Raw genomic sequence first — 232,915 nt, forward strand, 5'->3', positions numbered from 1 at the left:
TTTTATCCAAATGAACCAAAGCCCTTAAACTTCACCAGGAAAAAGAAAATAAAACATGTTTCTGAAGATCACAGTGTCTGTCTCATTGTCCTCAAATGCAGTAAACTGCGGGTTATAATGCATTCAGTGAAGCTGCAATTGGAAGAACAGATAATCCCCAGGCATGGAAATGAGGTTGGAGTAAGAGAGAAACTGGCACACTTCAGGCCCTAGGTACCTGTGTTCAAAAGCACTGGCTACACGATGCGCCCAGACCCTGGAGGAGGAATACAGACATGAGACCTGGTGGTAAAGACAACAAAATAATTCAAAGACAGCGTGCCAGGTGTCACACATGCAGGCAGTAACTCTATTGAGGGGCATCTTATATGCCAGCTATTGTTCTAAAATAGAACAGTGTTACCGCCCTGATGAAGCTTACATTTTAGAGCAGGGAACCTTCAGAAAACATATAAATATGTCCTGTGGTGACATGTTTGGTGGGTAACAAAAGGCACTGTACTGCTGGTAGACATGTAAGATGTAGGAGGAAGGTGGAGTAAGGATGAGGTGGCCCAGACTGCAGCTGAATCTCCGGTCCACTGCCGACTGACTCACTTTGTAATGTTTCGCAAGTCTCTTCACCTCACTTTACCCCTTCTATAAAATGGGTATACTCAAGAGTAGCTACCTCATGGGGATATCAGGAAAATTAAATGAGTTGATATTATGTCAGTGGGCCACAGTTGGCTGATCCCTGGGTAGATTTCTGTTGCAGCAAAGCATTCTCTGAAATGTCATTTAGTTAGGAAGGTTATTAGTGAGTGCTCTTAGGATCCACCCCTGTGGGAGGGAAGGAAAAGAACCAGGATGGGGCGAAGGAGAAGTCTAGCTATGATGAAGGTTCAGCAGACGCTTCAGCCAACTCTCTAGGGAGTTCTGAAGACGGTGTGACAGGCAGCCTCTAAGATGGGCCTCAGCAATCCCTGCCACCTGGCATTCAGGTCTTTGTAGAATCTCTGTTTTGAGAGTGGGCCAGAGTTATTGACTTGCTTCTAGTGGAGAATTCTGCAGAAGCGGTGGGATGTCCTGGCTTCCACCGTGTACGCCCTCTCTCCCTCTCAGCATTGCTCAGCCCGGGTATAGCAGACACCGTGCTGTGAAGCAACCCAGTGTAAAGGCTGTGCGGTTTGGGACCAAGGACTGGCAACAATCACAGGCTTGATTTTCGAAAAGGTCGCCCCTCACCATCCCAGTTGAGCTTTCAAACTACAGTAGCCCAGCCAACATCTTGACTGCAACCTCCAGAGACCTTGAGCCAGAGGCACCCAGCTAAGCCCTGCGCAGCTCCCTGACCCATGGAAACTGTAAGGTAATAAATGTTTGTTTTAAGCTTTTAAGTTTTGCGAAAATGTGTTATGCAGCAATGGGTAACTAGGACGGTTTGATGGCTCTTCAGAGCCCTCCCCACGTTGGGGTGAGAGGACTGGGCTTTCTACCTCTGCAGAGATCAATCACCAAATGCAGCTGCCCCAGGAAGGATGGGGTGACAATCTCTGAAGATGGCTGCTGGCTTGGGGCTGTCTCAGCAGCTGGAATAAGACCTTCATTCCTAAAGGGCAGTCTGAGCCATGTGTCCTCCATAGCTGCCAACGTTCTGAGGCTCTAGACTGTCGCCTGCTCAAGTTCACCAAGGTTTGTAGACACCGTTAGAGCCAAGGCTAGCTTGAACGCTCCTATGCTTGGGTTACCTGCTTATTCTTTTTCCTATTTGGCCTCTAAGGAGTCCGTATTTTTTTCTTCCAGCTCAAGTCCCGGAAAGCAGCCGCGCGTGGGACAGTCGCCCTGGCCGCTGGCCGCCGGGCCCCACGGCGCCGTCCGTCCCCGGCCCCAAGCCTCCCTGAGCCTGCGGCCGGGGTTCCCTCCTGGCCGACCCTGGGCCTGGAGCGAGGGGGCGCGGACATGCGGAAGGGGACCGCGAGGCGGGTGCGCCCGGGACCCTGGGTTCCGGGTCCTGCGTGCCGTGCTCGTCCAGAGCCGGGAATGTTCGCCTCCGGGTGGGGCCCTGAAGCCATAGCGGGGGTCGCCCCCCTGTCGCCTCCTGAGGGCGCGCGCCTCGTGACAGGGGCCTTGACCTGGTAAAGCCAGAGCTCGGGGAGCTCCGCCGTCTCCTGGCACCCAGGTCTCCTCGCCAAGCCTCCGCGGGCCTCCTCCCTGCCCTTCTCCCGGGCCGATCCTACTTTCTTTAAAATTCTTGCCGGGCGCGGTGGCTCATGCCTGTAATCCCAACACTTTGGGAGGCGGAGGCGGGCGGATCACGAGGTCAGGATATCGAGACCGTCCTGGCTAAGATGGTGAAACCCCGTCTCTACTAAAAATACAAAAAAATAGCCGGGCGTGGTGGCGGGCACCTGTAGTCCCCGCTCCTCAGGAGGCTGAGGCAGGAGAATGGCGTGAACCTGGGTGGCCGAGCTTGCAGTGAGCCGAGATCGCGCCACTGCACTCCAGCCTGGGTGACAGAGCGAGACTCCGTCTCAAAAAAAAAAAAAAAAAAATTCTTTGTGGGTGATGCAGGTTCAGGAACCGCTGCACACCGAGCGCTTCCCGCGCCGCCTAGAGGTGATGGGAACAGCTCCTGAGGAAGGTGGCTCAGCCTCGGCCTGCAGCTCCTCCCAGGCCTCCCGCTCCCTGCGCCCAGCGGCTCTGGCCCGGCCGCGCACGCTCACACGAGCATTCACACGCACACTCATCATGCCCACTCACACACACTCATGCTCACACTCACGCTCGCACGCACACATTTACACACTCATGCTCACACACATACACAGGTTCACACATGCTCACATACATCCGTTCACATTCATGCTCACATGTACACTCATGCGCTCACACGCTCACACTCATACACGCTCACATAGTCATGGTCACACTCACACATACGCACACCCACTCACTCATGCTCACACATACACCCGCTGACACTCATGCTCACATGCATATGCACTCACATGTGCACTCACATGCTCAGTCATACACGCTTACACACATGCTCACACAATGTCACACACATACACACATTTACACTCGCTCACACTTATACCCACATGTATGCACATGCACACTCACACTCATCCACACCCACAATACATGCTCACACCCGTTCTTACTCATGTTCTCACACACACCACTTACATTTATGCTCACACCCATACACTCACATGTGCACTCATGCTCACATTCATACAGGCTCACAATACACAAGCTCACACTCATGCTCACTCCCACACATACATATGCTCACACTCGCTCACATGCTCACATGCGCATTCACATGCTCTCAGACACCTGCTCACACCACTCACACATGCTCACACTCACACGTGCACTCATGCTCACTCATACACATACATGCATTCGCATACACACACTCGCTCACACACCACTCATGCTCACACACACGCATACTCACACTCACTGGGTGATAGTGCAGTCTCCTCCCAGGCCTCCTTCCCGCTCTCCGCGGTGCTTTTTTTTTTTTTTTGGAGACGGAGTCTCGCTCTGTTGCCCAGGCTGGAGTGCAGTGGCGCGATCTCGGCTCACTGCAAGCTCCGCCTCCCGGGTTCACGCCATTCTCCTGCCTCAGCCTCCTAAGTAGCTGGGACTACAGGCGCCCGCCACCACGCCCGGCTAATTTTTTGTATTTTTTAGTAGAGACGGGGTTTCACCATCTTAGCCAGGATGGTCTCGATCCCCTGACCTCGTGGTCCACCCGCCTCGGCCTCCCAAAGTGCTGGGATTACAGGCGTGAGCCCGCGGTGCTTTTATCACAGTTCAGAAGCCTCAGCCACTTGACTGCAGCTCAACCCCACAGTCCCAGGCTGTTCCCCTTGCCGGGAGCCGCTGCTGGCGCGCCTGAGGGTTCAGCGTGGGTAGGTAGGTGCAGCCCACCCCCAGGGTGTGCCCTGAGGGTTCACCGGGGGTGGGTAGGAGCAGCCCATTACCACAGTGCAGCCTCACTCTGTGCGACCTTCACAGGCCAGGGATGCTGCAAATTTGGTCTTCTGAGTCCACCCCAGAGGGCATTCTGAGTCCCCCTCTCCGCTGCCCACCCCAGTTTGTCGCCATGTTGGCTCCTTGCCTCTCCTGCACCTCGGCTCTTCCTTTAGGTTCTGGCCCCTCTCGTCACCTCAGGCCCGAAACCTTTGGAAGCCTTAGTTCCTCCACAACGTCTTAACAAACTCACCCTCCTTCACCAAAGGGGAAGACGGGGTGGATGAGGGGATAAGAAAACCCTGTCTCATGGCAAGAACTTTTAAATATACTGAACGTGAAGCGGAAGCAGCCAGCCTGGGTGAAGACAGGGGATTTGTGGTCATGCCTTTGGTCTCATTTTTTTTTTTTTTTTTTTTAAGACGGAGTCTAGCTCTTTCGCCCAGGCCGGAGTGCAGTGGCGCTATCTCCGCTCACTGCAAGCTCCGCCTCCCGGGTTCACGCCATTCTCCTGCCTCAGCCTCCCGAGTAGCTGGGACTATAAGCGCCCACCACCGCGCCCGGCTCATTTTTTGTATTTTTAGTAGAGACGGGGTTTCACCGTGTTAGCCAGGATGGTCTCGATCTCCTGACCTCGTGATCCGCCTGCCTCGGCCTCCCAAAGTGCTGGGATTGCAGGCGTGAGCCACGTTTTCCTGATAGCACCACCCTAGGCTTACCTCTGTCCAGAAACCATTTCTTTTTCTTTTTTTTTTTTTTTTTTTGAGACGGAGTTTCGCTCTTGTTGCCCAGGCTGGAATGCAATGGCGCCATCTCGGCTCACCGCAACCTCCGCCTCCCGGCTTCCAGCGATTCTCCTGCCTCAGTCTCCCGAGTAGCTGGGATTACAGGCATGTGCCACCACACCCGGCTAATTTTGTATTTTTAGTAGAGACGGGGTTTCTCCATGTTGATCAGGCTGGTCTCGAACTCCCGACCTCAGGTGATCCTACTGCCTCGGCCTCCCAAAGTGCTGGGATTACAGGCGTGAGCCACCGCGCCCAGCCTCAGAAACCATTTCTTAACGTTAGCATTCCTTGCCATCCTGAGAGGCTGGGAGGGAGAAACAGTGGTGATTACAAACCCACAAGCCCCAGATCCTTCAGAGTTAAGAGTTCCGCTTGCATTTTACTCTAAGCAACCAGAGGTCAGGCAACTCTTCAGCAGTGCCTGGAATCCGTTTCATAAGTACATGCTGTCTCTTCCACGTTTCTGCAGAGTTTAGGTATTGCTAAACTCTGCTTCTGTGTAACAGGGACCCCTTTCCTCCTGTTACTGTGTCCCCTCAAAATCCATGTTGAAATCCTACCCGCAATGTGATGGGGTTAGGAAGAAGCTTTTGGGGGTGGCAAGGTCATGAGGGTGGAGCCCTCATGCATGGGATTAGTACCCTTATCAAAGGGACCCCAGAGAGCTCCCTCGCCCCTCCTGCCATGTGAAAACACAGAGAAAGGGCTCTCCCTCCCCAAACACTGAATCTGCCAGCGCCTTCATCTTGGACTTTCAGCCTCCAGCGCTGTGAGGAACCTTTGTTTCTAAGCCCCCCAGGCTATGACATTCTGTTACAGCAGCCTGGTGGGCTGCAGCACCTCCAGATGCCTCACTCTTCTTTAGGTCTCCACTGAGAGCCTTCTCAAAGCCAATAGGCTTCCTTTGTCTCTTCAGCATCCTTCGGCAGCACTCCATTTCCAGATACGGATATCTCTTTCAGTGATCTTTTTTTTTTTTTTTTTGTGAGATGGAGTTTGGCTCTTGTTATCCAGGCTGGAGTGCAATGGCACGATCTCAGCTCACTGCAACCTCTGCCTCCCAGGTTCAAGCGATTCTTCTGCCTCAGCCTCCCGAGTAGCTGGGATTACAGGCACCCCACACCACGCCCAGCTAATTTTTGTATTTTTAGTAGAGACGGGGTTTCTCCACGTTGGCCAGGCTGGTCTTGAACTCCTGACCTCAAGTGATCCACCTGCCTCAGCCCCCCAAAGTGCTGGGGCGCCCGACCAGAGATCTTTTTACATAGTCTCCACAGCATGGCAATTTCAGGGGAGCCAGACTTCGTATATGGTGGCTTTGGCGTCCAAATGTACAAAACCCAGGAGAGTAAGCATCGGAAGTCCCATAGCATCTCTTTGCCATATCACCTTCACAAAGTCCCGCCAGGGTCAAAGGGAGGAGACACAGACTCCACCTCTTGATGGGCATGGCAAGGTTCTGGAAGAGCAGGTGCAACTGTTAGCAATTGCATTGTGGCCGTTTCTTGAAAATACAACGTGCAAGACACCACGTTTTACTGCCCCGCCCGGCTAGCAGTGGACGTGGAGACAGCTTTGTTGTTGTGGCCGTGATGCGTCCCACACTCCAGTGGCTCGCGCTTCCTGTACCAGACACTCCATTATGGCAGCTGCCTTTGGTGGAAGAATTTAGCATGACTCAGAATTGTGTCGAGCCCAGAATCTTACCAAACCCAGAATCAACATTGTTTCAGATAAATAAATAGTAAATTCTTTTGTTATTCCTAGACTATTCATGTAATGTGGGTTAAGTCATACACAATGTGGTCTGACCAGTTATTATGTGTAATGAGTGTTAAATGGAGTGTGGAACTTACCCAGATTTTCTGAATTAATTCTGATAGAAATAAATTCCACTTTCTATGTCTTTGCACAGTCGTTTGTGTAAAAGAGACCATCCTGTGCCATAATTAAGCACTTGAGGGAAGGCTTCTCCCAAACGGGCTGAAAGTTCACAGATGTGAATTACAGATGATCGGCATGAACTAAATGGCATCAGAGAAGGTGAAATTAAGGACTTTTTTTTCCTTTTGTCCTGGTTACCTCTGTCCACATCCCCTCTTCTCAGAGCCTGATGTGGCCTACAGCTGGCAGTAGTCTTGTAATCTTGATTGTAAAATGTACAAGCTGGCCAGGCGCAGTGGCTCACACCTGTAATCCCAGCACTTTGGGAGGCCGAGGCAGGCAGATTGCTTGAGCTCAGTTCAAGACCAACCTGGGTAACATAGTGAAACCACACCTCTACAAAAAAATACAAAAAAATTAGCCAGGTATTGTGGTATGTGCCTGTAGTCCCAGCTACTCGGGAGGCTGAGTTGCGAGGATCACCTGGGCCAGGGAGGTCGAGGCTGCAGTGAGCCGTGATCGCACCACTGCATTCCAGCCTGGGCAGCAGAGCAAGACTCTGCCTCAAAAGAAGAAAAATAGGACACAGAAGACACTTGGGTTTGGGTTGCAAAAGGGGTGAGGAGGGGTTTTGGAGATACAAAAGGAGTAAATATTGTTTCCTGAAGAGGATGCTTCAAGCCACAGTTTCTAAAGAGAAAATCCAGAACGTCTGGGCCTCCAAGCAAGATCCCTTCACCTGAGAGTGAGCAAATGAAGACATGGGGAAAAGAAGAGACTGGCATTTTAATGTATCCGGGATTATAATCCCACCTACGGCCATCAACTGGCTTTTGCTGCATGAGCCACCCTAAATCTCCGTGACAACAATAAACATTCCTCATGGTCTGCAGTTTGGCTGGGAGTTGGATGATCCAGGCTGGGCTCAGTAATGGTCTGCGGGCCACCTGGTCTAGGCTAGGCCTGTCTAGAGCAGCTTGGTTCTGTGTTTCTCTCACCATCTTCCCAAGACCGGTGCCCGTTCTTCTCATAGCGAAGGCAGAGACGCAGAGGAAAGCGAGTCCAACCGCGAAAGCCTCTTTCAAACCTGTGCTTGTGTCCTCTCTGTGAACCTCTCATTGGCCAAAGCAAGACATGAGGCAGAGAACATGGATGAATGAAGGGGTGGGGAATTGGGGTCATTTATACTACCTACCATCATCTGTGCCCACTGCCCCCATTATTCATGGAAAAATTGCCCACCCCCATCTAAGGACCCCCTTCCTACTTTCTTCCAATCATGGCCTCAAGCAAGAAGTCTAGCATCTTGTGAGCCACATCAGGTCCTAATATGGCTTTTATTGGTCTAGAAGCTTATGCACTTTTTGAAAAGACAAGTTATTGTCCACTTAGACCCAACATTCAGTGATGAGACAGGGACAGGATAAGGCCCATTGGTAAGGGAAGAATGAAGGGGTGAAATAGCAGTCACATAGCTATTTTGAAACTCGGTGGAGTAAACATTGCCAGGTCCTCTACTTTAAAGCTAGGGAATGTAAGGCTTTGGTTCTGCAACCTGGAAGTGGCTCAGCAGCACAGGAGTTGGCAAACATTTTCTGTAAAGATCTAAACAGTAAATATGTTAGGCTTTGTGGGCCACATACAGTCTCTATCACATATTCCTATTTCTCCTTTTCTTTTTTAAAGATATGAAAGTCTTTCTTAGTTCAGGAGCTGCAGTTTGCCATTGGTCCCCACACACTGGCCTGCACTGACACATCCTTCTTTTTCCATCACACTTCTGAAAAGGGCATTTTAAAATGCGCCAGTTTGGGCTACTGAGCCTGCTTTCTGCCGGTGGAAAGATTGGGAGTCTAGAAGTCCTTTGACACTTTGAACTGTCGCTTGGATAAGCTAGAGCATTTTTGCTAATATGTTCACCTCGAAACTTTTGTGGGTTTCCATGTATTTTATTCCATTCCACTCATACCAAGAGACAATTCTTTTTGAGGTGTGTTTAGCTCTCTAGACTTAATTACTGCTGTGTTTGTCACATTGGCTGCAGTGAGATCGTGACATTAGGATTCCTGGGAGCCTGCGCTGGGCAGAATTTAAGATGGCTCCTCCATGATCTTCACTCTCTGGGTGAAAACTGTCGGTCAGCCCATGCCCAGGATTGTTGATCAGTGCTGAAGGTCCTGAGGCTGTTTTTAGCATAGTCTAAAACTTAAGCAAAGCAATAATTATAATTGAGCAAGCAAAATTGTTCTTTAACATGGAATCGATGCTGTTACACAACCACATAAGCACTATTTTAGTCCGTTCACGCTGCTCTAACAAAATACCAGAAACTGGGTGTCTTCTAAACAACAGAAATGTATTTTCTGAGTTCTGAAGGCTGAGCAGTACAAGATCACGGTGCCAGCAGGTTTGGTGCCTGGTGAGGGCCCACTTCTGGTTCATAGAAGCCCATCTTTTTGCTATAACCTCCCACAGCAGAAGGGGTAAGGCGGCCCTGTGGAGTTGTTTTATGAGGGTGCTAATCTCATTCATGAAAGCTGAGCCTTCATGACCACATCACCTCCCAAAGACCCCACCTCCTAATATCATCACATTGGGGATTGCTTTGCAACATATGAATTTTGGGGGGACTCACATATTTGGACCATGGCAAGCCCCTTAAAAGCAGAGTTTTCTCCAGCTGGGAGCAGAAGGGGATGACAGAGAGGCTGGAAGGATAAGAAGGATCCGACATGCTCTTACTGGCTTTGAAGATGGAGAGGGCCACGTTTAAGGACCGGAGAGTGACCTGTAGGAGCTGAGAGTGACCTCTGGCCATCAAGCATGGAGGGTCCCCTTAACTTTCTGCTAGAGGTACACAGTGAATAAGCCTAGACACAATGACATGCAGTGGGTGCTTAATAAAGATCTCTTGGGAAATGAGCATTAAAGCAACATTTACTGGGCTCCTGCTGTATGCCAAGCCCATTTCAAGCTGAGGAAACAGATGACTAAACTGACTAAGTACCTGCCCCTAGGGCCTGTTTTCTCGCAGAGGCACTTATATAGTCCAGTGAAGAAAGAAATCTTCCAGAATGATTCCTAAAGGCATATTCAGAGCCTGGCAGGGCTGAGGAAACAGTGGTGAATCAGACCCACCTTGGCCTTGGGTGCCCACAGTGGGTAAAGCCAGACTCCAACTTACAGCCAAAGCCCCAGGCAGAGTGAAGCTTATACCCTTAGGAAAAAAGTAGGGGGAGGCTGGGTCACAGCACTCAGCATCAGCACCGAGGCCGCAGCTCTGTGTTCCAGGAGCATCTGCCCGAGGCAAGAGGGAGCGGAGGCCCTGGCTGGGGGCAAATCCCGACGCTGTGAGCACCTGGCTTCTCGGAGCCTGGAATATTCTAACGGGACCACTGAATTCGGTTGTTTATTATTTTTATTTATTTATTTTGAGACAGGGTCTCGCCCTGTCACTGGGCTGGGGTGCAGTGGCGCAATCAGGCGTTCAGAGCTCACCTCGGTCTCGACCTGCTGGGCTCAAGCAATCTTCCCGGCTCAGCCTCTCAAGTAGCTGGGACTATCGGCACGCGCCACCACGCCCAGCTAATTTCTTGTGTTTTTTTTGGTAGGGTTTTTTCCCTTGTTGCCCAGGCTGGTATGGAACTCCTGAGCTCAAGCGATCCTCTCACCTCAGCCTCCCAAAGTGCTGGGATTATAGGCGTGAGCCACACGCCCGGCCTGGGTGTTTATGATTTAGAATGTTGGTGAGAGGTGACAGTGTGCTGGCAGTCCTCACAGCCCTCGCTCACTCTCGGTGCCTCCTCTGCCTGGGCTCCCACTTTGGCAGCACTTGAGGAGCCCTTCAGCCCACTGCTGCACTGTGGAGGCCCCTTTCTGGGCTGGCCAAGGCCAGAGCCGGCTCTCTCAGCTTGCAGGGAGGTGTGGAGGGAGAGGCGCGAGCGGGCACCGGGGCTGCACACGGCGCTTGCGGGCCAGCTGGAGTTCAGGGTGGGCGTGGGCTTGGTGGGCCCCGCACTCGGAGCAGCCGGCTGGCCCTGCCAGCCCCCGGCAATGAGGGGCTTAGCACCCGGGCCAGCGGCTGCGGAGGGTGTACTGGGTCCCTCAGCAGTGCCAGCCCACCGGCGCTGTGCTCGATTTCTCACCGGGCCTTAGCTGCCTTTCCGAGGGGCAGGGCTCGGGACCTGCAGCCCGCCATGCCTGAGCCTCCCACCCCCTCCATGGGCTCCTGTGCTGCCCGAGCCTCCTCGACGAGCACCACCCCCTGCTCCACGGCGCCCAGTCCCATCACCACCCAAGGGCTGAGGAGTGTGGGCGCACGGTGCCGTTCTCGCAGGCAGCTCCACCTGCAGCCCTGGTGTGGGATCCACTTGGTGAAGCCAGCTGGGCTCCTGAGTCTGGTGGGGATGTGGAGAACCTTTATGTCTAGCTCAGGGATTGTAAATACACCAATCAGCACCGTGTGTCTAGCTCAGGGTTTGTGAATATACCAATCGACTCTGCTGGGGCCTTGGAGAACCTTTGTGTCTAGCTCAGGGATTGTAAACGCACCAATCAGCACCCTGTCAAAACAGACCACTCGGCTCTACCAATCAGCAGGATGTGGGTGGGGCCAGATAAGACAATAAAAGCAGGCTGCCGGAGCCAGCAGTGGCAACCGGCTCAGGTCCCCTTCTATTGTGGAAGCTTTGTTCTTTCTCTCTTTGCAATAAATCCTGCTGCTGCTCACTCTTTGGGTCCACACTGCCTTTATGAGCCGTAACAGGTCTGCAGTTTCACTCCTGAGCCGGCGAGACCACGAACCCACCAGAAGGAAAAAACTCCGAACACATCCGAACATCAGAAGGAACAAACTCCAGACGCGCCACTTTAAGAGCTGTAACACTCACCGCGAGGGTCCGTGGCTTCATTCTTGAAGTCAGTGAGACCAAGAACCCACCAATTCCGGACACATTGGGAACTTAGAGCAGTGCTTGGGACATGGTTATCAGCGTCAGATATTTCCTTAAACTAGCGTGAAGTCGACTTTAACCTTCCAGCAGTGTGAGTGAGGGCCCTGACCCTAGAATCAACGCCCAAAGAGCTGTGGCGCTACAGCGGGCGGGGACATGGGGTGCGCATGCGTGCGGGGGGGTACGCGTGCGTGCAAGTGCGCGTGCGCGCGCAGGACCGCTGAGGCGGGAGCCCCGAATGCGGTTCTCGCTTGCTGCGTGGCGGTAAAGGACCGCAGGTGTCGTAAAAGGGCCGCAGTGGCAGCGTCCTGGCCGACGGCTAGTAGCCCATTTTGGATACCGTCCTCGCTGCGGAAAGTTGGGGCAACCTGTTGCTAGTCTGGTCGTTGGTGACAGCGAGGCTTCCGCGCTCGCTGCTGGTGAGCAGCCCCGGCGTGCCCCGCGGGCTGGAAGAGGCGGCGGCGTGATGCGGCCCGTGGACGCGGACGAGGCGCGGGAGCCCCGCGAGGAGCCGGGCAGCCCGCTGAGCCCCGCGCCCCGCGCCGGCCGCGAGAACCTGGCCTCCCTGGAGCGCGAGCGCGCCCGGGCGCACTGGCGGGCCCGCAGGAAGCTGCTGGAGATCCAGAGCCTGCTCGACGCCATCAAGAGTGAGGTGGAGGCAGAGGAGCGGGGCGCCCGGGCCCCAGCACCCCGCCCGCGTGCGGAGGCTGAGGAGCGGGTGGCTCGGCTGTGCGCCGAAGCAGAGAGGAAGGCTGCGGAGGCGGCGCGGATGGGCAGGCGGATCGTGGAGCTGCACCAGCGGATCGCCGGCTGCGAGTGCTGCTGAGCCGGCGAGGCCGCGCGGGTCTGGAGCGGAGCGCGGCGGGGAGTGTCCCGCGTGGAAGGCGCTGGGTAGGCAGGGAGGGGAGCGCAGAGCCGTGCCACGCTCTCCGCGGAGTTGGTTTCATTCTTTTTTCATAGGTAATTAGAGAAAATAATTTGATATGTTGTTGTAAAGAGTCATGACCACTGGAAGTATTTTCAGGACGTAGACCTGGTGGGTCACTACGTGGGGGGAGAGAGGTGTGAAGCGGAGGTACATGCTGGAAACGTGTGAATGTTGTTACGAGATTGGAGCGTTTGCGATGACCTTCCTGCAGGTGGAAGCATTGTGCACAGGTGGTTGGGTTTGTTTGACTCCCGGATATGAGAATATCAAGCTCAAAATTTATGTTGTGATGATGAATTTCTCCCACTTGTACTTTAGGTGGCCAACTGACGAACTGTGTTCACCTGATAAGGAGTCGTGGCTGCTTGGACAGGCTCAAACCAAGAGAGCCTTTCGTTTTGTCTCCCCTGTTTTTCTGCCTGCGTTTTCTCCACATTAGCCACTCAATTTCCAGTACCATCCTGGCGGATGACTTCAGCATTAGATGGTCAGGTGTATTTTTTTATTAATAGGCGCATTCAGTTTGGAAAAGACAGCTTTTCATTAATGTCCCACGTAAAGGAATATGGCCTATACAGTACGTACGCTGCTGCGTGGTCATATTTGTTCCTGTGATCTTATTGTATTTTCAAAGTTTGGAAGTATACTCGTGTGCTTTGCTGTTTTTTTATGCTTCCTGGAATTTGGGGACTCATGAGAGACTTGAGGTTAGAGTTCTGCAAGTGAGAAGACACTACATGGTTGCAGCTGCCACATGAAGAACCCAAGCTCCTGTCAAAGTTGTGAATGCGACTTTGGATGAGATTAAGAAGGCCCAGTGGACGGTTGGTCTTGAAGAGTGGCAGTGTGTGGATTTGAGGACCTCTGCAGACCATCAGATCAAAGGAGGGAGAGCTGTTTTGGGTGTTTTGTTTTTTTTGTTTTTATAGCATTTTGCTTTTTCTTGGAATGTAATTTTCCTATGGCATGTTAACTGGTGCACATCGTGTAACCTGTCTGGTGAGCAACCTACAATTGGGATGAGTTCTAGGTACATGTGTTTGCTGACTTTGGGGTAAACAACTTTGTTATAATACAGTCTCTGCCACAGATGCATGTGACCTCTTCAGGGGCCCAGAGTGGCTGAGGAAGGAAAGCTTCAAGCTGGCCATGGGGGTCCCAAACAGTCATTCCAGGCTTAGATGATGACTAGCCTAGGTCATCAGAGCCCAGACTCCACAGAGACTAAAATCAGAGCTCTGTCTTGTTATGATAAATTTCATTTGCTTGGAAAAAGAAATGCTGAAAGCCAGTGTTTAGAATCTTTGTGCAGATGACCAAAGCAATTGACTTGGCCAAGAAAAGGTAAGGTAAATAAACATTTTTCAAAATGAGTTTCTCCTTGATAGTGGTCACTGTCAAATGGAGGAGAATTGCTTCTGACTCACGAGTTGTTCAAAGCCTGTAGCCCAGGGTGGGGTTTGAGCTGCAGAAGAAGAAGAAGGCAGACCTAGAGTAGGAAAGGGGTGCCTCATGAAGCCATATGGTCTGGCCCCAGCCTTTGGAGAGGTGAAGTCCATTCAGGCAGCTAGTGTTCACTGTGACCACAGAGCTCCACACTATGCCAGGCACTAGGAATTTCTTGGAGAGACGATCTAGTGGGTTGAGACAGGTCTGAAAACACAATTACAGTACAGTGTCCGCAATGCTGGTCTTTGATTCAACGCATAAATTGAGCACCTACAGATGCTGAGACTACCTGAGTGAACAAAGTGCTTGTAAAATTGGATCTGAGGGCCAGGCATGGTAGCTCATGCCTGTAATCCCATTTCTTTAGGAGGCCTGAGCAGGAGGATTGCTTGAGGCCAGGAGTTTGAGATCAGCCTGGGCAACATGGTGAGACCCTGTCTCTAATAGAAAAAAAAAGTTGGATTTGTTATTCATAAGATGCTTAGAATTGTGTCTGGCTATAGTAAGTGTTTCCTAAGTATTTGTTAGATAACCCCTAAATGAGGGAAGCAGGAAAAAAATGATATGTACCCATATTAAATAGTGTAAGTTCTGTGGGGGAAAAAAATGGCATTGGGGGATAGGGTGTGGGATTTCTAGTTGATTTGCATGGTCAGGTAACATGTCTGATATGACATTTGAGTGAAGGCTGATGTGTGGAATGTGCATGGGTGTCTGGGGAAAGAGTCTTCTAGGCACGGGGAACAAGTAGGGTAAAAAGGTGAGGCAGCATGAAACCCCAGTGGGAAGGGAGGAAGTGGTGGGCACCGAGGTCAGAGGGAGAAGTGGGTGGATGTGAAGCTGGTGGGGGGTTGCCAGCAGAGGAGCGATGGGAGCTGACCATCTGAGGTGGTGGCTGCTGTGCTCAGGCCTGACAGTGGGGGACCAGGACAAGAGTGGGAGGCAGCGTGGAGAGTGGAGCACGCGCTGTGTGGATGGGGACGGGTGTGGACTGCGTTGGGAAAGTGCCGAGGGCCTGCCTGTGGACATGAGAGGATTCAGCAATGGCTCTGAGGCTCGGGACCTGAGCACCTATTTAGTACCATTTGTCAAACAAACTGGGCCACTTTTGAAAGTGAAGGGTGGCTCTATTAATAGAAATTCATCTGGGACTGCAGATGTAAACAAGGACTTTCACAGGCAAAGAGGTGCTTACGCTGTGTCTGGTGGGAGGACTTAGGGAGGAGTCCCCTCAGACCCACTGACTTGCTCTGAGCGGAAGCATGGGCACAGCTACACAAACAGCACCTCAAGCATGGGGAACACGAAACAGGCCAGGGGCCCAGCGTGGGCTGCAGAGGCCGCCCGTGGATGGAAATGGGGCGGGGGGAATGGGGGATCCTTCGGGAGACCTGTCTTTGAGTCTTGTGTCTCGGGTAAGGCAAGCGCGCTTACAGTTAAATACATTTCCTTTTTTAAAAAAATTTTCCCTGGGATTGTTAAATTTGCTTTAGCAAACTTGTAAAGAGGAACATCATTATATAGGATGTCAGTGGGATGGCAGGAGTAGGTAGAAGTCTAAAACCACACAAAGGGGCCAAAAGGGAAACATTTTGCACTGGCCTGTCTCGTCTGTTACCTCCCAGCCCAATTCCCTAAGCTCCCGCCAGTGTTAGGACACTGAGGATGTGAAAATGAGAAAACAAAAGCCTGTATTACAAGAATCCACTTGGGATTAGGCACTTAACATATCTAATTTTCACAAATATCAGAGGTCATTTTATTATCCCCATTGTTCAGGTGGGGAAACTTCAGCCAAAAACAAAACAGAAAACAACCCTAGAACCTTGCCGGGAAGAATTCAACTGATGCCAAAGCTCTTTCACAACATCAGTAGCTCCTGATGTGCCATCTGCATCCTCTAACTGTCGTGATGGGGTTTTTTTTGTTTGTTTTGTTTTGTTTTTTTTGAGACGGAGTCTCGCTCTGTCGCCCAGGCCGGACTGCGGACTGCAGTGGCGCAATCTCGGCTCACTGCAAGCTCCGCTTCCCGGGTTCACGCCATTCTCCTGCCTCAGCCTCCCGAGTAGCTGGGACTACAGGCGCCCGCCACCGCGCCCGGCTAATTTTTTGTATTTTTAGTAGAGACGGGGTTTCACCTTGTTAGCCAGGATGGTCTCGATCTCCTGACCTCATGATCCACCTGCCTCGGCCTCCCAAAGTGCTGGGATTACAGGCGTGAGCCACTGCGCCCGGCCCGTGATGGTTTTTGAAACAATGGTTCAGAATGCTGACCACTCTGGAGAGGGCTGCAGCAGCAAGCCTGGGACTGAGTTTCTGGCCTCATAGAATGTTCCATGAGAGACCCTCTCTGACTGACGAGAGGTGTAAGTTGTCTCTCAGGCTAAGTGAGATTTGGAGGGCTGAATGCAGGCATCCCCGCTCTGCTCATGTCCCATGTTCCAGATGTCTTCTGGACACCAGCCAGTGGATGTCATAGGATGGATTCACTTCTTTGTTGATGTATTCATCCAGTGTGTTATGCTGGCAATGTACTAGGTCCAACTAAGAAGCAGTTGGCTCCTTGGCGATGGAGTCATTGATTCATTTGTTCAAGTATTCTTTGAATAGATACCAAAGACTTAACATGTGCCAGGCCCGGAGTAGACATGACAGCCACCCTTTTGCACAGCTGCTGCCTTCAGAGGGTTTGCACCCTAGTGGGTGAGATGGACACTTAGCCCCTGTGTGTGGGTGAGAAATGCTGAGCATGAGCAGAGCCCAGGGTGGGTGGTATCTACCCAGCCAGGGAATAGGCAAGGCTCCTTCCCTGAGGGGTCACAGATATGTGTTACATGATTGAAGCCGTGTGGGGATGTGGGCAGGGGAAAGGAGGGTGTGTAGAAGGTTCCAATCTGGCTGGGTGCGGTGGCTCACACCTGTAATCCCAGCACTTTGGGAGGCTGAGGCAGGCAGATCACGAGGTCAGGTTATCGAGACCATCCTGGCTAACATAGTGAAACCCCATCTACACTAAAAATACAAAAAATTAGCTGGGCGTAGTGGCAGGCACCTGTAGTCCCAGCTACTCAGGAGGCTGAGGCAGGAGAATGGCGTGAACCCGGGAGGCAGAGCTTGCAGTGAGCCGAGATTGTGCCACTGCACACCAGCCTGGGTCACAGAGCGAGACTCCATCTCAAAAAATAAAAATAAAAAAAAGAAGGTTCCAATCTGACTGACCCCATCCTGTCAGCAGAGAACAACTGAGGCCCAGCCCTCTACATCTGCATGTTTCCTCATCCTGCCTGACTCCTTTGATGAAGGCAGTTTGGATCTTGGGTGCCATGATGGTAAAAGCTAAGTTTGTGAACTTTGCGTCTTGGGAGCCAAGGGCAATATCCTGTGTATGAGCCTAGAGGAAGAGAACGCACTTGGGGAGGAAGAGCCCCAACCCCGCTGTACATCGGACAGCGAACAGCACACAAGGCGTGGGCCGGGATCAGGAGGGCAGTTCCATTCCTGGCTGTGCTGATTACTCACCCTGTGGCCATCTCTTTGGGGGCCACCATAAAATGATAGATTTGCACTGTGTTGTCTCTGAGTTTCCTTGGAACCTAGACATTTCATTTGACTCAGATTCATATAAAGTAACCAGCCACCTCGTGGACAATTTTAGCCTTGCTCCCTGAGGTAGCACTTTGAAGACAGGTGTCTGAGGCCCTCTCAGAGACTTTTGGAATTTCATTATATGGTCTAGCCACACTCGCACTTCCAAGTAGGTCCTATATTGGGACTAAGAGTCTCATTAGCAGAAGATTCCTGGGTTCCAAGATGCCCTGAGACTTCTCTCCAACTGGAAAAAGGTTGCTGAACAAATGAAATTGATCTTTGATTTTTCTCCCCCTTGATTATGTCATATGACAACATAATTCTTGGGTATTCAGAGGCATCCTGAACTTGGGTCAGGGTGTACCTGTCAGTCTTATTTGTTCAGTGTCCTGTAAGTCAGACACATTTTTCTGTGTTTCTTCATTCCCACAGTCCTGGTCGCACATATACTCTGAGACGCAGAAGAATGAAGAGTTCCTTAATGTGGTCCCTTGAGTCATTGCTCTCTGACAAACCAGTCCCATTATCTTCCTCAGTTTTGTTTCCTCTCTTTCTTGAAAGATAATTTTTCTGGGTATATAATTTTAGGTTGGCGAGTATTTTCTCTTGGTGTCATTAACATGTTATTTCACTAACTTTGGCTTCTATGTTGAGAATTCAGCTGTCACTCCAGTGTTTGGCGCTTAGAATGGAATTGAAGTCTGGGCCACAGACCACAAAGTGCAGAGTGGGCAGGCTTCTGTGGTCCCCCAGTCCAGTTTCTCGGTGCTTCTTCACTCCTGGCCACACTGGCTGCTTTGCTGTTTCCTGGCCATGGCAAGCATGTGGTGTGGCCCCAGGGCCTTTGCCCATGCTGAATCCCCTGACTGGGACACTACTGCAGCTGAACCATGGTAAAGGTGGACAGAGAAAACATGCAGCATTCTTTGGAGAAGTTCTGCTGTAACGTGGCAGAGAAATGGGGTGACTGCAGAGGTAGCTGAAGGGAGGGTGTCTTTCTGTGTGTGACCATGTGTGATGTGGACAGCTGTACCGCCTGACGGGACTGACCTGGTGCAGCAGGACAGATGGGATGCAGGTGGCGCAGCTGCAGGCAGCAGGTGGGGTGGCCCCTGCAGCTCCCCCTGTAGGTGCCTGCCTTCCTCTGCATCTTGCAGAGTCCCTCCTCTGGTGGTCAGCCAGTTCGCATAATCCCATCCCCAACTTAATTCGATGAAGCCAGTAGCCAGAAGTGCACCTGCACTGACACTTCATTTCTAGAACATTTCCTTTGGGAACATTCCAACCACGACCCAAATGCCGCCCCTCCAAGCCCCCAGCCCTCTCCCTGCTTTCCCCCAGAGTCCTGAACTTCAAGTTCTAGGGCACCCCAGCCAGCTTAGGCTCCCCTCACACAGCTTGTTCCACACTTCAGCCCACCAAGTCTTCTGTGGCCTCTCGGGGCCCTCTCCCTCCTGAGCAGTCCAATTTGTTCTAAAGTTATATGTTGGATGATTATGGTTTATGAGCCCTGACCCACGAGCCCTTTCCCCCAGGGTCTCTGGGGGAGCTGGCCTGAAAAGCTTCCACAAAAAGCAGGAGGCCATGTTCTGCCCTCCCTGAGTGGCGTCAGTGCCCTGGGCACAAGGGCTCCCCCTGCCGGCTGCCCCCAGCTCCTGTGCAGCCCTCTGCTGACAGTGGAGAGGCCTCCCCACCATTCAGCAGGCTGCCCCCAGTGCATTCAGCAGGTGCGCCTGCAGCGTGGAGGTGTGCAGGCAGGTGCAGTTCATGACCAAAGGATGGTCGTGCTGTTTCTTAGTCAAGCTCATAGAAGCCCAGGCTCACTGTGGATCCATTCTCGCCCCACTCGGATCGCAGGCAGCAGTCCTCTCAAGGCTCTGCCTGAGCACAGATGACTTCAGAACCCTTATCCGTGTGCAGTCTGGGGGACACCTGGTGGACAGCCTTTTGGGAGGATGTTTGATGTGCTACTTAGACTCCACGAAGGTCCCTTTGGAAGACTCATCCTGCAGGTCCACTTTACTGGAGAAGGCACCAGTCTCATCAATGGCCAATCCACGGAGCATCATTTCCCAGCTTTTTCATTATTCTCAGGATGCTACCAGCCCAGCCCTCCTGAGAGGTTCAACGACTGTGGATGGAAGAGGGGAGCCCTCATTAAAAGAAGACGTTCCCAGCTGCCATCCAGAGCTCATCACACCAAGTCTTTGGGGGCTGTGGGGCAGCTGGGCAGCGTTCTTTGCATTTCTTTGCTCCAGCCTTGGTGCAGGTGGAGGGAGGTGAGCAGAAGATACTTTCCCATTGTGCCTTCTGCATCTGTGAGCTGTGCAGCCCTGGGGAAGGCACCAGGCCTTTCTGAATATCTCTCCCCACCCGTAAGATGGGCATGATACTCCCTGCCTGTATCCCTGTCAGAACTGCTGGGAGGACTGATTGGAGAAAACTTTGCCCTAGATTAGCAATTAAATTTTCGCTAAGGAGCCAGATAGTAAATGCCATAAGAAGGCCGGGCGCAGTGGCTCACGCCTGTAATCCCAGCAATTTGGGAGGCCAGGGCGGGTGGATCACCTGAGGCCAGGAGTTCAAGGCCAGCCTGGCCAACGTGGTGAAACCCCTACTAAAAAATACAAAAATTAGTTGGGCATGGTGGCATGCACCTGTAACCCCAGCTACTCGGGAGGCTGAGGCAGGAGAATCGCTTGAACCCGGGAGGCAGAGGTTGCAGTGAGTCAAGATGGCGCCATTGCACTCTAACCTGGGCAACAGAGTGAGACTCTGTCAAAAAAAAAAAAAAGAAAAAAAAAAAAGGAAATTCCATAAGGTCTTTGTCAAGGCTGCTGAGCCTGAATAAGTCCAGTAAGGTAATGCACCCCACTGGCAGATGAGTGGAGAAAGAAAAACACACTAAGGTCTCATTAGACACAGAAAAGGCATTTCACGCAATCTAGTACATGAACATTCATTTCAAAACTTCTCACACGCTAGTACTAGGTGGATAAAATTGTCCACTTACAACCTGCGGGAAACATTCTCCTTAAGCCAGGGGACAATGAAGCCATGCCATGTAACATGATGGCAGCAGGGTGCTTGTGGCTGGAGCGGGAGGGCTGGGGCGGGGAGCAGTGAGGCAGAGATTTGGTTGGTTGCTTGGTTGGTTTTAAATAAACCTTTACCACCCATGCACCTGGGAAACACTTAATCGTGGCTCACACCAGCCAGCTCTCCTCACCTAGTTGCAGACAGCACCCCAGGTCTGCTGTGGGCAGCAGAGTTTGGCAGGATGCTGACCCTCACCTTGACCCTGACCCCTCCAGTCCTCCACCCTCTGTCTCTCCTCTCCCAGCCCTGCCTCCATACCACCCACAGCTCCAGGAAAGGGGCCCCTGTCCTGAGCTGGGCTCCAGGCATTCAGAGGTGGGTTGGACCCACCCTTGGCCTTTGCAGAGCTCCCAGGCCACTGGCAGGGCTAGTGCTCGTAGAGAGGGAGGCCCTAACCAAAGGGACCAGAACAAGAGGGACGAGACCGCCTTGCTGGACTGAAGTGGAAAGCGTGCTGGGAGGGCTCAGGTGGAAAGGCAAGCTGTGCCAGAGCAGGACAGTGGCCATGGTGCCTGTGAAGGAAGATGCGCGCCTTCTCACTGCTGCACACACCAGCGCTGACTCCTACAAGCTGGGGTGTGTGGCAACATTCTTCTGGAAGAAACCACAGCAACTGTTAGTAGTTGCCCCAGACTGAGGGCTGAGGCTGGGTCGAGTGAGGGTTTTCCGTTTCATCAGGTGCCCTTCTAATCTCGCTTAAATTTTCTAAACCTGCTTGAGACCCTCTTTATTTAGTTGCTAATATCAACAAAATATATCTGAGTAGCAAGATTAAGCTCCGTTTTTTTGTTATTTATACTTCATAGTGTTTAAAAAACTAATAAAAGTAATATTAAGCCAGGTGTGGTGGTTCATGCCTGTAATCCCAGTGATTTGGGAGGCTTGCTTGAGCCCAGGAGTCCAAGACCAGCCTGGGTAACATAGCAAGGCCCCGTCTCTACAAAAAGAATTTTTAAAAAATTAGTCCCCACTACTCAGGAGGCTGAAGCAAGAGGATGGCTTGAGCCCAGGAGTTCGAGGCTGCAGTGAGCTATCATGCCACTGCACTCCAGCCTGGGCAGCAGAATGAGACTCTGTCTCTAAAAAATTTAAAAAGTAGTGTTATACAATTTTTTTTTTTTTGAGACAGAGTCTCGCTCTGTTACCCAGGCTGGAGTGCAGTGGCACAATCTCTGCTCACTGCAACCTCCAACTCCCGGGCTCAAGCGATTCTCCTGCCTCAGCCTCCCAAGTAGCTGGGATTACAGGCGCCTGCCACCACGCCTGGCTAATTTTTGTATTTTTAGAAGAGACGGGGTCTCACCATGTTCGAGGAGGTCACCTCGAACTCCTGACCTCAGGTGATCTGCCCACCTCGACCTCCCAAAATGCTAGGATTACAGGCGTGAGCCACTGTGCCTGGCCACAAATTTTTTAAAATAAACGTTAGAGGTAAAACATGTAAGCATTCAGGTGCTTCAACTTTAGTCTCATTTCCAGGAGTCCATCTAAAGAAAGAGGGGCCGGGCCAGAGTGCTCAGCAGCAGTCCCCATCCGCACACCTCCAGGACAAGCGCCACAGTGTCGCGATCACAGTTGCTGGCTGAGGGAAAATGTCTCGTGCACTTTATTCAGGGTCTTCACAGCTCCCCATGAGGCAGATGCCAGCGTCGCTCTCTGCGGGCTCCCCTTAAGGCCCCCGGTTCCAGAACAAACCGCTGCTCTCCTCACAAGGACAAGAGACTCCCCTGCTCTCCCGCCACTTCAGGAGACAGTGGGCACCTGAGGGGGCTGAGATTTGGAGAAACGGCCCCCCTTTCCTGAGCTGGCAGGGCTGGGAGTGGCTGCACCTCATAGACCAATTCCAGGAGTAGGACCCATGAGTCCTCTTCTGGTCCCAGACCCAAGCTAGCTTCTCCAACCCAGCTTTCCCGTGAACAGGATGGCCAGGCTGTGGCTCTGCGGTCTTCCCAAGGGAAGGAGGAGGCAGGGGGCTTGCACACCCCCAGGCTTCGCCCTACTCCTCCCCGCCTGACCTCTCTTGCCTGCACCGTGGGCTGGCGGGTTGGTCCCCACCAGGATGCCACAGCACCTCCTCCAGGGCAGGGACCACACTCTCCCCGGTATCCCCAGCACCTAGCGAGAGTGTTTCCAACCAAGCGTTTGCTAAACTGAACCCAGAGCCAGAAAGGAGCTTGGAAAAACTCACATGCCTGGGGCAGCCCAACCTCAGGTGAGGGGAGCGGGGGGCTTGACTGTCCCGCTCTGGCAGGAACGGATGCCCAGTGTGGTCACATCATCTGATTTCCATGTTAGGAATCCTCTTGTGTGTGTGTGTGTGTGTGAAACCTTATTTTTGAACATTGGTAACTTATTTTAACACTGATTGATTGATTGAGTTTTAAGCGATTGGCTCGTGTGATTGTGGGGACTGGTAAGTCCAAACTCTTAGGGCAGGCTGGCAGGCCTGAGACTCAGGGAATAGCTGATATCTCAGGCTTGAGTCCACACGGTGCAGGCTGGAAACTGAGTCAGGCTTTCTGTATTGTGCTCTCGAGGCAGAATTCCTTCTGGAAACCTCAGTTTCAACGGATTGGACGAGGCCTACCCACACTATGGAAGGTCATCTGTTTTATTCAAAGTCCACTAGTTAAATACTAATGACACCCAAAAATATCTTCACAGCGGCATCTAGATGAGAGTTTGAACAAACAACAGGGCCAATAGCCTATCCAAGTGGACAGATAACATTCACCATTCAGCTGCCAATGAGCAACTGCCGGATGGGCACTGCCCATCCTCACAACAATCCTTGGGGTAGGAGCATGTGCACCCCATCCATTTTACAGATGAGAAAACTGGGCTTAGAGAGGTCCCCAGCCAGCACATGGCTGAGCCAGACTTGGACCCCATCCTCTGCTCCAGGCCTCAGCCTGCACCCCCACCCCAGGGTGTTGACCTTGGCAGCACTGGGAGACTCGCTGCGAGGGCAGAAGCGGCAAATGTGGGGTGTGCCGACTGCAGACTTAACAGGACTTCCACAGGCTGCAGTGCCCAGCCTCTCTCCCTCCTCCTCTCAACTCCTCCTCCTCCAGGTTCTCCAACAGGCCTTCCCTTTGTGGGCACCCAAGACCCAGACAGGGGAGCTGACTATGGAGACTGCCTCGCCTGGGTCAGGACCCCCAGTGCACATGGCCACTCGGGGGTGGGAAGAACTGTCTCTCCAGGAACTGGCTGGATGGGTCTGGGAGATGGAGACCCCGTGTTTTCACAGGGCTCCTGATTTCTCCCCATGTGAGTTTCTTAGTCTAAATAGAAATGTTTTAAAACCCCTGGTGTTCTAATGTGCCCAGCATGCACTGTGCACGCCTAGGAATCTGGGCACCTTGGTGTGAGAATGTGGGCTCTGTGGGTTCAGAGTCCTGGAGGTGATCTCATCTGAATCCCTTGTTTTACAGATGAAGAAAGTGGCCCTAGAGGAAGGAAAGGGCCCCAGAGTCACTCAGGAAGTCAGTGACCCAGGGGCTGGGCAGGCTGCTCACCTGAGGCCAGTACCCTGCACCAGCCAGCCCTGTGCTCACAGGCAGGGGGCCCCGTTCCTGCCACCACCGGGACACTTGAGATGTCCCTGTGCTTCTACTTAAAATGAAGGTCACAGGGAGGAATTCATGTCCATGCCAGAGGGATCTGATGAGGAAAGACATTTGAAGCCTTTTTGGTTTTAATTTTTTTGTAGAGATGGGGTCTTGCTATGTTGCCCAGGCTGGTCTTGATCTCCTGGGCTCAAGCCATCCTCCTGCCTCAGCCTCCCAGAGTGTTGGGATTACAGGCACGAGCCACTGCATTGGCCTGAAGGACATTAGCATGTTAGATGGGCATCTGCCAGGCCTGGGTCAGCACATGCAGGAAGGTGCTCTGAGTCCCCTATGCTTCAAAGCAGAGTGCTCTCCACCACAGGCAGTCCTGGACTTGGACCCAGTCTCCCCAGATTGTCAGGGGTTTTCTGGTACTCTGTCACCTGGAAGTCTTGACTCACAAAAGAAATCAACTCAACAGAGATGATGGTGTGGCCTTGAGGAAGGCCTTGAGTGAGAAGGCAGGAGTAGTGGGGACCCGCAGATCTGGGGGGCTGTGGAACATGGAACCCTGGCCCAAAAAAGGTGGTTGGAAGACACTATGCAACCTGCTGCATCTCCTTTGAGAAGGTGGGCTTTTTCTTTCTGTTCAGGCACTTTGCCAGCGTTTAATATTTCATGTCCATCACCAAAGCCACTCTACAGCAGCTCACAGGGGTGCAGAATCACAGACTTCCAGCTTTAGGAAATATCTAAATTCCTCATCCCGCTCTCTGTCCCCCACCATCCACATCCCCCTGACTCCCGCCACATGGAGCTGCTTCCCTATCCCACAGCTTCTGCCCCTGCTGCAATCTCTCCAGATGTGCCACACTCTGTCCCAGCTCCAGTCCCTGTCGCCCCTGTGAGAATGTCCTGAGACCGGAGCACACATCAGAATCCCCTGACAGGTTTCTCTGGCCCCTCTCCCAGCCTTCCCTGCAGTGGATGCCCTGCCTCAGGGTTGTTCTAGCTCAGGGGATGCCGGCCCTGCTGTTCTGGTGTAGCAGGAGGAGCCACAGACAAAACTCCTCAGACACTGGATTAAAGAAGGAAGAGGTTTATTCAGCCGGGAGCATCAGCAGACTTGCGTCTTAAGAGCCGAGCTCCCGGAAAAAGAAATTCTTGGCCCTTTTAAGGGCTTACACCTCTAAGGGGCCCACGTGAAAGGGTCATGATAAATCGAACAAGCATGGGGAACGTGACTGGGGGCTACATGAATCAGCTAACAGAACAGAAAATTTTGCAATGCTTTTTCCTACAATGTCTGGAATTTACAGATAATACAAGTAGTTTAAGTCAGGGGTCGATATTATTATTATTACTTTTTTTAACTACCAGGGCCAGGTGGTGGTGCCAAGGTCTTCTGGCTATTTATCTTACTTCTGTTTTTTTTTTTTTTTTTTCTAACTTTTTGCTTTCTCTCTTTCCTCCTGTCTTGTAAACTAGGCAAGGTCGGGGGAGGAGGGCAGCAAGAGTAGTAGTGGTCTCCTTCCTTACTGGGACCACGCTCTGAAGACCATTCATCCAAGCAAGCCCCTTTGTCTAGCAAACACCTTCTGCTCCTTCAAGTCTCATCTGAAGCACCACCTCCTCCAGGAAGCCTCCCTGACGTTCCTGCCTGGGTAGCCGCTCCATGGGGCTCCCACAGCACACCACTGTCACACTGCACTGTCACCATCCGCTGCTTCTCAATGTCCTTGACTGAACTGGTAGCTCCTCGAGGGACAGGATGAACCAGTCACACAGCTCCTCTCCAAAGAGCTCCCAGCAGAGAAGGCAGCTGGGAGCGAGGAAGGAGGGAGCAGCAGGTGCTTCGAGCGCCACTGGGTGGCCGACACCTGCCAGGCACCTCACACGCTCCGCTGCAGTTCATCCTGCACTTTACTTACCCTTGAGTCCCCCTATCTCTGATCATTGTCACTGGTTCCTAGGAAACTGACACTCGGGTCACAAAACTTGTCCAAGGTGTCACAGAACAAATAAAGGACAAAGCCAGGGACCAAACTAAAGTCAACCTCTGCCTTTCTACAATGCCAGGCTGCTCACCGTCAAGCAACTTGGCGGTGTCACCGAACTCTGCACCGGTGTACTGAGGTGAACAGCATCCCCCAAAATTCATGTCCTTCCCAGGACCTCAGAATCCAGCCTTCTTTGCAAATCAGATCATTGTGAAAGTTCTAAGTTAAAACGGGGTCATGCTGGGGTAGGGAGGGTCCTTAATTCAATATGACTTGTGTCCTTCTGAGACACAGAGGCACATGGGGGGCCAAGTGACAACAGAGGCAGCGATTGGAGTGCAGGGCCACAGGCGGAGGAAGGCCGCCAACCACCGGAGCTGGGGACGGGCAGGGAACAGAGTCCTGCTCTGAGGCCCCAGAAGGAGCAACCCTGATGACGCCTTCATTTCTGCCTTCTCGGCTCCAGAACCAAGAGGGAGCCCATTGCTGGTGTTTTCGGCCCTCCAGTTTGTGGTGATTTGTTCCACAGCCCCTAAAAAACAAATACTACCGGTTGGGAATACTCAGTCACCAGCAACAAGAATCCCCACAGCGTCTCCACGTGGCTGCACGTAGCCGAGGGAGATCACGCCCAGGATTCCTGCAGGAAGAAAGCAGACGGCTGAGAGCCTCCTCTTTGTATTCGGCAAGACCAGGCTCCGTAGCCCTCAGGGAAACATTCGACCACAACTGTGGTGTGTGGGCCCCGCTGTTTGCTAGAGAGCCTGAGAGATGAGTCATTGGTTTCTAGCCTGGAGAAAGACGCCTGCGAGGCGAGACTGTCAGGGTCTCTGCCGCCCTCCCCAGGAGCTGTGTCCCTGAGGTGAGACGCCACCCCTGCCCTCACAGCTACCCGGTGCATGACCCCTGTGTCCAGCCTGTCCCTGAGAAACTGATTTCCTCACCTCTCTCAGCCTCCTCCCTCATCAAATATTTGTCGGAGGCATTATCAAGGATCAAACCGGTTTGATCCAGTGCAGTGCAGGAAACGCGGGCAGGGTGGAGGGGCCTGGGCTTGTTGACCAAGTTCCTCGCTGTGAGCCTCGGTTTCCCCTTCTGCAAAGTGTGGAGATCTCATCAGGTGATGAGTGAGGCCCCTCCTCCTCCTTCAGTTTCCTGCTCCTGCCCAGGCCTCCGCCAGCTCCCAGTGTCCTTGGGCGAGTGCTGCGGGGACCCTGAACCGCACATGGCTGGGGGCTCCTCACCCTGCAGCCCCTCACTGCCTCACCGTGCACATCCGCGTCTCACACCAGCGGCCATGTGGGCCTCAAAAGGGCAAACCTGACGGTGCCTCTTGTGGCTGATAACTCTCCAGACCATTGACCTGGCACAACAGGATCACCTGGGAGGTGCTGGGCCAGCCCAGCCACTGAACGGGCAGCTCTGCCTGGGTGCGGCCCAGCAAGAGCTAGTTCTTAAAATCACCTAGGAGCTCGGACGTGTGGCTGGCTCTGCGAGGCCCAGAACTACAGGATCAAGCCCCTGAGGGGCCTTCCCTGGTTGGTGCCCTCCTCCCCCTCCAGCCCATCTCCACCCTGGACCCCCGCTGCCCATCCCAACTTCTTGATTCCCCAGAGCACTGACTGGTTGTTTGTGCCTTGTTCCTCACTGTCCCACATCCCAAGGCACCGACTCCTCCAAGCCTGCCTCCCACTCCACTCCCACTTCACTCTCCCCATGCCCTTCCCGGGCATGAGTTCCTCCACCCCCCAGCACAGGCCCCGCCCTCCTCCTGGCCTCTCTGCTTCTCCCCTTCCCAGTCACCTCTTCCTTGCCACCTCCTCCATGCACATGGCGCCCTCTGTGGCTGGTACTCCCTGACACCAGGATCCCAGCCTCGTTCATCGTGCATCCCCCAGCCCAGCACAGGGACTGGAGAGCTTGGATCAACTTACAGCTCCCACCTGCTTGGGCCGGTGCTGGATCCTGGGCTACACTCGAGGGGCCGTCTGTCGCATCTGCTGAGCACAGATGTCTGGAGAAGGCCCCATCTGATCCAGATTCCAGAGGACAGAGGAGTCACTTCCAGAGCTGTTCCCATGACACTCAGGACAGGCTGGGCAGGCCAAGCCTCACCTGCCCCACTGCATAGCTTGTGTTTTCCTGAAACCTCCTGATCCCCACCTGGGCCCGACTGACTGGGGATGTCTCCTGCCTGCCCATCTCCGTGGTGATAGGGCGGCCTTGCCGAAACAAGGCCACATCCTGGCCTTCCCGGGGGTTGACTGCTGGGCCCCTTCCTGTCAGCGGTTGCTCTTTACCCTGGTTAACATGTAGAAGCTCGTGGTTCGAGCTCTTCATCTGGCCTCTTTTTTTTTTTTTTTTTTTGAGACAGAGTCTGGCTGTCGCCCAGGATGGAGTGCAGTGGTGCGATCTCAGCTCACTGCAACCTCCACCTCCCAGGCTTAAACGATTCTCCTGCCTCAGCCTCCCGAGTAGCTGGGATTACAGGCACGCGCCACCATGCCTGGCTAATTTTTGTACTTTTAGTAGAGACAGGGTTTTGCATGTTGGCCAGGCTGGTCTCGAACTCCTGATCTGAAGTGATCCACCTGCCTTGGCCTCCCAAAGTGCTGGGATTACAGGCGTGAGCCACTCCCAGCTGCCTCAAGGGCAACTCCCCGCATGGCAATAATCACGACCCCTACAGCAACATTCCTGAATAAAGTCAGAATAATTTTCTCTTTAACTGGTCCTCTGACTCAGAGGTCTGTGTTGAACCCTTTCTTGGAAAATGCCACCTCCCTCCTGAGAAGAGTCTCCAAGGGGGCTTGTCCTCAGAGTTACCCAGGTGAGCTACTCCAGCAGGGGCAGCCCTGGTGGTTTGGTGACACTCCAGTGGCCTGAACGGGTGGGGGAGTGCAGCAGTTTCCACCCGATGGATGTCCTGATCCTTCCTCCCACAGCGGTGAAAGATTAAAGTGAATAGTCGGGCATGGTGGAGCGCCCCTGTAGTCCCAGCTACTGGAGAGGCTGAGGTGAGAGGATCACTTAAGCCCAGGAGTTGGAGGCTATAGTGAGCTGTGATTGAGCCACTGCACTCCACCCTGGGTGAGAAAGCAAGACACTGTCTCTAAAAGTAAATAAATGGGGCCAGGCACGGTGGCTCATGCCTGTAATTCCAGCACTTTGGGAGGCCGAGGTGGGCAGATCACTTGAGGTTAGGAGTTCAAGACCAGCCTGGCCAACATGGTAAAACCCCATCTTTACTAAAAATACAAAAATTAGCTAGACAAGGTGGTGCATGCCTATAATCCCAGCTACTCAGGAGGCTGAAGCAGGAGAATCACTTGAACCAGGAGGCAGGGGTTGCAGTGAGCCAAGATCGTGCCACTGCACTCCAGCCTGGGTGATAGAGCGAGACTCCGTCTCAAAAAATAAATAAAAATAAATAAATAAATAAAAATTTTAAAACAAAGTGATGACCGGACTGGCCAACATGGTGAAACCCCCAAAAAATTAGCCTGGTGTGGTGGTACATGCCTGTAGTCCCAGCTACTCGGGAGGCTGAGGCTGGAGAATCACTTGAAACCGGGAAGTGGAAGTTGCAGTGAGCCGAGATCACACCACTGCACTCCAGCCTGGGCAACAGAGTGAGACTCCATCGCAAACAAACAAACAAACAAACAAAAAATATATGTGTGTGTATATCTATATATATATGTGTGTGTATATACATATGTGTGTGTGTATATATGTGTGTGTGTATATATGTGTGTATACATATATGTGTATATATGTGTATATATATGTGTGTGTGTGTGTGTGTATATATATATCTATATAACGCAGTGAATGCCCTTCCTGAGGAGCACTGCCTCTGGGGTAGGGAGCCTCCTTCTCTCTCCCACTTCTCTGGCTGGGGTGGTATGATGGTGGCCTGTGCTGTGCGACCTTATCCCAAGAGGGAACTGCCCAGCTCAGGAGTGAGCAGAATGGACCTGTCCCTGCTCCCCAAGGGGTCACCAGTGGGGCCAGTCTGAGCCTCCACTGCAGGACACCTGGGCAGAGGCAGTGTGTTCTGAGAAAGCCGGCTCTTGTGAGACCTGCTGCTGCCATCGTGCACCAAGGTTTTTCTATGTTGAGCCACAGCCCCGTGGGGAGAGTCTCGGCCCATGTGCTGGTGGAGGCTGTGTTGGGAGAGGTTAGGGAACTTGCTGGAGGCTGACACTCTGGAAGATCTCTGCTGAGAGAGAGGCCTTTGAGTGTGGGCCTACTTTGACCGGGGCAGGATGTGAACACAGGCCCCTACCTCCATGCTCTCCAGGACTCGCTCAGCCTCCCAAGCACAGACCCTCTGAGTACCTCCGCTATAGAGACGGGGAGGGGTGTGACTGTCCCTGACTCTGCCCAGAGTCCCAGGAGCCTTTGTGCCGTCTAAGCCCTGTGGGTGATTTGGGTTTGGTAAGTGCCGGGGCTCAAAAAACAACACCCCAACGTGGAAGCCTCAGAAACAAAAGTTTCTCTGTCCTGCTCCCACCCTCCTGTCTCCAGCTCCTCCTCCTCTGAGAGGCTTCCCCAAACCCTGCCATAAAACCCAGAAATATGACTCCAGTTCTCCACTCCCTCCCCTTTCTGTGTAGAAACCAGCCTAAAGAAACCCTCTGGCCTGCTTTATTTGACTGTAGGTCATAAGAGCTCCATTCCAGAAAGAGTCCTGCCCCACACCTAGAAGGAAGGAGAGCTGCTCAGAGAGGCCCCAGGGAATCTGACTCAACAGGCCCTACCAGGCTCTCCTCTTGGTCTGTGAGCATCCAGCCTTACTTTTGTATCCAATCATATTTCCATACTTCGCTGAACTGTGTTTATGGATAGTTTCCACCAGATCTTTGGATCTTCATCTTGAAGGCTGCCGTGCCACATAAGCTATGATCAAATACATCTGTTATGCTCTTCTCCTATTCATCTGCCTTCTGCCCGTTGATTTTCAGCAAACTCCCAGAGGATGAAGGGGAGTTTTCTGTTTGGCCCCACAGGGGAGGAGCGAGCGAGATTGACGTGGAAGCTGGGCCTCTGAAGGACACAGAGTGCTCTAAGAAAGGGACGATGGGGCAGATCCATGTTCACAAACACGCCCATGTGAATTCACTCTCAGATGTCTCCTCGTGTCAGCACGCTGGGTGCCAGCACGCTCTGATATTGACACAAAGGGCCACGGAGTCACCACTCACTCCACACACACTCACCCCGTGCCCACTTACCCAGGGAGGGCCAGGAATGAGGATGCCACTGTGGCTCAGTGATGGCGCCGAGACACAGGTGAACACTGTAAAATGTGGATGCCTGGAGGCAGCCCACACCCTGGGCCTTGGCTGGGGGAAAGGTTCCAGAAACGTCATCACAACGATGCATTTCATCAGAACTGAGCACATGAATGGGGAGGGGCAGGACTTCCTGAATGTCCCAACCCCACTGTCCCACCCTCTGTGTCAATATGAGGCTGCCTTATAAAGCACCAAGAGGCTGCCAGTGGGACATTTTCTCGGCCCTGCCAGCCCCCAGGAGGAAGGTGGGTCTGAATCTAGCACCATGACGGAACTAGAGACAGCCATGGGCATGATCATAGACGTCTTTTCCCGATATTCGGGCAGCGAGGGCAGCACGCAGACCCTGACCAAGGGGGAGCTCAAGGTGCTGATGGAGAAGGAGCTACCAGGCTTCCTGCAGGTGAGCCAGGCCGGCAGTGCTGGACTCAGCGGGGGCTGGGGAAGAAGGGGAAGGCGTGGCAGGCAGAGGGCTGAGAGCTGCGGTGGGGTCGGCGGTCAAGGGGCTCAGAGGCAAGAGGGACAGATCCTGAAATGCCCTGGAAGCCCAGCCAAGGAACGGACCCACCCTGGCATAAAGGCAGGGGAGGCGGGAGCATCTGAGCAGGGAGAGGGTGTGGTCAGCTTGATCCTTGAAACATGGGGTTGACCCCAGTGTATTTGTGACAGGCCTGGTGGGAGAGTGGGACTCAAACCTGTGCAGTGGGGGCAGGGGCGGAATGCAATCCAGGGCTGCCATTTGCAAGTTTGCCAAGCTTGCCAAGCCCTTGAGCCCTCGGGGCTGTCCTCCAAGGCTGCCGGCCATAAACGCCCCAGCTCTGCCTCCCACTTGCCCGCTTTCCCTGCTCCCATTCCCAGGCCCCTTGTTGCCTGGTATTAGTGGGTCTGGCAGGAAGGACGGGAGGAGGCTCCATCCTGGCACCTGTCTGCGCAGAGCTGTGGACCTCCCTTGGGCTCCCTGCCAGGGAGGAGCCACCGGCCTGAGCCTCACAGAAGGCCCCTCAGGGCGGCCAGGACCAGCTTCCTTCCGCCCGGGGCAGCCTCCGGCTGGGCTGAACAGAAGCCGTACCCTCTCCATTTCCCCTTCCCTTTGACCCCTGTCCTCTCCTTCTTTCTCACTCCCCCACTTTCTTCCTTCCTTCCCCTCCCCTTCGGGCCCCACCAGACTCTGCCTACCTGCTAAGGGGCTAACCCACATAGATGCTGATAATCAAAAATGAAAGCCTGAAATTTTCAGCCCTAGAATCACTTCAAAGACATGAAACACTTCAGAATATTGCTTCTATTTTCTTTTCTTTTCTTTTTTTTTTTTTTTGAGACAAGATGTCACTCTGTCACCCAGGCTGGAGTGCAGTGGCAGGATCACGGCTCACTGCAGCCTCGACCTCCCTGGGCTCAGGTGATCCTCCCACCTCAGCCTACCGAGTAGCTGGGACTACAGGTGCATGTCACCATACCCGGTTAATTTTTGTATTTTTTTTAGAGACAAGGTCTCACCATGTTGCCCAGGCTGGTCTCAAACTCCTGTGCTCAGGCAATGCGTCAGCCTCGACATCTCAAAGTGCTGTGATTACAGGCGTGAGCCCCGACACCTGGCCTAGTTCTATTTTCTAAATGTGAATTCTGTAAAGATATCTTTTAAAAATAAAGTTCTGTTTTTGGTAGAAAATGTAAAAATAGATAAATATGGAGGGAAGAAATCCCCCCTGGAATACAGACGCTTCCTCTCCCTTCCAGCCTTTTCCCCATATGAACATTGCTGTGAGTGAGATTTACATGCAATGTAATTTCTTTTTGAGCTTAACATTACAACATAAATTCTCAAACTCTGATGTTCATTAAACACCCCAGCCCCATCCTGGGAACTTGGGCTTGGGGCTCGGGGTGTTCTGATAATGATCAAAGTATGAGAATTGAACCCATGAGGACTTTGATCCAAGATACTGGGGTGTGGGGAGGGGCAGGCACAGGTGTCCTGGGAACACACTTTGAGAAGCAATGGCAAAGCTGGGGGTCCAGCTAATGTGTTACATTAGAATCACCTCGGGGAGGCCCTGGGTGCCCTTCTCAGCCCTCCCTCCGGAGGCTGCTGAAGCCCAGCAAAGCCGGAGTCAGAGAACAATGTCCGCCTGAGGGCAGGGCTGGGCTGGGCTGGCCTTCTGGCCCTATCTGCTCCGTGCCCAACCCAGCGCCCCGCACAGTCGGAGCTTTGTAAATACGAGGTGACTGTCTGCCTACAAACTTTGTAAACATCACTTGAAATGGCCGCAGGGTATTGTGACATGGCCATACCACTATTTGTTTGCTATTGAATTTGTACTTCCCTGCCTTACTTTTGCTATTGCAAACCATGCTGTCACTAAGGTCTTCATGCACACAGTTGTGTCTTGGTCAGATGATATGTTTCTACCAATTTTAATTGTGTTTCTTTCCACCTGGACACACAGCTCTCTGGCCCAGGGCTGGGTCATCAGCACACCCTGCTGCTGCTGTTCAGATCTGCATCCTGGTCCCGCTTGGTCCCACAGTGAGAACGCTTTGCTATCACATGGGCAGGCTCTGAGAGCCCTGCCGGCCTGGCCTTCTCAAAGAAGACCTGAGAGCTTGGGACCCAAGCAGAGAGGAAGAACAGGGCTCAGGGTGCTTGCTCCATGCTCGCTCCACACCTGGGGCTCAACCCTGGCTTTCCCCGGCTCCCTGTGTGACTTCAGGGCAGGTCCCTTGGGCCCTCTGGGCCTTATCATCTTCATCTGTAACAGGGCGATGCCTCTGCCGTGTCTGGTGGTGTTGAGGAGTTCCTGTTTGTGTAAGCAGCTAGTTCAGTGCCAGCACGAGATGGGAGGCCCATGAAGTTAGCAGTGCACAAAAAATAGAGCAAAGACTGGATGCATTTCCTGAGAACAACCATCACTGTAAAGCACTTTACAAATCCAAAGACAACCCCCGGCAAAAACTCAAAATGAAACTCCCTCTCGCAGAGCACAATTCCAATTCGCTCTAAAAACATTACAAGTTAGTTCATGTCATGCCAGATAGCTGAAGGCAGCTCACAAGTTCTTAAGGCCAGGAATGCCATGTGTCTGCTATGCACAGCTGGCCCTGGCCCTGACAGCAAAGGTGACGCAGATGTGGGTGCCCTGCTCCTGCCCAGCAGCAGTGCTTGGTGGAGGCTGAGGCCCTGCACAGGCACCCTCACTGCTGACCTTGAGCCTCTCTCTCCTCTAGAGTGGAAAAGACAAGGATGCCGTGGATAAATTGCTCAAGGACCTGGACGCCAATGGAGATGCCCAGGTGGACTTCAGTGAGTTCATAGTGTTCGTGGCTGCAATCACGTCTGCCTGTCACAAGTACTTTGAGAAGGCAGGACTCAAATGATGCCCTGGAGATGTCACAGATTCCTGGCAGAGCCATGGTCCCAGGCTTCCCAAAAGTGTTTGTTGGCAATTATTCCCCTAGGCTGAGCCTGCTCATGTACCTCTGATTAATAAATGCTTATGAAATGATCCTGGTCTCAGAGAAACTGGTTATTTCCTTAAAACCTCAGTGTCCTCTCCCCACAAAACAGAATTCACTAATTAAACTTGTCATTTCATTACTCATTGCCTGCCTGCAGTGGTGAGACAGATGAAGAAGACAAGGCAGTCGATAAAAATCCATTTGTTGGCCATCTTCTGAGTGCCCACTGAGACACAGTCCCACCTTTGGCCGTGTGAATGCCACCATGTCCTGGACCCAAGGGAGGCTCGGGTACACACATCCATGTATTTATTCATCTACTTCGTAATTCATTTAGTCGGTCACGTAGCCACTCATTGAACCTGGGCCCCTCCATCTCTCCAAACAGCATGTTTTCTTCAAGTAACATACTTCTAATATTTATTTATTTTTGAGACGGAGTCTCGCTCTTGTCACCCAGGCTGGAATGCAATGGCGCCATCTCAGCTCACTGCAACCTCCGCCTCTTGGGTTCAAGTGATTCTCCTGCCTCAGCCTCCCGAGTACCTGGGACTGCAGGCACCCGCAAAACCACACCTGGCTACTTTTTGTATTTTTAGTAGAGACGGGGTGTCACCATGTTGGCCAGGCTGGTCTCGAACTCCTGATTTCAGGTGATCTGCCCACCTCAACCTCCCAAAGTGCTGGGATTACAGGTGTGAGCCACTGCGCCTCGCAAAGTAACATATCTTTTTTTCTTTTTTTTTTTTTTTGAGACGGAGTCTCACTGTGTTGCCCAGGCTGGAGTGCAATGGTGCGATCTTGGCTCACTGCCAGCTCCGCCTCCCAGGTTCACGCCATTCTCCTGCCTCAACCTCCTGAGTAGCTGGGACTACAGGTGCCCACCACCACGCCCGGCTAATTTTTTGTATTTTTAGTAGAGACAGGGTTTCACCGTGTTAGCCAGGATGGTCTCGATCTCCTGAGCTCGTGATCCACCCACCTCGGCCTCCCAAAGTGCTGGGATTACAGGCTTCAGCCACCACGCCCAGACAGTAACATACTTTTAATGATGCAATGCTATTTTTGCCACAAAGACTATGAAACACCATAACAGAGAAACAATGAATTCCAAGAGAGCATTAGAATCATCAGTGAACAACTGCTCACATCACCTGTATTTAGTTTTACGACACTAATGTTGGGAGCACCCAAAAGGACTCAAGCGAGGTCTTGGATGATAGGTAGGTAACTGGATCTGGTTTTAGGACCCCTATCATTTTTTGGATACCCAGTATTTAAAGCCTCTTGCTATGTTTGAAGACATTTTCACTAGAGAAGATCTATCACCAAAAGATCCTGAACTTGGAGGTGGACACAACAATACGAGGCTTGGGTGGATCCCTCTTTGGGGAAGGGACTGCAGATTGCAAATATTTTTGCTAGAGAGAGAGTCGTGTTAGGTTAGATGGGAGCAGATACACACATTTAAATAAAGTAAAAACTAATAATGAGGGAGAAGTAAAGTTAATAATGGGGGAAACAAAAGGGGTGGACTGCCAGAATGGAAATCTTTGTTTCTTTTTTCCTTTGAGAGACGGCCTTGCCCTGTCACCCAGTCTGGAATGCAGTGGTGCTATCGTGGCTCACTGCAATCTTTTTTTTTTTTTTGAGACGGAGTCTTGCTCTGTCGGCCAGGCTGGAGTGCAGTGGTGTGATCTCAGCTCACTGCAAGCTCCACCTCCCGGGTTCACGCCATTCTCCTGCCTCAGCCTCCCGAGTAGCTGGGACTACAGGTGCCTGCTACCAAGCCTGGCTAATTTTTTGTAATTTTTAGTAGAGACAGGGTTTCACCATTTTAGCCAGGATGGTCTCGAGGCTCACTGCAATCTTAAACTCCTGGGCTGAAGCAATCTTCCTGCCTCAGCCTCCCAAGTAGCTGGGACCACAAGAACGCACCATCGCGGCTGGCTAATTTTTTGTAGAGACGGGGTTTTGCTATATTGCCCAGGTTGGTCTTGAACTCCTGGGCTCAAATGATCCTCCCAACTCAGCCTCCCAAAGTGTAGATGTTAGAGGCGTGAGCCACATGCTCAGCCTGTTTTTCTTTTTTCTTGCTGTTTAACAAATTAGTTACCGTCCTATAAATGACAAACCACCCAGCTTATCAGTTCTGGGGGGAGGCAGAGCCCTCACTCCCCAGCCTCTGTCATAGCTGGGGTGCAGGCACCTGACCTGGGCTCTCCCAGACTTTATTCTCACCCCAGACTTGCAATCGGACAATTGACACAAACAGGCAGAGACCTGAAAAACCTCTTATGGGTTTTGCAGCAGCGCCATATGAGAGGTTTCTGGCTACGTAGCTATGAACCTCGTCCTCCAGGACTCTTGAAGGAGACAAGTCTTTTGTAAATCAATCACCTAGGCTGAATTTCTGTGCTTTGTGACTAAAAACCCAGACTACTGGAGCAGGAAAACAACAGCGTGCCACTTCCTCTGGGTGTCCTTCCTGGGTTATCTCTGACAGGTCTTGGTAATTCCTGACCTCTCCTTATAGAGACAACAGGGCCCATCCCTCCTCAATCTTTCTTTCATCTCTCCTCAATCTTTCATTCATTTCATCCTAGCTTCTTGCCCTGCACCAAATGGTAGATTACGTCTGGTTTGGAATTCAATTCCCTGCCCCAGGAGACCAGCCTCCCATGGTGCTCCATCATTGATTTCTGTTCAGGGTCTTCTGAGCAGCCTGCAGATGCCTCGTTCCTGGAGGTAAAGTCCACAGTCACTTCTCCGGAGTTTATACCAACTCTGCATGAAGCAAAAGCCAGGTCCAAACAGTAGGGTTTGTTGTTGTTGTTGTTTTTTGTTTTTTGTTTTTTTGAGACAGGGTCTCACTCTGTTGCCCAGGCTCAAGTGCAGTGGCATGATCACAGCTCACTACAGTCTTGATCTCCTGGGCTCAAGTGATCCCCCCACCTTAGCCTCCTGAGTAGCTAGTACTACAGGCATGTGCCACCACACCTGGCTAATTGTTTTTTATTTTTTTGTGGAGACAGGGATCTCACTATGTTGCCCAGGCTGATCTGGTACTCCTGAGCTCAAGCGATCTTCTCACCTCAGCTTCCCCAAATGCTGGGATTACAGGTGTGAATCAGTGCACCCAGCCCCTAAACAGTATTTTTTAATGGCTACAAGGAATTTATTGGAATGAGGGTACCATCGTTTGCTCATTGTTAAAGATACTGTTCTTCATATTTTTGTAGAATGTATGTTCCTATTTTTGTTTTTAGAAAGTATGCTACAATTAACATTTTCATGTATAAAGCTTTGTCTTTTGGGGTTTTTTTTTTTTTTGTAAGATGGGGTCTTACCATGTTGCCCCGGCTGGTCTCAAACTCCTGGCCTCAAGTAACACTCTTGCCTTAGCCTCAAAAGTGTTGGGATCACAGGCGTGAGCCACTGTGCGTGGCCAAAGCTTTGTCTTAAGCTCAGATAATTTCTCAAAATCAAATTCCATTTTTTACCTAGGATGACTGGATCAAAGGGTAATTTTTTATTGTGGTGTCAACATAAAATGTACCATCCTAACCATTTCCAAGTGTACAGTTCGGCAGTGTTAGGTATACTCACGTTGTGGTGCAGGTCAGTCTCCAGAACTCTTTCCATCTTGTAAAACCACAACTCTATCCCCACTAAACCCTCACTCTCCCTCTCCTTCTCTGGCCGCTGGTCCTGACGATTCCACTTTGTTTCTATGAATTTGACTCTAGGAACGTCATATGACTGCAATCACACAGGATTTGTCCTTTTGGGACAGGCTTATTTCACTCAGAATCATGTCCTCAACGTTCATCCGTGTTGTAACATGTGTCAGAATTTCTTCCTTTATAAGGCTGAATAGTCCACTACGTGTATACACCAAACTTGCTAATTGCTAATTCATCTTGCTAATTCATCTGCTGATGGACAGTTGGGTTACTGCCAGAATTTTTATTTATTATTATTATTATTATTATTATTATTATTATTATTATTATTATTTTGAGACGGAGTCTCGCTCCTTCGCCCAGGCTGCAGTGCAATGGCGGGATCTCGGCTCACTGCAACCTCTGCCTCCCGGGTTCAAGTGATTCTCCTGCCTCAGCCTCCCGAGTAGCTGGGATTACAGGCGCCCGCCACCACACCCGGCTAATTTTAGTATTTTTAGTAGAGACGGAGTTTCACCATATTGGCCAGGCTTGTCTCAAACCCCTGACCTCAGCTGATCCGCCCGCCTCAGCCTCCCAAAGTGCTGGGATTACCGGCGTGAGCCACCGCGCCCGGCCTATAATTCTTTTTTAAACAAAACATTTAACCAAGTGTTTCTCCACTGCCCTGCTTGGAAACCAATAGGCAGCCAGTCTCCTTTGTGATGCTTTCCTGTAGGAGCGGCAGCCACCTGAGGCTCTCCTGGCTCTTGGGCTCTCGCAAGCGCCCCCTGCAGCTGCTTTGCAGAATTGCTCCTCGGGCTAAGCTCCCTCGGTTACCTAGCCAGCGCATTTCCACCCCTCCAGAATGTCAGATGTTTGGGTGCTGGGATTGCCATGGCCTACCTAACTGCTCAACAAGCACAATTCTTTTTTTCTTTTTTTTTGAGACCGAATCTCACTCTGCAGCCCAAGCTGGTGTGCAGTGGCGCAATCTCGGCTCACCGCAACCTCTACCTCCAGGTTCAAACGATTCTCCTGCCTCAGCCTCCAGAGTAGCTGGGACTACAGGTGCCCGCCAGCACACCCTGCTAATTTTTTGTATTTTAGTAGAGACGGGTTTCACCATGTTGCCCAGGGTGGTCTCGAACTCAACTCCTGAGCTCAGGCTATCCGCCTGCCTCAGCCTCCCAAACCGCTGGGATTACAGGTGTGGGCCACCACGCCTGGCCAACAATTCTGAATTAAAATTTGAAACGTACAGAAATAACAAACTTACGGAAAAGTTAGAAGTACAGTACAAATAACTATTTTTCTGAATGATTTAAGAATAAGCTGATGCACCACCCCTCAATGCATTAGTGGAGAGAATCCTCCACAGAAGATTCTCCTAATAACCACAATGCCACCATCAAAGTGAGAAAATTAACACTGATACATCACTACCATTGAATCTTAAGCCCTCATTCAAGTTTGCCAATTGTTCTATGTCTTTTTTTTTTTTTTTGCGATGGAGTCTCACTCTGTTGCCAAACTGGAGTGCATTGGCGTGATCTCAGCTCACTGCAACCTCCGCCTCCCAGGTTCAAGCGATTCTCCTGCCTCAGCCTCCTGGGTAGCTGGGATTACAGGCATCCACCACCATGCCCGGCTAATTTTTGTATTTTTAGTAGAGATGGGGTTTCACTATGTTGGCCAGGCTGGTCTCCAACTCCTGACCTCAAGTGATCTGTCTGCCTCAGCCTCCCACAGTGCTAGGATTACAGGTGTAAGCCACCAGGCCTGGCCACTTTTTAATAAGTATTTTTAGAGAGGAATTTTGAAACTATGTATATATTCTGTTCCTCATCAAGCATTTAATTTATTCATGTATTCACATTTGTGAACTCCTGGTTACCCATATTATTCAGTGGGTTGTAACCTGTTACTAGCATTATCTGTTCTGATGCTCACATTGTCCCTGATCTGATCAATGGGAGCCCATTTCAGCTGGCTTCTATTACCCTCTGACATGTTCTCAACATTCTCTGAACACATCCTTGCCTTCTGTCATCACAAGATGTTCTAGACACATTTCGTACTTTGCTTGCCCTAGCTCTGGAACTGGCCATTTCTCCAAGCAGCCCTAGTTTCTTGTAATGGAAAATGCTATTTAGAAGCCAAGATCTGGGAGCTAGGTGTGCTCATTGTTATTGAAGTGTCACTGCCCCCAGCCTCTCTTAATGGAAATAAGTAGAGAATATTTGTAAGTATAATACATAACTTTAGATGGCTACACATACCTATAGTTCTATATCTTATAGATATCTGAAGTGTGTGTGTGTTTGTATGTTTGTAACCACAAGTTCACACAGAGACTTCCATTCAAGTTCACACAGAGACTTCCATTTTCAACATAATACCACAGGGTCCATTCTAGCTTTCTTTTTACATTTCTTCCCCTCTGCTGGTACCTGGTCTCCTGCAGAAACCTTTTCCCTGCTCAGGTTCTGAACCCCATACCAGTCTGTCCCCTGCACAGACACCCTCCTTGCCTTTCAGGCTGAGTCAGGTGAAGGACTGGCTTCTATGGATGCCCATCTCTCCCTGCTCAAACTGCACCAACTGTCCCCATGTGTGCATGCTCTCTTCATCCCACGGGGCTCATGCCCCAGAACACCCCCTTGGGAACTCCCTCCTCACCCTGCCTGGGCTCTGACCTCCCAGGCTAGATTTCCCTTCCCCCAAACCTACCCACAAATGGATGTCCTGCTCACACTGCTCAAATCTGGTCTGTCCACACTGGAGACCATCCACTGCCAAAATAAATAAATAAATAAATAAATAAATAAATAAATATAAAAATAAAAAAAAAGCAAAACCATACACACACAGATACCCTCTTCACCCTGCTCAGAGGACTCTGACTCCCACACCAGGCTCTGACCCCCTCTACTTCCCACCATGGGGATGCCTTCTCTACCATTCTTGAGCTCTGAGCCCTGATCTGGGCACCATGGCTTCCCACTCCCCAACCAGGACACCTACATCATTATGTGTGTGTGTATCCTGTCAATCTTCATTATTCATTATTTTGTATTTGCAAATTCATCTACTTTCTAAAATCTATATGGAACCCCAAAATCAACACTCTTGGCACTTTGCTAGTCATTTGTAGACACGTGCAGGGCAGCAAAAAATCTGAGTCATCTGACATTCCCAGTTGGGGTCAAACAAGGTGACTCTGCCTTCTTGTTTCAGCTCTCATGCTGTAAACAAGTTCCTTTTCACAGTCTACTCGGTGCCACATTTTTCTCATTTTGGTGCTTTTTGTTGGTTATTTTGCTGTTTAAAATGACCCTCAAGTCTCATGCCAGAGCACTGTCTAGTGTGCCTAAGCATAAGGCGGCTGTGATGTGCCTTACAGAGAAAATATGTGTTAGACAAGCTTTATTGAGGCATGAGTTACAGTGCTGCTGGCTTTGAGTTCAAAATTAATGAATCAATAATATATGTTAATTATGATGTCTTTAAACAGAAACACAAGGTTAAACATGGTTACGTATGGATCAGCTGATGAAAAATGCAGCCAGGGGCTAATGGGAACCTAATCCTCTATTTTACTTAGGGGCAGTGAAGTATTATAGTATTTGCTAATTCAGTGTTTATGGTGACTTTATATAACTACTGCAAATAATGACAACTGACTGTAAACAAACATAGACATGGCACATTTTAAAGAAATTGCAACTGCCTAACACATTGCAGCCCTGAACGCACGTCAGTATCCATATTCTCTGTGGCTTCACCCAGAAAGCTGATAGTGTTTAGGGGAGTTGCACGTGGAGGCTGTAGAGGTTGGGGTTCAGAGACAGCCAGACCTTGGATGAGGTAGGTATTAGAGGAAATTTGCAAAGAGGTGGAAGACAAGTCATGAGGCAGGAAAGTTGGAACATTCTGAAGATGAAAATTTGGGAGAGGACCAGGGAGGGCGTTTAAATTTAGGGTGACTGAGGAAAACTAGGATGAGACAGCTCTGGAGATGGCAGAAATTCTTGAATATATTCTACTACATATGTTGAATACATGAAATAGCTTTAGCACTTATTTATCTTGCTTATTGTGTTTCTCCACCACTAGAATGAATCCCCAGAAGGCAGAATTTTTGGACTATCTGTTCAGTACTGTATCTCTCAGTAGTTAGAACAGTGCCTGGTATATAGTAGGAGCTAAGTTAATGCTGATGAATAAATAAAAACATCTGTGGCAAAAAAAAATTTTTTTAAGAGTTTCAAGCAGGGAATTGACATAACCTAATTCACTCTAGCTAATTTGTGAAGGAGGAGGATTGGAATAAAACTGAAAGCTGGGAGGCCAGTTAGGAGACTGTCACACTAGTGGCTTGGAGTAGGAAGGAAGGTAGATGAATCCAAGGTGTATTCTAGGCAGAACCAACAAACTAGTGGTAGAAGGAATGGAGAGGGGATTGCTGAGGAGGGGTGTCAAGAATGACACTGAAGTTTCAGGCTCAGAAAATTCACCTGAGTTATGTGCATTGGTAGCAGACACAATTAAGTTAATTTACATACTTAATTGGCACTTATTCATTCAATGAGTATTAGATACCAACCAGGTGCCAGGCACTGGTCTAAGTGCTAGGAATTCAGCAGTGAATAAAGTCCCTGCCCTCAAGGGGCTGACATTCTACAGAGAAGTCAGAAAATGCACAAATAATCACACACTAAGTAGTGAAAAGAAAAATGTAAGAAGACAGAGAGTAATAGGGGATGGCCGTGCTATTTTAAAAAGAGTGGCATGGGAAGACCTCTCTGGTATTGTAACATCTGAGCAGAGACTGGAAAAGTGGCATAGTGAGCCATATGGATATTGCACATTAAAAACATTTTCAGAAAAAACAAAACTCTGGGATAAAGCAGTCAAACAAAACATTATTGAAGACTCAGCCATCACTAGCCAGCTGATGCAAGTGAAGGTTAAAGAATTTGCCCAGTCTTTCGGAAGAAAGCACAGAATTTCAGATTTTAGAGCAAGGGGAGTTTGGGCGTGAATGACTCACACAAGACAGACCAATGACTTTCAGAGCTACTAACAGAAGCCAATCCAAATTTTCTAGATGACTTTGAAGTTGTTAAAATTCCACTGACACATCATTCAATGAAAAGAAAATGTGTAAGTTAAATAGGAAATAGAGACAAAACTCTCAATGTATCTAAATTATTTTTTCATCACAGCATGGGTTAAGACAATTAGCCTGTCACTACAATGCTCTGCCTAAGAGCCAAGGCTCAAAAATGATTCAGAACACTCTTTAGGCTGTAAATTTGAAGGAGGCTTAGGAAAAAAAAAAAAAAAAACCCTAGGATACTGAAGAGATGAAATGCAATCCTATGTATGAATATAATCTATGGTCAGTTAATCGAGGGGAAAAACATACATATACATAGTATATATGCACACGTGTATGTATGTAGCACATATATAGTATGTGTGTGTGTCTACGAGTGTGTATGTACAGGACTCAGATTTTTCACCCCCAAAGCATGTTTTTAAATCCGTCAGGTAACTTGTAAATAACAGCTTTCGCAATCAAGATCCACAATATCCCAAAGAGCAGCTGCTCCTTCAGCCAGCTCCTAGAATTAAGAGAATATGGAACAACTCACCTACAATGTATTAATACATCAATATGAATAAGAAAAAAAAATCCTCAGGTGTTGCAAGCCACTAAGGTTTTGGGGTGAACTGTTACAGCAGTTTAGTCTAGTTGACTGATATAGAAAGACCCCAAGTCTTGGCTCCAGAAAAGCCTAGCTGGTCCTTCCCACTCATTCTGCCCCAGTTCAGGCCCTCACTTCCCATCTCTACTTCTGCACCTGCCCCTATCTTCTAGCCCACACTCAAACTCACATTAATCCATACCCAGTCTTGGGTAATCTTCCTAAACTACAAATGTGACGGTCATTCTCCTGATTATCAGAAATTATGGCTCCCCAGCCATACTTCTCGTTTTTACTGAAGAACCCAGACAGGCAGGCACATGAGCAAGGATCTTAGATATCATGACAAAGCCAGAAACAGCTTCTGTAATTTTTCTGTGCTCAGGTACTTGATTTTTAAAATGCCTATTTTACACATTAATCCAAAACGTGTATCTGAGCTTGTTATGATCATGTATCTATTTTTATGAAATTAGATTTAGTAATTCTGGAAATTGTACCATGCCTACACTATGGCTCTGAGCATCCATTAGCACTCTGTGAAGAAACATTCCAGGGTGAAGAAATCTCACTGAAGTACAGGCTTATGAATCGATGAATTAACACCTTAAGGAAGACCTCTTGGCCCTGCCTGCCAATTTCACTCTGTCTCCCACAACCCCCTCCACACTCCTTAACATCCAGCTCAATGGCCATCTCCCCAGTGCTGGAACTGGAAAGGCTTTTGCTCACTTTGATCCCTGTCCCTTATATGCCTTCATTCATTTCTACTTTTCAGGTCCAGGTAAGTCACCTGCTCTGAATTCACACTTCCCTACGAAGAGTTGACTCCCTCCTCAGGGATCCCACAAGATATCCACGCACTCTATGTCACAATTCCTTGTTTCCATTTCTGTCCCACATATTCGCCCCATCCATGTCTTCACCTTTACGTTCCTAGTGCCTTGGATAGGATATGAAGCAAGTTACATTCCCACTGGTTAACTAAACACACTTCCGCTGCTGAAAAGCAGGGGCTTGGCCCAGAGGATGGCCGAAAGTTTTTCTCTTCAGAACTGAGTGTTCTGTCAGCTCATCTCCATAGCACCTTCCAGAAATAATTCTCCCTCAGTTAAAGGCTTACCAAGAGCCTTTAACTACAAGCAGTTCAACCCCATTTGATGACACTCAATGAAGAACATCCATTCCAAAAAAATTTGTTTATGATTCTTTTATTAACACACACAGGAGGGGCTTTGGTCATGTGAACAAAAAATTTATTTCTTAAAAAAGGCTTTTTAGGTCTTTGTTTTTCAAGGCAAATTAACACTTATTATACTTTTGACTTTGACCTCCAATCTGACAGGTCTACTACCCTGATGAACTGGAAGAGACTTTCCAGGCCCTGATAATGTCTTTTCCTTTCTCCGGCCTCTTAAAGCTCTCTGTAGACTGTCTCTTCCATGCCATTCTCTGATGCCCCTATAATGTGTGAGGGTATTACAATAGTCCCTATTCAAACTGCCTTGTCATAAAAGGTCAGCTATGTTGTCTAAATCAACTCACCTGACAGGTTACACAATATATATCAGACAATGTGCCACAAAACATAGCTCTCCTCTTTCGTCTCACAGAGGAACTAAAGTTCCAAAATATATACAAAACCATCTTCCATCTCCAACTGTCTTCTCTTTCTTCCCAGTTTTATGCAAAGCAGTCTCATTAATACATTCTTCACCAGGCTCAACCAAGTAGCGTAGTGTCTTCCATTGCACCTCTAAAGTTGGAAGATTCTGATCCCACGTCTTGACGTGTTCCAAAAAACAATCAGGTCACAAAGGTAACAGCAAAATACGAGGCCATGCCCAACATTTCAAAAACACAGCGAAGTAACAAGAATAAACGTGACCACAAAAACAACTTAATTAAGCCCCATTTCTCTTCTGAGAGTATTTCTTTGACAAAAGTTATATTTCCAAAACCAAACACATTTGATAATCTAAATCCATATCGAGGTCATCAATCACTGACCATAAGGGAGACTGTTACATCGGGGTAAAAAACATACAAAAACAAAACAGAGAAAATGACAAGCTGTTTCAGTTTCCTCAAGGTGTCAGTTCATCCTTACCAGTTGACTACAGTCCTCAGCTGTGAACCTAAAGCACAATTGGGAGAAATTTACCATGAAGACATTGACTCTCAAAGTTCCATATCCTGATGTTAAAAATAAATGTGAACCACCCAGAAGAATGCCACTTCTTTGAGACACGGTCCTCTGACATACCTGTCTCATAGAACAATCTGGAAATTTCAGGTAATGGCCTCTGGCTTTACTCTTTATTTCTCCTTCCCTGCGTTCTCAGCCTGCGTTCCACTGTGCTCTATGGCCTAGGTCTTCTTTGGCTTTCCCCAAACTCCCTTAGTGCCTAGACAGGTCTACTTCTGGCGACTGCCCTATTAGAATTGACTTTTATGTTTCACAAAAACAAAACCGAAGTTACTGTTATCTTTCTCTAATTAACAGCGTGGGAGGGAGAGGCCACAAAAAAACGGTATACTAACGCCTAACAAAACCAGCACGCATTCTTTCCTCTTGACCCCAACTTTGTTCCCAATGCTCAATTTTTGATGCAATAAAATGGGGGATGCAGGCCTAGAACATAACTTTTTACAGGGCGCGGTTTAACCATGCTTAGGGCGACTACTGAGTTTCATCCAAGCTCCAGCTAGTTTCCGACCTTACCACCGATCTCCTCCTTCAAGAAGACTCGCTTCTCTCTATTCGCCAGACGAGCTCGACCAGCATCTCTGCCATCTTCGCAATCTCCTTGGCTTTCTCCTCAGCCTTCTCGCACAACTCCGACACTCTCTCGTCGGCTTCGCCACTCGGGTGCTGCACGTGATTGAGGGCGCTCTCCTCCGAGGCCTCCACCTGCGTTTTGATCTGGATAAGCATATTGTCCATCTCCCACAGCTTGCTCCTGGTCCGCAGGTACGCCCGCCCGTGCTCGCGTATAAGAGACGCGATGTCCTCGCGCATCTCGTTGATGACCGGGAGCAGGAACTGCTCGAAATCCTCCTCGGGCTCCAGCACCTCCACTTCCTCAGGCGCTTCCACCTCGTCTATGTCCAGGGGCCGCATCTCCTCCTGCCGCTTCCTCAGTACCGCAGTAGGGGCGTTCTTCTCACCGGAACCCTCCAAGAACTGGAGATCAGCAGTTACTGCTGGAGGCTGAGCGACCCACACGCTTTGTCAATTGTACTCCCGAATTATCTTTATTTTTTTTTCTTCCTTTTAATTGTAAGCCTTTCGCTTCACAACTCTGCGGGAAGAATCGCCGTGGATGCACACAAATAAGCGGCCTACAAAATGGAGTCGCAGCCGTCAACTCGCCCTCGGCCTTTTTGCGGCCCTTTCACGACAGAGCCGGGCCCCTTTACGGTCACGCCTTCGGCAAGACCAGGTAGCGGGCGCGTGCACGTAAAGGGGCCTCGGGCGCGCGCACGTCCATCACCAGCTGCTTCCCGGCGCCCCTCCTCGCCCTCTAATTTAGATCGGTGGCGGCAGGTTTGTTCGCGTCTTCATCTAAAGCTTCCCTTCAGCGGGCTTTTACTTTTATTATTTTTTAAAAGTAAAAGTGACCCTCCCTTCCCTATATTTGAATAAGACTGGCTGGCGTTCACAGCGCTTACTATCTAAGCATGCACAAGCTTGAATTAACTTATATGAATTCATTTAGCCCTCACAACGAACCTAGAGGTAAAAACCGTGCTAAAAGTCGTGATTTGAGCCCAGAGCAATGTGGGTCCACAGTCCCTGCTCACTGTTTTAGAATGGAACACGTCCTTCTGTCCTCCCCACCCCTGGCTCATACTTTTGTCCTGGGGGGAAATTCTCTCGCTGCCTTGGGTGATTCTGGCCGGTGGTTTTTGGTCTCTCTTCGCCAGTCTGTAAGGTCCTCAAGGTAAAGGGCTACTTCTGTTTCAGTTCTGTCCTCCGCCCCTCCTGTCAGCCTGGCGTCAAGCAGGGTCTTAGGGGATGCTTTAGAGAGAGGAATTCTTCTCTAGTACATAAGTGCTTCTACCAGACTGGAGGCTGTTTGGGGACAGGTTCTGGTCTTGATCACCTTTATGTCCCTCCACACACAGGACCTGAAAATCAGCAGGGACCTAGTAAATGTGGCTTTGATGGTCAGTACATTTTGATCACTAACCTAATGCCATTGTGGAATGGAGGAAGTCTGTTGCTAGGCTTAGCCACCCAGTGCCACACTAGTAGTAATATGAGTGTGTGTAGAGGGGGCATCCTTCTTAACACAAGTGCCACAGATCAGAGCTTCAGTTTTCCAGTCTGATAAAGACCAATGGCCCCAGCCTGAATATCTGTCAGTGGGAAGAGGGATTTGTAAGATGACATGCGTGAAACAGTTTTGCAAACACCAACATTCTAGCAGATGTTCATCAAAAAAACATGAAGAGGGAAAGAGCAAGACACCGTGAAAAAAGATATTTTCAATAGTTATACTGACAAAGGACTCATATGCAGAATATATTGAGAACTCCTACAGATCAAGAAGGAAAAGACAAAATTTTTAAATGGGCAAAAGACGTAGGCTGGTACTTAACAAAAGAGAATATTCAAATGGCTAATAAGTATATGAAAAGGTGTTCAACGTCATGATTCAACAGGGAAATGCAGATGAAAACCACAATGAGGAAGCACTGTACATCCACTAGAATGACTAAAATTTCAAATACAATACCAAGTGTTGGGGAAGATGTGGAACAACTGGAACTCTTATACATTCTTGATGGATGTCTTAGTCTACTCTGGACACCATAACAAAATACTATAGACTGGTTGGCTTAAAAACAGACATTTATCTTCTCACAGTTCTGGAGGCCAGAAGTCCACGATTAAGGTGTCAGCAAATTTGGTTTCTGGAGGTGAGGGCTCTCTTCCTCAATTGCAGATGACCACCTTCCTGCTGCAGTCCTCACATGATCTCTTCTTTGTGCATGCAGTGTTGGGGGGTACAGGAAAGAGTGCTCTCTTGTGTCTCTTCTTATAAGAACATGAAGCTATAGGATCATGCCCCCACTTTTATGACCTTATTTAACCTTACTTACTGCTTTACTCCAAGTACAGCCACACTGGGGGTTAGGGCTTCAACATAAAAAAATATTGGGGGACACATATATTCAGCACATAATAATGGGAATGTAAGTTGTTACAATAATTTTGGAAAACTATTTGGCAGTATCAACCAAGATTAAACATATACCAATCCTATGTTCTAGCAAACTGACACCTTGTTATACACTCAAGAGAGTTTGAGTGCAATTGTTTATAAAAATACATATACGAGAATATTCACAGCAACTTTATTATAATAGCCCCAAAGTTAACCCAAATGTTCATCAGCAGGAGAATAAATAAATAAAATGAATAAATAGTAGCATATTCCTTCAGTGGTTTATTATTGCATAACCAGTTAACCCAAAATTTGGCAGCTTTAAAACATTTATTATCTGTCATAGTGCATTTAGGCTGCTCTAACAAAATGCCATAAGGTGGGCAGCTTACAAAAGAAATTTATTTCTCACAGTTCTGGGGGATGGGAAGTCCAAGATCAAAGTGCTAGTAGATTCTGTCTGGTGAGGGCTAGTATTTTGGTTCATAAACCGTTCCTTCTTGCTGTGTCCTCACAGGATGGAAGGAGCAAGGGGTCTCTCTTATGCATCCTTTTTTTTTTTTCTTTTGGAGATTGAGTTTCACTCTTGTCGCCCAGGCTGGAGTGCAGTGACACAATCTCTGCTCACTGAAACCTCTGCCTCCCGGGTTCAAGCGATTCTCCTGCCTCAGCCTCCTGAGTAGCTGGGATTACAGGTGCCTGTCATCACGCCTGGCTAATTTTTGTATTATTAGTAGAGATGGGGTTTCACTATGTTGGCCAAGCTGGTCTTGAACTCCTGACCTCAGGTGATCTACCCGCCACAGCCTCCCAAAGTGCTGGGATTACAGGCATGAGCCACCGTGCCCGGCCCTCTTATACATCTTTTGTGTATTTACTTGTAGACAAAGTCTTGCTCTTTTGCACAGGCTAAAGTGCAGTGGAATGAGCATAGCTCACTGTTTCAAACTCCTGAGCTCAAGTGATCCTCCAGCCTCCACCTCCTGAGTAGCTGGGGCTACAGGCACATGGCACCACACCCAGCTTTAAAAAAAATTTTTTTTAGAGACGGGGGTCTTGCTATGTTGCCCAGGCTGGTCTCAAACTCTTAGCCTCAAACAATTCTCCTGCCTCTTCCTCCCAAAGTGTTGGGATTACAGGCATGAGCCACTGCAGCTGGCCTTATATCCTTTATAAGGGTACTAGTCACATTCATGAGGGCTCTGACCCCATGACCAGATCACTTCCCAAAGGCCCCATCTCCTGATATCATCACTGTGTTAGGCTGTTCTCACATTGCTATAAAGGAATATCTGAGACCGGGTAATTTGTGAAGAAAAAAGGCTTAATTGGCTAAGGGTTCTGCAGGCTCTACAGGAAGCAGGGTGCTGGCATCTGCTTGGTTTGTGGGGAGGCCTCAGGAAACTTACAATCATGGCGGAAAGCAAAAGGAGAGCAGGCATGTCACATGACCAAAGCAGGAGCAAGAGGTGACAGGAGGTGCCACACACTTTAAATGACTAGATCTCACGAGAACTCACTCATCACAGGAACAGCACAAACGGGATGGCGCTAAACCATTCATGAGAAATCTGTCCCCATGACCCAGTCACCTCCCACCAGGCTCCAGCTCCAACACTGGAGATTACATTTCAACATGAGATTTGGGCAGGACATCCAAACCCTATCAATCACCTTCTGGGGTAGAATTTAAATATATGAATTTGGATGTGAGGACACAAATATTCAGACCATAGCATTATCTTATGTCATTTCAGTTTAGTATCTTACATGAGGTTGCAGTCAACCTATCAGCTGGGGCTGCAGTCATTTCTGAGTTTGAATGAGGATGGAGCATCCCCTTCCAGGATGACTTACTCATGTAGTTGTTGGAAAGAGGCTGTTTTTCCCTAGCTGTTGGTCTCAGTTCTTTGCTATATGGGCTTCTCCATGGAGCTGCTCACAACAAGGCAGCTGGTTTCCCCAGAGCAAGTGGTTTGTGAACCCCCAATATCTGAGACAGGTCTCAGTTCATTTAGAAAGTTTATTTTGCCGAGGTTGAGGATGTGTGCCCGTGACACAGCCTCAGGAGGTCCTGATGACATGTGTCCAAGGTGGTCAGAGCACAGCTTGGTTTTATACATTTTAGGGAGACATGAGACATCGATCAACATATCTAAGATGAACGATGGATTGGTCCGGAAAGGTGAGACAACTCAAAGCAAAGGCAGGACAACTTGAAGCGGGGAGGGGGCTTCCAGGTCTTGGGTAGATGAGAGAAAAATGGTTGCATTCTATTGAGTTTCTTTTTTTCTTTCTTTCTTTTAAAATTTTATTTATTTATTTATTTATTTATTTTGAGATGGAGTCTCACCCTGTCGCCCAGGCTGGAGAGCAGTGGCGTGATCTCGGCTCACTGCAACCTGCGCCTCCCAGGTCCAAGCAATTCTTCTGCCTCAGTCTCCCAAGTAGCTGGGATTACAGGTGTGTACGACCACAACCGGCTAATTTTTGTATTTTTAAAAGAGGGTTTCACCATGTTGGCCAGGCTGGTCTTGTACTCGTGATCTCAAATGATCCACCCACCTCAGCCTCCCAAAGTGCTGGGATTACAGGCGTAAGCCACCGCGCCCAGACATTTTGAGTCTCTGATTAGCCTCTCCAAAGGTGGCAATCAGATACGCATTTATCTCAGTGAGCGGAGAAGTGACTGTGAATAGAATGTGAGGCAGGTTTGCCCTAAGCAGTTTCCAACTTGACTTTTCTTTTAGCTTAGTAATTGTAGGACCCCAAGATTTATCTTCCTTTCGCAGGTTGGAAGGAAAGAGATGCCACACTACCTTTCATGAACTAATGTCCAAATCATACATCATCACTTCTGTGTTTTTCAGTTTATTATGAGCAAATGAAGTCACTAAGTCCAGTACATACTCGACAAGAGGGAATACACAAGAGTGAGAATACCAGGAGTAAGAAATCACTGGGAGTCATCTTGAAGGCTGGCTAGCAATCACAGTTTGCCCCCTGACTACCAATTCTTCATGCCATTTTAACGTGCTAACCACACTCCCCTCTATCCAAGGTCCCCAAAAGTTACATTTTTTTAAATCTCATGTAGTTTTAGGTATTACTATCCTATTGTCACATCAGCTTTAAGTCCAGAATTTTGTCTTCTCAATAAGATCAGATGTAGATGAGGCTTTCTGAGCTTAGTTCCTTAAATTCAGCTCCTAGAGTACAATTCTTCTTGATCTGTAGACTTTTGAAACTAAGGAGACAAGTTCTCTGCCCCCATGCCTGGAATATACAGTTGTGGGGCTGGCACAGGATAATCACTACAGACCTGTTCTGCTCCACTACGACTAGATTAGCCACTGCCACTCCTGTTCAAAAAGGGGGAAATTGGAAGTACAAACAAGTTGCCAGCCCACAGTAACTCTGCCATCCAGTCTCAAGGTCTAGGACTCCATGACTCCCAGTTCCACCATCTGGGCTCCTGGTTTCATGCCCTGAGTTATACTTCCTTTTTTGTGAAATGTGGCATGTGTTTGCCAATGAGTCTTTTTCTCAGTCTGATTCCTGCTTGTACAAGTTTGGGGAGAGGGGATCCAAAGGCCTGTTCCTTTCAGTCCAATCTGCAATGTTTGTGTCAATATAATTATCTTTAAAAAACTTTATAGGTCTCCTGTGAATCTCATCGGGGTTCACTCCGTTAAACAAAAGTGCTACCTACAAATCCCTTTGAGATAAGTCCATCTCTATCTTGGGCTTCTGCTAATACTGACGAACAAGCCTTAAGCCTTCTGGAGGCCTTGTGGTTTGACTGATGGACTCTGTGAGCCACACCATTAATCTCTTTAAGGAGCTGTTAGTCTAACTGAATGGTATTCTCAGGCACCGTCTTTGCTTTTTTTTTTGAGATTTTAAAGGATTTAACCGTCACATCTCAACTTCACCTTTGTTTTTTTCTGGCAGTACCCTGGATTTGATATTTGCTTGGAAACTATTACTATTTCTTAGTTTTACGCCATTTGCAATCAGGCGAAGCTGAGGACTTTAAAAATCATCCAAAGTCGTCAAGGTCCATCCCTTTTGTGTTTCGTCTTGCTTATCTCATTTATTTTACTATAAACAGCAAAAAGAAATGAAGGACAGGAGGGAGACGTTCATGGGTGCTGGACATGTCCTACCTGTTGGTCTGGATAGAAGATGCATGGTTGTATGGATGTGTACAAAGTCATCAATGTGCACACTTAAAATGTATGCACTGTATTGTATTCCTGCTATACCTTCGCTTAAAAAAGAAAAAAAAGGTTGAATGTGAGTTCGGGCGTGAGAAAACAGCAGCGCGCATGCGTGAGCGTGAGCGCGCATGCGTGAGCGTGAGCGCGCTGGGAGGCCGGAAACAAAGGTGGATGCGCGTGAACAGACGCCCTCGCAGGCCGCCGGAAGCAAAGGCGTGAGCGCGCGTGCGTGCGTGTGCGGGTGCGTGAGCGTGAGCGCGCGGAGGCCGGAAGCGAGCGCTGCGCAGTCGGGTGGTCGCGGGCCATGGAGGGTAGCTTTTCGGATGGCGGAGCGCTGCCGGAGGGGCTCGCGGAAGAGGCCGAGCCGCAGGGCGCCGCCTGGAGCGGGGACAGTGGCACTGTTTCCCAGAGCCACAGCAGCGCCTCGGGGCCGTGGGAGGACGAGGGCGCGGAGGACGGCGCGCCGGGCCGCGACCTGCCGCTGCTTCGCCGCGCCGCTGCGGGCTACGCCGCCTGCCTGCTGCCCGGGGCCGGGGCGCGGCCCGAGGTCGAGGCCCTGGACGCGAGCCTAGAGGACCTGCTTACCAGAGTGGACGAGTTCGTGGGCATGCTGGACATGCTTCGCGGCGACTCGTCCCACGTCGTCAGCGAGGGCGTGCCGCGCATCCACGCGAAGGCCGCCGAGATGCGGCGCATCTACAGCAGGATCGACCGGCTGGAGGCCTTCGTGAGGATGGTGGGGGGCCGCGTGGCCAGGATGGAGGAGCAGGTCACCAAGGCCGAGGCCGAGCTGGGCACCTTCCCCAGGGCGTTCAAGAAGCTCCTGCACACGATGAACGTGCCCTCGCTCTTTAGCAAGTCTGCTCCCTCGAGGCCACAGCAAGCCGGCTACGAAGCCCCCGTCCTGTTTCGGACCGAAGACTACTTCCCTTGTTGCAGTGAAAGGCCTCAGCTCTGACGGCCTGACCACTGCGGCAAGAGGACCCCAGCTGGGGTGCTTACCTCCAGTATGAAGTGAATTGCAAATCCTGCTTATGGACATATATGATGTTGGAGTGTGGGATTTTAAAGTTTACTTTCTACAAACTCTCCGTAGTATATTCATGATTCAGTGTAGAATGTATAGACTTTATGTCTTCCAAGTTTAAAAAAAGAGACAGGGTCTTGGTATGTTGCCCAGACTGTTCGGAAACTCCTGGGCTCAAGTGATCCTTCCACCTCAGCCTCCCCAGTAGCTGGGACTACGGGGTCGCCACTGCACCCAGCCTGTGTCTTCCAGCTCTAATCAGAAAGCTGCTTGTCGAGGGCATGGGGAATCAAACTGAATGAACTTTTCTCTGCACTGTGGCAAAACTGTTATTTTTATGGATTTTACTAAATGGCGTTACCTTTTCAAGATTTATATGTTTGTATAATCATAAGAAAATTGAGCCATTAAAGCCTTGTTATTCAATCCTAATAGTCAGTTTTCTAGAACCTACTTTTAGGGTAAATGGTACATTATTTAATATTATATTAAACCTCCTATAGCGTGGATTGTAGACCAAAGGAAATGGTACAATTTCTGAGAATATATGTTGATTTTTTGTGACTAATTCCAAAGTTGTATTTGAAAGTATGACCTCACAGTCTTCATTTGTCCATAGCAAACATATGTGTGTGTGTGTGTATATATATATGTGGGTTGCCAATGTTTGGTTTATAATTTAAATGTTAATAGAAATTTTGAGTTTTATTGGAAATGATTTCCTTCTGAAAAGAGCTTTACGTATTTCCTTGTGTGTGTTTGAAATAGACGTACTGCTCATGTGCTTTTTTAGTAGTGGGATAAAGAAAAGGGGCTTGAGTATACCTCCTTTAGAGAGCTAATGTGAAAAGCTGTAGCTTCTATTTCAGAGCATGGTATATTTCTTTTCTTTTTTTTTTTTTTTTTTTTTTTTGAGACGGAGTCATGCTCTGTCGCCCAGGCTGGAGTGCAGTGGCGCAATCTCGGCCCACTGCAAGCTCCGCCTCCCGCGTTCACGCCATTCTCCTGCCTCAGCCTCCTGAGTAGCTGGGACTACAGGCGCCTGCCACCATGCCCGGCTAATTTTTTTTGTATTTTGTATTTTTTTTTAGTAGAGACGGGTTTTCACTGTGTTAGCCAGGATGGTCTCGATCCCCTGACCTCGTGATCCACCTGCCTCGGCCTCCCAAAGTGCTGAGATTACAGGCGTGAGCCACCGCGCCCGTCCAGAGCATGGTATATTTCTTTCCTCTCGAAATGGATAGTTAAATTATTTGTGTGAGTGAATGGTATTAGGATTTTCCTGCGGATACAGTAGACTTTTATTGAGATTCAAATCTATTTTATAAGGTGGCCCTCCTAAATAGTAGATGCTAAAAAAGCATACAGCTTAGGTTGCTTTTGTGTCATTTGCAGTGTCATCAAAGATCTTTGAGGTTCATAGAGTAGCTGTATTTTCATTTAGCTGTGTGTTGTGAAGAATCTGATCATGTAATCTTGCACCTAGCTTTCGTGGACCTTCATTGTCACATATTTACGTTTTTTATTCAGGTGGTTCATTGACGACAAATTAAGGAACTCTGAATGTAGAAGCTGAAAGAACAAGTAACCTACATTTAATATTCAGCAACTGCTGGTACCCCTATAAGTAATTCATGTGTTTCGATGACATAGTCACTGAATATGAAAATATCCTTACATAACAAAACATTGCTAAAAGATTTTTCACTTAAAGTTAACATTCAAAAGCAGTAATTAGGGGCCGGGCGCGGTAGTTCACAAGCACTTTGAGAGGCTGAGGCAGGCGGATCACAAGGTCAGGAGATCGAGACCATCCTGGCTAACATGGTGAAACCCTGTCTACTAAAAATACAAAAAAAAAAAAAAAAAATTAGCCAGGCATGGTGGTGGGCGCCTGTGGTCCCAGCTACTCAGGAGGCTGTGGCGGGAAAATGGTGTGAACCCGGGAGTCGGAGCGGAGATGACGCCACTGCACTCCAGCCGGGGCGACAGAGCAAGACTCTGTCTGAAAAAAAAGAAAAAAGAACTAATATCCACCTATCCACCTTGGCACTCCCACAATGCATATTCCCAGTGCTCTGTCCATCCCCACTGCTACCCAACCCATCCAAGCCACTGGCATCTCTCCTGGGCCACTCAACAGCCTCTTAAGTGGTCTCCTGCTTCCCCTTCCCCGCTCCAAGCCACTCCCGCATGTAACACATCAGCCAAAGGGGTCTTTAAACAACATAAATCAGACATATTGGGCTTTGCCTAAAGCTCTCATTAGCTTCTCTTCATATTAGAATAAAGCCCAATTTCTGTTCTCTGGCTTGAGGTGGCTCCTGCCCCCTTGCTCACTCCCCTGCAGCCTTCCCTTGACCTCGAAAGATGCCCCATAGCATCTTTCATATGAGGATATGGAAAGGGGACATATGAACTGTCCCCTTCATAGCGCTTGTTACAGTTTGTGAAATGTGTTTGTGTCATTATCTGATGACTGTCTGCCTTACTCACCTGGAGTAACAAGTGGATGTTAGCTGCATCCACTTGGCTGCATGCTCAGCAAGCAGGTAGCACATCCCTGGTACACTCACATATCTGTGCAATAAGCGATTGTCAGAGTGACTGAGTGAATGAACGACTACACAAAATGTAGGCACTCCATAAGGAATGCGAGACAGAAAGGCAGACAGGAGAATTCAGTCAGACTAAGGGCTGGCTCAGAAATCAAGCACCATGGGAAGACTAGGACACAAAGAAAAACAAGATGTGATTCTTTCCCAAGAGCTGGGCAGGCCAGTGGGTGAGAAAGTCAGACGCCCAATCCAGTTGAGTCCAACCTAAGGTTCAGTCAAACACCACACAGACATTCCCGTGGGCTCCAATGGGGCTTTGTTCCTAATCGTGCCCTGGGATGTTGATACAGAACTTACAAAACTATCCTTCTAAGAAGACTCCTTTTATGTGCTGAGAAGTTATCCAGATTCAGGCACAGTGGCTCATGCCTGTATTCCCAGGGCTTTGGGAGGCCTAGGCCAGAGGATCACTGGAGGCCAGAAGTTCGAGGCCAGCCTGGGCAACATAGTGAGACCCCGGCTCTACTAAAAATACAAAAATTAGCCAGGCACGGTGGCTCGTGCCTTGTAGTCCCAGCTACTCAGGAGGCTGAGGCAGGAGGATCACTTGAGCCCAGGAGTTCAAGGCTGCAGTGAGCTGTGATCACGCTACTGTCCTCCAACCTGGGTAACAGAGCAAAACCCTGTCTCAAAAAAAAAAAAATTAATTTAATTAAAAAAACCACAAACCACCATTTCCCAAAGTGACTGAAACCATTTGACCCACTAATGGAGAATGAGAGCGTCTCCTCTATACTGTTCATGGTCCAAGGGAAGCAAGGGTTCCAGCGGTCGGGTGTGAGCCCGTGGGAGGGAACTTGGTCATCAGGAAGGATGCGAGGACCCTCTGGCTGTGGGGTGTGGGGTCCGCGGTGGCTGCAGAGACTGGTCCCCCCACACCAGGGGGCGCTGCAGGAGCGGGAAAGGCCTGAAAACAGCTGGTCCAGCCCCTGTCCTCGGGAAACTAAAGCCTTATATCCTGCCACGGTCACTGGGCACTGGAAATTCAGAGCCCCAAGATCCTGTCCATGCTCGAGGGGCTCCCAGTGTGCAGACAGAGTGGGGACGGCAGCTGCAGCCCAAGGCACAGTGGCTATATTTGCATGGGGGTAGGAGGGGAGGAAATTAGGTGAGGGAGGCAGACAGGGTGCTAATTTGGACGTGCCCTGTCTGGTGGGGGCAGAAGACAAGGCCTGTTTATGTCCACCTGGCTCTTATCTCTCCCCGAAAGGAGCACGATCATTTATTTATGTACAGTTTGTCTGTCTCCCCAACGAGGAGGAAGATTGTGGTGTTTTTCCATTTTGTCCACTCTGAATCCGTGACACCTGGTACCAGGCACCTAGCACAGAGAAGGCACTGAAAACGTACCCACTGAGGGAATGACAGGGACATTGAGGATGAGCAGGTGCTGGCAAGGAGAGCAGGGAGGGTTTCAGGGCCCACAGGCTGCTCCCCCGTCAGCCCAGCTCCCGCCTCCCTTGGCCAGGGCCTGTGGATGCGTCTTCCTCCAACCTTCCCCCTTCCTCCCTGCTCCATCCTTACGCTCTAGATGCGGCTCATAAACAAGATATCATCGGACTTGACTCTCCTTGTCTGACCTGACAAGCATTTGTTTCATAGTAGGCGCACTCAGTCCGCTGAACCTTCATGGATCAACTCCGGCATCTGAGTGCTGTTCCCGAGTCACACCTGCCCTGTGCTCCTTTTCTTCCCAGTTCACCCTGGCTGCTGGGATCCAAGGCCTCTGGGGTCCCAAGCAAAGGGAGACATTTACCAGCGCACACCCCCCACCAACTCCGTCAAAAACATCGCCCAGGGCCCCAGTGTCCGCCCGAATCACCAAATGTCTCTGAGGTGGAAACAGCCCCAAACATCAGGCCACCCCAGGCCTGTGTCATTCCTGAGACCCTGGTCCAGGAGCTCTTCAGATGCTGGCAGCCTGCTAGTGCCTTCAAGCAGCTCTCTCGCTCTCTCTCTCTCTCTCTCTCACTCACCTAAAGAAGACAACCTATTACTTTAGGTGTGCAGAATAATTTTACTCTTTTTTTTTTGTCTCAATCTGAGACTTGTACTGGAAAACCCAGAAAACCCATTTCAGTGTTTTCTCATGTTAAAAAAAAAATGCAAAAACAAAAAACACCAGAGTTGGCTGGGCTCAGTGGCTCACGCCTGTAATCCCAGCACTTTGGGAGGCCAAGGTGGCCAGATCACCTGAGGTCAGGAGCTCGAGACCAGCCTGGCCAACATGATGAAACCCTGTCTCTACTAAAAATACAAAAATTAGCTGGGTGTGGTGGCCCACACCTGTAGTCTCAGCTACTTGGGAGGCTGAGGCAGGAGAATTGCTCGAACCTAGGAGGCAGAGGTTGCAATGAGCTGACATTGCGCCACTGCACTCCAACCTGGGTGACAAGAGCGAAACTTCATCTCAAACACACACGCACACACACACACACACACACACACACAAACACACCAGACTCCCTAAATATCTGTCGCAATTCCTAGACTTGAAAACACTTTCTGGTAGACTTTCTTAATAGAAGATTGTTTCCTGTTACACTATTAATTGAAATAAGAGCCAGCAAGATGGAAGGGGTGTGTGTGTGTGAGTGTGTCTGTGTATGTGTGTTTGCTAGTGATGTGAGAATTAGGAGTGGTTTGGAACATGCTGATTTTCAGTTTTCAACTGCCAGCACTACTGCTTTACAAACTTGTTCAGACATTCGATCCAAAATTCAAGAAAGATGGTAAATGCCAATGAGAGGGAGGGAGAAAAAACAAACTTGATATGTTGTATGTACTGCGGGATTTAGGAATGGGTTGACATACACAAGAATGCTCTAGAACAGAAGACAAATTATATAGCGTCGTGGTCAGACATGGCCCAAAGTTTTGTCCTGCCACTGCCTATCTATATAACATTAGGTGAGTTATCTCTCATCTCCAAGGCTCAGATTTCTCACCTGTAGAATGAGAAATAATAAATAGTATCTACCTCAAAAAATAAAACAGTTCAGAAAGACGTTTAAGTTGGAAATGTAATTGTTCTTATTTTCTTACTGACTTTTTGCAGTTTAGCCAGTTTTTATTATCTTTTTTCTAAAATTGTAAAATACACGTAACATAAATTACCATTTTATCCACTTTGAGAGTACAATTTACTTGCATTAAGTACATACATATTAATGCACAACCATCACCACCCATCCATCTTCAGAACCTTCTCTTCTCCCCCAAGTGAGGCTCTGTCCCCATCACACACTAGCTCTCTATTCCCCATGCCCCAGCCCCTGGCACCCCCATTCTACTTTGTGTCTCTATGAATTTGACGACTCTAGGGACCTCACAGAAGTGGAACCCTGCAGTATTCATCGTTTTGTGATTGGCTTCTACCACTGAGCATAGTGTCCTCAGGGTTCATCCACATTGTAGCCTGTGTCAGAATCTCCTTCCTTTTTAGGGCTGAATACTACTCCATGCTGTGCGTGCCCCCCTTGGCTTAGCCACTCTGTCAGTGGACCTGGGTTGCTTCCCCCTCTTGGCCGTTGCGACCAGTGAGTACGGCTGGACCCTCCAGCCCCTTCCCAGTGCAGTGCTCTGGCAGAGCCGTGAGCCCCGGCCGGGGGTCCGATGAGCGGCTGACGCCAATGGGGCCCTGGCCAGAGGTCTGATGAGCGACTGAAGCTGATGTTCCACTTGCCCAAGTCTCCCTTCCCCTCCAGCCAGGCTTGCTGGCCTGTGACCACACTTGACCCACATGACTTTCTCTTCCACTGCGACAAGTTACTTCCCAGTGGGCTCCTGGCCTCACACAAGGAGAGCCTGGTGAGCAGCTCAGCGGCGCCCAGGGGTAGCCACGCTTATCTACATCCCGGTCAAAGCCTCCATCCTAACTCATCTCCCCCTCTCCCGTTATTCCCAGGCCATGAGGAGGGAGTGAGAGGCGCTGCTTTGTAGAGAGGGACCAGTTCAGGCCAAGCAAGGCATTTAGGCTTCACCCCAAGAGCCCTGGAGAGCACCTGGGGCCCAAGACCAGGTGCGAAGGAGTTGGGCTCTGCAGCCAGGTTGCTGGCCTCGACCCCTGCAGCCTGCAGAGCGTGGGCATCTTGTTCTGCTGATGGTTGACTTCAGGGTGTGGGAACCTCTGAGGCTTTGACAACTTGAGGCTGGCAAGGAGGACAGGGAGCAGGTGGGATCTTCAAAGACTACACCTTTAAAGACTGTGACCTTTACCCTGGGGACCACAGGAGCCACTGGGGACTTCACTGGGAGTAACTCATCAGAGTGGAGTTACACTCAGTGGCCGCCTGTTTATCCTGAGATCTGCCCGCAGGCAACAGGCCCAGTCTGCACCGCAGTCTGTACCACACTGCCACAGATCCCTAAGGCTGTCCCTGACTGAAGTTGGTGGGGGACGAGGGAGTCACCGGGTGACAGAGCATGACTGTAAGGACACACGCTCATCACAAGTATGCATTGACCCTGCTCTGTGCTTGGAACCTGCCAAAGTTCAAGCATTTCTCCACATACCCCAAGAGGGGCCTGGCCAGCTCTGCCTGATGTCAACACTGACACCCAGGCCTTGGGTCCCTGGACTTCTCGTCTCTGGGCACTGGGGGCCAGCGTGGTGCAGTTGGGAGGGTCCCCAGAGCTGAGGCCCTTGAGTGAATGATTGCAACTCTTTGGGCCTCGGTTTCCTCATCTGGAGACTGTGATGGGGACTACATGAGCTCAACAGACCACCACAAGTCTCCCGAGTACCTGCTGGGGCCAGCCTGGCATCAGGCTCTGGGGATAGGCAGATCACATGCCCTTGAGCGACAAATCCCTATGTCCTCTGCACAGCGTGACTTGGACACTCGGCCCACCCCGTGGGTCTCCTGACCATCTTCCTCTATCCTTCAGGACACTCATTCTGAAAGAAGCCAGGCACCACGCTGCAAGGAAGCCCAGGCCAGCCCACACGACAAGACAGTGCAGAGAGCCATGTGGGAGGACCCAAGGCCCCCCAGACAGCCAGCGTGGCAGCGACCCAGCCTCCATGTTCGAGCCCTAGCCTCTGAGTCATTCAGTGGAGGCCCCAAACGTCATGACACAGAGACAAGCCGTTCCCTCTGTGTCCTGCCCAAATTCCTGACCCACAGACTTTGTGAGCTGAATGAATGTGCTCTGCAGCCACAGTAACGGGAACACCCACCGTGGCCACTCTGCCCTAGCAGGGAGCAGCTCGAGGGTAGGCCAGCCGAGTTAGCACTGGCCACCGAGCCAGCACCAGCAGGGCCAGAGGGACACGTGTGGGGCTGGACTGCTCAGAGGATACAGCATGGGCAACAATGAGGAGTCAGCGAAGACGGCCTTGGGCCTCGGCCTTGGCAGAGCCCTGGCAGAGCGGGCAAAGGAAGCTGCCAGGTGCATCAGGCGAGGGAGGGAGCCCCAGGAAAGGAAAGCCTGCACAGACAGGGGGGTGGGGACCTGCCCAGGTGCCTGGGGGCACTGTCAGAGCACCACGTGCCAAGGAACACGTGGGAGCGGGGTGGCAGGGAGAGGCTGCTCCTGGGGCCTTGGCTTGCAGTGTGTCACCAGGAAGGTGTTCAGTTAGAGGAAGACAAAGGGGAGGACAGGCTGGGGACAGTGGACGGGGGCATTGCCGCTCTGTCATCACTGGGTCCACCTTTGAGGGGCTGGGAAGACCAGGGCCCCCCGAATCCGGGGCTCGGCTCCACATCCTGCCCACCAGCCTGCCAGGGATGGACCAAACTCCAGGAGGCCCCGACACGTGAAGGAAACAGTGGTCGGAAGAGCAGGCACCCAGCTCAGGGCACTGGCAGGCAGGGCCCCGGGACTGCTTCTCCACCAGCTGCTGTGAGTGAGCCTGGTGGCCTACCCCTGCTGTCCTGGCCAGGTCGAATTTTTGGATGTGCCTTGGAACAACTAGGCAGCATGTGCACACACACGCACGCACGCACATCACACACATCACACATGCATGCACACACATCACACACAATCATACCACACACACACGCACACACATCACGCACATCACACACGCATGCACACACACCACACACAATCATACACACACGCATGCACACACATCACACACAATCATACCACACACATGCACACACATCACACGCAATCATACCACACACATGCACACACATCACACGCAATCATACCACACACATGCACACACGTCACACACATCACACACAATCATACCACACATGCGTGCACACACATCACACACATCACACACAATCATACGACACACACATGCACACACATCACACACAATCATACCACACACGCATGCACACAACACACAATCATACCACACACGCATGCACACACATCACACACAATCATACCACACACACATGCACACACATCACACACAATCATACCACACACGCATGCACACACATCACACACAGTCATACCACACACACATGCACACACATCACACACAGTCATACCACACACACATGCACACACATCACACACAATCATACTACACACACATGCACACACATGCACACACATCACACACAATCATACCACACACGCATGCACACACATCACACATAATCATACCACACACGCATGCACACACATCACACACAATCATACCACACACGCATGCAGACACAACACGTACACATGCATGCATGCATGTGTATCACACACATTACACCACATATCACACATGCACACACAACACACATCATGTACACACACGCCACATACCACACACACAAACATTATGCACATATGCATCCCACACATGCCTCACACACACAACGTACCACACACACACACACACACACTGTGGTGATAAAATACATGGGCATGGCATTCAGGCAGAGATTGGTTCCATCCCTGTTCCATTTTTTTTTTTTTTTTCGGAGATGGAGTCTCGCACTGTCACCCTGGCTGGAGTGCAGTGGCGTGATCTTGGCTCACTGCAACCTCTGCCTCCCAGGTTCATGTAATTCTCCTGCCTCAGCCTCCCAAGTAGCTGGGATTACAGGTGCCCCCCACCATGCCCAGCTAATTTTTTGTATTTGTAGTAGAGATGGGGTTTCACTATGTTGGCCAGGCTGGTCTTGACCTCCTGACCTCGTGCCCACCTCAGCATCCCAAAGTGCTGGGATTACAGGCGTGAGCCACCACATCCAGCCTCCTGTACCATTATTTTACTAGCTGTGAATTTGGGCAAGTTACTGGTGCTCTCTGACCCTCAGTCTTTTTATCTGCAGAATGGGGTTACTCAAGGCACCTACTTTCTGAAATTGTTGGAGAGTCCTTGAGCTCAGGGGGCGAGGAGGACAGAGTTTTGTGAGGCACTATTCACCTTTCAGTGGAAACATTTTTAATTTTGTTTCTGTCCTGGGGGAGGAGGAGAGAAGGAAGACTGGGGGTAAGTTCTCCCACGTAAGACAGCTTCCTATGGACGATGAATTTAGACTCGCCGCATCTGTGCATGCTCGTGTGGCCTCCCAGAGCCCGGGTGGCAGATGGGTGGCCTGGCGTGAGCATTCTTCGTTTCAGGCTGTGCCGGGCCTCCCCTTAATAAAGACCTGTTTCTTCCCGGCTGCACTCTTGGCCCAGCCACCAAGGCTCAATGAGCTATTCTGAGCTCCCGGCCTGCCCGCCGTGGACACACTCGGGCCTTCTGTTTGCCCACGGCCGCCCTGTGGGGCTTTCATAAAGCAGCCCTGTTCTCTCTCCCACCGCGCAGCCGCCTGCTCCTTGGGGCCTTCTTAGGGAGGAGGCCGTGCCAGCCCGGGAGCCGGGGGCGTGGGGAGGCTGCGCTTTGCTGGCTTCCAGGAAGACGCACACGCTGTGTGTGGCCAGAGACCGGGGCACCTCTTTGTTGGCGGCCCCATTGACTTAGGGGCGATTTGTTAGGGGTAAGACACGTGTTCGGCGAGCAGGCTGCTGCTGCTCACTCCCTTGAGAGAGGGCAGGCCTCCCTCTGGGATGCACGCTCACCAAGGCCACAGGGTGCCGGGCCTTTGCACGAGCTGTTCCTCTGATCTTCCTGGGGTGGCCTCCTCCTCGTTCCCCCACTCCCCTCCTCCCCTTCCCCCTCCTCCTCCCCCTCCTTCTCCTCCCCTCCCCCTCCTCCCCCTCTCCTGTCCTCCTCCCCTTCCTTCCCCCACCCATCCTCCCCCTCCCCTCCCCTTCCTCCCCGTCCACCTCCCCTGCCCCTCCTCCCCATCTCCTGTCCCTCCTCCCCCTCCTGTCCCCTTCCTTCCCCCTCCCCTCCCCTCCTCCCCCACCCCCTCCCCTCCTCCCCCACCCCCTCCCCTCCTCCCCCACCCCCTCCCCTCCCCTCCCCCTCTCCTCCTTGCCTAAGCTTAAGTTTTCTTGTTTCCTGTCTCTGTAGTCTCATCGGTCTTGTTGGAGTTCCTCTGTGTATTTGTCCTTGTCTCGCCCCTCTAGAGGGTATGTTTCCCAGGATCAAGGAGGCGTCCGTCTTGTTCACATCCATTCCCCAGACCCCACACAGTGCCTGACTCAGAGGAAGCCACAATCAAGATCTGTTAGATGAATGAATGAACTAACTAACCATGCAATTAAGAAGTAAATCTATGAATCCATGAAGCAATGATTCACTAGATCAATTACTTAATGAGACCAGGGGACATAGGCAGGAGAGAGACTGAGTTTCCCCTTTAGCAGGAATCCTTGCCATACACATATATACATATTTGATCATCTGATCTTCCGCATTCACCTCTAAGCCCTTCCAGAGCAGTGGTGGGGCAGGCTCCTCTCCAGGGTACCCAGAACGCACCATCAGCCCCAGGCCTGGCACACACCGCTGCTCGATGAACCTTGATTTAATGAATATGCCAAGGCCAGTCCCATGGCCTCTCATCCATTTTTGGGGTCACCCTGGCTTTGTCCCACCTCAAGACCTTCACACCTGCTGTTCCCTGGGCCTGGAATCCTGCCCCTGGCTTTTTCACGTGAAGATCGCCCTCCGCTGGAACACCCACTTCCCTGGGCAGCTGCCCCGCCGCATTTGGATCGTCCTCCGCTGGAACACCCACTTCCTTGGGTGGCTGCCCCCGCCACATTAGGAGCTGCTTCCCTGGAATTCTCTGTCCAGTGCCTGCATAGCTCCTTTCTAGACCTCACTGATGGAGCTAATGCTTATTTACCTATTTCCATTAGACTTGGAGCACCCCGGGGCCAGGACCTGTCCTGCCCTGCTTGCCCTGTGTCCTCAGTTCCCAGGACAGTGTGGGCTCCCAGGACTTGTTGAGTGAGCACTTCTTGTTAAGTAAACTAACAAGTGGACCAACAAGAGCAGAAAGCTGATTGTGTGTCCATTTTACAGTGGAGGACAGTGGCCTGCATCCAACACAGGGAATGCCGCAGTCACGGAAGTTGTCAGAGATACAGACACTAGAATCCCGTCCTCCACTCATTCATGCAACAGGTTTTCATCCAGTGCCTGCTGCCTGCAGAGATGGCCCTGTGGCAGGGTGCAGCCCAGGGAGGGGGGGCAGGCCATGAGAAGGGCTTCCATGGAGGCAGGGACAGAGGCCAGGTGCAGAGCCCACTACTCCCTGGGGAGGGGTGGTCAGGGAAGCCTCCCTGGGGGAGGCGAGGCAGTCCTGGAGTGGAGTCCCAAGAAAGGAACTGCCGTTCAGCAGTGGGTGAGAGCCAGGCAAGCAGTGCGCATAAAGGGAGGACCTCGAGGGGCTGTGGAGCTGACCTCCAGCCCAGCAGGGTGGGTGCGGGGATGAGGCCTGGATCTGCTCTGTGCAGGCTCAGGAACCGGGGTCACTAGTGGAAGCCCAGGAGGATCTGTTTTATGTCAATATAAAGGAACGTTTCCCAGAGGCAGAGCCATGCAAATAGAATGAACTTTCTGAGGAAGGAGTGAGCTCTCCATTCCTGGGGTTATGTAAGCTGTGATGCTGGAGAGGGATGAGGGGTTCGCCTAGACAGAAACCCTGTAAAATCCCTTCTGATCTAAAAAATCTATATTGAAAAGTGTCTAATGCAGGCAGAAGAGGTACTTATCAGATAATATCAACATAATTTTCATACAAATATGCATAAAGGTGATCATTACAGAGATTTTTTATGGAATGCAAAAAACCCATCTCATAAATCCCACTTTTAGAGAGTTTCTCAGGCAATCAACGCATGAGTATTCAGACACTTGGCTAAAATCACTGCAGTGGTGTTTGTAACAGAGGAAAATTGGAAACAATCCGAATGTTAACTTATATGTTTATTTTCTGTCTCCCCTCTAAGCTGCAAGCTCTAAGAGGGTAGACCTTGTCCGTCTCATTGGCAGCTCTGTCCTTCAGATGCAGTGGATAGAAGAGATAGAATGTGCTCTTTGTTTCATTTTTTAAATTTTGTTTTCTCACTGCCTATTCTGTGAACCTATGTACTCTTTTTTTAAAAGTATAACTTGGCCAGGCGTGGTGGTTCACGGCTGTAATCCCAGCACTTTGAGAAGCCAAGGTGGGCGGATTGCTTGAGGCCAGGAGTTTGAGACCAGCCCGGCCAACACAGTGAAACCCTGTCTCTACGAAAAATACAAAAATTAGCCAGGCATGGTGGTGCACACCTGTAGTCCCAGCTACTCGGGAGGGTGAGGCATGAGAATCGCTTGAACCTGGGAGGCGGAGGTTGCGGTGAGCCTAGATTACACCACTGCACTCCAGCCTGGGCAAAATAGTGAGACTCTGTCTCAAAAAATAAATAAATAAAAAATAAAAAAAGTGATAAAAGTATAACTCTACTGATGAGAAACAGAGTTCATCCAAACGTTATTATAACAGCAGTTGTTTCTGGGTGATGGATCGAAGATTATTTTTATTTTGTTCTTTATGTTGCACTGAGTTTTTCATGCTATCTACAATAGACACACACGATGTTTGTAATGTGAAAAATTTTTGAGAAAAAACAAAATGACATCAGAGTTAAAAAAAAAAAAAAAAAGCAGGAAAGAAAAACGACTTCATTTGCTGAGCTCCGAGAATGGATTTTTTAAAGTCAAACAAAATCGTTTAAGATTTTCTCTAAATGCCCTTAGTGGTATCTTCTTGCCATCTGGCTAGGATCACACGAGAACAACCCAACTCGTTTGGGGAAGAAAATTGTCTTCAGTGTCGCAGTAGCCACCTCTAAACTCGCCTCCTCCACCCAGGGTGTTTTGTCGTAGCCTACCGTGGGCGTGGACTTGACATTTATCTGGGCTCACAAGCCTGCAGGGCTGTCTGGGTGTCCCAAAGCCACTTCTGCTCAAGGCAGATAACTGCCAAAGAAATAACTCTGCCAGCGAAGAATCTGCCTTTGAATCTGTCTTCCCAAACAAGCAAGCTCTCTCAATGTTCAGGAGAAAACAGCTCGCTCGCTCTGAGTTGTTCGAATTTGTGGAGCTCTCCAGTTCTTGGGGCCCAAAGGGATTCAGCCTCCTGGCGGGGTTGGGATCGAAGCTACCTATTAGAAGTCACTGCTCACCATCTGTCACCCTGGGGAAGTAGAGCGGTTCCCAGCCACTGGACATGTGCAAGCCGAGGGTGGGCCACCCTTTGTCAGAGAGCTTGTAGCGGAAGTGCGATCATCAGATGGGGGTGGGGGCGGGTCTTATTGCCTCCAATGGCCAGGTGACAGGGCCTTTGCTCAGAGGGGTGAAATTCGCCAGGGTCTCCTAGTCTACCCAGTAAATCTGGGCTGCCCTAATTATAGCCTCCCCACTGCGCTTACTGGTAGCATTTTGTACAAGATGTTAGGGTTGCCTAGAGGAGGAAGGGGACCCTTTGGGAGAGACAAGGGGCTCTCACCCTCTGGTTCCACAATGACAGCACGGTATTCGCCAGTTCAGGGTCCCTGCCCCTGGAGCTCATGCCTGTAGCCGCCCCGTCCCACAGACAGAAGCACACACAGGCGCCTCTCCTCATGTGCAGCTGGCTCTGAGATTCATGGAACAAGAAGAGCCAACTCCTAGGAGGAGGCCAGTTCAAATTCTGCCTTTTTCCGGCTGTGTACTCTTGGAGAAGTTACACACCTCTCTGAAAAATTGTTGAAAGTAAACTTACTGCACAGGACACTTTCTGTGCTCAGTTATGTCTGCCGAGTTCAGCTGGCGTGCAGGCACTGCCACAGGCCCCGAGAAAAGAACGGGGTGCAGAGCAGGGGCTGCTTTCAGGGACCCGCCGTGCTAGTGAAGGTGGAACGGTAAAGAGGGTCCCGGGTTTAAGGGCGCGGGCAGTGATGGGAGCACAGACCCAGTGAGGCAGGGGAGGGTGAGGGAGGCCTTCTGCAGAGGGGGTACCCTGCAGACAGAGTCAGGGAGAGATCAAGAGACGGGGATGGCCAGGAGGGCACAGGGCTCACTGGCCAGGCAACATCGCCATTATTTCTGTTATTATGACTTCTCCTGCTGAGGCACAGAGAGGGTAAGACACCTGCCCAGGGACACCCTGTTAGAAGGTGGCAGGGCCAGGACTCAGCCGCAGGCCTGTCTGGGGGCCCCCATGCACACGGTGCACTGGTCTTCAATGGGTGCACAGGTGGGATCTCTTTTCTTTTCTTTTCTTTCCTTTCCTTTTCTTTCTTTTTTTTTAGATGGAGTCTCACTCTGTCACCCAGGCTGGAGTGCAATGGTACGATCTTGGCTCACTGCAACTTCCATCTCCTGGGTCCAAGCGATTCTCACCTCAGCCTCCAGAATAGCTGGGATTACAGGCGCATGCCACCACGCCCTACGAATTTTTGTATTTTTAGCAGAGACAGGGTTTCACCATGTTGACCAGGCTGGTCTTGAACTCCTGACCTCAAGTGATCCACCTGCCTTGGCCTCCCAAAGTGCTGGGAATACAGGCATCAGCCACCGCGCCCATGGGTAGGATCATGGGTAGGATCTCTGATCCTCCCGGTTCATGGATCTCCAGATATTACGCTCCAAATCCACCTTCTGCTTTCTTGACATCAAACCTAAGAAACAAGGGCCCACGACACTTTCTGCTTAAGCCTAAAGTGCTGGTAACCAGAAGGGACCCCGAGGGGACCCCCAGGTCTCTCTGCATCCTGAGGGGCTGCCGCTGTGGTTTCTCCCCAGTGCTGGGGACGGGGGGCCCTGTCTGACCTAGTGGCTTCTCATGAAGGTGCCCTTCCAGAGAGCCAAGCACCGAATTGGGCCAGCCCAGGTGGTCACTCGGCTCTGCTGAGGCCTGCTTGGATCTCAGGGTGACTGGCCCCGTCAGGGTGACTCAGCTGTTCTTGCAGCTGGGCGTGGGCTGATGGCTGGGAGCTCTCCAGGCAGCCCGCAGTGGCCAGGCCGCAGGAAGGCAGGCGGGAGCAGCCCGGGAGGACTCACCAAGTTCTTATTTTGCTTTTAAAGCCTCCAGCTCCTGGCCCAGGGAGCCAGGTACAGTCAACCTGTTGGAAAAGTGCCTCCTTCTCAGGGAAGCCTCGGGCATGGGAAAAAGCTAGGATGCTCAGAACCAAACAGGAACTGAAAGTCAGCCCAGCCAAGTCCTTCATTTCACAGCTGAGGAAACTGAGGCCCAGAGAGGCTGACCTGCTTGGGGTCACGCACACGTAGGGTGGTGCAGGCCTGTGATCTTTGCACTGGGCCCCCAGACCTCTCTGGAGAGACGTCACACTCCTCAGAACCAGCAAGCTGCTGGGTGATGCCACAGGACTCCCTGAAAAACCGGCCCGTTGAAGACCAGCACAGGGTGGGCAGGAGGGTCCCCAGACGGACCTGAGGCCCAGTCCTGGCCCTGCCAGTTTCTAACAGGGTGGCCCTGGGCAGGTGTCTTACCCTCTCTAGGCCTCAGTCTCCCCTCTGGCCACCTGCTGGGATCTCCAGGGGAGTTCAGTGAGTGGCAGTGTGCGGTCAGCCCGGTGCACACGGGGTTCCCTCTGTGCTCACCAAACCTCAGAGGAGGTGGCCCTGGAGCCTTGAAGAAGAGGACGCCTCCTGCCTGCCGCTGCTGGGGGAAAGCCCACCTGGCCCTCCGACGCACATATACACACGGACAGGACAGCTTGAGAGCACGCGGAGAATTTGCTTCTCCTGAGAGCAGGCTGGAGTTCAGGGGTCAGAGCGGGTGAATTTGGGCTTTCCCTCTGCAAAACTCACGTGTGAAACCCACTCATTTGTGCAACAAATATTTGCCGAGTGCTTGCTGTGTACAAGGTCCTGCCCCAGGGCGGGAGACAGAGCCATGACCAAAGCAAACAGAATCCTGCCCCATCGTCCTTACTTCCAGAGGGCGGGATCATCAACAAGAGTCACAAATGATCAAACGCACATGGGGAGTAAATAGTGATTGCGGAGCAGGGATCGGAGAGGGATCGGTGCCAATGAGAAAAGAGTTGAGCAGAGCAAGGGACTAGGAAGCGACGGGGATGGGAATTTTAGAGGGGACCCAGAAAGGACCAGCCCGAGCAGGTGACCTCTGAACACAGAGAGGAATGAGGTGAGGGCACAAGCCATGACGGTTTCTGCAGGAAGAACTTTCCAGGTGGGGGAACAGCCCCTGCAAAGGCCCTGAGGCAGGAGCCCCGTGTAACAGCAGCTCCAGCGAGCAAAGGACGGAAGGAGGGGATGAGGGGAGGAGGTGGAGGACACCATGTGTGGGTGTGGATTGGGAGAGAGGACCGCCCTTCCTCATCTGTGGTGTCGGCTTGTTCTGTTTCAGGGTGATAGAATTGCTCAGCCTCCACGAGGTAGGAAATCCCAGAAGACAAGGAGGTCCATGAAGCGGGGGATGAGAATCCCACCAGTTTGAAACGTGCCACGTTGGTGACGCTCCTTCCTTGAGGCTTCTTTGTCCCCCTCCCCAACCTCATTTCACACTCTGCTCCTCACACAATAGAGTCTCAGAAGGCCATGGCCACAAAGGGTCAGGGCACCAGCCTTGGGACAAGACCCAAATCATCAACCAGATGTCACAGCTGCTGACCCTGGCCTCACCCAGCCGCCCTCTGCCTTGCCTCCTGCGCCCACCCCAAGCCTTGACAAGAGCTGTTCCCTCCATTAGGAACGTGCTCCCTTCACTGTCCGCCCGCAGAGGTGCACATCTTCCGGGTCTCACACGTGGTGATGACTCAGACAACTCAGCCAACTACTCATTGACTGAATGAATACATTCACAGTTGTGTCTCCAGGGTCCTCAACTGATTCCATACATTAGCTGCGTACCTGCCGTGTACCATCCCTCTTTCTCAGATTTTCAGTCAGCAATCAGGAGACCTGGGTTTCAGCTGCGTGACTTGGAGCAAGTCACGTGTCTTCTCTGGCCCTCAATTACAATCAAATCTTTCAGAGCTGGAAGGGATCGTAGAGTTCTCCAGTCTAAGCCCTTGCCCGATGCATGGGACAGCTCTGCTGCATCCACGTTCTGTCATGACCCAGTCTCTCCTTGTTCACCTCCAGAGACAGGGAGTTCACTACCAAACTCCCAAGAAGGTTCACTCCTGGGTATCTTCCAGAGTCAATGAAGATCCCTCAGACTGGAAAAGGCGTAGGCATTAGCAGACCTGGTTCAGATCATACTTCTAGCTCTATGACCTTGGGCACGTCACTTAACCTTTGTGAGCCCAAGGTTTACTATCCGTAAAACGAGGATCATAATGTTTTCTGTTGGAGTTGTCTCAAGGATCAAGCAAGATGGCCAGGAAGTGCCCGGCACACTGTAGACTCCGGAGACATTTAAGAGATGTCAAATATACACTAAGGAGCTCCACGTCCTGATTACTACAGCACTTCCCAGGACCTAGACTCTGCGTCGTTCCAGGTGAAGGGGCTGGGAGGGGAGGGCTGGTTGAAGGTGGTTGTCTGCAGGCCCTGGCAAGGTAGCACATCCTAGGAGGAGGCCGTAATGAAGACAAGGTCAGAATGGTGTAAGAAAGAAACTAGATACATAAATGATAGATAGGTAAATATTTTGTTATTGTGGTCAGATATACAAGCCTTAAAAATTTACCATTTTAACCATTTTAAGTGTAGCATTCTAGGGACCTTAAGTACATTCACAGCCAGGCACAGTGGCTCGTGCCTGTAATCCCAGCTGAGGTGGGAGGACCACTTAAGGCCAGGAGTTCAAGGCCAGCTTGGGCAACACAGTGAGACCTTGTACAAAAAAATAAAAACTAGCTGGGCCTGGTGGCACACACCTTTGGCTCCAGCAACTCAGGAAGCTGAGGTGGGAGGATCATTTGAACCTAGGAGCTCGAGGCTGCAATGAGCTATTATCACACTACTGCACTCCAGCTGGGGCAACACAGCAAGACCCAGTCTCTGAAAAAAAAAAATGTAAGTACATTCACAGGCCAGGTGCAGTAGCTCATGCCTGTAATCCCAGCACTTTGGGAGGCCAAGGCGGGCAGATCACCTAAGGTCAGGAGTTTGAGACCAGCCTGGCCAACATGGCAAAACACCATCTCTACTAAAAATACAAAAATCAGCCAGGCATGGTGGTGCATGCCTGTAATCCCAGCTACTCAGGAGGCTGAGGCACGAGAACTGCTTGAGCCCAGGAGGTGGAGGTTGCAGTGAGCCGAGATTGTGCCACTGCACTCCAGCCTGGGCGACAGAGCGAGACTCTGTCTCAAAAAAATAAAAAATAGGCCAGGCACAGTGGCTCATGCCTGTAATCCCAGCACTTTGGGAGGCCAAGGTGGGTGGATCACGAGGTCAGGAGATTGAGACCATCCTGGCTAACACAGTGAAACCCCATCTCTACAAAAAATACAAAAAGTTAGCCAGGCGTGGTGGCGGGCGCCTGTAGTCCCAGCTACTTGGAAGGCTGAGGCAGGAGAATGGTGTGAACCCGGGAGGCAGAGCTGGTGGTGAGCTGAGATCGCGCCACTGCACTCTAGCCTGGGCGACAGAGCGAGACTCCATCTCGAAAATAAACAAACAAATAAATAAAATAAATTAAAAAGTACATTTACAGTGTTGCGCAGCCATCACCTCCTCACCCATCTCCCGAACTTGTTCAATTTCCCCAACTGAAACTCTGTCCCCATTAACCACTAACACTCATTCCTCTCTCACCCAGGCCCTGGGACCCACCATTCTACTTTTTATCTTTATGAATTTGACAACTCCAAGAACCTCATGTAAGTGGAATCCTGCAGTATTTGTTCTTTTGTGACTGGCTTGTCTCATTTAGCATAATGTCTTCAAGGTTCATTCATGTTGTAGCATGGGTCAGAATTTCCCCCTTTTTTTTTCTTTGAGAGAGGGTCTCACTCTGTCACCCAGGCTGGCATGATCTCAGCTCACTGCAGCCTCAACCTTCTAGGCTCAAGCAATCCTCCCATCTCAGCCTCTGGAGTAGCTGGGACTACAGGCGCTCACTACCACAAATGGCTAATTTTTATTTTTTTGTAGAGATTGGGTTTCCCCATGTTGCCCTGGCTGGTCTCGCACTCCTGGGCTCAAGCCATCCTCCCTCCTTGGCCTCCCAAGGTGCTGGGATTACAGGCGTGAGCCACGATGCTGGGAGTGATTTTCCTCCTTTTTAAGGCTGAATAACATTCTAGTGTGTGAATATACTACATTCTGCTTATCTATTCATCTGTCAATGGACATTTGGGTGTTTCCACATTTTGGTTACGGTGAATGATGCTGCTGTGAGCAGGGGTATACAAATATCTATTTGAGTCCCTGATTTCAGTTCTTTTGGCTATATGCCCAAAAGCAGAATCGCTGGATCATATGGTAACTCTGTGTTTAATTTTTAAAATTTTTAAATTTTTTGTAGAGACAGGGTCTCGTTATGTTGCCCAGGCTGGTCTTGAACTCAAACAATTCTCCTGCCTCAGCCTCCCGAAGTGCTGGGATTACAGGCATGAGCTACCACATGCAGCTTGTTTTTTTTGAGGAACTGCCATACTCATTTCTACAGTGGGAGCACCATAGAACACTGCCACCAGCTATGCTAGCACCAGGTATTTCTCCCTATCTTCAGTTTTATTTTCCCCATATCTTCACCAACACTGGTAATTTTCTGTGTTTGTTTGTTTGTTTGTTTGTTTGTTTTTACAATAGCCATCCTAATGGTTGTGAAGCACTATCTCATTGTGGTTTTGATTTGCGTTTCCCTAATGATCAGTGATGTTGAGCATCTTTTTATGTGCTTATTGGCCATTTGTATATCTTTGGAGAAAAGTTCTTTGTCCATTTCTTAATTGCTTTTGTTGTTGTTGTTGTTTTTGAGAGGGAGTCTTGCTCTGTCGCCCAGGCTGGAGTGCAGTGGTGCAATCTCAGCTCACTGCAACCTCTGCCTCCGTGGTTCAAGCAATTCTCCTGCTTCCGCCTCCCAAGTAGCTGGCATTACAGGTGCCTGCCACCATGCCCAGCTAGTTTTTGTATTTTTAGTAGAGACGGGGTTTCACCATGTTGGTCAGGCTGGTCTCGAACTCCTCACTTCAAGTGATCCACCCACCTCGGCCTCCCAAAGTGCTGGGAGGGGTTACAGGCGTGAGCCAACGCTTCTGGCCCATTTCCTAATTGGGTTGTTTGTTTTTTGTTGTTGAGTGGTTGTTCTTTATATATTCTGGATATTAATCTCTTATCTGATATGTGATTTGCAATCTTTTTCTCCCATTCCATGGGTTGCCTTTTCAGTGTGTTAATAGTGTCCTTTGATGCACAAAGTTTTTAATTTTGATGAAGTCCAGTTTATCTATTTTTTCTTTTGTTGCCTGTGCTTTGGTGTCATAGCCAATAAATCATTGCCAGATTCAATATCATGAATCTTTTCCTCTATGTTTTCTGCTAAGAGTTTTATAGTTTCAGCTCATACATTTAGATCTTTGATCCATTTTTAATAATTTTTGTACAGGGTATAAACTGAGGGTCCAGTTTTACTCTTTTACATGTGAATACCCAGTTTTCTCAACACCATTTGTTATAAAGACTATCCTTTAGCCCATTGAATGGTCTTGACACTTTAGCTAACGTTCATTGGAAAAAGTCATTGAAAAAATTTTAATATATATAATATATAACTATTATATATAATAATATATAATTATTTTATATAATATATAATTATTGTACATAACAATATATAAATATATATAATATATATTAATATATTATATATTTAAATATATATTATATACATTTATATATATATTAAAAAAATACTGGGATCTTTATTCTATCCCATTGATTTATATGTCTGTCTTTATATCAGTATCACACTGTTTTGATAACTGTAGCTTTGTAGTAAATTTTGATCAGGAAGGGTGAGATTTTGACCTTTGTTCTTTTCCAAGATTTTTTCACTATTTGGGATCCTTTGAGATTCCACATAAATTTTAGGAAGGATTTTCCTATTTCTACGAAAAAAATGTCATTAGTATTTTGATTGGAACTGCACTGAACCTGTAGATCACTTTGGGTTGTATTGACATCTTACCAATATTAAAGATAAATTTTTCTTTTTTCTTTTTGTTTTGAGACAGAGTCTCACTCTGTCCATCCAGGCTGGAGTGCAGTGGCACAATCTCAGCTCACTCAACCTCTGCCTCCTGGGTTCAAGCAATTCTCCTGTCTCAGCCTCCAGAGTAGCTGGGACTACAGGCGCCTGCCACCACACCCGGCTAATTTTGTATTTTTTGTAGAGATGGGATTTCACCACATTGGTCAGGCTGGTCTTGAACTCCTGACCTCAGGTGATCCACCCACTTTCGCCTCCCGAAGTGCTGGGATTACAGGCATGAGCCACCATGCCTGGCTAAGATAAATTTTTCAAAATGACATTTAGTCATGAAACTGCTGTGGAAAATAGTCTGGCAGCTTCTCAGAAAGTTAAGCATAGAATTACCATATGATCCAGAAATTTCATTCCTAGATATATACCAAAAAGAACCGAAAGCAGGGACTCGAACAGATACTTGTACACCAGTGTTCAGAATTATTCACAAAAACCAAAAGATGAAAGCAACCTGAGTGTCCAGCAACTGATGAATGGATAAGCAAAATGCAGTATATGCATACAGTGAAATATTATTTTTCTGTAAAAAGGAATGAACTTCTGATACATGCTACAACATGGATGCATCTTGAAGACATTACGCTAAGTGAAACAAGCCAGACACGAAAAGAAAAATATTGTATTATTCTACTTATATAAGGTTCCTAGAATAGACAAATTTATAGACACAGGAAATAGAATAGAGGTTACCAGTGGGGAGGAAGAAATAGGGAGTTATTGTTCAATGGGTACAGAGTTTCTGTTTGGGATGATGAAAAAAAGTTCTGGAAATAGATAGCGTTGATGGTTATACAGTGTTGTGAATGTACCTAATGCCACTGAACTGGACACTTAGAGTGGTTAAAATGGTAAAAATGGTAAATTTTATGTTACATGATGTAAATGTGATATGGTTAGGCTTTGTGTCCCCACCCATATCTCATGTCGAATTGTAGTCCCCAGGTATTGAGGGAGGGACCTGGTGGCAGATGATTGGGTCATGGGGGTGGTTTCCCCCAAGCTGTTCTCGTGATAGTGAGTGAGTTCTCATGAGATCTGATGGTCTTATAAGGCAGTTTTCCCTGCTCTTACATGCTCTCTCTTGCCTGCCACCATGTAAGATGTGCCTGCTTCGCCTTCCGCCATGATTGTAAGTTTCCTGAGGCCTTCCCAGCCATGTGAATAAATTAAACCTCTTTCTTTTATAATTTACCCAGTCTGAGGCAGTTCTTTATAGCAATGTGAAATCAGACTAATATTAATACAAGACATATATTTTACCATAATAGAAAATGTTTTGAAAGGAGACATTTATTCCCTGACTACCAGTGTCATGTATTTTCATAGATGACAGTGTGGAAATGCAGAGAACACACAGAAGGAATGCAGGGAAAAGATGCAAAATGCAAATAGCTGTCAGATTTGGGGCAGCAATCCAATTTTTCTGTGGTTGTCCTGGGACATGGATGAAGTGGCTTCCCTGCGAGTTCCCCAGCCGTGCGCTGACTCTGCTGTCTGGCGGTCATGCACCCCCACGTGCAGGTGAGCACAGGCCTCCGAGGAGACGTCTTCGCCCCTCAGTTGGCTTGGACACACATTTCCCTTGCTGTTCCTACTTGGGTTTCTCCCTGCTCCCACAAAGCTTAGTGAGGATGACTGGGATTCCAAGATTCCAAGATTGTATCTTGCAAGAGTGAAACTCTAGGGTTTTTTCTGCTGCTGTTTTTATTTATTTACTTATTTATTCCTAATAATGTACTGGACTTTCTAGTTTTATGTCAAAAGAATTTTATTGTTGTTGTTATTGTTGCTTTGAGACAGGAGTTTCGCTCTTATCACTCAGGGTGGAGTGCAATGGCTCTGTCTCAGCTCATTGCAGCCTCCGCCTCCTGGGTTCAAGCGATTCTTCTGCCTCAGCCTCCTGAGTAGCTGGGATTATAGGCGTGCACCACCATGTCTGGCTAATTTTTTGTATTTTCATTAGAGATGGGCTTTCACCATGTTGGCCAGGGTGGTCTCGAACTCCTGACCTCAGGTGGTCCACCCGCCTCAGCCTCCCAAAGTGCTGGGATTACAGGCATGAGCCACCGCGCCTGGCCAATGTCAAAAGAATGTTGATTGCTGCTCATTTTCACACCTACAAAATTATGAAGGCAAATTGTGCAAAATGACTCTTAAACAGAACCTCAACATTAGTCATACTCTTTCCTGATAAACCTATGTATAGGAACCTATCCAGAGGAAACATTTGACTTATAAAAGGGTGTTTTGCAGCATCATTTATAACAGCAAAGACCTGTCCATCAAGAGGATTATGGCCATCCACTCACGGATGCATTTGCATATGTCACTTACAAGGAGGGCTATGTTAAAACTGTATGATATTGCAAGCAGTAAAGGGTAGAATAAGTGAAACAAGCAGGATACAAAAGTTTCATGCAGTATATGCTTAAACTCTATTAGAGAGGCACAGCAATAAAATCTTTTCAAATACTTTTAACAGCGTGAAACAGTTCAGTCCATGATTTTTAGTGAAAAAGACCATGAAACTGTGTATGAAAATTGCTACAATGTCATGTATGATATAATTATGAAAAATATAGGCTGGCTGGGTGCAGTGGCTCACGCCTATAATCCCAGCACTTTGGGAGGCCGAGGCAGGTAGATCACCTGAGATCAGGAGTTCGAGACCAGCCTGGCTAACACGGTGAAACCCCGTCTCTACTAAAAATACAAAAAAATTAGCTGGGCGCGGTGGCGGGTGCCTGTAGTCCCAGCTACTCGGGAGGCTGAGGCAGGAGAATGGCGTGAACCCGGGAGGTGGAGCTTGCAGTGAGCCGAGATTGCGCCATTGCACTCCAGCCTGGGCGACAGAGCAAGACTCCACCTCAAACAAACAAACAAACAAACAAATACAAAAATTAGCCAGGCGTGGTGGGGCACGCCTGTAATCCTAGCTACTCGGGAGGCTGAGGCAAGAGAATCGCTTGAACCCAAGAGGTAGAGGTTGCAGTGAACTGAGATCATGCCACTGTACTCCAGCTCAGGTGACAGAGCAAGACTCCATCTCAAAAAAAAAAAAAAAGGAAAAGAAAGAAAAAAGAAAAGAAAAGAAAAACATAGGCTGGGCATAGTGGCTCAGGCCAGGCAAGGTGGTGCATGATTGTAGTCCCAGCACTTTGGGAGGCCAAGGCGGGAGGATCGCCTTAAGGATCCCAGGAGTTTGTACAGCCTGGGGAACAAAGTGAGATCCCATCTCTCCAAAAAAAAAAAAAAAAAAAAAAAAAGACAATTAGTTGAGTGTGGTGGCACATGCCTGTAGTCTCTACTACTTGGGAGACTGAGGTGGGAGGATTGCTTGAGCCCAGGAGTTTGAGGCTGCAGTGAACTATGATTGCGCCACTGCACTCCAGTCCCCAGGTGATAGAGGGTGTCTCTAGAAAAGCAAAAAGAAACGAAGGAAGGAAGGAAGGTAGGAAGGAAGGAAGGAAGGAAGGACAGACCTTAATAATAAAGATTGGAAGGAAATATGCCAACATGTTAATAATGATTGTCTTTAACTTGTGGTACAATAAGTCACTTTTTTTTCTTTTCACCTCTTTTATTAAACGTCTTCACTACCACAAAGCCATCCAACTCTTAAAATCAGGAAAGAAAGTAGGTTATTTTTATGCTTAGGCAAATCGAAACTTCATCAAAACATAAGTCCTTGTGTTAAGGTGAGAATAGAGGTGTTTTTTCTTTCTGTTTCTATTTTTTAAATTTTTATTTGCTTTATTGTATTGCTGTTATAATAAATTCTATGTGTTTGTCATTTTTAACCCATTGAATTTAGCCATTTCCCTTGTCACCTTCCCACTGTCCCAACACCAACCCCAATTCCCAATGACTAGAGCCTAAACTTAGCTGGGAACGACAGCTGGTAGTTGACAATGATCCTTCCTTGTTATTCGGAGTCAACAGCAGGAACGAGGCACACAGGTGAGACCAGTGAGAACCTCTGGGGAGCCGGCCTGACCTCCCCACCCCTTCGTGACTCTGTGGACCTCGTTCCCAGGGCTCAGGCCCTCTGGCCCGTGCCTCCTCCCGTATGTTCCCCTCCACGGAGCCACCCCAGGGTGGGCAGGTGCAGAGGCAGAAACCTGCTGAGGATGCCCACTATGACTTGGTGTCCATTCCCCACAGGCTGGGGGCGCCTTCTCCACCCAGATCGCATGCCTGAAAACATGTTGGCTGTGGAAACCCCAATTAACGTGAAGGTGCCTCGCTTCAGCCATCAACACTGTCACCACCAAACAAGCTTGCCAGGTCATGGGCCCTAGGGTTCCCAGAGCAGGAGAAAGGAAAAGTGTTGTGTGGACAATTTAGCGTTGCCAGCTCTTTTTTTCCATTCCAAAGACATTTTGTTAAAATTTTTCTTGCTAGAATTATTCTTCTTCCCCTTCCCCTTCCTCTCCTTCTCCTTCTCCTCTTCCTCCTCTCCTCCTCCCCCTCCCCCTTCTTCTTTTTCTTCCTCCTCCTCCTCCTCCTCTTTCTTCTTCTTTGTCCTCCTCCTCCTCCTCTTCTCCTTCTCTTTCTCCTTCTCCTTCTTCTTCTTCCAGGGTTTGGCTCTGTCACCCAGCTTGGAATGCAGTGGCATGATCTCAGCTCACTGCAACGTCCACCTCCCAGGCTCAAGCAATCCTCCCACCTCAGCCTCCCAAATAGCTGGGACTACTGGTATGTGCCACCATGTCCAGCTAATTTTTTTTTTTTTTTTTTTTTTTGTATTTTTAGTAGAGAAAGGGTTTCACCATGTTGCCCAGGCTGGTCTCAAACTCCTAGGCTCAGGCGATCTGCCCACCTCGGCCTCCCAAAGTGCTAGGATTGCAGGCATGAGCCATTGCACCTGGACCACAATTCCTTTTTTAAAAAATTATTTTATTTTATTTTCTTAGAGACAGGGTCTCGCTATGTTGCCCAGGCTGGACTCAAACTCCTGGGACCAAGTAATTCTCCTGCCTCAGCCTCTCCAGTAGATGGGACAATAGGCATGAATACCACACCTAGCTACTACCGTTTCTTAAAAGAAAAAACATTTAAATGTAGGAGGAACTAAATCTCAGAATAGGGAAAATAACAAGAAAGAACAGTTGTCAACTGCATACTGATATTTCCAAAATTATTTTGTAGAGAACATGCGTTAAAAGTTAATTTCAAACAGCCCAAATGTCTATCAACTGATGAATGGGTAAATGAAAGGTGGTCTATCCATACAGTGAAATATTATTCAGCCATGAAAAGGAATGAAGTGGCTAGATGCGATGGCTCACGCCTGTAATCCCAGCACTTTGGGAGGCTGAGGCAGGTGGATCACCTGAGGTCAGGAGTTCAAGACCAGCCTGGACAACATGGTGAAACACTGTCTCTCTAAAATACAAAAATTAGCCTGGCATGACGGTGGGTGCCTGTAATCCCAGCTACTCAGGAGGATAAGGCAGGAGAATCACTTGGACCCGGGAAGCAGAGGTTGCAGTGAGCCAAGATAGCGCCATTGCACTCCAGCCTGGGAACAGAGAAAGACTCCGTCTCAAAACAAAAAACAAAAAAACAGAAAGAAAAGGAAGGAAGCACTGATACACCTCAAAAACATGGTGCTAACTGAAAGAAGCCAGGCACAAAAGGCCACACATAGTATGATTCCATTCACATAATGTTCAAAATAGGTGAATTGATTGAAAAAATTAGTGGATTGGCCGGGCGCAGTGGCTCACACCTGTAATCCCAGCACTTTGGGAGGCTGAGGCGGGAGGATCATGAGGTCAGGCGATCGAGACCATCCTGGCTATCATGGTGAAACCCCATCTCTACTAAAAATACAAAAAATTAGCCGGGCGTGGTGGCGTGCGCCTGTACCCCCAGCTACTCGGGAGGCTGAGGCAGGAGAATGGTGTGAACCCGGGAGGGAGGCAGAGCTTGCAGTGAGCCGAGATCGCGCCACTGCACTCCAGCCTGGGCAACAGAGCGAGACTCCGTCTCAAAAAAAAAAAAAAAGAAAGAAAGAAGTGGATTGGTGGTTGCCGGGGACTGAGAGGAGGGAGAAATGGTGAGTGACTGCTAATGGGTGTGGGGTTTCTTTTGATGGTGATGAAAATGTTCTAGAACTAAGTAGACTATAGTTGTACAACATTGTAAACATACTAAAAACTACTGAGTTGTATACGTAAAATGATACATTTTATGTTATGTGAATTATATGGCAATAAAACATACATTAAAAACTAAATGGAGGCTAGGTGCAGTGGCTCATGTCTGTAGTCCCAGGACTTTGGGCAGCCAAGGCAGGTGGATCTCTTGAGGTCAGGAGTTCAAGACCAGTCTGGCCAACATGGCGAAACCCCCGTCTCTACTAAAAACACAAAAATTAGCTGGGCCATGGTGGCCCGTGCCTATAATCCCAGCTACCTGGGTGACTGATGCGTGAGAATCACTTGAACCCAGGAGGTGGCGGTTGCAGTGAGCTGAGATCACGCCACTGCACTCCAGCCTGGGTGACAGAAAGAGGATCTTTTTTTTTTTTTTTTTGAGACGGAGTCTCGCTCTGTCGCCCAGGCTGGAGTGCAGTGGCGGGATGTCGATCTCGGCTCACTGCAAGCTCCGCCTCTTGGGTCCATGCCATTCTCCTGCCTCAGCCTCCTTAGTAGCTGGGACTACAGGTGCCCGCCACCACGCCCGGCTAATTTTTTGTATTTTTAGTAGAGACACAGTTTCACCGTGTTAGCCAGGATGGTCTCAATCTCCTGACCTCGTGATCTGCCCGCCTCGGCTTCCCAAAGTGCTGGGATTACAGGCGTGAGCCACCGCGCCCGGCCAAAGTCTCTGTCTTAAAAAAGAAACAAAAAATAAAACAACAACAACAACAAAAACCCGAAAAGCAAAACAAAAACTAAATGTAAGAAAAGGTCTGAGAATGTATACAAATGACAACACTGAGTTTTATTTTGTATCCTTCTGGCATGGGTTGTTGCCACCTTCCCTTGGATTTTGCAACTGTTGCAAATCCATTTTCACGGAAGAGGGTGGGCCGGGATGGAAGTCAAAGAGCTCACACTTCCACTCAAGGCACAATATTCGTTCTGAGCTGTCACCGGTAGAGGCTGCTGGGCGGTGTCAACCCCTGGCCTTTCCATCCTGCCCTGAATCGGGTAGAAAAGCTTCTAGGAAGCCCTCAGGCACAAAGATGCAGATGCTGCCTCCAGCAGAGGGGCTGATGTCCCAGGAGAAGCCCTGAGGGCAGTGGCTGCCTACTCCAGTGGCCGCCCACCTCCGAAGGACGTCTTTGGTGCAGGTGATGGGTGCCTCTCCCTTTGGAGTTGCGGGTGCTGCTGCCCTGGGAAGCCCCCTCCTGCCTTTGCCCCTCCCCCATTGCTTAGATCCTGCTCTGTTCCTGATGCTGGCTGGGAGTGGGATTTTGACGTCCACCATGAATTGGAAGCTGACTGTCACACCATGGCAGCAGGGACCAGCACAGAGGCAGTGCTGCCCACGGCCATAGAGAGCCCTGAGTGAGGAGAGATCTGGGGAGTTCTGGGCCGTCCACCGGCAAAGGACAATGGATCTCCAAGGGGTGCGGCCAGCGGATGGGTGATGGCATGGATGGAGGGTGGGTGCATCAATGCTGGAGCATCAACTCTGTGTGCCCCTGCGGGGAGAATCGCCCCTGCCGAAGCCCCGGCTGGTCCAAAACCACGCCAGCCGCTTTAGGGGTGTCTGTGGACCCAGGACCACACAGCCTCAAGAGCCAAGAGTCCCGAGTGTGTGCACCTGTCGGCCTGGGTCTGGACTTGCAGCCCCAGGCAATGGGGCCCCAGGTCATGCTACCCATGGGTACACACAGCTGAGCATGAACGAGGGCACTCCTGCACTTGTGTGAGTGCTGGCAGGCTTGTCCCCCTCCCAGCTGAGCTGTGGGAGAGTGAGGGCAGGCGTGAGAATGTGGGAGTGTGCCAGGGTGCTGCATTCCTGTGCGAGCGATGGTGCGTGTGCATGAACGTTTGTTGGTGGGCGGGCACCTGTGTGCTTGCCTGGGAGTGAGAGGGAGTTGTTGGGGTGGCTACTGCTGGGAGCAGGGAGGAGGGGACCACAGCGGACCGCGGGGGACCTTCCCAAGCTGGCTGCCCGCCCAGGCTTCCGTGTGTTTTGGCAGGGCTACGCAGGCCCAAGGGCCCTCAGCGTCCAGGTAGAACTGCTCTGTCCAGACATTGCCCCTCAGCACCCTTCTTCCCTCTCGCCTCTCTCCTCCCCACACTCTCAGTCTCTTGCTTTGTCTCTGTCCATGGGTCTGTGGTCCTTTCTGTTTCCATCTTTCCCCCTCCATCTCCCTCTATTTCTCTGTCTCCCATTCACCCCCGGCTAAGGATCCTCCTTAGAGGCCCTAGGCCCTGCCACGCCTTCCTGGCAAGCACAGCCCAGCTGGCCTGGGAGCCAACAACCTTCCCTCCCAGGCACCAGTGTGGGTCGGGAGGGCCTCCAGGAAGTCCTCTCTCCTCATCTCTGACATGGCTCACTGTGACTGCATTTTATGGGGCCTTAATGAGTCCATTCAGACAGACAGAGCTGCACCAAGGTGTGGGGACAGACGTGATAATTAAAGAGGTTGCCAGTAGCCAGGATGGCTGGCACCAGGGTGTTCAGAAGTGTGACTAAAAAAGGCGGTGGGTGGGGCCTTCAGAGAGCCAGAGCCAGGGTAACAGCCCTGAGTGTGCAACAGCCTTGCTATCTGCTAAGTCCTCCCACCACCGTGCCTCCTGGGCACAGATCTGGGCAGACTGTCCTCTCACAGATGGAAAAACTGAGGCCAAGGGAGGGTCAGTGGACGGTTTGAGGCCACACAGCACAGCAAGTGTTTGCATGGAGACCGCCCTGCCCCTGGGCTATCCAGACTGGGGAGAGCCCCACCCAACTCCTGGCAGAGAAAAAGGCCTAGGAAGGGGACCTGAGCCAAGAAGCACAGGAGGCGAGGGGGACCGTCCGCCACTCAGACAGCAAACGCTTCCTGATGCCTCCATCACCACCTAAGAGGCTCGACTAGGTGATTTCCCGAGGTCGAGTTCCCTCCCTGCAAAGAATTCTGGGGCCTGCTATAAGGATAATTAAATATTCTCCACCTCACTTCGTTCCTGCACTCTTTCACTCATTCCGTGCACTCACTGGACACCTAGGGCCCCAAGGCACCTGTTTGAAGCTGGGGAGCCAGCAATGAATCTGGACCTGAGAAGTGGCACAAGGGGCAGGTGCTGAGGCCATAGGGCCCCTCCAAGGTCCAGCTGAGGGCCCCTCCCTACCCTGAGCTCCATCTTGTGGTGCGGCTGTCCATCTGTCTCCACTGGCCTGCGGCTCCTGTGGGCCCAGCGCAGGAGCTACCCACAGCTGCAGCCAAACAGCGTTGTTTGTCAAAGGGGGTGACAGCACCATTTGGGTGAAAAGCCTCATAAACAGCACAGGTTCATGCACAGGCGAAGGGTCATGAGAGTGTGCACTTAGGCTGGCTGGGTCGGGGGGCAGGAGAGGGGTCAGGCCAGGGCAGGGGCAGCGTCAGGAGGCCAGAGTGGTGACTTGGCCTTGGTCCAAAAGGATGCTGCCCCTGGCTTGGGAGAAGACCCCGCTGCCGGTCCCACCCTCCCAGGCTGACCTTGGCCAACACAGAGCCCAAGCACTCACCCCTCTGAAATATTTATAGATCGGGAAATTGAGTTGGAGAAGTGATTTCCCAGATCTACAGCTACTCAGAAAGAGGACTGGAATTCAAGTTCTGATGTCTCTGGTTTCTCCCACTGAATCCAGCAGCCCCCCATGTGTCGGTCATTTTTTTTTTTTTGAGACAGAGTCTCGCTCTGTCGCCCAGGCTGGAGTGCAGTGGCATGATCTCGGCTCACTGCAAGCTCCACTTCCTGGGTTCACACCATTCTCCTGCCTCAGCCTCCTGAGTAGCTGGGACTACAGGTGTCCGCCACCACGCCCGGCTAATTTTTTGTATTTTTAGTAGAGACAGGGTTTCACCGTGTTAGCCAGGATGGTCTCGGTCTCCTGACCTCGTGATCCTTCTGCCCTGGCCTCCCAAAGTGCTGGGATTACAGGCGTGAGCCCCCGCGCCTGGCCCCATGTGTCAGTCTTAATAATAACATAGCAATAACAATAGTAACAGCAGCAGCAACCCTTTGCAGATGAGCCTCGGGGTTAAAATGCACTTTCTCTAATTCTCTAATATTATCTCATTGGCTGCTCTTGAGAGCTCTGAGAGGTAGGAATTCTCATCTGCTTTGACAGATGGGGAAAATGAGGCACACTTCAGCCAGGCACCTCCTCACACTACAGGGCAGATCCAGCCCATGCAAAGCTGGGCCTAGTTCCTGGGTGGGGCTGTGTCAGGACAGCTGGGCACGGACGGAGCTTTCACCCACGCTGGGGCGCCTGCTCAGCGAGGCTGCCTGGTGGGGCGGTGACTGCATGACAAACTTGCTGTGTGGCCTGGACGTCAGGGCGGGAGTAACAGCTCCAGGAAGGCCAGAGTTCAGCCCAGTCAGCCCACTCGGCCCCACTGTTCGGGCTGCCCTCTGAGCATGTGTCATCCTGCCAGGGTCCCTCCCACTGCGACCTGTCTTCCTGGCAGCTGCTGTTCAGGAGTTCTGCACCCCGCCCTGGGTGTCCTGCCAAAGCCAAGGTGGCCGTGCGGTCAGAGGCAGCGTCCTCTGCCCTCCCTGTCTCCCTGCCTGTGTGTGCCCCTCCTTCCATGGCCGGGAGCCTTTCTCCTTTCCCTTCTCATTTTGCCAGACTCCCACCCTACTGTCACAACCTGCCAAAGAGGCACTGCTCCAGGCAGCTCCTGGACTCGCCCAGATGCAGCCAGACCCTCTGCTGCGCTCACTGCATCGTCGTGGATGTAGCTGTCTCTCTGCCTTTCTGGACATCCTGACTGTGGCAGAGGTCCCCAGCCCCACGGGAGGTGGGGTGGGCAGGGTCGGGGGGTCCATGTCCCCTTTTCTTAGGTGAGGGGAGTCACTTGAAGCCAGGGCAGGTGTGGGGATGGGGGCCCCAGACTTGAGCACGTGCCAGGCAGAGGGAAAGGGAGCTCCGGAGAGGTCGAGTCAGGGTAGGGGGCTTGATGGCCACACCCAAGCCAGAGAGGAAGCCGGAGGCTGCGAGCCAGCCCTGAACCCGGCAGCCTCTGCCGTGATGAACCAGGGCGACCCCTCTACCCAGCGGCTCAGCCGACACCCTCAGAAACTCAATTTTATTTAACCAGCACATATCATGTGCACTCTGGACCAGGAGTGGTTCACTTACTCCTCACAAGCAGGCTGCCAGCAGCAGGGACACGGGCACAGAGGGGCTAGGGAACTTGCCCAAGGTCACACTGCTGGTCGGTGGCAGAACTGAGATCGGAGCACTGACTGTTTGGAGCCACAGTCCAAAGCGCTGCTGCCCAGCTCTTCCCCAGGGAGCCACTGCAGGTGGAAACTGAACCCCGAAGAGCAGGGGGCTGGACTGGGGTCGAGACTGCTGGCGTGAACCTGACGGATCGCCATGGCCCAACCCCTTCCTGGCTGTGTGGCCTTAGACGAGTTGCTTCACCTCTCTGGGCCTCAGATGTCTCCATTCTAGAGTAGGAATAGTAGCAATAACCATCCATTCAGAATTTGTTAAGCACCTTCTGTGAGCCAGGTCCTATTCTGGAATCCGGGACCACAGCTGTGGTGAGGACAGGCGAGACCTGCCTCACGGTGGGGCTGGGGTGGTGAGGACCACCTGAGACAGGGTGTGGACAAACACCTTCGTCTACTTGTGGCTGGCTCTCCTTAATGCTCCACTGGGCCCTCCACATTGGGCCTGATGGCGAAGACTTGGGAACTACACACCCGGAGGTGAAGGAGATTCCAGGGCAAGGCAGTGCAGGAGCAAGGGCCAGGGGGCTGGGCTGGGCGGGGCAGTGCTGGGACAGCGCTTGGGTGGCGCCTGGGGCCGAGATGTCCCTGCTCTGGAGGCTGTGCTGGAGGTCCCGAGGTTGGAATGTCCTCTCTGTGTCCTGGGGTGGGGATGGGTGACAAACGGTAGCATCAGGCCAGCAATCCCTGGGCACATCTTGAGGTACAGGAACATCCTGTCTGACAGCTTCCACCGTGAGTTCCCTGACCTGTGAGTAGTTCAGGTTCACCTGCCCAGCTGGGCCCAAAGCACGAACACCCACGGGCGTGGGCTGGGAACATCTTTTTTTTCCTGAGAATCCCTTTCTTTCTGAATTCAAAAGCGACATTTGTTCATAATAAAAATAAGATTGGAAAAGCTAGGAAGATACCAAAATTATATGAAAAAAAAAATCACAAAATCACCCCATCCAGCCCCCCTGAGACGAACGCTAGTAATATGTTGGTGAACAGTCCTCTGGCTGTTTTTCTGTGCAACTTTCAACCTGGTTGGGACCAAGCTATGCATAGAATTTTGTGTTGGGTTCTTTTTGTTTAACATATGGTATGCCATCACCTAGAATTATGTTTATGGTTTCTTTCTGATTACAAAATTAATATGTACTCACTGTGAAAACAAATGAAACAATTATAGAAATGTGGAACGGTGAGAGGCCAGGGTGAAAAAGAAAGTGAAACTCCCCCCTAATTCCCAGCCCAGAGACATCGCCGTGTAAACTGTAAACAGGTAAACACTGCTGTGTAAACTCCCCGAGGAGCGCAGACCAGCAGAGGTGTTTAGAGCACAGGCCCAGGATCAGGTTGGCCTGGGAACCAATCCTGCCTCCGCAGGCAAAGCCTTAGCTGACCTCTCTGAGCCTTGATTTTCTGTAAGCGAAATTCATGAGAGCAGGGCCTACGTCACAATGTTGCTGGAGGAATTAAGGAATATACCAAAAGCATTGCCATCAGTGAGTTACAACAGGCAAAGTGCTCGAAGCAGGACACAGGAAGTGCTGGAATCATGTTAGGTTGTACTGTAAACACCCGACAGAAACCACAAAGGGGAATGCACAACTCACTATGCGCCAGGTAAGGGCTTTGCATCTGTCTCATTTAATCCTCCCCCAAGCTCTGTGAGGTAGGTACTTTGATTATCCCCATTTTACAGATCTGAGAAACAAGGCTGAGAGAAGTTGAGTGTCATAGAAGCACTATCCATAATAGCCCAAAGGCAAATGGAGCCCGAATGTCCATCGACAAATGAATAAATCCATCATGATATATCCAATATACATAAAAAGGAATGAAAGACCAGGCATGGTGGGTAACGCCTGTAATCCCAGCCCTTTGGGAGGCTGAGGCAGGAGGAGGCCAGGAGTTCGAGACCAGCCTGCGCAACATGGCGAAACCCCGCCTCTACAAAAAATACAAAAATTAGCCAGGCATGGTGGCATGTCCCTGTAGTCTCAGCTGAGGCAGGAGGATGGTTTGAGTCTGGGAGGCAGAGGTTGCAATGAGCCAAGATTTCACCAGTGCACTCCAGGCTGGCAACAGAGCATGACCCTGTCTCAAAAAACTTAAAAAGGAATGGAATACTGACATGTGCTACAAAACAGAGGAGCCCTGAAAACATTATGCTAAGTGAAAAAAGCCAATCAGAGAAGACCACATGTTGTATGCTTCCTTTTCTATGAAATGTCCAGAATAAGGAAGTCCACAGAAACAGAAATAGATTAGTGGTTGCCAGGGAATGGGGGAAGGAGGGTGTGGGGACAGACTGCTTAATAGGTAACGGGGTCTCCTTCGGAATTAGAGATGGTGGTCGCACAGCGTTGTGAATGTACTAAACGCCACCGAATTGCTCACTTTAAAATGACTAATCTTGAGTTTAACCTCGATTAAAATTTAAAAAATGAAAAAGGAAGAAAGGGTGAGGGACTTGCCCAAGCTCGGGCCACACAGCCAGTGATGGTTCTCCTTCTGGGCAGACCGGAGACCACCTGGCAGAGCCCTTTGTTTGTAGTGTTTCTGCCCATCACCATGACCCCGATTTCCAGAGTGGAGTCGCCAGGTCAGAGGTGGCAACCTGTACATGGATGACACACTGGGGGACTGGGCCTCGCCCTGCGGGGGGACCTGGGTGGGTGGGAATGCCAGCTGCCCGGCCAGAATCCCACGAGACTGGTCAGTGCAGTTGTCCCCAGAGCCCAGCGGGGTGGAGGGCGGGGCTGCCCTTTGGCCTGCACTTTTTGGTTAAGCCTGTGCTTTCAACACCCGCCTCCTGCCTGCCTGGGTTATATTTAATCCTGCTCGCTTCCGGAAACCAGGACTCCGAGGACAGCGTGGCCTCCTTCTGGCTCCAGAGCCCTGTGGGGTCCGCCACGGCACGGACCTGCCTTTGGTCACCGTGCAGCCTCAGAACCCTGCTGTGCTTTCTGAGCCCCAGATTCCCCATCTGAAAACAGATGCGACAATGGCCCAACCACAGGGAGGTTTCGATGGGAGGATGGACCTGCGGGGCCGGCTCAGAGCTAGGCCTATTCAGATGAAGGCACCAGGAAAGGAACTGTTCGTTCACTTGCCCCTAAGATGTTCCGGGTTTCTCTTGCGGTACCTTGGAAAGTTGATTGTGGACCTAGAAATATGTCCAAGGTCTATCATTACACGGAAAAGCAAGCGCAATGGGTGAGGGGGCCCCTAGCAGACACTCAAGTGGGAGCTATTATTATTTATTTGGGCTTTTGATGTTTGTTCCATGTATGTTTCCATACACAGGGAACATTTCTAGAAGACTTCATGAGAAACTGTGAACAGCAATTAGTTCCTTCTGGGGATGGGCAAGGAATGAGATTTTTCACTCAATACCTTTCTGTTCTCTTGAAAGTTTTCACCATGAGCATGTGTTACTTTTATAGTAATAGTTTAAAATAACATTAAACTCGGAAATAAAAAATGTTCATTATTATGACCCTTTCAATTAACGGAAGAGGAAAATGGCACCCAGCCTCACATCCTCCAAGAAGTCCTCCTGATAGCCCAGGCACCCGGCTTCTCCCAGGCAGAAGGGATCACCCTACCCATCACTCTGTTTCCTTGTCTGCCTCTCCTATGAAACTAGCAGGCTGGGAGGGATGGGCCTGTCTGACTCGTCCCTGAGTCCGTAGCGCCCAGCCCTGATGAGTGGCACTGGTGGGCACGGATGAGTGAAGGAACGAGGCTCCCAGAGGCTAAGCCAGCTGACCGGGATCACAAAGTAAATGGTTTTGCAGGGTGAGACCCTGGTCTCTGGGCTCCAACTCAAACATACCCTGACTTCTCTAGGCCAGCTCCCATCCACTTACCAGAGATGTCTAATAGGGGCAGCCTGAGAATTGTCCAGACGGCCTCAGGCATCCTGCAGGTGCTATGGCATTTGGAGTTTGGGAGAAATAGTTGTTCAGGCTCCAAGTGGGAGCTGGGGATGCCCAAGGTGTGGAAAATGCCAGAGGGTGGTCCAAACAGAGCCAACTAGAGAGGCCACCAAAAAAGAGTGGTTTGTTCTCCCTATTTCCTTACCTGACACTTTAAAATTAAGATTTCAGCCTCCTAAATCAGGTACAAACTTTTCTGATGATGGCAAAGTCCCTCTCAGGTGAAGAGCAGCTGCCGCTGCCTGGAAGGCTTTAGAACCCAAAGGTCTGGTAAGACAGCTCTTATGAACCCATTTTGCAGATGGGAAAACCGAGGATCAGAGAGATGTAATGCTTTGAAGAGCAAGGTCTCACATTGACCCTTCAGAGTCTAGAATGTCTGTGTTGACACCAGTGTCCCACATGACACGGCTTTGAGTCAGGCTGCCTGGGTTTCTAATCATTCCTAATTCATAAGTCTGAATTAATAGTTTAAAATAACATTAAACTCTGAAATAAGGAATGTTTGTTATTATGACCCTTTCAATTAATGGAAGAGGAAAATGGCACCCAGCCTCACCTCCTTTGAGTCAGGCTGCCTGGGTTTCTAATCATTGGAAGATTAAATAACATAGTGCAGTATACAGAAGGCACTTAAGGCTACTGCCTGGCACAAGGTAAGCACACAATAATAACTACCATTAGTGGCTGTTGGTGTGCCATTGCAGAGGCAGATTTTTGGGGTGTGTATGGCCTTTATTGGTGACACTCCCAACATGTGTCCATATACCCCTTGGAAGCATCAGTGTCTCATCACCCTGTCCCCCAACCTTCCATTGCAGGAAGAGGCTCCAACCCTACCTTAGAAGAGCTGGGGCCTCTGTGAGCTCCACCCACCCTGGGGGCAGCAGCTGACCTGGCTCTGGCCCTTTGGCCTGCTGCCTGCACATGGTCAGTGCTGCCAGAGAGCCTGGCCTGCCCAGAGAGGGCTGACCTTGACCTCTAAACTGGACCTAGGGGATGTCTTCTGGGCAGACCTTCAACCAACAGCAAACATCATTTCCACGTGCCTTCAAACAAACAAGTACAAATTACACTCCTAAATTACAGAGACTGGGAAAACTACCTCCTCCTGCTCTGGTTTGCTTTTGAAGAGGTATCCTTGGAATCATGATCTTCAAACTTTCTGGACTCATATAAGCCTTAAACATTTTCGGTGGCTAGGCATGGTGGATTGCTTGAGGCCAGCAGTTCGGGATCAGCCAGGGCAACATAGCGAGATCTTATCTCTATAAAAATTTAAAAATTAGCCAGGCGGCACATGCCTGCAGTCCCAGCTACTCAGGAGGCTGAGGTGTGAGGATTGGTGGAGTTGAGGAGTTCAGGGCTGCAGTGAGCTACAATCGCACCACTGCACTCCAGCCTCACTCCAGCAAGAACATGTCTAAAAAAATTTAAATAATAAAAAATTGGGGCCAGCCGCCCCGTCCGGGAGGGAGGTGGGGGGGTCAGCCCCCCGCCCGGCCAGCCGCCCCGTCCGGGAGGTGAGGGGCGCCTCTGCCCGGCTGCCCCTACTGGGAAGTGAGGAGCCCCCCTGCCCGGCCAGCCGCCCCGTCCGGGAGGGAGGTGGGGGGGGTCAGCCCCCCGCCTGGCCAGCCGCCCCATCCGGGAGGGAGGTGGGGGGGTCAGCCCCCCGCCCGGCCAGCCGCCCCGTCCGGGAGGTGAGGGGCGCCTCTGCCCGGCCGCCCCTACTGGGAAGTGAGGAGCCCCTCTGCCCGGCCACCACCCCGTCTGGGAGGTGTACCCAACAGCTCATTGAGAACGGGCCATGATGACAATGGCGGTTTTGTGGAATAGAAAGGGGGGAAAGGTGGGGAAAAGATTGAGAAATCGGATGGTTGCCATGTCTGTGTAGAAAGAAGTAGACATGGGAGACTTTTCATTTTGTTCTGCACTAAGAAAAATTCTTCTGCCTTGGGATCTTGTTGATCTGTGACCTTACCCCCAACCCTGTGCTCTCTGAAACATGTGCTGTGTCCACTCAGGGTTGAATGGATTAAGGGCGGTGCAAGATGTGCTTTGTTAAACAGATGCTTGAAGGCAGCATGCTCGTTAAGAGTCATCACCACTCCCTAATCTCAAGTACCCAGGGACACAAACACTGCGGAAGGCCGCAGGGTCCTCTGCCTAGGAAAACCAGAGACCTTTGTTCACTTGTTTATCTGCTGACCTTCCCTCCACTATTGTCCCGTGACCCTGCCAAATCCCCCTCTGTGAGAAACACCCAAGAATTATCAATAAAAAAATAAATTAAAAAAAAAAATTGGGAGGAGGAGTCCCATTATGTACTCCCTTGTATATTTATACGTTGACTCTCCACATTTTTTCCCTATACTTACACAGCTGCAAATATGCTATTTCTAATTTTTTTTTAAGACAAGGACTTGCTGTGTCACCCAGGCTTTAGTGCAATGCTACCATCATAGCTCGCTACAACCTCAAACTCGTGGGCTCAAGCAAATTCTCCCACTTTAGCCTCCTGAGTAGCTGGGACTACAGGTGCACACCACTGCACACGGCTAATTAAAAATACATGTATTTTTCTAGAGATGGGGGCTTGCTTTGTTGCCCAGGCTGGTCTTGAACTCCTGGCCTCCAGCAATCCTCCCTCCTCAGTTTCCCAAAGTGCTGGGATTACAAGCATGAGCAACCATGCCCAGCTCTAATGTATTGTAAATGTTGACATTTTAAAACAAAATTGTGGCCAAGTGCGGTGGCTCACGCCTGTAATCCCAGCACTTTGGGAGGCTGAGGCGGATGGATCGCCTGAGCTCAGGAGATCGAGACCACCTTGGCAACATGGTGAAATCCCATTGTTTCTAATAAAATACAAAAAATTAGCCTGGTGTAGTGGCTCAAGCCTGTAATCCCAGCACTTTGGGAGGCTGAGGGAGGATCACTTCAGGTCGGGAGTTTGAGACCAGCCTGACCAACATGGAGAAATTCCGTCTCACTAAAAATAAAAAATTAGCCGGGCATGGTGGAGCATGCCTGTAATCCCTTCTACTTGGGAGGCTGAGGTAGGAGAATCGCTCGAACCTGGGAGGCAGAGGTTGTGGTGAGCCAAGAGAGCCCATTGCACTCCAGCCTGGGCAACAGGAGCAAAACTCCGTCTCCAAAAAAAAAAAAAAAAAAAAAAAAAAAATTAGCCAGGCATGGTGGTGCACGCCTGTAGTCCCAGCTGCTCAAGAGGCTGAGGCAGGAGAATTGCTTGGGCCTGGGAGGCAGAGGTTGCAGTGAGCCGAGATCACACCATTGCACTCCAGCCTGGGCAACAAGAGCGAAACTCCATCTCAAAAAAAATATCTACATTATGTTATGTATTTGATAAGTAATTATTGAACATAAAAGTAGATTGTTATTAGAAATGTGTTAATTACACAAATAGGCCTTGTTTTCTGAAGTAGTTCATGACATCTGCAGATTAATATTTCTTATAGCTAGAATGAGACATGGTTTAGGGTAGGTTTTATTCTTTTTTGTATTTATAGATACAAAACATGTAGAAAATTTATTCATATAAAGAAGTGGATGGAAAGGGAAGAATATTTGTTATAGAAATGTCACTTAAGGCCAGGCACAGTGGCTCACACCTGTAATCCCAGCATGCCTATAATCCCAGCATGCCTGTAATCCCAGCACTAATGCCTGTAATCCCAGCATGGCTGTAATCCCAGCACAAGGTGGGTGGATCACTTGAGGTCAAGAGTTCAAGACCAGCCTGGGCAATATGGCGAAACCCCCGTCTCTACTAAAAATACAAAACTTCCCCAGGAATCATGGTACATGCCTGTAATTCCAGCTACTCGGGTGGCTGAGGCACAAGAATCACTTGAACCCGGGAGGAGAAGGTTGCAGTGAGCTGAGATCACGCCACTGCACTCCCAGCCTGGGTGACAGAGTAAGACTTCATATCGAAAAAAAAAAAAGAAAAAGAAATAAAAAAGAAATGTCACTTAATTCTCTGAATGTCTTAAAAGATACATGGCCAAAAAAGTCACATAACGATGCTCCATCATCTAAATCAGGGAGTCCAATCTTTTGACTTCCCTGGGCCACATTGGAAGAAGAATTGTCTTGGGCCACTCATAAAATACACTAATATTAACAATAGCTGGTGAGCTTAAAAAAATCACAAAAAACTCATAATATTTTAAGAAAGTTAAGAAAGTTTACAAATTTGTGTTTGGGCTGCATTCAAAGCCATCCTGGATTGCATATAGCCCGCAAGTCGTGGGCTGGACAGGTTTGATCTGGATTGTTTTTTTGATCAGTCAGTGGACAACTTGGTTAGGATTTTCTTCAATGTGTTGGAAACGCCTGGTTTATGCAGGGATTTGTTACTCAGTCTCTAGAGTCCTTCACTTTCTCAGTTTCTGGGCAAGTGCATATATGGCAGACACACCTGACAGCAAGAGCGTGACATAAGCACACCCCTGAGAATGACCCCAGGATCTGAGAAGAATGTGTGTTCCTAGTTCCAAGCTAAGGAATCTGGGAGTGGCCAGCCCGGAGATTCATTCCTTATCTGAGGAACATCTGAGCCCCCAGCTCATCCCATGGAACTCAGGCTGTGCAGGAGATCACAGCCTGATCTCCTTGTTTTGGGTTAGATGAAGGTTGCCAGGTGGAGGTTGCCGGGGGGAGGTAGGGTGCCAAGGGAAAAGGCTACATAAACTGCAACCTTTTTACAAGCAACTGTGGTTCTCTTGCCCAGCCAACTACCGCTGGACCACCCTGTATGTAAGTCCCCTCAATAAACCCCATGTCTCATTCTCCAGTCTCTGGAACATGGTGCCATCCCTATTGAAGTCAACAGGGGTCCAGCATAACAGTGCACCAAAAAGAGTTTTCCAAGAGTCACCCAGGAGCTGGTGATTATACCTGTCACTCTTTCACTTAAATAAAGGCACCTTGTTTAACCAGACATTTGCAGAAAGAATTGGAAAAATTTAATGTTTTTAATTTCAATATACTTTCCCCCCAAACTATTGTTAAAGGCTCTTGTAATATGATTCATATATATATATATATATATATATATTTTTTTTTTTTTTTTTTTTTTTTTTTTGAGATGGAGTCTTGCTCTGTCACCCAGGCTGGAGTGATGGCATGATCTTGGCTCACTGCAACCTCCACCTCCCAGGTTCAAGCAATTCTTCTGCCTCAGCCTCCTGAGTAGCTGGGATTTACAGACACATGCCACCATGCTAGGCTAATTTTTGTATTTTTTTTTTTTTTTAGTAGAGACGGGGTTTTGCCATGTTGGCCAGGCTGGTCTTGAACTCCTGACTTCAGGTGATCTCTCTGCCTCGGCATCGCAAAGTGTTGGAATTACAGGCGTGAGCCACCGCGCCCGGCCATATTTTTGACAAAATGTTGCAGCTATAGACTTAATTCATCTGATTCATGGGAAATATCCACTGTACAAGCAGTTGGCAAAGCCAGTCCTCATTGTTGGTCCAATAAGCCAATCAGACATGCTTTCCCCAAGAGGAAAGCGTGTCTTCATCTTTCAGTTCAAATTAAGGGGGCAATATCCATCTCCGTGACCATCACCCCACTTCTGAGCTCTAGATGAATGATGGGTGTGTGGACAGGTGGAGAAGCCTTTGGTCTTTCTGCCAATGAGCTCTTCACTCAATCCCACAAGACTCTTGCTCTGAAAACATAAGGCAAAAGAATTGTGTTCATTCAAGGCAAAACAAAAAAAACAAAACAAAAAGTCCTCACTCCTGCCCTGCTCTACAATAGACCTGAATTCAGAACATTCCAACAGGAGGCCAAATCCCTGTTTCCAACACCAGGTCGGCTACTAATAGGAATAAAAAAGACAGGAAGTCCCATCTCTGTGCCTGGATTAAATGAGCTCTGCCAATCCCCATGGCCTGGGTTCTGATCCGGGGGCCTTCCTCCTGTATGGTAAGAGAAGCAGGGTATGGAAGTGGAGCTGGGGAGAAAACACTGACGTGTCACTCAACTGGGAGAGCTGGAAATCAAGTTCCTTAAACTCTCCATGCCCATGTGCCACTTGGAAAGTCTGTGCAGACCCCCAGAAGACACATTGCCCCATGAAGGCTGCTGCCTTGGGGGCACTCTTAGAACTGGAGGGACCAGTGTGCCACTTGCCCAAGGAAAGCAGACCTCACCTGAAAATGTCCTCAGCTGGAAAGGAGCAGAGATGGCTGAGGCCTCCTAGTCCTCTCCCGCTGGCCTAGATCTTTCTGCTATGCCCAGAGCCTCGGGTGGTTTCCCCTGGGATGTCTCCGGGCACCTCACACACAGCCCGGCTGGTCCCATCCTGCTCCACCTCCTGGGCTCCTCTCTCAGTGATGGCACCACCTTCCACTAGAAATCTAGAAGCTATCCCTTAATCAAGGCGCCATGGTCAAGCAATCACCAAATGCTACCATATCCGCCTTCTGGTCATCCAGGGGTCAGTCCCTTCTCTCTACGGCCATAGACACAGTCCTAGCTGAGACCCTCATCACAGCCCTCCTGGGCCGTGGCACCTGCCTCCTAGTAGGTTCATGGATCCTGCCTTGTTCCTCCCACTTCCTACCCCTCCCAGACGCCAAGGGGCCTTTCCCAAGCCTGAGCTTCAGTCTCCTCTGCTCAAAGCCTTCCATGGCTCCACCCAGGCTGGGCATTCGAAGCATGGTGCTGTCTCATGCACCGTGGCCCTCCAGTCCCTCTTCTGCCGGCCCCGACCCTCACCTCACATTGCACACCGGCCACACTCACAGTGCATGTGAGTGGGCCCAGCTACCCTCTCTCTGCCTCTGTAGGACGGAGCAAGAGCACATCTGTCCATTGTACAGTGGTTGTTAGAATTAAATAAGTGCCTACAGTGCTAATCCAGAAAGGGTACTCCAGGGTCAGTGTTCACAGCCACACTCCCCTGACCCTATAACTTTCTGTTTTGGGCTTCAAACTGGTGGGCTTGTAACATGGAAGGCAGTTCACAACAACGCAGGGTCCTGGGTGCAGGCCAGACCAACCCGTGGCAGCCTGGGCTCATGTGTGTGACCTCAGAAAAATCCTTTTTGTCTCCTGACTTCAGCTTCCCCATCTGAAAAAGGAGAGGGCTGGACTGAAGGATGCCCAATGTCCCCAGGTGTCTTCCTCATCAACATCCCTTCTTGTCCCAGATGGTAACGGCTCTATCTCGTTTCTCAACTGTCTGTGGACAGGGATCTTGTAAAGTAACCTCCATGTGGCCCTTAACATCCTGCTCTCCCATTCTTTCAGCCACCCACCCCCAACAGAACAGGGAAACCGTTTCCCTCTAGCCTGCAGCCCTGGCCTCCCGCCACTGAAGGAACACCGTGTCACCAGGGCCGGCAGGCGGAGGACAAAGGCGGCTCTGTCCCCCAGGGCAGTGGTTATCCACTGTCACCATGCAGCCCGGACCATCATCGTATGCCCCTTGTCTCCCACCTTAGGGCGCTGAGGGTGGGCTGACGCTCACATTTCCGCACTGGCCCCATTTCTTGCTGCAGAAACGCACTGACTGCCTTCACAGGCTTCCTGCAGCTGAGCTGGGGGCCTCCGCCTGGCAGCCAGGGAGGAGGCGGGCAGCGAGGAGGCGGGCAGCGAGGAGGCGGGCAGGAGGAGGCGGGCAGCGAGGAGGCGGGCAGGAGGAGGCGGGCAGCGAGGAGGTGGGCAGGAGGAGGCGGGCAGGAGGAGCTGCGCAGCCCTCAAGGCACATCTGGAATGGAGCAGCCCGGAGGCCTGATGCGGGTGGAAGTGGCCAGCAGCCGGCCAGCTTTGGGGGCTGGGCCAGGCACGGGGAGGGTGGGTGCAGGGGTGAAGTGGGCTCCCAAACTGTGATGGCCTGTGACCAGTCTGTCTAGTGGAACAGGCACAGCTCCTGAAACATTGATGTGCATGGTCTCGCTTTTACGTTCATTTATGTACATGTTAACTATAAATGTATCTTCTGCATCAAGTTATCCACAGCACCTGGCTCTGAGTAAGCACTGAATGAATGTTAGCTATTTTTTCATTGCTCTGATGTGCTACAGTGGTTTTAAAGCATGGCCCTGAAATCTTCCGTACTTATCGCCATGAGGTGTGGGTTCTGGGTCCCTGCCTCTTGACCAGGCGGGCTTGTGACTGCTTCAACTGAAAAATACCAAGGAAGCTCGCCTTGTGTGGGTGGGGGGAAGCTACCTCACCTCTTGCTGTGGTCTGAATGTCTGTGTCCCCCAAAATTCTTATGTTGGAATCCTAACTCCCAAGATGATGGTGTTAGGGGGTGGGGCCTTTGGGAGGCGATTTGCTCGTGAGAGGGGACCCCTGTGAATGGGATTGGTGCCCTCATAAAACAGACACCAGGCCGGGCGCGGTGGCCCACATCTGTAATCCCAGCACTTTGGGACGCTGAGGTGGGCGAATCACAAGGTCAAGAGATGGAGACCATCCTGGCCAAAATGGTGAAACCCCGTCTCTACTAAAAAATACAAAAATTAGCCACGTTTGGTGGTGGGTGCCTGTAGCCCCAGCTACTCGGGAGGCTGAGGCAGGAGAACTGCTTGAACCGGGGAAGCAGAGGTCACAGTGAGCTGGGATCGCGCCACTGCACTCCAGCCTGGGCGACAGAGCGAGACTCTGTCTCAAAAAAAAAAAAAAGAAAAAGAAAAAGGAAAAAAAAAACAGACACCAAAGAGCTCCCTGGCTCCTTCTCCTGGATGAGGAGGACCCAGTAAGAAGGCACCTCTGTGAACCAGGACGCAGGTCCTCAGTAGACACCAAAACTGCCAGCGCCTTGATTTTGGACTTCCAGCATCCAGAATTCTGAGAAATCAACTTCTGTTGTCTGAGTCTGTAGTCTTTTGTTAATAGCCTGAACAGACTGAAACACCTCTCTAGGTTTACTCAAAGAGGAGATGATGGAGGTCCCTTCCTCCCAAGATGCCTACACAGGATAGAGAGGGCGCATGCAGGCAGAGCGAGTGGCTGGCACCATGAGCCATCTCCATCTCCTCAACCTGGGTATCAGCCCTTGCCCCTCCCAGGCCAGCTGCATGTGGCCACTCCTTGTTCCTGTGTGTCCCTTGGCTCACACCCCTTACCACACCCCCTTTTCCTCTCTTCCACAAGCACAACCCTTCTTCAGACGTCCATATACACTTCTCCCAAAATCCTGTGCTTAACACATTGTTACTGAGCACACAGGCGTGCTGGGGCAAGCGACGCCTGGGAATATGAAGCGAACGCCACACACTAGAACGCGCCCTGGGAGCTGGCCTCCGGTGGGGGACGCAGGTGTTGAAGACATAACCGCATGACCGGTGAGTTCATCACGATCTTGCCGAAGGCTATGAAGGAAAGTTCCAGGGGAGGAAGTGCACAGCCTGTGGGCCAGGGAAGGCTTTGCAGAGAGAAAGTGGGTCAGTGAACTGCACAGAGGAAGGAGGCAGGGCTGGTGAGTGAGGGTACGATGAGGACAGGACACACAGCACAGAAATGCTATCCCACAGCAGGGAGACCCACCTAGCCCACCGCCTCTATGCGCCTCTATTCCCCACCCATTTTGTAATTAAAGCCAAGAAATAAAAAATAAAAAAAGAGCCAGCCTGAATCCACACATATGTTCAGAAACAGGCCAGGCACACTGGCTCACACCTGTAATCCCAGCACTTTGGGGGCAACAGAGTGAGACTCTGTCTCAAAACAAACAAACACAACAACAACAACAACAACCCAGAAACGGCCGAAAACAAATCTATGGTGTTAGGAATCTGAACAGGAGTTGCCCTTTGGAGGGGTCGGCTGCGAAGGGGTGTGAGGGAGCATTCTGGGCGTGGGAATTTCTATGTCTTGACTGGAGTGGTTGGTAGCAAGAGTGAACGCATTTGATGCAACTGCATTTTACACCATGTAATTGTACCTAAAAAGAAAGAGAGAGAGAGAGATGGTGGGGAGTGGGGAAAGAGAAAGGAAGGACACGTGGACGAAAGCAAGAGGCAATAAGATAATATGAAATGAAGTGCTGGAAAAAAAAATAAAGGAGTCAGCCTCGTGGCCTCACACAGGTTTAATTTTTCTGAGCCTCAGTTTCTCCATTCATAAAATGGAATAATCGCCTGACCTCCTAGAGCTCCATGGGCCTAGAAGTTTCTGCCCACAGTGTCTGGTAGACAGGGGTACTTGGTCGTCAGTCCCCTCCCTCTGTTCCTTTCTGGACTGCATCATCCTCACCCACAAAACAGGGATGAGGACCTGATGACGGCCAAGAAAAGCCCCAGGTGGCTTCCCAGGGATCTCTGCCTGTGACTGACCTCCCCATTCCTGTTGCCTGCCTTGGCTATATCAATCTTCAAAACATGCCTTTTTAGCCAGGTGTGGTGGCTAACACCTGTAATCCCAGCATTTTGGGAGGCTGAGGCTAGAGGATCACTTGAGCCCAAGAGTTCAAGAGCAGCCTGAGCAACAAAGTGAGACCCCATTTCTACAAAAAAAAAAAAAAAATCAAAAAATTAGTTGGACATGGTGGCAGGCACCTGTGGTTCCAGTTACTTAGGAGGCTGAGGTGGGGGAATTGCTTGAGCCCAGGAGGTGGAGGCTGCAGTGAGCCATGACTGCAACACCATACCCAGCCTGGGTGACACAGTGAGATGCTGTCTCAAAATAAATAAAAACAAAACAAAACAAAACACCTCAAAACATTCCTTTTCGTTTGCTTCCTAGAACTGTCTGCCACCAACTTGTACTAACTTCCGTCTCTCACCTGGGACCGTGCAGCCAGCAGCTCCTCCTGCAAGGGATCATGGCTTACCACCATCCACCCCAATGTCTCGGAGCTGCCTCATTCTGCAGGAGGAGGCCCTTGCAGGGATGGTGGTGGCAACTGCACAGCAATGAACAAAACCGCTTTTTAAATGTCACTAGTAATTCCCAGGATCACGCACAGCTCTAGAAAGCACCGCAGTAACTATTCCTTCTGAACACCTTGGCACAGGAGACCTGGAGTGACCCTACGTGGCTTTCACCCAGGGGGAATCATGTCTGGGGCTAAATACAAGGACAAAGGAGAGAGAAGCCTGGGGGATGTCGGCTGGGGCAGTAGCAGTCAGAGAGCGAAGGGCTTGAAGGTCATATCAAGGAGTCTGAATTTTGTTGTGTACAACACAGAGGGGTATGGGAGACGGTTAAGTGGAGAACTAAGAGAACAATAAGAGACAGTGCACCAGAGATTGTTGCCTCCCCACTATCTGTTTCTCCCTCCTTCCCTTCCAGTGAAACCTTGATTTTATTCTGGCCAGAAATGTGTCTGGCCAAAGACTATATCTCCCAGTCTCCCTTGCAGCCAGATATGGCATGTGACTGTTCTAATCAATGAGACATGGGAGAAATTGATGAGGGTGCCTTGTGGAAAGCTCAATCAAAAGAGGACACAGCTGATGAAAGCTTTTTTTACCCATTTCTTCTTCCTCCTGCATTCCACCTGGAATGAAGATATTATGGTTGGTGCTCCAGCAGTTATTTTGGGCTATGAGGTAATCTCCTCATAGAGGCCAGAAATTAGGTAAGGAAGAGCAAAGAGATAGGTTAGTTGTTCCTGATCCTAGTCCAGTGATCAGTAGCCCAAGGATGTCTGGTAGACCCAAGCAGAAATGCATTTAGCCTTTCACATCCCATTCGGAGTTATCCTCTGACACTTATCCTCCAACATCCTCGTCTGTCAATGTGCCACTATGCTTTAGTTTCTTAGACCAGAAACATGGGTGTCATCATCCATTGCCCTCTTTCTCATCTGCAAACCCCAACAGTTGTGCCTCCAATTCACCCACTTCTGTTCCTTCCTGTCACTGGCAGTCTGGCCCAGGCCACCCTCCCCTCCCACCTAGAACACTGCACCTGCACCTTATCTGCTCTCCTGGCTTCCACCCTCGTTCCCAGCAGCCTGATGTTGTAGAATGGTAATCCACTCCTGTCTTTGCCTTGTAGCTTCCTCCTGAACTTAGAAAAGAATCTGCACTCCCTACCTTGACCTTCCAGAACTACCTTCCCTTCCTTACCTGCTCCCACTCTCTCTGCTTTTCAGATAAGAAAACTCACCCGTGATGAGCCCGAGGTCACAGGGTGACTGTGCTGGGCACAGCAGACACAGAGATGAGCAAGACATGTGTCCCCTCCACAAGCCCCCAGCCAGGTGCTGGACATAGCAGACAGAGAGATGAGCAAGATATATGTCCCCCCAAGATATATGAGCCCCCAGTTGGGTGCTGGGCACAGCAGACAAGGATGAACAAGACACAGGTTCCCCTCCATGAGCCCCTGATTGGATGAGAAACTCAGACAAGTGAGCTGGTGGCAAAACAACAGGGCTCCTTCTCACCTTAGGGCATCTCCACATGATGTTCTCTCTGCCAGCTGCCTTCCCCTTCACCTAGCTAAGGCCTGGTTAGTCTTTTCTTTTTCTTGAGGAGGGTCTCACTCTGTCACCTAGGCTGGAGGGCAGTGGCACATTCATGGCTCACTACAGCCTGCCCCTCCTGGGCTCAAGTGATCCTCCCACCTCTCAGCCTCCCGAGTAGCTAGGACGACAAACACACCTCACCATGCCCACCTAATTTTTTTTTTTTTTTTTTTTGAGACGGAGTCTTGCTCTGTCGCCCAGGCTTGAGTGCAGTGGCGCCATCTCGGCTCACTGCAAGCTCCGCCTCCCGGGTTCATGCCATTCTTCTGCCTCAGCCTCCCAAGTAGCTGGGACCACAGGCGCCCACCACCAAGCCCGGCTAATTTTTTGTATTTTTAGTGGAGAGGGGGTTTCACCGTGTTAGCCAGGATGGTCTCGATCTCCTGACCTTGTGATCCGCCCGCCTCGGCCTTCCAAAGTGCTGGGATTACAGGCGTGAGCCACCGCGCCCGGCCTGAAAACAGACTAATTTCAAAGAATTGGCTCACACAATTGTGAGGTCTGACTCGGCAAGTCTGAAATCTGCAGGTGGGGGGCCTACAAGCTGGAAACTCCAGGGCAGAGGCTGATGCTGCATGATTGGCAGAATTCTTTTCTTTTTCAGAGAAACCTCAGTTTTGCTCTGAAGGCCTTCAACTGCCCGGCCGAGGCTCACCCACACCAAGGGGAATCCCTTCTCTTAAAGTCAACTGATGGTAGATGTCAACCACAGCTACAAAACACCGTCACAGCAACACCTGGGTTAGCGTTTGATTGAATAAATGTGACTGGAGCCTGGCCAAGTTGATACATAAAATCAACCGGCACATTCCTTTTAGGTGAGGATTCTTTCCCTCTCTCTTTGAGGTCCCTGCTGGAGTAATTCTCCCCAGAGCTAAGTCCACCGTCTTTGGAATGAGTGTTTGGGGGTGGCCTGTCCCCCTGCCGCCCGCCCGGGCCAGGGAGATGGCCAATGCACGGCGGGCGCACCCCTATTCCCTCCTCACTCATGAGTCTGGTGGGACAACTCATCCGGTCAGTCATGATGAGTTGTCCCACTGCTGGGAACACCTGCCCTGAGAGGTCTGGATGGGCTCAGCCTCATGGCACCAGAGCAGGCAGCTCGTGAGCAGCCCCGGGGGACCAGCAGGTCACTGGCAACTGTTAAGCTGTGGAGAACTTCTCAGGGCTCAGCTGGCATTCCGACCTCCCTTTGCCTCCCACGGGCCTGGGCGGGGCCCCTTCCTTTCGTCCTTAGCCAGCCGCCACTCTGTCCTCCACTGGGAGTCCCTGCCCCCATTACTGCACCAGCTCCCCTCCCCCCACCCTGAGGACACCCACCCTGTTCGTTATAAAGGGACACAGGCACAGCTAACAAGGAACAATTGTGGGCACAGTCCAAAGTTCAGGGTTTTAAGGACACCGTTTCCGCCCCGGCCTCGTCTCTGAGATGATTCTGGGCCCATCAGAGGCTTCCGGCTTCTCCTTTTATGACCCTGAGCTTGTCGGTCTCCCTATCCTCATGCCCCCTGCCCTTGGAGAGACCCAGCCTTCCTTCTACAAGATCCCCTGCTGAGGGAGAAGGAGCTGGCTGGGGCAGGACCGTAGGCTCAGGCTACATGCCCCAAGTTCACTCTCAGCTCACATGCTCCAGACATTGTCCTGGTGCTCAGCCTGCCATCCAGGAGGCCCCTCCCAAGCTCCTGGGCTTCCATCCTCAGTGATCCAGTGGACCTGGTTCCCAGAGCTGGGTGGGAAAGGGCCCCTTGCCTCTGGGATGGGAGGAAAATGTTCAGTCCTCTGTTAAGCTGGTCGCAGACTCTGATGAACCTTTCCAGGGCCATGAGTCATGCCGTTTTCCAAAAGAGGAAGGAGGCTCGGGGAGAGTAAGTGTCTTGCCCAAAGTCACACAGTGGAGTCAGCACTTGAATTTAGCTCTGACTCCCATGGCACCTGCTGAGTGCCTGACCTGCCCCCTCCATCCCCCATGGCCTGCCTGCTCCTCGGTGCAAGGATCACCTCAGCTGTCACAGCTTTAGAAGTGAGCTGTGCATGAACCCCTGAACCCCAAAGCATCAGGGAGGGTCACCCAGAACCCCATGCCTGCTGGATGCCGAAGCCATGCCAAATAAATGGGACAGGCCTACTCATCATGCAAAGCTCCAGTGATGCTTTAGCTTCCCAGGAAATCTCTCTTGTCATGATGAGCACCAGTAGCAAGTGACGGCCAGCAGGCCCCCACTACAAGCCCGACACTAGGAAGAGGTGTTCCCAGCCCACACACAAATGCCTGGAGAATCACTAATTTGCTGCCCATTCTTGCTGGGAAGAGAATTTTCTGGGAGGAAGGGCTTTGTTAACCAACACCCTGGCATCTAGAATTGCCATTGGGTCTCCGTGATTCTAGTCAAGGGATTCGGCCATCCAGAGCAGGGTATCGGGGGCCCTCTCGGAGTTTGAACCTCTAACAGGATGGGGCCCATACCTGGGTGCAGCTGCGGTTGTGGGGATGCCCCTTCTGAGCAGCTGCTGCCTCTGTGTGCTCCCCTTCCTCTCCCCACCCCCACTCTCTTCCCAGGTCTCCCTCTGCTTACTACCCAGCATGGGCAAAAGCAGCTGCACCCAGTATGGACCAATAGGGGCACACCCATTTCGAGGCACTAAATGTGGTGCTGATAACAGAGTCCCCAGGCCTGGCTTGGCCCAAGGATGGAGCACCCCAACACCCCAGCTGTCTCAGGGGCCCACTGCTCAGCCTGGCTCACTCCCCGAGGGTGGGTGGTTTCTAAGTGCAGCTGGTGGGCTTGTGTGTGATGGTGGACGGATCCTGGAGTTTAGCAGGGTGACTGTGGCCAAGCTGTTTCTCTCTGGGTCTGTTCCTTAGTGTTATTGATGTTGTTGACAGCTGACCGGTCCTGCACCGTACTAATCATTTTACATGGAGAAGCTCCATGTAAAGCTTCTAGGTTGTAATTCTCATCACAACCCCGTGAGGTAGTTCATATTATCACCTCCATTTTACAGATAAGGAAACTGAGGACCAGAGAGCTCAAACTGATGTGCCTTAGGTCACACAGCTAGTGATCAATTGAGCCAGGCCTTGAACCCAGACAGTCTGGCTCCAGGACAAGCCCGCACAATATCTATACAGAAACAGGGCCTGGTGCATTTTAGGGCTGCTGTGATTTTGTCCTTATCTGCAGGTGCTTTTACCTCTGATTTCATTCGCCCTATGACCTGTATGGTAGGTTTTATTACCTCGGTTTTATCACACTTTCATCCTCCTCCAGGGTAGAATCAGCTTACAGATGAGGTAACAGGCTCAGAGGGGTTAAGCAACTTCTCAGGTGTCCCACAGCTGGTACGTGTGACAACTCGAATTCAAAGAAGTCTCCTGACTCTCACTGCGGAGCCTCCCATTCAAGAGGGACCTCAAGGTGTCACAGAATTTAGACATACTGAACGTCCTTACTTTATGAGTCCAGATTCAAATCAGTAATAACGCAATGTCAGAGGAGTTGAAGAATTCTTTCATGTATTTGTCCATCCTTGTTCCACACCTTGTCCTAGGATCCTTGGGGTTGCAGTGGTGGGGATGGAACCATAGAGATGCACAAGCCATAGATTTAGGAACTGGAATTTCAGCAATGCTTTCGGGTCTTCTGACAAGGTGCAGGCAGGCCACCTTTCTTGTATGGCAGGGCAGGACAGGGCTGGCCTGTGTTCCAGTTCTGGCTGTGTCACTCCCATGCTGTGTGACTTAGGACAAGGCTCTGCTCTTTCTGTACATTGGGTCACCAAGCAGGGATGAGCTGCCTGGTGTGGTGACTCCAGGTGGCTCCAGGAGGAAGGCAGGGGCCCTCTCATGTGAGTAGCCACATTCCTCCCTATGGCTTGTCCACAAAATAAGGGGACCTCACGGAGACAGCTCTGTGCACCTGTCATGCTGTATCGTTGGAGGGATTGGAGCAAGGCTGCAGCTTCCTTGGGGTTGGATCATCACAGGGGCCATAGTCATGAAGCCGATTGGCTGTGAACTTGGGCTGTGGGGTCCAAAGACCCAGGGTTAACTCCTGGCTCTGCCACCAGCCAGCTGTGTGACCTTAGCCAAGTTACTTAGCCTCTCTGAGCCTCAATTGCCTCATTCATAAAGTGGGGAACCTAGCACAGTGCCGAGCAGCTGCTCATTTACTGCAGGCACAGTCACTGAAGCTGAGAATTATGAAGCTGATGAGGATAGAGGGTCCAGCATAGAAAGTGCCACCTACAAGCACCTACTATGTGCCAAGACAAGGAGACAAGAAGGTGACGTGATTTACTTCTGGGCATACAGCAAGAACATGGCAAAGCTGGACCTGAGCATTGGGATGCATCAGCGCCTGCGGTGCCTGGTGGCTCTGAGCCTGTAGCAAGCTCCCTGGCTGAGGTCTGGGGCTGTGCCCTAGAGGAGGAGCCCCTACGGCCACTCCTGCTGGCCTGTGGCTGGGGCAGCATCAGCAGATGTCTTCAGTCCATCTGGCAGGTCTCACTTGCTTGGTCTGAGAACCTGCCCCACAGGCCTGAGCTCTGCAGGGAAAAGAAATAAAAATAGCCAGGTCTGAGAGGGCAGTGGCTGGGCCGTGGGCAGCAATGCGTGCCTTTCCCATGACTCCTGCTCTGCAGAGGAGAGTCCTTCCCTGAGCCGTCCTGTGTGCCAGGCCCTGGGCTGGGTGCCCGGGAAGCGAAGTTGTGGCAGGCAAAGCTGCTCCCCAGAGGAGCCCATAGCTTGGTGGGTAGAACATATTTGTCCAGTGCGGCACCTTGGGGTGGGGGCCCGAAAGGGCTAGCAGTGGAGCATTGCAAGAGAGACCCCCTCACCCACCTGGGGGAACACAAGGTAAGCTTCCAGAAAGAGGACACACTGGAGAAAACAGTTGTTAAGCAGAGTGGCGGGGGGCTTTCCAGGCAGTGGGACCAGCATTTGCAAAGGCAGAGAGGTGTGACAAGCATGTCCCATTGAGAGAAGTGTAAGTACCTGGGTACATCTGGAGGCTGGGGTGTCTATAGGGACAGGATGGAGGGTTGCGCTAGGAAAGCAGGGAGCCTGGGACTGTGGGGACGATGGGGAGCCAAGGGAGGTTATAAAGCAGGGGGTCACGATCTCTCCTTCTCAAGATCCATAGCCTTAATCCCATCAGCAAAGTCCCTTTTGCCAGGTAAGGTAACATAGTCGCTGGTTCCAGGGATTAGGAGGTACACTTCTTTGGGGGGTCATATTCTGCAGACCCTGTCTCTGTAATAAACTGCACTGAATCCTCGTCCAAAGGCTTCTAGGGACTCCAACTAAGACACCCCCAACCTTAATTCTGGTCCCTGGGCTCCCCGTCACAGGCCCCAGCACCAGATCCTTGGCTCAGCCCCTCCAAAAATCTTGGCAGGTCATTCTCTAAACAGGCGAGAGCTGGGTTCAAATCCTGCCTCTGCTGCTTACTTGATCTGTGACCTTGGGCAACTCACCGGTCTCTTTCAGAGCCTCAGTTTCCTCATCTGACAAAGGGGGTAAGGGGCCCAAGAGATTACTAAGCAGGTTAGAGGGTCAATAAGTGCCTGGCGCATAGTAGGTGCTCCAGAAACAAGAGCTATTGTCAGTTACCAGGTAGTTCTAGCCCTTTGTTTCCTTCCCCTGTGCAGAAAATAATCATCATAATTACACGCTCTGCTGTCATCCTGACCTGCAAACCCTCCTAGGGGCAAAGAAGTTTGTTTTGTTTATTTGTTTCCTGGATGCAAAGAATCTGTTGATTTCTCCAAGCCTGGCGCTGGCTGAAATTGTCCCAGCCAACACTGAAGCTGCCTAGAAGGTGGCTGCAGTTTTGGGGTGGCACCGGAAAGGGCTCTTTTAAGGAGCCACCAGCACCTTCGCCTCAAAATCAAGAACAATACCAGGCCCCATGCCAGCCACAGGAGTAATTAGGCCAGATGGTTTCAAGGCAGAAATTCCAGTAGTCCCTGAAATGCTATAAATCGAGCCACAGACAGGAGGTGTGGTGACTTGACAGCAATTTCTCCCCAAGGCAAGGCCTCCGCGGCATCACAGCCAGCCTTCCCTCCATTCCACTGCAGAAATAAATGAAGTTATGGATGTTGGTGTTTCTTTGCGGTGAATCAAATGGATTCCCTGTGAATGCTGTTTGATATTCTTCTTGATCATGTCAACTAGACAGAATGTGTCTTTCTAGCATTTGTTTTTCAAAAAAAGATGTGTGAAATAGGAATTTTCACATAATTCCTGAACAGGTTTTGGTGGCAGTGGTGTTTGTTTTCCAAAAGCCGGGACAGGAACTGCAGAGCCTTCTAGTGCTTTCCTTCATCTTCTCCCCAGTGCAGCCGGAACTCGCCCCTGGGGTGGCCCACTCTCCCCCACTGAGAGCAGCAGAGACAGCCAGCTGCACAGGCTCGGGATGTGGGCTGGGAGAATGCTCCCCCGTGAACTCACAAGCACATGTTAGGTGCTGTGGATACAAGAAGCCCAGTCATATGGAGAGTATGTGGTTGGGCGGCCAGGCTTTGGAGCCAGTGGCCTGACTTGTTGTCCCAGCTCTGCCACTCCCTGGCTTTGTGACCTGAGGCAAGGTTGGTATTTCTCTCTGCTTCCATAACATGGGATAACAGTGGCACCCACTTCATAGGGCAGTGAGGGATTGATGTATAAATACAGGTAGTCTGCAGAAGCTCACCTGGCAGACAGTGGGCACCCAGCAGACGCTAGTAATTTAACTCTGCTGATAAGGCCCCTTGTTAAGCAGATGACAGGCAAAGTGAATCATGTATACACCTGAGGACAGGAACACCATTTTGCAAGTGAGGAATAAGGCTTAAGAAAAAAAGAACCAGGCTGGGCGTGGTGGCTCACACCTGCAATCCCAACAGTTTGGGAGGCTGAAGTGGGAGGATCGCTTGAGCCCAGGAGTTGGAGACCAGCCTGGGCAACACAGTGAGACCCCATGTCGATAAAAAATATAAAAATTAGCTGGGCATGGTGGTGCGTGCCTGTAGTCCCAGCTACTCCCAAGGCTGAGGCAGGAGGCTCTCCTAAGCTCAGGAGGTCCAGGCTGCAGTGAGCTGGGATTGCACTACTGCATGCCAGCCTGGGTGACGATCAAGACTCTGCCCCCATCCCCCAAAAAAAGAAAAGAAAAGAAGAAACGAACCATAGCAACATTATGCCTAGAAGCCAAACGGTGGAAGCAACCGAAGTGTCCATTGACGGATGAATGTGTAAACAAAATGTGCTCTATCCTACAATGGAATATGATGCAGCTTTGAAAAGGAAAGAAAGTCTGACACATGTTCCAACATGGATGATCTCTGATGACCTTATATCAAGTGAAACAAGCCAGTCACAAAAGGACAAAGACTGCATGATTCCGCTTATATGAAGTCCTTAAAAGAGTCAAATTCATAGAAACAGAAAGTAGAATGGTGGTTGCCAAGGACGGCGGAGGGAGGGGAATGGGGGGTGAATGTTTAACAGGAATAGAGTTTCAGTTTTGCAAGATGAAGGTCCTGGAGATGGACGGTGGTGATGGTTGCACAACGATGTTAATGTCCTTGACACTGAACTGTACACTTAGAAATGGTTGAGATGGTAAATTTTATGTTATGTGTATTTCACAATTAACAGTTTAAAAGAAATGAACCAACTTGGCTGGGCGCAGTGGCACACGCCTGTAATACCAGCACTTTGGGAGGCCGAGGTGGGTGGATTACTTGAGGTCAGGAGTTCGAGACCAGCCTATCCAACATGGTGAAACCCCGTCTCTACTAAAAATACAAAAATTAGCCAGGCCTAATGGCACATGCCTGTAATCTGAGCTACTTGGGAGGCTGAGGCAGGAGAACGGCTTGAACCTGGGAAGCGGAGGTTGCAGTGAGCCGGGATCCAACTCTATCTCAAAAAAGAAAGAAAGAAAGAAGGAAGGAAGGAAGGAAGGAAGGAAGGAAGGAAAGAAAGAAAGAGAAAGAAAGAAAGAAAGAAAGAAAGAAAGAAAGAAAGAAAGAAAGAAAGAAAGAAAGAAAGAGAAAAATGAACTAACTGGCCCAGGTCCTTCTTCTGGGAGGTATGAAAAGCAGAATTTAGACCCAAGTTTGAGTGACTACCCGACATGAAAGCCCTTGCCTTCTGTCTATTGGATGGGTAAAATTTAGCAGAAGTGGGTGGCTTCAGGAAAGAAAATACTTTACCAAGGGAGGACAAGAGGAGACAGAAAGAGATGAGAGATCAGTAGGCATGAAGCCAGGAGAATGGGTGTCAGGCTGCTTCCGCTGTGTGACTTTGGCACACCACTCACCCTCTCTGGGCTTTGGGTCTCCACTCTTATATAAAGGTTAGATTGGGAGGGCATCCAGGGCCTTTCAGCTCTAAGGTCTAGGGTGGGGTGAGATGGGATGCCCAGGCACGTTGTGAGAGCTCCACTAGGCATAAGTACTCACCCCATCCCAGGATCCTTGGAGAGCCCACAGTTGGAGGGTAGGGATAAGTTACAGACAAACACCAATTGGCAAATGTTGGCTGAGCACCTACCACGTACCAAGCTCTGTCCTAGGCTAGGCTCCTGCTCTGAGGCTGACATCCTGTTGGGGAGTAAAGGCAATAGAGAAGTAAGCAAACAGAAATAGATCACACGGAGAAACAAAGATGGGTAATGGGGTGCAGGTGCTCAGGGGTGGGGCTGCAAGAGTTCCTGGTGGAGGAGAAGGCTGCACTCTGGTTGGTGGCCCCCGGAAGCACCCTGGAAAAGGTGGCATCTGGGCCAGGCTTTGAGCCTGGTTTCCCAAGCCTTTACTGAGCACAGGTGCTAGAGATAGAGAATTCAGGGGCCCATCATTGTGGGGAAGACAGACATGGCAGCGAACACATCACAGCACAGCCCAGGACTCACCACCACAGGAGTCTGCCTAAGCTATGGGGCAGGAGAGATGGGGATAGCAGAGCATCTCATGGGAGATTTTCCTGTTGAAAAGGACACATGAGCAGGGCTTTGAAGGATGAATACATTTCTCAGAGCTGGGAAGTATGCCCCAGGCTTGGGGAACGGCCAGTGTGAAGGCACGAGGGTGTGCAGCAGAGGCTTGGTGCGACTGAGGGCTTTGGGGTCGGCTGACAGGTTTGTATGCAGGTGGCGCTGCAGGTTTGTATGCAGGTGGCTCTGGATAAAGCAATTAGCTTCTACGAAGTCCAGTTTCCTAATTTTCTCAATGAAGGAGAGTAATAATGCCACCTGGTGAGGGGTGTTATTTTTTGCGAGTACTTTTGAGTATTAAGTGGTGTAGGGACTCTTCTTCTTCCCCAGTTCTGCACTGCTGGATCACATGGCATCAAGGGAACAGAGATGGGGAGTGAAGTGAACTAGCTCCATTGTATTCTGGGTATGCCCCTTCGCTGTACATTGGCCACCCACTGCTCTTATAGAGAATCCCCTTCTGGGACCTCAGTACTCCACAGGGAGCCCACCAGTTCCAAAACTCTAACCATCTCAGCCCAATCCATCTAAAGCAACCCATCCCGAATGTCATATTTTGGGGACCTTCCGTTTCTGAATTTGGTGGCCAAGGATGAGTGAAATTCCTACCCAAGCCTAGGGACCTTGAGGGGGCTGCTGTGTTACACACATCCCAGACCCTGGTGGTGGCGAAGCTGCCTCTCATCAGGAGCGGTGGGGCAGGTAGACATTCCTGCCACCAAGGTCTCCCAGTCTGAGGGGAAGGAGCCTCAGGGATCTGCCACCCAGTCCAACTTTTCCATGTGGGAAAGGGAGGCTCTGAGAAGCAAATCGCCTGCCTTTGACCTGGTGCTTGCTCTAGGCAGGCTCCATGCCAGGAGCTTTCCCTGAGGGGTCTTCTCCCAGTCACTTCTTCCTGGAAGATGCCAGCTTCCTGCCATTGCCCTCAGAGTATGAAATAATTATGGCATGTCGACATAAATATAATATCCATTTTAATAGCTATCATTTATATCCGTTTTCCCTATAAACACTGTAGCATCATTGGCTGTTACTGGCAATCCTGTGTTTTAGGAATGACCCAAATAGGGCTGTAAATCTTCAGCACTGTCTGATCTTTATTTATGCATTCAATATATATGAATTTTGAGCACCTGCTGTGTGTGACGCCCCGTTCTAGGAGCTGAGGAGGCAGCAGTGAACAAGTAGACAGAGCCCTGCCTGTCTTCCTGGAACTTACAGTTAAAGGGGGAGCAAAGCCATAGGTAAATACGTATATGACGCAGCACGTGTTGATTAGCGCTAAGAAGAAAAAAATCAGGTGGGCATGGTGGTGCATGCCAGCAATTCCAGCACCTTGGGAGGCCAAAGTGAGAGGACTGCTTGAGGCCAGGAGTTCAACACCAGCCTGGGCAACAGAGGGAGACCACATCCCCGGTGCCTCTGACCCCCCCACCGTCTTCTCTAAAAGAATTTTTAAAAATCAGCTGGGTGTGGTGGCACACTTATAGTCCCAGCTACTCTGGAGGCTGAGGCAGGAAGATTACTCGAACCCAGGACTACAAGGCTTCAGTGAACTATGATTGTACCACTGCACTCCAATGTGGGCGACACAGACCCTGTCAAAGAAAGAGAGAGAGCATAAGAAAAAAAGCAAGAAGGAAGGAAGGAAGGAGGGAGGGAGGGAGGGAGGAAGGAAGGAAGGAGTGAGTCAGTTGACACAGAGGGGTGGGTGTTGTGCTATTTTATTACCACAGAAGATGTTTAAGTATAGTGGGTTGAATGTTGGCCGCCAAAACATACGTCCATATATTGATTAAATTTGACAAAATCGTTCCCGGCTGGGTGCAGTGGCTCACACCTATAACTAAATAATCATTTCCAATTCCTTCACATGCTAATTGTCCAGATGCAGGGTACTTCTGGGCAATGCAGAAGCAGCCCCGGGAACGGTTTGTGTGGTTATAATGATGACAGTAAGTCGGAAGCCAGGAGGGAGGTCGGGTCAGGGTCTGGCCTTCAGGCTCCGTGTAGGGAAGCCTTCTTTGCTTGGGTGAATCCCAAAAGGGACAGGGATTCACCAAACATAAGAAGGGGCTTCATATACTGGCAGATGGATCAAAAGATGAGTGTTCACTGCTGGAGGGTCCGCCCATTGTGTGCATTTTAGAGAGATGCGAGCCAGCTCGGAGAGAGGAAGTAACTTGTTCAAGGTTTCACTGTGCCACATGGCTGCGCTGGACTCAAACCCAAGTCTGTTTGAGCTCAGTCTGGCTGCAAGGTCATCTCTGAAACAAATTCACCAGGTCGGTGCACTAGGACTCTAGCTCAGGCAGCCAGGGAGAGGGTGATGCTGTAAATAGAGCGATGAGGGAAGGGGCCCCTGTGTGGAAAGGCAGTGAGTCAGCCAGGAACATGCTGGGGGCTGGGGAGGGTCCCACCAGCAAGGCGGACAAGCCCAGGAGGCGGTTCTGGGCCTTGGAGAAAAGCTGGGGTAGGGGAGAGATATTAGGTGTCCTTCCATTTTCATGTTACTTAACAGCTACTGGAGTGGAGGAGACTGCCCTAGTGGTATGCAGAATGATAAGAAAGGAGGTATAAGAAAGGAGGGATAAGAAAGGAGGGAATGGGAGGGACAGAGGAAGAGGGGGTCCTGGAGATGGGCAGTCAGAGCTAAGTAGTGGGGGCTTCAAGGAGGGATGGTCGTGGGTGCTGGTATTTATTGAGTGTTTGCTGTGTGCCGGGTACCCTCTGTGTGGATTCACTTACCCCTTCACCGCAACCCTCTGAGGCAGATACTATTATTATTATGCCCACTTTACAGATGAGGAAACTGAGAGGCTAAGTAATTTACCCACATCAGTGAGCTAATCAGCCAGTGTGCTTAATCACCGTGCTCCCCTACTTCTGGTGACATTGCTGATGACGTTGTTGATTTTCCATGGACTGGGTGGAGGGATAGAAGTGAGGAACAAATTTGGAAGCAGGAGACAACCACACCTCTGATCTGGTTTGGCCCTACAGGGATAGGCAAGCGGAACAAGGCGTTATTCCTCTGTCTTTTCCTGCACTAGGAAGCCGAAACCCTCAGAAGGTCAGGGCCTTGCTCAAGGTCAGACCATGGGGCTATGCCAGAGGCTTGAACTCTCTTTAGGCCTGGAATGATGTTACTACCCCTAAGAGAGGAGAGCCACTGAGAGGAGAGGCTGTCAGAATGCGGGTGCAGGCCTGGGGTGGTTAAGAGAGAAGGCCATGATGTGGGCCACCTTGACTGACAGCATCTGAACTGAGATGCCTAGTTAGTATCCCAAGTGAGGGTCTTGGTCCCATGGGGAGGCAATGGGGAGATTATCTGGTCAGGGTTTTATCTTGGCCTCATTCATTTAAAAGTCATCTCAGGATGGATTTTAATGATACTGTGTGGCCCAGTAGCAAGCACAGGGCTAAAATGAAATCCTGGTGCTGCCTTTTAGTAGCAGTGTGGCCTGTGCAAGCCACCTAAGTCTCCAGAGAAGCCTTGGCTTCTGTGGCTGCAAAATGGGGATCATCTCTTCCCTGCCTGGTATTGTGGGAGTTAAGGACAATGTGAGCAAAGCACTTGGCATGCACCTGGGGGTCAGTAAACAGGAGCTGGCATTGCTCGTGTCAGGTGACAGGTGAGGATTTGTATATCATTTATCAAAGTGTAGCTTCATTGAAATTTTGTTTCTAAATCTCTCTCTCTCACACACACACACACACACACAGGCACAGAACAAAGGAGATTTTTGAAATCTTCCTGCCCAAGTCCCTTGTTGTGCAGATGGGGAAACTGAGGCCCAGAGAGGGAGATTATGTACCCAAGATCACAGAGTCGAAGAGGCCTGGCCCCTGCCTGCCGTCAGTCCGTGTGCCACACGACATCACAAAGCATCCCGGACCCAGCCTCATCCCTGCTGTTCACTAAGCATACACATTACACAATCACTGCCCCAGATGGCAGCTGCTAGAATCCTCGCTAGCATCGAACATCCAAGTCAGAGGGCACTCAGAGTCGTCAGCTTCCTCCAGCATTGCCTTACCCGGCTGTAGGGGTTAAAAAGCTGTGGCAGGTGCTCCTGAGACTAGAGAAATGAAATGAATGATCTCAGACATACACAGGAGACAATGGTTTCTTCTCAGAAAATGCTGAAGGGGGAGTCTACCGCCTCCACACCAACCCTGCCTTAACGCAGGAGTCCTCTGGCCTCATTTGCATTCCCTAGGGATCTTAGCCCACAAGAGGGAGAAAGCTACTGTTCTCCTGAGTTTAAGTTGGCTGATCTCTACCCGGGAGCCTGAAGGAAGGTCGTAGGCAGCGTGGCACACTACAGGGGGTAAGGGGCTCATGCAGAAGAGCCCTGTTCCTGATTGCTCAAGGGAAGGTGGGATTGTTTTCTCCCTGATGTGCACTCTGACTACATCACAGATGATAGTTCAGTCCTGCACCTACAAACTGGCAGGCTCCGTGCTGGGCTCTGGGCATATGAAAATAAGCACCACAGGCAAAATGCCTGCTCTTGTGAGATACAGGTCTTGAGTGAGGAGGCTGAGATGAATGAGGAAACAAACATACAAACGAGATGATCTCAGATACTGATAAGAGCTGTGAATAAAGAAACAAAATATAGCAGTGGCATCATGACTGGGAAGGTTGGCTACTCCAAACTGGGCATCTAGATGTCTCTGGGCAGGTGACATCGTAGCAGGGCCTTTAACAAGAAGGAACCAGCCACGCAGAGGTCTGGGGAGGGAGTTCCTCACAGAAATCAGCAGATGCAAAGGCCCTAAGGTTGGAGTCAGCTGAGACTCCTAGGATTTTTATCAAAATAATTTGGAGGACAGGAGGCTATTTTGTTAAGAAAACAAAGTAAACAAGACACTTTCTTTCCCTAATCTGTCATCTTTCCCCACCAGCTCCAAATCCTATTAATACAAGATAATTCCTACTTAAAAACCTCTTCTTCCAAGAAGTCTTCAGGTTCTACTAGTTCATGGTAGAACTAGTATAAAAACTGGTCTGTGGCAAAGTAATAAAAAAAAAGGTCAATAAACTCTGTGTGTGTGTGTGTGTGTGTGTGTGTCACTATACAGGTGCCAACCGTGTTTCCTTTCTTCAGAACTGAGATATACTGTTATTACTTTTCAAAAAATTTTGCTGTTAATACTCTTTTGTAAAATATGATGTAGATGACAGATATGTCACCAATGTAGCAAAAATCAAAAGCTGACCATCCTTTGCAAATCCCCCATACTTTGGTCTGTGAAATCCTGGAGCCTGGAGGCACCTGTGAACTAGGCTCTGAAGCTCTGCTACTCTCCCCTCCTCTACTCCCAAGTGGCCCTGGATTTCCCATACCCTTTCCATTCTCGACACTGTTTTTAGAGTTTGAGTTCCAGGAGCACAGGGACTGTGCGTTCCCGGCACTGAGCCAGGTCCACAACAAGCACTCAGAAGAAACTGACTGAATGAACGTGTGATTTATGACGATATACATTCACCTGAGCGAATGCTCAGAGAATACAATTAGAAGCAAACTGGTTAAGGGAGACAGTAGTGTAAAGGAAACGAAACCCCATATTTCAGAGCCAGGAGCCTGGGTTCACATTCTGTCTCCTGCAAGAGGTGGTTTAGCAAGGTCAGAAGGCCCTGTCCACTCGGTAGCAGCCAGGCTTGGGTGAAATCACTTTCTTTCAGCCTCAGCTTCCTCACCAGTTAAATGCGGATGACAAAGATTTGTCCCACGATTTTTGTAAAGAACAAAAAGATATGTTCGCAGAAAAAACACTCTGTAGATAGTACGTAAGCGACAGTTCCTCGGTTTGTCCTTCCATGGATGCATGGAGCATCTAGCCAACTCAGCAGATGACCCCTCTCCAGTGTTTCAGCATCTGCTTCTCCCACAAGCCCGTGAGCTGGTGCAGGAAATTCTCCAACAGGTTCTGAACAGAAAAGCATAGTGCCTGGCACCTAGTGGGTGCTGCATAAATGAACAAATGACCCCAGGTAAGTCACTCCTCCCATTGGACCTCTTTCTTCTAAGTAATCTCCCTTCCTTTTCCAGGTCCATGATACTTATTTGCTTTTTTAGAACAGGCCTAGGAGTCACATTTAGGGAAGGTAGGTGGCTGTGAAGACACTTTGATTAAAAGGTTAATGCACATTTTTGGTTTCCACTTTCGAAGCTTCCAGAATTTATTTTTGCCTAGTTAATAAAAAAAGAGCCATGTCACATTTCTTTAGCTTGTCTTCTGGGTTCCTTAACAACAACAACAAAAAATTAAAGTCTTTATTTTAAGCCGCCTACTCCAGCCATCCCAGGACGCGGCGAGGAGGGGGCGCGGACAGGTGGCGCGCGAGCCCGGGAAGGCGGGGGCTGCACCGGGCCGCGGGCGGGGCCGTGCACGCCGAGCCCCACTTCCCCAGCGCGGGCCGGGGGCGGGGCGCGGCGGCAGAGTTCGGGGGCTTCTGCCGAGGGCAGTCCCACGTGCCCCTCCGCGGGAGACGTCTCCTCTCCGACGCCCAGCACGCTGGGGGGCTCCCGCTTCCTGCCTGCCCTCTCTACTGCTTGCCCTCTCACCTCCCAGCGGCTTCCGCCGCCCCGGCCAAGCTGCACGGCGCGTCCCGGGCCCTAGACCCCCACCCGCCAGGCACCAGCCCCGGCCTGTCCCCTCGCGCCGTCAGCCCGCGGCCCACCGCCCGCGCGCGCCCGCAGCCCAGCCGGAGGGAGGGGCAGGGGCGGGGACCGGCCGGCGCTGATGTAATCCCGGCACCCGGGCGGAAGGATATGGAGCGCGCCCCTGGTTGGCGGGGCGCTGAGGCCAGTTGCCGGGTAACGGAGCGGAGCGGCTCCCGGCGCGCCGCCTCCCGCCCTCCGCGGAGTGGCGCTGGGGCCGCCGCCGCCGCTTTACGTAAGGCGCAGGCCAGGGCCGCCCGGCGCTCGGCAGCCGCCCGCAGCCCCTCGGAGCCAGAGGAGAGGCGCCCCCGCCGGCCGCCGCGCCGCCCGGCAGCCTCGGCAGGTACTGCGGGCAGGCGGCGGGGAGGGAGGGCGCGGAGCAGCCCCTCGGCCGGGTGGGCGCGGGCCGGGGAGGCCGGACGCTCGCCGCCGTGGGGCTCCGGGGCCAGCCCGAGGGAGGCCGGGCCGCAGCCGAAGGCTTCGGGGTCAGCCCAAGGGAGACAGGGCCGCCGCCGTGGGCTCTGGGGCCAGCCTAAGGGAGGCCGAGCCGCCGCCGAGGGCTCCGGGGCCAGCCTGAGGGAGACCGGGCCGCCGCCGGGGGCTCCGGGGCCAGCCTGAGGGAGGCCGGGCCGCCGCTGATGGCTCCGGGGCCAGCCTAAGGGAGACCGGGCCGCTGTTGATGGCTCCGGGGCCAGCCGAGGGAGGCCTGACCGGCCCCGATCCTGGTGGTGCCCGGGCGTGCGGGTGAGCTGTGGGCCCTGGGACCCCCGCCCCGACCCCAGGACGCCGGGACACCAGCTTGCGGCTCTTGCGCCCGGGTGGGCTGTGGACGATGAGTCCGCACAATGGGTTGCCGTTGGCTGCCTCCTGCCTGGGGCAGGTGTCGCCGCGCCGGGGCGGCTCTTCTAGGGGAGACGAGGCGGGGGTGCTTAGACTTGATAGGACGTAGAGCCCCGAAAGTGGGCGCGGGAGGAAGGCTTCGGCCGGTGGGAGGCGCCCGGCGTCCCCGGCAGCGGGGTCAGGCCGGCAGCCTGGGCCGCTCGCTCGCGTTCCCTCCGTTCCCCTCCCCTCCAGCATTGTCCTTTTGGGGCCCCGGGAAGGGAAAACCGCCGGGCGGGGGAGGAGGGCCGCAGGCGGGCGGGGCCGGGAGGCCGGCTGAGCGACTGGCGCGCCGGCCTATGGCGCGGGGCGCGGCGCGGGGGGCGGGCCTGGCGGGCGGGGCCGGTGCGGCGCAAGGTTTGGCGAAGGTTACAGCTGGAGCTAGGAGTGACAGGCCCACAGTCATCCGTGCGCTGCGCGGCAAACCCTGTCGCGAGGGCGCCCCGAGTTGCTGCGGGGCCTGATCCGGCTCCTTTCCAACAATACGCGTCTGCAGCCGGCATTTCTAGAGCTCTCTGCTTCTTCCCGCTGGAGAAACCAGTGTGTGTCGTGTTGGAATGCTTCGTCTTGCCCTAGAATTCAGCTTGCGTCTTGTGGTGCGCAGGTGACAGGACCTGCCGAACTCTTGGTACAGACCCCTAAATCATGGCAGAACTGTCTTGATTTCTTTTTTGCCACCTTTCCGTTTTTGTCCTCTATAGGCAAGCTATAAAGATTTAACCCAGTTAAAAACAGGAGGGAGATTCAGCGGAGAGGAGGCATGCGAGATTCTTTGGAAAAAATTATATAAATGTAGTTCTTGCTAATAATTACCTGGGTTGGATACTTTGACTTACTGTTCAAGTTCCTAAGAAGGGATTTTACATTTCTGGGTCTTGTTTTAAAAACTGTTAGAAAGCTCGTGAGGGGGTAGGGACAAGCAGTTTTGGTAATAGGCGATGCTGTGGATAAAACTGTGCGGTAAAATGCCCAAGCTAGATTCTTCCTATGCAAAATAAGACCCGTTCCAGAACACTTTGACCATTTCGTGGACTTAGAATTTAAAGGCGGGTGAGGGCGGGGGGGGAGGAGGAGCGGATTCTATCACTCTGCATCCTCAAGGTCAAATATTCTTCCATCAGTTATTTTGGATTGAACCATTCTTAAATAGGTCTCAGGATCTCTATGTCGCTTCCTTATGACAGAACCTATTTCCGAGAGTGTGCCTTTGCATATCTATAGAAGCTCCTTTCACTTAATATATCTTATAACTCAGATTCAATTGCTGTACTTGCTAAATAATGCATTTTTAATCATTCAAAAAGTGGTTTACAGCTTCCTTGGGTATAATGGTTTTTATGTAAGCCCGTTACATCAGTGAAATGCCAGTTTTTAAACATTGAAGGGAAGGGAGAATATTATTCTTATTTATTTCCATAGGAAGTAGAATTCAAAGTGCAGGTGCTTTTTTGTTTGCTTTGGAGAAAAAGTATAGGTCTTTAACATGACGTTAACAGAAGTCAAATCTAAGGATAATTAGCTTGTTATGCAAGTTGCAAACATTTAAGAAGATCAGATGAATTTTTTTTTTTTTTTTTTTTGAGACGGAGTCTCGCTCTGCCGCCCAGGCTGGAGTCCGCGATCTCGGCTCACTCACTGCAACCTCCGCCCGCCGGGTACAAGCGAGTCTCCTGCCTCAACCTCCCGAGTAGCTGGGACTACAGGTGCATGCCACCACCCCCGGCTAATTTTTTGCATTTTTAGTAGAGATGGGGCTTCACCGTGTTAGCCAGGATGGTCTTTCTCTCCTGACCTCGTGATCCGCCTGCCTCAGCCTCCCAAAGTGCTGGGATTACAGGCGTGAGCCACCGCGCCTGGCTGATTAGATGGATTTTTAACACTTCCAGTGGTAATATAGGGTAATGTAGCTAGCCTACTCTGTGCTATGTTGTACGGTAGCACTCTTCAAAAGAAATTAGATTGTTCTTGTTCTTTATTTTTCATTGTGTGGAAAAGTGCTGAGCCTGCGCTTTGTCCTTGTTTTTGTAGCATTTGACTTGGCAGTTAATGGCTTGTGAGCTAATTTCCTCATCTGTAGAATGGGAAGATTGATGACACCTGTTTCACAGAATAGTTGGGATGATCACTTGAGGGAAGACGTGAAATGTCGTCAAGACTCAAACCCTTTAAAAATACTCGCCTAGTGTAAGTGTTAAAACCTCAGATTACTTGCTTTGCTTAAAGTTTTTAACTTTGTCTTCAGGCTCCTCGCCACCCCTTCCTATCCATTCTTTGCCTGGCTGCCAGAGTCATCTTTCCTGAGCTCAGATCTTGTCAGTCTCTGGCTCAGTAGGCTTCTAAGACTGCCTGTGGTTTGGAGCTTAGAATTCAGAGATACCAGCATCACAATGCAGGCCCCTTGCAGTCTGGCCCCCAGTCATCTCTGTACTTTATCTTGTCCTCTTTGTCCCCTTTCCACACTGTCCAGCTAAACAAGACTGCTCTTGGTTCTCTGAACATGCCAAGCTATTTCAGACCTTCTTTGCTTATATTCTTTTCTCTTATTGGAATGTCCTGTCTCACTCCCACTCCCTCCAGTTCTTAAAAGTTCATATCAAATATTCTGTTCTCTCTGGAGTCCTTTGGAAGTCCTATTACAATGAATTATTCCTTTCCTCAATCATAGTTCTCTATTTTTCCTTCATTATTGTCTATATCATGTTGTATTATAAATTGGTCATAGTAAACTCTGGCTGTGGTGTCTATCCTATCATTTTGCCCCCAACACCTTGCTCAGGCGTTTAAACATAAGTGCTTAATGTTAAATGTAAGTGTTTAAATGTTTGCTAAATAAAGTCAAAGTCTGTAATCAACCTTAAAGAGTATGTTAATATTATAAAGTATATTTATTTTTATTTTTTCTGACCCTGGCTTAAGTCTGCAAATAAAGTTTGTTTGTTTTTGAGACAGCATCTTGCTTTGTCACCCAGGCTTGGAGTGCGGTGGTGTGATCGTGGCTCACTGTAGCCTCAACCTCCCAGGCTCAAGTGATCCTCCCACCTCAGCCTCCTGAGTAGCTGGGACCACGGGCATGCACCACCATGCTCAGCTAATTAAAACAATTTGTTTTTTTGTAGAAACGGGTCTCCCTGTGTTGCCCAGGCTGATCTCGAACTCCTGGGCTCAAGCAATCCTCCCACCTCAACCTCCCAAAGTGCTGGGATTACAAGCATGAGCCACCGCACAAGACCCAGATGAAGTATTTTTAATAAACATCGGTGCCCACAACAACATTAGAAATGTAGTTTTACTATGTTGAATATAGTTACTATTTAGAATATTTCTTTACAGTTATTTTTGGTCTTTCACATAATCACATAAGTGGTATTTTATACAAAGTAAAAACTGTCATCTTTCCCATTTGTATCTAAACTTGTAGGGTCTAATGAAATAGATGAAGTGCCTGCATTGCTGACTGTGAATCACCGACCCATTTTTTGGGCAGAGGGAACCAGAGCACAAGGTTAAAAATATTCCTTGTATTGGCCGGGCGCGGTGGCTCACGCCTGTAATTCCAGCACCTTGGGAGGCCGAGGCGGGCGGATCATGAGGTCAAGAGAGTGAGACCATCCTGGCCAACATGGTGAAACCCCATCTCTACTAAAAATACAAAAATTATCCGGGCATGGTGGAGCACGCCTATAGTCCCAGCTACTTGGGAGGCTGAGGCAGTAGAATCTCTTGAACCCGGGAGGTGGAGGTTGCAGTGAACCAAGATCACACCACTGGACTCCAGCCTGGCGACAGAGCAAGGCTCTCTCAAAAAAAAAAAAAAAAAAAAAAAATCCTTATATTTGAAGTATAATTTAATTCCCAAGAGATTACATGCTTTTTCTTTAAAAGTTTTCTTTTTTAGAAATTTATTATATGCATCAAAAGCAATTGCGTTTGAGGGGGCTTCTTAAAAGAATATTAGAACTGGATTTGAAAGACTCAGGTTTGCTTCTTGGCCGTGAACAAGTTTGTTAAATCCCTTTGGAAGTCAGTCAGTCTTTATTTGGGAACTGAGAACGGTTATTCCTGTTGCTTTGTAGTACATTTAAAGAGGCTATGCTTTGTGTACTGCACATCCTTACACAGATACAAGGTAATCAGATGTTTTGCTTTATAGCATTTTTGTCCTACTTGTTACCCAGCCTGGAAACCTTTAGAGACTTCCTTTCTTGACCAGATTTTTACCAGGTTTGCCTCCATGAGTCTTTTCCATCAGTCTTTTTCTTTACTCTTTCATGTTTCCTCTGCCCCTACCCTCCCTGAAGCTCTTACTCCTTATGAAGATAGTTACTGTAGTCCTCCAACTGGCCTCTCTTTTTTCTGGTCTCTCCTCCTCTGTTCTGTTGCCAGAATTATTTAATAGGCAAATCAAATCATATCATGACCCATTTCCCAAGTATACACCAGAGGTTCTCAACATTTCCCTCTATTCCATCACACCTGAGGGATACGACAGTTTTGTTGGTAAGGTTATGGGCTTTCTCCTCCCAAGATTTTTACCTTGGAAGTGCTACCACACTCCTCCCCTGGTTGAGAATTAATGTTAAAGAGTTAGGAAATCACTGTAAGATCTTTGCTATCTAGCCTCATTCTTACTTTTAGCTTAATCTTTTATTGGATCTCTTCTTTTTCGTTTTTGTGTTTTTGAGACAGGGTCTTACTCTGTCACTCATGCTGGAGTGCAGCGGTGCCATCTTGGCTCACTGCAACTTCCACCTCCCTTCCTCCTGCTGCCTTGGCCTCCTGAGTAGCTGGGACTACAGGCACATAACGCCTGGCTAATTTTTTGTAGAGATGGGGTTTTGCTCTGTTGCCTAGACTGGCTTCAAACTCCTGGGCTCAAGTAATCTGCCCGCCTTGGCCTCCGAAAGTGCCGAGATTATAAGCACGAGCCACCACGCCCAGCCTGCATCTCTTCTTGTCACCTTATATTTCAACACAAGACCTCTGGCCACTTCCGTTATTGGCAGACTACTCTGAAATATCCTTTCCACCTTTCTCTCTCTTTCTGAGTCTTGGAGTCTTGGCTTAAATGCTGCTACTTCTATTTCTGTAACCTGATTTTCAGAATTAACTCATTATTTTTCTCCCACACAGTGCTAGCCTGATACCTCTACTTATCTATTTTTTCCTTATGACTTTTTAGTTTATATACATGAAGGTCTTTCCTGGATTATAAACTCCTTGAGAGATGTAGAGGAAAATCTTAATCATTTCTGATTTCCTCTAGTGTGCAATATAGTCTTTTACATAGTACTCATTTGTTAAATGTTTGACTGAATTAACTCAAAATTTACAGTCTCTGATTTCAGGAGGAGGAGGATAGAGTTGGAATAACTTTGTATGAGAACTTAGTGAATCCACGTGACACACTCAGAACAGGGCCCAGCATATAGTAAGTGCTCAGTAAGTGGCAGCTTTTAGCTATTAATTTGAATAGGTGGAGACGACACTAGTGGTTGGATACACTGGTTAATTGTATATGCTAGTTTATTATGACAGTGTTCACATATTTATTTCTGGTGTGTGTGTAAAGAAAAAAATCTCATTTTCTTTCTTTTTTTTTTATTTTTATTTTGAGACAGAATCTCGCTCTGTCGCCCAGGCTCGAGTGCAGTGGCGCGATCTCGGCTCACTGCCAACTCCACCTCCTGGGTTCACGCCATTCTCCTGCCTCAGCTTCCCGAGTAGCTGGGACTACAGGCGCCCGACCACAACGCCCGGCTAATTTTTTGTATTTTTAGTAGAGACTGGGTTTCACCGTGTTAGCCAGGATGGTTTTTATCTCCTGACCTCGTGGTCTGCCCGCTTTGGCCTCCCAAAGTGCTGGGATTACAGGACTGAGCCACCATGCCCGGCCTTTTCTTTTTTTTTTTTTCCCGAGACTGAGTTTTACTCTGTCACCCAGGTTGGAGTATAGTGGCGTGATCTTGGCTTACTGCAACCTCTGTCTCGTGGGTTCAAGTGATTCTCCTGCCTCAGACTCCCCAGTAGCTGGGATTACAGGTGCGTGCCACCATGCCCGGCTAATTTTTTATTTTTTAATAGAGACGGGGTTTCACCATGTTGGCCAGGTTGGTCTTGAACTCCTGACCTCATGATCTTCCTGCCTCGGCCTCCCAAAGTGCTGGGATTACAGGTGTGAGCCACCGTGCCTGGCCAGTCATCTCATTTTCAACTTGCATCTACGTTCTTTCATTAATTTTGTGACTGAGTTGGAGAGGGCTTTTGCATAAACAGATTCATGATGGTGGTCCTAAATTATTCTGAAGACAGGCAAACCTGTCTGTAGATGAGCAGGTTTTTTGCATATGGCTTAAGAAAGTCTGGAAAATTGGCCAGGCATGCTGGCTTGCCTATAATTCCAGCACTTTGGGAAAGCGAGGTGGGAGGATCACTTGAGCCCAGGAGTTTGAGATGTGCCTGGGCAACATGGTGAAACCCTGTTTCTACAAAAAAATTTTAAAAATTAGCCAGGTGTGGTGGCACATGTCTGTAGTCCCAGCTACTTAGGAGGCTGAGGCAGGAGGATCGCTTGAGCCCAGGAGATCAAGGCTGCAGTGAGCCATGATTGCACCACTGGACTCCAGCCTGGGTGACTGAGCGAGACCCTGTCTCAAGAAAAAAAAAAGAGTGGAAAATAGAAATTGTCAAAGTTTACACTATACAGTATGTTATTTTCAGGAAAGCGAATGTTTTCACTTTAATCTTACATCTTGTTAATATACATTAAGCAGTAGAAACTTCCTCTTTGGTATTTGGAATGACTGTTGAGATTTCTGTTTCTGACATCTTCCCTAAGTGCTTACCTGTTGCCAGGCTTTCTCCATATCTGTCTCTTCCTCAGTGTTGCCCCTGGTTGAATAGGGAGAAGATAGGGAAAACCAGCAGTAATTATTTCAGAATTGTTCACCCAGTTTGGAGATTTTTTTCAAGCCCTTCCTTTTTTTATTTAATTTTTTTTTTTTAATTAAAAAAGGTCTTTTTTTTTTTTTTTTTTTTGAGGCAGAGTCTCACTCTGTCACCGAGGCTGGAGTGCGGTGGCACGATCACAGCTCACTACAGCCAGGACCTCCTGGGCTCAAGTGATCCTCCTGCCTCAGCTGGGACTACATGCTCATGTTACCACTCCTGGCTAATTTTTATTCTTTTTATGTAGAGACAGGGTTTTGCCATGTTGCCCAGGCTGATATCAAACTCCTGGCCTCAAGCGATCCTCCCGCCTTGGCCTCTCAAAGTGCTGGGACTGTGGGTATGAGCCACCATGCCAGGCAAGCCCTTTATTAGATGTCTGATTAGTATGTTGCTCCTTGCTAGCATTTTCCCTAAATATTTTAATGGAGAGAAAGTTGAAATAGAGTAGACATGTTTTTAATTCTTTCTTTGGTTGTTTTCCTTGCCACTGCTTTCTTTGGTTAGTTACCATCATAGATAATTGAGTCCTGATTCTACTTTTGTTAATCTTTTGCCAGTACCATCTGAAGGAGTTTCTTGTTTTTATATACTTTTTTTTTTTTTTTTTTTTTTTGAGGCAGTCTTGCTCTGTCACCCAGGCTGGAGTCCAGTGGTACAATCTTGGCTTACTGCAACCTCCACCTCCCGGGTTCAAGCGATTCTCCTGCCTTGGCCTCCTGAGTACCTGGGACTACAGGTGTGTGCCACCATGCCCAGATAATCTTTTGTATTTTTAGTAGAGATGGGGTTTTGCCATGTTGCCCAGGCTGGTCTCGAACTCCTGAGCTCAGGCAGTCCGCCCGCCTTGGCCTCCCAAAGTGTTGGATTACAGGCATGAGCCACCGTGCCTGGCCTGTTTTTATATACTTTAAAGTTTAAATTAAACTTGTTAAAGTATGTGTTTTGTATGATTTGCCAAAACATTGGAATACAAGTAGCTGTCATAAAGCCTTTTTTTTTTTTTTTTTTTTTTTTTTTTGAGACAGGGTCTCATTCTGTCACCCAGGCTAGAGTGCAGTGGCACAATTATGGCTCACTGTAGCCTTGGCCACCTCCCAGGCTCAATTGATCCTCCCACCTCAGCTTCCTGAGTAACTGGGACTACAGTTATGCACCACCACACCCAGCTAATTTTTAAATTTTTTGTAGAGATGGGGTTTTACCACGTTACCCAGGCTGTTCTGGAACTCCTGAACTCAAGCGATGCTCCTGCCTCTGCCTCCCAAAATGCTGGGATTACAGGCGTAAACCACTATGCCTGGACTCAAGCCGACTTTTTAACATGAACAATAAGTCTCTTTCTTCATCTCCCTTCCTATCCTGTATTCATCTTGCCTTGAAGACCACAGATAAATTTTAAAAAATGGAATCATGGTAAAGAGTGTTCTTGTGTCATTATTTAAACAAACACTAAACTTTGTATCTTGGAATGCTTTCCATATCAGACATACAGATTGATACGGGTTGGCTGTGTCCCCACCCAAATCTCATCTTGAATTCCCACATGTTGTAGGAGGGACCTGGTGGGAGGTGATTGAATCATGGGGACAGGTCTTTCTCATGCTGTTCTCATGATAGTGAATACGTCTCATGAGATTTGATGGTTTTAAAAAGGGGAGTTTCCCTGCATAATCTCTCCTCTTTTGACTGTCACCATCCATGTAAGAGGTGACTTTGCTCCTCCTTGCCTTCTGCCATGATTGTGAGGCCTCTGCAGCCACGTGGAACTGTAAGTCAATGAAACCTCTTTCCTTTCTAAATTACCCAGTCTTGGGTATGTCTTTATCAGCATTGCAAAAACAGACTAATACACAGATCTACTTTAGGTACAGATTTGCTTTACCATGTTCTTTTTTTAATATGCCTAGTATTACCTTGTGTGAAGGTGCCTGAATTTATTTAACTAGTTGATATGAAGAGTTTCCAGGTTTTTGTTATTTGTAACACAGTGCTACAGTAAACATTTTTGTACATATGTCTTAGTGAACTTTCATGAGTAACCACCTTACTCTCAGCAGCCTTAAAAAAATTGACCAACAAGTTTCTAACTACTCTGAATAATCATTTGTCATGTTAAAAATTTTCTTGGTGGCTATATTAGTTTTACTACTTTTGTTAAGGCCGGATGTTTTGTTTTCTGAAGTAGTCCTGTGAGATAATTTCATACAATTAAGCACAGATTTTTTATATTGCATGTAGAATATTAAGCTCATAAAGTTTATAAAGGCACAGGGTTGGCTTTATGAGCCTGTAATTGCATCATACAGGGCCCTTGCTTGCTTCAGTGATCTGCTGTTGTAGTCTTGATAGTCTTAGGTTTTTTTTTTTTTGTTTTTTTTTTTTGAGACAGAGTCTCACTCTGTTGCCCAGGCTGTAGTGCAATGGCATCATCTTGGCTCACTGCAAGCTCCGCCTCCTGGGTTCACGCCATTCTCCTGCCTCAGCCTCCTGAGTAGCTGGGACCACAGGTGCCCACCACCACGCCCGGCTAATGTTTTTGTATTTTTAGTAGAGACGGGGTTTCACCATGTTAGAATGGTCTCGATCTCCTGATCTCGTGATCCGCCTGCCTCAGCCTCCCAAAGTGCTGGGATTACAGGCATGAGCCACCGTGCTCGGCCATTCTTAGTTATTTTTGAACTCAGAACCCACATTATTGTTCTGCACTGGGTCCCACAAATTATGTAGCCAGTCCTATGAAGACTTCATAAAAACTCGTAGTAAGAACCCCTCATCCTCTCATCTCCTAATCCTGTTCCCTGTGAGTGACTACCATTAACATTACCTAATGTTAACTAATTAACTAATTACCATTAGTTAATTAAGTAATTACCATTAGTTTATCCACTTGGGGACTTTTTAGAATGTGTATATAAACAACATTGCATATTATGCTTGAGCCATTAAAAAACAACTGTTTATTTGAAATCCACACAGAGTCAGTATGTATTTTCCTGAAAAACTCCATAATGGATCACGAATGCTACAGACTTTCAGAACATAGAGGCTCTAAAAAACTTAGCCTTAAGAAGTTGGTACTGAACTGTAGTTTTAGATTTTGTATTGGTTTGTGTTTGAAAAAGTATGCTTAACTTGAAGCTTTAGCGAAACAGCCTAAGTTTCAGTGTTAAGATAGCTATCTCTGAGATTTCACCTTGTAAAATGAAGTAAAACCTTAAGCTCATCATAGGCGAGTCAGAAATGAAAATAAAGTTTATTCATCAGTCAGGTTCAATTGAATAAGAGATTCACTAGGATTATTTGGTGCTTTCTTAAAAAGTGGTCAGAATTCTTGGTGAAGTAAAAGGGCTAAGGATTCTTAGAAGTAGCTACAGAAAATGGATAAGGGGAGAGTGAGCTAACACTGGTTAACCGTTCTAATCTGTTAGGGCGTTGTGTTAGGGACCTTAGATAAACCATTTAATGTAAGCCTCCTGAGAACTCTGAGAGAGATGGGATGGTTGTCATTTTACAAATGAGGAAGCTACAACTCAGAGAGATTCCGAAAAACTTCCCTGTGGTCACAGGTAATATATGGCAGAACAGGAGCCCAGACTTCCGTCCTTCCAACTTAAAAGTTCATGTTCTTTCCGCTTCCCTACTCTACCTAGAGATCTATTCATTCATAAAGTATTTGTTGACTGCCTACACTGGGCTAGGTACAGATGCCAGGATGGATTAGACATCCAGGAGGTTTATTGGGGGAATTAAGGGTAAGGCGAGAGGAAGCAGGAGTAGTATGTAGGAAGAGCCTTTTGACTTCCACTTGGTCGGATTCCCGTGAAGAGAGGAGAGGAAGAGTGGCTAGGAACAGCCTCAGGTCACTGTACAGTTCTGAGAAAGTCTTGACCAAGCTGATGGGGAATTCTCATGCTGAAGCTGTGCATCCTGCACCGGACAGAAAGGCCTGAGTCTGTTATCCCTTTCGGATTAAACCATTAGTTGGGGGCAGCCTGATGGAAGCATGGCTTGGTGTCAGTGCTGTTGTGGTTCTGAACATGTAGCAACTTGAGGCTGTCAGCTTAGTTTCCTGTAGCAGCTTCTCTTGAAGGGTGATCTGAGCAGGGCACCTTCATAGTGGCTGCACACGGTCCTGTCCTGGTGGGTGTGGGTAGAAAGACTGATAATACAAATAAGCAAGTAGATGCATATGTGAAGTGAAAATTAGTGCCAAGGGGAAAAACAGAGCAAAAGATGGGGTGTTGCATCGTATGTGGTGGACAGGGAAAGCCTCTGTTGACACTTGAGCAGAGACCTGAAGAGGAAGAGAGAAAGATGTGGAGATACCTGAGGAGCAGAGCATTTCGAGGGGTAGAGGAGAGCAAGTGAAAGGCCTTGGTTCTGCATCCATGATGAAGGTACACCTAAGAGGGTTTGCTGATGGACGAGATGTGGGATGTGCGAGGAGGAGCCATCATAGCGTGGGGTTGCCCTTGACTGACATGGGGAAGGTCATGGCAAGGGTAATGGTGGTGAGAATTCAGGGTTGTGTTGTTTGGCTTTAGACATGTTATAAGTTTGAGATGCCAGTCAGATATCTCCTTGTCTAGTAGCTTGGTAGCATTAGAGTTCTGGAATTAAAGAGAAAGAAGCAGGGTAGAGGGAAAGGATGGAGCAGTCTCTGCATAGGTGGTATTTATAATCATGGGACTAGAAGAGGTAAGCCAGATTGCGCAGTTAAATAAGGCAGCCACAAGCCACATGTTTTGTTTTGTTTTGTTTTTGAGATGGAGTCTCACTCTGTCGCCCAGGCTGGAGTGCAATTGCATGATCTCGGCTTACTGCAAGCTCCGCCTTCCGGGTTCATGCCATTCTCTTGCCTCAGCCTCCTGAGCAGCTAGGACTACAGGCACCCACCACCACGCCTAGCTAATTTTTTTGTATTTTTTAGTAGAGACAGGGTTTCATCGTGCTAGCCAGGATGATCTCGATCTCCTGACCTTGTGATCCGCCTGCTTCAGCCTCCCAAAGTACTGGGATCACAGGCGTGAGCCACCGCGCCCGGCCCACATGTGGCTTTTGAACTTTGCATGCAGCTAATCTGAATTGAGATGCGCTGTGTCAATTATGTACCAGATGCCAAAGACAGTGTGAAAAATTACAATGTAACATATATCATTAATTTTTACCTTCATTATATTTGGAGTGATATTATTTTGGATATACTGGGTTAAATCAAACATATTAAAGTTAATTTCACCTGTTTCTTTTTTAATATGGCTACTAGAAATATATTTATTTATTTTTTGAGCTAGGACATCACTGTCACCTAGGCTGGAGTGCGGTGGTACATTCACAGCTTCTTGCAGCCTTGGTCTCCCAGGCTCAAGTAGTCCTCCCATTTCAGCCTCCTGAGTAGCTGGGACTATAGGCATGCGCCACTGCATCCAGCTAATTTACTTTTTTTGTAGAGACTGGGTCTCACTATGTTGCCCAGGCTGAGCTCAAACTCCTGCTCTCATGCAGTCCGCTTGCCTTGGCCTCCGCAAGTGCTGGGGTTACAGGAATGAACCACTGCACTTGGCCTAGAAAATTTTAATTACATATATGACTGGCATTATTTTGCTCTTGAAGGCACTGGTGGAGGAAGCGAATGGAAATAGAGAAGTCCAAGGGCAGAGCCTGGAAAGCTGGGAAGAGGAGGAGCAGCCAGCGGAGGAGCCAGCGAGGGTGTGGACTGGGTGAGGAGAGGATGATGAGAGGTGTGGTTTGTGCGTAAGTGAGCTGCACTAAAATTTGATTAGAACTTGAGTAAAAGGAAAGTATCAGAAACTAGGTCTAATTAATATGTAATATGTGGAATTGGTTATTCGTAGAAGTGAACGAGTCCTGGAGATGGTCTGTAGGATCAGGATAGGATTGAGATCCTTCCCTATATTGTTCTTTTTTTTTTTGGAGACAGAGTCTTGTTCTGTCACCCAGGTTGGAGTGCAGTGGCACGATCTCAGCTCACTGCAGCCTCTGCCTCCTGGGTTCAAGCGATTCTTATGTCTCAGCCTCCCAAGTCACTGGGACTACAGGTGTGTGCCACCACCCCTGGCTAATTTTTGTATTTTTAATAGAGACAGCATTTTGCCATGTTGACCAGGCTGGCCTCAAACTCCTGACCTCAGGTGATCTGCCTGCCTTGGCCTCCCAAAGTGCTGGGATTGCAGGCGTGAGCCACCACACCCGACCATATTGTTCTTTTTTAAGTGAGTTTCATGCCACCTGTTTAAAGAAAGCTCTAACATAGCCTATCTGAGGAATCAATCATGATAGTAGAAAAGGAAGCACACATTTATAAGATTTGACACAGTTAGTGCAAGAAGGTGACTCTTATGGCCCTTAAAAGTTTGGTCACACGGTTTTCTTTCAGCTTGTAATCTTCACTTAGTAAAACTACCATAAGAATATCTTACCTTCCTTTTGCTCTTTCTGAGCTCGTAGGGTGTCTTTGAGAATGTTCAAGTAGGCTCCTTGAGTGGCCTTAGCTACCGTGATGGGAGGGCTTCGTTTCCATTCTTGGTTTTCTGGTTTATATGTTGGTCACTTGGTTATGTTAGTCAGCATCCTTTGGCACTGCCTTCTGTCCTGATCATCTCATAGGAACAGACTTTGGGACATTTACTGACAACAGTCAGTTGGAGAGCCTTCCTCATGCAGCACGTCGACTTCTTTTTAATATGTTGGTAGCTATAACAGTGTAGTATCAGGCAGATTGTTTTTTCTTTAGACATTATACTTTTTTCCTCTGTATTTTATTATTTCATTTCCCAAAAAACACACTTGCACATTTAAGAGCAGTGTTTTAACAGTTTTTTCCAAAGCCATGAGATAGAAACTGTCATGGAAACTGAAGCTCCTCTGACTGGAACTTACTTAGGCCTTGCCAGGGTGGGCAAAAGATGACGTTGAAAAAGATCAGGTAGCACCCTGCATTTTGCCATTGGCTAAAGTGGGGTCAGAGCTGGTTGCCATTTTCTCTCTGTCTTGAGGTTCAGGCCTGTCATCTTCTCAAAATGCCTCCAGGCCTGTTGGGACAGTGAACAGTAATGGCCAAACTAAAAACTTTAAGAAGGATATGATATGCTAAATGCAGGGAAAAAGACTTCGCTTTAACCCTCAACAAATGTATAAAGAGGGCCGGGTGTGGTGGCTCACATCTGTAATCCCAGCACTTTGGGAGGCCAAGGCAGGAGGATCGCTTGAGCCCAGGAATTCGAGACCAGCCTGGGCAACATAGCAAGATCCCATCTCTTAAAAAAAAAACCTAGCTGGGTGTAGTGGTGTATGCCCATAGTCCCAGTTACCTGGGAGGCTGAGGTGGTAGGATTGCTTGAGCCCAGGAATTCCAGGCTGCAGTGAGCCATGATTGCACTACTGTGCTCCAGCTAGCCTGGGTGACAGAGCCAGACCCTGCCTCTCAAAAAAAAAAAAAAAAAAGGCCGGGCGCGGTGGCTCACGCCTGTAATCCCAGCACCTTGGGAGGCCGAGGCGGGCGGATCACAAGGTCAAGAGATCGAGACCACGGTGAAACCCCATCTCTACTAAAAATACAAAAAATAGCCGGGCACAGTGGCGGGCGCCTGTAGTCCCAGCTACTTGGGAGGCTGAGGCAGGAGAATGGCATGAACCCGAGAGGTGGAGCTTGCAGTGAGCTGAGATTACGCCACTGCATTCCAGCCTGGGTGACAGAGCCAGACTCCGTCTCAAAAAAAAAAAAAAGAGAGACATAAAAATGTTTGAAGGAAAGGCTACAAGTTAAACGAGGAGTGAATAGTATGATAGAAAGGGCACCAGCTTTGGAGATAGGGCACATACATGATGGCCCTGGTTTTGACTCTCCATGAGACCCTAAATACCTGTCTAAATTTCTTAATCCATGAAATGGGAGGTTTGGCTTAGCTTATGCTTTTTCATGTTGTGAAAGCAGTGTTTGATGCTGAGTAGGTGCTCAGATGTTGATTAAATGAACAAGGAATAAAATAACTATAGAGAGCCTAGGTACTTAAGGCATGAGCCAGGGGTCAAGGTGATGGGTATTGGCCATCCCCTGCTCCTCACCTGTCCCACCTTAACCTGTGTAGTGTAGCATTGGCTACTACTACTTTGAGACATATTTGAACAACACTAGGTTAGGTAATCCCTTTCTAAGCTTAAATATGTCATGCTTCTGATGCTGACACCAACCCTTTTCTTTCTTCTCAGTTACATGCTTTATTTTTGAGACAGGGTCTCGCTGTCGCACAGGCTGGAGTGCAGGGGTGTGATTATCGCTCACTGCACCCTTGACCTCCAGGGCTCGAACGAGCCTCCCACCTCAACCTTCTGAGTCTCTTGGACTATAGGCATGTGACATTATGCCCAATTAATTTTTTATTTTTTTGTAGAAATGGAGCCTCCCTGTGTTGTCCAGGCTGGTCTCAAACCCCTGGGCTCAAGCCATCCTCCTGCCTCAGCCTCCCAAAGTGCTGGGATTATAGGCGTGAGCCACCGTGCCCAGCTGCTGTGTACTATTTACTAAGATAAAAGTTGCACGAGAAGAAATGCAGTTTCATCAGGTGTAGGGGAGGAAGTCAGAGGTGCTGTGTTTGTTTCCTAGGGATGCTACAACAAAGTACCCCAAACTTTGATGGATGGCTTTTAACAACAGAAGTGTATCTTCTCACAGTTCTGGAGGCCAGAAGTCCAAAATCCAAGTGTTGGCAGGGCTGGTTCCTTCTGGAGATTCTGAGAGAGAGCTTGGTCCATGCCCTACTCTTAGCGTCTGGTGGTTATTGGCAATACTTGGCATTTCTTGGCTTGCATTGGTACATTACTGCAGTCTCCGCATCTGTCTTCACGTGGGATTCTCCCCTGCATGTCTCTGTGTGAATTTCCCTCTTCTTATAAGGACATCAGATCATTGAATTAGAGTCTCTTATCCAATTTAGGTGGCTGATAATCTAGTATGACCTCATTTTAACTTGATTACATTTTCACAGACCCTGTTTTCAAATAAGGTAATGTTCACAGGTAATGGAGTAAGGACTTGAACATACCTTTTTTGGGGGAAACAGTTCAGTCCACAGCAGGTGTTAAAGTTGGGGGTAAACAATTTCTGAAAAATTGTGACTCATTTCCTCAAATTCATCTCTTTACATTAAAGCTAGGTCTGTCAGAGGAATTGGGATAAAACAAACATAAAATTCACGTCTACTAGAAAGTATCAATTTGGCCTCAAGTCAAAATCGTGGATGGCATAGCCTAAGACTACATAACTATTAGAAAGACTCTTATAATAGAGACTAAGAATTCTGTTTTTTACACATTGGGTTTTTGCTTTGAGATTAGTTGGGTTTTTTTGTTTTTTGTTTGTTTGTTTTTTGAGTCGGAGGCTCGCTCTGTTGCCAGGCTGGAGTGAAGTGGCACAATCTCGACTCACTGCAACCTCCGCCTCCTGGGTTCAAGCGATTCTCCTGCCTCAGCCTCCCAGGTAGCTGGGACTACAGGTGCCCGCCACCACTCCCGGCTAATTTTTGTATTTTTAGTGGAGACGGGGTTTCACCATGTTGGCCAGGATAGTCTCCATCTCCTGACATCATGATCCCCCCGCCTCGGCCTCCCAAAGTGCTTGGATGACAGGCATGAGCCACTCCGCCTTGCTGGCTTTTGTTTTGCATATACTCTGTTTTCTTTTTCTTTCTTTCTTTCTTTCTTTTTTTTTTTTTTTTTTTTTTTTTTTTTTTTGAGATGGAGTCTCACTCTGTCGCCCCGGTTAGAGTGCAGTGGCATGATCTCGGCTGACTGCAACCTCCATCTCCCGGGTTCAAGTGATTCTCCTGCCTCAGCCTCCCGAGTAGCTAGTATTACAGGTGCCCGCCACCATGCTTGGCCAATTTTTGTATTTTTAGTAGAGATAGGGTTTCACCATTTTTGCCAGGCTGGTCTCGAACTCCTGACCTCAGGTGATCTGCCTGTCTTGGCCTCCCAAAGTACTGAGTCATCGTGCCTGGACTTACGTATGCTCTATTTTCTTGATGTGTTCTGATTTTATTATATTTGAAAATTTGGGGCCAGATGTGGTGGTTCATGCCTGTAATCCCAGCACTTTGGGAGGCCAAGGCAGGCGGATCACCTGAGGTCAGGAGTTCGAGACCAGCCTGACCAACATGGAGAAACCCCATCTCTACTAAAAATACAAAATTAGCTGGGTGTGGTGGTATGCACCTGTAATCCCAGCTACGCAGGAGGCTGATGCAGGAGAATCACTTTAACCCAGGAGGTGGAGGTTGTGGTGAGACGAGATCATGCCACTGCACTGCAGCCTGGGCGACAGAGGGAAACTCCGTCTCAAAAAAAAAAAAGAAAATTTGGAGGAAAAGACCTTGCTCATTATACTTGTTTGAATTCTGTAAATGAAGTAAGCAGAATGGCAGAAATGTCATTTGGTAACATTTTATATAGTTTTGGGTCACATAGAAAATGCAGAGCCAGGTTGGCTCCTGGGCTCATCACTCTGAAAGGTTATGTGAGGGGGGTGATACGAAGAGCCCAGTTAGGAAGGGCAGGCAGGTTCTTAAGGGTTTGTTCAGTTCAGCAGTGCTTTTCCAACAGCTTATTAACATGGAATGTAGTGGGAATACAAATATAAATATAGACAGAGTTCTTGATAATTTGGTCATAGGATAATTTGTAATTTTCTTAGTTTGTAGGAAATTAAGTTCAGCAGCTGGGTATTGAACCAGGATGTGGAATTGTCAGCATTTCCCCAAATCTTGATGTGTTAGACCTGTTGTGTCCAGTAGAACTTTGTTTGATAATGGAAATGTTCACTGTCTTTTCTATTCAGTATCCACTGGCTACATGGGGCTATTAACACTGGAAATGTGGCTTGTGCCATTAAAGAACTGAATTTTCAATTTTATTTAATTTTAATTAATTAAAATGTAAATAGCCACTAGTGGCTACCATATTCATTGGACAATGCAGTTCTAGAGATTCATTTCACCTTTGTTCAGTTCACCTTTGTTCAAAGAATAAGTGGATGGTGGTTATAGGAGACTGAAAAGATGCCACTAGGCCAGGCATGGTGGCTCATGCCTGTAATCCTGGCCCTTTGGGAGGCTGAGGTGGGAGGATTGCTTGAGCCTAGGAGTTCGTGACCAGCCTGAGCAATGTAGTGCGACCCTATCTCTACCAAAGAAAAAAGCTGGACTTGATGGCCACACACTTGTCGTCTTAGCTACTCTGGAGGCTGAGGTGGGAGGATTGCTTGAGCCCAGGAATTCCAAGCTGCAGCGAACTATGATTGCTCCACTGCACTCCAGACTGGGTGACAGGACGAAAAGGAAAAAAAAAAAAGAGAAAGGTGCTATTAAGTGGCTTACAGTGCTTAGGACTTTAATTAGCATATCCATGTTTTTAAATGTAGAACATAGGGTTTTCATAAAGTAGAAACGTGGATTCTGGTTTATTTGCAGTACAAAGAAAAATACAGGGCCTGCGAGGATGATCATTTTGTGCATGTGCTGAAATCATACTCTTTTAGCTTTAGAAGTTATTTGTATACATGCCACCATTACCTTCCAGATAAAGTTTGTATCCCTCACTGTGTATTGCACATAATAAATACCCACTAAATGGTGGTGGGTATTTATTTATGCAATAAAGGGGCCCTTGATCCTGATAGGGCTGTTAGTTCCTTCATGAGTGTCACAAGTTGGGTTCTCTGGGAAGGCGGGTACTTTGGGAAGCAAATGCAGACAATTTAGCATGCAGAATGTTGATTAGGGCTTGCTCGTAGGGTCCAGACTCAGGGAATGGAGAAGTTGAACTACCTTGCATGCCCAATTATAGCATAGCCTTGGCCAACCCCATTAGAATAGCCCGTGGGAGCTGTCCCGGCTTGGGCTGGGTAGCCAGGCCTGTACGCTCTCTGAGTCAGTCAGGATGACTTGCCTGGAAGAGGGCAAGATGTCGGGTGAGGCAGTTCTCTGTAGCCACAGCAGTACTTGAAGGGGCTGACGGAGCACTCCCAGCAGCTGGGGCTGCATGGCCTTCAGTTGAGGGTCTGGGTTGTACATCACAGCGTGCCATGGTTGGACAATATTTTTCTTAGAAATTTTTTGATTGATTTCATTTGACTCATTGGTTGGCGTTCTGGAGAAATATGGGGTAAGTCTCTTTCTCTTTCTCTGTGACTCTTCTCAACCCCCCCCAACCCACCAGCCCCCTTACTAAATAACTATGTGTGTGTGTGTCTTATGTACGAACAGAGTTACAGTGCACAATTAACCTTTTCTTCTGATGGAAGTTGACTCCAACCAGAATGCTTCATCTTCACGTCTTCCCCAAGGACATAAAGACAGAAAGGGGATTTTGCTATAACATAGAATACAGAGTGGTGATTCAGGTATAGAGCAAGGTGTGGTATGTTGGTGATGTAAGGAGCACAGAGGAATGAAATTAATTGGTGTGAGGTTCTCTCAAGGAAGGAAAAAATGACAGAAGGTTGAAAGAAGAGTAATAGTCGAATATGAGTGCATATAGCTGGGGGCAGTGGCTCATGCTTGTAATCCCAACTCTTTAGGTGGCTGAGATGGAAGGATCACTTGAGGTCAAGAGTTCAGGACCAGCCTAGGCAACATACTGGGCATACTTGAGCAACATACTCTGTCTTGACCAAAAAAAAAAAAAAAAAAAAAAGCCAGGTTTGGTGGGTGCATGCTTGTGGTCCCTGCTACTGTGGAAGGTGAGGTGGGAGGATCACTTGAGCCCAGGAGTTCTAGGCTGTAGTAAGCTATGATTGTACCACTGCACCTCCAGCCTGGATGACAGAAGAATACTTTACCTCTTGAAAGAAATTAAAATGAGTGCATATATATATATATATATATATATGGACTTTCTCATATAAATTGAAGCCCAGCTCCCTTAAGTTCAAATGGAAATATTCCATGAGTAGTTGGAAATATAGATTGAGAAGACAAGGTAAGAGAAAGATTTGTAGGGGGTGACTTTTGATAAATTACACAAATCTTTGACATTATCAAACATGAATGCCAAACATTGAAACATGAATGTTCAAGGGTCTGTCACACAGCTCTCAAGTTATCTGGTTACTGGTAGTTAGGTAATAGTTGGAAGATTCCAGTAGTTACGTAGTTACTGGTAGTTAGAAAATACTTGAAGGATTCATTTGGATAAGATTACCCTGATTAAAATTTCAAGTATAGTAATTTCTTTCTAGAGTTGTCTAATTTCATATTCACTTAAAGAGAATACTTTTTACTAACCTCAGAGTCAAGTATTTCATGTTAAAGAACTTGACCAGAATTTATAAAAAAGGAATAACCAATTTTATATTTGACATGAGTCATTTGGAAGTGGATTTTTATGTTTAATGTTTGGATTGTTAGCTATTTTCTTTCCATGTTTGTTTTTCCTTTTCTGAGCCATACAGTGGGTATTTTTCCTACCTATTTTCTTCCTTTACATTTACCTTGTAACATAGTATTTGTGACTTGAACATATCTGAAATTTTAAGGAGATATCCTTATAGGGCTCTACAGATAGTCATTTTTGAGGGGAAAGGTTTTAATTAACATAAAATTCCAATCCAAGATGTATCACCTTTGTTAAGTGTGGCACTTTGCTGAGTATTTAAAATGTGTTTTTGAGAATGTTACATGTTAACCTGTCTTTAAAGTATTTGTATTTGAGGTTTTGAGAAATATATCTATTTTATTTATTTGGGGAGAGTTCCATAAGATAAACATCACAGCTAGTAGGAATTCTCAATGTGTTTCCCAGATTCAAGGATGCCTTAAAGTGCAATTAAATTTGGTAGCATTTCTAACACTTTTAGCAGCTGTACCTAATACTTAGCAAATGTTTGTTAAATACAGGTATTCCTGCTCTAGCGGGCCTCCCTCCACCAGCCCCTGGAGTGCTCCCTCTTGTTCTGGTACATGAACACTAGTGTGCCCTACTCTGCCATCCTCAGTTTAGAGCCACTGACCAGTTGCGTTCATTACCTAGTGGAAGCTCTGCCATTAACATCCCATTATCAGACAGCTGTCTTTTGGTCCATTAAAAACTGTGATTGCTTTGTAAAGTGTTAAGAAACCTAAGATCATTTTAATGATGGTAGGTACGTCTTTGATACTAAAATGCCTGCTTCACTGTTGTGTAGGTAGTGTACACTGATAAAGGTAGGGCGCGGTGGACTCTGCCCCTGTAACCGTTCCGGAGAATGCGTTGAGAATGAAGACAACCAGTAAGTCCCTAAGTGTATGTGGGAAATGGGAAAATGTGGAAGTTTCTGATACCATATAAAAGGGAATACTAATTGATTTACTGTATAGAATAGTACAATTTATGCAAGTTATTTAAAGGAAAGGAGATGAATATAATTAATGATCTTATTCCTAAATTACATCTTCAGTTTAACTTTTTAATCCTGGGAATTCTGGATATGAAAACCTCAGGTCAGGTGATCTATGCCTTGCTTATATTAATAACTTGGGCCTTGGAGAAAATTCTTTCTGATTAGAACATCTCCTGTTTCCCAAGCTGTGTTCCAAGGAAGCAAAACGGGTCAATGAATGAATGAATGAATGCTCTCCTTCTTGGAGGTTCCGGGTGCATATTAGCCTATTAAAGGTTTCAAGATGTCCTGCAATAAACCTGCTCTTGTTTCAGCTTTGATATTTCCCTAATTTATGCAAAATGAAGACGTTTATGGCAAAGGAATATATTTTTATATCACCCAGAGTATACTTTGGGGAAACTGTGTAGCAAGTTATCCTTTAAATGATGACACTGTTTATTTAAATATCTTCCTAGGGTCCAGAAGAATTACTATAGTTATCTTCAGAACCATATCTAAAGGCTTGATTTAATGTTGGAAGCATATAATTAATGGATGAGAAATGAACATATGTACTACTTTGATCCTATTCTGAGTTCTCTAGTGTGTATCTTTTTGCATAAACAGAAAATTTTATTTGGACTCTTTAAAATTTTTAACTATTAGGATATGAATCAGATAATCCATATAAACTTTTCATATAGAATTAGATTATTGACTGATATAAACACATTATTGAAGTATTGCTTCTTACCTAAGTCCGTTTTGGAGAACTATAATTTGTATTACTTGGCTGTGGCTTTTATAGTAATTTTAAAAATGTTAACTCACTGTCTTACCAGTGAGTTACAGAATTTTATGCTACCTTTACCTCACTCATTGAAACTCAGAAGATATTTGTGGTTTTGAGTTTAGTAATTGAAAGCTGTAGAATTTATATGCCCAGACATTTTGAGGACCAACAGTATCACATTGTAAAATTATTTTGGTACACTATGATATAGTATTTTATATGATAAAATGTTTCAACGTTGACAAAGTGGGTTTCATCATGTTGGAGCTTTTTGCATTTTCAAAAAGTGTAAAAATTACTTATTTTAGTTTTTTTCCAAGTAAGCTTAGGGTTTTTGAAATTTTGCATTTCTTAATCTGTAGATGTTTCCATTTTTCCTAATTGAAATTTTTAAATTTCTAAAATTTAGTTGTTTCGTCCCTTTTCCAACAATTTTTCCAAAAGCTTTTAGAATTTCATAATAATTTTGTTTTATCTTGTTTTTGCATTTTGTTTAGTTGCTATTTTGTTATCTTTTGCAAGGAAGGAGGAGGATTTGCTTCAGTTGTAAGTGTATACATTTTCCTCTTCCCCTTGGGCCCAAATGTTTTCTCCTTTTGTCCTGTAAAGTGTCTGCTGTGAGGTTTACCCCTGCTAGGTAAAAAAGGCATTTTTTTAAATCTCCATAACTTTTTGAAGGCATAAAAACTGCCATTTTGTAGCCCTGCTAAAGAATTTTGACATCTAATTGGTCTAAGTGAACTAAATGTCTACATTGGTTATTATAATTTGATAACCTGTAAAAAAAAATTTTTAATATGGCAGTCCAGCTTTTCAAACCAGAAATATTAACAGATGAATAAGAATCATCAAATAACTGGAATCAAGTATAAGTTAGACATAAAACAATGTAACTTTGCACAAGCAGTTCATCTCCATAGTACAATTAAACAATAAGTTCAAACAGTAACAAAACAATAAGAGGCCTGGCGGTGGCTCATGCCTGTAATCCCAGCACTTTGGGAGGCCGAGGCGGGTGGATCACAAGGTCAGGAAATCGAGACCGTCCTTGCTAACATGGTGAAACCCCGTCTGTATTAAAAATACAAAAAATTAGCCGGGTGTGGTGGTGGGCGTCTATAATCCCAGCTACTTGGGAGGCTGAGGCAGGAGAATGGCATGAACCTGGGAGGCGGAGCTTGCAGTGAGCCAAGATCATGCCACTGCACTCCATCCTGGGTGACAGAGCTAGATAGACTCCCTCTCAAAAAAAAAAAAAAAAAAAAAAAAAAGAATTAAAACAATAAGAACATACAGGCTGATCGAAACTTTCAGGTCTGTGAGCATTTGACAGTAGCATTTCCTCAGTAGAGGAAAGTTTATCCAGGTTGCATAGAAAGCTTTTCCCTTTTATTTAGTCTCATTACACACTAGATCTAGCTCTCATTTGTTTTGTTTTAATAGAAGTCTGTTTAGTACTTCTGAATCTATGTAGAACTGATCGCTTTCACCTACACTTTATCATTACAAAATTGGTTTTTCCTTTTTGTCTGTCTGTCTGTCTATCTATCTATCTATCTATCTATCTATCTATCTATCTATCTATCTATTTAAGACAGGGTCCTGCTATGTTGCCCAAGTTGGCCCTGTACGCCTGGGCTCAAGTGTTGTTCCTGCCTCAGCTTCTCCAATAGCTAGGATTATAGGCACACACCATGGCATCCAGCTTTTCTTCCTTATCTTTTAAACATAAAGATCAACCAGATTAACCAAATCTGTTACAGGCTTGCAATTTATGAAAATATTTGCTACTTCTCTTGCTATCAAGTAGTAATCTTATCTATAAGAACAATCCTGTTTATGAAAATATTAATAATTCATTTTAATTGTCACTGGAGCATATATACTTACGTGTTTATTTCTGATGACTAGTAAGCATGGAATTTCTCAATCTTTATGCAGTTTTTCCTCTTTTTGTAGAAAGAACTCAAGTCTCACACTAGTTTTGTTGATTACATTACTTTTTAAAAAGCCTTATTCATTTCCTGGGACTTGACACACTTCTAGAATGGGGAAGAAAACTGTAGGTCTGATTGTCCATTTCTACGTAGCTTTTCAGATACCTAGGGTAAACCGGTTTACATAGTTTATAGCCCTTGGTTCCTGTTTTCAGTGCTTGAATTCCAGTTTGGGTTGTAGATTCTTTATGGATTTTCTCTTCTGGCTGTAGATTGGCTTTGGAGCCAGGCTACCTACTAAAGAGAATAAGCATTATCTTCAGTTCCAAATTCATGTGCTGAGATCAGAAAATAACAGACAAGGCCAGGCACAGTGACTCATCCCTGTAATCCCAGCACTTTGGGAGGCCAAGGCAAGTGGATCACTTGAGGTCAGGAGACCAGCCTGGCCAACATGGTGAAACCCCATCTCTACTAAAAATACAAAAATTAGCTAGGTGTGGTGATGTGCACCTGTAGTCCCAGCTACTCGGGTGGCTGAGGCAGGAGAATCCCTTGAACCTGGGAGGCAGAGGTTTCAGTGAGCTGAGATCATGCCACTACACTCTAGCCTGGGCAACAGAGTGAGACTATGTCTCAAAAAAGAAAAAAGAAAATAACAGACAAGAATTATTTATAAATGTATAACTACTTAATTGTATGTTTGCACTCTCTGGCTTGCCAGGCAAATAGTATTTAGGATTTTGGTGAAAAGTAATAGAGTCCAAAAGCCAGAGTCTTAATATTTCAAATATCTGTTTTCTTTATGCTCTTTTCTATATTCTTTCTTTTACTTTATGTTATATATCCTTTATGCCTTCCCCCTCAAGTCTTTTCCTTATGTGAAAGTCCTGTAAACACCCAAATTGAATAATTATGAAAAGACAGTTGCAGGTAATGCAGTGTCTTGGGTACTGAGCACACCAGCAATGTGAGTATGAACTTTGTAGTGAGAAAGGACCAGTTAAAAATATAGAGAGTTCAAGCATGACTTGCAGAAGTACCATACTAGATCAAAGGGAATGGTAGAGGGCTTCTGTGGGAAGAGTACAAGTTGCTTTACATAAGGCGAAAGCCTGCTAATACAGGATGGTAAATACCTAAAGGAAAATCCTGAGAGAGTCATGATTGTCTCGATATCACTGACACCAGGCACAGTGCCTTGTACACAAGAAACCTCTAGTACATGGGATCGTGAGAGAATGAGTTAAAATTCCTATGTTAGTTAGTCCCTGCCTGTGGACTCAGAGTGTGATCTGAGTTGGTTTTTTCTCCCACCTGCTAGTATTATGAATATCATTTTATTTACCAAACTTCTCTTTTTCAGAATTTATTCTCCTCCATTTAGATTTGGGAAGTAGTTAGTTCAGCACAGTTTTGATCACCTGCCAAGGCCTAAGCATTCTACTAAATGGTACATGTGGAGGATGTCACAGTTTGGCCTGAAGAACTTTAAGCCTATTTGATGAGGAACCCATTCCCAGGAGGCAGTTAGAGAATAGTATAAAAGGACATCATCACAAGGCAGCAGGTCATGAGGACAGCCAGCACTCTATAAGTGTTGGGAGGAAGACAGTGGTATGCCCTTACATAATTAGAAAGGGCTTCTTCAGGAAGGCAGGGCAGGAATGATTCCATTGCCAGTTGGGTGTTAGTGTTTCAGCCGTGTCTGTGCTTTCTGAAACTTTTATGATCCTATTATTATTGTCTTTGATAGTTTGTCTGTGTTTACCAGAATGCTGGTTTCAATAATGTTAGACTTCAGAGTTGTTTCCTTAATATTAACAGCCTCATATTCTACCCCTTGAAGTGGTCATTAGGGCTAGTGATACCTGCCCTATTAAAGTGAAGTGAGGCTAAGAGACTTGCTTTGACTCATAAAATGTGAGTAGCTCACTTCCAGGAGGAAGCATTCAAAGTACCAGTGCCAGCTTTGGTGCAGATCTTATTTTCTCTGGCCCCCTAGACTAGCAGGGTTCAAGATAATGGCCATTTTGTCACCCTGTGTCCCAGAATGATTATGATGAGTGATTACCCTGATCATCCCTGCCAATCCAGGATGAACACATAGTATGAGAAGGATATAAACCTTTGTGGAAGTCCTAGTAAGAGAAATTAAGCAAGAGAAAGAAATAAAAGGCATCCAAATTAGAAAAGAGGAGGTCAAATTATATCCCTGTTTGCCAATAATATGCTCTTATATCTAGAAAAACTAAAGACTCCACCAAAAAACCTCCTAGATTTAATAAGTAAATTCAGTAAAGTTGCAGGATACAAAATCGGCATACAAAAATCAGTAATATTTATATATTACCAATAACGATCTAGCTGAGGAAGAAATCAAGAAGGAAGTACCATTTACAATAGCTATAAAAAAACAAGGTACCTAGGAATACATTTAACCAAGGAGGTGAAAGATCTCTCCAAGGAAGACTACAAAATACTGATAAAAGAAATTGTAGATGACAAATAAATGGAAAAACATCCAATGCTCATGGATTGGAAGAATTAATATCATTAAAGTGACCGTACTATCCAAAGCAATCTACAGATTCAATGTAACCCCTATCAAAATACTAATGTCATGTTTTACAGAATTAGGAAAAAAATCCTAAATTCATATGAAATCAAAAAAGAGCCCTAATAGCCAAAGCAATCCTGACCAAAAAGAACAAAGCTGGGGGTATCACATTACCTGACTTCAAATTATATTACAAGGGTATAGTAACCGAAACAGCATGGTACTGGTGTAAAAATAGATGTATAGACAATGGCACAGAATAGAGAGTCCAGAAATTAAGCCACATATTTATAGCCAACTGATCTTTGACAACGCTACCAACAACATACATCAGAGAAAGGATACCCTCTTAAAGAAATGGTGCTGGAAAAATTGGATTGCCCTGTGCATAAGAATGAAATTGGACCCCAGTCTCTCACCATATACAAAAAATCAACTCAAGATGGATTAAAGACTTAAACGTTAAGACCTGAAACTATAAAAATACTAGAATAAAACCTAGGGAAAACTCTTCTGGACATTGATATAGGCAAAGAATCAGTGACTAAGACCTCAAAAACACAGGCAACTAAAACAGAAATAGACAAATGGGCCTTATCGAAACCAAAAAGCTTCAGCAGAGCAAAAGAAATCAGCAGGAGATTGAAGAGACAGCCTGTAGAATGAGAGAAAATGTTTGCAAACTATTTATCTGATAGGGAACTGATATCCAGAATATACAAGGAATTCAGACACTTCAACAACAGCAAAAACAAGAAGATCCCATTAAAAGGTGGGCAAAGACATGAATAGACTTTTTTTAAAAGAAGACATACACATGGCCTACACGTATATGAAGAAAAGCTCAGCATCACCAGTCATCAGAGAAATGCAAACCAAAACCAGAATGAGATGTCATCTTACCCCAGTCAGAATGGCTATTATTAAAAAGACAAAACAACAACAACAACAAAAAGAAAACAAGTATTTGCACGGATGCAGAGAAAAGGAAACTCTTAAAGATTTTTGGTGGGAATATAAATTAGTATAGCTTCTATGGAAAAGAGTATGGCGATTTCTTAAAGAACTGAAAATAGAATGAGCATTCAATTCAGCATTCCCACTGTTGAGTATCTACTTTGGGTAGATACTCAAAGGAAAAGAACGTGTCAGAAAGATACCTGTGCTCGTATGTTTATTGCGGCACTATTCACAATAACAAAGATGTAGAATCAACCTGAGTGTCCATCAGTGAATAAATGGATAAAGAAAATGTGGTCTATACACACAATAGAATGCTATTCAGACATAAAAAAAGAGTGAAATCGTGTCTTTTGCGGCAACGTTGGTGGAACTGGAAGTCATTATCTTAAGTGATAAGGCACAAGCCAGACATAGAAAGCCAGGTATTGCGTAAACCCTGACTTAATATGCAGTCTATGCATGTTAACAAAATTGCACCTGTACCCTATAAGTTTTGCTTTTTCTTTCTGAGACAGGGTCTCACTCTGTCACCTAGGCTGGAGTGCTTTGGCATGATCTTGGCTCACTGCAGCCTCTGCCTCCCGAGCTCCAGTGATCCTCCCATCTCAGCCTCCTGAGTAGCTGGGACTCCAAGCGCAAGCCACCATGCCTGGCTGATTTTTGTATTTTTTTGGTAGAGATGGGGTCTCACCATGTTGCCCAGGCTGGTCTTGAACTCCTGAGTTCAAACAGTCCGTCCGCCTCGGCCACCCAAAGTGCCGGGATTATTGGTGTGAGCCACTGTGCCTGGCCTAATTTTTTTTTTTTTTTTTTTTTTTTTAAGATATAAACCTTTGTGTTAGGCTACTGTAATTTGGGAGTTGTTTCTGTTGCATAATCTACCCTATTTTAACCTTTTCCCTCAGTTTGTTATTGACCCCTTATCCTAATTATTCTCAGTTCTCTCTTTGTTTTGTTAATAGGCTTTAGTTGTTCTTGTTATTCCATACAGTCTGACTTTGTCATTGAACCTTCCATGATTACATTGAAATGTAATGAAATTTGACCTTTTGAAATTTGAGACCTATCAAACATAAAGTAGATGTTTTCCAGTTCTCTCAAACAGTTCTTTCTGGGCACATTGTGTTATTTCAGAGTAGCTGTGATTAGTAGCCTTTCTTCCAGGTAGTGTCTTGGACAACCTCCTGGAACGTGGGGAGGGGCATATGAACTCCATTGAAAGAGCTAATGAGTCTTTATTAAGCTCAACATAGTCATTTGCTAGAGGGGAGAGGGTCAAAACCAGTGTCGTCTAGTAGAACTTTTGTGATTATGGAAATGTACTATATTTGCACACCGGCTCCATGAGGCTGTTGAGCACTTGAACTGTAGCTGGTGTGACTGAGGAACTGACTTTTAGTTTAAAATAGCCACATGTGACTAGTGGCTACCATATTGGGCAGTGCAGTAAGGGTCTTAGAACGCCATGGGGGTGACATAATGCCAGGTGAAAAAGGCAGAATATGAAAGTATATGTATGTTATTATTTAATATATAGAAATAATAAATTTAAAGTCCTATGCAAAGGAAAAAACACTAGTTAATAAGCACACCAAAATACTAACAGTGAATATTAGGTGCTGAAATTATGTATGAGTGTCTACTTCTATTTTTATGTTTTAAAAATACTTTAAAACTTTGCTAATAAAGATATATATGATAAACATGAGAAGAAAGAAAGAAGTGCTGTGGTACTAATATATATCGGCAAGTGAATATATCGGTTGAATAGAGCTGCCCAGATTTTTCTCCACAAGGTCCACATTTTACATTTTGCCCAGAGAAGCCCAGTTTGTGACTGTTTACTGTCTGGTGCTCTTTTTGATCAGTTGTGCTGTAACAAAAGTAAATTGAGAGAACAGTCCACAGATAGTATTTATGCAGCCATGTCAGAAAGAGAGTATGCTTTTTGAAATAATTTTCATATGTTGTAATCACACCTAAAATTATTTACAGTGTATTACAAAAAAGGGAACTATCTTAATATTTAAATTAACTTGGCCACATGTCTGCTGTACTTGAACACTAAAGAAACTGAACTATAGATAGTATGTCTCTTATAGCTTATAAGAAATGCTATTAGTGCACTCTAAATAATTAGGAACACCAATAGGAGTTGTAATTTGAATTATTTTTAGTAATATATGTCATATAGAATATAAAAAGATAGCACCATGTTTCTCGGAACATTATTACATAAGGGATGAGATTTTGAGAAGATTTGTGAACTTCTTCAAAACAATTCCTCACTGCTCCAAAAAACCCTTCATTATTAAATTACTTGTGTGAAGTGTGGCATTATGTTTGGTCTACTTCTTGGAAAGTATTTACTTATATAATAATTTAAGTACTTAGATCTGTTTTTTTTTTTTTGTTTTTTGTTTTTTTTGAGACGGAGTCTCGCTCTGTTGCCCAGGCTGGAATGCAGTGGCGCAGTCTCGGCTCACTGCAAGCTCTGCCTCCCAGGTTCACGCCATTCTACTGCCTCAGCCTCCCGAGTAGCTGGGACTACAGGTGCCTGCCACCACGCCCGGCTAACTTTTTGTATTTTTAGTAGAGATGGGGTTTCACCGTGTTAGCCAGGATGGTCTCGATCTCCTGACCTTGTGATCCGCCCGCCTCGGCCTCCCAAAGTGCTGGGATTACAGGCGTGAGCCACCGCGCCTGGCCAGGTCTGTTGTTTTTTTCTCCCCCTTAATGGACAAACCATTTGGGGTTTATTATATCACCCTGAAAACATGTAGACTAGATAAATAATTAAATACTTTCATTTAAAAATTTAGTTAAGTCCCTGGGCTGGTTATAAACTCTCATGCCCAGGGCTCTGACTCCTGGAGACCCAAAGTGGCATGTATTTAAACTTAGTGCAGGGTTTCCTGGGGGCTGCCATAGGAGTGAGCCTGGCTTGACGTCTGTTCTCGCCTTACTCCATCACACTGTCACTGCCGGGCAGCACAGAGCAATGTTAATATTGACCCCAGAGCCTGCATAGAGTTGTTCCAGCCTTTAGGGGATAATTTTCATTGGACCAAGGCTATTTTTAATCCTAAGGTCTTTAAAAGGGCTTGCAGTTGTGTACTAGGTGTACAACTGCAAGTATATGTATGTGCTGAGCTCTCTCTCTGGACTGCTTGGGGATAACGTAGTTTAAATGTATGGAGATTGCTCTGCAGATGTCTGTGTTCTAAAAACAAGTAGAAAACTGGACAGCAAAGAGAGGTTGTTGTATTTCCATATTCCTCCTCCTTTGCACTTAACCACCTTGGGTTCTTTGCACTGTCATATTAGAACTTTGTTGTAGAGAACTGCAATGTTACCTGAAAGAGGAAAGGCCCTGATAGGACTAGAACTAGATTATTATAAATGAAGATGATCTCATAGTTGGTTGTTTTTTTTTTTTAAGGATAGTAAAGAAATTGAGTATTTTGTTCTAAAAGGCTAACATATTTTAAATAATTACTATTCTTCATATAATCCTATTAGTAACAGAACTTGTAATACTAAGCATATAAAAACAATTTGAGTGTGGTAGTCTTTAACAATACCTTCAATTTGTATGCTATTTGGAGAAATGCACATACCCCAAAATACACAGATAGACTTTTCATTTTCCCATGCAACAGACTTGTGAGAGGTTGAAAGGTAGGAAGAGTCAGTATACATTATTCTGTTTTACAGATGAGAAAACAATGACCCTGGGAAGCTGTGGGCACAAAAGCCAGCTATTAAGTGGCAGAGGTGGGACTGTGTGCAAAAACCTAAGATACTATGATTGCTGAACTAGTGTACTTTCCACTCGCCATCCTACCTCCGTGAATTAAAGATAACTCAAATGATATATAAACTTTTATGGGAACTATCTATATTGTTTTTACATTTTTAATAGAAACGATTTAAACTTTAAAGTAAAAAAGACAAATTTTAAAATAAGTGTTTCCATGTGGGAATACACATGAATTAGGATGATTTGGGCTAATTTTGCATAAGAGAAAGATAAGATGATTTGAAGGTCCTTTTCTCTTGGCACAAGCCTCTGAAGAGGGAAGGGAACGTTAAAAAAAAAAACACTTGATATATAGTGGTGCTTTTTCTTTAAAACTTTTTTATAGAATTTAAACTAAAATTTAACTTCGTATTGACTAAATTCCATGTTTGGAATGAGTGTAAAGGCAGATAGACAGTTTGAAATTTGAGTGTTTGCCAGTTGTGTTCCTCATCATGCCAGGTGAATAAACATGGGTTTTTGCCTGTGCTTGTCAAAACCAGCACTGACCCTCAGTGCTGTGACCATTAGAGGTAAGTTTCACCACGGTGGATCATACGTGAAGTAAGTTTTAATTAAACAGATAATTCGTGAACCAACATACCTAGGAGTCTCCTTTCAGTTCACAACTAGAAATAGTCTCTAATTTGGTCAAATGTTTACCCCTCTACCAAAGGCTTGCTGCTTAGGTAGAGAAAGCTTAGTGCCCGGTATTCTGTACGTGGGTCATCTGCTAACAGTTTGAGTTAAAGCAAGGAGAATGAATACTCTTTAGCTCCAAGAACATTTAGATCTGTCATTATGGTACAGGAAGAAGCCATCGTGTGGTTGGTGCTTCTGTCTAAAAACCCCAGTTATTACTATCCACTGAAAAGTACTGCATAGATGAATGTAGAGTAGTCTGAAGCTACTTGTCAGCCTTTACTTTCTTTTTCTTTCTTTTCCTTGGTCCTCTGCAGTCTGTACTGTGTAGATTTTAATCACTCATGACTATAGATATAACCAGTTATTTTAAAATTTCATGCAATCAGATTTTGGACAAGTTGTAAGAACGGTTCTCTTAAGGATAATAATGCAAGCAAAGGTTTTAACCAGCTTTGAGATCATGTGGGCGTTCAATATGCTTTGCTTTATTTTGCCTTCGTATGCTGATTTTGTCTCACCTCCTTGAATCCTTTCACTTGGCTAAATAAATGTGAACTCTCTATCGACAACAAAAAGAATCTTATGGTTGGCTTGAGATCACATTTTAAAGTAAACATAATAAAACTAAAACAATATATCAGTCTTTACAGTGAATCCAATCTTTCATGGTGTCAATTTTTAAGGCCTTTGAGTTGTACAGTGAAACGAATATTTTAGAGGTTCTGTGGTAGACAATTGTGTAGAACAGCATTCTTCTGATATCCTTGTATCCTCTGGGTTTGATGTATATATTATTGGATTCAATTACCTGAAAATTTGTGTAAAATTTTTGCATCTGTACTCATGAGGCATATTGGTCTTCTTTGTTTCTTATAATGTCTTTTTTTTGTTTTTTTTTTTTGAGACGGAGCCTCGCTCTGTTGCCCAGGCTCGAGTGCAGTGGCGTGATCTCGGCTCACTGCAAGCTCTACCTCCCGGGTTCACGCCATTCTCCTGCCTCAGCCTTCCGAGTAGCTGGGACTACAAGCGCCTGCCACCACGCCTGGCTAATTTTTTTGTATTTTAGTAGAGACAGGGTTTCACCGTGTTAGCCAGGATGGTATCGATCTCCTGACCTCGTGATCCACCCGCCTCGGCCTCCCAAAGTGCTGGGATTACAGGCGTGAGCCACCTCGCTCAGCCTGTTTCTTGTAATATCTTTATTGGCTTTTGGTATCAGTTTAATGCTGTCTTCATAACATGATTTGAGAAGTATTGGGAAAGTTTGTATAGAATTGGAATTACGCTTTTCTTAAATATTTGGTAGAATTCACCTTTGAAACTATATGGGCCTAGCAATTTCTTTGTGAATTTTAAACTATAAATTCAATTCCCTTTATAGATATAGGACTGTTCATTCTGTTTCTTCTTGAGTAGGCTTTGGTAGTTTGTATCTTTCAAGGAATTTTTCCATTTCATTTAAGTTATTGAATTTATTGGTATAAAGTTTTTCTAATATGCCTTATTCTCATTTTTATACCTATAGAATCTGTAGTGATCTCACCTCTCTCATTCCTGATACTGGTAATCTATGTCTTCTCTCTTTCCTGATCAGTCTGGCTAGAGGTTAAAGAACCTGTTTTTGGTTTTATTGTTTTTCTGCTTTCTATTTCACTGGTTTCTGCTCTGAGCTTTTTTCTGCTTAGTTTAGGCTTCGTTTGCTCTTCTTTGTCTAGTTTCTTAAGGTGAAAACTGAGATCATTGATTTAAGACCTTTTCTAATGTAGACAGTGCTCTACATTTCTTTCTCAGGACTGCTTTTGTGGCATCCTAAAAATATTGATAGGTTGTGTTTTCATTTATATTCAGTTCAAAATATAGTACTTCCTAATTGGCATGATCTCGACTCGCTGCAGCCGCCTCCTCCTCCCAGGTTCAAGTGATTCTTTCACCTCAGCCTCCCAAGTAGCTGGGACTACAAGCGTCCGCCACCATGCCCGGCTAATTTTTTTGTATTTTTAGTAGACGGGGTTTCACCGTGTTAGCCAGGATGGTCTCGATCTCCTGACCTCGTGATCCGCCTGCCTCGGCCTCCCAAAGTGCTGGGATTACAGGCGTGAGCCACTGTGCCTAGCCTCCCCTATTGTTTAGAAATATGTTTTTAGTTCTCAAATGTTTGGAAGCTTTTCCAGACATCTTGATGTTACCAGTTATAATTCCATGTGGTCAGAGAACATGCATGTATGATTGAATTCTTTTAAGCTTATTGCACCTTTTCTGTGGCCAAAGATACAGTTTATCTTAGGTCAAGTTGGTTAATAATGTTGTTCTCTCTATATCCTTACTGGTTTTTTTGTGTATTTCTTCTTGCAGTGACTGACAAGGAGGTTTTGAGATCTAGTGTAATTGTGGACTTGTTTATTTATCTTTGCAGTTCTACCAATTTTTGTTTCATATGTTTTGCAAGTATGCTGTTAGATGTATAATATAAAGGACTGGTATGGCCTTTTGATACATCTATCCCTTTATCATTATGAATTGACCTTCTTTATCTCTGTTAGTATTTTTTGCGCCAAAATCTACTTTTGTTAGAAACTGATGTAGACACTCTAGCTTTTTTATTAATGTTAGTGTAAAATTTTTTCTCCTTTTACTTTTAACCTATTTGTGTCTTTATATTTAAAGTGGATTTTATACACCTATAACATTCAAACCAAGAACCAAATCAAGAATACATTCCCAGGCTGGGTGAAGTGGCTCACGCCTGTAATTGTAGCACTTTGGGAGGCCGAGGCTGGTGGATCACGAGGTCAGGAGTTCAAGACCAGCCTGGCCAAGATGGTGAAACCCCGTCTCTACTAAAAATACAAAAATTAGCTGGGCATGGTGGTGGGCATCTGTAATCCCAGCTACTCGGGAGGCCGAGGCAGAGAATTTTTAGAACCCAGGAGGCGGAGTTTGCAGTGAGCCAAAGTTGCACCACTGCACTTGAGCCTGGGCAACAGAGCAAGACTCCGTCTCAAAAAAAAAAAAAAAAAAAGAATACACTCCCTGGACTGGCAGTAGTTCAGTGATTCCTTCAAGAGAGAACACTCCCATTTACAATAGACACACACACACACACACTACCTAGGAGTACATCTCACGAAGGAGGTGAAAGATCTCTGCAAGAAGGACGATAAAATCATGGATAACACAAACTAATGGAAAAATATTTCATGTTCATGGACTGGAAGAATTGATATCATTACAATGGCCATACAGCCCAAAGCAGTCTACATATTCAACACTGTTCCCATCAAACTACTAATGTCATTTTTCACAGAACTGGAAAAAAAAAAAAACTATTACAAAATTCGTGTGGAACCAAAAAACAGCCAGAGTAGCCGAAGCAATCCAAAGCAAAAAGAACAAAACTAGTGGTTTCGTGTTACCTGACTTCAAACTATACTGTAAGGCTACAGTAACCAAAACAGCATGGTACTGGTACAAAAACAGATATGTAGACCAATGGAACGGAATAGAGAACCCAGAAATAAAGGTGTACACCTGTAGCCATCGAATCTTCAACAAAGTTGACAAAAATAAGCAACAGGAAAAGGACTCCCTATTCAATAAATGGTCCTGGAATAGCTTACTAGCCATATGCAGAGGAATGAAAATGGACCCCTACCTTTCAGCATATATAAAAATTGACCCAACATGGATTATAGATACTTAAATGTAAGACCTCAAACTATAAAAACCCTAGGAAAAAAACTTGGAAACACCATTCTGGCCTTAGGAAAGAATTTGTGACTAAGTCCTCAAAAGCAATTGCAACAAAAACGAACATTGACAAATGAGATCTAATTAAGCCAAAGAGCTTATGTACAGCAAAAGAAATTATCAATAGAGTAAACGGTGTACAGTATTAATAGATACACCATTTCATATACAGACCACCTACAGAATAGGAGAAAATATTTGCAAACTGTGCATCTGACACAGGTCCAATATCCAGAATCTATTGGAAACTTAAACAGTTCAACAAGAAAAAAAAGACCCCACTAAAAAGTGGGCAAAAGACATGAACAGACAATTTTCAAAAGAAGACATACAAGCAGCCAACAAATGTATAAAAAAAGTTCCACATCGCTGATTATCAGAGAAATGCAAATCAAAACCACAATGAGTTAACATCTCACAACAGTCAGAATGGCTGTCATTAGAAGTTAAAAAACAGATGCTAATGAGGCTGCAGAGAAAAGGGAACACTCATGCACTGTTGGTGGGAATCTAAATTAGTTCAGCCACTGTGGAAAGCAGTTTGGAGATTTCTCAAAGAACTTAAAACAGAACTACCATTTGACCCAGCAATCCCATTACTAGCTACATCTCAGAAAAGAAATTATTCTACCAAAAAGACACATGTACTCATATGTTCATCACGGCACTATTCACACTAGCAAAGATACGGAATCAACCTAGGTGCCCATCAACAGTGGATTGCATAAATAAAATGTGGTACATATATACCATGGAATACTATGCAGCCATTAAAAAAAGAATGAAACCATGTCCTTTGCAGCAACGTGGATGCAGCTGGAGGATAATATCCTAAGTGAATTAACGTAGGAACAGAAAATAAAATACTGTGTGTTCTCACTTAGAAGTGGGAGTTAAACATCAGTTACTTGTGGATGTAAAGGTGACAGCACTAAACACTGAAGACTGCTATAGTGATGAGGGAGGGAGGCAGTAGGTGTTGAAAAAACTAACTGTTGGGTACTGTACTCAGTACCTGGGCAATGGAATAATTCATACCCCAAACCTCAGCATCATGCAACATACCCAGGTAACAAACTTGCACACGTACCCCCTGAATCTAAAATAAAAGTTAAAAAGAAAAAAGAAGACGCCACATCTTACTTGGGTAGAGCAGGTAGAGAAGTTTGGGGAAAAGCTGGCATGTTTAGGCTACATCTACCAGATTGACATTTAGGAATATAAATTTGAATTCTGTGGAAAAAATTAAGTGGAGGGTTTGTTTTTTAATAGGCAGCATATAATTAGGTGTTGCTGTTTTAAAATTCAGTGTATCTCTGCCTTTTAATTGATGTGTTTAGGTCATTTACATTCATTATTATTAACAGCTATGTTATTAGAATTTGTCTTCAAATGATAAACCATTTTCATACAAGAACTTAATAATAGTATTCTTACATTTCCCCACTCCTGGCCTTTATCCTACTGTTGGCTTATGTTTTACTTATATGTATGTTATTAAATAAAAGCTCTACAATGTTTTGTATTATTTTTGTTTAAGCAATTGTCTTTTAAAGATATTTAAATAATAAGACAAATGTTGTTATTTCTGGTGCTCTTTGTTCCCTTGAATGGATCCACATTTTGTTCTGTCTTAGTCTGTTTTCTGTTGCTATAACAGAATGACACAGATTAGGTATTTATAAAGAATAGTTTATTTGGCTCACAGTTCCTGGAGGCTGGGAAGTCCAAAAGCATGGCACTGGCCTGTAGTGAGGGTCATGCCATGGCAGAAAGCATCACATGATGGGGAGGGTAAGAGGAGGCGAGAGTGCTTGAGACAGAAATGGGGCTGAACTTATCCTTTTATCAGGAGCCCACTCCTGTGACATGAAGTTGGAGCCCTCATGACCTAATCACCTCTTAAAGGTCTTACCTCTTAATACCATCACAATGGCAGTTAAATTTCAACATGAGGCTTGGAGGTGATATTTAAATCCATAGCATTTGCTGGCGATAAATTCCTTCAGTTTTTGCATATCAGAGAAAGCATTTGTTTCACTTTCATTTTGAAAGTTTTTAATTTTTTGCTTTTTATTTTTATTTTTTATTTCCATAGGTTTTTGGGGAACAGGTGATAGTTACATGAGTAAGTCCTTTAGTGGTGATTTCTGAGATTTTGGTGCACCCATCACCTGAGCGGCATACACTCTACCCAGTTTGTAGTCTTTTTATCTCTTACCCGTCTCCCACCCTTTCCCCCTGAATTTCCAAAGTCCACTGGTATCATTCTTATGCCTTTGCATCCTCATAGCTTAGCTCCCGCTTGTGAGTGAAAACATACAGTGTTTGGTTTTCTATTCCTATATTACTTCACTTAGAATAATGGTCTCTGGTTCCATCAGGGTCACTGCAAATGCCATTACTTCGTTCCTTTTTGTGGCTGAGTAGTAGTCCATGGTGTATATATATACACACATATATACACATATCTATATATATATACGTGTATATAGATACGTGTATATACGTGTATGTGTATACATATATACATGTATATATGTGTGTGTGTGTGTGTGTATATATATATATGTATATACATATACCACAATTTCTTTATCCCCTCATTGATTGATGGGCATTTGGGCTGGTACCATATTTTTGCAATAGCAAATTGTGCTGCTATAAATACGAACGAGTGTGCAAGTATCTTTTTGAAAGACACTTTCAATGAGTATAGAATTCTAGGTTGACAGTTTTTTTTTCTTTTAGTACTTTAAAGTTTTTGCTCCATTATCTGCTCACTTGCATTGTTTCCAGCAAGAAAACTGAGGTCATACTTATCTTTTGTTTGCTATATTTAATGTTTCTTTTTTCTCTGAGTGCTTTAAAATTTTTCTGTTTATGACAAGTTTGAGTAATTTTATTATAGTGTTCTAGGGGTCGTTTTCTTCATATTTCTTGCACGTCTCCAGAATTGAGTGTGTTATTTAATTGACAATATCTCTGGCATCCTGAGATCCAAATGTTAAATGAATTATGGAAAATGTTTTGAAAGTCAGTTGGAAAAGTTCAGCTGGTGAAAGTTACAGAAAATCTTCGCTTTAATTTATCTAGTTGTCATAATTCAGAAAAGATAATATAGTAGAGAGGATTTTAAAAGTAGCAAAACATGTATTAGTGACACATTAATTTAGTAACTTAGTCCTGCGGTGAACTTAAAACTGTTGTCTTTATATTTAATGTGTGTAAAATTTACTACATAGTGATAGATAAATGCAAGAAACTCAGTCTTAAATCTTTGGGTAATGGTATTTGTCTTTCTGACTTGATGCTTTTACTAACATTTATTAACAATACTTTGAAAGTAATTTTTGGTAGCCCTCTTATTATCTGTTAAAATTCATGCAAAAGTTGAGTTTAGGAGGTTTACCTTTCATTACATTAGTTTTCATTTTCTAGTGGTTTGTAAATTAACCAGAACTCTAATATAAAGAATATTATGATTTAATAAAGCCATTGTTAGATTACTTTCACATATTGAAAGTATGTTAATTTGGGGGGAAGCCATTAAACTGAAAGTGTGTCATCTGTCATAAAAACTAAGAAATTCAACCTAGGTATATAAGAAGACAAGTTTCTTTTTTTTTTTTTAATTTATTATTATTATACTTTAAGTTTTAGGGTACATGTGCACAGTGTGCAGGTTAGTTACATATGTATACATGTGCCATGCTGGTGCGCTGCACCCACTAACTCGTCATCTAGCATTAGGTATATCTCCCAATGCTATCCCTCCCCCCTCCCCCCACACCACAACAGTCCCCAGAGTGTGATGTGCCCCTTCCTGTGTCCATGTGTTCTCATTGTTCAATTCCCACCTATGAGTGAGAATATGTGGTGTTTGGTTTTTTGTTCTTGCGATAGTTTACTGAGAATGATGATTTCCAGTTTCATCCATGTCCCTATAAAGGACATGAACTCATCATTTTTTATGGCTGCATAGTATTCCATGGTGTATATGTGCCACATTTTCTTAATCCAGTCTATCATTGTTGGACATTTGGGTTGGTTCCAAGTCTTTGCTATTGTGAATAATGCCGCAGTAAACATACGTGTGCATATGTCTTTATAGCAGCATGATTTATAGTCCTTTGGGTATATACCCAGTAATGGGATGGCTGGGTCAAATGGTATTTCTAGTTCTGGATCCCTGAGGAATCGCCACACTGACCTCCACAATGGTTGAACTAGTTTACAGTCCCACCAACAGTGTAAGAAGTGTTCCTATTTCTCCACATCCTCTCCAGCAAGAAGACAAGTTTCAATAGTTAAAACAGTATAGCCTGGCTGTAAAACAGATTGGTACTCCACCTTTATTTGTATGAAATCAGAGATGACCAGTCCTAAAGTTTCGAGCCTTACAAAGTAATTGATTACTTATATAAAACATAAAGAACTAATTTTTTTACCCATGTTTCAATGAAATTACTCTTCATCTACTTATTTCCGTTATACTTAGATATGAACTAGTGATTTATTAGTTGTTTTTCAGCATTACAGAAACAAAATTTTACTAGTCCAATCTCTTGAGATAGCAAAAAAAAAAAAAATTGGTATAATTGAGCAGAAGCAGAGCATCAACTCCTGAATTTTCATTTATTTTAAATGATACTAAGCTTTTTAAAAGTTCACAATGTTGTTTTAAGTTTTTTTAAAAATTTATTTATAAAGACAATGTCTCAATATGTTCCCCACACTGGAGCGCAGGGGTTATTCATAGGTACAGTCATGGTGCAGGACAGCCTCGAACTCCTGGGTTCAGGCAGTCTTCCCGCTTCAGCCTTCCAACTTGCTGGTACACAGGAAGGTACCACAGTGCCTGGATTCATTTTAGAAGTTTAAAATATCAAAGATGATGGGGGGAAAAATCAGTGTTCTAAGATACCAAAAATATTTTAATAAAGAGGGACAGTTTATTTGATTTTTTTTCCTCAAAAGGTCAATAATTTATTATTTATATATAATGCATACTTTTTTTCCTCTCTCATTTTTGTAGGTTCTGCCGGAGACTTCCATTTGGCCTCAATGTGAAATTAAAGTAGAAAATCACATCTACATGCATGTTGCTATCAGGATGTTGATTCATTAGTCATGCCTGAAGAGGGAAAGTCTGTTTTAGGTGGCTGACTACCAGCAAAAATAAATGCTTATCCTACATGTCAAGCATCTCTACTTTTTACTGGAGTGAAAATCCCCTCCAGATACCAACAGAATATCAACTGCAGAAAATGCTTCACATTTTAAGGATGTCGGCAACCTAAATTCATGTACCCTATCTGTACAGTTGTTGTGGATGGTTTGCCATCTGAAAGCTCCTCAAGTTCTTATCCAGGCCCTGTGTCTGTTTCTGAAATGTCTCTGCTTCATGCTTTGGGTCCAGTGCAGACCTGGCTGGGACAAGAGCTCGAGAAATGTGGCATTGATGCCATGATTTACACTCGGTATGTCCTCAGTCTTCTGCTGCATGACAGCTATGACTACGACCTGCAGGAACAGGTATTTACATATTTTAAGTGTTTTCTGAAAACTGATTGTATCTGTATGTATACATTCCTCTTAAACAAGCACTTTTATACTTTAAAACTGAGCTATTCATGTGTGTGTGCAAACATTTAACCTGTCAGTGACCAGATGGTAAGATTGCCTTGGAGTGTCAATCAGCCTGTGTCATTGAGCACCCTGTTAAGTGCAGTTATTTTCTCCATAGTTAGACTTTCTCACTGTTGGTTACGTTTTGGCATAGACTCCAGATCTTGTCATGGACTGGTCATAGTTTGGTGACCTGCTGCCTTTGAGTAGCAGTGCTCTGGAATGTTGATTTCTACTATTTAGAAAACTCACACATTATGAATAGATATTTAAACATTGCGTCTATTATACTTCTTGCCTTCCAAATTTAATATTGTATTTTATCTGCAAGAATGATGTTTATCTGCTTATTAGTCAGTATGTATGACAAATCAGTAGACTTAAAGTTCAGTAAAGCACACAATTTTGCTATAAGTCAGGATGTGTCACCTTGCAAGTTGGTCATTACACATTTTATTTGACTTTGCCGCTGAGTTTATAGTGAGAAATTGGGCTGGGTGTGGTGGTTCACACTTAGAGTCCCAACACTTTGGGAGGCCGAGGCGGGAGGATCCCTTTAAACCAGGAGTTTGAGACCAGCCTTGGCAACATAGAACCCAGTCTTTACAAAAAGTATTAAAAAATTAGCCAGGCATGGTAGCATGTGCCTGTAGTCAGTCCGTAGCTACTCAGGAGGCTGAGGTGGGAGGATCACTTGAGCCCAGAAAGTCGAGGCTGCAGTCAGCCATGATTGCGCCATTGCACTCCAGCCTTGGCAACAGAGCAAGACCCTGTCTCTCTCTCGCACGCATACACGAGAGAGAGAGAGAGAGAGAGAAAGAGAAAGCAAGAGAAACCAAATACAGGTTCTTGAAAAAAATGTTAACCTCAGTCTCATTCTTAAGAGGAGCTACTGAAAGTGAGGCCTGCCAGAGGGAACCAGAGTCATCAGTACTGAATAAATGGGCTCTGGGTGACTTCTATCTACAAATTTCACATAAAATCTTTTGGTTTTTATAGACAGTAAAAAGAAGGAGGTATTTTGTGGGCAGTTTTTGTTGCAGTTTTAAACCATCGTTACCCACACTGAGAGCAGGAAGGGTTTCATTGTCAGGAGATATTGGCTTTGCCCCTCCAGACCACACAAAAAAACTTCAAAGTCCTATAAATAACACATACAGAGGATTTCACCAAGATGCTTAACTTTTTTTGAGACAGGGTCTTGCTCTGTCACCCAGGCTGGAGTGCAGTGGTGTGATCATAGCTCACTGAAGCCTTGAACTCCTGGGCTCAAGCAATCCTCCCACCTCAGCCTCCCAAAGTGCTGGCATTACAGATGGGGAGCTACTCTTTCCAGCCAGCTTAACATGTTTTATACCTCAGTTGTGCAGAGCATGTTTGATGAGAGGGGTTTCTCATCATGTCTAGCTGGACACAGCGGCATTTTTCTTGCTTCCAGGTTGCTTGCTGCCTTGGCTGGCATTAGGTCAAGTAAGGTTTTGAAGGGATTAACTTATAACCTAATAATCAGCAAATGTGTTATTTTGGTGGTCAGTATTTTGTATAATTTCCTTACCAGAGCTCTGTTATCATCTTTCTGGTAAATGTCAAATATGCTCCTTTACAGGCAAGTAAGACGTTAAATCTACAAACATAGAAGGACTTTAATTTCCAGAAATGAGGAAAATATTTCTCATCATTCAAAAATTATGTACTTTATTGTAAGCATGTACTCATAGGGAATGATTTTTTTTTTTTTTTTTTTGGAGACAGGGTCTTGCTCTTTTGCCCAGGCTGGAGTGCAGTGGCGTGATCATAGCTCACTGCAGTCTTAACCTCCTGGGCTCAAGCGATCTTCCTGCCTCTGTCTCCTGAGTAGCTGGAACCACATGTGTGTGGCACCCCACCCAGCTAATTTTTAAAAAACTATGTCTCTTTCTGTTGCCTAGGCTGGAAAGAATAGTTTTTTAGTAGGACTTGAACTTCTCATTTCTTAAGAGTTGTATGTCAGCTATTTTCAGTCTACAATATTTAATCAACACCAATAAATTTACTAGCACAAAGTATGTGCTGGGTGCTACAGGACATATAGGATAAAACAGGCCAGATGTTAATAAGATTATAGTAATAACATCTCTGATCAGACTTGTGAATCCTCTGGTTTCTTTACTAACTCTAGGGGGTTGTGGTCAGAGATAAGATGAACTATCAGTATCTGCAGCTGTGTTTGATCCTCCCTCCAGAGTTCCGGTTCGTTCCTCAGGACACAGGACAGATAAAGGTTAGGGAAAACATAACATGTCTGGAGTTACAAGGAGAATCCGTAGGGAAATAAAAGGCCCTAAAATATTTTTCTACTTGGTCCAAAGTAACAGCCATGTGTGCCAAGTCCCACGCCAATGAAGAAGGTCAAATTTTAAATACCTGTTTTAGTAAGACATGACTTGAGAATCCTTTATCCCCTGCATTGCTTTTCCGTGAAGTTACAGTCCCTTGTTAAAGGTGGCAAAAGCCAGATGCCTGACTCAAAGGGAGGATGTACTTACGGTTTCCCCAGGCAGAGAGGATGCGGAAGACAAGGATGGTTCTCTTCTAGCAAGAGTAAGGAGAGTGGAAGGGGCCTTAGCTTCTGTCATCAGAACTCCAGCTAACAGCAAGGCTGACAGACCTGGGTGAAGATGTGTGCCACCTTTCCTGATCTCTGGCTCATGCCTGTGATAACGCAGCCCCTCGAGTGGAGGCCAAACCACTGTACTCCTGGGTGTTCATTTCCTCACATCTTCGCTCACCCCTTAGTCCTTGAGTTAGTCTAGCCATGAGCGGCCAGTTTGAAGACCCATCACTTTTCTGTTTTAGGCTAAAGCAAACACGCAGTGCTCTTGAGTTCTAAAACAGATTTTATGCATCAGTTTGGTCTCAGTTGTGCAGGATAAGGAAGTAAAGCTGATCAGATCCTAGTCTTGTTTAAGGCTGAATCATCTATAAACCTCTAATTTGGGCAGGGTTATAAACACATTTGTGGTGGTGGGCTGGTTACAATGTAGTTCCAGAGAACCACTGCCTTGTAATATGGAGATACGGTCACTGTGCCAGTAGTTTTATTTCCATAAATGTTTCTTCTTTCTTTTTTTTTTGGTCATGATTACTCTGTCTGGGAAGTATATTCTAAGATAATCAGGAAATCACTACATATCACTTTTATTTTATATAAACTGCTTTTCTCACCCATCTTTCAAAGCGTAGGTCACCTCTGTCTCTGAAACTTTTTCTGATAATTTCTGATGAAAGCAATGTCTTCTACCAAACTTGGTAATATTTTACTGTAAAGCTTTTCATTATCGTTACTGGAATGTATTCTGTTTCTCAGTAGGTTATAACATCCTTATGGGCAGAAATCATATATTAATCTTTTTTAAAAAAGTTTAACCAGCCTGGGCAACATAGTGAGACTCCATCTCTTAAAAAAAATTATCTGGATGCAGTGGGGTTTACCTGTAGTCCCAGCAACTTGGGAAGCTGAGGTAGGAGGATCGCTTGAGCCTGGGGGGTGGAGGCTGCAGTGAGCAGCGATCATGACGCTGCACTCCAGCCTTGGAAACACAGCGAGACCCTGTCTCTTAAAAAATAAATAAATTTAACTTTTTAAAATGAAATAATTTCAGACCTCACTAACAGCTAGGATAGTACAGGGAGCTCTCATGTTTTCTTCAGTCATCAATTGTTAGTATTTTCACACATTTGCTTTCTTTTATTGATATATAATAGTTGTACATATTTGTGGGTATTATGATTTTTGATACATGAATATAAGATGTTATCAAATCAGGGTATTTGAGTTACCTGTCTCCTTAAACATTTATCTTTTCTTTGTGTTGGAAATAGTCCAATTCTTTTCTCGCTATTTTGAAATATACAATAAATATTATTAGCTGTAGTCTCCCTACCATACTGTTGAATACTCGAAGTGACTCGTTGTTTACGTGTATGTTTGTACCCTTTAGCCCACTTTTCTTCATCTTCTACTTTTGCTTTATTTCTGTCTTCTCTTCATGCTGACCTCTCTGAGTAAACTAGCATGTACTTTTTAAGATCAAAGACTTTCCCTTAGTCATATTACAATTACAAAATTCAGGAAAATTAGCATTGATGAAACTTTATTGTCAGATATACAGTCAATATTCAGTTTTTGTCACCTGTCCCGATATTGTTTCTCATTGCAGTTTTCTCCCTCATCTAGTATCTAGTTTGAGATTATGCATCGACTTTAATGGCCACATCTCCTTAATCTCCTTTCATCTGTAATAATTCCTTGTTTTTCCCTGGCATCTCATGACATGGACACTTTTGGAGAGTCCAGGCCAGTTTTGCAAAACATCCCTTAATTTGGGTTTTTCGGATATTTCCTCGTATCTTTAGAGTTGGCTTGTGCATTTATGGTAGTAGCATTGCATAATGATGTTTTCTTTTTTTCTGCATATCACATTAGAGGGCCAGTGACGACAGTCTTTATCATTCTTGGAGACGCTGACTTGGTTTATCATGGTTCAGATGGTGTCTGCCAGGTTTCTCCTTGTAATGAATAAGCGATCTGTGCAGGGAGACTTTGATACTTTTACCATCCATTGATGTTCCTTGCCTGAATCAGTTATTAGTTGGGTGGTTGAAAAGTGGTGATTTTCCTAACTCAGTGATCCCCTCTACATTTAGTAGTTGACATTTTACTACAGTGCCTTCCATCTTTTAAAAATCAGTAGCCTGGTCACATAAGGAACATCACAGCATGTAAGATGCAGCACCAGCCACTTAATATGTAAGGATTGCCTTATTCAGTCTGCAAGCCAAACCTCGAAAGTAAGTATTAAGCTCCCACAGCCTGAAAGTGAATGGCATGGCAGTGTGCATTGACTGGTGACCTGGAACATTAAGCTTAGATCCTGTACATCTTACAACACATTTGTTACATTAGTTTAAAACATTTTACAGTCTTACTCAAAAAATGACTAAAAGGAGAACTTCAGTAACATTATAACTTAAAATGGGAGTTAACTTTTCCTGCCCAGAAGTTGTGCTAGACTGATAGTTGACAGTAGGTCTCCCCATGATCTGTCACAGGTGGGAAGGGATGCACTAGCAGATGAGGGTGTGTTTCAGTATTGTTCTTATAACCCCAAATATGCTTTCGTTTCCTTTATAGCTAATTAAACTACCATTGAGAGTTTATTAAAACTTTTCTTGTTATACATTGATGTTCTCAGCATAATGCATTCTTTGTTTATTATTCTTATTAGGAGTCTGTGATGATAACAGAAAACCCAGCTCAATCTGGCTTAAACAGAAGTAATAGTAAAAGCAAACACATATGTATCATGTGCTGTGTGCCAGCCACTGTTGAAGGCACTCATTTTCCATTCACGGTAACTCATTTAATCTTCCTTACACCATCCTGTTATTATTTGTATTTCATAAGTGGAGATAGTGACAGTGGTTAAATAGCTTGCCCAAGGCCACACAGCTAGTAAATTTTGGAGCATTTACTGGTTTAAAAAACTTGAAATATCTGGGAATTAGGGCTGACCCCAGTGGCAACTTGATCCAGGGCCTACAGTAAAATCAGTGCCCCGTCTTTTAGCTTGCCTTCTCTGTTGTCTTTTTTTTTTTTTTTTTTTTTTTGAGATGGAGCACTCACTGTGTTGCCCAGGCTAGAGTGCAGGGGCGATCTCAGCTCACTGCAGCCTCTGCCTCCTGGGTTCAAGTGATTCTCCTGCCTTAGGCTCCTGAGTAGCTAGATTACAGGCGTGCATTACCATGCCTGGGTAATTTTTATATTTTTAGTAGACACAGGGTTTCACCATGTTGGCCAGGCTGGTCTCGAACTCCTGGCCTCAAGTGATCCACCCACCTTGGCCTCCCAAAGTGCTGGGATTATAGGTGTGAGCTGCCATGCCCGGCCTGTTTTCTTTATTCTCAAGCTTCACCCCTACCCTGCCCGCTGTAAGCTCAGACTTACACCCTTTTTTGTGTATGTGTGTCCAGCAGAAAGAGCAGGCTTCTCATCCTAATAGGTCATCTTTGCTATGGAACTGTTCCTGACCTGATCACTGCAGTGACAAGACTTGGGTGGCTAGGGTACAAGCACCTGGAACCACAAGGACTAAGAATTGGAGAGGATGATTCTCCAAGGGAAATATGGAATGAGTAAGTAGGGTGCTGAACCACCCCAAAAAAGTCCTGTCTAACTACCTTTGTACAAAGTAGTGCTTTCTTTCTCTTTTTTTTTATTTTTTATTTTTTAAAATTTATTTATTTATTATTTTTTTGAGACGGAGTCTCGCCCTGTCGCCCAGGCTGGAATGCAGTGGTGCGACCTCGGCTCACTGCAACCTCCACCTCCCAGGTTCAAGCGATTCTCCTGCCCCAGCCTCCCAAGTAGCTGGGATTACAGGTGCGCGCCACCACGCCCAGCTAATTTTTGTATTTTTAGTGGAGACAGGGTTTCACTATGTTGGTCAGGCTGGTCTCGAAGTCTTGACCTCGTGATCCGCCCGCCTCGGCCTCCCAAAGCGCTGGGATTACAGGCGTGAGCCACCACACCTGGCCGATTTTGTTGTCTTTTTCTAGAAGTTTTTTCTTTGCAGACCACCTCCAAAAGTATCCTTTCGTGATGGCCCCTCCATCTGAGTGATGGCTTTAGGTGGTGTTGGATGGTTAGATTTCTTTTTTTAGATCTTAGGACTCCCAGAACTTTACTAACTGTTCCATATAGAGAACAACCATGGATTCTGTACAAGAATAAGAGGTTTTTTTCCCTAAACTTTTTATTGAGGCATAAAATGCATACAGAAAAATGTACAACTTGATGAATTTTCACAAAGATCATATCCCTGTAACTATAGCCACACACAGAAATGGAAGATTACTGGCAACCCAGAAGCCCCCCTCGTGTCCCACACAGCTTTAGAGTTCCTCACATGCTCAGAGGGGAGGCCAGCAGAGTGCCCTCTGCTTCCAACCCCTTCCTCTTGCTTGGACCTTGGCATCTGTATCTCAGGTGTTCTCCCTCTGGCCCTAAGAGTTCACTCCAAGTTCTGCTGCTTTCTTTGCCTCTTCAAAGGGCCACCTTTTTCTCAGCCTCTTGTCCCGGACCTAGGTCAGCATATTTCCCCAGGAAGGAAGCAGCTGCAGATGTCAGTGCCCTATGCCCACACCTACCTTTCCCTTGGCACTCACTGTCTTCTCAATGCCTGGCACCTCAGCAGGGCTCTGATGCCCTGCAGAAGGTGATGTAGGTTTGGTTTGTCTTTGTGTCGTTATTGGCTTTTCTAGTTAATCTAGGCAAGAGAGTTGTGCTGCCACCAATTACTTTTTAAAAGAGAGTATTTATTTGTTTAATGGCATAGTTTGGTTTTGATATATATTTTGTCTTATCCTCAGTCTTTCCCTGACCCACTGTATTTAAAATAGAAGCCTCCCATTCTCAGCCCTCTTACCTAATTTATTTTTCTTCATGACATTTTTTATTACCTGAAATTATATGATTACTTGTGATTTAATTATGTCTCCCCTACTGGCATATGTAATTCATGAAGTTGGGGCCTTTTTTTTTTTTTTTGGAGAGGGACTCTTGCTGTGTTGCCTAGGCTGGAGTGTAGTGGCGTGATCTCGGCTCACTGCAACCTCCACCTCCCAGGTTCAAGCGATTCTCCTGCCTCAGCCACCCGAGTAGCTGGCATTACAGGCGCCCACCACCACACCTGGCTAATTTTTGTATTTTTAGTAGAGATGGGGTTTCACCATGTGGGCCAGGCTGGTCTCGAGCTCCTGACCTCAAGTGATCTGCCTGCCTTGGCCTCCCAAAGTGCTGGGATTACAGAAGTGAACCACCACGCCCAGCCAGAGTTGGGGACCTTTTCTGCTATGTTTTCTGTTGGATTCCCAGCCCTTAAAACAGTTCCTGGAATATACAAGAGGCTCAGATACGTATTAGACAAATGGATAGCCACATGTTTCTTTCTCAGGTCTGTGACTTGTGTGTAGGAGGGAAGCATGCTAGGAGTGGGTGTAGACCCCATAATCACACACTGGGGCCTGCCCTGCAGAGAAGTTACTGTTGCTTGTTTTAAATCCCCTAATCAAATTGTATCTACTAGCTCAGAGTCCATCCTTCTAGAAATGTAACTGGATTATTACATTATCTGTATTTGCCCACAGGTTGTATAAATAATAATCCCAGTCCTGAGTGCTAGGTGAGACTCATCCCTTCTTCATTCAACAGACCTTATTTGCTCCTTCAGCCTATTTGTAACATACTCCTGTAGCGTGTCCCGTTCAGCATTACGCTTCTTGAAAAGCTAGCATCTGCGGTGTTTCCTGTTACAGTTTATTAGAATCTTTAACAATAGGAACTGTAAAAGTCTGACCATAAAGCGCTCCTCGTGTGTGTCACTGCATACACTGTATTTCAACAAACATTCAACAGACTTTAATTAAATAACCTTCTACATCACAAGCATTGTTATTTGCATTTAAACAACACTTCCTATTTTTATTCTCTTATTTCAAATCAGCATTTCAGAGCTCCAGGAAGAAAGCCAGGAGTATCTTTCTAGAACCTTCCCTATCCCTGAAAACTTCCTAAGAATTATTCCATGCTATTACTTGAGCCCAGGAGTTTGAAACTAGCCTGGGCAACATGGAGAAACCCTGTCTCTACAAATAATACAAAAATTAGCCAGGCATGGTGGTGTGTGCCTGTAGTCTCAGCTGCTCGGGAGGCTGAGGTTGGAGGATCACCTGAGCCCAGGGAGGTCGAGGCTGCAGTGAGCCATGATTGTGTCACTGCACTCCAGCCTAGGCAACAGAGTGAGACTGCATCTCAAAAAAAGGAAAAAAAGAAAAAAAAAGGAAGAAGAAAGTGTTCATGCTACTGATGGAAGAGTATATACATGCCAGTATTCACTTTGACTCCCATAGTGACAAAAACCTTTCTGGGTAGTAGGTATGAAATAGCATATACATCACTGGATAATTCATGAAGAATTAAGCAGGAGATATCAGAAGGGTTATAGGGTGAAAAAACTTGTACTACTGACCCAGACCAAAAGTTCCTTTAATACCACCTTGACTTTTATCCCAAGTGACTTTCAGACCTGCAGTCTCCTGTTCTCTCTTTCCCTTTTGAGATTTCCCCCGCTTACTGTAAGTCAGTATCACATTGTTAAGAACATAGGCCTTGGAATCTGAAGACCTGTGTTCTAACCCCACCTTCTTCACTTTCCAACTTAGACCACTGACTTGGACAAGTTAACATCTCTGTGCCTGACTCTCCATTTCTTTTCTTATTATTATTATTATTTTAGAGATAGGGTCTTGCTTTCGCCCAGGCTGGAGTGCAGTGTTTCTCAGAGCTCACTGAGCCTCGAACTCTTGGGCTCAAGGGTCCTCCTGTCTCAGCCTTCCAAGTAGCTGGCACTACAGCTGTCTTTTCATTTATAAATTGTACAAATTATGTGCATATCTAATATCGTTACTGAGGATTAAAGGAGATTCATTTATTGACCATATAGGTGCCAGGCATCATTTTATGTACTGATAATATAGTTAGAGGAATACTAGACACAAAGTAAGTGCTCAGTAAATATTGACAACTATTGCTATTATTGTTGCTATTCATACAAATATTTCCTTCAAATAGTTATTTTCCTATTAACTACTCCTCTTCTAGCAGGTAGGCTAATGCATTTGTTAGAGGCAAAGATAAGCTGCTGATACAGTATTTCCAACATTTACCCTAACAATCTCAATTTGAAATATTTAGCCCTGCCATATATCCTAATTATGCATTCAGCAAACATGGTCACTATAATATTTCTGGATGTAATTATTACCTTTGACACAATTGGGTCCCTTGAAAAGGTGTTCTTTAAGACTGACAAATTCCAGTGGCAATTACTCTTATTTTTTGTGACATGATGACCAGGTTAAAAAAATAATAAATTTTAAGAAACTAAAGTAAAAATCTTTTGATGGTACATATAGATAGAATGAACCTGGATTTGTTCACTGTAAAAGTTATAATGGGAGGGGTAGGGGTGGTTCTCTTGAGTTTAAAAGAGAGTTGTTTAGCACAAAAGAAATACTTTTATTTGTGGTAAGAGTGTTGTTGCCCAAGAAACTGCCCCAAAACTTAGTAGCATTAAAACAACAACAACAACACGATCATATGACAGAATCTGTAAGTAAGGAATTTGGGCAGGGCTTAATTGGGTGATTCACCCAAAGTCACTCATTGGTACTCAGCTGACAGACAGGCTGAGCTGGAAGGCCCAAGATAGCTTTACTGACATGTCTGTCATCTTGGCAGGTGTGCTAGAGGGCTGGACTCAGCTGGGATTGTTGACCAGAGCCTCTTCATGTGGGTCAGGAAGTAGCTAGGCTTATGTGGTTGGCTGGGTCCCTCAAAGCGAGTAGCCCAAGAGAATCAGGTAGAAGCTTAAGGCCTTTTACCACCGAGCCTTGAAAGTCACATAGAATCACTTCCATTGCACTCTGTTGAGCCGACTGGAGCCCACACAAGTTCAAGGGGAAGAAGCATCACTCTCTTGATGGTAGAACCACCACTCTGTCAAGGTTTGGTTTCAAAATTTTAGACCACCAAGTACAAAGCTACGATTTTTCCAAAGAAAAAACAAGCCTTACCCAAAGAATTAGGATTTCTTTTTATTAGTAGTATACTTTAAGTTCTAGAGTACATATGCACAATGTGCAGGTTCGTTACATAGGTATACATCTGCCATGTTGGTTTGCTGCACCCATCAACTCGTCATTTACATTAGGTATTTCTCCTAACGCTATCCCTCCCCCAGCTCCCCGCCTCCCAACAGGCCCCCGGTGTGTGATGTTCCCCTCCCTGTGTCCATGTGTTCTCATTGTTCAATTCCCGCTTATGAGTGAGAACATGAAGTGTTTGGTTTTCTGTCCTTGTGATATTTTGCTGAGAATAATGGTTTTCATCTTCATCTGTGTCCCTGCAAAGGACATGAACTCATCCTTTTTTATGGCTGCGTAGTATTCCATGGTGTATATGTGCCACATTTTCTTTATCCAGTCTATTATTGATGGACATTTGGGTTGGTTCCATGTCTTTGCTATTGTGAATAGTGCTGCAATAAACATACATGTGCATGTGTCTTTATAGTAGCATGATTTATAATCCTTTGGGTATATACCCAGTAATGGGAATGCTGGGTCCAATGGTATTTCTAGTTCTAGATCCTTGAGGGATCGCCACACTGTCTTCCACAATGGTTGAACTAATTTACAGTCCCACCAATAGTGTAGAAGCGTTCCTATCTCTCCACATCTTCTCCAGCATCTGTTGTTTCCTGACTTTTTGATGATGGCCATTCTAACTGGTGTGAGATGGTATCTCATTGTGGTTTTGATTTGCATTTCTCTGATGACCAGTGATGATGAGCATTTTTTCATATGTCTGTTGGCTGCATAAATGTCTTCTTTTGAGAAGTGTCTATGCATATCCTTTGCCCACTTTTTGATGGGGTTGTTTGTTTGTTTTTTGTTTTGTTTTTTTTTTTTGGCTTTGCAAATCATATATGTATATTGAAAATTAGAATACACAGTTTGGTGGCTTTGAGTCCTAACACTTTCCCCCCATTTCTTGTACTTGTAGAAATATTGTTCTCACTTTTTCCTGATTTCTTTGTTTCTCACTCTATTGTGCTTAATAATTGTATTAAGGGTTGTTTGTCCTTTTTCTTTTTTTTTTTTCTTTTCTTTTTTTTTTTTTTAGTATTTATTGATCATTCTTGGGTGTTTCTCGGAGAGGGGGATTTGGCAGGGTCGTAGGACAATAGTGGAGGGAAGGTCAGCAGATAAACATGTGAACAAAGGTCTCTGGTTTTCCTAGGCAGAGGGCCCTGCCGCCTTCCGCAGTGTTTGTGTCCCTGAGTACGTGAGATTAGGGAGCGGTGATGACTCTTAAGGAGCATGCTGCCTTCAAGCCTCTGTTTAACAAAGCACATCTTGCACCGCCCTTAATCCATTTAACCCTTAGTGGACACAGCACATGTTTCAGAGAGCACGGGGTTGGGGGCAAGGTTATAGATTAACAGCATCCCAAGGCAGAAGAATTTTTCTTAGTACAGAACAAAATGGAGTCTCCTGTCTATTTCTTTCCACACAGACACGGTAACAATCTGATCTCCCTTTCTTTTCCCCACACTTCCCCCCTTTCTATTCGACAAAACCGCCATCGTCATCATGGCCCATTCTCCATGAGCTGTTGGGTACACCTCCCAGACGGGGTGGCGGCCGGGCAGAGGGGCCCCCACCTCCCAGACGGGGCAGCGGCCGGGCGGGGGCTGCCCCCCACCTCCCGAACGGGCCGGCTGGCGGGGCGGAGGGGCTCCTCACTTCCCAGGCGGGGCGGCTGCCGGGCGGAGGGGCTCCTCACTTCTCAGAAGGGGCGGCGGGTCACAGACGCTCCTCACCTCCCAGACGGGTTGGCGGCGGGGCAGAGACGCTCCTCAGTTCCCAAATGGGGTCGCGGCTGGGCAGAGGTGCTCCCCACATCCCAGACGATGGGCGGCCGGGCAGAGAGGCTCCTCACTTCCTAGACGGGATGACGGCCGGGAAGAGGCGCTCCTCACTTCCCAGGCTGGGCGGCCGGGCAGAGGGGCTCCTCACATCCCAGACGATGGGCGGCTGGGCAGAGACGCTCCTCACTTCCTAGACGGGGTGGCGGCCAGGCAGAGGCTGCAGTCTCGGCACTTTGGGAGGCCAAGGCAGGCGGCTGGGAGGTGGAGGTTGTAGCGAGCCGAGATCACGCCACTGCATTCCAGCCTGGGCAACATTGAGCACTGAGTGAGCGAGACTCCGTCTGCAATCCCGGCACCTCGGGAGGCCGAAGCTGGCAGATCACTCGCGGTCAGAAGCTGGAGACCAGCACAGCCAACACGGCGAAACCCCGTCTCCACCAAAAAATACAAAAACCAGTCAGGCGTGGGCGGCGCGTGCCAGCAATCCCAGGCACCGGGCAGGCTGAGGCAGGAGAATCAGGCAGGGAGGTTGCAGTGAGCCGAGATGGCGGCAGCACAGTCCAGCCTTGGCTGGGCATTAGAGGGAGACCGTGCAAAGGGGAGAGGGGGAGGGGGAGGGAGAGGGAGAGGGAGAGGCAGAGGCGGTTGTTTGTTTTTTTCTTGTAAATTTGTTTAAGTTCTTTGTAGATTCTGGATATTAGCCCTTTGTCAGATGGATAGATTGCAAAAATTTACTCCCATTCTGTAGAATTAGGATTTCTAACCTGTAGTGTTGCATTTGAGAGTCTATGGAGCAATACCTTTCAGATTCTGAGAAAAATTATCTCCATTCTAAAAGATCTTACCCGAACTAGTAAGTATGAGGGTAACAAAGATAGCTTTTTTTTTTTTTTTTTGAGACAGGGTCTTACTCTGTCACCCAAACTGGAGCACAGTGGCGTGATCTCTGCTCACTGCAGCCTCCGCCTCCCAGGCTCAAGCAATTCTCCCACCTCAGCCTTCCAAGTAGCTGGGACTGCAGGTGGACACCACCATGCCCGGCTAATTTTTGTATTTTTCTTGGAGACAGAGTTTCACAATGTTGGCCAGGCTGTTCTCAAACTCCTGGGCTCAAGTGATCTGCCCACCTCTGCCTCCCAAATTGCTAGGATTATAGGTATGAGCCACCATATGCCCCACCTAAAGATAGCTTTTGACAGATGAGGCTTCTGAGGTTACTGGGAGTATTCTAGGTCTGACTGTTACCTGATAGATATATTATTATTCTTAAAACTGTACATTTACATTGTATATACTCTGCTATGTGGGATAAATTCCACATTTAAAATAAATCTGTTAAGATATATGCCAACTGTTGACAGTAGTTACCTGTGAGGATTGATGTTGGGGTGGAACTGACTTGTACTTTCAAAGCAGCTTTTTTTTTTTTTTTTTTTTTTGAGACAAAGTCCATTTCAAAATTGTTATAAAGGTTGCTTGAAGCTAATACATGTTTTTGGTAGTTTATGAATTGATACGTTTAAAATAAATAAAGCTGGCCAGGTGAGGTGGCTCACGCCTGTAATCCTAGCACTCTGGGAGGCCGAGGCGGGCAGATCACTTGAGGCCAGGAGTTCAAGACCAGCCCAGCCAACATGGCAAAACCCCATCTCCACTAAAAATACAGAAATTAGCCAGGTGTGGTGGCGCATGCCTGCAATCCCAGCTACTCAGGCTAAGGCACGAGAATCTCTTGAACCCAGGAGGCAGAGGTTGCAATGAGCCAAGATCACGCCACTACACTCCAGCCTGGGTTACAGAGCAAGACTCTGTCTCAGAAATAAAATAAATAAAGCTAAGGATTCTTCCTTTCAAGCTTCTAGGAATGACATTGATTAATAAGATTAATTTTAGCTCTTATATGAAAATTGATTAAATTTTTTCCCATCACCGTCAGGTTTAGATTTTGCATTAGCACTTACGTTAGGCAGAAGAAAATATATAAAATTTTACATATAAGGAATATGAAAATAATTTCAGAGTGAGAGTTGGTGCTAATGATGGGTACACAAATTCCTATACTTCCCAAGACACCATTAACACTTTTTGTGTGTGTAAAATGTTCTCATGGAATAGAGAAGTTTTAAATATAAATATCCCATGTTTTAAAACTGACATTTCTGCTTTTATGTGCAAATGTGAATGCATCAATACAGAGAAAACTAGGGATGGTCCCTGAGTGACAACTGCCAGTTTAGGAATCACCTTGAAGGAAGAATAAAGGAATAGTGTGTATAAAGGAATAGTGTGTACAAAGACACAGAAATAGGAGGGGCCTGATGCTGTAAGGTCAGAAAAGAGTATGCTGAGGAGGGGGTAGTCGAAGGTCAGAGTGGGGCAGGCCCGCAGGAAACAGACCCTGAAGAGACTGATGTGCTGTGTGAGGGCATTTCTAGTTATGTCCTAGAGACAAAAGACCTGTAGATCGAGTTTAGCCAGCAGGACTTAATGGCATGGCAGTGGGCAGACAGGTAGGTCAGTGAGGAGGTCATCACTGTGGGCTGAAGACCTAGTAGGAAAAACAGGAATATAGTTAACCTGAAATTATGCTTGTTTGATTGGAGCGGCTCATTTTTTAGGGGCAAATAGGGGTTATTTTGAGCAATATATCAGTGGATTTATTACTGAATGCTCTCCTCAGAATCTGACTGTATCTCATTCACAAGCAACCCAAAGTTTGGCCTAAATTGGCTTACGGGGGAAAAAAGACTCAAATAACTAAAAGTCCAGAAGTTGGGCTGGCCCCTGTTAGGTTTGATTCAGAGCTTCCCAGTGTCATTCAGGCTTCTGCTCTGCCTCTCTGCCTACCTCTTTTTGTCAGCTTGGTTTTGCAGCCAGCTCCTTGTAGGGTAAAGGGTGGTGACAATGAGCATGCTTCTGGGATCATATTCTCACACACTGTCCAGAGGTCATGTTCCCCGCATTCCCAGCAAGGACCATGAAATGTGCATTTCTGATTGGCCACGTGCCTCTCTCTGAGCCAATCTTTGTGGCCAAAGGGATGATGGGGGTAGTGTTAATCCCATGCAGACACATTGTGGTTTTGGTCATTTAGGCACTGTGAGGCAGGGGCGTATGCTCAGCAGCTAGCCTCCAGTGACTGCTGGTGTATTTCCAAGTGGCGTGTGCTTTTTCTCCCCCAGTTCCCAATCTCCCTTTTGATAAAGACAGCATGGAAAAGTCAATCAGAACTCTAGCCTTACGTGACCTCCCTGTAGTGTCTAGAAAAGTACCTGATAATAGACTCTCATGCTGGGGAGTTCCTTAGTTGTATCTGCTTTTGGTACTTGATAATTATGTTGTTTCTTTAAGATTAGGACTGAGTAACTATTTGACAAATGTCTAATATTTTATGTTTATGTATAAGCAGACTTTTTTTTTTTTTTTGAGACACTCCTAACCTCGTGATCCACCCACCTCTGCCTCCCAAAGTGCTGGGATTACAGACATGAGCCATCGCCCCCAGTCATAAGCAGACTTTTAATAGTACAGGATAGGAGACTAAAAGGATAACAATAAGTGAGATAGAAATATCTTGGTTCTTTTTATACTCATTTCTTTAAGCTGTGATTAACAATTCAATGCTGTTAAATTTTGGTTAAGTTATGGTACATTAACGTAGTACATTAAGCCTTAAAAAAACAGCATGAGGGACCTCTCAAATACAAGTATAAAGAACAGAATGCAAACAAGTGTGTGTGATATATACTGTTGTTTATGTAGCTTTTGCTACAGATGTGATGTTTCTTAATTCAACCTAAATAATGTGATAAAGTCACTCTAACATTATTTGAATCATAAATAATGTCAGGCTGCTTCATACATTTTTTGTTCTGTCAAAAGTTAAAACAAGAAGTGAAATCTCCATCCCCACACAAATTTATCATGGGTAAGTTGTCCAGGCTCAAACTGCTCTTCCAGCAGCATTTTTCATACTGGATACGCAGTGCAAAGGAAATTTCTTTATCTCAAAATCTATTTGCCTACTTAAGTTAGCAAGGCGCTTTCATTAACTTTCATTCCTTAGTATTAATCTACAATATACTGACATGCTAGAAGGCAAATATCAAGATACAAATTTAACAGAATTCTATAAATGCCTTCTAACCAAATATGTTCAGTTAAACTCATGCTTGTGGATTAATACCAGCATTTGGCAATTTCTATTTGTGTGAAGACATTTTCAAAGATGAAATACATAAACTTTTTTTATAAATCAGCATTAAGAGGGCAGTTAGGTAAGGAAAAGACATACAGATTGAAAAGGAAGAAGTAAGACTCTAGTCACATATGACATGATCTTGTTTAGAATATAGAGAAAATCCTAAGGAATGAAATTAAGAAAAAACTCCATTTGCAATAGTATAAAAAAGAATATGCTTAAGAAAAAATTTGACAAAAGTGCAAGACTTGTGCACCAAAAACTATAAAGCATCTTTGAAAGAAATCAAAGAAGACCTAAATAAATAGAAAACATCCCATGTTTGTGATCAGAAAACAATACTATTAAGATGGCAGTACACCCCAAGTTGTTTTATAGAATCAAGATAATCCGTCTTGGAATGCCAGCTCCCTTCGTCGCAGAAATAGACAAGCCGATCCTAAAACTCGTATGGAAATGCAAGGGGCCTTTTTGTGACTGAGTGTGTGTGGTAGGTGGAACATAGTAGTGTCCAAGTTAGCCCTGGTCATTTAACCTGGTGCAATTTCATTGCAGGAGAATGACATCTTCCTGGGCTGGGAAAAAGGAGCTTATAAGAAATGGGGAAAGAGTAAGAAAAAATGTTCAGATCTAACTCTAGAAGAAATGAAAAAACAGGCTGCTGTCCAGTGTCTTCGATCTGCTTCTGATGAAGTAAGTTTACATTTTGTTTCTAACACTTAAGAGAATAAAAGAAGGGGTGATTTAAGTTTACAAATATGACAACTTGACCTCCAAAAACTGGGAAAACAAAGTACTTATTTATTTTACCAAGTAACATGAACATTACCACTTTTCCTTTATGGTATTTTTCTATATTTTCTGAAGTTTTATATGCTTTTCTTTTATATGTGCTACTCTAATTAAGAGTATACACAAAATTTTATATCCTTTTTCCAACTCGACTATTTCATCCTGTTATTACATTGTCTTTATTCTTTTTAGTGGCTAAGTTGCATTTCATCAAATAATATTTCAACAGCAGTATAATATTATAATATAATCTTTATTACTGGATGTTTACCTTGCTCTTGATTTTTTTTTTTTTTTTTTAAGACAGTGTCTCACTCTGTCGCCCAGGCTGGAGTGCAGTGGTGTGATCTCAACTTACTGCAACCTCTGCCTCCCAGGTTTAAGCGATTCTTGTGCCTCAGCCTCCGGAGTAGCCAGAATTACAGGCACGTGCCACCATGCCTGGCTAATTTTTTTGCATTTTTTAGTAGAGATGGGGTTTCACCATGTTGGCCAGGCTGGTCTTGAACTCCTGATCTCAGGTGATCTGCCTGCCGTGGCCTCCCAAAGTGCTGAGATTATAGGCATGAGCCATCGCGCCCGGCCCGCTCTTGATTTTTCTGTTATGCAGTCTAGAATATGTTATGTGGGGTTTTTCAGTGGTCTGTATTATTACATTTGGATACATTCCTAGAAGGGAATAGCAGTTCAAACACTTCAAAAGTACTGTATTGGCATATGATTTATATATTTTTTGTTTTTAGAAAATATTACAATATTATTTTATTCTTTTAGCATTTCATATAAAATATTTCTCATGTCTTTCAGTTTCCTGAAATAACAAAATAATTAAAAAATATCTTTTGCAGTTAATATTATGAATTCTTATTTTATTATTCACTCTAAGATGTTATCTGTGAGATCGTAACTACTGAAAGAGTCATTTTGCTTTGACCATACTATTTGAGAAGGTATGGTTTAAGTACCTTTATGATGCAAGGCGAAATTGAGTGGATTCTGACCTCCAGAAACTTCCTTCCTGGACTAATTGTTGAATGGTCTAGTGTTGCGATCGTTGGCTTTGTTATCTTTGACAATCTGCAGAAGTTTATTCTGTCTGGCTGCCACTGATGCAAACGGTTTTTAAGGCTTGCTTAGTGTTTCCCACCTTTCTGTTCTCATCCAACTCCTAATTATCTCTGAGGCCAGGAACAGTGGCTCAACACCTGTAATCCCAGGACTTTGGGAGGCCAAGGCGGGCAGATCACCTGAGGTCAGGAGTTCGAGACCAGCCTGGTCCAACATAGTGAAACCCCATCTCTACTAAAAATACAGAAATTAGCTGGGCATGGTGGTGCATGCCTGTAATCCCAGCTACTTCGGAGGCTGAGGCAGGAGAATCACTTGAACCTGGGAGGCAGAGGTTGCAGTGAGCCAGGATCATGCCGCCGCACTCCAACCTGGGCGACAGAGGGAGACTCCATCTCAAGAAAATAAAAAAAGAATTGTCTCTGAAAGCCTGACTCCCCTGGCCATATACTCATGATACATTGTGTATACCTCAAATAACATGGCCTTCACATCCTAAGTTGTAATTATTCATTTGACTGTGCTCACTGGGCGCAAGGACCGTGAGTTACCCATCTTTTTTTTTTTTTTTTTTTTTTTTTTTTTTTTGGCGGAGTCTTGCTCTGTAGCCCAGGCTGAAGTGCAGTGGCGCCATCTCGGCTCACTGCAAGCTCCGCCTCCTGGGTTCATGCCATTCTTCTGCCTCAGCCTCCTGAATAGCTGGGACTACAGGCGCCCGCCACCACGCCCGGCTAATTTTTTGTATTTTTTAGTAGTGATGGGGTATCACCGTGTTAGCCAGGATGGTCTCCATCTCCTGACCTCGTGATCCGTCTGCCTCAGCCTCCCAAAGTGCTGGGATTACAGGCGTGAGCCACCGCACCCGACCAAGTTACCCATCGTTTTTATCTCCTACTGCCTAGCACAGTGAGTGCTTATCACATGAAAGGTACTGATTTTTTTAAAATGAATCTAACATTCATTTTTAAAAAAGCCTACCCTTTCATCCAATTATTTTTTCTCTTCCCAGCTGTTTTCTTCTCCCCCACCTCTGATTTTTTAACTTCTTAATTTCTTTTTCTTTTTCTTTTCTTTTTTCTTTTTTTGAGACGACAGAGTCTTACTCTATTGCCCAGGCTGGAATGCAGTGACGCAAACCTGGCTCACTGCAACCTCCTGGGTTCAAGCGATTCTCCTGCCTCAGCCTCCCGAGTAGCTGGGATTGCAGGCATCCGCCACCACACCCAGCTAATTTTTGTATTTTTAGTAGAGATGGGGTTTCACTGTGTTGGCCAGGCTGGTCTCAAACTCCTGACCTCAGGTGATCCACCTGCTTCCACCTCCTGAAGTGCTGGGATTACAGGTGTGAGCCACCGTGCCTGGCCAGCTTCTTAATTTCTTGAAATTGTTGCTTCATACAGCATGGGATAGGAGTTTGGAAGTTACCACTTATACATACAGCTATCTTAGGCACCATTTCATTACAACAATTAGGAACATAATTAACCTGGTTTAAGGAAGAATAGAAATATATGTAAAGGATACAGGGATATCTCACTGAAGCCAAGTGCTAAAAGTATAGCAGCCTCACGAGAGACCTGAACTGGGAATTATGTGATAGACAAAGTCACTTTCGGTAACAACCAAGCTACAATCTCTCATTTCCTTCTGTACCTGAGTCAGGGTCATTCCCTCTCTGTCCAAACTCTGGTTTTCTCTGCTTTAGCACATAGTGAAGAATGGCCATTCCAGCTTCCAGCCCAGCATGACCATGGAACTCTACTGTCCAACACCATTCATCTAGAGAGAGAATCTGATTGGCTGGGCTTGAGCCAGGTGATTGAGCCTGGGCTTAATCAGGCTTGAGCCAGCCTGATTTGATAAGCCCTGGTGAGGGGGCAGGGCTGCCTGGAGGTTCATCACTTCAGCAGGGGCTGTGAGTGACGTGCCCAGAGAAAACTTGGCAGAGAAAACTTTGTGGTTAAAATGGTGGGTTTTTTGGTTTTTTGTTTTAATTTTAAAAAATACAGGGACAGGGTCTCCCTGTGTTGCCCAGGCTGGTTTTGAACTCCTGGGCTCAAGACATCCTCCCGCGTCGGCCTCTCAAACTGCACGGTACAGGCCTGAGTCACCACGCCCAGCCAAAATGGTGTTTTCTTTATGACACCTAAAGGGAGTAAATCGATAATTTGTAGATTGATAAGTAATTTAGAGCTTTTAAAGGAATTCAGAATGCAGATTTTTTTTTTTTTAACAAGCGAGAAGTTAATTCAGGTAAATTATTTGAGCAAAATCCAAAGAAGCTGCTGAGTTATAGTCGGAAAGAAAATATGGGTAGTGCAGGTTCAGACTGAGAAAGGATCTTATTTCTTCTTTGGACCAAAGTTGCTGAGAAATGAGCCTAGCCTTTGACTCACGGTTAAGCTGGGGAAATGACAGGGGCAGCTGAAATCAACTGAAAAGATGAAGGGTATAAAAACCTTCTATGAGTAATGCAAGACCCTTCTCCTGTAGCTTGTTGAATTTGCGTGTAATTCATGCTAGCCGAGTATGTCGTGTGATGTGAAGAACTTAGTATGAGGTAGAAACAGTGCAAGGGAATGGTTGTGGCTTATAAAGATCTTTGATTCTTTAGGTTATTGCTTTGGGAAAATGCTTTCCTTTGCTTGGCTGTCATAGGCAGGATTTTTATTTTCAACCCCAGTAAAGCATATTTGTACTTGTATTGCTCTTTCCTTCTCATTTTATTTAAAAAAAAAAAGATTGTTGGATTGCTTTTTCATAACAACGATTTTTAAAAATCTCACCAAATTAAAATTAGCTGAGGAAGTGAATGTGCCAGGCATAACCAGATGCTCGGTAATTACTTATGGAATGAATGAGGAGAGTCTTCAAGTCCCAGTCCCTGCTCCAGAGCTGTTGTTTGTGCATCAATCTATAGATCCCTTAAACCAGGTGTCCCCGACCCCCGGGCCATGGACAGGTACCAGTACTTGGCCTGTTAGGAGCTGGGCTGCACAGCAGGAGGTGAACAGCGAGCAAGCTTTACCGCCTGAGCTCCGCCTCAGATCCGTTGTGGCATTAGATTCTCATAGGAGCACAAACCCTATTGTGGACTGAGCATGCGAGGGATCTAGGGTGAACGCTCCTTATAAGAATCTAATGTCTGAGGTGGAAGTTTCATCCCGAACCCCATGCCTACCTGCTTGGTCTGTGGAACAGTTGTCTTCCACGAAACCAGTCCCTGGTGCCAAAAACACTGGGGACCACTGCCTTAAACCAGCTCACTGGCCTCTTGGGGAGCCAATGAAAAGAACCCTCTTTAACTATTGCCTGCTGCAATAGAAAGAATCAGTGTGTGGTAGTTTATGAATGGTAGGCCATCTGTGTGTCCCCTGGGTTTCTTTTTATAATCTGTCTATTGGCTTCAATGGAAAGAAAGGAGCAAAGAGGACCTACATCGAAAATTATAATGCACAATTTTATTTTGTGTTTTTGTCGTGAATGTTTGCATATAAGTATGCTCATTTCCTGAGGATGATCGTGTTTGTGGTACTGTGTGCTATGCTTTCCCATCCAGTCCAAATGCCCTCTTAAAAGTGCTTCTCAGTACAGCTCTTTAGACAGTCACTACTAATTGGTCACAATCAAAAACCACTAACAGTTCAAGTTTATAATCTAGTAGATTAAAATGCTAATGGCAATTAAAAGACAATAATATAGGTTATATTATTATATTAAATATAAGTATAGGTAGGAAGTACTGGTGATGTTATGCATTACATGTGAGATGAATTATTTTCTCATTATGTGTGTGGCTATTATGTGTGTGTGTGACACATGTGACCATGCGTGTATGTGACTGTTATAGTTACAATGTGAACTGTTTCTATAAAAGCATCCATAGTTACCAGACTGTTCACTGGTGTCATGGTTTAAGGAGAATGGCTTACTTCTCTGGCTCCACTTACATACTTGTGATACTACACCGTGCCTCCACTTTATCCTTGTAACAAGTTGTACCCCACATTATGGCACTTCTCTTGGCCTGCTCAGCTCATTATTTTATGAGAGACATTGCCAAAACAGAAGGGCAATTCAGTTGTGTCAGAATTTAATTTTATACATTGATTAAAATTTGGCTGTCCCTGTGTAAAAGTTGGCAGAGCAGTTGGTGAATATTTCTCCAGGGAATCATGACCTTTGATGGGCTTTATTGGTTTTTAGGTCCCAGCTGAAAACTGCCTTGGCTAATTCCCTTTCATTTACATATGCAAATAACATGCAAGTTTTCGATAAAATGTTTTGCATATGCTTTGATTGCAGTTAGTAATGGGGTCTGTAAAGAGGAATGGTATTGTGAATCAGCCATAGGCAATTCAGCCCTCCTCCAGATGCATATTTTTTAGGTGATTATTATCCTAAGCTGTCTGTTTCATTCCTGTTATGACCGGACCTGGCATATACCTGGTATTTGTTAAATATATGCAAACCACTCTTCATTTCCCCCTTAAAAAAAAAAACTACTTATATTTGTTTTATTTTTATTGAGCCACTTAAAACTGAATCAAAGCTAGTACTTTATCTCCCACTTTGAGGATGGTTAGAAGATTAGAAACTTAATGAGGCCCTGTTTGAGGAGTAAATAAAGTTAAAATGCAATAACTCTTCCATAATACCATTCTTTTGGGGTGTTAGTTTTGAAGGTAACAGCACTGCAGCTTACCCTGGGGAGCTGACCAGTCCTATTGTTATTTAAAGAGCCTTAGAGGACTTACACCCTAAGTAGAGTAGAGTCTTAACATTCACTTGCTTATATTCTCACATTGAGCTAAGTCTACCAGTAAAATTCTTTTTGCCAGTAAAAGTACAGAGTACAACTTAGTATTTTGTATATGCATTATTTATATGCTGTACAGGGTTATATCTACAGAAAACCATGTAAAGTATGTCACGGCAGTGTTTACCTTCAAGGTTAATTTTGACCATATACAATTGGCCCTTCATACCCATGAGTTCTACATCTGTGGAGGTAACCAACAGTGGATCAAAAATATTTGGAAAAAAATGGATGATTGTGTCTGTGCTGAACACATACAGACTTTTTTCCTGGCATTCCCTAAAAAATACAGTATGACAACTACACCCATAGCATTTACATTGTATTAGGTATTACATGTCATTGAGAAATAATTTAAAACATACAGGAGGATGTGTGTAGGTTATATGCAAATATTATGCCATTTTATATAAGGAACTTGAACATCCACAGATTTTGGTATCCTCAGGGGGTCCTGGAAGCGACCCAATATAGGGATGACTATATACTGTGTCTTGACACATGGACTGTTGAACCCAACCTTTTCTGGGTAATACTAAGAGCATCAATACAATGATAACATTTATTGAGCACTTAAAATGTGTAAGGTGCCTGTCTGAATACATTATGTACATTGCAGGAAGTGATGCTGTGCTCTCTCTACAGACCAGAACCCCCTGGGAAGAAGCCAGTGATTACAAAAGCTGAGAGTGCTCACAGTTGTTGTGTGATCACAGCCAGTCCTGCCTGAGGAAGCCTAAGTCCTATGTCTTTGGGTATATAGATGGCAGTGGAGCTGGAGCATTTGAGGACACACGGGCCATGCTAGGGACTTGGGCTTTTCCCCTGAGCAGCTGTGAAGTGTTAGGGTTTGGAGAGGAGTAGTGCAACCTGACTTACTTGCCAATCAGATGCTGATCAGACCATACTGGTTGCTGCACTGAGACTAACTAAACACGGTGAGTGAGCTGTGCTGGAGGGACAGAGGGCAGATTGTGAGCACCCAGTGAAGATGCAGTTGCAGGGGTCCAGGAGGCAGATGGCTGGGGGATTCTGCATCTGTTTTCGAAGATGGAACTGTCAGGATTAGATGTGGGGTAGAGATAAGGGGAGGAGACAAGGAAGACAGCCAAGGGTTTTGATCTGAGCAACTGCAAGAATATAATTCCTGGCCCGGCACAGTGGCTCATGCCTGTAATCCCAGCACTTTGGGAGGCAGGCAGGTCACTTGACGTCAGGAGTTTGAGATCAGCCTCGCCAACATGGCAAAAACCTGTCTCTACTAAAAATATAAAAATTAACCGGACGTGGTGGCGCCCACCCATAATCCCAGCTACCTGGGAGGCTGAGACAGGAGAATCACTTGAACCCAGGAGGCAGAGGTTCCCGTGAGCTGAGATCGTGCCACTGCACTGCAGCCTGGGCAACAGAGCAAGACTCCATCTCAAACAAAGAAAAAATTAGCCGGATGTGGTGGTGCATGCCTGTAGTCCCAGCTACTCAGGAGGCTGAGGTGGGAAAATTGCTTGAACCAGGCGGTGGAGCCAAGATCACGCCACTGCACTCCAGCCCAGGTGACAGAGCGAGACTCGGTCTCCAAAAAAAAAAAAAAGTAATTTCTATTTACTAAGGAAAAGGAACCTAAGGAAGGAACATCTTTGTGGTATGAATAAGGATTAACATATGAGATGCCTCCTAGGAGACAGCTAAATGGAGATTTTTGAACAGGCAGCTGAATAAACTGAATATGCATGTCTAGGGTTGGTGGGGTAGAGTGGTTTATGAGGACCAGGCAAGAAATAGCCCATTTTCTTTTTGTTAATCTAGCCCAGATCTTCTGATCTCTTTTTAGAAAAGGTAGAAAATTGGGATTTTTTAACAGGAAGTTTTCTGATCTTTCAAATGTTGAAAAGTGAGAATATGAGAGCAGACACAGAAGTGGAAGGGGCTGCTGTAAAAATCTGAGAGTGAGGCACTATAAAATAGACATGCGTGGGGTTAGGGGCTGGGGTATGAAAACAGATTAAGAGTTTGAGGACCAGAAAGGGCCAAATGATGGCCCAGTGAATCCCTGTGTGCCCACTGAAGTTGAAGAAGCCAGGTGTTGGGGGCACAGCTGGAGACCCATGTACGCTTTCCTAATGACTTTCCTGGTCATCCCTCTCAGGTCACCATCATACCCCGCTTGGTGTTTGTCTTTCCCATGCTTATTTTCGTATGTTTACTAAATACTGTTTGAAGGTGTACACAAATACAGCATGATTTTGCATTTTCTTAAACTTTCTATAAATTATACCATACTCTATATATTTTTGTAACTTCTTTTAGTTAAAAATTTTAAAATTTTTTCTATATTGTTAACATGATCTTATAATGTCTTCATTCTTCGTTCCTAAGTAGTTCTCCATTGTGAACTATGTAACACTGTTTATTCTCCTGGTAATGGGCCTTTCAATTGCTTCTCATTTTGGGCTATTAATAAAGAAAGTAGAAAGGAACATTCTTTTTTTTTTTTTTTAGACGGAGTCTCGCTCTGTGCCAGGCTGGAGTGCAGTGGCGTTATCTCAGTCAGCTCACTGCAGCCTCTGCCTCCTGGGTTCAAGCGATTCTCTGCCTCAGCCTCCCGAGTAGCTGGGACTACAGGCACATGCCACCACGCCCAGCTAATTTTTGTATTCTTAGTAGAGACGGGATTTCACCATGTTGGCCAGGATGGTCTCGATCTCTTGACCTCGTGATCCGCCCACCTCGGCCTCCCAAAGTGCTGAGATTACAGGCGTGAGCCACCATGCTCGGCCGAAAGGAACATTCTTACCTGCTTATCCTTGTGCGTATGTACAGTACTTTTTCTTGCATGTATACTTAGGCATCAGATTCCTTGACTGAAGTCAGTGTTTTTTTGTAACTGTCAGCCTTATAGACTGGAGTATTTGATGAAAGCTATGGCCCTAACCAGAATGTTATACTTAAACTTTTCTTATATGAATTACTTTGTTACATGCCCATTAGTGGCCTCCTTAAGAGTTCATCCTTCCTAGATTAAAAATAACTGGTCTAAGTTGTGACTATTCTTCTTAATTGAACCATGAAGTGAAACAAGTAGTATCCAGACATTCAGCTCATAGCTTTCTGAGCTTCTGTAGCCAAATATCCTTCAGGAAGTTTACTTGTTAGATATCTAAAGGGAAAAGAAACTGCCATCTCCATATGAAAGTAAGAAACAGGACTTTTTTGCATATCATAAAAAATAGGGTTTGCCTGGGTGCGATGGCTCATGCCTGTAATCCCAGCACTTTGAGAAGCTGAGGCGGGTGGGTTGCTTGAGCCTGGCAGTTTGAAACCAGTTTGAGATGGGGTTTTGCAGAAACCACATCTCTGAAAAAAAAACAAAAGAAAAGCCAAGTGTGGTGGCACACGCCTGAGTCCCCAGCTACTTGGGAGGCTGAGAAGGTGGGAGCAACACGTGAGTCCTGGAGGTCAAGGATATGGTGAGCTGTGATCATACCACTGCACTCCAGCCTGGGTGACAGAGCAAGATCCTATCTCAAAAATTAAAAAAAAAAAAAAAAAAAAGCGGGGAGGGGTTTGCCTAAATCAGTAAGGTGCTATAATGAACTAAGAAAATTGAAGGACTTAATTCAAGTTGAAGTATTTTCCTCTTTTTGTAAAATGATGAAATGGAGGCTCAGAAGTTAAATAACTTGTCCAGCTTCACACAGCACAGCAGGTCTCGTAAGTCCAGATCATGTTCCCTTTATGTTACATCACCCTGCTAAAGAGCGGGGTTACCTTTTTCTAAGCCTCGATTGGTCATATTATTTAATTATTATAACAGTTTGATATCCTCTATTTTTTGTTGAAAACTTTAACCTTCTTTTTTTTTCAGCATTCTAAAGAGTATATAATCTGTGCCCTAGATCATGTTTGAAGATATTTATCCATTGGATACTTCTCTCCTACTCTGTATCATTTTCTAGAGAGCAAATGTGCATGAGAGCTGGAGACAGGCCAATTTTTTTAGACCATTCCGTGTTCAAGGATAGGAATCACAGCTCTCATACAGGGGCCTTGGCAGAAACAGCTTTTTATTTAGAGGAGTTTTTTTTCACTTTGTATTGCTTCTCTGGCTATTGAAGGCATGAGTTTGTGACCCCTGGCACATATTCTCAGTCTTCTCAGTTGGTGCTCTTTTGCTTATTTGCTTAACATTAATTTAATTCTAAATTTTAAAAAGGTTTTTAAAACTTCCAGTCATTAAAGTATGGAATTGATCCTTTGCTTTCCAGTGAAACGATTACCATGATCACCAGTAGTCATTCTATCAGTATCTAGTTGGGTTTCCTACCACTAATCTTCCAACTCTGCTTTAAAGCTAAAGACTAAGATCTGAAAAACTGTAAAAGAGCTCCATGTGCAGGGCTGGGCTGAAAATAGGAGTGTTTGAAAGCCTGTGCTTCAGTTATTGCTACATGACTAAGTACCCCAAAACTTAGTGGCTTGAAACAACTATTTACCCACAATTCTGTGAGTTAGCTAGGGCTCAGCTGGGAGGTTCTTCTGCTGTTCTTGCTTGGGGTCTGTGATGGCAGGTGGAGCTGAAACATCCAGGATTGCTTTCCTCATGTGACTGGTGCTTCAGCAAGCATGGCTGGGAGCTGTGACCTTTCACCACATGGCAGATGGAGAACACTCAGAAGGTAGCATTCCAGGAGGGCATCTGTCACACTCGGCAACATCTTATTGTGAAACCCAGTCACTGTGGGAGGGGCCCAACCTAGGGGCAAGTGCAGGGAGGCACAGTTCATTGGGGGCCCCAGAGTAACAGCCTTTCCTCTGACAGTTACTTTCTGGAGAGATTAAGTAGACAGCTTCTGGACTTTGGGATACTAGGCACCCCTGAGGCAAAGCATGAGACACCATAATGAAAATTGGGGACTGACTGATTCCCCCATCCCTTTCTGGTGCCTGACTGACAAATAGGTTTATCTTCCAAAGATAGAAGTGTGGAAGATTTCTTAACGAGGAAGAGGTTGCTGGAAAGAAGAAACATTTGAGGGATGAGATGATCCTTTAAAAATTATAACCATGATAATAGAAATGAAAAACTCAATAGACGGTTTGGAAGGCAGCTCTGGAAATCTTCCAGAAAGTAGAACAAAAAGATGAAGAAATGGTAAACAGGTGACAAAAGAAATTAGGGGACCAGTACAGGAAATTCAGTAACCAGCTATTAGGAAATGTGTCCATAATACTAGCACCCTTTTCCAGATGTAGAAACTGAGGCTTTGATAGGTAAATGATTTATGTAGGGTCATGTGGTTAACCCTGGGGTGAAATTTAGAACCAGATCTCTTTGACTCCATTGAGCCATGTGCAAATGGAACAGGCAGTTAACACTGAGTATCATGTAGGTTAGTGATCACACTATGGCGGCACCTGTCCAGCATTTAGGGAATATCCAGTCTAAATGAACCCTCCATAAAAGAGAAACCTGTAAGATGATTAATATGGCACAGAAACCTTTGAGTATGGAGAGGAGAGATGAGGCAGAATAAGTCAAATTGCCTTTCTTTTACTTTACGCTTAATAACTAAGGTCCAAGTTGAGAAGGATGGGAAGTATGGAGAAGATGGAGAAATACTGGAAATGTTGTAGGGATGGGAAGTGATAGGAATTTGTCAGGGAACAAATAAGACCCTCATGAAGTAATAGGACACCAGTTGCTGTGTTTGACCAAGGCTCAGTCTCCATCATCATTTAACTCTTCAACCCCACCCCACAGCCAGGAGCAGAGAGTGTAGCAGTAGCAAGAACCTAGCGTTGGTCAGAGAGAGAAGGAGCAGGCCATGAAGTCCAGGGAGAATCCAGAGGGGTTTTGGTGGTATGCATTAGGTTAATTATCTTTTTACTCCTCCAACCTCAAAATCAAATCATAGCAAAAATTAAAGACATTTTTGAAGTGATGAATCAAAAAACAAGATTGTAGAAAATTAAAGACGTACAAAATCTAGAAATGACACCAACATTTAAGTGACTAAGGTGACAGGGACTCTGGATGCCTCACATGTGTCATGTTAGCTTTTTTTTACTGAATCTTGGGAGGGAAGTGGTGGCATTCTTGGGTCCAGAAAGAGGAAGTGGCACACATGCCCTTTGCTGCCCAGTGAATGTAGCAGGGCAAGAATTCAGACCCAGGCCAGCATGACTCCAAGCCCCAAACCCAAATACATTCCACTGAGTCCTCTTCTCAGAGAAATTAGAGTGATTATCATGTAAATCTCAGGAGGACAGGGGTCGTCATAACCATTTGTTCACTGGGTGCGTGAATGAGCCAGTGCATGGTAAACTAGTGGCTGGCTGTCCATGCATTCTGAGGGTTGCTCACTGAGCGTGTCCTGAAACTTGCCAGCGTCTGTATGTGGCTCGCCACTTTGCAGGTTTGGAGTACTGTAATTTGAATTTTAGAGTGCTCTTAACGGTTTGCAGAGTGTTTTACATGTGTTGGATACTGGAAGATGGGTGGATATTATCCATTTTACAGTTAGGAAAAGCAATTCATGAGTTCAGTGGTGGAATGGTAGCATTTTTTTCACCTATAGCTTGTGCTTCCTTAGAGTTGTTATTAAGATATAACTTAATCTTTCTTTGTTTTTTAAGATACTATAGGCTCTCAAAATATTATTGAATGGCCTTATGGATATGCTATGCTACTGAAATTTGATTATTAATATTTTCTAATGGTTTATATAATTGGGAAAGTGAATAAAAATTTCTCATTAAAACTGTAAATTAACACTTTGGAACACCTGCCAGGAGACAACAAAGGGTGATGACAGCTTCTGCTGTGCCTCTATGCTTCCCAGCTTGCTGTGATGGTGACCCAGGGTTCTCATGATTTTTTATTTTTTATTTTTTATTTTTTTTTATTTTTTTGAGACCGAGTCTCGCTCTGTTGCCCAGGCTGGAGTGCAATGACGCGATCTCAGCTCACTGCAACCTCCACCTCCTGGGTTCAAGCAGTTCTCCTGCCTCAGCCTCCCAAGTAGCTAAGATTACAGGTGCCTGCCACCACGCCCAGCTAATTTTTTTTGTATTTTTAGTAGAAACGGGGTTTCACCATGTTCGCCAGGCTAGTCTTGAACTCCTGACCTCAAGTGATCCACCCACCTTGGCCTCCCAAAGTGCTGGGATTACAGGTGTGAGCCGCTGCGCCCAGCTGATTTTTTAAAAAAATATATAAGATGCTACAGGTAGTCAAGAAAAGAACAGAAAAACCTGGTTGGTAGAGCTTGCTTTTACACAGAGAGTAAGGAGTAAGCTCTTATTTTGCTGTTTAAACATGAGAGCAAAAAAAATATATGTTTATATATGACAGCAAATATATATATATCACTCATATAGTATACATATTTACTCATATATTAATAAATATATGTGTGTATATGTAATTAATTTCTAAGACAAAGCATGAAAAAATACGTAGTCACTAGGTTGTAATGACCATTCTGATTAAATGGGACCCCATTTTAGAGTATTGGAAGACGTTTAATAAGTGATCCCTAGAGGTTCAGTGTTCTGCATTGCGAGACTAGCCCTAGGTTTAGAAACCTAGTGACATAGGCTTGCTGTACAGAACAGTATGCAGTGTGTCAGCTGACACTGGTGTTGGTTTCACGATCCGAAGGAAATGGAATATAATTGCCGTCCTTGTCACACCTTGAGCATTATGGTAAGCAGGTGCTTTCTGGTGCAACTGTTTGTGGTTGAACAGTGTTTATGACTAATATCTGCCATCGTTTTTAAGAGTGTTTTTAAAGGAAAGGGCAACTCTTGTCTGGCCTATTTTTCTATCTTCCTATTAAAACCTGTGGTATGACGTGGACAGAATGTAACTCTAGATGTTTACAATTAACTGTTTTCATTGTAATCTGTTTCTTGCTACTCAAACTGTGTAACCGTGGGATTTCTTATGTAGGATATCTATAATATTTGTGCTGAGTCATTTTGAGTTAAGTGAATGGGGTAAAGTTCTATTTTTAGCCCGTCAAGGCCTAGTGAGGGCACTGGCTTAGCAGAACTCTCCATCACGCGCATCTGTTTGGGTTATGCCCACCAATAAGGACTTGATTCCAGTTTAAATAGGACTTTGGTCACTGAATAAATCTAAAGTTTCTGAGAAATACATTGACTTTTTTTGTCCACTGTAAAAAAATTTTTTTTTCTTCCTGTGAGAAATTGAGACTCTTAAAAGTTAAAGTCTACTAATGAAAGATTATTTGCTTGTGCCTGTTTTCTACATTCATTTTTCTTTAAAGGTTGACTCTTATTTTTACCCTCCCAAATCCAGACTCTTCTATGTACTCTCCTTAAATTTTAAACTCCCAAGCTTTGTATAGAAGTCGATAATCTGGTCCAGATGCTGAAAAGAAGACAAAGCTTTCACATTTGCAATATTGGCTTCATTTTCTGGACTTCTGTTGTTTTAATCATGAGTGTTCATGTTTCTTTAAAACAGAAAAAAAAAAAATCACCTTGTTTTCTTCAGGGTGTGAGCTCCTAGAGAACTAAGATGAGGTTTTGTGATTTTCCTTTGTTTTAAGTCTGGTATAAGATCTCGCTCACATAAATATTTAATACTCTTTTTGATGGTGACTGACTTTTGGTCGTATGATGGACATTTAGGCCCTTAAATCTGCCCCATGAGCAAGATGACACACCTTTGGAAAAACAGAAGCTATTCTGGGAGGTACATGAATATGTTCACATTTTATCACTAAGTTTCATTTAATATGCCTTATTAGTAATAAGCATGTATACCAATTTGTATCTACAAACCTATAATTTTTAAACTGTAGTATTCACGTAAATATTGGTAAGATATTTATTTTGGAATGTGGATGATTTGTAAAACCTGTGTATTAAAACAAAAGTATACAAATACCTGATTTGTACATACCTGGCTGTAACCTAATGTGTCTTTTTGTTGTCATGCAGAGCTCTGGTATCGAGACTTTAGTGGAGGAGCTCTGCTCCAGACTGAAAGACCTTCAGAGTAAGCAAGGTGAGGTCAAAAGCACTGTGCGCACACATGCCAGGATTACATCCCTGAGGAATCTGGATTGGGGAAAATCTTAGAATTGATCAGAAAAGAAAACAACCAGAACAAAGTCTTTGTGTCCAGTGTGTGTCACTAGGCCAGCCTCATGCTCCATCTGCAGCTCTGTTAGTGGCTTCTGTGTCAGACCCAGCAGTCACTCATAGAGATTCCTGCAACCAAGGGAGGGACTTAGTCCACAGGTGCCCTCAGAGATAGGAAACACTTCATGGTTTTCTGTTTTTTGGGTTTTTTTAATTGTTGTTGGCTTCAAGTTGAAGCTCAGAGATCAGGAACAATATTGTCTCTTTCCTTTCCCCATCCTTGCCCCTCTGTTAATATCTGCCTGTTGATGTTAAGACTGCTAAATTACGACATTAAATTAAGATGTTAAGACATGAATTACTTCAGGTTTGGAAGGGACTTCTGTTTTGACTCAGCTTTTTTGAAAACACAGACTTGGCAAGCTTATTTAGTTATTTCGATATATGAATCCTCCTCATACTTTTTCTAACTTGTTTGCAATCCCTAAGAACGAGACCTTCATATTAAGGGTGAGGATCCTTGTTTCCTTGCCCTCTTTATGGTCATTTTGCTGCCCACCAAGCCTTGAGCCTGCCTCTTAAGGGCACAGTTGATTTGTAACCTAAGGCAGTATCCTAGGCTAAACTAAGGGATAGCCCTTTTTCCTGTTTCAGTTGAAATAGCCCTTGCTCACCTACATGTTAAGTAATAGAGCAAATTGTAATAAAGAATATTCTTTACAGATTAGTTTTGGTCAAGATGAGTCAATGTAAAGTCTATGAGTGTAGAATTTTGTGAGAAAATAGTTTTGGAATCTAAACAGATGTTCTGTCCTTCTGGTCTAATTAATAAGTACACAGGGGACTTCAGTCTCTTAATTAAGTGCCTCTAGAGCACTGTATCAGTGACGAGATGAACAACTCTCACCTCTTGGCCTAATGCTAATGTGGTTTAATCGGAGAATTCCCTCTGGCACACTGAAAAAATAGATTTTTATTAAAAAGATCGGTATTGAGTTTGCCTTTTAAGCACCAAAGTCTCTATTTCTTGTTAAAATTAGTTGAGAAACTTTGAAATACATTAGCATTTATTAACTAGATATAAGACAAATCTTTCTTAATTTTTGTTTCATAACAGAAGAGAAGATTCACAAAAAGTTAGAGGGGTCTCCCTCTCCAGAGGCAGAATTATCCCCTCCAGCAAAGGATCAAGTGGAAATGTATGTAAGATTGTATTCGGTAATAAAGTGTGCATTTGTTAAAATCAGATGAATAACTGCTACATGGTTTCCGTTTTCTGTTTGTCATCTTGTTTAGTTTCATTATATATAATGTAAGAAACATTTATCGAGCGCTTATATGCTTGACACTGAGAATTCAAAGGTGAAACAAGATGGTTCTGTCCTTGGTGTTCATATTCAATATTTGTGGAACAAATGAGTGAAACATAGAAGGTTATTATTTGCTAAGTCTATGTATGTACTATTACCTTTAATATTCACAACAGCCCTTTGAGACAGCTGTGAGAAATTAGGATTATCAGCCGGGCACAGTGGCTCATGTCAGTAATCCCAGCACTTTGGGAAGCCAAGGCAGGTGGATCACCTGAGGTCAGGAGTTTGAGACCAGCCTGGTCAACATGGTGAAACCCAGTCTCAAATATTAGTTGAGCATGGTGGTACATGCCTGTAATCCCAGCTACTCAGGAGACCGAGGCAGGAGAATTTCTGGAACCCGGGAGGCAGAGGTTGCAGTGAGCTGAGACTGTGCCATTGCACTCCAGCCTGGACGACAGAGCGAGACTCTGTCTTATTAAAAAAAAAAAAAAAAAAAAAAACAAGAAAGAAAAGAAATGATTATCCATGTTCACAAGCAAGAACACTGAGTTCCCACTGTTTACTGCAGAGGGAACATAGGCAATCCTTGACCTGCCAAACCTGCTTCCTAAAGATACTTTTATTTTTTTGTTCGTAAATAGTCTTAAAATAATCTGCATTATAAACAGACTTCCCTATTATACATTTTATTTTAATCTTTCGAACCTCTGAAACCTAAGAAAAAAATAGCATTTCCTTGGTTTGTATAGACCTGTATTATCCAGCACAGAAGCTGTAAGCCATGTGTGACTACTGAGCACTTGAAATGGGGCTGGTTCAAACCGTGATGTGCTGTCAGTGGACAATTCTCATTGGATTTCAAAGACTATATATAAAAAAAAGTAAAGTATTAAACATTTTAAAGTATTGATTACATGTTGAAATGATAATATCAGGAGTTTAGTTAAATATATTACTGGAGTGCATTTCACCTATTTCTTATGTTTTTAATGTGCCTACTAGAACACTTAAAATTACATATGAAGCTCAAAATATATTTCTGTTGGTCAACTCTGACATAGACTGAGAAAGAGAATCAAGTTCAGGCCCTTTGAAAACATGGCCTTTTACCACTTCATGTGTGACCTTGAGCATTGCCTCTGAAACAACAGTCCCCAGTAGCCAATGTGACTTTAAATTCTGCCCTTTGCAATCTGTTCTGCTCTGAAATCTTCAGTGGCCCCCAGTTTCCTAGCAAATCAAAAATACTTTCTCATTTTCAAGCCCCCTGAAACCAGCCTCCCTGGCTTTTTCTACGCTGCATTTCTGGTGATCACAGCTCTAGTTAGTTTTCCATTCTGTGAGCATAACATGTGTGTCTTGGTGTCCTCACACAGGCTCTCAGGCCTCACAGGTAGTACTCACTAAACTTGTGGAATAAATCTGGAATTTCAAGGCTCAGTTGTGGCCCACTTTAATTGTTGTAGGCCTCACCGACATCCTCTTTCTGAATACTTGAATGTGATCATTCCTACCCTTTCTGAGGGCCTGCTTCAATGCCAGGCAGTATGCTAGCAGTTACGTAAGAAGCTGCTGTTCCAACTCATTTTGCATATTAATTCCTTTACTCCTCACAACCCTGAGAGGTAAATATTACTAGCTCTATTTTGTAGGTGAGGAAACTGAGCTATGGAGAGGTTAAGTAACATGCCTAAGGTCACACAGCTAGTAAAGCAGGCAGAGCCAGGATTTGACCTCAGAGAATGTGGCTTCAGAGCTCATACTCTTGACTGATTGCTACCGAGCTTTTTAACCGCATATATTTTCAACGCTCACAATAACTTTGGGAGGTAAGTCATAGGATCACCATTTTGCAGTTGAGGAAATAGTCTGAAGCAGTAAATAATGAGCTTAAAGTCGCAAGCAATAGTGACTTAGCTGAGATTCAAATTCAGATAATGCTTACTGAAGAGACTGCATTCTTTCTTCTACTATTTGTCCTTTTTGACTTCTTAATTAAAATGCAAACTTTGAAGATAAAAACTGTCATCTTACATATTTTCTCAGTAATCTTACAGTGCGTATCACAGTGCTGAGCAAAATGGTGCTTGATGCATGGGACTAATCTTAAGCATATTTTACTGTATTATAAATTATTGTAAAGTTAATGATTCTTGGATGATGTGAATGTTGACACTACTAAAATGAAATATTCCATTCTTCTGGTTGGTAATGTTGTTTTACTGTATCTAAAAAATCTGCATACTCGTGTTTTGAAGTCTTTACTCTGTTTTTCAGGTACTATGAAGCATTTCCACCACTTTCTGAGAAACCAGTTTGCCTGCAAGAAATCATGACTGTGTGGAACAAGTCTAAAGTCTGTTCTTACTCTAGCTCTTCTTCATCATCCACAGCCCCACCAGCTAGCACAGATACTTCCTCTCCTAAGGACTGCAACAGTGAAAGTGAAGTCACCAAGGAAAGAAGCAGTGAAGTACCCACCACTGTGCATGAGAAAACCCAGAGCAAAAGCAAAAACGAGAAGGAAAACAAATTTAGTAATGGCACAATTGAAGAAAAGCCTGCTTTGTACAAAAAGCAAATCCGACATAAACCTGAAGGAAAGATTCGCCCTCGCTCGTGGTCTTCTGGCTCCAGTGAAGCAGGCTCAAGTTCCAGTGGGAATCAGGGAGAATTAAAAGCATCCATGAAGTATGTTAAAGTAAGACACAAGGCACGAGAGATTCGAAACAAAAAAGGGCGGAATGGGCAAAGCAGGCTTTCTTTGAAGCACGGTGAAAAGGCTGAAAGGAACATTCATACTGGAAGTAGTAGCAGTAGCAGCAGTGGTTCTGTCAAACAGCTGTGCAAGCGGGGTAAGAGACCTTTAAAAGAAATAGGGAGAAAAGATCCTGGGAGCACTGAAGGAAAAGACCTGTACATGGAGAATAGAAAGGACACAGAGTATAAAGAGGAGCCCTTGTGGTACACCGAGCCAATTGCTGAATATTTTGTTCCTCTGAGCAGAAAAAGTAAACTAGAGACCACATACCGAAACAGACAGGATACAAGTGATCTGACATCAGAGGCAGTGGAAGAATTGTCTGAATCAGTGCATGGTCTTTGTATCAGCAACAATAATCTTCATAAAACATACCTCGCAGCAGGTACTTTCATTGATGGTCATTTTGTAGAAATGCCTGCAGTTATAAATGAGGATATTGACCTCACTGGGACCTCATTATGTTCTCTACCAGAGGACAATAAATACCTGGATGATATTCATCTATCAGAATTAACGCACTTCTATGAAGTGGATATTGATCAATCCATGTTGGATCCTGGTGCCTCAGAAACAATGCAAGGAGAAAGTCGGATTTTGAATATGATTCGACAGAAAAGCAAAGAGAACACAGATTTTGAGGCAGAATGTTGCATAGTGTTAGATGGTATGGAGTTGCAAGGGGAACGTGCAATATGGACAGATTCTACCAGCTCCGTAGGTGCTGAGGGCTTATTCCTGCAGGACCTTGGCAATCTGGCTCAGTTTTGGGAGTGCTGTTCATCCAGCTCCGGTGATGCTGATGGGGAGAGTTTTGGAGGAGACTCTCCAGTTAGACTCTCTCCCATCTTAGACAGCACAGTGCTCAATTCACACCTGCTTGCTGGCAATCAAGAGCTCTTTTCAGATATTAATGAAGGATCTGGTATAAACTCTTGTTTTTCAGTGTTTGAAGTGCAATGCAGTAATTCTGTTTTACCATTTTCTTTTGAAACACTCAACTTGGGAAATGAAAATACAGATTCTAGTGCTAATATGCTTGGGAAAACACAGTCTAGATTGCTAATATGGACCAAAAATAGTGCCTTTGAAGAAAATGAACACTGTTCTAATCTTTCAACAAGAACTTGTAGTCCATGGTCCCATTCAGAAGAAACACGTTCAGACAATGAAACATTAAATATTCAGTTTGAAGAATCCACACAGTTTAATGCCGAAGATATTAATTATGTAGTTCCTAGAGTCTCGTCAAATTATGTAGATGAAGAACTTCTAGATTTTTTGCAAGATGAAACTTGCCAGCAAAACAGTAGAACTTTAGGTGAGATTCCTACATTAGTTTTCAAAAAAACATCTAAACTAGAATCCGTCTGTGGTATTCAGCTAGAACAAAAAACAGAAAACAAAAATTTTGAAACTACACAAGTATGTAATGAAAGTCCACATGGAGATGGCTACAGCTCAGGGGTTATTAAAGACATTTGGACAAAGATGGCAGACACAAATTCTGTGGCTACAGTAGAAATAGAAAGAACTGATGCTGAGTTGTTTTCGGCAGATGTAAATAACTACTGCTGCTGTCTAGATGCTGAAGCTGAACTGGAGACCCTTCAGGAGCCTGATAAGGCTGTGCGGAGGTCAGAGTACCATCTGTGGGAGGGACAGAAAGAGAGCCTGGAGAAAAGAGCATTTGCTTCTAGTGAGCTATCAAACGTGGATGGTGGTGATTATACAACACCCTCTAAACCCTGGGATGTAGCCCAAGATAAAGAAAACACATTCATTCTTGGAGGAGTTTATGGAGAACTCAAAACCTTCAATAGTGATGGGGAGTGGGCAGTCGTACCACCTAGTCACACAAAAGGAAGTCTGTTACAGTGTGCAGCTTCTGATGTTGTGACGATAGCTGGTACAGATGTCTTTATGACCCCAGGAAACAGTTTTGCTCCTGGGCACAGGCAGTTATGGAAACCCTTCGTGTCATTTGAACAGAATGATCAGCCGAAGAGTGGGGAAAATGGGTTAAATAAGGGATTTTCTTTTATCTTCCATGAAGACTTACTAGGAGCTTGTGGCAACTTTCAAGTCGAAGATCCTGGACTTGAATACTCATTTTCTTCCTTTGACTTAAGCAATCCATTTTCACAAGTTCTTCATGTAGAATGCTCATTTGAACCTGAAGGGATTGCATCTTTCAGCCCCAGTTTTAAACCGAAATCAATCCTCTGTTCTGATTCAGACAGTGAAGTGTTTCACCCCAGGATATGTGGTGTTGACAGAACACAATACAGGGCTATTCGGATCTCTCCTCGGACTCACTTTCGCCCAATTTCTGCATCCGAACTGTCCCCAGGAGGAGGAAGCGAGTCAGAATTTGAATCTGAGAAAGATGAAGCAAATATTCCCATTCCTTCTCAAGTTGATATATTTGAAGATCCGCAGGCAGATCTCAAACCTTTGGAAGAAGATGCAGAGAAAGAAGGCCATTACTATGGAAAATCAGAGCTTGAGTCTGGAAAATTCCTTCCCAGGTTAAAAAAATCTGGGATGGAAAAGAGTGCTCAGACATCACTGGATTCCCAGGAGGAATCAACTGGGATTCTTTCAGTAGGAAAGCAAAATCAGTGTTTGGAATGTAGCATGAATGAATCCCTGGAAATAGATTTAGAAAGCTCAGAAGCAAATTGTAAAATAATGGCACAATGCGAGGAAGAAATTAATAATTTTTGTGGTTGCAAAGCAGGTTGTCAGTTTCCTGCTTATGAAGATAATCCAGTTTCTTCGGGACAGCTGGAAGAGGTATGTGTCTGCGTGTTGGTATTTGACAAAAGGATTTGATCAGAGTTTAACCCAAGAACAGACATGCCAGTCAATGAAAGATAGGGTTAAATTATTGGGAAATTAGCTTAAATGTCTTAAAACTTAAATTGTTCTAATTTTACATGTAAGGACTTAAAATGGATTTGATATTTATGAATTTGAACTAGACAGTAGAGTTTTTCTGGAGAGAAAAAGCTTTTAAAAATCACAGGATGTAAGATTCCTATGTGTTGTCTTAAGATGCATGTTATTGGCCGGGTGCAGTGGCTCACGCCTGTAATCCCAGCACTTTGGGAGGCCGAAGTGGGTAGATCATTTGAGGTCAGGAGTTCAAGACCAGCTTGGCCAACATGGTGAGACCCCGTCTCTACTAAAAATACAAAAATTACCCAGGCGTGGTGGCAGGCACCTGTAATCCCAGCTCCTTGGGAGGCTGAGGCAGGAGAATCACTTGAACCCGAGAGGCAAAGGTTGCAGTGAGCCGAGATCGTGTTCTGTACTCCAGCCTGGGTGACAGGGTGAGACTCCATCTCAAAAAAAAAAAAAAAAAAAAAATACATGTATTATGCTTAAAGCAAAAACCTAACATGAAAGTGTTCTAACATTCAAAGTTGATGAATCAGGAAGTGGCTGCTATTAAAGTGTAGCAAACCTGTCTAACTGACTCTTAGAAGTTGATCACTTTATCAAAACTTGTGTTTTACATATAAAACAAATTATATCTCTATGGAGTTCTCAAAAATACATTGTGGTACATGTAGAAATTCACCCACAGCCCAAATGCAACAAAATTTCTTCTACAGAACCTATACAGATGTATCTTGCTTTATACAAAGTACATATTCCAGAAGCTGTGTGGATTATATGTTAAGGCTATGGAATGAGGATCACATTAAGTTGTGTTAATGAGAGTCATTGTACCTCTCCACTGTATGCCCAAGAAATGGCTTAAGGTTAAACTGATTGTACAAGAAATAACACTTAAGACAATAAACTGTTTCACAAAAAAAGCACAGCAGTCTGCCCATTTTTCCACTGTTTTCGATATGTGAGTGCCTAGCCTTTCTCCAGAAATAGTTTATTTAATTTTGTTTTTGTTTTTGTTTTGTTTTGGGGACAGAGTCTCGCTCTGTCGCCCAGGCTTGAGTGCAGTGGTGCGATCTCAGCTCACTGCAACCTCCACCTCCCAGGTTCAAGTGATTCTCCTGCCTCAGCCTCCCAAGTAGCTGGGATTAAAGGCATGCGCCACCACGCCCGGCTAATTATTTGTATTTTTAGTAGAGACGGGGTTTTACCAGGTTGGCCAGGCTGGTCTTGAACTCCTAACTTCAAGTGATCCACCTGCCTTGGCCTCCCAAAGTGTTGGGATTACAGGCGTGAGCCACCGCGTCCGGCCCAGCTTATTGAAAAAAAGAGATGGAGGTGTTTAGAAGCCATGCCACCTGTGGCCAGAGAGCAGATGAGTGTTGCACTTCCTCCCAACTGTCCTGCACACCCTACCCACCATTGCACATCCAAATCCTACCCATACCATGAGACTTATTTCATATACCACCTCCTTCACTGACACTTTCCCTAATTCCCTCTCTCCCCTGCTCCAGCCCCACTCTGCATCAGAATTAATTTTGCCCCTCTCTTAATTTTCATGCACTTTATGCCTCTTTTTGATTGCATTTTTCATTTCTCATGAGTTATTTATATCCTGGACTATAAGCTCCTTGTGGCTGTGGACCATGCCTTACTTATTTGTCGCATCAGAGTGCCCAGGTGTGGGACTGCTTGCCTGTGATTCTAGGAAGCCCCCAGGCGACTTGAGAGGCACTGCTCTAATCAGCTACCTAGAGACCCGTAGAGGATGAATTTAATCCCATTGAAACACTGCTAAGAAAAAACCCAATAATATTGTTAGCCTTTATCTGTTTGTTTATTGCCCCATTTTTCATCCTTAAATATTCCTTTATGTACTTTGTATTTCACCTGGTTCCAGATTGGGAAGAAAGAAAAAGAGGAAAGAAGCAAGATTCTACATCATACCACTACCATATTCCTTCGCTTTCTAGTATGTTGATGTATTTATGTGTTATCAGAATTCCGGGTTTCCTTGAAAGGTCTTAGCTGCCAAAAAAATTCCCAGAGGACATTTTGGGATTGTCTGATAGTTTAGATGTTGTCAGCACTGCTCTCTCGGCAGCATTGTTATACTTTAGAAGCCAGGTTGAAGCTTACTTCATAGATTCATCTGAGATGTGCAGGAGGCTGAGTGACCTGAAGGGACAGTTTGGGGCCAGCCTGGGACTAGAACCTGTATCTTTCTGTTCTGTCACATTGCTTGGTCAGTCTGAAAGGTGCTTTTAAGAGGATGTGCTTCCGGCCCTTTTCCTGAGTCAGTACAGTCTTTTCAGGAAGCAATCTGGGAGGCCTGTTTAAAGATCAGTAGAACCCCATCTGTTTCAGACTTAGATGATGAAAATGTAGGATTTCCGATAGAACTGGTGTCTAAGAGCATGAAAATAATATGATTATTTTCAAAAGTTTAGTTCAATTCAGCAAACATTTAGTGAGTACCTGTTTACATGCCTGTTGCTAAAGTAGGTGTCCTGGATGAATAAGACTTTGTCCTTGCCCATACAGAATTCAGCGTAGTGAAGATGACCAACTTGTACCATGTTACTTATTTTAACTGAAATAGGTAATTTATTCATATGGTTCAAATTCAGAAGTTACAAGTGTATGTGTACATACACAGTGAAAGGTTTCCTCCCCAGCGGCAACCACTAGTGTGAGTTCTGATGTATTCTCCAAGGATATTTTTTGCGCGTATTAACAAGTAAATGTTCACATGTATTTCTTCCTATTTTTTCTTTTTGCTGAAATGGTACTTTATTGTAATCACCCTTCCTTTTTTTATTTTCTGCACACTATTCCATCGTATGGATATACCGTAATCTACCTAGTCAGTTCTTTATGTTTTAGGGCATTTGACCAATGCAGTTTTAGGTGCTGTAGGTAGAATGGTGGAGGGGAGCACAGAATGCTGTGGGAACCTGCAGGAGAACCCTTCCAGCCTGTGAAGGTTGAGGAAGGTTTCTTGAGCATATCTGAGTGTCCAGAGTAGAAGGACGGAGGCAGGGCAGTCCAGGCAGAAGGAACAGCAGAAGCAAGGGTAAAGAGATTTGAATCTGCTGATGTGTGCAGGGCAGCTGTGAACAGGGATCTCACGGTCTCTGGAGTATAAGCCATACGGTTAAGAGTAGCACAGATGAAGCACAGTGTGCCTTGGTATCTGGACATACATTTGTGGTGAAAATGTTCTTGTCGTTTCTTTGGTTGCCAACTTAGTACCAAGCACCTTGAGGCACAGAAAATAAGCAAAAGGCTTACTTGCTGTCTTCAGGGAATTTCAGTCCACTCAGGAGAGGAGCTCACTGTGCTGTGGAGGTCAGCAGGTCTGGAGGGACAGGAAGGCTCTGATGAGTAAAGAAGGAGTGAGGGTCAGGGGTCATGCTGGTGATGTGCCACCCGGCACATCTATGTAGAGGCTTCTGTCACCACTATCCTACTGGATGCCCATGTAGACCTCATGCGGTAGGTTATTTTCCCCACTTCTAAAGACACATAGGCTCTGAGAGGTGAGACAGCTGCCCCAGATCCCAGTGTGGGGGACAGGCAAAGCATTTTCCACCACTCTGCACCTCTGTGAACTGAGGAAGACTTAGACCAGCAGTTCTGTGTCTCTTGTTTGTCTCTGTTGCACTCAGTATCTCTTCATTGATGTTTCATTTCTTCCTTCCCAGAGAACAAGGTACATGGAAGTCTTGCTTTTCCTGGTGTGACCCAAATGAGAGCTGATTGTGGCAAAGGGGCAAGATTCCCAGAGTAAAACTAAAACCAAGCACCTTTCTCTTTACCCAAACTAGGAGTATTCTGTGAGAATTTACAGCTGTGAAGCCTTTGTTTCCTTCACCCAGCTTCCACCTTCTAAAGAATTTCTCAATTTTACATCTGTTGCTAAAAACATTTCTGGTTAGGCTTTTTGGATTAAGTTTATGTCTTCTTTTCACTGTTTCATTCATTCATCAAGTATTTCTTATGTACCTGCTCGGCCAGGTACTATTCTTGGTGCTGGGAATAAGTAACAAAGCTCTTGGTGCTGGTGGAGTCACATCCCACCTTGGGGAGCTGACAATAAACATGTTAAGTTATATAGTGTGTTACAATATAAATGCTGTTGGAAAGGAGGATCGCTGGACGAGGGGCATTGGGTTTGGGAGTGATGGCAGGAGTTTGCTGTGTTATGGGCGGTGTGAGAGCAGGCTTCCTCGCCAAGGTGCAATTTAAGGAAATACTTAGAGGTAAGAGAGTGAGCTGAGAGGATGCCTGGCAGGAAAGGGAGGGCAGCACTGAGGCCGCTGCTGTGCCTGCCTGTCCATGACAGCGACCTTCTGATCCGCTTTCAGCTTCCTCCATTGTCTCTTCATTCTTTTCATTCCCAGCCACAGCAGAAGTTGAATTAATACATTCGATGATGTATTAGATGAATATAGCATGATCCAGCCTAAAAGTTATAAATGAGTGGAGAGATGTCATAACAAGATGCATATTCCTTGAATATGTTTAGTATAAAACGGGACAAATAAGTCCCTGCCATAGGAATTGACATTCAAATGGAGGATGCAGAAAAAAGACTCCCAAATTTATGGTAGAAACTGGTGTGCCCTTCACAGTGGTTTCAGCAAGAGAGAGAAGAAATGATGTATGAGATAGTCAGAGACTGTTGGCCTGGCGGAAACTTTTCTTCACGTCAGCAGACACTGAGTATCTGCTTTGTGCGGGGCCCCATACTTGGGAATGCAAAGATGAGGAAGACGTGGTCCCGCCCCTCAGGAAGCTTACAGTCGGGTTCTGCTGGGATCTAAACTCGTCTTGGTTCATGCTGCCCCTGCTCCCAGGTTCCTGGCCCCTCTAGCCTGCTTTCCCTGACCTGTCCCATCCCCCACCATGAACTCACTCCCTTTCTTGATCTTAATCCTCAAGAAAGGATGAAAAGATAAGCAGTGTATTTAAACTGATCATTCCTGCAAAGAGCTTTTTCTTTCTCAAATAAGAACCTGTTAACCTCTAAATCCACTTATCTTCAATAGCGCCTTAGGGAGGTGATGGAGAGAGTTCTGGCTGGGGCACCTTCCTTGCTCCCCCTGAGTAGCACTAAGTAATCTCACAGGACAGGCAAGGCCTTTCTGAAGAGGTCTTAGAGTGCAGGGAATTGCATGACAGGTGCTGTTAGCCACCTTGGAAGAACTGCAGGCCTTGCGTGGTGCCACCTTGTTTGCGGGAAGCCCAGCCCTGTCCATTCCCCTGGCCCTAGCATCTGTTTATCTAATAGCAGTACCAATTTTTATTGTTAGGATAAGTTGTAGGAGAAATTAGCAAAGGTTAACTGACTGCTGTGGGTAGACAGTACAATTCTTCTTCAGTTTCTGACTTAGGAGTGTTTCCGAAAAGTTAAGTGAAAACAAAAGTTTGAAGTGTTTCCCTTTTAGTTACATAACAGACACTCATTACGGAATTGAACAGTTTTAGACCCATAAATAATTAAGTTAAAAGCATAACAAAATCCTGTTAGGAAACTGATGAAAAATTTGTTTCTAAAACACTTTAGATTTTAAACTTGAACACGTAGTGAAATGTCTTTTAAAACAATGAAGATGGGTGCAGTGTTCACAGGCCTCTCCACTAAGCAGATGTCTACTGAGAACACAGTATTAGGGGATGTGGGTGGTAGAAAGATGCAGTGGCCAAGCCTCACCCTGGGCGAGCTGGGGCAGGCTCACTCTCTCAGGCACAGTGAGGAAGGCACACTGAAGGGGGTTGCCCTGACTGCCAGCATGCCAGGTATACATGGTGACTGAAGCTGCCACAGGTCTTCTATTGACCACACTACAAGGACTCTTCTTGGTCACTGATGACAGCTGTTGTCTGTCTGCCATTGGCCACACTATCCAGTTCTCACTGGCCAAGCAGGTGGGCGGGGCCCAGCCAGGACTTGAGAATCCCACTGGGAAAGGACAGAGCCTGGGTTCAGGCTAGGTCCCTCTTCTGGGCCTGGGCAGCTTCCAGATGTGAAGGATATGAGTCTCTCCCGCTCTCAGGAATCATTCTCTCATCTCATTTGGATGGCTATCTCCTATTTTAAATTTGAATCATGGAATTTGAATTTGTAATTTGGTTTTAGCCTTAGTTTCCTTCTGGTTCGCACCTAAGCAAGATAATTTTAAGACACTTAGGTCAATAACTGTGCCTATAAGAATTTCCTTTGGGCCAGGCATGGTGGCTCACGCCTGTAATCCCAGCACTTTGGGAGGCCAAGGCGGGCAGATCACCTGAGGTCACAAGTTCGAGACCAGCCTGGCCAACGTGGCAAAACCCTGTCTCTACTAAAAATACAAAAATTAGCCGGGGTGGTGGTACATGCCTGTAGTCCCAGCTACTCAGGAAGCTAAGGCACGAGAATCATTTGAACACTGGAGGCAGAAGTTGCAGTGAGCTGAGATCGTGCCACTGCACTCCAGCCTGGGTGACAGAGTGAGACTCTGTCTTGGAAAAAAAAAAAAAAGGAAGTTTCTTTGATTCCATTTCTTCTTTTACTTACTTCTGCCTGAATGTATGAGGGAGAAGAGGGTTCCCCCTGTTCTCTTCAGAGCACCTCATGCCAGTAAAGGCTCAGGGCTTCCCCATTACCTGTATGCACTTGGGGAATCTAGAAGTTTGCCTTGCTTGGGAGCGTTTTTATTACATTATATTTTGGGCTTGTAAGAGTTTTTTTAGTTAAGATTTTCATGTCGCTTCCCATCTAAGTACTTCTTAAGCAATACTTTCTTTATACACTGTGAACACGCTGGCTTTTAAAATGCACTTTTTTTCAGAACATTATAAAAACTCACCAGTTGGCTGGGCATGGTGGCTCATGCCTGTAATCCCAGTACTTTGGGAGGCCAAGCTTGGCAGATTGCTTGAGCCCAGGAGTTCGAGACCAGCCTGGCCAACATGGCGAAACCCCATTTCTACAAAAAGCACAAAAAATGAGCCAGACATGGTGGTTCCCGCCTGTAGTCCCAGCTACTTGCAAGGCTGAGGTGGAAGGATCACTTGAGCCCTGGAGGTGGAGGTTGCAGTGAGCCAAGATCGTGCCACTACACTCCAGCCTGAGTGACAGAGCCAGACCCTATCTCAAAAAGAAAGAAAGAAAAATCAAAAAACCTCACCAGTTTAAAAGTTCTGGGTTTATAATCTGTAGTTAATAATGCTTGAATATTCTTCCTCTAACCTGAAAGTTTATAAACTTTTTCTGTATTTGGTTTAATCTAAACAGTTCCCTGTATTGAACACTGATATACAAGGAATGAATAGAAGTCAAGAAAAACAGACCTGGTGGGAAAAAGCCTTGTACTCTCCTCTTTTTCCTGCATCAGAGTGTGAAGGTAAGGAGACCTTTGTTAGTTCATTTATTCATTGCAATTTGTAATTTGTTAAGAGCAATAATTTCTTTTTCTATGAATATCAGTCCAAGAAACATTTACCAAGAGGTTTCTGTGTGGGTAGCACTTTGTCATGCACTGGGGACACAGGGAGGAATGAGAACTGGGCCCTGCTCTGAAACAGCCACAATCTGATGGAGGGGAAAGGCATGGAAATATATCCAAGCGTTACTGACCATGGATGAGGTGTGTATAAGCCACCACTGAGTCACAGAGGAGGAAACAGCGGGCAGTCCCTGTGAAGAGAGTTGCCTGCACAGAGGCAGGAGGGTCGCCGCCAGGGGAAAGCACAGGGCTCCATGGCTCAGCTGAGTTGTAGCTGACGCGGGAGAGACAGACAGGGCAGGAGCCTGTCAGAAGGTTTGAGGGCTTGGCTAGGTTAGGTAGCGTCTGACATGCAGGAAGGGAATGCCGTTGACAGGATTTAAATTGGAGGTTGTCAAGGTCAGATGTTGTTTAGAACAATTCTAGTAACAGAGTGGAAATGGAATTGAAAAACTGAAGGCTATTGGCCAGGGTTTTAAGCCCTTGCAGTAGTTTGGGAGGCATACGCTAAAGGTCTGGACTGAGGCAATCAAAGCGGGGACAGAGAAAAGGAAACAGGACCGAGAGGTTTTGTAGAGGAGGAGTTTGTTGGATTACTTTCTATGAGGAGTAGTTATGGGAGTCTAGGTAGAGAGGGAGACAGGAGTGGGCGCTGATGCGGTGAGGAAGATTTTAGTTTAGGGTATTTTTTGAATGAGCAGTCTGTGAGGCCTTCCAGGTAGACACCCAGAAGTTGTTAAGAAACCCTGAATTGAAATTTTGGGAGAAGTAGGAACTAAGGATGCAACCAGAATTGATTAGCTCAAGAAGTTCAGCTTGTCCAGATTGTGGTCTCCTGGGCTTCTATTGGCTACCACATTTATTTAACACCAGTCTCCTGTCAGAGTCCCGAAGGGGTTATGCAAATCTCTTGCATTTAAATTTACGGGTTCACGTGTTTGTCACATCCCCTCAGCTAATTTGTAGTTAGTGTGGAGCCAAGTGACTTCTCTCTCACTAGCCACGATGCCCTGCACACGCCTGTGTTGTCCTCGGAAAGCCTCCCTGGCATCCCTCGGCAGCATGGGCTATAGCTGATGGGATGGAAGGCCAGCTTGGCCAGGTTGACTCTTTAGGAGTGGAGCGTTTGCTGTTCTCTGGTCTGTAGCCACAGACAGCTTCCCAGGACCCTGCCTTCCTCCTTCCCAGAGGTTCATCTGGGTCATAAGGAGAGCGTAGAGCTGAGTCTTCACTGTTAGCGTCTTCGTTGATTGAACAGCGTTTATTGAAGGCCCGTTGCTGCTGCCGCCCTACCATTAGCTCATATCTGGACAGCCTTGGTTGCGTGCAAGGTGCTCTCAAGCTTTTCTTTTACATAATTCCCACAAGAACCTTAGGAGATGCCCCCCGCTAGTTTTCAGATGAGGAAGCTGAGTCTCAAGTTTAGTACTGTAATTTGCCCGAAATCACACAGTTAACTATTAAGCATGGGCTAGAATGTAGGTTGTGATTCTTGTGGTCCAGAAGTTTTGCCCTCTACAGCAGCTGCCTGCACTTGGTACCAAGGTAGATGCCAGGGCAGTAGGAGTAGGACACACAGAGCTTCCCTTCATGTGTGTCCAGTCTGGTAAACTGGGCAAGTACAAGACACAGACACAGTTAATGGAATGAAGGTGGGATGTGGCCACAGCTGTGCCACAGAGGACCTCTCAGGAAGAGCTAGGAGGGAGAGGAGGATGCCACCTTGTGGAAAAGAACCAATTCCTTGCAGTGGCATAGGATGATTTTGAGACACAGAGTTCATGTTTCTTTAGTAAAGGGCAACCTTAGCACCCTTAGTCCAGTTTTCTGTCATTAGTTAGTAAAGAATCCAGTTTCACCTCTTAGCTCTAGGTTCCTGGTTATCTGTACAGTCTCTTAGTGGATACTGGTGTTTGTACATAATATTTTTGTTTTTACAGTGAAGTGGTATATAGAGAAACTCTCAGTGCATAAATACTGGTAATTATTTCTTTTGAATGACCTTTAGCTCACACTGTGAGTTAAGTCCCTGCATATTTGCCCTGTAGCATCATGAAGCATCCTTCTTTAGCTTATGTGGGTTGGGGCATTTAGTCTCAGAAGGATAGCCAAGAAAACAGGTAGTCACTTACCTACTCAGCAGAAGTGGCTGGGGACTCCTAATGCTTCTAATATTGGATATGATTCATCACAAGCAGTTGCTGCTCTGAGCCAGGGGCTGACCTGGGAGCTCACAGCATCTCTGGAAAGGAAGAGTAGCATTGTCCCCTTTACAGTAAGGCGAGGAAACAGGCTCAGAAAAGAGGCAGCTTGTTCAGGTAACCATATAAGAAAGCCCCAGCTTTGTGCAGTCTGCCCCCTGCTGGCCTTGCTGCGCATTCATATGTGCATCCCTTCAGCACTTGGGTTAGGCACTGTTCTAGACTTGGGAATGCATAGGCAAACAGATCGTGTCCCTGTCCTCCCCCTGCTCAGGTACCTTCTCAACAGGGACTTGAGGAAATAGGGCACAGACCATGTGACAGCTGGGGCTGCCTGCAGGGAGAGGTGCCAGGCAGCAGTGGCTTGTGCAGGGACAGGAATGCATTGGGTATGCCCCCAACATGACTGGCAAAGAAGGGATGGCATGGGAGTGTGGTGGGGATGAGGCCAGCCAGGCAGCTGGGAGCCAGACCACAGAGGGCCTTGTAGACTCTGTGCACCAGGAGTGCCGTCCCAAACAGCAGTCTCCACAGCTCACGCCCCTGGATTTTCAGTGCTTTCAAGACTCGAGTAATGTAAGCGTCTGGATGATTTTAGCATTAAAGACAGAGAGTCCTGCAGGGAAGCAGTACAGACAGGTGGTGAAAGGCCCAGGATTGAGAACTGTATTGGAATCCAGAGCTTCTTTCCCCAGCTATTAGGCTTTGGGTGCTGACTGAGCCTTTCTGTGCCTCTGTAGTCTGTATGTATAAAAGGAGGCTAGAAGAATGCCCTCATTGTAAGGTAAAGTGCCTAGAACAGTGGCTGGCATGTCATAGCCCGAAACAGGGTGGTGGTCAACTTGAGCATCATGAAGACTATCAGCAGCAGTTCAGCATCACCTTTTCCAAATACCCTGTGGCACAATAAAACCCTCTTGTATGTACAGAATTCCTAAAGCAGGAAGAGAAAATGAAGGAGTGGGGTGTGGAGATGGGCCTGCCTGCCTCTGAGCTATCCTTGTCAAGGAAACCATGTCCTATCCACTCCATGCCCCTCAGCCAGTATAAGTGGTGGCCATATGGAGTGGGCCATGGAGTGAGAAGTCAGCCAAGGAAAAGATGCCTCCTTAGGAGAGATGAAGCCAGGGTTCCTCCCAGCCTCAGCAGAGGACACATGGCATCCTCCCCAGCCGCCCTAGGGCAACCACGCCTCCAAGCCTATGGCTTTGATAAGCAGCGGTCATGGGTGCAATGTGTGTGCCCGGCACTGTGCTTGAGGCTTCACCTCTTTGAATTTGCACAGAAATGTAGGAGGGAAAATGGTGATGTTCTCATCTTAGAGATGAGGATACTAGGGCTCAAAGAGGTTAAATAATTTGTGCAAAGTTACATCACAAGTAAATAGCATGACCTGGAATTGACTGAAGTCTGTCTAATCCCAGAGCCTGGGGTATTCTCATGAACCTCAACTAGTAACTTGGAGTTCTTGGAGCCGTCAGAGAGAACAGCTGTGGAGAGTCTTCCATGTGGCCAGTGCAGCTGCAGGAAGCAGCCCAGCAGGGCCCAGATGGTCTTACCCTTGGCACAGCCTCGCTACTCTGTGCCAAGGTAGAAGGGCGCAGCAGTCACTTGCTCCAGCCTTGTCCTTTGGGGTGTTGTGCAAGGGGCAGGCATGTCATCTCGTCAAACTACCTTGTGGCAACTCTGTGGCAGGGGATGGGGGGTGTGATCTGGTTTTGAGGAAGTAGATGCTCAAGGGTGTTAAAGGACTTAATGCACCATGAATGTCAATGCCAGAGTCCAAAACCCTGGCCAAGTTCCTCCTTTTACTCTGCACTGTGCCTCTGCCCCAGCTATGTTTCTCATGGAGGTAAGGGGAGTAAGAGGCTGTTCTGGATGAAGACCAGCAGTTCTCAGTGCATTAGAATTGCCTGGGAGCAAATCTGCTTTTCAGAAAGTGCCCAGCCCCTGCCCAGGACAGTTCATTTGGAATCTCTGGCAGGAGTCTAAGCCTCTCTAAAGCCCCCAGATGATGAGAATATGCAGCCAGGGTTGAGAACTACTGGGCTCGTTGGATTTGTTTGATATCTTCTCATCCCAGTTTTTTTCCCATTTTGTGGGGCCATTTGCCTGATGGAATCGCTAGCACCATTTCTTTTTCCTATTCATAGATGTGATACATGGTTCAGTATGTTGTTGAGGAAGAACACACAAGGACGTGACCCTGTGTCGTTTCTCCATTGCGTTCCCTTCTGTCTGAGCTTCCTTTGTTCCTCTGTCCTATGAACGTGCTATGATGCACCATCTGTCTCCTCCATCCATTTGTTGTGGAGAGCATGGGCCCTGTGGGTCTCTCTGTCGTGTGTTCCCAGGGCCGATCACATTACAGGTGTGAATAGAAGCTTGTCCAATGAGTGCCTCCTGGTAGAATAACAGGAGTGTATGGTTATGCTGGCCTATTTCTTTTTTTAACTCACCAAACCAAGAATTTTTTGTCAGCATAGCGTTTTTTTTCTCTTACACACCTGCCTGGCTGTGCTTTTAGTGACGACTTAAAACCTCCGAAGGGTTGGGAGACCTAACTGATGTAGCTTTTTAGTGAAAAATGAAACAAGAATGTATGTTTCATAACTGTGTCTTAATGGAATTTCCCCCTTTCCCTCTTTTCCCTTCTCCATTCCAAATGATTAAGAATGTTACACAAATGCCAAGGGAGAGAGTGGTTTAGAAGAATATCCAGATGCTAAAGAGACACCCAGTAATGAAGAGCGCCTGTTAGATTTTAATAGGGTAAGTGGACTGTCCTCCTCCTCGTCATTAACTTACAAACAGCCACCACCTCCAGTTGTCACTGTAGTCAAAAACCTGGGAGTCATGTGAGTGGACCCCACCTCTCCCAGGAACCAGCCAGGCCTGTGGGTGCAGACTTCCTGTTCTCTGGCCTTTGTTCTGAGTCTGCATTCTCCCCCGCTTCCAAACCCCCTTGACTGTTGACTGCCAGTGCTTCCTGAAGAATCCCCAGCTCTCTCCCCAGTCTTGGCTCTACACTACTGCCCGAGGGCATTGCATTACAAATGCAGAGCTGACCCTGTTGCTCCTTGGGTGGGCACACTTTTCATCTTTTTTTTTTTTGTTTACCTAATAAGTGGGAGACCTAGCCTTGTCCTCTTTGAAAGTGCACCCTGAGGCAGCCTTGCCAGTGTGCTTGTTGCCGCTGTCCCGGCTTCTGCAGAACGATCCCGCCCTTTCCGTGTCCTCCTGCACTCTGTGCACGACTCTTCTTGCTGTAGCCAGAGCATGTACTTGCGTTCCGTTTCTGCATGTCTGCCTCTTCCACAAGCCTGTGGGCACCACGAAGGCGGGAGCGGGGCCTCCGCCTGGTTTAGTCTCGTCTTAGACCTTCCCCGGTTAAGAGGCAGGCAGGCAAATGAACCTAAGGAAAATTCTTTTTATTTGGTGTGAATTGTCAGTGTATTAGGGTTCTCCAGAGGGACAGAACTAATGGAATAGGTATATATATACACAAAGGGGAGTTTATTAAGTATTAACTCACACGATCACAAGGTCCCACAATAGGCCATCTGCAAGCTGAGGAGGAAGGAGAGCCAGTCCCAGTCCCAGTCCCAAAACTGAAGAACTTGGAGTCCGATGTTCGAGGGCAGGAAGCATCCAGCATGGGAGAAGATGTAGGCTGGGAGGCTAGGCCAGTCTAGTCTTTTCACATTTTTCTGCCTGCTTTATATTCTAGCCACGCTGGCAGCTGACTAGATGGTGCCCACCCAGATGAAGGGTGGGTCTGCCTTTCCCAGCCCACTGGATCAAATGTTAATCTCCTTTGGCAACACCCCCACAGACACACCCAGGATCAGTACTTTGCATCCTTTAATCCAATCAAGTTGACACTCAGTATTAACCATAACAAGTCCACCCCTTGTCAATTTGAACCCATACACATCTCCTGAAATTATATGTAATCTTCAAATAAAGACAATAAGGTCATAATTATACCTAACATAATACAGCTATGCTTCATACAACCGGAAAAGCACCAATCCCAAACCCAAGTACTATTACATAGAGTTAACAATACTTAAATGCTGATATGAAGTCAATAAATCTTATGTCAGCCGGGCGCTGTGGCTCACGCTTGTAATCCCATCATTTTGGAAGGCCAAGGTGGGCAGATCACCTGAGGTCAGGAGTTCAAGACCAGCCTGGCCAACATGGCGAAACCCCATCTCTACTAAAAATACAAAAATTAGCCGGGCGTGATGGTGCACCCCTGTAATCCCAGCTACTTGGGAGGCTGAAGCTGGAGAATTGCTTGAACCCAGGAGGTAGAGATTGCAGTGAGCTGAGATCGCACCACTGCACTCCAGCCTGGGTGACAGAGCAAAACTCCATCATTCATTCATACATACATACATACATACATACATACATACATAAATATATACATACATAAATCTTGTGTCACATGATAAAGGACAAAAAATAAAATGAGATTTTCTTAGTACAAGTGTATACATGCACAAACGTGTTTTTAACGAAGGAGGAAATACTCCTCAAGACAATTACAGTCCTGGTTTCTGCACCTGGTCACATGGTCGTAGCTGGTATTGATGACTACCTTCTTCTACTACCCATTCTGTATTCCCTTTGCCTTCAGCAAGCACCTCAGCAGGTTGTGGTTTTTTCCCGGTGGAGTGACCTAAACCTTCATTCCTAAAGAGTCTGAGCCATTTGTATCCTGTCTGGACTGGGCTGTTGTAGTTTCCCGTTAACTTGAATCACACGGCATGTGATCAAGTTGACACTCAGTATTAACCATCTGTCAGTGTCCATTCAAGTCCTGTGAGAACTGTCTGCCCAAGCACCTGTAGCATCATCGTCCACGTCCTGCTGCCCACTGACCTGTCCGGCTCCACACATGAAGGCAGATGTTTGAGGCCCCCACCAGCTCTCTCCTCAGTGACTAGTTCACATCATCCCTCCAGCCTCAAACCCCAAACTGAGACATATTCCCCAGTCCTCTCTCTCATCTTCCACACACAGTCTGCCTGCCAGTCCTGACCGTTCCCCGCTGTCAGCCACTTCGCATCTCCCACTTCTCCTCCTCTCCATCATTACCACTTTGTTCAAGCCACTGTCCCTGCTCCTGAACAGCTGCCATGGTCTTTTCATTGTCCTTCCTGCTTTCGTCATCCTTTCCAGCCTTCTCTCCACACAGCAGACAGAATGACCTCACGAGCAGTATCTTGTTCAGTCCTCACAACGACCCTGTGAGGTAGGTACTGTTGTCATGCCTGTTCTGCAAAATAGGAAAGTGAAGCACAAAAACATCAGGCGCCGTGTATCCGAGGCCAGAGAGCCACAGCTTCAGTGTGGACCTGAACTCTGAACCTCAGCAGTCTGCCTCTAGGACCCATACTGCTAACCATGATGTCACTTTGCTGTTGCATTTGAGACAGATCCAAACTCCCCGCCACGCCTCTACAGCCCTGTATGTTTTGCCCCCGTCTGCCTTTGACCTCATCTGTCTCTGCTCTCCCCTTACTCTGTGTGGCTTTTCTGTGCTTCTGCCTCAGGGGTTCTCAACCAGGGGCAATGCTGCCATTTGGAAATGAGGTGGGAGTGCTGCTAGTTACTATGGCAGGGTGAGGGGAGCTTTGTAATGACTGTGACTGAGGAGGGGCCACCACTGCATCTCATGTCCTGGGGTCCAGAGATGCTGACCATCTGGTGTAGGGGAGACAGTCCGACACCACAGAGTGTTGGCACCTCTGCATGGCTGGCTTCTCAGCTGAGCGGGCCTCTTCTCCAAAGAACTCCCTTCCCAACACACCCATCTGCAGTGCCCCCCCTCACCATCTGTACTGTGTCACTGCAAACTCCCTTCCCAACACACAGGTCTGCAGTGTCCCCTCACCATCTGTACTGTGTCACTGCAAACTCCCTTCCCAACACACCCGTCTGCAGTGCCCCCTCACCATCTGTACTGTGTCACTGCAAACTCCCTTCCCAACACACAGGTCTGTAGTGTCGCCTCACCATCTGTACTGTGTCACTGCAAACTCCCTTCCCAACACAGAGGTCTGCAGTGTCCCCTCACCATCTGTACTGTGTCACTGCAAACTCCCTTCCCAACACACAGGTCTGTAGTGTCGCCTCACCATCTGTACTGTGTCACTGCAAACTCCCTTCCCAACACAGAGGTCTGCAGTGTCCCCTCACCATCTGTACTGTGTCACTGCAAACTCCCTTCCCAACACAGAGGTCTGCAGTGTCCCCTCACCATCTGTACTGTGTCACTGCAAACTCCCTTCCCAACACACAGGTCTGTAGTGTCGCCTCACCATCTGTACTGTGTCACTGCAAACTCCCTTCCCAACACACCCGTCTGCAGTGCCCCCCTCACCATCGGTACTGTGTCACTGCAACTGGCACATGTTGGTTTGCTCGTTCATCTCCCCAGCGAGCCTGGCATGCGCCTTCCACTGCTGGAGTCCCTGTGCCCAGTAAAGTTCCTGGTGCATAGCAGGTACTCAAAGACTTTGAAAATGAAATAATTCTTTATCCTACCCTAACATGGCTAACATTTTGTCCAAGTGACTGAACATGTGGAATTAGGATTTTGGATCCTTCATGGATCAGAGAAGAGAGGCGGTTTTGCTCTGAAACAGTAAAACTCTGCATGTTTGTAACTCCACAGGAAAACACTGATGATTTATTATTTCTTCTTTGTATATAGATAGAGTATCTCACCCTTTTGGGGAAAAAAAAGTCTTTTTGATGTGTTGAAAATTGTTTTAATCTTAGGTGTCTTCTGTTTATGAAGCAAGATGTACAGGAGAGAGAGATTCTGGAGCAAAGTCAGATGGCTTCCGCGGAAAGATGTGCTCCAGCGCCAGCTCCACCTCGGAAGAGACAGGCTCAGAAGGCGGAGGCGAGTGGGTGGGCCCTAGTGAAGAGGAGCTCTTTTCTCGAACTCATCTCTAAACCTGCAAAATAGTACAAATTATTGTTTAAAAATGATATGTGATGGAAAATTACTCTTCAGTGAGACCTGTTAATCTAAAACAACAACTTAGGTTTCCTCTTCAATTAACTGATTCAGATTGGTAATAATTATCTTTCTCTTCTTGCTTATTTTAGAGTTGAGGACAGCTATCCTGTTAAAGATTTTTTTTCCCAGCTGTTAAATTCTTGGCTATTTGAAATAGACTAGATTGTGTTGTCAAATCAAGAATGGGTGTGCATGTGCTTGTCTTAGAAGTATCACTGCTTTTTGCATCTTAACTGCAGTTAATTTTCCTTCCGACTGCGGTTATATCACTATGACCTTACTAGCATTGCAGTGTCAACAACCACTTCTGCTCTTCAGAGACTTCAGCTTTGGAGCATTTAGGCTTTGTTCTCCAAGAACTGGGATATCCATTCTTACCCTACAGTGGCTTGATGCCTTTCTGAAGGCGAGAGGGAAGCCTGGGTGACTCAGCGGTGGTCTCCATTCAGCAAAATCTCATGTACATTTCCAGTAGGAACCGCAGAGGTGTGCTTTTCAAGACTCACCAAATACTGTGTTTTCTCTCTTAGGATTTCTTTTCCCCTAAAGTATCACGGAAGATACTATGGTTCGTGACTTTCTTGCTAACTGAAGAAGCCAAGGATTTGGGGTGTGGGGTCGTATGCGAGACACAGTGGGGTAAGGGTGCATACCCCACCCCTTACCTGCTCTCATACTGCAGTTACATTTACACCAAAACCCCATGCAGGGTTCTTTGTGGTGAGTGTTCCATACGTGCTAAGGACCTTAGTTACAGATTGTTACTTTCTGGTGACCTATGTTGAATTGAAACCCCCAAAACTTGAAATTGTGAACATTTGACATGCAGTAAAGGCCACCTCATCACCCAGAGAAATCTTTGGCTGCTGCAGCTAGCCGCTTCTTGGCTGTGATGTAGTATAGCTTCGATCTCATTTTGTGTTTGAGAGAATGTTCTGGGCAAGTTCTGTGTGTGGTGGGTTGGGGCGGGTAGAGTCATGAGTTTTCCACATCCCTGTGTGGTGGTTTTGCTGACTGTCGCTCCGTGGGACTGGCTCCCGTTTCTCCTTGGTGAGCCCGGGGAGCCGGCGCATCTTGTGAGTCGCGTCTGTGCATGGCGATCCGCTCCTCCGGCTCTCATGGCATTGTGCCACAGGCAGAGGCCAGGAGGAGCAGTATGTGCACAGCCGAAACATTTTACATTTTTTACATTGTTTTTCTTTTTTAACCAACTCATTGTTTAAAAAACAAAAACAAAAAAAACCTAATCTGTGAAATCAGCGTAGCATGCCTGGAGCATCAGGAATGGCAGAAAAGTCTGATGCGCTCTAGACAGCTTCACCACTCATTTGGGCAGGCAGTAAACACACATATAATTTATTAGCTGGGAGCTGAACTGGCTGTGAAATCTATGATTTGCTTTGAACATTTGGGTTTTGTTGCCTTTTTCTTAATTGATAACACAGAAAAGAAAGTACCATCAAAGACTGTGGAGTCATTGAGGGTCTGTGTGTCCTCACCGAGAGGGACCTGGTGTGCCCGCCGGGTCGATCTTCCCACGTGTTAGGGTTTATTTTTATACAACACATTTTTTGACACTTTAAGGTGGGTGGGTGTGTGTGTGTGTGTGTGTGTGCGCGCGTGCGCGCGCGCATGTGTAAGGTTTTATGTTGCTGTTATTTATTTACGAACTTCAGATACGTTTTTATGTATTTTTCATTCTTCTGGAGCTTCCTAAAAATTGATAAGCATCTGCACTGAAATATAATTTAACAGCAAAAGTAAAAAAGGATTGAAAGTTGTAAATTCCTCATATCACTACAGTGACGATTATTCTAGAAATCGTTGCTTGTGTAGCAAAGACCAAATAAATAGATTTCAGACACAACCTTGAGCACAGTTGATTTTGGACAGCTGCTGTTTATTAGGAAAGGGCTCCAGGTGGCAAAGGTGCACACTTCCTCAGACACAGGTGAGAAGATGCAGCACCTTCCACAGGTGAATGGGACGGATTCGAAGTGAGCAAAGGGATTCACAAATTATGTATTTATTTGTTTTCATAGTTAAGTAGCTGAAGCTCAGAGGCTTTCAGCAACAGAGATGAAAGTGTGGCTTTTTAGTTTTGTGAATGGATGATCACAAAGAAAAAGCATTTTTAAAAAGTTGGCAAACGCTGAAACGCACTGTGGTATGAAGCGCATTGCATTTCCATAGCACTGAAGTACCAGTTTCCATTCCTGGGCTGAGATTGTTTTTCCCGTGGTTGTATTGTTCTGATTTCACGTACACCAGAGTAACTGATTTTTTTTTGTTTGTTTTCTTGTGGAGTTAACACCAAATAAAAATTGTAAAAAACAGTTTGTTGTTTTTATTTCTCATAGCAAAGCTTCTTTTGTAAAGAACTCCAGCTTCCTTTTACTCATGAGCATCCGTGGAAGAGCAAGTGCCCAGGTTACATTTGTTCTAGATGGAGGTCATTTAGCTCTCATTGCAGACACTGCTGAAAACATTGTGCAGCTTTGCTAGGGAAGAAAGTGGTGTGGCCTGCTGAGAAATCAGCGGCTCCTCCCCATCTCACCCCCAGCACACGCAGGGACTACTACCTGAGTCTGCAAAACACATAGCATTTTTGTCCGTGGATGGTACACAAAGCTCAATCTTTTTGTTTTCTTCTGGGGAAAAAATTAAATCTTTATATGTTAATATGATTGATATTCATTGTGCAAAAAAAATCAGTGTGTTTTTAAAGAAGTATAAGGGAAAAGGAAAACTCATATGTCCTTCTGTCACTCTGAGACATACACTGGTAACATCTGTGCAAGCCCCTTTCCAGGATTCTGAATGTACAGTATATATGAATGCATACACAGAGAAATTTACATTCAAGAGTGTACTATACTTGTTCTTCTATAACATCAGAAATAGGTTTTTACTCAGATGTCTTCATGTCGGTAATTATAGAACTACATAATTATTTTTATAGCTGTATTATGTAGATTTAACAGGTTCCTCATTGATAAAACAATGTTTTTTTGGTTGTTTATTCAGTATCTGAATAACGTTTCTATGGACATCTGTAAACATGTATGAGGGGACTTTTAAAAGTTCATGGAAAATGGAATTAAAAGAAAAATAAAAAAATATAAACTTTATTTCTCAACATAAGTTCCATCAAGTTCAAGATACTACTATAAGACATAATACCAACCATTCAGTCTATCCCTAAAGAACTGAGGCTCCTGGAAATTTCACCTTGTCAGTGTAGTCTCTGCATTGTGAACTGAAGAGAAATGGGTGCCCTTTACAGCTTTTTAAGATTAGGAAACAAAAAGTCAGAAGAAGCCCAATCAGGACTGCAAAGTGGATGCCTGATGATTTCCCATCAAAACTCTTGGAAAATGGCTCTCGTTTGCTGAGAGGAATGAGCAGGAGGAGCACTGTCATGGTGGAAAAGGGCTCTGGTGAAACTTTCCTAGGCATTGTTCTGCCACAGCTTTGGCTAACTTTCTCAAAACACTCGTCATAAGCAGATGTTAACATTCTTTGGGCATCTGGAAAGTCAGCACATACACAGTGCTTTGAGCATCCCAGAAAATGGTTGCCTGGCCTCTGCTTTTGACCAGTCTGCATTTGCTATGAGGAGACCCCTCCCACCTCTCGGTAGCCAGTGCTGTGATCACAATCACATTGTCTTCAGGATTGTGCTGGTAAAGCCATGTTCCATCTCCTGTTACAGTTCTCAGAGGAAATGCTTTAGGATGTTGATTCCTCTTGTTGAAAGTTTCCCCTGAAAGCTCTGCTGCTGTCTCCAGCTGATCTGAGTGCAGTGGTTTGGTAGCCATTGAGTGGCAAGTTTGCTCAACGTTAATTTTTCAGTCAGATCGTGTAAGCTGAACCATCTGAGGTGTCTGTGGTGTTGGGTGTTGTTTCTGCTGTTAATCATTGGTCCTCTTTGATTCAGGCATGAATAAGATTAATTTTTTCCTCACAAATTGATGAGGAGGTCTTCACCATTGTCTCATCCCTTCTTAAAACAAGTTACCCATTGGCAAACCTCTGATTTTGGCTGGGGGCGGGGCATTGTCCCCATAAGCTTTTTTGTAAAAAAATCATTGATTTTGGGCCAGGTGTGGTGGCTCACGCTTGTATTCCTAGCACTTTGGGAGGCTGAGGTGGGTGGATCACGAGGTCAGGAGATCGAGACCATCCTGGCCAACATGGTGAAACCCTGTCTTTATTAAAAATACAAAAAAATTAGCCAGGCGTGGTGGCATGTGCCTGTAGTCCCAGCTACTCAGGAGGCTGAGGCAAGAGAATTGCTTGAACCTGAGAGGCGGAAGCTGCAGTGAGCCGAGATCACGCCACTGCACTCCAGCCTGGGCAACAGAGCGAGACTCTGTCTCAGGAAAAAAAAAAAAAAAAATCACTGATCTCACCATTCTTCCACCCAAGCATCACCATAAATTTGATGTCCTTGCTTCCATTTTTAGCAGAATTCATGTTGCTCTGATAGGTGCTCTTTTCAAACAGTCATACCCTTCTTAGTGCCTCAAAGTAGATCTTAAGACATGTTATAACAAGTTAGTACAAGTTTATTTTGGTGCAAAAAATTTTTGAAATCTGTGCATAGCTCCTTTTTGGAGACAGTCTCACTGTGTCACCTAGGCTGGAGTGCAGTGGCATGATCACTGTCATCTCAAACTCCTGGGCCTAGTGATCCTCCTGCCTCAGCCTCCCTAATAGCTGGGACTATAAGCACACCTCACCATGCCCAGCTCATTTTTTAATTTTTTGTAGGAACAGGGTTGCCCAGGCTGGTCTCAATTACTTGGCCTCAATCCATCCTCCTCACCTCAGCCTCCCAAAGTGCTGGGATTACAGGCCTGAGCCATTGCACCTGGCAATAGCACAGGCCCTAAAGGATGTAGTTGGCCCACCCCCCAACACCATTTTTAAAGTCCTTACCCCACCGATTTGCAGGAGTGCAGTGATGTCATCTCGGTTCACTGCAGCCTCCACCTCCCGGAGCTCAGGCAGTCCTCCCCTCTCGGGCCAGGAATTCTGACACCACAGCTAAGTATTTTTAGAACAGCCCGGGGTGGAGTGTAAAGGCTTCTGCCTTTTTCACTGAAAGTGCTCTGGCCACTGCCCTGTGTGCCTGCTGCTGCTGCCACTACAGATGCCACTCTGGCCATGAGTGGCTGTGGCAGTGCCCAGGAGGCCTGCATCTACCAGCAGTCCAGGAACAGAAAGGAAGCCCCTGCCCCTGGTTCCTCTTGAAAGCAGCCAGTCGGATGGCGTCACAAGCTGGCCACTGTTGTGAACGCAGAGATTAGGAAATGAGCTGTCGTTTCAGAGCCCGCTGCTAGCCTTGTGCCACTGGTGTGGTTAATTAATAGCATGTTCAGGGACGGTTGCCTCAATTATCAAGCTGGTAATGATGCTGCCACCTAACGTTTGGTTGGCGTTGCTATTGTCTGTGCTAGTCATAGTCAACAGCTGACACTGAGGGCTTACTGGCTGCCACGCATTCTAAGCGCTCTTGAGTGTTAACTAGCAACCCTATGAGGGAGCTACAGCTGCTCTGTTTTACAGATGAGTAAACTGAGGCACAATGGGGCATTAGGCACTTGCAGTCTCACACTTGGTGGATGCTGGAGCCCGAATTCACCTTGGGCACTGACTGCAGAGTCCATTTAACACTGAAACCTCCATCTCACAAAATCCCACTCATTAAGTTACGTATTGTCTCTGGGCACGGTGGCTCATGCCTGTTAACCCAGCACTTTGGGAGGCCAAGGTGGGCGGATCACCTGAGGTCAGGAGTTCCGAGACCAACCTGGCCAACATGGTGAAACCCCGTCTCTACTAAAACTACAAAAATTAGCCAGGCATAATGACAGGCGCCTGTAATCCCAGCTACTCCGGAGGCTGAGGCAGGAGAATCACTTGAACCCGGGAGGCAGAGGTTGTGGTGATCTGAGATCGCGCCACTGCACTCCAGCCTGGGTGACAGCAAGACTCCGTCTCAAAAAAAAAAGTTATGTATTGTCTGCGTACTTGCAGGGAGTCCTGCTGTGTCAGCCCCGGCTGTGTGTCCTTGGGCGAGTTACTCAGTCTCACACGTTGGTATCTTTAGATGTAAATGGAGATCATAACTGGACCTCTCTCCTAAGGGTTGGTTATAAACATAAAATAGTCCATCTGCATAAATACTAGAGTGCAAACTAAAAAGTACCTGAGACAGACCTCAATTAATTTAGAAGTGTATTTTGCCAAGACTCAGGACACACCTGAGAGAGAGAGGTCTGTGCCTTTCTCCAAAGATGATTTTGAGAGCTTCTGTATTTAAAGGGGAAAAGTGGGCTGGAGGGGGAAGGGGGAGGGTGTGGTCACACGACTGAATCCACAGGTTGCGAGAGAAAAGGAGCAGGTAGGGGAGTAGTCAATTAGGTATTTGACTTGTACGCACTAAATCCTCACTTTACGTAAGATACAGTGAACACAGAGTAGCTACCTGTGGAGATAGCTGGCCTTTTTGTTTTGTTTTGTTTTTTGGACAGGATCTCACGCTTACCCAGGATGGAGTGCAGTGGCGTGATCTCGATCTTGGCTCACTGCAGCCTCAGCCTCCCGAGTAGCTGGAACCACAGGTGTGCGCCACCACACCCAGCTAATTTTTGTATTTTTTGTAGACAGAGGTTTCACCATGCTGCCCAGGCTGGCCGTGAATTCTTGGGCTCAAGCAATGCTTCCACCTCGGCCTTTCAAAGTGCTGGGATTACAGTCGTGAAGCCACCGTGCCTGGCCTGTCTGGCCCTTTCGCTGTAGCTATCTGCTTAAGAACATAAGGAAACGCAGCTTCTTGCATGAGTCTATTCTCATCTTAAGTATTTCCTTTTAGCACAGTGAATTACGGTCCCACGTTTTTATTTTCCTTTCACACTGGACTCAAAAAAAGCAAAAACGGAAATGCAAAAGAGAAGTTGCAGCACTGAGTCCAGTAACTAAGGAGACAGTTGCCTCTTTGCAGGCGGTCTCTCACTCCCTGCCCTCCCCCCTGTGCTAGCAGAGCCCTTTAAGGGCCCTTGTTGGATCTGCAGCTCCAGGCCTGCCTAGTCAGCGGGGGTCAGCAGGGGTCAGCCCCACAGAGGCCATTCATCCTTGAGTGCTGACCACAGTGCTGTCACCATGATCTCGCCCTGAAGGGAGGTCACGCTATCCCTTCGACACAGGAGACCAACTCCTTTGGCTGTCCTTGGCTCCCAGTGGTGGCTGAACCAGAGGGCAGGGGCCAGGGCAGCAGCAGAGCCAAGTGTGCCCACTGGGGCCGAGGGCTCTGGCCACCACGTCCGTTGGGGAGGATGGTGGGGAGGGCCCTGGCCTTGCAGCGAGGGGGCAGGCACACGGTCTCCCACTTCCTATCACAGTCCAGGGGTGGGGAGGACCCCACCCTCTGGCCCTGTCACAGGTGGGGACAGTGACCCTCCCCTTCCAGGTGAGGCTACATTTTGAGGCTGAGGAGCACACGAAATGCTGGTCCTCAGCAGCGCTAAGGCCAGGAGCCCCTGATGTGTGAGTTTGTGTGGGGATGTTGCCCCTGAGGAGGGGTGATAGGAAGAGCCCCCTCCTCGTGAGCTGTGACCCTGAGCCAGTGGCTCTCTCAACTGTGAGATGGGGACCCTTCTCCCTCCCAGGGCTAGGGGAGGAGAACTGGCAGGCAAAGTGTCCGCTCATTTCCCTGAATAGAATACAGGCTCCCTCCTGAGGGTTTCTTGCCGTCCCCACGTGGTCCCTCCCAGCCCTCACAGTGGGCACCAGCAGTGCTGTCCCTCCTGCCCGGGGCCCTAGAGGGAGGAGGAAGACGTGAGTCCTGGGACTGGGCAGGGAGACAGGTCAGTCCCCGCTCCACGAGTTCCTGGAGCCCTCGGGTCTACCCTGCTCTGACCGAGCTGCTATGGGTAGAGCAGATCTACCTACGGCCCATCATCTCTGCGTCTTTCCCAGCAGTCTCAGGGTGTCTGTCACCGAGGCTGAGAACCCAAAGTTCTGGCCCAGGAGCACCCGGCAGAGGTGTGAGCCGGGGTCTGCCGATGGCTCATCTGATTCCCAAGTGCAGTGCTGCTTTCCCACTACCGTGGCCTCCACAAACCAGCGCTGTGCCCCCGCTACCGCCGCCACTCCCAGGGGGCCAAGTCCCACACCTTCAGACCCTCAAGACGGGAGCCGGAAGCCACCGCGGAACTAAAGTCTGGGAACCCCCCTTGGGGCGCTCAGGATTCACCCGCGCATGTGGCTGGGCACAGGCCTGTCCTCCAGGAGACTGCAGGCTGGGGACCCAAGGGTGACACCACAGGCTGCCCGCGCTTTGTGCGCAAAGCCAGGAGCGCTCTTCAGTGAAGTGGAGGCGGCACTGCGAGAACCCCGGACTGGGCGCTGCGACCGCAGACTCAAGGTCGCGGCGCCTCAGGGATCACTGGGGGCTTGAGTGAGCCCTGACCCTCTCCTGGGCCTTCCTATGCAGCGAGGGGCCGGACCCTGTGGTGCCTGAGGGCATTGTTTGTGGCTCTACTCTAGATCCGATTCCTGGTGATCACATATGTCAAACGTAACCACTTCGACCTCCCACAAACTGCCAGCTGCGAGCCCCTGATAACAGAAGTGGCCGCACTCGCCGGAGCTCCCTCCCTGGCCTGCCTGGCACACGCTGGTGGCTTTCCCCGGGCTCTCTGCTCAGGCCTTACCACCACCCTAGACTGAGGGACGGGGGAATTGCTCAGACAGACTAGGGACTCTGCGAGGGTGACAAAACGAACTTGCAGGTCCTGGCTGTTAGCTAGAGCATTGCACTGCATTCCTGCGGGTGGTCGCTGCCCCCATGCCCTCACTGATCTTAGTGCCACACCCCTCGCCTGGAGGTCCTGCTGCAGCCCTTGCTGCCCCATAAGACCTTACCAGGGATACGGGGTGAGCCCGGCCCCTCTCTGCCATGACGCACGGGTGTTCTGCAGACACCTCGAGGGAGCCTTTGCTGCTCACTTCCCTGCCTCTCCTTCCCCAGCCCCACCACCCACCTGCCGCTGCCTCTTCCCAAGCTGGGGAGGAAGTGGAGAACCTGGGCCTCTGAGTGACTGACTTCCTCCTACAGAACTCAATTCCTCCACCTGCAGACGGTTTCCCGCCTCTTCCCAGGGTTGGTGGCATCACCCACTGGAGCAGGAGGCCTCGTTTTCCTACTGACCTGTGCCCTGACCTTCCAGAGTCAACACAGTGGGAATGGAGACAGCTTGGGGTTGTTTGTGATATGGTTTGACTCTGTGTCCCCACCCAAATCTCATGTTGAATTGTGATCCCCAGCGTTGGATGTGGGGCCGGTGGGAGGTGATTGGGCCTTGGGGGTGGTCTCTAATGGTTTAGCACCATCCAGCACCCTAGTGCTGTTTTGTGATAGAGTTCTCAGGAGATCTGGTTGTTTGAAAGTGTGTAGCACCTCCCCCTTCACTGTCTCTCCTGCTGGCCATGTGAAGATGTACCTGCTTCCCCTTCACCTTCTGCCATGACTGTAAGTTTCCTGAGGCCTTCCCAGCCATGCTTCCCGTACAGCCTGCAGAACTGTGAGTCAATTAAGCCTCTTTTTTTTTTCATAAATTACCCAGTCTCAGTTATATCTTTATAGCAGTGTGAAATGGACTAATACAGGGTGTCTTCATGTTGGCATTAACCTGCTAATTAGGAAGAAAAAGAAGTCTCTGGGTCTTGGTCTCCCCAACTGCAAAATTTGTGGATGGGCCACTGCCATTTCAGAGAGGCCTCCCTCAGCAAGGACAGAGTGAAAGTTTGTGGGGTGGTTTCTGGGCTGGGGCACTGGGCCTGTCAACTGGTGGCATCCAGCGTTTATGGAACAAATGATGCTGGTACCCAGGGATGCCCTGGGACTCCTCCCACCTGGGGTGAAAGTCATTCAAACAATGAGGGGATGCCCCCCAAATTCAACAGAGTGCCACCCTGTATTAGGCCATTCTCACACTGCTACAAAAAAAATACCTGAGACTGGGTAATTTATAAAGAAAAAAAGGCTTAACTGGCTCATAGTTCCACAGGCTCTACAGGAAGCATGATGCCGGCATCTGCTCGGCTTTTGGGGAGGCCTCAGGAAGCTTCCAATCATGGCAGAAGGGGAAGGGGAAGCAGGCATGTCTTTTTTTTCGAGACAGAGTTTCGCTCTTGTCACCCAGGCTGGAGTACAGTGGCATGATCTCAGCTCACCGCAACCTCCGCCTCCTGGGTTCAAGCGATTCTTCTGCCTCAGCCTCCTGAGTAGCCGGAATTGCAGGCATGTGCCACCACGCCTGGCTAATTTTTGTATTTTTAGTAGAGATGGGGTTTCTCCATATTGGTCAGGCTGGTCTCAAACTCCCGACCTCAGGTGACCCGCCTGCCTCGGCCTCCCAAAGTGCTAGGATTACAGGCATGAGCCACCGTGCCCAGCCTAAAGCAGGCATGTCTTACGTGGCCGGAGCAGGAGGAAGTGGGGGCAGGGGATGTGCCACACACTTTTCAACAACCGGCTGGCACTAGAACTCACTATTGCAGAGATGGCACCAAGCCACGAGGGATCCACCTCCATGACCCAAACGCCTCCCATCAGGCCCCACCTGCAAGATTGGGGATTACAATTCAACAAGAGATTTGGGCAGGAACAAAATGTCCAAACTCTATCATAGTCCAAGGGTTGTGTTACTAAGGTTTACTTTCAGCTTGTTGACTAGGCAGCAAGGAGTTCCATGGCCCAGTTTGAAAGTATTTAGAAGAATGAGGTAGTCACCGTAGCCCCTCTCCAGGGTTAGGCCCCAAGCTGTTACATACAGGGTTTGGAAACTTTTATTCAATAACATATATCAAGGACCTACTACGTACTAGGCCCTAACCCTGATGCTGGTAATACATTTTATTTTTCTGAATCAGTCACCCTCCCTCAGCTCTAGTTCTCTGGCAATGATAGCATCACAACTTCCTCTTTAACCTCTCCTAGATAAACTCCAGAGGGCCTCCCCAGCCTGCCTGCTGCACCCTCTTTCTCCACTTTTCAGGAGTTTGAGGGATTTGGGCTGAAGCCCCACTCTCTGCATGAGAAGATGTGTCATTATCTTGCCCCCAAATTCCCCAGCCTGGTGGCCCCCCAGGAGCCTCATGAAGTCAGCAGGCCGCTCCCGGCTCTGTCCTGACCAGCAGCGTGGGGCAGGGTGGGCAAGGAGGGAGGCACAGTCAGGGTTTATACACTCAGGGTGCAGCCCTTCCTGCAGAATAAGTGACGCGTTTCATCTGGAGGAGACACAGAAGGGTCCGTTTCCACCCCATGACTCTGCAGATGCGCCACTGACAGTGTGTGGTTTCCTTCTTGGCAGCGTCCAGCTCTCCGGCAAGTGGCTGCAGATCAAAGAAAGCAGCGGAAACCTCTAGGGGACACAGCCTCCCAGGGACTGTGAAGCTGAACAGGGCGTGGCGGGAGGAGCCCTGGCTGACAGAAATGCACCCCCTCCCCTTTTCCAGGGTCAAGCCCCACTCCCAGCCCTGTGGGAGGAGGGAGCAGGAAGAACCCAGTGTGTGGCGCCAGAGTGCCTGGCTCGAAATTAATCCTGGTTCCCACTGTGTGGCCTTCGGCAGGTCATTCGCCCTCTGCAAGCCACCCTTTTCTCCTCTGTAAAACTGGAGTTTTAGCACCCGGGACTGAGGGGCCTGGCACACATGGGTGCTCCACAGGTGCCAGTTTCTTCCTCGGTGCCCCCTAAAATCAGCTGCTCAAGCCATACCAGAAGTATGGTCTATCAGAATGTGAACTTCAGTGTCACAGCTGGGTTTGGCTGGGATGGGTATGGCGATGTGGGAAGAAACGAGAATAGAGGGATGGCTGGGGCACCTTGAATGCTTCCTGGCGGCATCTGGATTTCACCCTGGAGGCAGCAGGGGGCACAAAAACGTTGTAAGCAGGGGCACCATTTGTGTCCTGGGCAAGCAGTGGTCTCCGAGGTGAGGGATTTCAGAATCTGCTGGTGCATTCTGGGTACCACGGCTCACACCTGTAATCCCAGCACTTTGGGAGGCTGAGGCAGGAAGATCGCTTGAGCCCGCAAGTTGGAGAGCAGCCTGGGCAACATGGCAAAATCCCATCTCTACAAAAAATACAAAAAAATTTAGCTGAGCACGGTGGCACATGCCTGTAGTCCCAGCTACTTGGGAGGCTGAGGTACGAGGATCACCTGAGCCCAGAAAGTCAAGGCTGCAGTGAGCCGTGACAGACTCTGCACCCCAGCCTGGGGGACAGAGTGAGACCCTGTCTCTAAATAAATAAAAACAAAAAAACAAATCATGATAAAAAAAAAATACTGCCTGTTGAACAGGTCTGGGAAAAAAAATCCACTGATGCATAGCAGAGAATCTGCTAGAAATTCTGTAGCTTTTCAAAGAAGATCACCATGGTATTTTCTTCCTTCTCACAGTTGGATGAGCTCACTGTACAAATGTGAATGGAGCACTGGGCTGCTGACTGGGCATGGGTTTGGCCTGGTGCAGGGATGGCTGAGCTGGGGTCCTGTGCAGGCCACTGCCCTCCTCTGCCCTGAGTGTCCTTGTCTGGAGAAAATGGAGATCACCCACCCCAGCTCCAGCGTGGCAGTGAGTTTGGTTACTCATTCATGGAAGGGAAGGCCCTTTGTAACTGTACACGAGGAATTAGCAAAGTCATCGTTGCAATACACTGAAAAAAAAACCAGGTCTCACCACTGTGCAACCCTAACATAAACCACGTGCGGTATGTGGCCTTTGGACCCAGATTTAACAAACTGTAAAAAGACACTGTTAGAGAAACACTGGGCTAGCGGGAGATACTGAGGAATTGTCAGTGTTATTAGATATGCTGGCAGTATTATGACTACACTTCCAAAAAAGTCTTTCTTCTAGAGACATGTACAGAAGAAGCTGAAGTATCTTCATGTGAACTGACGTATCTGAGATATACTCTAAAGGAATCCAGGGAAATTTACAATAGGAAGAATATGGGGAGGAGGTGAGAAGAGCAGAATATTGATCACTGTTAGGGTAGGCCTCAGGGGTTCATTATACTGTTCTCTCTACTATGTATGTATTTGACATTTTCCATAATAAAACTTGTTTGAAAATATTTTTTTAAATGGCTTTCGAAGTCTAAGGCTGGAAGATCTCTTGAGGCTAGGAATTCGAGACCAGCCTGGGCAACATAGTGAGACTCCTATCTCTACAAAAGAAAACATTAGGCAGACATGGTGGCTCAGAAGGCTGAGGCAGGAAGATCGCTTGAGCCCAGGAGTTCAAGGCTTCAGTGAGCTATGATTGCACCACTGGACTCCAGTCTGGGTGACAGAGCAAGACCTTGTCTTAAAAAAAAAAAGAAAAAAGATTTTTAAAATGTTAGAGATGGAAATAGGTTTTCTGGCCAGCAATGGGGCATAATTCTAGAGACCCCAGGTAGAATCAGCAGGAAAAGTTGCAGCAGATGCTTGGATCTCATTCTCACCCCTCACAGCCTGGTGGCCGTCTAGGGGAGGGAGGAGGAGACAGGGACGTTGCTGGTACCCACTGCCTGGGAACCCCTGGTGAGTTCTCCAGGATCCCACAGCAATCCCCAGGCTGCGGGGTGCTGAGCACGCAAGGCAACCCCTCTCCCAGAGGCAGATGGACCGGGGAGGGTTCTCCATCAGTGCTTCCCAATAAAAGGCCTCCCGCTTCAGAGGGAGTGTAAACTCAGCATCCACGCCCCTCCCAGGGTTGCCGGACACCTTGCTGAACTTAACTTACCAGCTGGGCAGGTGTGGTAGAGGCACCTCTCCCACCGTTTCAGAGCTTGGGCCTCCCACCAGCCCCTGAGCTCCTGCGGAGAAGCAGCTGAGGGCTCCACGGATCTGCACGGGCCTCCTCTTGCCACCAGAGTCTCACTTCCCTGCGCCATCCTGTATCCGTTGGGGTGCAGCTTAGCACCTTTATGGATGACTTCCTCCTTGCCTGTCAAATTTGAAAATAA

At 46.9% G+C, this 232,915-nt stretch overlaps 5 protein-coding genes and 4 long non-coding RNA genes across 35 annotated transcripts, besides 26 other annotated features; 6 read left to right on the forward strand and 3 right to left on the reverse strand.

Moving 5' to 3' along the window:
• Positions 1-8,577: 8,577 nt before the first annotated feature.
• On the reverse strand, positions 8,578-11,731 carry LINC02482 (long intergenic non-protein coding RNA 2482). 2 transcript variants are annotated; one of them, NR_134665.1, is made up of 2 exons: positions 11,534-11,731; positions 8,578-8,843 (listed from the first exon to the last, which is right to left on the reverse strand). It is a non-coding gene; the product is annotated as a long intergenic non-protein coding RNA 2482 (long non-coding RNA). The 2 variants fall into 2 exon arrangements; NR_134664.1 differs by having other exon boundaries at positions 8,578-8,849.
• Positions 10,919-11,527: an enhancer, noted in NCBI's record as "H3K27ac-H3K4me1 hESC enhancer chr4:6674796-6675404 (GRCh37/hg19 assembly coordinates)". NCBI's record gives its function as "activates a minimal SCP1, AML or CMV promoter by ChIP-STARR-seq in primed H9 embryonic stem cells {active_cell/tissue: H9 hESC(primed)}" and the evidence as "EXISTENCE:reporter gene assay evidence [ECO:0000049][PMID:30033119]".
• On the forward strand, positions 11,925-13,897 carry MRFAP1L2 (Morf4 family associated protein 1 like 2). Of its 3 annotated transcripts, none has more exons than XM_047416419.1 (2): positions 11,925-12,556; positions 12,843-13,897. In XM_047416419.1, exon 1 carries the CDS (start codon positions 12,063-12,065, stop codon positions 12,420-12,422), a length of 360 nt encoding a protein of 119 aa, XP_047272375.1. In that variant the 5' UTR covers positions 11,925-12,062; the 3' UTR covers positions 12,423-12,556; positions 12,843-13,897. The 3 variants fall into 3 exon arrangements, with proteins under 3 accessions (XP_047272375.1, XP_047272376.1, NP_619644.1); XM_047416420.1 differs by having other exon boundaries at positions 11,925-12,487; NM_138699.3 differs by having other exon boundaries at positions 11,925-13,897.
• Positions 12,000-12,229: a silencer, noted in NCBI's record as "silent region_15235". NCBI's record gives its function as "represses an Ori minimal core promoter by ATAC-STARR-seq in GM12878 lymphoblastoid cells {active_cell/tissue: GM12878}" and the evidence as "EXISTENCE:reporter gene assay evidence [ECO:0000049][PMID:35858748]".
• Positions 20,982-21,484: an enhancer, noted in NCBI's record as "H3K27ac-H3K4me1 hESC enhancer chr4:6684859-6685361 (GRCh37/hg19 assembly coordinates)". NCBI's record gives its function as "activates a minimal SCP1, AML or CMV promoter by ChIP-STARR-seq in naive H9 embryonic stem cells {active_cell/tissue: H9 hESC(naive)}" and the evidence as "EXISTENCE:reporter gene assay evidence [ECO:0000049][PMID:30033119]".
• Positions 22,036-22,537: an enhancer, noted in NCBI's record as "H3K4me1 hESC enhancer chr4:6685913-6686414 (GRCh37/hg19 assembly coordinates)". NCBI's record gives its function as "activates a minimal SCP1, AML or CMV promoter by ChIP-STARR-seq in naive H9 embryonic stem cells {active_cell/tissue: H9 hESC(naive)}" and the evidence as "EXISTENCE:reporter gene assay evidence [ECO:0000049][PMID:30033119]".
• Positions 25,298-28,369, reverse strand: LINC02481 (long intergenic non-protein coding RNA 2481). The gene is made up of 3 exons (NR_147207.1): positions 28,149-28,369; positions 27,159-27,309; positions 25,298-26,746 (listed from the first exon to the last, which is right to left on the reverse strand). It is a non-coding gene; the product is annotated as a long intergenic non-protein coding RNA 2481 (long non-coding RNA).
• Positions 26,439-27,638: an enhancer, noted in NCBI's record as "P300/CBP strongly-dependent group 1 enhancer chr4:6690316-6691515 (GRCh37/hg19 assembly coordinates)". NCBI's record gives its function as "activates an origin of replication core promoter dependent on BRD2, BRD4, P300/CBP, MED14 and CDK7 cofactors, with strong dependence on P300/CBP, by STARR-seq in HCT116 cells {active_cell/tissue: HCT116}" and the evidence as "EXISTENCE:reporter gene assay evidence [ECO:0000049][PMID:35650434]".
• Positions 26,640-27,387: an enhancer, noted in NCBI's record as "H3K27ac-H3K4me1 hESC enhancer chr4:6690517-6691264 (GRCh37/hg19 assembly coordinates)". NCBI's record gives its function as "activates a minimal SCP1, AML or CMV promoter by ChIP-STARR-seq in naive and primed H9 embryonic stem cells {active_cell/tissue: H9 hESC(naive and primed)}" and the evidence as "EXISTENCE:reporter gene assay evidence [ECO:0000049][PMID:30033119]".
• Positions 30,412-30,949: an enhancer, noted in NCBI's record as "H3K4me1 hESC enhancer chr4:6694289-6694826 (GRCh37/hg19 assembly coordinates)". NCBI's record gives its function as "activates a minimal SCP1, AML or CMV promoter by ChIP-STARR-seq in naive H9 embryonic stem cells {active_cell/tissue: H9 hESC(naive)}" and the evidence as "EXISTENCE:reporter gene assay evidence [ECO:0000049][PMID:30033119]".
• Positions 31,259-31,995: an enhancer, noted in NCBI's record as "H3K4me1 hESC enhancer chr4:6695136-6695872 (GRCh37/hg19 assembly coordinates)". NCBI's record gives its function as "activates a minimal SCP1, AML or CMV promoter by ChIP-STARR-seq in naive H9 embryonic stem cells {active_cell/tissue: H9 hESC(naive)}" and the evidence as "EXISTENCE:reporter gene assay evidence [ECO:0000049][PMID:30033119]".
• On the forward strand, positions 31,728-35,020 carry S100P (S100 calcium binding protein P). The gene is made up of 2 exons (NM_005980.3): positions 31,728-31,920; positions 34,743-35,020. Exons 1-2 carry the CDS (start codon positions 31,783-31,785, stop codon positions 34,890-34,892), a joined length of 288 nt encoding a protein of 95 aa, NP_005971.1. The 5' UTR covers positions 31,728-31,782; the 3' UTR covers positions 34,893-35,020.
• Positions 31,996-32,731: an enhancer, noted in NCBI's record as "H3K4me1 hESC enhancer chr4:6695873-6696608 (GRCh37/hg19 assembly coordinates)". NCBI's record gives its function as "activates a minimal SCP1, AML or CMV promoter by ChIP-STARR-seq in primed H9 embryonic stem cells {active_cell/tissue: H9 hESC(primed)}" and the evidence as "EXISTENCE:reporter gene assay evidence [ECO:0000049][PMID:30033119]".
• Positions 33,934-34,696: an enhancer, noted in NCBI's record as "H3K27ac-H3K4me1 hESC enhancer chr4:6697811-6698573 (GRCh37/hg19 assembly coordinates)". NCBI's record gives its function as "activates a minimal SCP1, AML or CMV promoter by ChIP-STARR-seq in primed H9 embryonic stem cells {active_cell/tissue: H9 hESC(primed)}" and the evidence as "EXISTENCE:reporter gene assay evidence [ECO:0000049][PMID:30033119]".
• Positions 35,021-45,550: 10,530 nt separating the features above from the next.
• Positions 45,551-47,715, reverse strand: MRFAP1L1 (Morf4 family associated protein 1 like 1). Its single transcript, NM_203462.3, has 2 exons — positions 47,081-47,715; positions 45,551-46,493 (listed from the first exon to the last, which is right to left on the reverse strand). Exon 1 carries the CDS (start codon positions 47,477-47,479, stop codon positions 47,096-47,098), a length of 384 nt encoding a protein of 127 aa, NP_982287.1. The 5' UTR covers positions 47,480-47,715; the 3' UTR covers positions 45,551-46,493; positions 47,081-47,095.
• Positions 46,167-47,366: an enhancer, noted in NCBI's record as "BRD4-independent group 4 enhancer chr4:6710044-6711243 (GRCh37/hg19 assembly coordinates)". NCBI's record gives its function as "activates an origin of replication core promoter dependent on BRD2, P300/CBP, MED14 and CDK7 cofactors, and independent of BRD4, by STARR-seq in HCT116 cells {active_cell/tissue: HCT116}" and the evidence as "EXISTENCE:reporter gene assay evidence [ECO:0000049][PMID:35650434]".
• Positions 47,390-47,679: an enhancer, noted in NCBI's record as "active region_21261". NCBI's record gives its function as "activates an Ori minimal core promoter by ATAC-STARR-seq in GM12878 lymphoblastoid cells {active_cell/tissue: GM12878}" and the evidence as "EXISTENCE:reporter gene assay evidence [ECO:0000049][PMID:35858748]".
• On the forward strand, positions 47,785-51,995 carry LOC105378240 (uncharacterized). Its single transcript, XR_001741568.3, has 3 exons — positions 47,785-47,905; positions 51,661-51,717; positions 51,874-51,995. It is a non-coding gene; the product is annotated as an uncharacterized LOC105378240 (long non-coding RNA).
• Positions 53,744-53,943: an enhancer, noted in NCBI's record as "active region_21262". NCBI's record gives its function as "activates an Ori minimal core promoter by ATAC-STARR-seq in GM12878 lymphoblastoid cells {active_cell/tissue: GM12878}" and the evidence as "EXISTENCE:reporter gene assay evidence [ECO:0000049][PMID:35858748]".
• Positions 54,024-55,514, forward strand: BLOC1S4 (biogenesis of lysosomal organelles complex 1 subunit 4). Its single transcript, NM_018366.3, has one exon. The coding sequence runs from the start codon at positions 54,060-54,062 to the stop codon at positions 54,711-54,713; it is 654 nt and encodes a 217-aa protein (NP_060836.1). The 5' UTR covers positions 54,024-54,059; the 3' UTR covers positions 54,714-55,514.
• Positions 54,224-54,273: a silencer, noted in NCBI's record as "silent region_15236". NCBI's record gives its function as "represses an Ori minimal core promoter by ATAC-STARR-seq in GM12878 lymphoblastoid cells {active_cell/tissue: GM12878}" and the evidence as "EXISTENCE:reporter gene assay evidence [ECO:0000049][PMID:35858748]".
• Positions 54,426-55,065: an enhancer, noted in NCBI's record as "H3K27ac hESC enhancer chr4:6718303-6718942 (GRCh37/hg19 assembly coordinates)". NCBI's record gives its function as "activates a minimal SCP1, AML or CMV promoter by ChIP-STARR-seq in primed H9 embryonic stem cells {active_cell/tissue: H9 hESC(primed)}" and the evidence as "EXISTENCE:reporter gene assay evidence [ECO:0000049][PMID:30033119]".
• Positions 64,531-65,110: an enhancer, noted in NCBI's record as "H3K4me1 hESC enhancer chr4:6728408-6728987 (GRCh37/hg19 assembly coordinates)". NCBI's record gives its function as "activates a minimal SCP1, AML or CMV promoter by ChIP-STARR-seq in naive H9 embryonic stem cells {active_cell/tissue: H9 hESC(naive)}" and the evidence as "EXISTENCE:reporter gene assay evidence [ECO:0000049][PMID:30033119]".
• Positions 69,983-71,182: an enhancer, noted in NCBI's record as "MED14-independent group 3 enhancer chr4:6733860-6735059 (GRCh37/hg19 assembly coordinates)". NCBI's record gives its function as "activates an origin of replication core promoter dependent on BRD2, BRD4, P300/CBP and CDK7 cofactors, and independent of MED14, by STARR-seq in HCT116 cells {active_cell/tissue: HCT116}" and the evidence as "EXISTENCE:reporter gene assay evidence [ECO:0000049][PMID:35650434]".
• Positions 69,983-71,500: a biological region, named in NCBI's record as "MED14-independent group 3 enhancer GRCh37_chr4:6733860-6735059".
• Positions 70,594-71,500: an enhancer, noted in NCBI's record as "H3K27ac-H3K4me1 hESC enhancer chr4:6734471-6735377 (GRCh37/hg19 assembly coordinates)". NCBI's record gives its function as "activates a minimal SCP1, AML or CMV promoter by ChIP-STARR-seq in primed H9 embryonic stem cells {active_cell/tissue: H9 hESC(primed)}" and the evidence as "EXISTENCE:reporter gene assay evidence [ECO:0000049][PMID:30033119]".
• Positions 72,332-72,626: an enhancer, noted in NCBI's record as "tiled region #12223; HepG2 Activating non-DNase unmatched - State 6:EnhF, and K562 Activating DNase matched - State 5:Enh". NCBI's record gives its function as "activates a minimal TATA promoter and a strong SV40 promoter by Sharpr-MPRA in HepG2 and K562 cells {active_cell/tissue: HepG2 | K562}" and the evidence as "EXISTENCE:reporter gene assay evidence [ECO:0000049][PMID:27701403]".
• Positions 86,033-86,810: an enhancer, noted in NCBI's record as "H3K27ac-H3K4me1 hESC enhancer chr4:6749910-6750687 (GRCh37/hg19 assembly coordinates)". NCBI's record gives its function as "activates a minimal SCP1, AML or CMV promoter by ChIP-STARR-seq in naive H9 embryonic stem cells {active_cell/tissue: H9 hESC(naive)}" and the evidence as "EXISTENCE:reporter gene assay evidence [ECO:0000049][PMID:30033119]".
• Positions 101,358-105,489, forward strand: LOC105374367 (uncharacterized). The gene is made up of 2 exons (XR_925101.3): positions 101,358-101,562; positions 105,298-105,489. It is a non-coding gene; the product is annotated as an uncharacterized LOC105374367 (long non-coding RNA).
• Positions 101,511-102,026: an enhancer, noted in NCBI's record as "H3K4me1 hESC enhancer chr4:6765388-6765903 (GRCh37/hg19 assembly coordinates)". NCBI's record gives its function as "activates a minimal SCP1, AML or CMV promoter by ChIP-STARR-seq in primed H9 embryonic stem cells {active_cell/tissue: H9 hESC(primed)}" and the evidence as "EXISTENCE:reporter gene assay evidence [ECO:0000049][PMID:30033119]".
• Positions 119,957-120,836: a silencer, noted in NCBI's record as "silent region_15237". NCBI's record gives its function as "represses an Ori minimal core promoter by ATAC-STARR-seq in GM12878 lymphoblastoid cells {active_cell/tissue: GM12878}" and the evidence as "EXISTENCE:reporter gene assay evidence [ECO:0000049][PMID:35858748]".
• KIAA0232 lies at positions 120,577-222,014 on the forward strand. Of its 24 annotated transcripts, none has more exons than XM_047416450.1 (12): positions 120,577-120,691; positions 123,256-123,411; positions 133,789-133,895; positions 142,373-142,456; positions 162,035-162,534; positions 179,917-180,054; positions 195,014-195,080; positions 196,275-196,356; positions 198,751-202,033; positions 209,424-209,532; positions 214,510-214,607; positions 218,637-222,014. In XM_047416450.1, exons 5-12 carry the CDS (start codon positions 162,304-162,306, stop codon positions 218,814-218,816), a joined length of 4,188 nt encoding a protein of 1,395 aa, XP_047272406.1. In that variant the 5' UTR covers positions 120,577-120,691; positions 123,256-123,411; positions 133,789-133,895; positions 142,373-142,456; positions 162,035-162,303; the 3' UTR covers positions 218,817-222,014. The 24 variants fall into 24 exon arrangements, with proteins under 24 accessions (XP_047272406.1, XP_047272402.1, XP_047272400.1 ...); XM_047416446.1 differs by lacking the exon at positions 142,373-142,456 and adding an exon at positions 204,042-204,113; XM_047416444.1 differs by lacking the exon at positions 123,256-123,411 and adding an exon at positions 204,042-204,113.
• Positions 120,897-121,666: a silencer, noted in NCBI's record as "silent region_15238". NCBI's record gives its function as "represses an Ori minimal core promoter by ATAC-STARR-seq in GM12878 lymphoblastoid cells {active_cell/tissue: GM12878}" and the evidence as "EXISTENCE:reporter gene assay evidence [ECO:0000049][PMID:35858748]".
• Positions 211,909-212,068: a silencer, noted in NCBI's record as "silent region_15239". NCBI's record gives its function as "represses an Ori minimal core promoter by ATAC-STARR-seq in GM12878 lymphoblastoid cells {active_cell/tissue: GM12878}" and the evidence as "EXISTENCE:reporter gene assay evidence [ECO:0000049][PMID:35858748]".
• Positions 230,468-231,024: an enhancer, noted in NCBI's record as "H3K4me1 hESC enhancer chr4:6894345-6894901 (GRCh37/hg19 assembly coordinates)". NCBI's record gives its function as "activates a minimal SCP1, AML or CMV promoter by ChIP-STARR-seq in naive H9 embryonic stem cells {active_cell/tissue: H9 hESC(naive)}" and the evidence as "EXISTENCE:reporter gene assay evidence [ECO:0000049][PMID:30033119]".

The sequence above is a fragment of the Homo sapiens genome, chromosome 4 (assembly GCF_000001405.40).
Source record: "Homo sapiens chromosome 4, GRCh38.p14 Primary Assembly".
NCBI classification, from domain to species: domain Eukaryota; kingdom Metazoa; phylum Chordata; class Mammalia; order Primates; family Hominidae; genus Homo; species Homo sapiens.

What these genes read in the sequence shown, in the direction of transcription:
- MRFAP1L2 (NM_138699.3), top strand. Translation starts at nt 12,063, where the DNA reads ATGCGGCCCGTGGACGCGGACGAGGCGCGGGAGCCCCGCGAGGAGCCG.
- S100P (NM_005980.3), top strand. Translation starts at nt 31,783, where the DNA reads ATGACGGAACTAGAGACAGCCATGGGCATGATCATAGACGTCTTTTCC. An exon ending in AGCTACCAGGCTTCCTGCAG is followed by an intron (nt 31,921 to 34,742) that starts GTGAGCCAGGCC and finishes TCTCTCCTCTAG; the next exon opens with AGTGGAAAAGACAAGGATGC.
- MRFAP1L1 (NM_203462.3), bottom strand. Translation starts at nt 47,479, where the DNA reads ATGCGGCCCCTGGACATAGACGAGGTGGAAGCGCCTGAGGAAGTGGAG.
- BLOC1S4 (NM_018366.3), top strand. Translation starts at nt 54,060, where the DNA reads ATGGAGGGTAGCTTTTCGGATGGCGGAGCGCTGCCGGAGGGGCTCGCG.
- KIAA0232 (XM_047416446.1), top strand. Translation starts at nt 162,304, where the DNA reads ATGTACCCTATCTGTACAGTTGTTGTGGATGGTTTGCCATCTGAAAGC. An exon ending in TTCGATCTGCTTCTGATGAA is followed by an intron (nt 180,055 to 195,013) that starts GTAAGTTTACAT and finishes GTTGTCATGCAG; the next exon opens with AGCTCTGGTATCGAGACTTT. An exon ending in GCCTGTTAGATTTTAATAGG is followed by an intron (nt 214,608 to 218,636) that starts GTAAGTGGACTG and finishes TTTTAATCTTAG; the next exon opens with GTGTCTTCTGTTTATGAAGC.